We start from the raw sequence: 288,358 nt of genomic DNA on the forward strand, positions 1-288,358 counted from the left end.
TTACCATGCAAGGCAGTGGAATGGACAAGCCTGCCGGCCTCGTACAGCACGAAACTGGACATAAATTACGTCACTTGAGAAATCAGATAAGGTGTAACGTGATAGCGAAATAAAAATCATAAGTAACTCATTAACTGAATGCCACGTGTATTACATGCATGAGATTATATATAAACCAAGATATAACAGTACATCAACTCTTAAGTCATAGGACACGTGGAGTGCAGTAGAGACATGAGTAAAGCCAAACCCTTAGTTATCCTTGGGTAGGGAAATTACATAAAGGTGAAAGTTAATTTACAAAAAAAATTCCTGCGTGGAGACATTACAAGTGGTATCAGAGCTTAGGGACAAAACTGTGACCTCTGGGGACTGAAAGAAAAAAAAAAACTATCAACCCACTGTATTTACAACTTATTTCATTCCTAATGTGTGTATAAGCAAACAAATAATGTGATAACCCTTTCATTGACACTGGTTTTTGGTAAGCACAGGAACAACAGAGGACTGACAACATGAGGAGAACAGATAGCGTGTCCCACAGGTTTGGGGTGGGTCAGGGGCCTGCAGCGGGTTCTGGAAACAATCCCGAGTTATGGGTTCAGCTGGGTGAGGAAGCACGCAATACCAATATGGCGATTTTGGAAACAGTACAAGAACTGAAAAATGAGATGGCCCGGTTACGGGAAGATAATGCAAGGTTAACTATGGAGCAGGAGAGGATCATAAAAAGCTTATCCGACAGGCAGAATCAGCAGCCACCGAATCCCAGTGCTGAGCAGCAAAGAATGTCAGGAGAACAGAATCCCCACACAGAGCCCGAAGAATCAGAAGGAAGGGAGGAGGAACGCTTGGATAATGCCTCTGAACAGCAGACATCCAAAAGGAAACAGATAGAGTTGCAAGGGGAATTTCGTAAAATCAAGCCACCACACTTTGATGGAGAACAGGAGGAAGCAGTGGAGGCCTGGTTGATCAATATGAACAAATACTTCCAGCTGTATGAGTATGACCACAACCTCAAGGCACGGTTGGCCATTTTCCAATTACAGGGAAAGGCCACCTTGTGGTGGGAGGAGGTTAAGATGGTAAAGGGGGTAAGCGAACAGAATATCACCTGGGAGAATTTTCAAAGATATTTTAAGGAAAGGTACCTGACCGAGCACTTCTACGATGAGAAGGCAAGAGAATTCCATGACCTGCGGTTGGGGCAGCAAACTATGGATGAATTTATTACTCGCTTTACCTCCCTACTTCGTTATGTGCCCTATATACGGGAAGAAAAAGCTAAAGTACAGAGGTTTGTTAGCAGCTTACCATTGAGTATGAGGGAAAGGATTGAATTTGACAACCCAAAGACGATGGACGAGGCTATCCGCAAGGCCCGAATTTGCTATCAGCAAAGCAAGCAGAAAGGAGATGTCCTGGGTAAGAAGTGGGTCGATAAGAAAGGCAGCAAATTGGCTGGAAGCACTAAAGGTAATCGCGGTGGAGGTAGCAAAGGATTCGCCAAGGGGCAAATCAGCAGAAACTCACAGAAAAATTCGCTTCGATTACAGCCCCCCAGTGAGTCCAGAACCAATGATCGAACCAGGAAAATAGACAATGAAGGGACAACAAGGCCCCCAGTGCAATGTTGGGGCTGTGGTGGGCCCCATTATGTGAAAAACTACCCCCAGCGAAAAGGAGCTGAACAGGTTTCCCAGGTATATGAAGCCTCTACAGTTGGCGATGTAGGACGAACTCTGCCAAAGATTAATGCTGCTTTGGAAGATCGCCAGGCAGAGTACCAGCTGACCATGGTGGAATTTGAAGGTAAACTCTTAGACCTTGCTGTAACTGTTTTAATAGACCCTGGTGCAACGTTAAGTTACATTAGTCCTAGAATTGTGGAACATTGTAAGTTGCAGCCTGTTAAGTTTAAGACCCCCTGGCTAGTTCAGCTGGCCACAGGGGCAAAAAGGCGGGTAATGTCTAAGGTCAAAAACTGCCCAATAAAAATAGCAGGACAGTCCATGACAGCAGATTTAAATGTGCTTCCCCTTGGCTCGTACGATATACTGATTGGTATGGACTGGCTAGAAAAACACTGGTCCATAATTAATTGTAAGACCAAGACTATCAGTTATAAGGATGAGCTGGGAATAAAACAAGAGGTGCAGGGGATTAAGCGGCCAGTGCAAATTCGGCCCATAACTACCTCGCAGCTAGCAAAATGCATCAGGAAGGGGTGTCAAATTTATGCCATCCAAGTGGGGTACGCCAACTCGAAAGACAAAACAGCCACATTGGAGAATATTCCTGTGATACAGGAATTTGCTGATGTATTTCCGGAAGAGATACCTAGATTGCCACCCAAAAGGGACATAGATTTTACCATAGAACTGGTGCCAGGGGCAGCCCCAGTTTCTCGAGCACCCTACAGAATGAGTGTACCAGAATTAACAGAGCTGAAGATGCAATTACAGGAGCTGTTGGACAAAAAATACATTCGCCCCAGTGTGTCCCCTTGGGGAGCCCCGATATTGTTCGTTAAGAAAAAAGATGGGACTCTCCGCATGTGTATGGACTATCGTCAGTTAAACAAATTGACAATAAAAAACAAGTACCCTCTGCCCCGAATCGATGAACTGTTCGACCAGGTGAAGGGAGCAACAGTTTTCTCAAAGATTGATTTGCGATCAGGGTATCACCAAATCCAGATTAAAGAAGAAGACATAGCTAAGACAACTTTTAGAACTCGGTATGGCCACTACGAGTTTGTGGTGTTACCCTTCGGGTTGACTAACGCTCCCGCCACCTTTATGTGTTTGATGAATAGTGTGTTTCATCGGTATTTAGATAAGTTTGTGCTGATCTTTATTGACGATATATTGATTTACTCTTGGACTAAAGAGGAGCATCAGGAGCACCTCAGGTTAGTATTGCAAACCCTCCAAGAACACCAATTATATGCTAAGTTCAGTAAATGTGAATTCTTTAAGGAGCAGATACAGTATTTAGGCCACATCATCACTAAAGATGGGATTGTCATGGATCCTGAAAAGATAAGGACCATTATGGAATGGCCAGTACCCAAAGATGTGGCGGATATCCGATCTTTCATGGGGCTAGCAGGTTATTACCGACGGTTTGTAGAGGGATTTTCAAGAGTAGCTTATCCAATCACATCCTTGCAGAAAAAAGGGAGAACCTTCAGGTGGACTCCTGAATGTCAAAGAAGTTTCAAACAACTTAAATACCTACTCACCACGGCACCTGTTCTAAGCATAGTCGACCCCAGTAAAGAGTATGTGGTGTGTACTAACGCAAGTAAGGAAGGGGTAGGAGGTGTGTTAATGCAGGAAGGAAAGGTGATAGCGTATGAATCAAGAAAGTTAAAAGAGCATGAGCAGAAATATTCTGCTTATGATCTAGAGCTGGCTGCTGTGATTCACGCCCTGAAAATGTGGCGACATTACCTTATGGGGAAGAAATTTCTGTTATTGACAGACCACCATAGTCTGACCAATTATTTCAATCAGCCCACTCTAAATGCGAGACAAGCACGGTGGGTGGATTTTCTGAGCAGTTTTGATTTTGAGATCAAGCATTTAAAAGGGAAGGAGAATCGGGTGGCTGACGCATTGAGTCGAAAGTTGCAATGCTTATATGAGGTTTCTTGCAGTGAAGGGAAAAGCCCCTTCGGGGAGATGATCCAAAAGGCAGCCGAACAAGATGTTGTTTATCAGCAAATAAAACAGCAAGTACAGCTACCGAACAACAAAGAAAAACAGCCGGATTATGCTTTAGATGCTACTGGGAAGTTGTACTATAAGGGTAGGCTGTACGTACCCAATCAAAGCAACATCAAAAACCTGATATTGGATGAGTATCATAGGAGTCATTATGCCGGACACCCAGGATATCAAAAGATGGTCACCGCACTCTGGAAAGGATATTATTGGCCGGGAATGAAGAAAGATGTGGCTGGATACTTGGCTCGATGTCTAGAATGTCAACAAATTAAAGCAGAACACCAACATCCTGCGGGTTTGTTACAACCAATACCCATTCCAGAATGGAAGTGGGAAACCATCACTATGGATTTTATAACAGGTTTGCCTAAATCAAAGAAGAACAATGACTCCATCATGGTCGTGGTGGACAAACTAAGCAAGTTAGCACATTTTATACCTGTGCAATCTACGTACAGAGCTGTGTAGATCGCTCATGTATTCATGCAAAATATATTTAAGCTGCATGGGTTACCCAAGACAATAATTTCAGACCGTGATGTAAAATTTACATCGGTCTTTTGGAGGACATTGTTTGAAGAGTTGGGAACTCAGTTGAACTTTAGCACGGCCTATCACCCTCAAACTGATGGGCAAACTGAACGGGTGAATCAGGTGGTGGAAGATATGTTGAGGGCTTTTGTGATGCAGCAACCAAACAAGTGGGAAGACTATCTTCATTTGGTTGAGTTCGCATATAATAATGGCTACCACACATCACTGCAGATGAGCCCTTTTGAAGTATTGTATGGGCGGAAGTGCCGCACCCCCTCAAGCTGGAGTGGACTGGAAGACAGACTAAGATTAGGCCCTAAAATGCTTAAGGAAATGGAGGAACTGGTGAAAAGAGTGCGCTCTAATTTGAAGGTAGCTCAGGATAGGTAGAAAAACTTTGCTGACTGGAAAAGGAGATTTAAGGAATATCAAGTCGGCGACCATGTGTATGTGAGAATTCGTGCAAAAAAGAGCACACTACAGTGGAGTGGGTGCTCTAAGTTGGCACCTCGATACTGTGGACCATTTCAAATCTTAGCGAGAATTGGACCAGTGGCGTACCAACTCGCTCTGCCTAGTCACATACGAGTTCACAATGTCTTTCATGTCTCCATGTTAAAAAAATATGTTTATGATCCTAAACATGTAATTAATTGGCAGGAGATACAAGTGAGAATTATCTCCGAAAGATCAATCTAAATGTTTTCTCTTAAAAGAAAAACTGACTTAGGATGTTTCATGTTGTAAGTAGAACTGAAAGGAGAAATCCGGGTCGAACCACTAAGCATTCTCGACCGGAGAGAAGTCATGCTACGGAAGTGGGATATTACCCAAGTTAAAGTGCAGTGGCAGCACTTCGGGCCTGATGAGGCCACTTGGGAGGATGAAGAATTTATGAAACAGACTTACCCAGGGTTGTTTAAAACCGAAGGACATCGGGACGATGTCTAATTTCAGGAGGGGGAGATGTCATATCCCCAGACTATTGTAAATATTTTTATTTACCTCAGTTAAAAAAAGGACATAAATGAAAGGATGATGATTATTATCTGTTGCATGAATTAATTAATATTTATTTTATTTCAGAAATGGAATTGTGGAATAATTTCCCAGTAACAGGGATGAAGTTAAGACATTTAAAGAAAAAAAATAATAATAAAGAAATGGTTGCAAACCCTAACCACCTTTCCCCTCCCTAACTGTGGAATGGATTCCATGAAAAAGGGAGAAGGGGGGAAAAAGGAAAGGACTGTGCTGTAGAGGACAGGCAGTGGGGAAAAGGGGTAGCTTACCAAGTCTGGTGAGGATCAGATGGTAAGAGTGCAGAGCGCTGCAACTAGCAAAGACAGTTGTCTTTGAGCAAGCTAGGGGGGAGACTGGTCTTGAAAGACAGTCTCATGGTCGGGTGGAGGACTAGCTACAGTGAAGCAGGTTGACCATATCAAGAAAACAAGAAGCGGAAGTGCAATGCGGAGGACAACACAGGTATGAGGTTCTGCCTTAATTCAAAAAAAGAAAAGAGAATAGTTAATTCCTGTAAGTGGCAGTGTTATAGAATTGAGTGTAAAAGTACACGATAGGGTGATCAGAAGTTTTTATTTTCTTTAAAAATATATATATATATTAATGATCGAGGACAGTCAGTAAAGAAAAGACCCACATCCTGTACATAACCATATCGGTGGAAATAAAATTATTTCTTAGACCCGAGATGTATACTATCTAGTAGACTCGATTGTCCACTATATGTAGTAGGGCAAACCAAGAAAAATAGTTTTGCTGTAAAGGAATTTATTTTACAAGATAACCGAAATTTTTAGAACCTGCATACAGGATGAGAAAGAAATATCCTCAGGCTAACAGTGAAAACTAAACAAATGTTCAATGGAACCCTAAGCAGCTGTATAAGGGTAATTGAGGCAACATAGACTAGCCTGAAATAGAGCGAGTGCTGCGCCAGTATTTTCCAAGTAGAAACAAATTCTTAGGTTAAAATCATGACTTCTGTAATTGTCATAAGTATTCAAAGTGGGATAACCCTCATGCCTAGCCATGAAGATGCTTTTATTTATAAACCAGGAAACTCTACATGCTTCCGTGACAGTGTTGGTAAATACTGTAAAGATGAGCTAAGTGAGAAGTGTGGCGGCTGGAGACCGCCCTTACCTAGACCAGCAGAGGAAAGACCCTAGGAAGCTGGCAGTTGAGAGAGGAGGAGTCGTAGTTTTGGGTGGGGTTACAAACTCACCATCCTGACCTCGCCACGTCGTGCCAAACTCAGAACCACATAGTTTTGAAAAGGAATAGGAAGGATTACAGGACGTGTGGAAGAGCCTGACTCAGGCCAGCGCAAAAACGGAAAGAAAACAACAAGATTACATGCAAACCAAAATACAGAATGAATATTTAATACCATAAAGCTGTGCATTCAACCATATCATTAATAGAGAGAAAAACTTGAAGATAAGCTGTGCGGGAAAAAAAAAATGAAGATCATAGATTAGAGAGTTTGAAAGTTCCTGAATAGGGATGTCATGGAACAGAATTCCCCTGTGAGGTTAAAAACAATAGGAAAACTCTGCCAACAGAAATAATACATCTTTCTCATAAAAAGGGTGGTCCTGTAGAACTAAACAACTCATGTATTGTGCAGAAAATTGTATATACAAACATAGGGACGGACAGAGAACTGTAGTCGACCCCAAAATCTAGTGATTAATTTACATAAGATGTTACAGTACAAACTAGAGCTTGGGCAGGGCAGATTACCCTCCAAATCCCTTGCTCAATAAGTTATAAAAGTCTCAGAGCCTTCGAGGCAGAACAAAAGATCTCTGGAGTAGCATGCAGAGCCACAACCGGAGAGTTTCCATACCTGGAGCTCCGCTCTGGGTAGAGATGGGGTTACTCCCTAGCCATGGCAAGGCCACCGAGTCAAGGTAGGTGTCCATGCCTTAGCAAATGCAACCATAAAACAAAAATTAAACCTCGGAACAAGCTATGCCGCCTACAGCAGCAACTATTTAGAGAAATATAAGCTTAGTTTTCCTTGTCGAGGAACTTACCCGCTAGGGCCGACTGGTATGTGCGTAACACCATCTCAAGGTTGCAGGCTGCTTCCATAACAAGTCTACCTGTGAGTGTAAAGCCCAGTGTCATCAAGAGACACTCTTAAGCCATGAAACAAAGAACACAAAGTTTAAGTGGTGTAAGGCGACCATACCTCTGTGCGTCATTAACTGGGGCATTGAGGATCGATCCACTAGTGTCCAGGCAAGATCTGTGCTAGTTCTCGGTTCTGAGCGCACAGGTGGAGCCAAACGGAACCTCGGAGAGAAAGCAACAGCGAAACAAATGAGCCAACTCCGAAACCGCCGACAGTATAGCTTGGCGGCCTGCGAAAACATACTGCCCCTTCACCGTTGGATTGAGTGATGCGATCCCCACTATCACGCCCCCAGGCCTACGGTAGTCTTCTAACCGTGTCCAGCGAGGTGCGGCACCACCGTACACTTTCTTTTTAACAATACTCGTGCACATGGACTACGCCTTTCCACATTAACATACTTGTTGGCATTATGATTCAGGTGTTGTCCTTGATGGCAAACCCATTCAGGTGATAAATCAAGAAGGACGCAGGAAATATGTTCAGCAAGTGCCTCCCCGCAGGTATACCATACAGAACCCGCGTCCAGGGACGCAGGCCAGCCGTTCAGGAGGTGCGTCCGCCCAGTGCACACATTTCAAGGCAGAGAAAAGCACGTGGGGGTTTCTTATGTGGTATCTAGCCGACGGTTTTGTGTTTCTATGGTGTCGGCTCGTGGTTTTGTTCCATGTTTTGGGGAGAAGCTTGCCTATATAAAGCAAAGGAGTTCATTTGGATTAGGTATCATCTTGGTTGAATATCTTTTGGTGAGATCTAGTCCAGATCTATGAAGGCGAATCTTCTAATGGACTGTGATCTCTATGGCGCATGATCAGATCTGTGGATCTGAGTGTTTGGGTTGGTTCTGAAGTCCTCATATCTTTTATATCTGAAGGGACGCAGGTTCAGTGAAGGGAAAGTGCGCCGGGACGCAGTACAGTAAAGGCTCAGGTGCGTCTCTGAGGCAAAGGACGCGGCGCGACTGTGTTATTGGGTGCGTCTCTGAAGCAAAAGACGCGGCGCGATAGTGTTTCTGGGTGCGCCGGTCGCAGCAAAGCATAGAGGAACAGTGCGTCGGCACGCAGAACAGTGGAAGGTAGACTGCGTCCAGTCGCAGGTCACAGAAAGAAAATATGCGTCCCTGTCTTAAGATGATCTGTTGACTGTATATTTCTGTTCATAAGGTGTTCTGGGTTATTTCTGTAATTACTGATCTGATATCTGTAGTGGACTGTATCTGTTGTATACTTGTTGATCATTTGATTCTTCATGAAAAGAAGTAGGGGGTTGTAGCTCCCTTCCAGGAGAGACTGAAAAACGAGAGAGAGTTGTAGCTCTCTGCAGGTTGCAGCCTGCGTGCTGGTAAAGGACTGCACCAGTACAAAATCATTGTAAAAAGAATTTCTTGAAAGAAGATAGAGACATATTGCAGCAGGTGGTTTTCTCCCGCATTGGGTTTCCACCTTACATCTTGTGTTCTTTTGTGTGACTGTCTATTTTCTTTATTCATGCTCATTATTTTATGGTACTGATATGCAAGAATAATTCAAAAGATCAAATAAGGAAGATTTGGTAAATTGCTTGATAATACTGATTCACCCCCCCCTCTCAGTATTATTTCCAACAATTGGTATCAGAGCAGGTCCTTCAGAAAAGCTTGATCGCTTGAAGGTAGATCGTTCATCATGAGCAACTACGAGAGAGAAGCATCAATCAGGCCACCAGTTTTTGATGGGACAAACTTCAATTATTGGAAGGTAAGAGTTACTGCATATCTTCAATCTCTTGGTACTGAAGTTTGGGACATTGTAGAAACAGGCTATGCTTTTCCTTCAGCTACTCCTACAGATCCAGCTGAGAAAAAGAAGTATGAAACAAATGCAAAAGCAGTCAGTACTCTATTAGGAAGTATATCCCAAACAGAATTCATGAAGGTAATGCACTTCAAATCAGCAAAAGAAATATGGGACAAAATGATCACAAGCTATGAAGGAGATGAACAGGTAAAACAAGCCAAACTTCAAACTCTCAGAATTCAATATGAGACTCTCAAGATGTATAATGATGAAAGTGTGGCTAATTATTTTCTTCGGGTAGATGAGATTGTAAATTGTATGAAAAATTTGGGTGAAGAAGTAAAGGAGTCTCTAGTAGTTCAAAAGATTCTAAGATCATTATCCCCCAAGTTTGAATCCAAAGTATCTGCAATAGAAGAAAAAGAAAATCTCCGTGTTCTTACTATGTCTCAGCTACATGGAATTCTAACTGCTTATGAAATGAGAAAGGGAGGACCATCAGACAGAAGGGAGGCTGCTTTTAAAGCATCAGGCAAAGAAGATTACTATGAAGCAAGCCATGATCCAGAAGAAGAGGAAGAAGAATCAAATTTTGTCAGAAATCTTCAAAGAGGTTCTGGAAGGTTCAGAGGTAAGCTACCTTTCAAATGCTTTGCTTGTGGAAGAGTAGGTCATTATGCTGCAAAATGCTCTTATAAGGATAAAGGAAAGGAACCAGTTAGATGGAACAAGAAACAAAGCGCAAATAAGAAAAGCTACTACACCCATGAAGATAGTGATGGCTTATCAAACAGTGATGAAGATGAACAAGGTAATAAATATAGGTTGTTAATGGCATTTGAAGATGATGATTATGAGGATGCTGTAGATGTGGATAACCTTTATGATGAAATTACTAGACTCAAGAGATGCATAGAAGAAAAGAACATGATTATTGATACTCTACAATTCCAAATTGATGAAAAGGAAAAACATCTTGAAAAATTAGAAGGTGAAATTGTTGGTCTTAGAAAAGAAATTGAGAAAACAAAAACTATTAATCTCAAGTTTGTCAAAGGATCTGAAACTTTGGATGAGATTATCAGTGTGCAGCGGTCTCCACTAAATAAGACAGGTTTGGGCTATAATGGAGAAACTTCTCAAGCATCCACTTCAAAAAGTTATCTTGATGCAGCAAGAAGAAATGAGCAAGAGCACAAGGAAGATCATCAGGTAAAGCAGGGACAAATGTCAAGCAGAAACTATCAGGGGCAATCCAGCTTAAGGGTGAACAAAAGCCACAACCAGCCACAGGTAAAATCTTCTCAATTTGGTTCAAGAATAGATGAAAATAGAAATTACAATCAGTTGGCTGGTAGATCCAATAATCGCAGAAGCTTCTTCAATGGACAATGCTTTTCTTGCCATAACTTTGGTCACAAAGCAGCTCAATGTGTTGCGTATAAAACAATCATGACTAGGGAAGCTCAAAAACAAAGAAGTATGACAGGGATTACAAAAAGGACCTATAACAACTTTTCAGCTCTTGAAAATGAAGTTGAATGTTCTATTTGCAATAATTTTGGACATAAAGACTTTGAATGCAGAAGCAGGTTTCCGGAAAGAAAGGTACAAGAGCAGAAAAAGGAACAAGCCTCAGGCGCCAAAACATGGAGAATAAAGGAACCTCAAACAGAAAGATGTGGGATAGCATTTTATGCAGAAGGACAAGAAAATCTATGGTACATTGACAGTGGATGTTCGAAGCATATGACAGGTGATAAAGAAAAACTTGAGTCTTATTCTAATTTAGAAAAGGGAAAGAAAGTCTCTTTTGGAAATGATACTCCTGCAACTATAAAAGGAAAAGGTATTGCTCCTTTAAAAGAAGATGTTAAGGCTGGAAATGTTTTGTTTGTTGATGGATTGAAGCATAATCTACTAAGTGTCAGCCAGATGTGTGATCAAAGAACCGAGGTTATATTTAGATCAAATGGATGCCTTGTTCGTGATCTTGATACAGGTAAAACAGTTCTCAAAGGAAAGAGAACTCCAAATAATCTATACATATTTGATGAAGGACAACAACAATGCTATCTAAGCAAGAATGAAGAGCACTGGTTATGGCATCGAAGGTTGGGACATCTAAGCTTCTCACAATTAAGGAAAGCTTGCAAATATCAGGCAGTTCGCGATCTTCCAGATATCAAAATTCCTGACAACACCATATGCAGATCATGTCAGTTTGGAAAACAAACCAGAACTAACTTTCCAGAGAAAGAAGGATCAGCCAGCATGCCTCTTGAGCTAGTACATACAGATGTATGTGGACCATTCAGAAAAAGAACACCTAGAGGAGAGGAATACTTGATATTATTTATTGACGATTTCTCCAGGTTTGTTTGGTTAGGTCTTATGAAGCACAAAGATGAAGCATTCGAAAAATTCAAAACCTTCAAAGCCTTGGCTGAAAATGAATCAGGTCACAAAATTAAGTGCCTCAGATCTGACAGAGGTGGGGAATTTACTTCAAATGAATTTTTCGATTTCTGTGATGAACATGGGATAAGGAGAGAATTCTCTACAGCTAGAACGCCTCAGCAAAATGGAGTTGTTGAAAGAATGAACAGAACAATCCAACAAATGGCTCGTGCTATGCTTGATGAATCAGGAACCCCCGCAACCTTCTGGGGTGAGGCTGCACATACTGCGGTTATTATTCTCAACAAGACAAATGTCCGGGTGAACAGCACTCAAACCCCTCATGAGCTCTGGAGTGGTAAAACTCCTTCGGTAAAGCACTTCAAAATATTTGGGAGCAAATGCTATATCAAGAATACTGAGGAGCAGCTTGGCAAACTTGATCCTAGAGCAGATGAAGGCATTCTTCTTGGCTATTCTCCACATAGCAAAGCATACAAATGCTACAATAAAAGACTTGGCAGAATTGTTGACAGCATTGATGTAGTGGTTGATGAAAAGGGATATATTCCTAGGCAAATACATCGTGAAGACATCGAAGAAGATGAGAGCTACCCTCAAAGACAGAATGATGAAGAAGAAGAACCTCAAGAAGAATCTCAAGAAGAACCTCACGAAGAAGCAGAAGAACGGACAAGAATAGAAGAAAAGACTCCATCCAGATATGTTCAGAAGAACCATCCAGAATCTCAGATCATGGGACAAAAAGAAGCAGGTATACAAACTAGAAGAACAGTTGCAGAAGCTTCAAGCTATTTGGCATTACTTTCCTCCACCGAACCACAAAATGTGAAAGAGGCATGCAAAGATGAATGTTGGGTGAAAGCAATGGATGAAGAACTTGAGCAAATCGAAAAGAACAACACTTGGGAGCTGGTTCCTAGACCAAAAGATAAGAATGTTATTGGAACAAAATGGGTCTTCAAAAATAAATTGAATGAAAATGGAGAAGTAATTAGAAACAAAGCCAGATTCGTCTGTAAAGGGTATGCGCAGCAAGAAGGAATAGACTTTGAAGAAACTTTTGCTCCTGTTGCAAGACTTGAGGCCATCCGAATGTTCCTTGCTCTCTCAAGTTTTCAGAACTTCAAAGTATTTCAAATGGATGTGAAATCAGCCTTTTTGAATGGAGACTTGGAAGAAGAAGTGTACATTGAACAGCCAGATGGGTTCATTCTTGGAAATGATCCAAATCTTGTATGCCGATTGAAAAAGGCTCTCTATGGTCTCAAACAAGCTCCAAGGGCTTGGTACTACCGGTTGGACAAATATCTTCATCAACAAGGTTTCTTAAAAGGTTCAGCAGATAGCAATCTGTATATAAAAGTTGAAAATGACAAATTGCTAATACTTGTTGTGTATGTAGATGACATTATTTTTGGCAGCAATGAAGAAGCTATGAGTCAAAGCTTTGCCTCAGTCATGCAGAAAGAATTTGAAATGTCCTTGCTAGGAGAACTGACATATTTCCTTGGTTTGCAAATCCAACAGAAGGAAGGAGGAATATTTTTATCTCAAACCAAGTATCTCAAGCAGATTTTGAAGAAATATGGCATGGAAGATGCAAAACCAGTATGTACACCCATGGTCACAGGATGTAGTCTCAGTGCAAATGATGAATCTGCAGCAGTACATCAACCAACCTACAGATCTATGATTGGAAGTTTACTATATTTGACAGTTACCCGACCAGACATCATGCATGCAGTTGGAATAGTTGGAAGATTTCAGGCAAATCCGAAGGAGACTCATCTTCAAGCAGTGAAGAGAATTTTCAAATATCTTCAAGGGACTCAAAATTATGGCTTATGGTATCCTAGAGATACAGATCTTACTCTTCATGCCTATACAGATGCAGATTGGGCCGGAAGCGTGGATGACAGGAAAAGCACAAGTGGTGGTGCGTTCTTTATGGGTCCCAGACTGGTCTCTTGGTTCAGCAAGAAACAGAGTTCAATTGCCTTGTCTACAGCTGAAGCAGAATATGTTGCTGCTGCATCTTGTTGCACCCAACTCCTTTGGATGATGCAGAATTTGCAGGATTATCAAATCACTTGTACTCCTCCAATCCCTATCTTATGTGACAACACAAGTGCAATTAGCATCTCAAAGAATCCGGTTATGCATTCAAAAACCAAGCACATACCAATCAAGTACCATTTTCTCCGGGAACAAGTACTTGAACAGAAGGTCAAGTTGGAGTATGTTCCTTCTAAGGAACAAGTTGCTGATATTTTCACCAAACCGTTGCCCAGGGACACTTTTGAATACCTCAGGCAAAAGCTGGGGGTTGTTGATGCATCATCTTACTGTTGATCATCTTCCTATTGGTGGTATAGGCTCAGGGGGAGCACATAATGCATTGTTGGCATTATGGAGAAGGAGATCTTGGAAATAGCTGCAATATGTCTCTATCTCCTTCATGATGGATTTCTGGTTACAGATCTGGAGATGCATGAGCATAGGGGGAGCATACCCTTTGCCCTTGATGTCAAAGGGGGAGAATGAAGCTGAAGATTATGTGGTTGCCATCAAGTCCAAAGGGGGAGATTGTTGGCATTATGATTCAGGTGTTGTCCTTGATGGCAAACCCATTCAGGTGATAAATCAAGAAGGACGCAGGAAATATGTTCAGCAAGTGCGTCCCCGCAGGTATACCATACAGAACCCGCGTCCAGGGACGCAGGCCAGCCGTTCAGGAGGTGCGTCCGCCCAGTGCACACATTTCAAGGCAGAGAAAAGCACGTGGGGGTTTCTTGTGTGGTATCTAGCCGACGGTTTTGTGTTTCTATGGTGTCGGCTCGTGGTTTTGTTCCATGTTTTGGGGAGAAGCTTGCCTATATAAAGCAAAGGAGTTCATTTGGATTAGGTATCATCTTGGTTGAATATCTTTTGGTGAGATCTAGTCCAGATCTATGAAGGCGAATCTTCTAATGGACTGTGATCTCTATGGCGCATGATCAGATCTGTGGATCTGAGTGTTTGGGTTGGTTCTGAAGTCCTCATATCTTTTATATCTGAAGGGACGCAGGTTCAGTGAAGGGAAAGTGCGCCGGGACGCAGTACAGTAAAGGCTCAGGTGCGTCTCTGAGGCAAAGGACGCGGCGCGACTGTGTTATTGGGTGCGTCTCTGAAGCAAAAGACGCGGCGCGATAGTGTTTCTGGGTGCGCCGGTCGCAGCAAAGCATAGAGGAACAGTGCGTCGGCACGCAGAACAGTGGAAGGTAGACTGCGTCCAGTCGCAGGTCACAGAAAGAAAATATGCGTCCCTGTCTTAAGATGATCTGTTGACTGTATATTTCTGTTCATAAGGTGTTCTGGGTTATTTCTGTAATTACTGATCTGATATCTGTAGTGGACTGTATCTGTTGTATACTTGTTGATCATTTGATTCTTCATGAAAAGAAGTAGGGGGTTGTAGCTCCCTTCCAGGAGAGACTGAAAAACGAGAGAGAGTTGTAGCTCTCTGCAGGTTGCAGCCTGCGTGCTGGTAAAGGACTGCACCAGTACAAAATCATTGTAAAAAGAATTTCTTGAAAGAAGATAGAGACATATTGCAGCAGGTGGTTTTCTCCCGCATTGGGTTTCCACCTTACATCTTGTGTTCTTTTGTGTGACTGTCTATTTTCTTTATTCATGCTCATTATTTTATGGTACTGATATGCAAGAATAATTCAAAAGATCAAATAAGGAAGATTTGGTAAATTGCTTGATAATACTGATTCACCCCCCCCTCAGTATTATTTCCAACAATACTTAGTTTGTGTTTCGCAACCAAGTAAAATGCATTAACCTTTATACTTAATGAAGCCCATACACATTCAAATAACAATTGCACACAAGTATAAAGGGAGGGGCAACTCCCGGTAAAGTCTGCCCGATAATAATATATTATGAAAACCTTCAATAATACATCATACAAGTGTGCCTGGCCAAATCCAAGGCCAACACTTAGAATATTTTACAATCAAGGCAACCTGCCTTTTACATACACATTTGTGCACCTTTGCCCAAGAGCGGGTACCCACACGGGTCACCAAGACGCTCATACAATCCTACACAAATACCGTGTACAGAACCTCCTCAACCGTGATAAACCTTCACATAACCCAATCCAAAACATGCGAGATCCTCTTAACCTTTATGCGCATGAGGAATGCGCATCTCCTTAAGACCTTCGCACTTTTCCTTGTCCTTATGCGAAGACACTCCAAGCGAAGTTCGATGGAGAAATGAAGCTCCATCCTCCATAATATATACGCTCTCCTCATGTGTTTTAAGGGAGGGGTGCACCACTCATGGCCGACCCCACCATTTCACATATAAGCCCATGTATATATATTATTTTATTTTAATTAACCACACATATTTATATATGTGTACAAGCCTCCATAATATATGTTTCCGCGTTCATTTGGAGAGGGGTGTCCTGCCTTAAGGCCGACCCCCATATCCTTCGCTCAACGCCCATAACCACATATTAACACGTCGGCTTCGCTCATATGTAAGTTCTCAACGCGTGGGTATAACCTTCTTTCACCCTTCGCATTATTTCACACTTAGTTTATTTTTGTGTCGCGTTGTGCCAACCTTTCGTTGCACCGCAACCGCTGTTTCGTCGCATCATAACCGCTGTCCGCCCGCCATGCAGAACCATGCCCGTCCGCACTTGCTGGGGCGCCCGCCCGCCCGTCGTGCAGAACCGCGCCCGCCCGGGTCGTCCACCGCCTGTCGTGCAGAACCGCGCTCGCCCGGGTCGTCTACAGCCCGTCGTGCATAACCGCGCCCGCCAGCTCGTCGCCCCGCCGGGTGACTCACCCGTGCAGACCCGCGCCCAATAGCTCGTCGCGCCGCCGGGTGACTCGTCCGTTTGTTAGCTCGTCGGGTGACCCGCCCGTGTAGACCCGCGCCCATCGTGCACGGGGCGCCCGCCCATCATGCAAGGGCGCCCGCCCACCATCGTGTGTGCCTACCCGGGTCGCGCCCACCGTTCAACCGCCGTGTGAAGGGGTGTTTGCCCATCGCACTCCTGCCCGGATTGCGAGGTCCTTACATCCTCCTCCACCCGAAATCGTTGTCGACCTCGACAACACACCATCCTAGTAGCTCTCTACCAAGACCGTCATCAACCATGATGAAGACCTCTCTATATAAGGCAAACATCACTGCAACATATATAAGGCTCCATCTCCATCAGGTCATCAACCCCATGTGCAAAACTGCCCATGCTATGCCAACAAGTGCTACACACCTCAACCATGTGTCAACACTCATCTCCATAATCCCATGCTCAGATCCATGGAACTTCGTCCACCTCATCTGCAACATGCTGTCCATGATGTTTGGTGTCAATGTGCTACAAGTGATCAGCCACATTTATCCCAACATCATCATGTGTGTAAAGGATAGTTGAGTCTCGGCTTAACTAATGCCCAAGTGTAGCCACCAAGGCATCATCATCATCGTCGTAACCCCATCACCTCAAAGTGTCTCATCGATCCTCCACATCAAGTCACTCTTCCAAGCCATGCCCATACATGTACTTTGGAAGTATGCATCCCATACTGCATCAAAGTCTCCTGACCTCAGCTCCTCAATGCATCAGATCTCCAAGTCCACCATGTATGAAGTCCCTAAAAGTCACAACAATCTCATGTCATCATGAGCTCCATAAGTCATCCCCAACCAACACTCTAGCAAGCATACAAGTCTCGGCCAAAAGGTCCCTGCAAGATGCCTCAGCTTTCCATGTAGTAGGAACGCTCCATAGTCTGCTCACAACTCCATCCAAGTAATCAACTGTCGATGTGCCCCATTCAGGTTCATGAAGCCCTCTTCATCATCTGCAATGTGCCATCCTCAAGTCTCCAACCTGATGTCCATGACTATGTTGCCCATGTAGTCCAACCAAGTACATCACAACATCGGTCATCCTCATCCAAGCTGCAATCTTCGGTTTAGTGAACTCGGTCACCCAACCATATCATCATCATCATGAGTCCCTTCCATCATAGCTCCTCCACCAAGGTGTCCATCAAGACTATCTCTTGGTCTCGGCCATGAGAAGTCCACCCAATCATCATCATCACGAGTCCCTTCCATCATAGCTCCTCCACCAAAGTGTCCACCAAGACTATCTCTGGGTCTCGGCCATGAGAAGTCCACCCAAGGGTGTGCCCTTCAATCTGTCCATGAGTCATGCCGGGCACTTAGCCATGTGGCTAAAGCATGACCCAATCATCCACAACGATCATCAAGTTCCACCCTTGTCAAGGGCCTCTGCACCTTCAACCATAAGGTCACAAGTAGCCCCAACAAGTCCTGCAATAGTTGACAATCCTTGCTTCTCCATACAAGGTTCCATCATAGTCATCCATGGCAAGATCCTCCATAGCATAGGCAAACTGGCTTTGCCTTTCACTGCACAAGGTCCATCTACCAAATGTCCAAATGAAACACAAGTACCAATACTTACTTCATCATCATGAGGTTCCTCCATGTGAGTGACCTCATTCATCCATGTTGACAAACTGCACGATCCTGGTTCAACTTGATCAGTCTCAAGTTCATCCTCCATCGTAGTCATGTCTGCAACATCTTCATCATAGAAGGGGACAACAATAACCTTGTTGCCCTTCAAGAAATCTCGTCCAAGTATCATATCGAAGTCATTCATCTCCATCGTAATGAAGTCCAACTGACCTCTCCATTCTTCTATCTGCACAGGTACATCGTGTACCAAACCTGCCACCTTAGCTCTAGAGTCCACTGCCTTGACCTTCATAGTAGATGTCAGCCCAGCCTCTTTTGCTAACCGTGTAGTCATAAAGTTATGTGTAACTTTCGTGTCTACCAGAGCTTGAATGGTTTTACCATAAACCATCAAGTCTATGTAACCCAAACTGTTCTCCATAACCTTTGTCACGAGCAACCCTGCTCAAACCGAGTCTTGAAACTACCTTCAAATGCTTCAACACCTGAACCTTGTTCAAGTCTCAATACCTGTCATCAACTTCAAATCTTTACGAGCAACCTTGCTCTGATACCACCTGTCACGCCCCCAGGCCTACGGTAGTCTTCCAACCGTGTCCGGCGAGGTGCGGCACCACCGTACACTTTCTTTTTAACAATACTCGTGCACATGGACTACGCCTTTCCACATTAACATACTTAGTTTATGTTTCACAACCAAGTAAAATGCATTAACCTTTATACTTAATGAAGCCCATACACATTCAAATAACAATTGCACACAAGTAAAAAGGGATGGGCAACTCCCAGTAAAGTCTGCCCGATAATAATATATTATGAAAACCTTCAATAATACATCATACAAGTGTGCCTGGCCAAATCCAAGGCCAACACTTAGAATATTTTACAATCAAGGCAACCTGCCTTTTACATACACATTTGTGCACCTTTGCCCAAGAGCGGGTACCCACACGGGTCACCAAGACGCTCATACAATCCTACACAAATACCATGTACAGAACCTCCTCAACCGTGATAACCCTTCACATAAGCCAATCCAAAACATGCGAGATCCTCTTAACCTTTATGCGCATGAGGAATACGCATCTCCTTAAGACCTTCGCACTTTTCCTTGTCCTTATGCAAAGACACTCCAAGTGAAGTTCGATGGAGAAATGAAGCTCCATCCTCCATAATATATACGCTCTCCTCATGTGCTTTAAGGGGGGGGTGCACCACTCATGGCCGACCCCACCATTTCACATATAAGCCCATGTATATATATTATTTTATTATATTTTGTTTTAATTAACCACACATATTTATATATGTGTACAAGCCTCCATAATATATGTTTCTGCGTTCATTTGGAGAGGGGTGTCCAGCCTTAAGGCCGACCCCCATATCCTTCGCTCAACGCCCATAACCACATATTAACACGTCGGCTTCGCTCATATGTAAGTCCTCAACGCGTGGGTATAACCTTCTTTCACCCTTCGCATTATTTCACACTTAGTTTATTTTTGTGTCGCATTGTGCCAACCTTTCGTCGCACCGCAACCGCTGTTTCGTCGCATCATAACCGCTGTCCGCCCGCCGTGCAGAACCGCGCCCGCCCGCACTTGCCGGGGTGCTCGCCCGCCCGTCATGCAGAATCGCGCCCGCCCGGGTCGTCCACCGCCCGTCGTGCAGAAGTGCGCCCGCCCGGGTCATCCACCGCCCGTCGTGCAGAACCTCGCCCGCCAGCTCGTCGCCCCGCCGGGTGACTCACCCGTGCAGACCCGCGCCCAACAGCTCGTCGCGCCGCCGGGTGACTCGTCCGTTTGTTAGCTCGTCGGGTGACCCGCCCGTGTAGACCCACGCCCATCGTGCACGGGGCGCCCGCCCATCGTGCAAGGGCGCTCGCCCACCGTCGTGTGTGCCTACCCGGGTCGCGCCCACCGTTCAACCGCCGTGTGAAGGGGTGTTTGCCCGTTGCGCTCCTGCCCGGATTGCGAGGTCCTTACACCCACCGTCGAGGCAATGGGGTTTACCATGCAAGGCAGTGGAATGGACAAGCCTGCTGGCCTCGTACAACACAAAACCGGACAAAAATTAAGTCACTTGAGAAATCGGATAAGGTGTCACGTGATAGCGAAATAAAAATCATAAGTAACTCATTAACCAAATGCCGAGTGTATTACATGCATGAGATTATATATAAACCAAGATATAACAGTACATCAGCTCTTAAGTCATAGGACACGTGGAGTGCAGCAGAGGCATGAGTAAACCCAAACCCTTAGTTAACCTTGGGTAGGGAAATTACATAAAGGTGAAAGTTAATTTCAAAAAAAAAAAATTCCTGCGTGGAGACATTACAGTCCCTCAACAAAAAGCAAACGCCTAACATTTCACAGTGTAATTTAATATTAGTCAGAATTTAGCCTACGGCTTATGCAATCGGAATGCTAACCAAGTCGTGTGAGATAGGTAATTGTGGAGGGTTTTGTTATTTGAAAAGTATTTTAGCAGATTTAGGTCAATTCAAAATTCTATGCTTTTGCAATTGCAGGTTATAAATGAATGAAATAAATTACAACTTCCATGATATCTATATTTCAGTCAATCTCCGAAAATTTTATTAAAAAAGATTTAGGGCCAAAGGTCTGGGATATCTCTTGCGTCCTTTTCTGTGCAACAACCAACCTATTTATGGAAACATCCCTTTGTCAGCGCATGATCATAGTTGAATATCTGTATGCGGTATTCTAACTGTTCAGTTTGAGGAGGTTTTAAATAAAATTTACATGGAATTTAGTGGAAATTTATTAAATTAAGAAATTTTACATATGAATTTAACCATAAAAATTATCTAACTTAGAAATTATTTTACCAAAATCCAACCAAAAACTCTATAGTTAAATTCCCTCAATAAAACTCTCTTCCCCCACTATAATGGGGATATAGTGCAGTGTTTGCTTTATGTCGCAACTTCGCAAAGTGAGATGATGATGAAGACGGAGGAAATGGTGTAGTGTTGTCGCCATCATGGCAACTTGAAGTGCACGAGGAACAGAGAAAGTGTATCCTAATGGAGGGGAAGAAAAGTGAAAACACGTGATATGTTGCTCCATAGGTGCCCTTTCGGGAGATGACAGAGATGGAAGGGAGCAGAGTGTCATTACTTCTCCGGATATCGTGTCAAATTCCATATCCCCGCGATGTTGACGGTGCCCTGAACAGGCTGATGATAGGAAGCCATGAGAAACAAATTGTTTCGATCATTGTTAGGTATATGGCCAGGCAGGGCAGGACAGGGTGTCAAATTGCCAAAATAAATTTGTTCATTATGTATAAATTTTTTATATGTTTATTTAAAAAAGTTAGTTCATAAAAAATTATTTTTTTAACTAAATAAACGTAAGTTTAAGAAGGAAAAAAAAATAAAATTAATTATTCATATTTATTAAGAGAATTTAAAGATTTTATTTTTACAAAATATATTAAAATATTTATAATAGTTTATATAAATAAAATATTTTAAAATATTGATAATAATAGACACAGATTAAAATTTAAGATTAATTTTCAAAATAGTTATATATTTTTTGGTTAGTTTAATTGATTAATTAAAAGAAATGTTATATAAAGTGAATTATGGATTTTTTTGGGTATGTGATATTGATAAGTTATGGTATTGGCCCATGATATTGGACCAAAACATATTTATAAATTATTAATAGACTTAGTAAAGTAAAAATAAATATTCAGAGTTAATAATTTTGTTCTATATTTTTTAAATGTATATATATTTAACTTTATATTAATTCTTTTAGTAATAATATTAATTTAAACTAAATTTATAGTCTATTTAGTTTTTTTTAATATTAGCAATTTGAAATATATCATTGAAGAAGTGTTTTGATCTTTATCTATATTTACAACTATTTAATTTATGTAGTCACTCTAGTATTATTTTTATTATTATTACTGAAAAAGACAATTAAGATTGCGTGAAAGATTGATACTATGTGCTTCTATTAAAATATATGATCAGAAAATACACCTAACTTACTTTACCTTGTAATATTTTACATTTACATACTTTACGAAATAAATTACTTTATATTTAATATAAAATTAAATAAAATACAATTTATTTAATTATAAAATACTCAAATATAAAGTAAATTAAATTATAAAAAAACCTACAAATAATTCAATTAAAAACCACCTTATTATAAAATATTATAAAAACCATAATATTCAAAATTCAAATTCCCCTTATCAAACCCATAAAAAAAATATAATTCAAATACCCCTAAATCAAACTAATGAAAAGAAAAAATATATACCAAAAATATCTTTAAAAAATGTAACATTATTAATTATAAAACAACATTTTTTAATAGGGGAAACATTTATTAAATTGTGGAAAACCCATAAAGTTCCATCAATGAGGATAGGATATTTACATTTCTCCCTTTCACAGATTATTTATTTAGAATTAATCTAAACAAAATTCAATTTAAAAGAGAGTTTTAATGTCGTAATTATTATTTGCTATTGATGTGATGGTTTGGTTATTTTTGAATAAGTGTTATTATTATTTTTACTTCGGGATTTTTTGAACATAGGAATTTTAATAAAGTTTATTATTAATGTAATAAGTTTTTGTTGTTTTTAAATTTTTAGTTGGCTATTTTCTTAACCTATAAATTTGTATATATGTCTTTAAATAATTTGTATATATATTTTTAAATATTTTTGTATAGTAAATATTTTATTAATATTAAATATATTTAAATAATTATATTAAAAAAATAAAAATTATAAAGATTAATATTTTTTTATTAATTATCTTGTTAGGGTGGAAGATCATGAATCAACTTGTATTGAAAAATAGTTTTGCAAAAACACAAATCACACATTCTGAGTCAATTTAACCATTCTAAGTATCATTGATATTTCCAGGTCTTTTTTATGGTTTCAATAAATATCATTTTTCCACATCATTTGGAATTTAAATATTGTGGCATAATGTCTTGTATAATAAAATCTTCGTCAATAAATGATTTTATATGTATTGGTTAGTATATGGACATTTGGTCTAGTTTCAAATTTTGTATACCAAGGCCTCTATATTTTGGCATAGAGCTCACAAAATTTTAATTACTATAAATAATTATTAGATAGATGGTAGGGATTTAATCTCCATGGAATAGTAGTATTCACAAATCACACGTATTTGTTTTCAAAATAGTTGTGCCCTTTTTTGCTTTTTTAATTATATTAATTAATTATAAAAAAATGCGTTATTCTTAAGTCATGGTATTGACCGATGGAATTGAAAGTTATTTATAAATTAAGAATCTTTATGGTAAAATGAGGTGAATCTTCATTGCTAGTATAGATTAGATGTGTAGGTGTAATGTAAGTATGTAAACAATAATAATAAAATTCAAAAGTATGGGGATGAGTGAAAAAATCTAAATGTTGGCTCAATTAATAATAAAAATTTGAAGTAATAAAAATAATAAAATTCAATTTGTTATATTTTGATTTTGTTATTAACTTGTGAGTAGGTTTTTTTACAATGGATATTATTAACTTGTAAAAAGTTGGCTTTGTTATAATACCATGGGCCAATACTATGGCTTATCAATACCACATGCTAACTTATTTCACAATCAAAATATTTATAACAATATGAAAATATTCTTAACTATGGATATTCATCCCCACTTTACAATGGATATTCTTAACTTGTAAATATACTTTGTTACAATACCATGACTTATCAATACCACATTCCCAAAAAACATAAGTTATTTCACAATCAAAATATTTTATAGCAACATGACATGATTCTTAATCATAGATATTCACCTCCACTTTTTCAATGATATTATGAACTTGTGAATAAGATTTCTTACAATAACATTGGCTAATACCATGGATTATCAATACCACATGGCAAAAAACCATATCTTATTTCACAATCTAAATATTTTATAACAATATGAAAGGATTCTTAACCATCCATATTCACCTCCACTTTACCATGGATATTATTAACTTGTAAATAGGATTTGTTACAATACCATGGGCCAATACTATGGCTTATCAATACCACATGCCCAAAAACCATAACTTATTTCACAATAAAAATATTTTATTTTAATTTAATTTTATAGCATTTTTTTAATTGAAGCTAATAGGAAAAGGGTTATAATTATATTAACTTGTAAAGAGGCTTTGTTACAATACCATGGGCCAATACCATGGATTATCAATACCACATGCCCAAAAACCATAACTTATTTCACAATAAAAATATTTTAATTTAATTTAAGCTTTTAACATTATTTTAATTGAAGCTAATAGGAAAAGGGTTATAATTAGTTTTGGGATATAAACCCTCTATCCTCACGACTACTAAAATTAATCCCATATAAATTAAATTAAGGCTATAATAAAATAAAAAAATGAGAATAATTTTATATTTAAAGATGTGAAATTTACATAATACAAATATTAGTAAGAACCAACATAGATCTATCTTAACTAAGGATCAAAGTGATGACAACAACCAAAGTGAAGGGAAGAGAGGGGGAGGAAGAAGGAGGGAGGGAGATAGTGACAAAGAGGGTGGAGAGAGAGAGAGAGAAAGAGAGAGTGAGAGAGTGATGGGGGGGAGACAAAGAGAGGGAGGTGGGAGAGAGAGGTATGAATAGAGAGAGGGGAGGGAGAGAAGAAGAGAGGGGGGGGGAGAGATATGGAGTTGGATGGGGGGAGAGAGGGAGGAAAGAATAAATACATATGGAGATAGAGGTGGAGAGAGAGAGGGAGTGACAAGAGATAGATGGATAGAGAGAGAGAGAGAGAATAGATGAGGGAAGAGAGAAGGGAAGATAGAGAATAGGTGGGGAGAAAGATAGGGAGATAAGGGAAAGAGAGAGAGAGAGAGAGGGAGGAACAAAGATGGAGGGGAGAGAGAGAGAAAGAGAGTGAGTGATGGGGGGGGGAGATAGAGGAAGGTGAGAGAGAAAGGGAGAGAGAGGACAAGTTGGAGGGGGAGAGAAAGGGAAGGAAGAGGGAGGGAGAGAGAGATAGATATGGAGAGAGATTGTGTATGTTTGTGGGGTGAGATAGAGAGAGGGAATAAGAAAGAGAAACATAGATACAAATATGGATATTATATAGTATTATATAACCATCCTAGTTCCATATTAACCCAGAATTATCAAGCGTCGGGAGGGATCAAATCTCTTGAGGTGCAAACATTTCTTCAAGTTTTGCACTCAAAAAAGAGGTTTTCACATCGAGAGATTGGATCCCTCTCAGCGCTTATTGATCTTGGTGAATATGGATCTAGGTTCATTATTAGGAATCTTGTTACAGGTTTTTTTAAATGTATATATATTTAAGTTATCTATTAAATTCTTCTTATAACAACTAATAATAATAGTAAAATAAAAATATTAAATTCAAATTAATATTAAGGTTTAGAATCCTTGTAATTTAGATTCTAGTGATTCTAATCCTACCGAACAACAAAAATAAATTTTAATTGATTACTCATATGCACATGTTACAAAGTCAAATTTGTATATATAAATAAATTAATTACAAAACAAGTGATATTTTTTTAAAAATATATTAAATATATTGCAATCTCCTTTAAAAAAAAAATAGAAATTGCACACTTATTCAATAAAATATAAGAATTTTACATACAATATATCCCTCCAAAGAAGAAAAAAATGAAATTGTAGAGGCGCTAATTGAACGAGATGCATACCTAAGGTTCACAAAAAAAAGATTTTTTTTTTTAATAAATAAGATATGAACAACCTCTCGTGGCCAGTGGACGATCTGTTAAGTCGTCCGTGTTGCTGTGCAGGTCACGAGTTCGAGTCCTGTCTTACCCGAGGGTTGTTCTTGCGGGCTGGGTGGTTCCTCCTAGAGGTTATAGTGGTAGCTGGTGGGATTCGACCCTGTGTCACGAGAGTACGATACCACCGCCGTTGTCGATTCCTATAGTCACCAAAAAAAAAATATGAATGGCCCAATTTTTTATTACGCTAAAAGGTTCGAGGCCATTGGGATGATCCAAGTTAAGGTGTAAAACAGAAATCCCGAGTCACAAAATAAGTAAATCAGAGGCTTATGGCCAATCATTACGCTTATAAATGTAGCTATCAAAAGTATGTCTATAAACATGATGAAAGTTAGGCAATGATGTTGAATAAAAAAATAAATCAAGTAGCTATAAATATTGATTAAAAAGAGTAAAGATACTATGTAATGGTGAAACCAAACAATTATTAACTTTAACCTAAATATGTGGCATGCATCGCTAAAAGAAACTAGGTAATGGTGAAACCAAACAATTATTTAGCTCAACCTAGATGTGTGCAAAGCATAGTTTTTTAAATTTTTTTTCGAGGTTGATGTGTGCAAAGCATAGTTTTTAAAAAAAATTTCTTGCGATAAGTAACAAATGCTCAAAAGCGAAAAATCAATAGGTAGGGTTGAACTACTTCTCCAAGGATAAAAGCTAGGCCAAAATTAGATATGAGGGGAAAAAACATAAGCATGAAAAACATCGAAATTCAAGAGAATCGTACCAAGGACAACTGTCATTGCAAATTGACTGAGTTGCAAATGTGACTGCTAATTTAATGAAATGCAATCCGAAGGCATTTGTGGTGCAAAGATCAAAAAGAGAAAAGTAGATATGATTAGACTGAATCGCTAGGCATTAATATTCAAGTGTTACCATCATATCATGAGTTACTAGGCATGACCCTATAAAATTTTCAAAATCACAACCAATAACATTACAAATAAATGTTAATAAAACAATTTTCAATATATAAAAAAGATGAATTGTAAAGTTACACTTTATGAAATTGAAAATTATTTAACAAATTTGACCAAAGTAATAGGTGGTCAACCCAAAACCAAATGTGTAATAGGGATAATAATAATAAAGTTATAATTTGGTTGATTTTTATGATTTTTTAGCAAGATTTTTTTAATACTTCTCATAATTGATGTCTATTAGTGTTTACTAGCCATTTAATTTATATGACTACACTATGCTTGATGAGGTGCTCTACAAACCACCATGAGGGAGATGTTATAATGTCTTAGTGTAAATGTTTAAATGTTGGCTCAATATAGAGGAGATACTGTAGGGGTTGTAAATGAGCTTAAATATTTAAATATTAACTTAATATGGGATAAATGTTATAGTGTCCTTAAAAAATTTTAATAATAATAATATTAATAATAATAAAGTATAATTTTGACTTATATAAAAACAATAATAATAAGAAGTAAAAAGCGATAAAAATCATATATCAATTCAAGGAAATTGATTATATTGTAATTATGTATTTATTAATAACATTACAAACAATATTTTGCAATAAAAATTCATTAATGATCATAATATAAAAAATAACAACTTTAATGGAAGAAAATAAGGGATGAGCTCTGCTATGGTTTTGACCTGTAGTTTCTAAATATTTTTACAAATGTCTTCTTTTGAAACCCTATCGTGTCACCCCTCTACTATAATTCTAACATAGGGTATGAGTAAGCAAGCTTGGAGGGGAGAGATCCCCTCCTATTGTAGCATCGCAGCAGGACAATTGAGTAGTCAGGGAGGAACCACGACCTCAAATGGATTTGAAGGAGGAACTAAAGGTAACCGAGTCTTGGGAGCAAGTGGCACGCAAGAATATGGGGACAATGTTTGCCAAGAGAAGTGAAGAAACTCTTATGTGTGATTCCCAGCAACAAACTGGAGAATTATAAAAAAAAGTATTAAATACCTTGCACTGATATGCAAGAACATGATCTAGTTAAATGGATCCAACTAAAGTGGTAGCCAAAAGGGCATGTAGATCTAAAGTTGGGGGCTACGGGATTCTTTATTATGATTTTTACAAGTCTTGAGGATAAGGAGAGGGTTTTTGAAAATGGACCCTATTTATTCTACAATTTTTGATTCTTCATGTGCCATTGGGAAGAATGCTGTAGTCCAGATCTAGAGAAATTCATGGTCGCCTGGGTATGGGTCAGATTATTTTCCCTCCTTGTGGATTTATGGGATCCAAAAATATTGGAACGAATAGGAAAATCTATTGGGAGTTTCGTTAAGGTAACTGATTCAAAAAGGTGAGGCCAATATACTTCATATGCATGGATTTGCGTATATATGAATACAAATAAGCTCCTCCTGTAATTCATTGAGCTAAAGTATCAAGATGAGATATGGCAACAACCACTGGACTATGCACATATTCCATTCCGCTGCAGAAGATGTCATGAATATGGACATCTGTACCGAGACTCCCCTCTCAATCAATCTAAATCTGTGGTGCCACAAAATGATAAAGATTCAACTAAACCCTGGGAATATGCAAACAATTTCCATGAAGTCCAATGAAAGAAGCACAATGTGAGAACCCCCATGTTACAGCTCAATCACAACCAAGAAAGGCACCAAAAAACAATAATCGTTCTGAAATCTTGATGGAGGATAACAAGAACCTCGATGAGTCATGGATTTAGCCAGCAAAGAGAACCCTAGAGCTCCTCGACAGGGTGGAAACAAACCTAAGATGAAATAGGAGGAGGAACCACAGGAAAAAGAACCGCAAGAGACAAATGAGGATCAAGCCAATATGGAGATTGATAGCACAAAGGAGGATCTTAAGAAAAAAGAATAGATCATGAAAAGAATCTTGAATGAATGGTGAGATTTGGATGAAAGATTCATCCCTGAAGATCAAAAGAAATTATATCGGGAAACTTTTCAACAATATCAAGCTAAATAAGGTTTAGCATCTCTAGATCAATCAAATCACTTGGGCTCTCAAGCAAGCCAGGGTATGGATCTGAGTGTATCTGGAAAAGGATGCAAGAAGAGGGGTAGAAAGAATTTGCAAGAATCTATAAAGATGGTGGGAGATTTGCTGGTAAACTAGGGAAGGGTGGTGCCACTATCAACGATTTTCCACAAAATCAATAAGTCTTCTCAATGATTATTACCTCCTGGAATGTGAGAGGTATCAACAATAGAGGCAAATAATGGTACTTGAAATATCGACTTAAAAGAGACAAACTGAGAATACTGATTATCCAAGAAACCAAAATCTCAAAGAATAGACTAAAGGACATAGTCAGGAGTTTGAAACCCCAGTATAAGGTGGTAGCTTAGGATTCTAAAGGGAGCGCAGGAGGATGTGCTATTCTATGGAACTCTACATAGATTATATTCAAATATTGGTTCAACCTACTGTTATAGACATTTTTGGGCACTGCAACCCCAATCATAAATGTCCATAAAATAAGGGCTCTTAAGTTCCTAAAAGTGTTGTTCTGACCTCTAAAAGAATAAGGTCAATTGGTTACATCTTCTCCTAGAAGTTCTCCATGAAAAACTGCTCAGAACTGGTCAAAATTGGACCATCTCACCTGCTCCATGGTCAAAGTACGCTGCATCCCACCTGAATACTCACGGGAGGTGCGATGCATCTTGAAAAGCCCTTCTATGGGGTGTGATGGGCGAGAGTGGACAAATGGCAGGGTCAATCTGCAAGGTGGAGGAGCAAGGAATCTTCTAGAAACTTCTCCTGTGACACTTGCCTCTCTGCATTCGCCCAGGGATGAGTAAGAGATCATCAATCTCCAAGTGGAATCAAGAACTATTAGAGAGAGGACACTAATCAAATCTCAAAAGCTGACTCACCCCCCTTGCAAACATCTATATATGGATCCCTCATCCCAGAGATCCGGAGGCTGGAATTTTGTATCTTGTAAGGAAGTGTTGCTGGTTTCTTGGTGCAATATCATAGTGTTGGGTGATCTAAGCTTTTCATGAGGTGAAGAAGGGCTTTCTTGCTGAGAGGATGATGCTGGGTCAGAACAATTGGTTGTAATCCTCTTTTCTCTTTCTTGATTATCAATAAAGCTATTCAAGTTTTCCTCCACATTCTTGTATGTTTGATGTTATGTGCATTTGTGTGGTCAATATATATCTGGTCCTATATTGTTTATGATAATAGATCTATGTTCTTGGATAGTATTATGCTGCTTTGATTCTATAGGTGCTCTGTGAAGCTGGCCAGACAAGGAAGCGAGTAGCAAAGATCTATTAGAAGGGAGAGGAATCGAGCAAGGAACCAAACGCAAGACAACGGTTGGTCTCCTTATTCCCCTCTTATCTATTTCTCATAAAGGAAAACGAAAGTAGTTTTGGTTTGTTTGTTTCTAAGGTAGCTACTAGCCTTAGTGGGACTAGCAGCTCTACATAGACACTAGTTTTCCCGATAACAAAATGGCGACTCCACTAGGGAGCGAATAGATTGTTTGTTTATCTACATTTATTTACTTTATAAACTTACAGATGGAGCCTGAAGTTAAGCCAACTAGCCTTCGAACTGCATTCGCTATGCAAGTGCAAAGTAGATCAATGCTGCTTCAGTCTATCTCCAGGATTTTTTTATGAACTGAACAATTGATTTATAAGCTTTCTAATTGCCCTTGTGGTGGCTCTAGTAACCTCTTTAGATCTACCCCTGTGATTGATTTATTGATTACCACTTGCTCGGCCTAAATCCCTGAACTGAGCTGCAAACTGTGACCCGGAACCCAGTTAAAGTCTCGTCCCTGGTCCAATGCACTGTCTCTTCTGTGAATTCTAGATGCATCGCACTTCCCGAGTGTAGTATGTGCACTGCATCTCCAGTTCACTGTGTTACAGGTGCGCTGATCAGACAAGGCCTTTCCTGCTCCTATATTTGGTTTCTGTGTTCACTCTTTTCAGCTCTATTCAAGAGTTTTGCTGCCTGTAGTCAGTACGCCTTTGTTGAAACCCCCTTCCTTTCCATTATTCTGCCTCTATTGTGCAAACGACTGTAAATGTTTTTATGTATTTTGAGCCATTTTCAGTTCTCTTTCACAAAGAAGTAGCGCAATCGTACTGTCGTTTCTTGATTTGAAAGTGTTGCAAGTGTCATTTTTAGTCATAGAAGAGAATCTGATTGTTCTTGATAGTCGATTACACTGTTACTCTTGTATTTGATTTGAATTAGTAGTTTTTCAAGTGTCGAAATCAAGTTTTCATTTACAAATCGCAAAGTGTCATCATTGTCCTCATTTTGTCTTGAAAAGAAACTTGTTATTAATGTCTCTTTGAAAAATAATTCAGATTTGCGCTTAGCTTTCTGTTTTATCATTCACACATTAAGAAGGCTGAAAACAAATACATGCACGTGCATTTGCATTTAGACTGTTTGTTGGTTTGATTTAGGACAGTGCATATAGTGTGTGCTCTCTGCTGTATGTTGAAAGAACGCCATCTCTCTTTCCTTAGTACCTAGGATTTTCATTGCAAAAAGAAGATTAAACGACTGTTTAGCATCTTAGATTGCATTTTAGGAATTGTACATCTACATCACATGGTGAACCTGAAAGGCAAATTTCTTAAGCAAGATCAACTGTAAAATAAATTTAATGAATCTAAAAACACTTTGGAACCTAACGCACAACATCTAGAAGTCTAGGCTAGAGACGTATTCCGGCGTCGTTAAGCCTGGTAACTGTTGTTCTCATCGTTGGTTGGGTGATTCCTCCACCTTGAGATGATAAGTGCCAGTACGGACTTGTGCTCCCACGTACCGTCGAGTATATATTGGGAGACCACAATAGGCTTTATCCTTTATCCATAGGAAGTTGTGTCTGCCGCCCTATCGATCGCAATGCACTGAACACAACATTCGGGAAGATTGACTGTCGTACCGTAAAAAGTATTCTGTAGTTTTGCGATTGGTTTGGTAATCCCTCTGTCTAGATTTCCAGAGCAGTCCCTTTCGTTCCTTTTCAGACTCCTTAAAGGAAAAGGTCCATCTGAGCACTTGTCACTTCAGGCTCATTAAAAATTGAAGGCGACTAGAGTCATCTTTTGTTTTTTCTCGACTCTTAAAAATTGAAAAAACAAGTTGTGTCAAAGCGTCTAAAATTCATCTAATTCGGAAACATACTTCCCCTTGATTTTTAGTTGATCGAGTAATCCGCAATCGTGGAAGAAAGTTAATTGAAACCCCGTCATTCGCGGAGACTTACGAGTCAACCGTCTTTGTCCCTAGAATCGAAACTGTTACAGACAAAGCGAACTCGTTTAACCGGTTCCAAATCCCCTAGTAAAGTTAGAACAAGTGTTCCAACACCATCGGAGACTCTGGTTACTCCAAACATTTCTGGTATCCCTGCCTTTACAGAAGAAGTTCAACAGCCACCAAAGGACAGTAGAACTGATCCTAGTGTGAAGGTAAACACTTGTATTACTGAACCAGCTCCATCTACAGCTGATTCAGAAGGTGTTATTCCCAAAACATCTGTCGCTGCAGATTCTATACCTTCTTCGGCACAAGAAATATTCTAAGGACCTGACGGTCTACCTCTTCCACTTGGTCTGATTGCTATATAAGAGATTGTGGAAGATCCTCCATCTAGTACTCCATCGCAATTTGGAGTTGGGATCACCCTATCCTTCTTCATCAGAAATTAGTCTACCATTATCGGAAGCTCCTGTAGAATCGCTAGGCAATCTTTTGGATAGACTAGAAATGTCTGAACAACTGTCGACATCTAGGACTGTGTCATCTGACACAGCGACGACAGAACTTCCTGCTGTCACTCCAACAATTTTCGTCGGCATACCATCTATCACAACTAGCTCTCAATCGCTAGAAGGGGCCCACTTAGGGGCTATTTCCACAGTATGGTCCGTTCCTGTTTGTTCATCCGGAATAGTATCTGGGAACTCTTATGTTGAGTCTCAGCAAATTGACCCTCCAGGGTGTCAATTTGGGCAATCTGGTCCTCAAGGACAAACGATTCCTTTGAGTACCAGATTACCTCCGTATGGCGGGCAGTATACCCTTTCATTGTCACCTCCAGGAGGACAACCATACATGAGTTCACAACAAAATTTAGGTTATGCTGGAATTACATATAGCGGTTGGGTGCCAATACTGCCTCAACAACCAAGAGTTGTATATTCGATGCAACAATGTTTACCTATGTCAAATATACCAAATACGCCGGCTATCGTGACGGTGTCGCAAGTACAACTGTTTCCTATTGTATGCCAACCTCAGGTTTCTCAGGTTGTAATGCAACAGCCTCTTGTCCCTATGACTCAACCACAATCGCCAACTAGTGGAATGACACAGGTCCAAACGGGTACGATTACCCCTCATCTTGGTCAAATGGTTAGTATTGGACAACAACACATGGCTTCGCAACCATGGCTGGTGCAATACCAACAACCGCAATTCCAACAGGTATACCAAGGATCTGAGAAACAAATCTTTGCAAATAGTGGGCAGCCGTATATTCAAAACAGTCAAAATCAACCATTCTATAATGGTTATGCCCATCAACCTTACCAAAGTTACCAGCATCAAATGCATTATGCTGGTATGCAAAGACCAACTGCTCAGGCAATTCCGTCATATCCTGGGTATGCTTCGCCAAACCTGAATCAACAGTTACCCTTCGTGGCAACTTTAGAGTTACCAGATCTAAATCGGCTAACAAACGATCCAATTGCTTACACCCCTTGGTGGCCAGCAATTCCGCATAAACTTCCGTCAGATATTCCTAAATTTAATGGAAATCCGGGTGAAGACCCGTTGAATCATGTGATGACATTTCATCTGTGGTGTTCATCAAACACCCTAAACAATGATTCAATTAGGCTTCGCCTTTTTCAGAGGACGTTAACTGGTCCGACAGCAAAGTGGTATATCGAGTTACCAAGAACTTCGTTTGACAACTTCAGTGCCCTAGCCATAACCTTTTTAACCCATTTTCAGTTACCGATAAGGTACAAAACGGGAACAAAACTTCTTACCAATTTCAAGCAAACAATGGCCACTCACATATCTGATCATATTCATGAGTGGAGATGTCGTCGTAGAATGGTAAAAATGTATGTTCCTGATCAAATTTTAGATGAATGGTTTATTAAGTCATTATTACCTTCCATTATAGAATATGTGGCAAAAGGAGGAGTCGTCACTGAAGAGCAGGTTATTGCTCATGTGCAATATTTAGACTTGATTTATACTCAGTCTGGCACGCTCTACGATAAAATCCCTGACGCTCCCAGACCGGAATTTTCCGTCCCTCCTCCTCCTAAATCGAACAATGACTCTCATGCCGACGATGGTGTGATTGGTGCGACAGACACGAAATCGACAAAGGCTACATCTAAAAAGGCCCGTAAGATTTCCAGTCAAAATGCAAAAGAAGAACTTCTCGCCTCGGAAGTAAATGCCGTCTCGACCGACAAAGGCAAAGAAACCAAGCAACCAGGAGGCAAGAAGAAAAACAAAGGGAAGAAGAAGAAACAGGAGGAATCATCACCTGAAAATTCTTCTGCAAACCCTCCTGGAGATAGGAAACCAAAACGTCCATGCTTAATATGTGATGAGGATCATTGGACAAGAGAATGTTCACATAAAGCTGAGCTTAAAAGATTCTTCAAGAATTCAAAAACCTCGGTGGTATTGACTGATCCATTTCCAAATATAGGGACAAATCTGTTTGCTAATGAAAATTCTTCCCCGTCCCAAGTGCTGATGTTGTTGGTTTCGAAACAACAAAATGATGCTTTGATATCAACAAGGAATAAAGATTACAGGAATCCACAGCTGTCAAAAAACAAGGATAAAGATCAACCTAGTAGTTCGACAACGACTTCGACAGAAGTTGCACCGCCCATTGTTCTAGAGCTAACAATAAAACTGACAAAGGGAGTAGTACACAAGTCGACATTTAATCCTTGTGCCAGAGCAGCACAACATTATAACATAGTGGAAGATCTGGCCCAATCGCCATCTGCTATGTCGACACTTGAAGTACTACAAAATTGCCCATCCGAAAAGCAGGCTTTATTATCAGCTATAGCTGGGATAGACCCAAAGGATTCTAATCTTGTGTCCTTTAATCACAAAGGATACGATCCTCAGTTACTAGCTCAACTAGCTTTCCTCATTCAGGTGAAAGCCCTCAACAAAACTGTTCATCGAACAATTATTGATGAGGGGGCATCTACATGTATTATGTCGATGAGTTGGTAGAAACCTTTAGGATCTCCAACCTTGTCTTGATCTTCGACGACATTAAAAGCATTTGATGAACGAACATATACCCCATATGGTATTCTAAGTAACTTGTAAGCCGAACTAGGGTGGAAAACAGTAGAAATAGATGTTGAAGTAATCGACAGAAACCTCAATTACAACATTCTACTGGGAAGACCATGGATATATGCTATGGCTGCGGTTGTGTCGACCTACTTTAGAAAAATTGCATTTCCTTTTTAAGGAGGAATTACAATCGTCGACCAACAAACATTTCTCCCCAATAGTTCCCAAGTTACGGGAAGCATTCCGATGATCCATGGAAGCCCTCATTCGCTTCAAAATATCGGAGTAGGACTACTAAAAGACCCTATATTAATGGGGACTTTTGCCCTCCCGCCTCCAATCAATCTGGTGGAAGTGGCGACGTTAGGAACCTGCAATATGATATCTTCGACTCAAAAGATCTCAGAAAATGATATTAACATGGATCATCCGCAGGTATTGCCTCCAAGCCCAATAGAAATATTGTAGCAATCAATGTTTCTGGCATGGGAGGCAAACCCAAATCAATGCTCATCGAGCATTTGGATAGATAGGTCTAAGGAATATGGCACCCCTTCAGATCCTTGGTTGCAAGTGCATTACACCGACGAAGGAATTGTTCAATCAATGACAATTGAAGGGGCGCCAGGGGGAGATTACCACCATCGCTCCCATCTTCCGCATTATTAAGAAGATACTCCCGATAACCTTCATCATCCTTCAGTTTTTTATTTCCTATCAAATACTGTAAACACGGTGGATTCCGAGCGAAACTTGTTCAATATTTGAGAGACTATCGCCATAAATATCTCGACCAAAACAGATGTTGTAGAGAATATTTATGTTGGCAAATGTTGTTCTCCTTCAGAACTAGAAATATATAACGCCGTCTTTCGTGAACTCAGAGATGTCTTTGCTTGGTCATATGATGAAATGCCAGGGATTGACTCGAGTATAGTTGAACACGAAATCAAGATGTATCCAGATGTAAAACCGGTATGACAACAGCTACGGCAGGTACACCGCAAGAAAGCCGTTGCCATAAAGGCAGAAGTTGAGAAACTTCTCCATGCTGGTTTTATATACCTGGTTCCTCTAACCGATTGGGTATCAAACATTGTTCCTGTGATGAAAAAACAAGGAACGATTAGAGTGTGCATCGATTATAGGGATGTAAATCAAGATTGTCCGAAAGACAACTACCCTACACCCTTTATTGACCAGATAATTGATGAATGTGTCGGATGTGAAATCTTTTCATTTATGGATGGATTCTCCTGGTATAATCAAATAAATATCCGCCCACAAGACCAGTCAAAGACTGCATTTATTTTTCCGTGGGGCACATTTGCATATCGCAAATTACCCTTTGGTTTAAAGAACGCAGGGGCAACATTTCAGAGGGCAATGAATTATGCCTTCCATGACATCAAAAGCATCGTTCAACCATATCTTGACGACCTTCCGGCTCATTCGCAAAAGCGGACCGATCATCCGCAGCATTTGAGAGCGATATTTCTACGTTACCGACACTACAAGATACGACTCAATCCACACAAATATGTGTTCTATGTTAGTTCTGGTCGTTTGCTTGGCTTTGTAGTCTCAAAAGACGGGATTCATCTCGACCCATGTAAGGTTTAGGCAATCATAAATTTGCCTCCACCTTCAAATTTGCTTCAGATTTAGAAACTCCAAGGGAAAGCAAACTTTTTGAGGAGGTTCATTCCAAATTATGCCGAACTTGCTAAAGGTTATACACGTCTATTGAAAAAGGAAGTACCCTTCGTCTAGGATCAGGTCATGCAAGCTTCCTTTGATGCTTTAAAAGAGTCCCTAATGAAAGCATCATTAATGTACGCTCTTGATTATCAAAAATACTTTAACCTGTATCTGGCTGCAGCAGATACAACCATCGCAATGGTTTTAGTTCAAGAAGACAATCGAATTGAACATCCTATATATTATTTGAGTAAGAACTTAAATGATACAAAAATCAAGTATTCCTATGTTGAAAAGCTGGCTCTCGTAGCTGTTCAAGCAATACAGTGATTTCGACACTATGTCCTCTTTCGAAAAACTGCCTTTTTGTCAAATTGCAACCCCATGACTTATATATTGTCGCGACAGTTGCTGGGGGGAAAATATTCGAAATGGATAGAAATTCTCCAAGAGTTTGATCTGGAATTTGTAAAATCCAAATCAAAGAAATCCCTGGTTTTCGCAGAATTACTATGCGATCTCCCATCGTCGTCCAACGATGAAACATCCTAAGAAACCATCGTGGATGAATCATTGTTTCTGATATCTTCAAGCAATCCGTGGAATGGAGATATAATCATCTATCTCCAAACCCAAAAATATAGGTCTAATACCTCCTGCTTAGAACAAAAACGTATTCGATACCAATCAAAAGACTACATGATCGTCGGTGATACACTTTACCGTCGTGGTGTCGATACAGTTCTGACGAGGTGCCTCACCCACGAGGAGGCCGAAAAAGTCCTGAATGATTGCCATTCAGGCGCATGTGGGGGGCATCAATCTAGTTACGCTACAGCGCAAATTTTTTTACGAGCGGGATACTTCTGGCCAACAATGTTCAAAGATTGCATAACCGCAGTCAGAAGTTGCCATGCATGTCAAATTTTCGATAGCAGAACCAGGAAACCACCCACTCCTCTGCAACCGATAGTTGCTGTTGGGCCATTCGCGAAATGGGGCATTGATTTCAGGACATGTAACCCCACCTCGACCGGGGGCATGGGTATATCATAGTTGCCGTAGACTATTTTACCAAATGGGCCGAGGCGATGCCTACATTAGATAACACTGGCGAAACAGCTGCCCTTTTCTTTTTTAATCATGTAGTCGCCAGATTCGGTGTTCCACAGGCTATAGTCACAGATCATGGATCACATTTTTGCAATCACAGGATGGTTGAATTGGCTGCCAAATTAGCATTGTCCCACGATAGCTCTACTCCATATTACCCGCAGGCCAATGGACAAGTTGAAGCAATCAACAAAGTCCTGAAGCGGATGCTGCAAAAGACGATTAGAGTCCACAAAAGGAGTTGGCACCTAATCCTGTACTCAGCCTTGTGGGCATACCGAACGTTGGTAAGGAATGCAACCGGGTTCACACCTTTTCAACTGGTGTATGACCTAGAAGCAATCTTACCAATTCAGTGTGAAATCTCATCCCTCAAACTCGTAGTCGACCTTCTCCCCGGAACTTCAGAAGAGGAGGCTCGTTTCTTGAAACTAATCCAATTGGATGAAACCTGTCATGATGCTGCTTTGGCTAATGAAGCCCATAAGAAACGAGTCAAGGCACAGTTCTACAAGAATGTCAAACCTCGTGTCTTCTCAGAAGGTGACTTGGTCTTACTTTATGACCAGGAATCCGATAAATTGGGAGTAGGTAAGTTCAAGTCTTTATGGATGGGCCCCTATATTGTTAAGTGAGTGTTAGCAAAAGGAGCCTATGAGTTAATGGATTACGACGGGATTCCACTGGCGCAACCCCGTAACGGGTTGTACCTTAAGCGTTACTACGCATGATTCAGTGTGGTAACCTATGTGCTTTTGTTACATTTTTGTTTTCGCTAAGAGTAATTGTTTTGGTCAAGTAATCCACTTTTTACATTTGTCGCAGATGTTAGACCCATTGGAATCTTTCGTTGGATATGCCGACGGAGCGAGTCGTAGTTCGCGGAACCTATCTTCTGTGGCCTGGGCCATTTTTGATCCAAGCGGCGAGTTAGTAAGTTTCAGAGGGGTATGTATTGGTCGGTCAACAAATAACATCGCTGAATATAGCGCGTTGATAGAACTTCTCTCTGATTCCATCACACATGGCATAAGCCGACTTGTCGTCAGGCTAGACTCACAGCTCATCATACTACAACTCACTGGTATCTACTCCGTCCTAAATCCAACTATTTATCGTATGTTCCTAAGGGTCAAGATTTTGGAAAGATAATTTGATTTCATTCAATATCAGCATATTTCCAAAAACTTAAATACATTAACAGACTCATTGGCAAATTATGTGTTAGATAGACATTTGCAACATTTATAAAAAGAAGCATTCCATCAGTATTTTCATCAGGATCATGTAACTTAACCAAAATAAAACTCCGAAAATCAAAAATATATATATAACTGTTTATGGTTTACACATAATGTTCTGTAACCAAGACAAAATTGGTTAAATGACCCAAAAATCAAAATGCTAGGGGGCACCCTAGTCTAATGATGCTGGTGATAACAAGTCACTGCCTGTGCAATCATGTGTAAAAGCCTAGTCCACCGACTCGGCAAATCATTAGTATGTCGCTACAACCTCAGGGGCATCTCGTCGGTCCTCACGTTTGGAATACCAAGAGTAAGGCCCTCGACTTGATCCTGCAATGCTGAAAGAGTCTCGACCACATCAAGGTCGTGAAGGATAGCCCTTCCCGCACCCTCTCCTGCTGGAGCGGCAGCTGGCACTCTCAAGCGCACTACTAGTCAAACTGGTCCAACATCTGCATGAGCACATGAGTTTTGATTAGTCCTGATAGAAGAAAACACAAGAAAATTATAAAGAGAAATGATAAACAGAGATACGGTCAAAGAATTTACCGATGACACCCAACTGCTCGCCAGCAGGCAGTACCAAATCTGAATCACCCCGGAAGTCCATACCAGCATATGGATACTTGGAAAAAACCATCTCCTGACGGTTGAACCACTCAAAAAGGGTATCAAAGAAAGAAATTTGGGACTGACCAGCATGTCTGGCCATAAGGTCGACCGATCTCTGCATCCGTGGCTCAGTTGGTGGAGGTAAACCAAGTGAAACATACTGCGGCTGCATCAGCGGGATCTTTTCCAAGGCGAAAGCTGTCAAGATAGAACCATATCCAAAGTTCTTCAATCTTCCATTTTTCACCTTGGTCAATTGTTCTTTCATCACAGAGAGTACTGCATCACACCAATTGAACACCTTTGGTTCAAGGCATTCCAAGGTGTACTGCATATAAGACCTGTTGGCCACGTGAAGTGCCGCACTACCAGCCAGTCTAGCAAAAGTAAACAGAATGGTCCTTAGAGACCTGTCAGTGACATCTTGGATAATGATCTTGCCGTCCTTACTCTGCTGAGATCCATCTCTGTAATACCTGCGAATGTAATCTCTCACAGATTCACCCCCACGGGCCGAACCTGATAATGAGATGTGGGCACCCTGCCTTGATAAGCCGCTCAAAAAATAGATGTCCATGACAGTCAAGGGGATGGATTTGCCCCTAATCTAGAACACTTGGGTAGTAGGATCCCATGCATCAAGAAAATACTGCAACAAGTTGATTTGTTGCCTCATGCAAGAGATGCAGAAAAACTTGAACAGGCCACACTTCCGCAGTGCATTTACCGTAACTGGATCATGTAAAGCAAGCATGTCCTCTTCTTCATGCTCACGTTCTCGCCATGTAATAGGCATTTTTCTCCAATGAATCTCTGAAACAAACAAGAGAAGTGTCAAGGTCCTGATTTGGTGAAAAACAGGTAAAAATTTCCATAAAAGACTGTGCATAAATGGCCCTCTTTGCGCCCATCGCACCCCCAACAGTGTTCTAGGTGGGATGCATGCTAACTAGCCAATGGCCAAGCCAGCATGCATCGCACCTTTCGATCTAGAAGAGGTGCGATGGAGCCAGGGCGAGCTTTTCAAACCCCAGAGGCTCAGAAAAACCAGAAAACATGCTCAGAATGCAAAATGGAAAGGATGAAATTAAAGAGCTCTGGTTTAGCTCCTACCTTGTCCAGACGGCGCCAAGAATCGTCCACAGAATCTCCTAGAATCAGCGAGTGAAAATCAAGGGGGAAAGCACCTCCAAAGCTCCAACAAACCAAAGTTCAAATGAAATGGTAAAATGAGAGGTAAAAAGCACTTTTAAATTACTTTTCACGAAATTCAAGTAAAATATTAGTGTTTTAACTCATTTTTCAAACATATATTGTTCGTTTCTAACTAGTTTCATGAAGCAATTGAACAGGCAGTACAACCTTTGAAAGAACAAAGTTGTTAATGGTAAAATCAAGACAATCAATGACCATTATATCGAGCAGTTTTAACGCGGAATTCAAGCTCGTTAAAAAATAAACATAAGCAATGAGCAAATGTTCCCCCAAAGTTTAAGCTCATTAAAAAATGAACCATTCTCCGGTAAATAACCATTGTGAATGTATTACTATTAGCCTTTGAAGCCTTGGTTGTGTTCTCATCATCACCTCCACTTTGTTTTGGCCAATCATTCACCTTCATTTGATTGTTTACCCTTTTGAGGAACAGCTGCGAAGAGTGATCTTGTTAGCCATCCTTGTGACACTGCCGTGATTGGAAAATTCCAAACCTTACCTGGAATCAGCTGCTACCCGAATTTATCACTCGTTCCTCAAAAAACGAGTCTCCTTTAAGCTCTTTTCAACTGACTCGTAAAATATGAAAAGATTGTCGAGCCATTGGCCTCTCCAGCTCGTTAAAGGGACCAGAAGTGATATCCCTCCTTTAGATTTTAATCTTTTTGGACTTGAGGGATTATTACATAAAAAGATCGAGCGCTTGTTTTGTTCGGCTCATTAAAAGTACCGAAGATTCATCCCTTTTGTATTGTTTTATACTTTTTTGGACTCAAGGGATTATATGAATAAAAAGGATCATTGGAGTTTTCTTTACGTCCCTTTTTCAGACTCTCTAAAATTGAAAAGGACCGAGTTATCCTTGTCATTAAACTCGTTAAAACCGAATAGCGACAAACTTGTCCATAATAGACAAGAACGAGTTTCACTATTGCTAGGCTCGTTAAAACATAGCGATGGGTTTTCCCGAAGGGAAGATTATAGAACAAGCATATGTTATCCTCCTCAAGCTTGACAAAAATAAAGAGGTACTGGTCAGCAATGACTGGGGAAAGATTGGGAAGAAAACTTGAAAAAACTTTATTGGTAGCAAGTCGCTCTTGAACATGACACTTTCACTCCGCATCCGAGTCGGGTTGGGTTGTTCCATTCACTAGCCACATCATCGCGGTTCCGTCACACCATCCATATTTGGGGTTAATGCTACCGATCCATCATGTCAGTGTCGCTGATATGTTCAAGAGAAGTCGCTCAGAGAATTCACCTGTGTCTCACCCACTGCAATACATTCACGCTCCATTCTTTCATGACCGCCACCCTGAACCTTATATCACTAGATCGTTTTCACCTCCATTAAAATCATTTGCTCCGTTCCATGTCATTGATGTGGGATTCCCTAAGGCCCTCCTATGACGGATCGATTCTTGTCGACATCAGCTCATTATCCAAGAAGTCGATCTAGGAACAACCCTTCGAGTACTTTGAAGCTTGCATGCCTCAATGGCAAATTTCTCACTTCCGGTGACAGGTTTACATCAATGGCCTTCGACCGAAAGATTTTGCGTGGTGTTCGACGCCAAGTCCCTTATTCAGACCACGTGAATTGTACTGAAGTACCTTGAGGTTCATCATCATTATCGGTGATTCCTCTCGCGCCTGTTAACAGCTTACACCATTGGCTGGTAATCAGGTGATGTCTTTCCATGTTCGACTCCAGAACATCTCTCACATGGATCGACTTGTACTTTGAGTAAAGATCGAATCAGATTGAAGACCCCGGATCTAGTTTCATCCATCCGGGCTGCGATATATATTCAAGAAAATAAAGACATCAAATGTACATCATTACTGCACAGATAATTATCCAATCTAAGGGATGATGGCTCCACTAGAATCACCAGTCTACACTCAGACGATTGTCTGTCTTATGTACATGAAAATGGATTTATAAAGCTGAGCATGGGAATGCCCACCTCAGCTAGATCATGAAAATATTATGAAGATAATGTATTGTATTGTATCTTATTACAGGTCACCTTCCAGCTTGAAAGAACTTCATATCCTCATGATAAAGCATTTCACCCGACATCAACAAATTAACGATCTCATGCTTTAGGGGGCAACTTCTATAGACATTTTTGGGCACTGCAACCCCAATCATAAATGTCCATAAAACAAGGGCTCTTAAGTCCCTAAAAGTGTTGTTCCAACCTCTAAAAGAACAAGGTCAACTGATTACATCTTCTCCCAGAAGTTCTCCATGAAAAATTGCTCAGAACTGGTCAAAACTGGACCCTCTCACCTGCTTCATGGTCAAAGTGCGCTGCATCCCACCTAAATACTCACAGGAGGTGCGATGCATCTTGAAAAGCCCTTCTATGGGGTGCGATGGGTGAGAGTGGACAAATGGCAGGGTCAATCTGCAAGGTGGAGGAGCAAGGAATCTTCTTGTGACACTTGCCTCTCTGCATTCGCCCAGGGATGAGTAAGCGATCATCAATCTCCAAGTGGAATCAAGAACTATCAGAGAGAGGACACTAATCAAATCTCAAAAGCTGACTCACCCCCCTTGCAAACATCTATATATGGATCCCTCATCCTAGAGATCCGGAGATTGGAATTTTGTATCTTTTAAGGAAGTGCTGCTGGTTTCTTGGTGCAATATCATAGTGTTGGGTGATCTAAGCTTTTCATGAGGTGAAGAAGGGCTTTCTTACTGAGAGGATGATGCTGGGTCAGAACAATTGGTTGTAATCATCTTTGATCTTTCTTGATTATCAATAAAGATATTCAAGTTTTCCTCCACATTCTTGTATGATTGATGTTATGTGCATTTGTGTGGTCAATATATATCTGGTCCTATATTGTTTATGATAATAGATCTATGTTCTTGGATAGTATTATGCTACTTTGATTCTACAGGTGCTCTGAAGCTGGCTAGACAAGGAAGCGAGTAGCAAAGATCTATCAGAAAGGAGAGGAATCGAGCAAGTAACCAAGCGCAAGACAGAGGTTGGTATCCTTATTCCCCTCTTATCTATTTCTCATAAAGGAAAACAAAAGTAGTTTTAGTTTGTTTGTTTCTAAGGTAGCTACCAGCCTTAGTGGGACTAGCAGCTCTGCATAGACACTAGTTTTCCCGATAACACCTACCTGAGATTCTTTCAGGAAATTTCAACACATAGGTACTCATGATTAGGCTCTATTGTTAGGGGTATATGGGCCTAACATTCCTTGAGAAAAATGGGTTTTCCTCCAGAATATACGAAAACTCAAAAGACTCTACTCAGAGGCGCTTTGGATTCTTGGCAGAAAATTTCAGCTTGATCTCATTTTTGGAAGAAAATAAGGGACTTTTATGCTGCGTGGATGCAGATATGGAAGCATTCCGATACATATTTGAAGAGCTTCATTTAGTGGATAGGCCAACAAACAATGGTGTGTATACCTAGAACAATCGACGTGAAGGCCCACATTAGGTAGCATTGTGCCTTGATAGATTCCTGGTGTCTGAACAAGTAATTAGTAGGGACATTTTTCTTGAAGCCTCCATTCTCCCATACATGGGACTGAACCATTGGCTGATCAAGCTATAGATTGATCTAAAAACAACCCCCAAGAACTGTCCCTTGCGCTTTGCATATTTCTGGCTAAGGGACCCTTTGTTTATGCTGAAAGTGGAAAGTTAGTGGAAAGGGAATATTGTTCAAGGAGGGAACCATATGCACACATTTCAGCTAGAGTTAAAAGACATTAAAACTCAGATTAAGAGGTGGAACCAGGAAGACTTTGGTAACATTATGAAAGATCAAAGACAACTTCAAGACAAAATGGAAGAAATCCAACAAAATAAAATCAATGAAGGTAGATCTAAAAGCATAGTGGTGGAAGAAGGGCGACTGGTAAACCATCTAGAAGAGAGAAGAAAAAATAGGAAATTTTGTGGAAGTAGAAATCTAGGATAAACTGGCTTAGGGAAGGTGAGAGAAACAATCTATTTTTCCATAAAGCTATGATCCAACATCAGCAACACAACAAAATATTCTCCCTCAAGGATGGTTCAGGGAAAAAATTAGTTCATCACAAGGAAATGGAAAAACTGGTGGTGAATCATTTCCATTCTCTTCTATCTGAACCCCCCTAGGATAGATTGGAAATAATTCAAAGAATCACTCGACACTTTCCACAACTCATTTCCAGAGACCAGAATCTTGCCCTCATGTGAGAAACTACCTTGGAGGAGATAGAGGATGTTTTCGAAGGGATGGGTAAAAACAAAGCATCGGGGCCTAATGGATTCATGGAAGAATTATACGAGGCTTCTTGGAGCTTTATAGGTCAAGACATACTTGAGGTGGTGGAGGAATCCCGCCAAAATCAGAAGGTAAGTCTTGGTTTTAATTGTACTTTCATTACTTTAATTCCTAAAACTACTAAATCTGAAGATCCTCAAGTCTTTAGGACTATTTCCTTGTGTAATGTAATTTAAAAGATCACATATATAGTTATTGTAAACCATCTTAAGCCCCACCTTCCCGGTATCATCTCTCTTGAACAAACCGGTTTTGTGGAAGGCCGTCAAATCCTATATGTTATTATCACCTCCCAAGAAATTGTTCACTCCTTGAAACAACATAAAATTGCTAGCATGATGATCAAGCTAGAACTTTCTAAAGCTTATGATTGCCTAAGTTGGTCTTATCTTATTAGTATCATTAAATATTTTGGTTTTGATTAACATTGGTTGAACTAGATATTTTACCTTATCTCGTCCCTTGTTTCTTCAATCCTGCTAAATGGTTCTCCCTCTCAAACCTTCAACCCTTCCCATGAATTGAGACAAGGAGATCCACTCTCTCCTTTTCTCTTCATTCTAGCAGCTGAAGGTCTTGGTAGATATTTGCGATTAGTGGTTCAATCATCCTAAATAAAGGGCTTGTGTCCTTTGGGCAATGATATTCCCATTACCCACTAGAAATTTGTGGATGACATTATATTATTCTGTCAACTTTCGCTGAGGTAAGTGAGAAATGTCTAATATATATTGCAAGATTTTATGACAGCCTCAGGGACCCAGGTCAATAATGAAAAATCTTGTATTTTTTTCTTCAATATCCCTGTGAATATTGAAGCCTTCCTTGTTAGGATGCTTGGTTTTGGGATAGGCTCATTACCCATCAAAATATTTGGGTGTGACTTTGATGTTTAACTCCTTAAAGACATATTGCTAGCAAGACCTTCTCCAAAATATCCAAATGAAACTCAGCGGTTGGGCTTTTAGAGCCCTCATTTTGGCATGTAGGACTTTCCTTCTAAAAGGAGTTCTTCAGTCGATCCCTATCTACTAGCTCTCTAGGATGGCCACTCCTACAGCGTCTTGTAATGTTATGGTAGATATCTTTAAAAAGTTCTTATGAGCAAGAGCACAATAATTGAAGAAATGGGCACTAGTTTCTTGGACTAATCTCACAAAGTCCAAGATGGTTGGGGGCTTAAGTCTCAGTGACCCTTTCAATCTGAATCAAGTCATGGGTGCTAAACTATGGTGGTGATGGGTTAAGGGAGGTCAAGACCTATGGAAAAATATATGGACAAGAAAATATGGTATGTCATTACAGATAGAGGATATTCTTCGATACTAGGATCCTGCTAAGGGGTCCTCAATCTGAAACTTGGAAGTAGGAAACAAAGACCTAATCACCCAACACTTTTTCAGGGAAATCATAAATGGAAAAACAACAATCTTCTCGTAGGATTCATGGCAACAGAGAGATAAACTGTTTAGTAGGAAAGATCTACAAGAGCTATTTCTATATACAACCAGTCATAACTATTATATAGTGGATCAATTCTAGAAGCCCTCTAAATTGTCGTCAGGATGGAGGAAATGGAAGGAATATTAGGATTGGCCCAACCCTCCCATTTCAGATCAATGGAAACACCTAGACAGAGAACTACAATCTAGAAAAATTACAAGATTGGATGGACATGACACTGTTAGATGGGGTTACTCCACCTGTGGCATATTCAACATTAAGGAAAGACATAGTCTATGCATAGAAGAACATCAACACCATTACAACCATGTATGGAAGAAGATATGGTCAGGTAGATTATGGATAAAAATATCATACTTTTTATTGTTGGTTTGTAAAGGGTGAATCCTCATTTGGGATCAACTTCAAAAATGTGGAAACCATGGTCCTTCGTTATGTTTTTATGTGGGAAACAAAACGAGGATCTGGAGCACCTCTTGAATTCCTACTCTTTTGTAAACAAAAAATGGAGACAACTAGGAAACTAGTTCAGCCACCTTGAGAGAGATCGATAGAGCATCAAGGAAACCATCTTATGGCATAAGGGAATATTCTCAAGCACAATGTTTAATTGTGGTTGGGATCTGGCTTAGGGTTCCTTCTTTGGGCTATTTGGAAGGAACAAAATAGAAGGATATTTAAATATCAACACAAATCCCAGGAAGAAGTATGGCATGGCATAATTCAGAATATTCGAGAAACAATATTTTTAGAGAAATGTTATCCCTATGATTGTTAGGTTGCTCCTCATTAAGCTGGAACCCTAACCTTGCTAAATTTTTCCCCAAATATGATTGCCCCGAGTTCGTGAAAATCCCCTGTTATTTCACCTAAACATTTTTCTTCTCCTCTAGACGACTTCATTAAGTTAAACTTTGATGGCAGATCAAAAGGAAATTCGAGGATAACTAGTTTTGGAGGCCTCTTTCGGGATTCACTTAAGGGGACAAGACTAGTTTTTGTGGCAGATTATGGTATTTAAACCAACAATGAGGCATATTAATACTATCAAACAAGGCCTCCTTACAACTATTATAATTGGATACAAAAAGTTAGTGACTGAAGGAGATTCAAAACTGGTGATAGAAATCATCAAAAACTTGAACTAGGGAGCAAGATGGGAAAATATTAGCCATAGTTAGTGAATTTCTTGATTAGTGTAGGGAGTGGGTGAGATCCTCCCCAACTTAGACTACTTCCTTACTTCCCATGTGCAGAGAGAAGGAATCAAATATGTAGATTTCCTAGCGAATTGGGGTTGCTCTCACTTGAGAAGATCCATAGGGATGGCATGGCCATCCCAACAACTAGAGAATGATTTGAACCCCTAACTACAATCCTGAAGCACGATACTCAAGAAAGCCATCAATCTATCCATGAGACAGAATGACATCCCCAATCGGGGTCCGAGCTGGAATTTTTTGGTCCAGCCAATGTTTGATGAGGATCCCAAGGAAATCCCTCACAACTCTCCACATACATGAGGTACATGGAGTGATTTCCTCACACATGAAATCACTTAATGTCATTACTAAAGATGGAAATATAATAATTGGGAAGAAAATGATTGGCCTTGTCGCTGATAATTTTGGTAAGACTCTGTTTTGTGATTGTTGTTTGCATAAGCTCTGGTTTGAGGAGTTTAGAAGCTTGAGGAAGGAACCCTTTGAGGTATTGCGCTGGGCATTGGTTCATTTAAAATGGGTTCAAGATGCTTGTCTCAGATATGTTTTTAGTCCATTTATATGTATCCCTGTTATGGCTTGGTATACTTGTCTGTTGGTTTCCTGGAAGAACGAATATGAATTTAATTGGATGGTTTGGAAGGCATATTACCAGGAATCATTTACTATTGTCTCATATTTGTTTGAAGGATCTTTCATATTTTATATTATAGTGTCTGTGTTCTTCGGAATTCTATTGACATGCATGTGTATTTGTTTAGTAAGGCCTATGGGTTTCTCTCGATCTTTATGTTTTTGTTATTAGTGCACTAGCTTTGCATATCCTATGGAAATTGGTGGCCTTGGCCCTAAGTTTTCAAGGTTTTGGTATGGTTATGGTTTTGTTTATATTTACACCCTTAGTCGTTCTAGGAATAGTCGGATTCAAGTTTCTGTGCCACAAGACTATATCTATTTCAGGTTCCTAGGATGTGAAATGTGACATAGTTGGTTTTTGTATGGGTCGGGGCTCTTAGATTTGGTTACCTGGCAGGTCCCCTGTTTCGGTGCGATCCCTAGAAGCACTCTTCCTAGGTGTCGACTAGCCTTTGGTCGGCCAACGAGGTTATATACATTTTATTTTAGTATGCTATACCATCAACGAATAATGGCTCGTACTAGTTTAGGGAAGGGTAAGACCACACAAGGTTTCCGTGGTCACAAGAAGCAACCCAAGGCTACCACTAATAAACCCAACACTTTTATAGGTAAAAACCATGGATGTAATTCAACCTCCCACATTATTGATGAAGATACTACTACCTATCATGCTGGGTCTGCCCAAGTGTGCCAACTCATAGGACAATGGGAAGATGAGTTTAACTAGAGAGCTGAGTTATTAGACATCAATTTGGATGACTGGTAGACCCTCATACCTAACCTGAGGCACTCTCGGGGAAAAATTTCGTAGTATAAGTATACTTTTCACTTGTACCGGATGATGAAGAACCTCTTGCTCAAATATTTGGATCATATCCCTTCAGGCTCTACCTCGTCCTCTCAGGAATTCCCGGATTACAGTCAGGATTTCCAACAAATTAAATTTCATCTCCAGAAGCAGAATGGCCACCTTAGCTACATTGAACAACATATCCCATGCATTCCACACACTGAACTTCTAGGGTCAAGTGCAAAGGATCCAACTCCTGTTGACTAAACTGATGATGAATATTTTGGTGTATAACCTCTCATTTTGACTTTTCTTGTATGCAACAGTTTCAGTCTTTTCAGTATGTTTATAGTTATCTAGATGTTAGGAAGTATAAGGACAATCAAAATATTTTAGCATGGATGGATAGACTTATTATATATATATATATTTTTTTTATGGCCTATCATTACATTAGGTGGCCAACAGAACTGGTTTCCCTCTAGGCAGGTTGAGGACACCTAACTAGTTAGATTGTGGTTGTAACTTGCCCTTTTCGATAGAAAATGAATAGAAAGGTCTTACCAAGCTTACTAAAAAAATGATCATAATATATATAGATATATATATATATATAAGGTCTTACCAAGTTTACTAAAAAAATGATCATAATATATATATATATATATATATATATATATATATATATATATATATATATATATATATATATATATATATATATATATATAAGATTTAGACCATATAAATGTAACTTTTTGAAGTTTTCCTGTTTATTTTCCTATCTAATTTGTTTAGAATGCTACAGGGATTCATTGAAATCACAATTTTGATAGGTGAAATCTTCACAATCAAAGTTCCCCATGCATTATTGAGTGTGTAGTAGTCAAAAAACCAATTTAAACATCACAAATCAATATTTGTCCAGAAACTCCAAAAAGTCGCAATTAAAGACTACTTTTTTAAATAATGATTCATATCCATAAGCATTATTTTCATTTCGTAAATTTATATTCAAATTTAATTAATATATATATATATATATATATACACACACACACACACACACACACACACACACACACACACACACACACACACACACACACACACACACACACACACACACACACACACACACACACACACACACACATATATATATATAGATATATAAGTTATATATTTATCTATTTACATATATTATCAATGTTATATATATCACACAAAAAAATTAAATTTAAAAATTTAAAAACATATAATCATATGTATTATCAAGGTTTTAATAAAATTATAAATATGATGTGTCTATATATAGAGATGTGCAATTCATATAAATATAAATGATATTATTCAAAAGTACTATAGATTCATCTTAACTCTCGATTTACTAAGCATTGAGAGGAATCAACTCTCTCAAGGTGCAAACATTTCTTCAAGTTTTGCACTCAAAATGAGATTTCCATCTTGAGATATTTGATCCCTCTTAGCCCTTGTAGATCTAAAGTTAAAGATGGATCTATATTGGTATTAGGTAGTTAGTACGTTATCAATTTAATAAAAAGAAGCTTATTTAAAAATAAATAAATAAATATAATTTAACTTATTATTATTTTTGGTGTAATAATTTGTATTTTGGATAATAAGATTTAATAATAATTTCAATCCACTCAAAATGATATATTTATCTAAGGAGATTTGATTGCTCTTGCGAGAGTAAAAGATGGATCTATGTTGGTATTATGTAGTCCCATATCAATCTAATGAAAAAAACTTATTTTAAAATAAATAAATAGTATATATTTTAGATAATAAGATTTAATGGTAAATTTAATATTTTAATAATATTATATATATATATATATATATATATATATATATATATATATATTTCTTATTTCTTATTTCTTATTTCTTATGGGTAGTCATTTAAGTTATCTAACCCATCATAAATGGATCTCATTCAAATAGGGTAGCACCAATATTTAACATAGTTGGATTATTGGGTGTATCCATAAAAATTGAGGTCCTTCCAAAACAATCACACTAGCCAAATTCAATATAATCTATTTATTTAAATAAAAAAATAATTTATTTAGTGCTTTGAGGCTTTCTCTAGCATAATATGGCAGAGATGTTGTAGTATCGTATTATGTAAACAATTTTTTGGCTTAGTCAAATTACATAAAAATAAAAATAAAATAAAATTAATAATTATAATTATAATTCTTAAAATAAAATAAAAATAGAATTTACTATTTGTGGCTTTTGCGTTACAACTTTTGACAACCCATGCTTTTTCCAATGATATTTTTATGCAATATAACATATCTAAAGGCATATATATATATATATTAGACCAACCTAGATCCATCTTAACTCTAAATTTATCAAGAACCAAGAGGGATCACATCTCAACCTCTTTTCTTGAGTGCAAAACTTGAGGAAAAGTTTGCACTTCGAGATATTTGATCCCTCTCAGTGCTTGATATATATGGAATTAAAATGGATCTAGGTTTGGTATAAATATATGTTCAATTATAGAACTGTAATGTGTGTGTGCTATGTATTGGTTAATATTTATTATGTTGAATATTTATGTAGTAAAATTGAAGTGGGTTTATGAAAACACCAAAAGTAAGACATTTAGTCAAATGAAATTGTACTAAGTATTAATATTTTGATTAATTTTGAAAAGTTGTTTTCATAATAATTATGATTATAAAAACATTTTTTATATAAATTACAAGAAAAGTGATGTATATATCAAATTTATTTTATTTTTATTTCTTTTAATAGTGGGAAAACCTAACATAACTCAATTATCAAACTAGTAGTGAGGCTAGTCATCACTAGTTGCTATCAACGAATATAGGTTAGCTCATCACTGTTATTCAAGGAAAACTATACAAAATGACTCATCACTATTATTAAGGGAAACCCATGCTACCTGCAATAGGCCTCTACATATTTCACTCCTACCAGCATGACTCAACACACAACCAATATGGAGAACAAGATGATGCACAAGTTGAAGAAAGTTTGATGATGACAAAGACTTTATTTATGTATAGAGATTGACCATTGTTGTTTATTTTATGTCTTAGTGACTGATCAATGGGACTATGCTATCTTGTTTTCTAGTTAATTAGAAAACTAGAACTATGTTTTAGATAATAGTTTTGCAAATTATTTGATGAATTGTATGAGTACCTTGAAAGTATTCCATTGCTTGTGTCTTATCATCATTGACATGATACTATTTGGGCATATTTAGGAGTGTTTCAATACCATGCTTGATTACCTTTTACAATGAGAAAGAAATAATAGGGAAATGTTGTTCTAAGTAATTTGTTTTACTCTAAGTTATGTAGAAAGGGGCATGTTGGAGCATGGATTTTTAATGTAATTAGAAAATTTAGTTTACTTAGGCTTCTTTATGAGTTTTTATTACTTCTTGTTTGGACCTTTGAATGTCTACAAACCTCATTTTTATATTAATGGTTGATTTTGGTTGTTTCTCTTTGAATCCTTTGTTTTGGTATTCATAAGCACTTAATTTTTTGAGGTATCCATGTGGTAGTTTCTAGTGTTTCTCTTTCTCAAGCCTCTATAATGGAACCACTTCTAGTTTAGAATTCATGCAAGCTCATCAAGATTACCTAGCTCTCCACTTCAATATTTTGGCCTTACCTCTTGATTAGCTTTTAGTCTCCATAGGGATCCTTTCCTTCCCATTCAATGGATCAATATCAAATCTACACTTTTAGGTTCCATGATTTTCCAAACATTGACATGCTTTTTTCTTTAGGAGAATAGTTTCTTTTCCTATGGGTTCTTCTCCTTTTCTTCACATGTGAGAGATTATTTTGTGCCTCAATACCTAATAATTCCTAGTTGTTGAGATGCAATTTTCTTTATGTTCACCTCCTACAGTTTTGGTATTTTCCAACACATCCTTTTCCAATGAGCCAACTATTATTAATTGTAAGCTAATGCATACATTTTCATTTTCCCAATTGTTATAACCATATTTAACTAACACTAGGTCTCTTCCATTTTTAGATATTCATGACTCTTTTGTGTATTCTATAGAATTGTAATATAAGATACTCTTTCAAATGTGCAAAATCAATTTATGAAATTACTAATATTGGATTCCAAAATTGAAAAATTAAATTATGAAAATACAAACATCGAATTCAATTTTAGAATATTGAAATTTAAAATTGGAACATTTTGAACTAGATTTAGAAATTTTAATTTTGAGCTCTAAAAGCACTAATTTCATTTATCTCTAAAGGGGGTTATGATATGTGAGTTACAATATTTGATTTTGGCATAAACACTAACATTAATTGCATATCTAGATTTACATATCATATTTTAGAACATTTATTGGAAATATATTTACCTAAATATCAAATCAATTTATGTCCAATAGTAAGTTATATATATCATATTTTAGAATATTTATTCGAAATATATTTACCTAAATATCAAATCAATTTATGTCCAATAGTAAGTTATATATATCTATATATATATATATATATATATATATATATATATATATATATATATATATGAATGAAAAGAATGCAAGGATTTAAAAAAATAAGAAAGATGAAAATACCCGAGAGGAATGTATTTGTATCTAATTACCTATAAATTAGACAAAAACATGTTGAAAAATTATGTTTAGGATACATATGTTATTATAAAAGACAAAATAATTATATTATCTTCTTACTACTAAAGTAGATACTTTGTTGTAGTTATGCATCATAAATATGTTGTTGTAGCTAATAGATGTGTTAAATTTCTCCATATAGTTTCAAATATCATTACATGTGATTTTTAGTGTCGAAGTAAAACTAGCATTGCTTGGATATATTTGAGGCAATGGTTTGAAATGTGCAATATGAAGAGCTATAAGAAACTACATGTTAGAGAGAGAAAGAATTTATTGAATGGAAATTTGAAATAATAGTTCATGATTTAGTACTCATTAGTGTGTTTGTGTCCCTATGTCCCTGTGCCTTTTCTTCATGACGTTTACACTTGCAACTTTTTTAGAAATCACCAGGTGCCTTGACATTTGAGGACTAGGACAATGTGTCCTAGTGGGCCCTTTGAACTTACACATGAACCAAAATAAAATTCAATGGATTTACATCATCGCCATTGTGTCTTCCACGTGTGAAAGGATGCCATACGTTACTCGCTAAGTGGTGCCATGTGTCACCTATTTTTGGCCGACTTGGCCACCAAAAAATGCCAAATATGCATGCCACATGCCATGTTCCTATTGTTGCCATGTGTCTCGCTTATTTCATGCTGACATAATCATGCCACCATGGCTCCATCTCACTACATGCATCCAATCAAAATGTGACATGTGTCTTAGATCGATTTTTCCACATTGCCAAGTTCCATGTCATCATATTGCATAAGGGGGTGCCCAGCCTATGTCTTTTAACAAATTTTTTTATTAATTTTTTAAAGGGCCATGATGGGATTTACCATTGGGGTGATATGTCAAGTGGGGTTACCCTACTCATTACCTCCATCTTCCACGTCCTCTACAATGTCCTCTCGATGCTTTTCCATCCTAGGAATAAAACTTCGAGACCCTATGGATCCCATTAAGGAAGAACTACTGGGGAGAGATATCTATGGGGTCCCATGTTGTTGTGACATGCACCAATCAACACCGACTCCCTTGCCATATTTTCTTGGTTTATCACCCTACAATTTCCATCCCCGATACTTAAACTTATAGTCTCTCCTTGATCGTGCTATGGAGAATATATACAGGTGAGCTGTCAGGTAGGGCCTCCCCACTTCTATGAATTATGCTCAGTCACTTGGCCATGTCCTCCTGGCACCCCTGCCTGAAATAATTTCACTCATAGGCACATTGGAAAACTTTCGGGAAAATTCGTTGGGGTTACGTGTCTAGTCAGGGACAACTGCTCACTTGTGATTTCCATAGGAAATTTTGGGGTGATGTGTCGAGTGCATAATCTCACCTAAGATATTGATTGTTCCACATGCTCACCCACATGGCAGTGCTTTCCACCTCTACATGGTGACTTTTTATGGGGCCTTAGGCCCAAAAACACCAAAATTTTGAATTTTATCCCATAACTTTGACTAGCCATATCTTTCGATCCAAGATTCCTTTTTCAGGCTTCAATATACCATTGGAATTATCATTCTAAGGTCTATCCATCTCAGTGGTTTCCAAGGACTTCTGATATCATCTTCTCAACTAAAAATGTTTCCAAAGTCTCTTCTCTTTTCCAATCTACTTGCAACCACATTTTTGACACTAATGACAACATATTTTAAACAAAATTATGCGCTTAAAGATTAGTAGGTCATTCTCATTAATGACATATCCTGTATTTTCTAAATGATAATCTCTATTTTTCATCTTTTCCCAAATTCGATTGTATGTTTTTATCTTCCAAGGTTGTTTCTTTTTTGGTTTTATAAAATTTGTTTTATCATTACTTATTGATATCTCACAAACTATTTTGAAGCTTTGAATTAGTGCTTCAACCACTGTATTTTCCTTTCCATTAATATTTTTAATGTCAAAATCATATTCACTCAAGAAGACCATCCATTTGGGTTGTATGGCATTTAAGTGAGGATGACTAAATAAGTATTTTAAACTAATATGATTGGTAATTATTGTGATTATTTTTCCAATTAAATAATAATGAAACATCTTTAGTGTGTGTATAACTGCAGCTAATTCGAAATCATATACCACAAAGTTCCTTTCAAGGTCCTTCAATTTTCTAGACTCATACACTATCACATGGTTTTCTTGCATTAGCCCCCCTCCTAGGCTTTCTAAACAAGTATTAGTACAATCAATGAAATCTGTATGAGGGTCAATTATTTTGAGCGCAAGTGTAAAAGTAAGAAACTTATTCAACTATTAAAAGCTTTGTTGATATTTCTGTGTTGATTCAAATTTAATTCTAAGGAGGTTATGGGGTGAGCTGGTTTATAGAACCCTTCAATGAACCTTTGGTAATACCCTGTAATAATCATAAATGACCTAATATCTGCCACATCCTTGGGAACAAGCTACTTAAGAATGAATTTGACTTTCTCAGGATCTACAACTATGTCATCCTTGGAAATTACATGCCCTAGGTACTGTATTTGATCCTAATAAAACTCACACTTATTGAAAATAACATAAAGTTAATGTTCCCGAGTGTTTACAACACTATTTTTAAGTGTCGTTCATGTTCTTCTGGTGTGTTTGAATAAATCTAAATATCATCGATAAAAATCAACACAAATTTATTCAAATACTAACTAAAAAATTATTCATCAAACACATAAAAGTAGTTGGGGCCTTTGTAAGTCCAAATGGAAGAACAATAAACTTGAAGTGTCCATATCTAGTTTTGAAGGTTTTATTATGAATATCTTCATATTCCATACTTAATTGATGATATCAAGACCGTAAATCTATTTTAAAAAAAATTATGGCTCCTCTCTCTTGATCAAATAGGTCATCGATTCTAGGGAGTGAATATTTACTTTTAATTGTCAACTTATTCAATTTCCTATAATCAATACATAATATGAATGTGCAGTCCTTCTTTTTCATGAAAAATTGGTGCTTCCCATCGTGAAACACTTAGTCTAATATATCCTTTATTTAGTAATTCTCGAAGCTGCCTTTTTAACTCTATTAAGTCTAGCATACTCATTTTTTAGGGTGCTTTAAAAACTGGTGTGGCCCCTAATATCAACTCAATAGAAAAATCAATATGCCTCTTAGGTTGTAGTATGAGAATCTTGTTTGGAATCATATATTTGTATTCTTGTATCACTTGTAAGTCATCTAAGTTTATGGTTTTGGTTTCTTTCGAATTATCCTCTACTTGGATAATAAACAATTCACACCCTTTTCGAGCACACCTTTCTAATTATAAGGCGGGTATTTGTAGGATGCAAATGGGTCTAGGAATATCTTTAATGATTTGTACCTCTCCTCCATCCATGGTACAAGTAACAATTTTGTCTAGACAATTAACAATTTCCCTATGCAATTCCAACCAATCCATCCCCACCAATACATCATAAGATCCTAAAGGAAAGATATTCAGGTTTATGGCTATTTTATTTCCATTTAATTTAATAGGACACTTATTTACCTAGTTAGTAACTTTCCTCTTACTACCAATAAACAATTGGAGAAACCAAGAGTTTCTATGTTTTTCTATATTTTGTTTACATTTTTCGACTATTTGGGTACTAATATAACTCAAATTGGCAACTAGATATATCGAAAAAATATCAAAGTGGGTTAAAATTATTACCTTCTATCTCCCATGTAGTGGATTTATGCTCAGCTTGACATTTGTCCAATGTTGCGTTAATTCGAGGAATACTTCTGGCTATATCATTCACAGTGGAAGCAACTTAGATATTTTGTAAATTTTAAATTGATTTCACATTATAAGGAAATTATACAAGAGGTGAGGCTCCCCACAAACGCATCACTTTAGTGGTTCCCTTTCCTTACCATTGAGTTCCTTACTATTAAGATATATATGTCAAATTCCTGTTTGAGTTTGGGTCTTTTGTGACTGATTATTATTTCAGTTGGAATTTTGACTCTAGTGATTCTTTCCAAAGTTACTAAAATAAGAGATTTTAGACCCTTTTTCTCCTTGTGAAAATCTGCCATTTCCTTTATTAGTCCAAGACAATAGATTTTCACCTCTTTGTTTCGACTATTGGTAGAAAATTCTAGCCTTTTGGATGACTTCATCCATAGATTTCGGATTTTCATATTCAATTTTATCTTTAAATGAGAGTGGAAGGTAGCTGGTAAATCACCGCACTTTAGTTTTTTCTTCATGAATATAAGGTACACGTCTCAAAATGTGGGTATATTTTTTCTTCTGCACTATGTACATTTATGACTTCCTCCCATCATAAATAGGTTTTTCTCTGTAGTTGATATGTATCTAATTTAGCCTTGAAATTATTGGGATAATCATATACTTGAAAGTAGTGGTTTATGTTGAGTAACCATGCCTCATATGCTTCCTCTGACTCTCCATCATAAGTGGGAGGTCTAATTTTCTTGAATTCCACATGTAGAACTACCTTTAGTATCCTCCCTTGATTAGGAATCATTTTAAATGAATTACACTCCTCATTTTTAGATTTATCATTTCTACTTTCATCTACACTATCTAGGATTTTTTGTTTGGAGGCTTCTCTCTGTCTTATTCTTCCACTATTGGTTCCACCATTTTCATATTTTACCTATCTTTTAGATTTTTGATTAGTTTTCCATGTTCAGTTTTGGCCTCTAGTAGCTTCTCATTATCCACACAATGACTAGCTAACTCCATCCTCAATTCTTTAACCATGTTTACTAGCTCCATTGTAGTTGGTGATGTTTCTCCTCCCAAATGTACTTATATCTATTTGTGACCTATACATGTTCTTGTAAGTGATTTTGTCGTCACTTCTCCTCTCTACTTTCTATATAATACAAAACATTTATTTTGTTAAACAGAAGTTGTGACTGGGCCCATAGGCCTCTCTGTTGCAACCTAGACTTGATACCATACGTAATGTACCTCATTTCCATGCGACAATTTCATTAAAAAAATAATAATAATAATAATAATTTTTAATTTTTAATTAATTAATTAATTTATTTTTATTTATTTATATTTTATTTATTTTTATTCTTATATATATATTTATCAATTTCCAAGTTTTCTTAAACTCACAATTTTTTAGTTATGCCCATTCTTATGTTACACTCTATCATCATTAGCTTACCTTAAAAATCTTACTTTCAATAATTTTGAATTGCTAAGAAAGGAGAATCTTATGCTTGGAGTATTACATGTATAGTTTCCTTATCATCTTCATTTATCTCTTTCTAGATTATAAGCCGTTTTAGGCATTTGGTGTTCCTAAGGAATATGTATATAGTTTCCTTATCATCTTCATTTATCTCTTTCTAGATTATAAGTCGTTTTAAGCGTTTGGTGCTCCTAAGGAATATGTATAAAAAATGGTTGTTAAGGTAATGGTAGCATGCCCCATGTTATCACATGCCTAGTAATTCATATGATTACTTAACCATAACGCTTACGAATTTCAACTTATAGCCACTCAATTGACAACCACTCATGTACACCAAATGTGTTATGGTCAGAACCTATATAATAGGATTTATTATATGGTTTTTACTTTAGTCCTAGCACTAATTGTCTTCCCCTGAACGCTTTTTATTTTATGGTGATATTGCAAATATAATATGTTTTTTAGTCCTAACATGAATACAATGTATAGCTATGCATATAAGATCGGTCAGAAAAAGGATAGACAAGATTTAGAATGGAAATCTAATTATGGACATTACTTCACTTTGGTGGTTATTACCCCTTTCTCTAACATTCTATCTTATTACCTTCTATCTCCCATCTAGTGGATTTGTGCTCAGCTTGACATTCATCCAATGTTGCGTTAATTCTAGGAATACTTCTGGCTATATCATTCGCGGTGGAAGCAACTTGGATATTTTGCAAATTTTAAATTGATTTCACATTATAAGGGAAATTATACAAGAGGCGAGGCTCCCCTCAAACCCATCACTTTAGTGGTTCCCTTTCCTTCCCATTGAGTTCCTTACTATTAAGATATATATGTCAAATTCCAGTCTGAGTTTGGGTCTTTTGTGACTGATTATTATATGCATAGCTATTGTATAGCTATGCATATAGGATCAGTTAGAAAAAGGATAGACAAGATTTTGAATGGAAATCTAATAGTGGACATTACTTCACCTAGGTGGTTAGGGTACCACCCCCTCCTCTAACCTTAACATCATTTGCATCCCAAAGCTTTGCCCCCGGAGATATACATGCAGGCTAGTGATCGATGGGCTTTCTTGTTTGTCTTAGCACTTTAGACATTGGGTTCTACAACAAAAACTTATTATGTTATAGATCTTACCTATTTCTAAGTTACAATGGTGTGTTTACTAATATTGCAGATTGTCGACATAGTTACCCTCACTGTAGGCATGTTGATTATAGAGGTTTTATTTTTATTCATAGCTAAGAGTTTAAGTTACTATTTTCCATTCCACATTTGATTTCTCTTTTATAATTTTCAAACTGATAATCCTAGCAATTCGACCTTGTTTTAGGTCTAGAGTTTACACAGCATGTCCATACTTGTGCTCATAGCCTTTGAAGCTTAAAACTTTATGAGGGAGGAACCCTTATTTATCCAAATTCCTTTTCTTCACTTTTGGATCAAATCTCTAATAATTTTTGTTCATGATTGTAGAAATTATGAGATTACAGTGTTTCAATAAGGCATCCTCGTAATCTACCTCAAATCTACCTCAACTCTTATTAAACCCTAATGGAGAATAATAATAATTAATTATTTGGTTATATATATATAACCCTTACTTTGAATTCTTGCCAAGTTATTTTTTGTTCTTTTATTTCACCTTTTCCTTTTCCAAACACCAAATATTCACTAGTTTAGTTGGTAAATACATCTATTTTTGGTTCCTTGCAGTGTATTCTTTTAGATCTTTCCTTCACTTGCTTGGTTTTCAAAGTATTCCAATTATGATAGGTTGGGGTTCTATCTTAGGAGTGCAACTTTTAACCACTTCTATGTTGTTCTCAAGTAATTTCAAAAGAGTACAACCCTTTTTAATTGTTTTAACTAAAACCCCTGTTTTAATTTCTTTTCCTTTCATTATTTTTTCTTAGTTACATTCGGCCAAGTTGCTCATATGTTATTTGTAGTATTTGACTAAGAGTCAGTTCAAAGTTAAAGCATTAGGATGTTCACATTCAAAATATTCCCAGGTACCCAATAACTTGTTCCTCTTCCTGTTGGTTTTCTATTGTAGCGCCTTCCTTAATTATGTTGAATATAGGCCTATGCCGAACTGAAGCCCTCGTTTGGGCCTATTCACTCCTTTGATAAAGAGTTGTGTAAATGGTTTATAAGACACGATGACTAGTTCTAAATTTATTCTACCTTTATATATAAGTGGTTCTACATAAATTCCTATTGAGGCCTTTTGTGACCTTTAAATTGTAACTTATTATGTCTCATTTAAGTCTATGTATAGTCTGCTACTAAATTTATTACAATACTTTTTTATTCATATTCATTTGGAATTATATAGTTGTTATGTAATTTCTTGTCAGTTTATGTTTTTCCAATTTCACACAATATTTATTTTACATTGGTAATTACTTGTAAAAGTACTGTGCAATTTTATGTAAAAAATACTTTGTTCCATATTTATGCATAATCATGTTTCTAGTTTTGTCTTTTCTAAATTTTTCTACATAATACTCTTTTTTGACACACTTTGTAGTCTTTATATATATATAAGTTAGTCAAGAAGAACCCTTGTACACAGAAATTATACAACATTGGTCATAGTTTTCAGGTGTATATATATATATATATATATATAGATAAGTTAGTCAAGAACAATCCTTGTACACAGAAATTATACAACAGGGACTACATGTTGGTAATGGGATAACATGAGAGCCTTTTCTTAGTGTTAATCCATGACCATGCTAACCCTATCATATATGATTATATATTTATATATATGTGTAAACTCTTTATGGAAACATATATAAAACAGTCTCATGCATAACCCATAACCCATAGTTTTCGTAAATGATTAATTGAGAATTTGATTAAACTTTTCCTCTAATATATAGATGCATAAGTATTTTCACAAAATTAATTATAACATAAAAAATTTGTACATGACCAATTGAGAATTTGAGTAAACATTTCCTCTAATATATAGACTTCTCAAAATTAGTTATAACATAAATTAAGCCCTTCTCAACATGTGACCTTATAATTACTAATTAAGTACTTTCATTCATTGCTATTTCATACATAGAAACATAACAATTCTTGAAAATCAATTCTTCTTATACTAAAAAAATATACTAGCAACAAAATATACTAGGAGCAACCGCTCCTCCTAGCCAATGAACTGTTGTCTCAACATTTCCCCCTTGAGCTCTAGGCACATCTTCTTATGAAACAAACCAATTACTTTCACATATTTTCCTGTTCAAGCCCTAACAAACCAATTACTTTCACATATTTTCCTCTTCAAGCCCTAACAACTTCCTACTAAACTTGGGCTGAAAAGGCTGAAAATTCTCTTTTATCATGTGTAAGTACAATATTTCTCTGACACTAAAACCTCACTATTTGTGTTGCATTTATTCCTTGCAATATTTTTCTTTTCTTTTTTTCATCCCATATTCATCTAGCCATGACCTTTATCTCTTATCATGATTCTTTATTTCATCTCATATTCATCCAACCATGAAATTTATCTCTTGTCATGATAATTCTTGTGGTAGTGGTTTCTCTAAAAGATGGGGGATTTTTAGTTTTCTATGTAACTATCCTTTCTTCAACTACAACTCCTTTTTACCTATCTCATTAACATGTTACTTTACTTTTTAGCTTCACGACCATTATCCATACTCAATAAAAAAAAAATCATAAAAATCTAATAAAAATTAATTTTAAGAAAGGTACTTTTATATATATATCTTAGGAGGAACACTAAAATTAGTAACAAAGATTTTCATCTATTTATTATGTTATTAATTTAGATATCAACTTTCACTATAATTATAAATTATAATTTATTTTGTTAAATATTTTAGTCATTAAATTAATTTATTATAATAGTAAAAATTATAAAATTTTATCGAATCATTACTTATATTGATTTTGAGTTAATTTTGTTTAAAATTTAAATGGAAAAATGTAAATATGAATATATGATAAATATCATAATGTTTATTTCAACATAAATTAATTTTAAATTATTATTATTGTTAATAATTAGAAAAATAATTATTTTATAAATTAATTATTTATTTATTTATATATATATATATATATATATATATCTATATATATATATATATATATATCTATATATATATATATATATATATATATATATATATATATATATATAAATTTATAATAATATGTAATAATATTATTAACCATGGAAATTCAAGTTTACTATTGCATAGGGATGGTTACACTGCCATGCATGAATACAATGGTTTATTAAAACTACATATTTAAAAAATCATCTCAATTCATATGACGCTTTTCTTTAATTAATCAATTTAATTAAAATGAAAGATAAATCTCAACTTATTCTAGAATATGTTAAATCTCTTCCATTACCCTAATAATTATTGATAATGAAATTAAAATTTTATATTTTTTTTAATATAAATACCACATAGTTATTTATTGGAATCATAATTATTTATTATCTGGGGCACATGCAGCTATGGTCCGGCTTGGTGATATCAGGTACACACATTCCTTATATTTTTATAATACATATCTCCTCATATATTTTCAAGTATGAATAATTCACCACAATTACCAAAGATTACCAAAGGTAGACCTAGCACAGTTATTCTATAGAGCCTCTATGAGTATATAGAGTCTTTAGAGAAACATAGAGAAGAAAGAGAAGTTAAGCTACAAATAGAGTTAGCAGTCATGCTGGAAAATAAATTCACATCTCTTGAAGACAAGATCCAAAAACAAATAGAAAATAAAATAGAACTATTGGAGAATAAGATGGAGCCAATGGAGACTAGGTTGTAGGTTATAGAAAAACAAAACCAAGATATGAACCAAACATCCCAACAAGTAGATGATGATACTTTAGAGAGTCTTAATATGAAGGACATGATTAAAGAGCTAGAAGAAAAAGTTAATAGCCGCCTCACCCTAAACAGTGTGGCAGGTAAATTAGATATCAAACCAATTAAAGATGAAATGAAAAAATTGATAGAATTAGACCATGATCGTAACAAAAGGGCCTTGAACCTTATAATCTTCGGTTTGAAAGAGGAGGTAGATGAAGATACTTTAGCCATAGCCCAGACAGAATTACATAACAGATTACAAATTGAAACAACATGTCTCACAGAAGCAACAAGGTTGGGGAAACTAACTGAGAATAAAGGAAGGCTGATCCGAATAAAGGTGAGATCTACTGACCATAAGTATGACATACTTAGTAAAACCTCAAGTCTAAAAGGAATGAGAATATTTATAAATGAAGATTTCATTCTAGAAGATCAAGCAGAATTGAGAAAGGAGGTTCAAAAGGTAAAGGAAGCTAGGAAGGAAGGAAAATGAGCAATAATCAGAAATAGAAAAGCTGTTATTCAAGATAGAAACCAAAAAGATAATAATAAATAGCAATTCAACATGCTTCGGATTCTTTCTTAGAACTGTCAGGGCTTTCCATGGAACAAAGGCCCCAAGCTAAGTTGGATCTTGAATGATGTTGATATTATTTTGCTTGATGAAACTTGGGAGCACGAAGAATCTAAGGTCCCTAACATAGATGGCTTTACATTATGGTCTACCTGGAATAAGCGATCCTCCCGTAGAGGCATTGGGGGTATAGCTTATTACATTAAGAAGAACATCTCTCCCCATGCTAGGATTTATAAAAATGACCCTTACAACCAATATAGTTGGATAGAAATTACTAACATTTATGATAAAAAGACCTACATAGCAATATGTTATCCCCCCCCATCAATTCTAACTTCTATAAGAAAAAGAATCTAGATAAAAATAGTCCTTACATTGGTTTAGGGAATAATATTTCTAGCCTAAGGAATGAAGGCAATATCCTTTTAATGGGTGACTTTAATGCTTGAACTTCAAGCAACCAAGCTATTCATCTAAGAAATCATTCCAACCCTAATCCTCTTTGGTTATATGAAGACCTTCCTCTGGCTAGCCGGTACAAAAGGAGCTCTGAAGACCTCGGGGAGAATTTGTTTAGGTCGGAGCTAGTCAAGCTCTATAGTGCTTAGGATCTCATAATTTGAAACGATCTAAAGAAGTGGCCCAATTCAAGCTAGATGACCTGCATCCATGGGCTTGGTAGCAGCGTGGTAGAATATGTTATCTCTGATCTCCCTCTATACAAAGAAATAACAAATTTTGACATCTTAAATGACCATGAGCTTGACTCTAATCATAGGCCTTTACTTATAACTCTCAATTTTGTCATGCATAGAGATCCCATTGAAGATAATCCTTATAGCCAAAAGAATTTAATCTTTGATAGAAATAAAAAAGATCTCTTTCTAAATGAATTAAAAACTAATTTTCTTCCTTTATCTAGTATAGACAACATAGAATATCTCTATCATAATTTTACTACAACCCTCTCATATTCTACTAACAAGTTCTCAATTGAAATTTCAAGTAATAAAAGAAATAGCAAAACCAACCCATGGTATGACAAAGATTGTAAAAGTGCGAGGAGAGCAATTAAGGAAGTTGTTGATGAATCTCTTAAAATTAGCAAGATAAAAATATACAAAGCCCTAACTAAAAGGAAGAAAAGGCAGTATATTCATAAAAGACAAGAGAATCTCTTACACCTCTCTAAGGTAGCTCCTAAGAAATTCTGGAGGCATATTCTAACTAGGAAAAATAAAGATAATAATAAAATTGCTTTACACAACTAGAATTCCTATCTTAAAAAGCTTTATGAATCTCTAAATGTCATGGATAACTTTGAAACCCTGCTCACAACGAAAGAAGTTTTCTCCTTAGAAGACATTGATTTTTGGGTTAATTGCTTGGCTAATGGGAAAGCTAAGGACATTGAAGGTTACCAGGAGGAAATATTAAAAATTGGAGGTCTTATCCTCATCCCCCACATTCACAAGATTTTCAATCAAGTGATCAAGCAAGGGTTCCCTAAACCATGGACTCAAAGCCTCATTATCCATATTTTTAAAAGTGGGGATACAGATAACCCCTCTAATTATCGGAAAATTATGATTAGCCCTCTCCTAGCCAAGTTATATGGTATTATTTTGGAAAAGAAGTTGAGCATATGGATTGAAAGTGAAGGTAAGCGGGCTAAAGGCCAAGCGAGTTTTAGAAAGTAGCACTCAACAACAGACCACCGCATTATGGTTAGGATCATTGTGGAGGAATTCCACAATGATAAATTTGATCTCTTTTGTTGCTTTGTGGACTTTAGAAAGGATTTTGATACGGTTCCCAGAAACAACCTTTGGAACAGATTAGAAGAGCTAAAGGTTCCTTTTGAGTTGAGAGTTGCCACTATAAGGTTATACGAGAATGAAATTGCCAAGTTAAAGAGCAATGAGGGGTGGTCGAAAGATATTAAGTGTAATATCAGAGTTAAACAAGGTTTCCCCCTCTCCCCTACCCTATTTGGCATTTACATCGACAAGCTAGAAGGTTGTTTAGAGGAAGTAGGATGTGCTGACATGATGTTAACTAGGATAGTCATCGTCCTTCTTCTCTACGCTGATGATAAGATGCCCATCTGATCTTGATAGGCAACTTATACTTCTTAAGGATTTCTTCTCTACCATGTGTATGATTGTTAACATTGACAAAACAAAAGTTATGATTATCAAATCCAAGAAGGACACTTAGGCTAATTTTATGTATGACAATAGTAACTTGGAGGAAGTATCTTCCTACAAGTACCTAGGAATTGATATTCATCACAAGCTCAACTGGAACTATAGCATTGAGAAAAGGATTAATGGGGGATAGAAAGCTTATTTTGGTCTTGAAAATAATTGTAAAATGACAAACCTCATAATGTGGGATAGAAAGAAGTTCCTCTTTGAAACTTTAGTCACTTCGGTTATCTTATATGGATGTGAGGTTTAGGGTTGTAGCATCTCTAGAGAATCTTGGAGAAAGCTTGAGCAAATCCAAAAGCGTTTGATAACGTATAACCTCAAAATTAAAAGCAACACACCCTATCCTCTTCTCCTTATAGAAGTGGGTCTTTCTCCTATCGAGAGCCTAGCTATGACTAGGCTTCTATTGTATAAGCACAAACTCAATAACATAGGAGACCATAGACTTCTTAAGCTAGCTTTAAATTCCAGCCAAAACCACCTAAGGCCCAAACGAGGTTGGTATAAAGACACCAGGGCTTGGTTAAACCATTGGGAGATCAACAAGAATGTTGCATTGCAAAACATTAATAACATTAAAAATATTGTTACTTCTAAGTTCAAAGAAAAATGTGGTATGAGAAAGATTTAGTAGCTAAAAGAAAATTAAGATATTGTAAGGAGGTCATCAACCCCACCCTAGAAGATCAAAAATATCTCTCTATTTTAACTAGCTCAAAGAAGAAAATTAATATAGCCAAGATTAGAACGAACTCTCATGAGATCCATAGTGAAACAGGTCGTTGGGAAGTTCCTCAAATACCATGGATGGAAAGGTTCTACCATCTCTATGAGAATATGAACATCGAGGATGAAAATCACTTCCTATTAGAGCACCCCGTGTACAACCACATTAGATCTCAGTTTCAAAATCTTTGTTGCAATACTTACCTTCCTAGCCTTTCACGTTGTCAAAATTACAGTGAACTCTGGAGGCTTCTCTCCAAACTTTTTGAGCATAGGAATAAAATCTTAAATCAAACTAAATAATTCATTTCTTTAGGTCCGATAGACCAAAGCTTGGTCTCAGTGGACGTTAACCATCATCATCATCATCAAATATCAACCATATAATTTTCACAATCCAAAAAATTAAATAATTGAATTCTTTTACTGTGTCAAATTTTTTAATACCAGCATTGCTCAAAGAACCACGAAAAAGAAAAATAAAGGGAGGCAAAATATTTTAATAACTGTAAAATATTTTTATATATTATAATACAAAAGAGGTAAATCAATTCAGAATATTAGAAAAGATAAATACAAAAGAATCCATGTGTCTTTTTTAAAAGAATTTATTTATTTATTTTTTTCTAAATAAAAATATGAAGTTTTATAATAAAAAAATAACAATAGAAATATATATTTGGTTAGTTTTAATTATTTTATTGGATTACTTTTAATTATTTTTCTCAATTAATTGGACCATTAAAAAGCATATTCTATAACCTAAAGGAAATTGGTGATTTGTCTAACCTTTAGTTGACACATGTCTCTTTTAAAATTAAAATAGAATATTAACTAAATAAAAATAAAAAATAGACTATAATAAAAATTAATAAAAATCATATTTTAATACCAATTAATTAATTTATATTAATGTTAATTTCAATTTTATATATATATATATATATATATAATTCATTCAAATTTTAATATAAAGTTAAAATATTGAATTTAAAATATTTATAACGAATTCTCATGAGCTCCATAGTGAAACAGGTCGTTGGGCAGTTCCTAAAACGCCATGGATGGAAAGGATGTGCCATATATGTGAGAATATGGAAAGGTAGCTCCTAAGAAATTTTGGAGGCAGATTCTGACTAGGTCATTAGTCACTCCTGTTATCTTATATGGCTGTGAGGTTTGGGGTTGCAGCATCTCCAGAGAATCATGGAGAAAGATTGAGCAAATCGAGAAGCATTTTATAACTTATAACCTGAAAATTAAAAGTAATACACCCTATCCTATTCTCCTTATAGAAGCAGGTCTTTCCCCTATTGAGAGCCTAACTATGCTTAGGTTTCTGTTGTACAAGCACAAACTCAATAACATAGATGATCATAGACTTCCTAAGCTAGCTTTAAATTCCAGCCAAAACCACCTAAGGCTCAATCAAGGGTGGCATAAAGACACAAGGGCCTGGTTAAACTATTGGGAGATCAACGAAAATGATGCACTACAAAACATAAATAACATTAAAGATATTGTTACTTCTAAGTTCCAAGAAAAAAAGTGGTGTGAGAAAGATTTAGCGGCTAAAATAAAATTAAGTTATTATAAGAAGGTCATCAACCCCACGCTAGAAGATCAAAAGTATCTCTCTATTTTAACTAGCTCAAAGAAGAAAATTAATATAGCAAAGATTAGAACGAATTCTCATGAGCTCCATAGTAAAATAGGTCGTTGGGCAGTTCCTAAAATGCCATGGATGGAAAGGATTTGCCATATATGTGAGAATATGGAAAGGTAGCTCCTAAGAAATTTTGGAGGCGGATTCTAACTAGGAAGACTAAGGATAATAATAAAATTGCCTTTCACGATTGGAATTCCTATCTTAAAAAGCTTTATGAATCTCCAAATGTCATGGATAATTTGGAAACCCTTCTCACAACGAAAGAAGTTTTCTCTTTAGAAGACATTAAGTTTGGGGTTAATCGCCTCGCTAATGGGAAAGCTAAAGACATTGAAGGTTACCAGGCAAAAATCTTAAAAATTGGAGGTCCTATCCTCATCCCCCACATCCACAAGCTTTTCAATCAAGTAGTCAAGCAAGGGTTCCCTAAACCTTGGACTGAGAGCCTCATTATCCCTATTTTTAAAAGTGGGGATACAAATAACCCCTCTAATTATCGAACAATTATGATCAGCCCTCTCTTAGCCAAGTTATATGGTAGTATTTTGGAAAAGAAGTTAAGCATATGGCTTGAAAGTGAAGGTAAGCAGGCTAAAGGCCAAACAGGTTTCAGAAGGCATCACTCAACAATATACCACCTTGTTACACTTAGGATCATTGCGAAGGAATGTCATAATGATAAATCCAATTTATTTTGTTGCTTCGTGGACTTTAGAAAGGCTTTCGATACGGTTCCTAGCTACAACCTTTGGAATAGATTAGAAGAGCTAAAGGTTCCTCTCGAGTTGAGAGCTGTCGCAATAAGGTTATATGAGAATGTAATTGCCAAGCTAAAGAGCAATGAGGGGTGGTCGAAAGATATTAAGTGTAACATTGGAGTTAAACAAGGTTGCCCCCTCTCCCCTACCCTATTTGGCATTTACATCGATAAGCTCGAAGGCTATTTAGAGGAAGCAGGATGTGATGACATGATCTTAGCTGGGATAGCTGTCATCATTCTTCTTTATGCTGACAATATTGTTCTTTTGGCAAGGTGCCCATCTGATCTTGATAAGCAACTCAGGCTTCTTAAGGATTTCTGCTCTACCATGGGTATGACTGTTAACACTGACAAAAGAAAAGCTATGATTATCAAATCCAGGAAGGACACTTACGCTAATTTTATGTATGACAATAATAGCTTGGAGGAAGTGTATTCTTACAAGTACCTAGGAATTGATATTCATCACAAGCTCAACTAGAACCATAGCATTGAGAAAAGGATTAATGGGTGGTGGAAAGCTTATTTTGGTCTTGAAAATAATTGTAAAATAGCAAACCTCGTAATGTGGGATAAAAATAAGTTCCTCTTTGAAACTTTAGTCACTCCTGTTATCTTATATGGCTGTGAAGTTTGGGGTTGCACCATCTCCAGAGAATCATGGAGAAAGATTGAGCAAATCCAGAAGCATTTTATAACTTATAACCTGGAAATTAAAAGTAATACACCCTATGCTATTCTCCTTATAGAAGTAGGTCTTTCCCCTATTGAGAGCCTAACTATGCTTAGGTTTCTATTGTACAAGCACAAACTCAATAACATAGACGATCATAGACTTCCTAAGCTAGCTTTAATTCCAGCCAAAACCACCTAAGGCTCAATCGAGGGTGGCATAAAAACACAAGGGCCTGGTTAAAATATTGGGAGATCAATGAAAATGATGCATTGCAAAACATAAATAACATTAAAGATATTGTTACTTCTAAGTTCAAAGAAAAAATGTGGTGTGAGAAAGATTTAGCGGCTAAAAGAAAATTAAGTTATTATAAGAAGGTCATCAACCCCACGCTAGAAGATCAAAAGTATCTCTCTATTTTAACTAGCTCAAAGAAGAAAATTAATATAGCAAAGATTAGAACGAATTCTCATGAGCTCCATAGTGAAACAAGTCGTTGGGCAGTTCCTAAAACACCATGGATGGAAAGGATCTGCCATATATGTGAGAATAGGAACATCGAGGATGAAAACCACTTCCTCTTAGAGTGCCCCGCGTACAACCACATTAGATCTCAGTTTCACAATCTTTGTTACAATACTGACCTTCCTAGCCTTTTACAATGTCAAAATTATAGTGAGCTCGGGAGGCTTCTCTCCAAGCTTTTTGAGCATAGGAATAAAATCTTAAAACAAGATAAATAATTTGTTTCTTTAGGTCCGATAGACCATTGTTTGGTCTCAGCAGATGTTAACCACCACCATCATCATCATCATTAAAAAAAATCACTAATAAAAGTTAAATAATATTAATATGTATTTTAAAATATATCAATAACATAAAATTATTTTATTATGTAAACATATTATTGTGTAAAATGTAGTTTATAAATAAAATATTTTATTATTCATATTAAGTAAAATATTTTAATTTTAGTTATCTATATATTATATACTTAACAAATATGTACATATTAAATAAAACAAGTGAAAAGAAAATAATTATTATTGTTAAAACACATATATAGAGAGACTATATATAAAAAGATTAATCGTAAATCTATGAAGCACTCATCATGGAGAGCAATCAAATGCACTATAAAAGTGATTTGTACCTCAAAAGATTTGATTGGTCCCAAATGCTAGATCCATGGATAAGATAGATGTGTATTTGTTGATATTACAACCTAATGTGAAGGAGATACACTCGTTGATATTGCGGTATTTTCACTCTCAACCATAAATAAAATATTTCAATATCCATATAAAGTAATAATTTTATAATAAATTTAGAGAGAGAAAATAATTAAAAAGAAAAAAATCTTATATTTTCTATATATATATATATATAAATCCAAAATTTTAAATACAATATTTGAATATCAATACTAATTAATTTATACTAATAGCGATTATATATGTGTGTGTGTGTGTGTGTGTGTGTGTTGATGATAATAAAATATTTTAGTACACATATAGTAGAAGAAGAAGAAGTATTTTAAAGTTAAAAATTCAGAAAATTTAATATGTATAATTAAATAGTGTTGACAAGCATTTAAAATGTATTAATAATATAAAAAAAAAAATATTAAGTATAGGGTAATTTATAAATAAAAGTCAATTATATATGTACATAAAGTATTTCAAAAAATAATATTCATATCATTAAAACATTTCAAATAATTTTATTATTTGACATTTTAACTCATTTAAGTGTATAATTTTTTTATTAATTTTGCCTAAAATCCAACAAAAGATTCGTTAAAATTCCAAACTTAGCAGATTAAACATTTCAAGTGTCAATTTTTTTTTAAAAGCATTAAATCATTTTTCATATTCAAAGATACAATTTAAAGAATCACAATTTTCACAAATAAAAAACTAATATATATACATATCAACCACAAACACAAAAAAAACTTTAAATCTTAAAAAAAATACAAACAATTTTTAAAATTTTTCATTATAAAAAATATTTATACCTCAAAAAAATATGTAATTAAAATGGCCTTACACTAATTTTAAGAGGTCCATAACTCAACCAACCTAATATGGTCTGTTAAAGAGGATGGAGGGAATCTTGGATATAACCATTTTATTCATTTTTCTGGTTTTAGGTGGAGGGAATCTTGGATATAACCATTTTATTCATTTTTTTGGTTTTAGGTGACTTTTCACTGTCATGTTTATTTTATCCACTATTACAAAGAAAAACACATTAATTGTGAAAGAATAGAAAAGCAAATGGGTAAATGTTGAAAAACACTATATTCCCATATATTTTAGTTGTTTCAACTAAGGGTAACTTTATTCTAAAGTTCATATGAATATTTTACCAAATACTCTATTTTGACCCTTTGAAATTAAAAAATTTGCTGTACGTATTTTTTTTTTTTTTTTCCGAAGGTGGCAAAACCTATCAAACTCAGGGGTCAAACCAACAGTGACGACAGCCATCTCTGGCTGCTATCCGCGAATGTCGGTTTGACTCATCACTGTTATCAAAGAAAACCACGCCACCTGTAATAACCCGCTGGTGGTCCGTAAGGGAGCAGGCTTTCCCGCTGGTGGTCCGTAAGGGAGCAGGCTTTCACTCCTGCCAGATGCCTCTGGGTCTTGGGCCGTTAACCTGTTTCCTTACGTCCGAGGAAGACGAGCTCTTAGCCAAGCAGAAGCAGTATTATTATTAGAATTTATAAATTGCTTTTGTAATTTTTCAATTTTGACACTTTTTTATTAGCTATGATTAAAATCCCGTCAAATACAGGGCATAATCCGGGATTTGAAAATGGGTAATGAGAAGTTTAGGCAGGCTATTTATTCTGAATCTCTATATCAACGTTTCTTCCTACCCAATTGAAATTAAGGAAATTTCGCAATCCGTCGCCATTTTTACCTCGGTCCCAAAACAAACAAAAGGTTCTTTTCATCGAATCCATTTATAGATCCTCAATTTCGCATATCTGTTTGTGTGTTCCACCTCAGCTCCACTAACGTTTCAGACGCATAGACAGCCAATTTTCCTGCAAATTTTTCACTTGGGTCCCTCAACAAAAAGCAAACGCCTAACATTTCACAGTGTAATTTAATGTTAGTCAGAACTCAGTCAGAATTTAGCCTACGGTTTTTGTGCAATGTCTGAATGCTAACTAAGTCGTTTGAGATATGTAATTGTGGACGGTTTTGTTATTTGAAATGTATTTTCGCAGATTTAGGCCAATTCAAAATTCTATAAACCTTTGCAATTGCAGTTTATAAAAGTGAGATGTATTGTATATGTCACTTTTCTTTTTTATGTGTGTTTTAGATCTGGTCTGACATATATTTTTTTGCTAAGGATATATCCTGCTTGTATGGACAATCTGTATGCACTTTTTGAAGAGATCTGGGCATATCTATGCCTCTAATTATACATGAGAATTTTGTATAGATGAGTGAAATTTTTTATACATTCAAAACAATTTTTCAACTATAAAAATAATTTTACCAATATTCTAATCAAAACCCAAATAAAACTCTCCTCACTACAGTGCAGTGTTTGTTTTGTGTCGCAACTTTGCCGGATCATCTGACTTAAAGAATGGTTGCAGACATGTTGACGATGAGAGATGATGATGAACATGGAGAAAAAGGTGTAGTGTTGTCGCCATTGAGATGATGATGAACAGAGAAAGTGTGTTAATGGAGAGGAAGAAAAGCGAAAACACGTGATATGTTGCTCCATTGGTGCCCTTTCGGGAGATGACAGAAATGGAAGGGAGTAGAGTGTCATTACTTTTGCAGATTTCGTGTCAAACTCCATGTCCCCACGATGTTGACACTGCCCTGAATAGGCTGTTGATAGGCAGCCAGGAGAAACAAATAGTTTCAATCATTGTTAGGTATATGGCTCACAGGACAGGACAGTGTCCAACGGCCAAAATAAATTAGTTCATTATGTATAATTATTTATTTTAAAAAAATATTTTATAAATAATTTTAATTTATTTTATGAAATAGTAAATATATTTTAATTAAGTAGAAGTAAAAAAATACTTTTAAAATTTTAATTTTATTATTTATATTTGTTAAGTAAAAATTAAATTAAATATTTCAATAAAATATTTTAAAATATTTATAATAGTATATATAAATTAAAATTCTAGAATATTCATAATATATACATAAGATTTATTTCCAAAATAATTATGTTGGTTATTTATTTATTTAATTGATTAGTTAAAAGAAATATTATTTTAAGTGAATTATGAATTTTTTTGGGCATGTCATGTTGATAAGCCATGATATTGGCCTATGATATTGGACCAAGCATATTTACAAATTAATAATCTGCATAGTAAAGTGCAAGTAAATATCTAAAGTTAATAATTTTGTTCTATGTTTTTAAAATGTATATATATTAAATTTATATATTAATTCTTTTAATTATAATAAGGATATCTGAATTCAAGCTTTGTGATTCATATCATGAATGAATAATGAGAAAAATTTTGGTGAAATTCACATCATAATAGTATTATCCATGTTTCGAACCATTAGTGTGATTCATTGTAATAATAATTTAAAATAAATTTATAGTTTATTTAGTTTTTCTGTTTTTTTTTAATCTTAACAATTTTATATGTATTATAAAAGAAGTGTTTTGATGCCTATCCATGTTTACAACAATTTAATTTATATGATTTAGTATTATTTTTATTATTATTAGTGAAATTGCCAATTAAAATAATATGAAAGATTGATTTTATGTGCTTTTATATGTATTATAAAAGAAGTGTTTTGATGCCTATCCATGTTTACAACCATTTAATTTATATGATTAAATTAGTATTATTTTTATTATTATTAATAAAATTGACAATTAAAATAATATGAAAGATTAATTTTATGTGCTTTTATTAGAATATATGATCAATAAATTTACTAAACTTATTTTACTTTGTAATATTCTACAATAACACATTTATATATTTTATTAAATAAATTACTTTATATTTTATCATTAAATTAAATTAAAAAAATATTTATTTAATTATAAAATAATAAAATATAAAATAAATTAAACTAAAAAAAAACCTCACTCGATTGACAACTATTTTATTATAAAATATTTTAAAATCCATAATATTCAAAATTCAAATACCCTGTAAATCAAACTCCTAAATATATACCAAAATTATCTTTAAAAAATATGACATTATTAATATAACAAGTTTTTGTTGTTTTAAAATTTTTTAATTAGCTATTTTTTTAACATACAAATTTGTAAATATATTTGTATAGTATATATTTTTAATTAAATATTTTATTAATATTTAAAAATATTTAAATAATTGTGTTAAAAGATTAAAATTAAAAAAATTAATATTTTTTTATTAATTAATTTATTGGGTGGAAGAACATGAACTATAAGTAGCTATGTAGAAAAACAAATTACATATTTTGGTTCAATCTAAGCATTCCAGGTATATTGATATTTCTATGTTTTTTGATGGCTTCAACAAACTTATCATTTTTCCACATCACTTGGAACCATTAATAAACTAATTATTTTTCCATATCACTTGGAATTTATCAGTATTGTGGCATAATGTCTTGTATAATGAAATCTTGGTCAATAAATATTTTTATATGTATTGGTTAGCATATGGACATTTGGTATGGTTTCAAATTTTGTAGACCAAGAATTTGCATGTCATAGGGTTGTGTACTTTGGCATAGAGCTCACAAAATTTTAATTTAACTATTAGTAATTATTAGATAGATGGTAGGGATTTAATCTCCATGGAATAGTAGTATTCAAAAATCACAAGTTGAAATTTGTTTTCAAAATAGTTATGCCCTTTTTGTTTTTTTATTATATTTATTAATTAAAAAAAAGAGTTATTCATAAATCATGGTATTGACCAATGGAATTGAAACTTATTTATAAATTAAAAATCTCCATAGTAAAATAAGGTGAATCTTCATTGTTAATAATCGTCTTACAAGTTTATATATATATATATGTTCTTTTTCTTCTAAATTTGACTATATTTAAGTTATATATCAAATTATACTAATAAAAATATTAAATTCAAGTTAGTTTTAAAGTTTAGAATCATAGTAATTTCGATTTTAGTGATTCTAATTTTACCAATATCACTAATAATTTTTGATTAATTACTTATACAAACATGTTGGAAAATCAGATTTATATATATATAAATAAATTGATTTAAAAAAAAATTATATTACAATCTCCAAAACAAAACAAAATTAAATTAAATAAAATTACACTTATTCCCTAACAATTAAATTTTTTACCTACAATATATCCCCCAAACAGGAAAAAAATGAAATTGTATAAGCATTAACTACACGAGATGCGTACATGAGGATCACCTAAAAACGGGGTTTTTTAATAAATAAGATATCAACGGCCCAAATTTTTGTTACCTAAAAGGTTCGAGGCCATTGGGTTGATCCAAGTTAAGGTGTAAACGAGAAATCCCACGTAACAAATTATGGAAATGAGAGAACTATGGCCATCATTATGCTGCTTATAGATATAGCTATGAAAAGCATGCTTATAATCATGATGAATGTTGGGCAATGAGTTAACTCAAATAATTATAAATTCAAATAGTTATAAATATGGATTAAGAAAGGTAAATATATAATTATAAATTCAAAAGTTATAAATATGGATTAGAAAGGTAAATATATTATGTAATGGTGATACTAAATGATTATTAATTTCAATTTAAATACATGCTATAACTAAAAGACACTACTTAATGCCATAATGGTGAAACCAAACCATTATTAAGTTCAACCTAAATACATGCGATGCATAAGTTTTTAATATTCATATTTATATTTTTTCAAATAAAAAACATAGGCTTCTCCAAGAACAAAAGCTAAGCCAAAACGAGACAGGAGGGAAACAAACATATGTAAGAAAAATATCGAAATTCGAGTGAATTGCAAATGTAACTGTCAATTTAATGGAATGCAATCCGCAGGCGTTTGTGGTGAAAAGTAGATATGATTAAACAGAATTGCGAGGCATTAATATTCAAGTGTTATCATCATATCACTAGTTACGACGCATGATTTTATAAGACTTTATAAGATGTTCAAAATCACAGCTAATAATATTATAAATAAATGTTAATAAAACAATTTGCAATCGTAAAGTTTTATTTTATGAAATTGAAAATTATTTAATAGATTTGACCAAAATAATAGGTGGTCAGCTCAAAAACAAATATGTAATAGGTATAATAATAATAAACTTATAATTTAGTTGACTTTTTATAAATTTTTTAGCAAGGTTTTTTCTAATACTTCTCATAATTGATGTTTATTAGTCTTTACTAGCCATTTAATTTATATAATTACACTATGCGTGATGAGGTGCTCTATAACCTACTATGAGGAAGATGTTATAATGTCTTATTGTAAATGTTTAAATGTTGACTCAATCTAGAGGATATATTGTAGTGGTTGTAAATGAGCTTAAATATTTAAAAATCAGCTTAATATGGGATAAATGTTATAGTGTCCTTTTAAAATAATAATAATTTAATAATAATAAAGTATAATGTTGATTTATATAAAAGCAATAATAATAAGAAGTAAATAGCAATAAAAATCATATATCTATTCAAGGCAATTGATTATATTGTAATTTCGTATTTTTTCACATTACAAACAATATTTTGCAATAAAAAATTATAATATACATATGAAAATAAAACAAATTTATATAATAATGATCATAATATAAAAAATAACAACTTTAACGGAAGAAAGTAAGGAATGAACTCTGCTAGGGTTTTGACCTGTAGTTTATGAATATGTTTACAAGTGTCTTCTTCTCTAACCCTATGGTGTCGCCCCTTTGCTGTAATTCTGACAGAGGGTATGAGTATGCAAGCTAGGAGGGGAGAGATCCCCTCCTATCGTAGCATCGTGACAGGATAATCGAGCAGTCATTGTGGAGCCACAACCTCAAACATATTTGAAGGGGGAACTAAAGGTAACCCAGTCTTGGGAGCACAAAGGCAGGCAAGAATATGGGGAAAATGTTTGCCAAGAGCAATGAGAAACTTTATTTGTGATTCCCAACAACAAACTGGAGAATTATAAGAAATTTATGAAATACCATGCGCTAATCTACAAGTTTATAAGAATTTGGCCCTCTAAACGCAATTTAGTTAAATGGATCCAACTAAAATTGTAGCCAAAAGGGCATATCGATGTGAAGTTGGGGGCTCGGGGATTATTTACAGTGATTTTTACCAGCCTTGAGGATAAGGAGAGGGTTTTTGAAAATGGACCCTATTTCTTCTACAACGTTGGACTCTTCATGCACCATTGGGAAGAATTCTACAATATAGATTAATAGAAATTCATGGTCGCCCCGATATGGATCAGATTATTTTCCCACCTTGTGGATTTCTGGGATCCATAAATATTGGAAGGAATAGAAAACTCTATTGCGAGTTTTGTTAAGGTAGTTGATTCAACAAGGCGAGGCCGATATACTTCATATGCCCGGATCTGTGTATATATGAATATAACTGAGCCCATCACAAAATTCATTGAGCTAGAGTATCAAGACAAGATATGGGCAACAACCATTGGACTATTAGCATATTCCATTATGATGCAGAAGATTCCATGAATATGGACATTTGTACCAAGAATTACCTCTCAATCAATCTAAATCTGTGGCACCAAAGACTAATAAAGATTTAGCCAAACCCCGGGAAGATTCAAACAGTTTCTAGGAAGTCCAACAAAAGAAGTGCAATGTGAGAACCCCCCTATTACAGCTGAAATGCAACCAAGAAAGGCAAAAAACAACACTAATCGCTATGAAATCTTAATGAAGGATAGTGAGAACCCCAGTGAGTCATAGGATCTAGCCAAAAAAGAGAACCTTAGAGCTCCTCCAAAGGGTGGAAACAAACCTACGAGGAAAGCCGAGGAGGAACCACAGGAAAAAGAAGCGCAAGCACAAAATAAGGATCAAGCCAATATGGAGATTGATAGAACGAAGGAGGATCTTAGCACATAAGAACAAATCATGAAAAGGCTACTGAATGAATGACGACATCTCATGAAAGATTCATCCCTAAAGATCGAAAGAAGTTATATTGGGAAACTTTTCAACAATATCAAGCTAAACAAGGTTCATCATCTCTGGATCAACTAGATCACTTGGCCTCTTAACCAAGCCAAGGCCTGGATCTGATTATATCTAGAAAAGGAGGCAAGAAGAGGGGTCAAAATAATTTGCAAGAATCTATATGGATGGTGCGATATCTATTGGTAAAATCGGGAAGGATGGTACCACTATTAACAATTTTCCACCAAATCAATGAGCCTTCTCAATGATTATTACTTCCTGGAATATGAGAGGCCTCAACAATAGAGGCAAGCAAAGGTACCTGAATGATCATCTTAAAAGAGACAAATCGAGCATACTTATTATCAAAGAAACCAAAATCTCAAATAATAGACTAAAAGAAATGGTCAGGAGTTTCAAACCCTAGTATGAGGTGGTAGCCTAGAATTCCAAAGGGAGTGCAGGAGGACTTGCTATCCTATGGAACCCTGTGGATATTATATTCAAATATTGGATCAGCTTACCTTAGATTCTTTCAGGAAAATTCCGACACATCGGTAGTCGTGATTGGGCTTTACTGTCAGGGGTATATGGGCCTAAAATTCAAGGAGAAAATGGGGTTTTCCTCCAGAATATAGGAAAACTCAAAAAACTCTACTCAAAGGAGCTTTGGATTCTTAGCAATGATTTCAACCTCATCTCGTCGGTGGAAGAAAAGGAGGATAATCTACATCGCGTGGATGCAGAGGTGGAAGTGTTCCGAGACACAATTGAGGAATTATATTTAGTGGATATTCCAACAAACAATGGCGTGTATACCTAGAACAATTGGCACGGAGGCCCACATCAGGTAGCATGCTGCCTTGATAGATTTCTGGTGTCTGACAAGTAATTAGTAGGGAAATTTGTCTTGAAGCCTCTATACTCCCATGCATGGGATCATACCATTGGCTAATTAGGCTAGAGATTGATCTGAAAACAACCCCAAGAACCATCCCTTTCGCTTTGAATCTTTTTGGCTAAGGGATCCTTCATTTATGAAAAAAGTGGAAAGCTACTAGAAAGGGAACACAGTTCAAGGTAGGAACCATATGCACACTTTTTAGATAAAGTTAAAATACATTAAAACTTGGATTAAGAGGTGGTCCAGGCCTCACTCGATGAGGCTTTGAAGTTTTCCAAAAGTGCCCTAATCTGCTGGTTCAATGGCTTTTGGCCGCGATTGACAGCTCTCCACAATTGGATCTCGGAGGTATGGAAGCTTGTCATTTCTAATGAAATTAATATCTACCCCAATGCTAGGGGTGTCTTTATAGTAGATTTTGAAAATCCTGAAAGTAGACAATGTATTCTAGATTCCGACCCTTGGTTTTGGGAAAACTCAGGCCTATTCATGAAGCCATGGAACCCATCATTCGATCCCTCAACAGCAGTCATAACCTCAACACCAGTTTGGGTGAGATTGCCAAGCCTACCCTTGCATCTCTGGAATCTCTCCTCGCTAAAACCCATTGGAAATGCAATTGGGAAATTTTACTGCAGGTGCCCAGACACAGAGGAATATGCTAGAACCACCTATGCACGCATCTGTGTGGAAATGGACTTCAGCGCTAGATTCCCAACTGAAATAAACCTAACAAGTAAAGACTATGTGTGGAACCAGAAACTCGATTATGAAAGTGTCCTCTTCAGATGTCGATCCTGCTTTGAGATGGGCCATCTAGCCAAAAATTGCCCAAAAGCCTCCCAAAAAAATTCTGCTAGAAAAAGCCACCACAAATCTACATGGTGGGAAGGAGCACAAAAAGAACACTACACTATCATCAAAGAAGAACACTCTAGAGCAAACTCTGAATCACAAGAAAGAAACAACTCTCAAGACAAGCAGGGAGAAAACCCGCCCAACAACAAAAATGTGAACTCGACAACCCCTCAAGCATCAACAGTTATGAGGATTCGGATACCGCACAAAATAAATCTTCATTTAACAGCAAAGCAGATCTCCTAGACCAAAGTTCTTCTCCATCTATCTTCAAGAGGACGAACACAATAGATCGCAAAGCTAAGACACCAATGTCCCAAGAACCAGAAGAGATGAAGGAGATGCAAGATACAAGAAGTTGGAAGACTGTAGAGAAAACAAAGAAAGCTACAGCATCAATCTCGCTAAGAAAGACGAGGAGCGAGACAATTAAAAACTAAGAAAATTATAGGTTCGATAGACCAATTTGGTCTCAGTGGACGTTAACCACTATCATCATCATCATCAACAACATTATGAAAGATAAGAAACAACTTCAAGACAGAATGTAAGAAATCCAAAAAAAGATAATCAATGAAGGTAGATCTAAAAGCATAGTGGTGGAAGAAGGCCAATTGGTAAATGAGTTAGAAGAGAGAAGAAAACAAGAGGAAATTTTGTGGAACCAAAAATCCAGGATACAATGGCTTAGGGAAGGTGAGAGAAACACTTGGTTTTTCCACAAAGCTATGATCCAACATAAGTAACACAACATAATATTCTCCCTCAAGGATGGTTCGGGGAACAAATTAGTTCATCATGAAGAAATGGAAAACCTGGTGGTGAATCATTACCATTCTCTTCTATCTGAACCCCTCTAGGATAGATCAGAAGTGATTCAAAGAATCACTTGACAAATTCCAAAACTCATTTCCAGAGACCAAAATCTGCCCCTCATGCGAGCAACTACCTTGGAGGAGATAGAGGATGTTGTCAAAGGGATGGCTAAAAACAAAGCTTCGAGGCCTGATGGATTCACTACAAAATTCTACTAGGCTGCTTGGAGCTTTATAGGTCAAGATATACTTGAGGTGGTGGAGGAATCCCGCCAAAATTAGAAGGTAAGTCCTGGTCTTAATTCCAAATTCATTTATTTAATTCCTAGATCCTCAAGGCTTTAGACATATTTCCTTGTCTAATGTCATTTACGAGATTATATCTATGGTTATTATCAAGCATCTTAGGCCCCTCCTTCTTGGTCTTATCTTTCCTGAACAAGCCGGTTTTGTGGAAGGTCGTCAAATCTTGGATGGTATTATCACCTCCCAAGTAATTGGCCATTCCTTGAAACAACATAAAATTCATGGCATGATGATCAAGCTGGAACTTTATAAATCTTATGATCACCTAAGTTGGTCTTATCTTATTAGTATTCTTAAATATTTTGGTTTTGATCAACGCTAGTTGAACTGGATATTTTCCCTTATCTCATCCCATGTTTCTTCAATCCTGCTAAATGGTTCTCCCTCTCAAACCTTCAACCCTTCTCGTGGCTTGAGATAAGGAGCTTTCTCCTTTTCTCTTCATTCTAGCAATCGAAGGCCTTGATAGATTTCTATGATCGGTGGTTCGGTCAGCCCAAATAAAGGGCGTGTTGGGTGTGTATTATATTTTTTCAATGACTAGCCCCACACAAAAAGTAGGGGGGTTAGCCCCCCCTTCATTGCGTGGGGTGCAACAGCGGGGTCACAGAGGAGGGGGGGCAGCCCCCATGTCTGAGGGTTTACAGGGGGTGGTAGCCCCCTTGCATGGGGTCCAAGGCAGCAACCCAAGAAATGTTTTTTGGACCCTATATTAGGTGGGCCGAACTACCTATGTTTTTGTGCATGGGTTTCGCACATGGTTTAGGGCATGATGGTTTTATGTCCATGGTATCTTGTAGATATGGTCAAGGGAACTACGGTTATGTTCTAATCCATGGTTAATGGATTGGAGTTTATGAATTCTTCGACATGTATAAATATGCATTGTAACATTGAAAGGAATATAATGAAAAATAAATCTGGTAGTCATGGTTTTGGGATCCAGTGGAAAATCTCTATGTATTTGTTTTATATCCTCGCCACTGCTTATTTTTCTATGTTTTAGAATTCGTATGCAGGTAATTTCTGTACAGGGTTAAAACCTACATTTGGTATCCGATCTATTTCGGTTTCAATGGGACGTCTTTGCCACTGAGGGGTTTTTCTCGAGCCTATGGTAGACCCTATTCTATGGGAGATTTACGAGATCTGTCCTTGTAGTGAAAGAAGATGGCGAGTTGTGGAAATATAGAGATCAAGAAATTTAATGGTCAGAGTTTTGAGTTGTGGAAAATCAAGATGGAGGATCTACTTGTGAATAAAGGTCAGTGGATCATAGTAGATATGGGTACTAAACCAACGATAATGTTAGCTGAAGATTATGCAAAGTTGGATCAGAAAGCAAAGAGCACAATACAGTTGTGTGTCTTAGATTCATTATTGTTGAATGTATCAGGTGAAGCTATGCCAAAGGATTTGTGGGAAAAGTTAGGGACTTTGTATGAATCTAAGTCTTTGGTGAACAAATTGTTCCTACACAAAAAGTTGTATAACCTGAGGATGGAGGATGGAGACCCGGTGACAAGGAATTTGAACACATTTAATACTGTGGTAAGATAGTTATTATCTGTTGATATTAAAATTTTAGATGAAGATAAGTGCATCAGTTTGTCATGTTCTTTACCAAATTCATGGGATAGTTTGGTTGTTGTAATAGGTAGCAATACAATTACCTTGAAGTTTGATGAAATAGCCTCATCCTTGTTATCAGAGGAGATGAGATGAAAAAATATGGAGATGCATAATGGAGATGCCTTTTCTGTACGAGGATGGTCCTAGAACTGAAATAAAAATAAGTCCTTGATTGGGATATCTAAATCTAGAGGGAGATCTAAATCTCTAGGAAAACCTATAAAGGTGTGTTGGAAATGCAAAAAGGAAGGGTACTATAAAAAAGACTATAGATATAAAGCTCCTGAGAAAGGAATGGGATCTGATGATGCTCCTTCTGCAAAGGCAAAACCCTCCTTAGATGAAGCTGGGGATGTGTACTTGGGTTCTTCTTTAAGTACACATGTAAATCATGAGGCATGGTTGATTGACTCAGGTGCATCCTTTCACTTGACTCTTCATAGGGAGTGGTTATGTGAGTATGAGAAATATGATGGTGGTGACATCTTCTTAGGGGATGACAGGAAGACTAGAATCATTAGACGCAGAAAATTCAAGCTGAAGTTGGAGGGTGGAAGGATTAGAATACTTCTAGGTGTTCTGCACATTCTTGCATTGGCTAGAAATCTAATTTTTGTAAGAAAGGTAGATGATGCAGGTGTAAAAACAGTGTTCGATAAAGATACCTGCAAGATGGTTCGAGGAGCATTGGTATCGATGTGGGGAGTTCAGAATGGAACTTTGTACAAGCTTCTAGTTAATACTGTTATTGATGGGTGTAATAGTGTTTTAGTTCCTGAAAGTGACGGGGGCTTCACTCAATGAACCTTTGAAATATCGTGTGCATTCATGGCATACTAAACAATACCCCTAATTTGACTACATATTGGAAAATACCTCTAAAATTCATGTTATTTAACCCCTTACCAATACAAATCCAATACACCTTCCCCATTTTGAAATCCCCTACTTTCACTAGATATTGTAGGTATGCATTTTTTAATTAACATTTTTTTATACCCCTTTATATTTTTCCATTAAATTTGAGTTCCATTTTTTATACCTGCCAATGTAAAAACCCTTTACCCCCTATATATCCCCCAATATATTATTTCATTTTCACCTCAATATATATCCCCCAATATGAACCCACATGGTATGGTATTTCTCCCCCAGTGAAGCCCCTGTGCTGAAAGTGGAGCAGAAAATCTAGTGCTCTCTAGAGAAAATACCATTTTATGGCTGTTGAGAAATGACAATAAGAAATTCTAGTTTAATTTGTTCTTGAATTAAACTGAGAATTAAAATCAAATTCTATTCTCATAGAAACTTGTAAATACTTAATTAAGTTTAATTAACTTAATTAGCTTAGGAATTTCGAGTTAGAAGTCTTTCTGTAGTCATGTATATGTTCTCCCTAAGTTTTAGGGGTCCAATATGAGTTTAAATTGAATTGGAAATTAGATCACTCATTTTACTGAGTTATTTTAAGTTAAATTAGTTCCAAACTGTTTGTGGAACTAATAGAGAGTTAATAGTGAGTTGGTGCACTAGTTCATCCACAAGTGTCACTCTAGTTAACTGAAGATTCGCTCATCAGAAACTTATGCATGTTGATTATGAGAAAGACCCAGTTGAGACTAGAGTGCAGGGGAAATGTACTATCAGTTGTATTATTTACTGGAGTGTAAATATCATGCATGCATTAGAGATTGATCCTATGTTTGGATTGCATAGTTTTGGAAGTATGAATTCCCTTTAAATACAAGCTATTGATCCTAGGAATTACGCAAGATATTAGGGGATTGGAGAGCTTCAGAATTGGCTAAGCGTTGGCGAGGAGCTAGCTTGTGGGCTGAGAGAGTTGACGATACTTGTGTGGAATTGTTCTAGTGAGAACACATTTTTTATCTTCACTCATATTTCTGATATATGTAATACAGATAGCGGGGTTGTGAGAAGTGGATTTCCCCAGATATATCTTGCGTTATATGCCATTAATTTATCTTCTTCTTATTCATATAATTTTCATTGATCTATTGGCTTCTACTGGTTGAAAGTAGAAGTATATTCTTGTCCTCTGCTTTAGTACATTGCATGAGCTTGTGAATCTACAGGATTTTCTACATGGTATCGGAGATAAGAACAATATACTCGAGGAAATTTCGAATTATTTGAGTTTTAGTTACATGTGAAATTAAAATTTACAATACATACTTCAGGATTGATAGATGGCATTCTACAATTTGTGGCTCAAGTATGCCTTGGAAGGAAGCTCAAATTTTTTAGCCTGGAGGGATAGAATGGAGGTTGTGCTAGAGGATAATGGCTTCAAGGAATTTGTTAATCAATAAATTCCTAAGCTAGCAACATCAGATGCACAGAATTTGGCTGAATGGAAGAAGTGTGTGGTGAAGGCAAGGCAGATAGTCCTTGAGGAGTTCGAGACCACATTGTCTCAAGTCTCCATGGCAAGGAAACACCGTATGCTATGTGGAAAACATTAATGAACTTTTATCGAAACAATAGTGACCAAAAGGAAATTGGCATTGAAGGACAAACTTCAAAAAATCAAAATGGAGAAAGGCGAGATGATTCCAAAATACTTGACCAAGTTCACTCAGTTTCGTGATGAACATGGAAGTGTTGGAATCACAATTTCCAATTATGATATGGTGGGTCTCACTCTTCTAGGACTCCCAAAGAGTAGGCATAGTTATCAAGACTCTGTCAATGCTGGGGAGAAGCTGCCGGATTGGGAACGACTCTGGTCGGATTTGATGCAGGAGGAGATATGGAGGAACACCAGGGATGGCTGTTCATCAAAGATTGATGATGAAGAGAACTGTGCCTTAGCGATTAAGGTAAAGAAGGGGGAAGGGAAAGCTTCTTATTCCAAATTGGATTCTTATGATGGAGGTAAGAGGAAAGACATGTTGAAAGTTAAGTGTGCTCATTGTCATGAGGTGGGCCATTTTTCTACAAATTGTCCACTAAAGAAGTCTAAGAATAAGTCCTTAGAAGGAGCGGTGGGTGAGGCTTTGACCTCTCAATTTGAATTGACTTTTCCCTGATTGCATGCATGATATCATAAATGATGGGAAGTGTATGATACTTAGACAATAGAACTTCATTCCACATGACTGACGAAAATGAGTTATTCAATGACCTTGGGGAGAAATATCTCCAGATGCATATCGAGATGAGTGACGACGGGAAGTATAGTGTTACTGGATTGGGCACAATTAATTTTCATAGGGAGCATGGGGCTCCACTCACCTTGAAGAATGTTATGTATGTGCTCGGGCTAAAGAAGAACTTGGTATCCATTGCCATGCTTGAGGATAGAGGCTATGATGTGATCTTCTCAAAAGGAAGGGCATTCCTTTGACACATAGCCATAGGTCAAGTAAAGAAGATAGGGATTCGGGTGAAGAATATATATAAGCAAGCAGTAGAGGAGAGTGTTGCTTTGCGCACAAAAGCAGAAAGGGTGCAGAGTTGAGACGTTGGCAAGTTGTGGCATAGGAAATTGGGCCACCTGTATCATGGGGCTTTGAAGATATTGCGACAGATCTCTACCAGTCTTCCGAAAGGTATGCTTGACAAAATTGATACATGCAAGGGGTGTACTTTGGGAAAATACACCAAGTCTTACTTTCATGACAGAGACAGTTGAACAGAGGCTATTCTAGAGCGAGTCCACTTAGATGTGTGTGGACCATTCTCGACAACATCCATGAACAAACATAGGTATTATGTTATATTTGTTGATGAATATTCTCGTAAATGTTGGATATTTTTCATGCAGAAAAATGATCAAACTTTCAAACTTTTGTGAGTTTAAAGAATTGGTGGAGAAAGAGTTTGAAAAGAAGGTTAAAGCTCTACAGAGTGATAATGATGGTGAATATGTATCAAATGAGTTTAATAACCTTTTTGTAGCAGAATGGATTAAATGGGAGTTGACAGAACCCCATAATTCTCAATAGAATGGGGTTGGTCGAGAGGAAGAATAGAAGCATAGTAGGGGAAGCAAGGGCGATGTTGCATGATCAAGGTCTACCACTACACTTGTGGGCAAAGGCATGTAACACAATGGTTTATGTTTAGAACTGTAGCCCACATCAGATACTTGAGATGAAGACACCAGACGAGGCTTATTCTGGTAAGAGGGAAGATGTTGGTCACTTTAAGATTTTTGGGTCGTTGGTATATTGCCATGTGACCAAAGATGCACGAAAGAAGCTTGAGCCTACAACAGAGTTGGTCACCAGTAGGATGATATTGGTTCAACGGTACACCCAATAGTTGTTGGTCATGAATTACTTTCATGTCATGGAGGTATGGCAGGGAGATGAGGAGTTGCTTGTGTCTCAGGGCAAGTATGCCAACGAGATACTCAAGAGATTCCACATGGAGAGAAACATACCCATGGAGACTCCTCTAGAAGGTAACTGGAGGAAGGACAATGCTACGTTAGGGGAAGTATTGGAAGATACTGTTTACAGGAAGCTTGTGGGTTCACTCATGTACTTGGTGAACACATGTATGGATATGTGCTATGCAGTTAACCAAATTAGTCAAGTAATGGTTAGGCCAACCAAGTTGTATTGGAAGGCGACAAAGCATGTCTTGAGATACCTCAGGGGCACTTCTCAGTATGGATCATGGTACATAGAGAGAGAGAGTGTGAAGCTTCAAGGCTTAACCGATGTAGATTGGGAAGGGAGTCCAACCGACCGGAAGAGCACATGAGGAGGGATCTTCAGTATTGGGTCAGCAAAAATTTCTTGGTACAGTAGGAAATAGAGATTGGTGGCACTTATTTTAGTAGAGGCAGAGTACATGGCTGCGAGTTAGGAAGCATGTGAGGCCATATGTATGAGGAAGATCCTGGTTGGTTTGTCTAGTCAGCAGATGGATCCAACTGTGATTTACTGCGATAATCAGAGTTGTATCAAACTCTTTGAAAATCCAGTTTTTCAGATTGGTCCAAGCATATTGATATCTGATATCATCATCTCACAGATTGTGTATTGAGGAAGATTATGTTGTTAGAGTACATTCCCATAGAGGAGCAAGATACTGACATTTTGACAAAGGCATTGTCAATATGTAAAATTGAGTTTCACAGAGACAAGATTGGGGTAGTTGATAATCACTTTCTTGTTGAGAGGGAGTGTTGAGAAATGGGAACAAGAAATTCCATTTTAATTTGTCCTTGAATTAAACTAAGAATTAAAATTGAATTCTATTCTCATAGAAACTTGTAAATAGTTAATTAAGTTTAATTAACTTAATTAGCTTAGGAATTTCGAGTTGGAAGTATTAATTTAGTCATGTATATGTTATCCCTAATTTTTAGGGGTCTAGTATGAGTTTAAATTGATTTCGAAATTAGGTCACTCATTTTACCAAGTTATGTTTAGTTAAATTAGTTCCAAGCTATTTGTGGAACTAATAGAGAGTTAACAGTTAGTTGGTGCACTAGTGCATCCACAAGTGTCACTCTAGTTAATTGAAGATTTCCTCATCAAAAATTCATGCATGTTGATTCTGAGAAAGACCCAGTTGAGACTAGAGTGTAGGGACAATGTACTATGAGTTGTATTATTTAGTGGAGTGTAAATATCATGCATGCATCAGAGATTGATCCTATGTTTGGATTGCGTAGTTTTGGAAGCATGAATTCCCTTTAAATTTTGGATATTCATCCTAGGAATTATGCAAGGGATTAGGGGCTTGGAGAGCTACAAAATTGGCTAAGTGTTGGCCAAGAGTTATATTGTGAGCTGAGAGAGATGAGCATACTTGTGTGGAATTGTTCTAGAGAGAACAAGCCTTGTATCTTCCCTCATACTTCTGATATATGAAATAGAGATAGTGGGGTTTTGAGCAGTGGATTTCCCCAGATACATCTTGTGTTATGTGCCATTGATTTATCTTCTTCTTGTTCATATTGTTTTCATTGATGTATTGGCTTCTGGTGGTTGAAAGTAGAAGTAGATTCTTTTCCTGTGCTTTAGTACATTTCATGAGCTTGTGAATCTACAATTTTTCTACATTGGCATCAAAAGCTTGGACATATTGGACAGAAGGAACTTTGAATAGTTCATGGTAATGGTATGGTAGCAGGTGTGTCTAATTTCTCTCTAATTTTTTTTTTGTAAACATTGTGCATATGGGAAGCATAATTAGGTGAGTTTTCCCTTTGGTGATAAGAGGGTGAAAGGGATATTAGAGCTTGTGCACAATGATGTATTTGGACCTATGTTGATTCCATCACTAGGTAAGTATGTGTACTATGTATCATTTATAGACAACTCCTCAAGGAATACATGGATATATTTCCTCGAGAAGAAATTTGAAGTCTTTAATAGGTTTAAATAATTTAAGGCTCTGGTGGAAAATTTAATAGCCCTCGTGAAAATTCCATGTAATAAAAGTTAAAAACAATAACCATAGTCGATGGGACACTTATTCCAAGTTGAATGCAGGGAAAGACATCCTAGGGGGTGTTCATTTGGTTGTTTATGGCTAAGGAAATTGGAAAAGGAAATGACTAAGGCCTTGGAAAGGTAAAATGACATTTTTGGCTCTATTATTTATTAAAATAATGGAAATTAGGACAAAAATGAGGTGACAGGTCACAGGTTGCATGTGAGGGGGAAAATGAAGGAAAATAATGGAAAATGAAAAAAATGGAGGCCTCATTCATAAAAATTCTTCTGAGGATCAATTGGTAACCTTTTGTTTGTTCATTCTTGGAGCTCTCTCATTATTCTCTCTCTCTCTCATACTCTTGGACACTTATAGTCTTCTTGGAGTACTTTGGCATTGGAGCAAGAAAGGCAAAGAAGCGAAGAGGAAGTAAAGATCAAGTAGGGAAAGGAAATATCAAGTAACTACAACATGATTCATTGCAGGTATCGAATTTCATGTGTAATTTCCTTGCTAGATTTGGCATGCATGGGATTGCATGTGTTTCTTTTATACCATGGCATGAATTTGCCAGGTGTGACAGTATTTTTAGCCTATCCTTGCCATTTCCTGATAGGTTTGATGAGATGGGTTCTCTCATTCGGTTTATGTGGGATGGACAGATTGGATTCGAAGCTGAGTGGGGTGGATCATTGAATTGACAAACACATGGTCTAGTGGACCTTGAACTAGAATATGGATCAAAAATCCACTGGCCTAGTAACAGCTGAACCAGACTATGGGTTGGGGTAAAGCTAGATTATGTGCCTTAGTTGGCCTAGGAATCATTGTTGATGAATGGTGGGATATACGATAAAGCCAAGAGGTGGATTTTCTCTCTGTTGGGCCTAGTGTTCTCGAGATGGGCTGCACAGTAAATCCTAGAGAGTATGTCTTGGTGTAGGGCCTAGGGATCCCTGGATCAGACTGTGGATTACGGTAAAGCCTGAAAGACTAGGAGGCACTCAAATTCCTCATGGTGTAGGTGGAGAACTCTGGTGGAATCCATGTTGATTGGTGTTTTTGATGTGTTCTATGAGTCCCACATTCATGCTAGGAATATGGGACGAGGGTGATTGGCTAAAGAGAGACTTGGCTTAGCCAATCTATGGTCGGGTGGAATGTGGTACTAGTCCTGTCTCCTATTGGTTTATTGCATTCATTAATGAGAAATTCATTCCATTGATTTTCACGTGTAAATTTACTGATGTATATATGGATTTTATGGTTGATATGTTTACAATATTTTTTTCCCTATTATGCTAGTTATATCTCCGTTTTATGACATCAACTATGTATGGATGTCAACATGTTTTTACTTGTATTTGAATGGGTAATGTGTTTATGCCCTAAGAGATGATAATGCAGCAATTGACATGATGGAGGCATGGTTCATAGTGATTCTCAGCTAAGTATGTTGCTCCTACACTTAATTCTATTGTTTACACCTGTAGGTTACATGTTGATGATATGTTTGATGAAATGTCTGTCATGGCTAGTAGGGGTCTGGTTAAGGTTTTATTCAACTTATTTCTTTTTCATCATTGTTTTCCTATAATTTTACTAAATTTAAGCTATCACTCCATTTTGGGTAGTGACCTGTGCTCTAGGCTTCAAAAAGTGGCTTAAATCTTAGGGTCCCTGGCAGAGAACTGGAAATTTTGGTCTTTGGTCACTAGCAGGAAATTTTGTGAGAGCGATTTTAGGTTTTTGGTCACTCCCTTACCTATAGCATGAGAGTGACTGAGGCCTAAGATGTCTAGAACATCAGTGGGACCTTGGGACAGACTGTTTGAGTGCCTTACATGTCTCATGAGGAACTTGATGCCGATGTTGGATGACTATGTGTCATGTTTCCGTTCGTTCCACTTCCTTAAGGTCACATAGTAGGTTGAATCCAATCATAGTGGCATCTCCTTTCATGTTTACCCCGATTGGCTAGTTACTTAGGTAGATGCGGGAGGGGGTTTTATAGAGTGGTATCAGAGCATGGTTCAACTCTCGGACTGTATGGGTACCATGTGTTGGTCATGCAAGCATGCTAGTTGCATGTGTGTCTCTTAAAATTTCATTTCATGTGCTTGTTCCATTTGCCGGATAGACACCAAGTGAAAGTCCTTGTCTCCCTCAGAAAATTGTGCAGTTTTCCCAGTCAGTCATCCCGACAGTCGACCGACTGCTCATCTAAGAAATTGCACAGTTTTCATAAGAAAGATTTCTATTTCCTAGTAGTTCTCTCAGCTCAAAAATTGCATAGAGATGATCAGAAAGTCAGCCTCTCGGCCTTAATGTAGCTTCCCTTGCCAGCAACTCCTAGCAGAAGACTTCCAATTCCCTCTAGGAATTGCGCAGTTTCTACTACCAGTGACCCCAACAGTCAACTGCCAGTTCCCTTTAGGAATTATGCAGATTCGATTACCAGTGACTGCAACAACCAACTGTCAGTTCCCTCTGGGAATTGCATATTTTTGGTTGCTAGGCTCTCGGGCAGTTCCTCCCAAAAACTATGCAATTTATGCCTACTGACCCTGCTTGCAGCCTGACTTGTTCCTCCAAAAAATTGTGCACATTTTTCCTTCCAACACCTACTACCCGCTCATTCCAGAAACTGCAGAGATCTTTCCTACCTTGCCTTCCTGTACCCTGGATTGTTCCTCCCAAAATTTGTGCAATTTTTCCTTCCAACCGAGCTAGACCTTGTAGATAGTAACTATCGACTTGGTTTTCCCATCTTCATAACTCAGTGACTCTTATGCAGTTTTCGTCAGCAGTTCTCAGAGCCGTCATCCCACTTCACAACCTTTCTTCCCCTCCCAGTCACCTGCATCCGAAATGATCATGTGTCATGGTAGTCTAGGAGGTTTTAGATTTGATGTCATCTCATCATGAGTGACTATAGGTACAGGTACAACAACAAATATGGCAAGATGACCAATGGGATGAACGAAGGGAGCACACGCAGAAGGACAGGTTCACCAATGAATGAATGAATGATGCATGTAAAGAGATGTGCTCGCAAATGGATGATCATGCAAAGATATGTTTGCAGACAGATCAACGAGAAAATACGTAAGATGTGCTCACGAACGGACGAGTAGACAAACATGCAATTTTCGCAAATAGATGAGCATGTCAAGCCTTCCAACATGCAAGCAAGGAGTAACGTGCCTAAGCATCATCAAGTGAACCAAAGATCATCGAAGACTCCCCACACTTTGATATAAGGAGGTTAAGTTGTGATACACCATGAAGACATTTATCACCCAACAACACTATAGCTCGACATGCACTCTAGCAGCAACGCGAATGTACCAACATTGTCATGTCCAGTCATGTCATGAGTCATGTTGCCCACATCTCTACTATGGGCTATGTTAGACTTTAAGCTTTTTTGGTTGTTATTTGTTGTAGTATTTTTCGGATTATCCACAGAATCATATTCATCATGTCGACGTTTCGAACCCCAAAGGGGATCCATCATCAGGGCCACAAAAAATGGTTTCGAGAGTAGAATCCTTCAACGAGTGTATATATAAACCTAATTAATCCTAAATAGTGAAAGTCGACTTTAGCCTACATATATTAGTTTAAACTTTATTCTTATTTTCATTTATTTATTTCAGTTTTAATTTATTTGTTTTAATTATTTATTTTAATTATTATAATTAAATTATTTATTAATTAGTTTAGTTAATTAATTAATTAATTAAATTGATTAATTAATTAATTAATTAATTTAATCAACTTATAATTAAGTTTATTTTAATTATTATAATTAGTTTATTTTAATTATTATGGGCTATGTTGTCAATCAACGTAATGTAACATGGAATTCCAGGAGACCCACTTGTTGTATGAAGAGTCATGTAAAGTCAAAAAGTCATGGAAGTCAAACAGTCATAAGGGTAGTCCAATAGCCACAAGGGTCAATTTCACCCTTTGGCTATAAATACCCCCCTCATTTGTACATGAAAGGAATTTTCACCTCAACTCCTCCCACATAGCCACGAGAGTTTGTAACCTTTTCTTTGAGGAGTAAGTAGTGGCTCCAACACCCCGCACTTGGGGTTATTGATGTATGGTGTAACGATGTGTCTTGGAACTTTCACTTAATTCAAAAGCCTGCTAATAGGCCAACACATTTTCAAACATGTATTGTAATTGTTGTAAGACTAATCTTTAACACTTGTGATGCATGTTGCTTTAACCTTTGTTCTACATCTGAACTATTTCACTTGTTGTAATACATAATCTATTAATGGAAATGTGTTGTACATGTTGTTAATGTTGTCTCACCCATGTAGACTACTCTTGCAGACACAAGATAGACCTTTCACATAAAAATTGTTGCAACAACCATTTCACTCATTTGGACTCATCCATTGAGTGTTGTACGTGTTATCTTACCTTGTTTGTTGTGACTGTTGCATCCGTGTGGACTGCTCCTCCAGAAGCTGTGCATGTCCTATTGTGTTGTGTGTTCCTAGCTGAGTTGGGACTTCATCCCAACCAACATGGGACTCACTCCTACCCTCTTCCTCTACAGTGAAATAACCATTGATACAACTGACAATTACACTCACCAGGCACGCGAACCTCACTTCTCGAAGACAAAGGATACCACTCTCCTATGCTAACAAGTAAGAGTTGAGGAATATTCTTAAGACAATGGCAACCAGGCCATCATACCATATGGGGATCCCACACCAAATGGTGTGAGGTCTAATTTTGACTTCATACTGGGGATATCCACTGACATGTTGGCGGGTCCAGCACCATCAACATTTCTGGCACTAGAAGGAGGGAATCCAGTTGTACACGGTTGAAATTACCCTCACACTCATTCATCAACCATCTAGTCAAGGTAATAATTTGTGCTCCCTCTCACCTACATGTGACTCTACAGTTGTTTACTCCTCATCTCGCAGAATTAAACACGAGATTTCATATCAACACCTTTTCTCCATTCATCCCATCACTCGTTAGTTCACAAAAGTAGTCAGACTGATCCCAGGCATACAACATCTTCCACATGCATCTAGGAAGCCAAAATCCACTCCTACAGGAGTTTTTGTATCATCGGTGGAAGAAGTAGTCCTTCCCATGCTTGAAGGTCTAGAAGAAGCTATTGAAGATGGAGAGGAACCTCTAATCCTCTGGAAAGAAGAAAAAGTCACTCTTGTGATCTTGGGATCGAACTTCGGTATAGGAGGCAGAGGGGAAGGCAACAGAGGAGGTGGAGGGAGAGACAAACCAACAGACTCAGAGTCGGAACCATCAGACTCTGAAGGAGAGGAAGAGGACAACGAAGAAGAAGAGATGGCTAACCAAAATATTGAATGGATGACTCTGGGATCATTGGCTCTCTCGACCGTTCTCCACAAGATGCTGAAGTGAGTGGAGAGAATGAACATCAAGTTCAACCCTGACAGCATGATGAAGGAAGAAGACCACTTAGACAACTTCTACCTATAGCGGCAGACCCTTGAGGTATGTTATGATTATGTAGCATGTAGATTGTTCCCATGTACCTTGGACAGTCGTGTAGCTTCTTGGTATCATAAGCTTCCACCCAACTCAATACAAAAACGGGGTGCTTTCAAACATATGTTCCTTGAGAAGATTGCTGATGATAAGACCCTAGCCATTCTACTCAAATAATTGGGAAGTCTCAAGATGGAGGGAAAAGAGAAAGTGAAAGACTTCAATTAGAGGTTTACATGTATTTTGAACAAGTTTGCAGTGGACACTAAACCTCATGAATCCATCACTGTTGACTATTACACGTCTGCACTACCAACCAGCATTGTGCAGTTCATCAATTGAGCTATGAAACCAACACTAGTGGAAAGTTGCGAAGAGGCTATTGCTATTGAAAAGGACTTGTGCGCAATCGAAGTAATCAAGGATGATGAATAAACGAAGGACTCCAAGGATGTGAGCATGAAGCCCCAAGAAATGATGAGCAAGGGTAGAGACAAGGAAGTAACTGATATTCAGACCCTCACTTGCCTTGTCAAGAACTTGACCACGGAAGTGTCCGAGCTCCAGCAACGGAAAACGGACACATTTGCAAGCATTCATCTACCCAGACAGAGACATGCAAACAGTTCATCAGCGGGCTCATCAAGCAACAACCGATTCACTTCAAAAACTGCGCAGAAGCATGTGTTCGAATTTGAACAGTGTGCATATCCCAAGTTCTATTACTTCCATGAAGGGTGTCACCCCAAGAACTCTTGTTTAGATTGGAAGCGAGTCATTATCTCTATCTGCAGTCATACACTTGATGCAGAAAGCAATATGGAGGAGAAACCAGAAGACACTGACGATGATGAGGAGGCTGCACCTGATGAAACATCAAGTGTTGGGCATGTCATGAATTCATATCACTACTCACAAGGAATGTCAAAGACAAACATCGAGAAGTAGCCCTAAAAAAAAAATGATCGTTATAATATTAGGAGTAAAGGGGCTCCCCCTACACTTGGGTAAATGCAAGAGAAGGTGAGACTGTTGATAAAGAAGGCTAATCTGTCATCCACCCCAAGGCAGAAAACACAAAGCAATTTCGGGAAGACAACGACGGATAATACTACATCCATGAGAAGCAAGTTGCAAAACACCCCGCGAGACAATGCGGACATTTGTTCCACTCAGAACACCTTGGTAAGTCTACTACCTTTGGAGTACAAAATTGTTGAAGACATGAAGAAAAATTGAGCGAACATTAGTTTTTTCAAGTTAGCTAAGGTCCAGAGTTAGTGAAATATCCTACTACGTGCAATGGGACAAACAACAATGGACAGCACATCCTCCACCACCAAGGGAGAAAACACACCTCCCGGATCGCTATCCTCTATGCTCAACACACTCCGAATGGAAGAAGTGAACTCGGGTTGCCCTCCATTCCTACTCTCACTTGAAGTTTTTAACTACTATGTCCATAATTTCTTGGTTGATTCTGGCACGGCAGCCAATGTCATGCTGCTCTCCATTGCTAAGAAGATCAACACACAATGGAGAAAAACATCTGTAAGAATCATCCAAATCGGTCGAATATCGGTATCAACAATTGGTGAGTTACGAGACATGATAATCCAACTATCTCATGATAGTCAAGTCCACCAGTGCATCAACATAGTTGTCATGGACATACCAGAAGCATATTGTCTGCTACTCAGCAGAGACTGGTCCAGCAAGCTAGATGGATATTTTTCTATTGACTGGTCTCCCATGTGGCTTCCGTACAAGGGAAAATGCAACCAAATCCAAGTATTATTCGAGAGGTATATGAAACACAATGTCACTCCCCTTAACAGTGAGAATGAATCGTTGGCCTTCGTAGAACTCATGTTTAGCAACTGCCTCCTGGAAACAACATTGGAGTGTTATCCTGCATGGCTAGCTCCAACCTCATCAGATACACAGTTGGGACTCCTTCCTTGCCCAACTGATGGTAATGAAACTTGTATAGTTTATTTTACCGATAGTAGCAGCAGTATTAGTAGTACTAGCATGCTAAATTGTCCATGTACAGACAAGTTGTGGGCCATGAGTCTTGACAAATCAGAAACATATGTCAGCTCAAGGACCCGGTACATCTTAGTCATCCAAAACGATAGACAATGGATGATTTCAAGATGCTTGAAATTCGAGTGCACTGCTATTGCTGAGTATGAAGTGCTCCTACTGAACATACAAAGGACCAACACTACGAACGGACGGAGAAACCTGGAAACCTATCATGATCCGAAGATAGCCAGTCTTAGCACAAGCTACACACCGTAGCAGCAACAAATCTTTGATCGCTTGACCAAACAGTACCGAGATGGGTCTACATGGGTAGTTGATGACCTGAGTACACACTACATGTAAGCAATCAAACAAATGATCCTAGGTAAAGGAGGAGATAATTGTTGCAGCAAAGACCATATAACACATTTATGTTGTTTGCACTCCTTATATAGGAAAAATTGACTAACATTTTGGATGATTGGATTACTTGCAATGTTTGTCATCATACTTTGTTCTCTAATTTAAATTCTGCATGTAAGAAATCTAGGAAAATGCACTTATGAATTGACTTTAGAAACTTGAATACTTCCCGAAATAAAAGCAACTACCCCGTGCCATCGTCTAAGCCCATGTTGCACACAATACCTATAACATTGGTGTTTTCTTCACTTGAAGGTCTTTTGGAATGCCACCAGGTTCCGGTAGTAGAGCCTGGTGGACTTGCATTGGTCTACGAGAATCTTGGCCCACACACATATCATTTGCAATCACTTGACAGGAGGATTGACAACCTTCCTTCCAATGAGCAAGATCCCAAGCATTATTTTCAGTAGGTTGGGCCACACCCGTGCCATGTACATAGTCTTCTTGCTGCTTGTTGTTTTCATCTTGTTTGCTTTTCTTATTATCTTTGTTTTGCTTTGTTTGACTCTGCTTACTATTCTTTTCATGTAAATTTGGTTTGTTTGATATATTACTATTTTTGTTTCTGGAAATAAGTGCTTCCAACTACTACGTTCTGGTTTCTGAATAGAGTATGTGGCTGAAATTTGAAGAAACTTGTGACACTATAGCACTTGGCCAGTCTTGTGTTCGTCTTCTCTGTGCTTGGTTGTAACCTTCAACCGATGAAGTCTTGATGGAAAATACGAACCGTCTGCAAGGGAATTTTTGGTCCAACCATGAACCTATGTCCACACTGGGAAGCCCCATGCCTGTACTCAGCCTTCTACTCTGTGTGTTCAAGCTCATCCAACTAGTAGAAACGGAGAAGGGGAAAATCTAAATGAGAAAACCTATGTTAGAGGTATTACATGCTTCTCTGAAGGAAAAACCTCTTCTACTCTCAATAAGTCAGGATCTATCTTCTGCCCCAAAAATAAATAAGTGTTTATGCATAGTCCTCTTGAAAAAATAAAAAGGAGAAATAAGAGAAAGACTTGCAACTCCACCGGGGTACTGACCAGGCTCGCTAGAAGAGGAGAAATATCTGTGTTCCCACGTGACTCCATCGGGGTACTATCCAGGCCTATTGGCAACAGAGCAACACCAGAGATGAAAATTTATACTCTAAAAATATCTTCAACTCGTGAGATAAACTACCCTTCTCGAGTTCGAAACACTAAGATCAAGCTGAACTTTTGATTGTGTTTGACTGAGTTAGCAAAGGGTGAACCATGCATGTCCATTAGGTAAGTGGGGAAGTCGAAGTAACCTGCATAGTGATTCAATACTCCCTCAAAGACCAAGGCCCTGTACTAGACATGAACTAAAACAAAGAAGTTGGAGTCCTACCAGTGTGTCACCAATTGTTGTAGCCGCTACAACCACCCTCCAAAAGTTTGGTTTGCACCCAATTTTAGAGCCTCCCTTGAGAGTTTCACTTGATGACTACACACACTCGGGTTCACTCCATGAGCTCATGTGAGTCCTTACTTTCGCCTTGCTTGTGCATTTCATTCAAGTTTCTGCATGTTGGTGTCTAAGTCTTGCATGCGACCATGTTCTGGTTATGCTCAAAGTCTTCACTTCATGTGTACTTATTATGTCCTCTATGAAAGCATCTGTCACACTCACACATAGAGTCACATTCATTTTCAGGCATGCATCATCTTGATCAATGAATGGTCAATCACAAGTGTCATGCTTGTCACTTGCACTATCGGTCAGTCATGTTGAACATGCATATCTGGATGGTTTGAGTTGTTTCATGGTCGAGTCATGTGAGTGTGTGTCTGTATGATCACCTATGCATCTTTTGATTATTCACACACTTAGTCATTTTTACTGAAGTTCTGACGACTAGACTCCCCTATAATAGCTAGACCATCACCCCGCCATCGACTTGATCGACTGTCAACTAGAAGAGTGTAGAAGCAACAAGCTAGCCTTTTCAAGTTGCACTACCCACAAGCAATTAAATCAACTCTCATGCTAGCCACCCAGATAGTTAGACCTGAAAGTCACCCCGGGGTTGACTCCCCTAAAAAATTGTGCAGAGGCCACTAACCTTACTCACTCAGCTGACTAAGGAAATTGCACAGATAGGTTGGACAGACACCAAGTTCCTGTCCCTATCTCCCTCAGAAAGTTGCGCAGTTTTCCCAATCAGTTATCCTGACAGTCGACTGACTAATCGTCTGAGAAATTGTGTTGTTTTCATGAGTAGACCTTCTGCCGCCCAGTAGTTCCCTCAGCTCAGAAATTGCGCAGAGATGATTAGCATGCTGACCTCCCACCCTTAGTGCAGTTTCCCCTGCCAGCAACTCCTAACAGAAGACTGCCAGTTCCCTTTAGGAATTGCGCAGTTTCTGCTGCCAGTGACCCCAGTAGCCAACTGCCAGTTCTGTCTAGGAATTACGTAGTTTTGGCTACCAGGCTCCTGGGCAGTTCCTCCCAAAAATTGCACAATCTCTGCCTACTGACATGGCTTGCAGCTCAACGTATTCCTCTAGAAAATTGTGCAAATTTGGCCTTCCAACCCCTGCTGCTCGCTCGTTTATGAAACTACGCAGATCTTGCCTACCTTGGCTTCCTACAACCCAAACTGTCCCTCCCAAAATTTGCACAATTTTTCCTTCCAGCCGAGCCAAGCCTCACAGACAGTCATTGTTGACTTGGTTTTCCCATCTTCATCACTCAGTGATTCTTGCGTAGTTTTCATTAGCAGTTCCTGGAGCCATCATCTCACTTCACAACCTTGCTACCCCTCCCAGTCACCTGCATTTGAAATGATCATGTGTCATGGTAGACTAGGAGGTTTTAGATTTGATGTTGTCTCATCATGATTGACTGCAGGTACAAGTACACCAACAAACATGGCAAGACAACACATGGGATGAATGAAGGGAAAACATGCAGAAGGACATGTTCACCATTGGATGAATGAATGATGCATGCGAAGAGATGTGCTCATGAATGAATGATAATGAAAAGATATGTTCACAGACGAATGAACGTGAAAACATGCAAGATGTGCTCATGAACGAATGAACGGACGAACATGCAATTTTTGCGAACAAATGAGCTTGCCAAACCTTCCAACATGCAAGAAAGGAGCAATTTCCCTAAGCATCATCAAGCGAACCAGAGACCATCGAAGACTCCATGTATTTTGCCATGTGGAGGTGAAGCTGTGATACACCATGAGGACATCCATCACCCAACAACACTATAGCTCGACATGCACTCTAGCAACATCACACATGTACCAACACTGTCATCTCGAGTCATGTCATGAGTCATGTTACCCACATCCCTACTATGGGCTATGTTGTCAATCAATGTAATGTAATGTGGAAGTCCAAGAGGCCCACTTGTTGTATGAAGATTCATGTAAAGTCGAAAAGTCATGGAAGTCAAATAATCATGAGGGTAGTTGAGAAACCACAAGGGTCAGTTTGGCAGTTACATTGAGAATCTTGAAGGAAGAGATAAGGATTTGTAAGGAAGACAATGACTAGATGATAGTGGCTCAAGAGAATCAATCAGAGGTTAATAATATACTTCTTCAGAGTTTTTCATACTTGCAGTGACAAGGGCCACTTTAGATTAGCCACAAACATGGGTATGGAACTAATGGGGCATATGGCAATAGGTCTCCTACTAGACATAGGTTAGATAGATCTAACACAGTGAAAGATGGAACATTGTTGGACACTGTAGATAGGAGGGATGATGAGTAAAGGTATAGGTAAAAGTATAGGTACAAGCATAAGTACAACTGCACGTGCACAGGACAGGGACTGTTCTCTTACAACAAATGGATTGGTCAGGTTTTGAGACATGATATGTGTACCAGATAACAGTGAGATCAAGAAGGTGATCTTGAGGGAGTTTCATGTGAAACCATATTTGGGTGACCCAGGTTATTAGAAGACAATGATATTGGTGAAGAGATTCTACTATTGGCTAAATTTGAAGAGGGATGTAACAGAGTTTGTGGTGAGGTGTTTCATCTATCAATGAGTGAAAGTAGAGTGTAAACATCCAAGTGGACTGCTACAACTGATCGTGATTCCAGAGTGGAAATGGGAGGTCATTTCCATGGATTTCATCACAGGGTTGCCAAAGACAGTGAAATAGGATGATTCCATCATGGCCATTGTGGATAGGTTAACAAAGGTTTCACACTTCATTCTAGTGAAGTCTACATTCTCAGCTAGTGATGTGGCATAGGTATTCATCAAAGATGTGATCAGGTTGCATGGTGTTCTAAAGAAGATTGTGTCAGACAAGGATGCGAAGTTCACTTCCAAGTTCTAGAGGGAGATATTTATAGGTTTGGGCACAAAGTTGGCCTTCATCACAAATTATCATCCGCAAACATATGGAAAAATAGAGAGGGTCAATAGGATATTGGAGGACATATTGAGGATGTATGTGATGCATCAATAGTGGAAGTGGGAAGAGTATCTCCCTTTGGTAGAGTTCACATATAACAATGGTTATCAGGATTCTTTGAGGATGAGTCCTTTTTAGGCATTGTATGGTCGCAGTTGCAACACTCCTATCAGTTGGAGTGATCCGGTTAGAAGGGTATTGATTGGACCAAATATGTTGGCATACATGAAACATGAAATACAGGTGATCAAGAAGAATCTAAAGGCAGAATAGGATGGGTAGAAGAGTTATGCAGATAGGAACAGGTTGTTCAAGGAGTTCTAGGTTGGGGAACATGTACTTGTGCATCAAACCAAAGAAGAGATCCTTGCGGGCTGGATCATGTGCCAAGCTAGCACCACGGTTGTTTTGGAGAATTTGGTATCTATAGATAGATACTAATTCCCTAGATAAGTAGCCATATCTAGAACTACAGTTTAAAGCACTTTAGCCTTTTCCTATAAGCAATAGATAAGACAAAGAAGATGAGAAGACCTACTTGTAGTTCCGTTTTCCTCTTGTCTACTCTATCAATCCTGTCACTCCTTCCCGTACTTAACACGCTTGAGAAGTACTTGTTAACATCAATAGAAGACAAAGAACTGATCAAAGAAAAAGATCTATTGAATACAAGTAAATGGAATCAGATACATTCACACGTATAAGCATTATATAACAAGTTAAGAATATAGGAAAAAGGTTCAAATACTTTATTGAATAGAAGAAGGAATTACAACCATCAAGTCAGATTCGAAGTCACTCCTCCAGCTTTGGTTCCATCCACATCACATCATAAGCATGACAATCCGACAGCATAATGACACTTACAATAGTCTCAATTCTCAAACTAACATTATCTCCTTACAATCATCAAATTCCAGCCCCTGATCACTTAGATGATTGTTCAATTTATAGGAGGATGAAGGAGGTTATGTCATAAATGGGGGTATTGAATGGCCTTCCATACTTAGAATTAGTTCCATGGAGGAAGGGATGAGAGGATAGGATGCATCTTAACTCATTCCTCATCCATTTTCGAGCTCATAAGAGTTGATAAGTGAGGGAAAATTATAGATGACTCCAAGAGATAAGAATATTCCCCAAACCCTATGTGAATTTCTCTCAATCTTGCCCAGCATAGGTGAAACAGGGCCTAAGTGCTCTGCAGAGCACCCTGGCATGGACCCAGCTGCTCTGTAGTGCACCCTTACATGAGCCTACCTGCGCTGGTCCCTTTAGAGGTCATTTCACGATGTCTTCAAGTCATGAAACTGTTTGGGAAGGAGGCATTCAAAAAGGTGACTTGTTTAGGGCATGTAGCAACTGAAATTAGGGTTTGATGAGCCCTAAACCAGTGATCTAGATAATGGGAGTGATGTACCCAAACGGATCTGTAACAACTTCCCCCTAAAGCATGAAGTCGAAAATAATAATGTCGAGTGGTATGCTTTATGATGTGATGAGGAGTTTTTGAAGTGGTTGGTGACCTGCTTTGATTACAATACATAATATCATGATATTTTGATTTTTTCTCATGAATTACTGAGGGAAGGCATACCCATGCTCAGCATATAAACTTTCATTACAAGTACATAGATAGTCATCTACAAATATAGACCCATGATCAGAATGACCATCAATGTAAAGCCATTATATAGATTATTTGGTACATTTCTTGAAATCACAACCTAGATGGATGAAACTAGATACGGGGTCTTCTATCTCATTCAATCGTTTGCTCAAGTACGAGTCTAACCATGTGAATATATGATTTGAAGTCAAACATGGGAAGACACCATCTGATTACCAACCAATGATGTAAGTTGTTAACAAACGCGAGAGAAATCACCGATAATGATAATGATCCTCAAGGTATTGCAGTACATTCTGCATGGTGTGAATGGATTATTTGATATTGAACACCATACAAAGTCTTTCAGTCGAAGTCCAGTGATGTCAACCTATTGCCGGAAGAGAGAAACTTTCCATTGATGTATGAAAGCCTCAAGGTACTGGAAGGGTGTTTCTAAGTCAACTTCTTCGATAATGTGATGATGTCGATAGGAAGTGACTCGTCGCAGGAGGGTCTTGATGTATCCGACATCAACGACACAAAACAAGTGTCATGATTGTGGAGACGGAATTTGACTGATGACACAAGTTGTAGTAATGGAAGTCATGAAAATGAAGGTTTATGAGTATTGCAAAGGATGAATTTTAATTTAATGACTTCTCTTTAACATATCGATGACACTAAATGAATTGGCAACATTGACCCAAAACCAAAGTAATAGATGGTGTGATAGACAATAGGTATGATAACCATCAAGCATATAACCCAACCCAAATAGTCTAAATCAATTAGCAGCATTGACCCAAAACCAAAAGTGATGGATGGTGTGATAGGCCATAGGTATGATAACCATCAAGCAGATAACCCAACCCAAATAGTCACAAAGATGAAGTGAAAGTGTCATGTTCAAGAGTGACTTGCTACCATAAAGTGGTTTACCCCTTTTTCTCATTTTCCCCAATCACTTCTGACTAGTACCTCTTTATTTTTTATCAAGCTTGAGGTTGATAACATATGCTTATTGTATAATTCCACCCTTCGAGTGAATCCATTGCTATGTGATGTTTTAATGAGTCTAGTGAAGGTGAAACTCAGTCTTGTCTAGATGGACAAGTTTGTTTCTATTTGAAGTTTTAACAAATTTAACGACAAAGATAACTCGACCCTTTTCATGTTTAGAGAGTTTGAAAAGGGACAAAAATAAAACTCCACAAGTTATTTGTCGTAAATTTGTCTCTCAAGTCCAAAAAAGCATAAAACAATACAAGAGAGAATCTATTGACCATGTTCAGTCAATGTATTCCTTTTTCGTAGTTAATCTATCTCGGCCTGAAAAAGGGTTAAACATATACTGAGTAGATATCATTTCCAATCCATTAACAAGCTGAAAAAGATAAGCGCACGACAATCTTTTCATATTTAGAGAGTCTGAAAAGAGCTTAAAGAGGACTCCACTTTGAGGAACGAGTGGTGTCTAGGATAACAACTGGTTTCGGTGATGTTGGAACTTCTCAAAACATGTTAATTTACGTGAAGAGGCTGGCTAAAAATACCACTCATTGCAAATGTTCCTCAAAATGGGTAAAACAACCAAGTGAAAGCGTATGATCGGCCAAGCAGATAGTGATGATGGAAGGAGAAAAATCAAGGCTCATATGATAGAAAAGGCTGATAGAATGGCAATCACGAGGGTTAAAATGGAGATGGGTTCATTTTTAGACAAGATTAAACCATAGGGAACTATGCTTGGATTCAGTTTCATGTTTACACAAGCTTGAAATGAAGAACTATGCTTGAATTCAGTTTCATTTTTACAGAAGCTTGAAACGAAAAACTATGCTTAAATTTAGTTTCATTTTTACACAAGCTTTAAACGAAGAACTATGCTTGAGATTGGTTTACATGTGCCTCATATGATGAAAGGGAGAGTTTCCTGTAACCAGATGGAAGTCATTGCGGTGAAGCAGGGCAGTTATTCAACACCTTTTTGGCTTCATCCCAATAGGGACAAAGGTGAACGGGGTGATTCCCTTCACATAACCTATAGGGAAACTTAACTTTACCACTAGATGCATGCTTCCCAAGCTTCATTACATTCACCTAAGTAGACAACTTGTGGCTATTAGGTGGAAGGAATGGAGGTTCATTTATGAGATCAAGTGAAAGACTTGACTGGGATTTTATGAGATATAATCAAAGAATCGACTCGGAACTTTGCTCCAGGGGATCTTGTTTCATTTTTTAGTGAGCTTGACACAAGACAAGGAACTCTGCTCAGATTCCTTGTTTCATTTTTCAATGAGCTTGACACAAGACAAGGAACTATGCTCATGGAACCTATTTCATTTTTTAAGGAGGTTGACACAGTAAAAGAACTATCCTCATATTCCTTGTTTTATTTTTTTAATGAGCTTGACATAAGACAAGGAACTATGCTCGTATTCCTTGTTTCATTTTTTAACAAGCTTGACACAAGACAAGGAACTATGCTCATACTCCTTGTTTCATTTTTTAACGAGGTTGACACAAGACTAGGAACTATCCTCATATTCCTTGTTTCATTTTTTAACAAGGTTGACACAAGACAAAGAACTATCCTCATGGGAGTTGTTTCATTTTTTAATGAGGTTGACACAAGACCAGGAACTATCCTCATATCCTTGGTTTCATTTTTTAACAAGGTTGACACAAGACCAGGAACTATCCTCATGTCCTTGGTTTCATTTTTTAATGAGGTTGACACAAGACAAGGAACTATCCTCATGGGAGCTATTTCATTTTTTAATGAGGTTGACACAGTAAAAGAACTATCCTCGTACTCCTTTTTCCCGACCCATAAGAGGTCATGACTTCCAAGAGGTTCTCATTAGATGGGAGAACAATGCTCTGGAAGGAGAGATCTGGTTCCATTGCCCCTAGTACATAATGTACTACATCATGGAATTGATCGTCCTTTGATGTAGACATGGAATGGGTTGCCACATAATTAACCTGTGGCGGGGATGATACCATTGGTATGAAAGGAGCACTTAGGGAATATGGTTGATTGGAAGCCATATTTGGACCGGGAAATGAAATCTGGTCAACGGTGACAATTTTTCTTTCATGCAGGAAACACATCACTCGAAAGAGTGTTGAAACAATAGATCCCATGTCATAAACATAGTCACGCCCAAGAAGTAAATTGTAATCTAAAGGGCCTGGGACTACCATCACATTCAGATAAATGATTTTCCTCCCAAAGTAATAGGCAACTGAGGAAGGATCCCTAATGGTTGACTAGTTTCTCTGTTAAAAGTCAACAGATTTTGGGTAACAGGCACAAGTGGCAGCGAACCAAATGCTTGCCAAGGAGTGGAGGAAAGGATACTCACAGATGCACCTTCATCTATAATAGTGACAGATACAATCATATTACAAACCTGTACTATGATCTGGAAAGGCACATAAGAAGGAAGACAGAATCCTGCCAGTCGATTCCAATCAAAGGAAGTGACCAGACTACTTGGAGGGGGTATCATAAGAATGGGAGAATTATCCCCTTGAGTTATGAGAGTGGGAGGATTTTCCTCCTGCCTTGATGGAACAAGAGGATTTCCCCCAAGCTCATTGGAATCTGAAGAAACAAAAAGAACCTGAGTGGTATCATATTCACTCTCTTCGGGAAAGGTATGATTAACTAAAGGTGAAATTGGGTCAACTGTTTCCTCGACCTGTTGATTTGGGTCGGGTATAGACTCATAGGATTCACTTTTAGAGAGAGTGGGTTTGACCAACGATAGATTTGAGTCACTCAACTCATCAACTAGTGAAGGATTAAGGGAGAATCTCCTGTAATAAGATGGAAGTTGCTGTGGTGAAGTAGGACGGTTATCCAACACTTTTTTGGCTTCATCCAGATAGGGACAAAGGTGAATGGGGTGAGTCCCTTGACATAACCTACAGGGAAACTTAACTTTACCCTTCTTTCCATGAACTTTACTACCACTAGTTAATGGTGTGTCACCAGCATGCTCTCCAGAAGTTGATGACATAGGATGATGTGAACGAGAAGAAAATTCTTCTAAGATATGAGGAATATCAAGATAATTTCGAAGAAGATGGTCTCCCGCACAAAGTTTGCATGGATATTAAACTTTGTGAGGCTTGATGGATGGTTTCTCATCAGATGTTGCATTCAAAGCAATGGTTGCTTGGTTGCCCCTCTGTTGAATTTTCTTCTTCTTCTTCTTCTTCCCTTTCTTCTTCTTCTTAGCCACCTGGTTACTAGTACCAATACTTTCACTAGGCAAAGAGGAAGAAGGGAGGAAGAAATAACCGAGGAAGAAGGCAAAGGGTCAACTTTAGGATCAAATGGAGGTTGATTTTGTCCAGTTGGAGGTGTACTCGATTGCGGAGAAATCATGATATTTTGAAGTAAGAAGGTTGAAAACAACCATACTGGTAAGCCAATGGTAAATCTCAATAGGGATCATGTAGCCATATAAGGAGCACCAACATTTTCAAAAGGAGGAAAAGGACTAGGATTCCCATCAAAAGGAATTCCTTGATCGGTGGACTTCGGATTTGTCGCCATATGTTTCAACCTAAGATCAACTAAGGAGTGAGTGTGGAGGATGTTATTTGTAGTAAATTAATTTTATTTCAATAAAAGTAACATAACAAAACAAAAGAAGAATAATCTAGGTAAAAGGTTTACCAAGCAACTGTGAATTGCAGAATACCTCCCAACGAACCGAGAAGTATGGGAAGGCAATCTACCCGAATGTTGTGTTCAGTGTATCACAGTGTACAAGGCGGCCAACTTGGCTACCTAAGGATGGATAGAAACCTAGTGTTGTCCTCCCATATATACTTGAATGTACATGGAGGCCCAATCTGTATAAGTGTTGTCTAATGCAAAACCACACAGTGAGAGCATTTCCATATACTTTACGTATTGTAACACCGCCCTATATACCCGAAGGTATGTGGAAAAGCTATGATATACTCACATACATGGAATGAGTTATCACCTTTGGGATGTATTGTAGAAAATTTAGTGACAACTGCTTTTTTTTATGATGCTGGAACATGTCTCTAGCCTAGAACCACTAAATGTTTTTCGTTAGGTGACAATGCTCCATTAGGTAAATTCAGATAAATTTTAAGTTGATATTCCTTAGAATTTTCCTTTCAAGGTTTACCACGTGATGTATGTTTGCAATTCCTAAAGTGCAACTAATATGATAAGCATTATTTTCATTCAATTGAACAATGAAAACCTTAGCTAGTAGGGACAGAGCAATCAGATCTTTGACAAAGAGCAAAGAGCACATCTAATGCAATTTCCCTAGATTTTCCTTTCAAGCATTCACAAACTACGATATGAACGATGCAAGTTTTTCTTTTTGATTCCCTTAATGTTATGATGAAAAAAAAAGGAAACTAATGTACATAAAATCAATCAACCTTTAACAAGAATCAAGACTTTACGACAGTTCTGTTTCGAAGGAAAAGAAGACTTTTACGACAATTTCTTTCGAACAAGATTAATCAACTATAATCTAACATTGACTATGGATTGATAATGACAAAGAAAACATTTAAGAAACATTAATCAATCAAGTCAAAGGAAGGCTAGAAAGATGAATACAAGTCGATTTCAGAGACATACTACAATCATTGATCTTTTAGCAAGCATAAACAGAAGGAAATTTGGAGGAAAAACCCAATCCAAAGGTGAAATTTTTCCCTAAGGTGGATCAGCATAGGTCAAAGAGGGCCTAAATGTGCTGTAGAGCACTATCTCTCACTCAAGGGTGCTCTACAAAGCACTGTACCCTAACCAAGCCTGTGTTGATTCCTGAGAGGCCACTCAAGAGTCATCTAACCTCAATTTTTTGGCCAGAAAACACTTCAAGAAGCTGAAATAATATCAATGAAGGTAAGAAAAGTCTACTAGAATGTCCTAGGATGTGGATAAGCTACTTGGAACAATTATCATTCCCTAGTGGAGTCACCAATTTGTTTTGGAGAATATGGTATCTATGCATAAATACTAATTCCCTAGATAAGTAGCCATATCTAGAACAACAATTTAAAGCACTTTAGCCTTTTCCTATAAACAATAGATAAGACAAAGAGGATGAGAAGACCTAATTGTAGTTCTGATTTCCTCTTGTCTCTTTTGTATCGATCCTGTCACTCCTTCCCGTACTTAACACGCTTGAGAAGTACCTGTAAACATCAGCAGAAGACAAAGAACCGATCAAAGAAAAAGATCTATTGAATACAAGTAAATTGAATCAGATGCATTCACACATATAAGCATAATATAACAAGATAAGCATATGAGAAAAAGGTTCAAATACTTTATTGAATAGAAGAAGGAATTACAACCATCAATTCTGATTCGAAGTCACTCCTCCAGCTTTGGTTCCATCCACATCACATCATAAGCATGATAATTTGGCAACATAACGAAACTTACAATAGTCTAAATTCTCAAACTAACATTATCTCCTTACAATCATCAAACACTTAGATGGGTGTTCAATTTATAGGAGGATGAAGGAGGTTATGTCATAAATGGCGGTATTGAATGGCCTTCCATACTTAGAATTATTTCCATGGAGGAAGGGATGAGAGGATAGGATGCATCTTAACTCATTCCTCATCCACTTTCGATCTCATAGGAGTTGATAAGTGAGGGAAATTTCTAGATGACTCCAAGAGATAAGAATATTCCCCAAACCCTATGTGAATTTCTGTTATGAAACTAGCTCACAAAAGGATAGAAAAGATAGATCAACGCCTTAGAATTCAGCCTCTTCGAGGGGGCAACCTCCTTTATATTACATAAATGAACAATTCTTACATGATTCAAATGACAAGACCTCCTTTCTATATATAGAAGTGTAAGGGGTCATAATATAATCAGAGCCGACATAACAATAATAATGTAAGGGAAAAATAATAACAATAGTGGGCTTCTATGGGGCACAATAGTAACAATATGGGGACTACATGGGTACAACAATATAATAAGGGGGTTGTACTAATAACAATAACGGGTTACACTACTAGTATAGGGGCCTAACATGCTCCTCCCCTTCAAAAAGCATTGTCCTCAATGCTTGAGTAGTTCTTGATGCTTCTATATAAAATTCTTGTCCTCCCATGTGGAATCTTCAGCAAGTAAGTTCTTCCACTTAATGAGGTACTCTGAAATTGATCGATTTTGCAGCTGTCGAGTTCTTGTTTCTGTGACTGCTCTAGGTTCCAATATGAATTTTCCTTCCTCTTCAATTTCTGGCAATATTTTTTGAATTGGGATCTTTTGCAAGTTTTGAATAAGTGGCCATACTTCTTTGTCCTTCTCCCGTTCATCCCTTGCCTCATTTATCCAATCTGGTTGGATAATAGAAATAGCACAAAACAATGCTACCACATCCTCATCCTTTCTTGAGAGTGCATCTGCAACAAAATTTTGTTTCCCTTTTCTATAGATGATGTCAAAGTCATAACCAAACATATTTGTGACCCATTTGTTTTGTTCTTCTAAAGATAATAGTTTTTCTAAAAAGTATTTAAGACTATCATGATCCATTTTTACCTTGAAGTGTCTTCCCATTCGGTAAAGTTGCTATTTCTTAAGTGCATATAGTATTTCCAACATTTCCTTCTCATAAATAGCTTGCTTGAGATGTAGCAATAAAAATACCCAATCACTTACATCAAAACATTTTTCACTATGATGTTGATCTACCTGTTGTTTCATTTGATTTTGCACCAAAGTGGCGTTATCCTTTAAAAGTTGGAGAACTTGTTGTTGGTGCTCGATGTGATCTTTCACTACTTGAACCTTTTCCTTTTTGATATGTCCTTCTATCTTTAGAGTTTGAGGAGTGGTAATTTCTTCCAATCCTTTACAAGATATGGTCGGATTCATTTCGTGATGCTCGATATGATCTTTCACTTCTTGAACATTTTTCTTCTTGATATGTCCTTCTATCTTGATAGTTTGAGGAGTGGTAATTCTGACCAATGAATTACAAGATATGGTTAGATTCATTTCTTCTTTCTTGATGTGATCTTTCACTTCTTGCACCTTTTTCTTCTTGATATTTCCTTCTATCTTGAGAGTTTGAGGAGTGGTAATTCTTGCCAATGCTTTACAAGATATGGTCTGATTCATTTCTTCTTTCTTTGGGGTTGGGTCCTGGCGTAGATCCTCTTCTTTTGATGTTTCTTGATCATTTTCTTCCTCCTCTTCATACTCTATGTAAAAGAATTTATTCTCAGCACACTTATGACCTTTAGTGCATTTGCTATCATAATTGTAACAAAGCCCTTTTTCTCTTTTTTCTTCCAATTGTTGTGGTGTAACCCTTGTAGGTTGTGGAAGGCTAGGAGAAACAACACTTCCATATTTATAATTGCGAGGGGTAGACTTCCTTGTTGCCATAATTTTACTTTCCACTATGTAACAAATCCCTTTTACTCTTTCCAATTGTTCTGGTGTTTCTCTAAAGAAGGTGTTGCTCTTTGTATCCTCATAATGTGCTATCATTTCCTCCATGAAAATTGACCACGTAACAAGTTTTTTACGAGAACAAAGCCCTTTATACCATAAAAATTGATTCGGTTCTAAATATGAAGATGTAATACATACCTTTTGTAACAGTGGTACACCATGTAGATCAAAATATTGCTCCATCTGAATTTACCGGATCCTTGTCATCAAACTTCCTCATATCGTCTTTTCTTGATTTTAGGAGCTCGATCTTGAAACGACTATAACTCTGTAATTTCAGTTCTTCTAGTTCTAAAATTGCGACTAGTAGTAGCCCTCTGCGTCCTCTTTCCAATGCCGCCAGCCTGATCAAATTTAGATTCTCCAAGAAAGAGTTATGAACAATCTCCTAAGTTGACCTGATTATATACCTTTTCAGAAGATTGAACTTGTATGAAGTGCCACGTGTCACTGCATTAACCTTAGGATCTAAAAAATATATACAGGAAACTACAATCTATTCTCTTTTTATAAATTTGTACGAAATTTCAATCTGATGCTCAAAACAAAAGTTATGATGATTTTCCCCAGGCCACCTATTTGCAATGTAATTCAGGAGTTTGCAAAAATACCAACTTCCTCAGATCATATCTCTACAAATATAGCCCAAAAAGCTTTGAAATTCAGATCTGAGCTTCAGTGCGATCTCGTCTCAAATGGGTTTTTTATTTTAGCTTCTGAAACATCGCAAAAAAAAAGTTATAGCGAAAATGCCACGATGACCTATTTGGAGCAGAAAAACCCTGGAATCCAAAGCTCTGATACCAAATGTTATGAAACCAGCTCACAAAAAGATAGAAAAGATAGATCAACGCCTTAGAATTTAGCCTCTTCGAGGGGGAAACCTCCTTTACATTACATAAATGAACAATTCTTACATGATTCAAATGATAAGACCTCCTTTTCTATATATAGGAGTCTAAGGGGTCATAATATAATCAGATTCAACATAAAAATAATAATGTAAGGGAAAAATAATAACAATAGTGGGCTTCTATGGGGCACAATAGTAACAATATGGGGACTACATGGGTACAACAATATAATAAGGGGGCTATACTAATAACAATAATGGGTTACACTAGTAGTATAGGGGCCTAACAATTTCTCTCAATCTCACCCAACGTAGGTGAAAGAGGGCCTAAGTGCTCTGTAGAGCACCCTGGCATGGAATCAACTGCTCTGCAGTGCACCCTTAGATGGGCCTACCTATGCTGGTCCCTTTAGAGGTCATTTTAGGATGTCTTCAAGTCATGAAACAGTCTGGGAAGGAGGAATTCAAAAAGGTGACTTGTTTAGGGCATGTAGCAACTGAAATTAGGGTTTGATAAGCCCTAAAACATTGATATGGATGATGGGAGTGATGTGCCCAATTGGATTTGTAACAACAGTTTTGTGGACCCTTCAGTATCATTGAGAGGATTGGGCTAGTAGCCTCTTGACTTGCACTGCCTCCTAAAGTGAAAGTCCATGATGTTTTCCATGTATATTTTTTTAAGAAGTATGTTAAGGATGTTGATCATGTGATTGAATGGTCTGTATTTTAGCTGGAACTAGATGGAGAATTCAAGGTGGAGCCTCAATGTATATTACAGAAAAAGGTGCTCATGCTCCAGAACCAAGAAATCAAGAAAGTTAAAGTGAAATGGAAGCACTTTGGGCCCTAGGAAGCTACACGGGAGATGGCGGATCAGATGCGAGCTATTGTTCCTTCCTTGTTTGCGAGTTGAGGCAAAGAAACTACGATATGGTGGTTTGGTATATGCTTTGATATGGTGTTTTGGTATATGCTTTGATATGATGTTTTGATATATGCTTAGATATTGTGTTTAGTATATGTTTTGATATATGCTTGGTATATATTTTGATGATGTTGCTATATGTAAATATGTATATGGATATAAATATAGCCATGAGCTATGTTGTAAAGCTCCACCATGCGATATGGGTGTCATGTCATTATTGTTATGTTGTCATGTTACTATGCTATCATATGGTTATGTTATCATGATGTTATGATGTTATGAGGATTGACACTCAACAAAATGATCATTGTAAATATCATAATGAGTTGTGTTATAAAACTCCACTATGCGGTATGTTTTCATATTGTCATGATGTTTTTCTTTTGAGCGGTTCTTTCTTTGTAAATACTGCATTGAGCTGTGTTATAAAGCTTGATGAGTAGTATGTCTTCTTTCATCACATTACTGAGGTATATGTGTGATTGAACACTGAGGATGTCCGTCGGTGTCCCCGAAGGGGGAGGGTTCTATAACAACCCTGGTGAAAATTCCATGTAATAAAAGTTAAAAACAATAGCCATGGTCGATGGGACACTTGTTCCAAGCTAAACGTTGGGCAAGACATCGTAGGGGGTGTTCATTTTGCTTTTTATGGCTAAGGAAATTTGAAAAGGCAATGGCTAAGGCCTTAGAAAGGAAAAATGGCATTTTTGGCACAATTATTTATGAAAATAATGGAAACTAGGAGAAAAAGGAGGCGAAAGGTCATAGGTTGCATGAGAGGAGGAAAATGAAGGAAAATAATGGAAAATGAAAAAAATAAATGCTTCATTCATAAAAAGGCTTCTAAGGATCAGTTGGTAACCTTTTGTCAATTAAGTGTTGGAGTTGTCTCATTCTTCTCTCTCTCTCTCTCATACTCTTGGACACTTAGAGTTTTCTTGGAGTACTTTTAGATTGGAGCAAGAAAGGCAAAGAAGGGAAGAGAAAGCAAAGATAAAGTAGGGAAAGTTAGGATAAAGAAGCTACAATAGGCTTCATTGAAGGTATCAACTTGCATGTGTATTTCCATTTCTATATTTGGCATGCATGGGATTGCATGTGTTTCTTTTATACCATGGCATGGGTTTTTCTAGGTGTGACAATATTTTCAGCCTAGCCCTGTCATTTCCTGATAGCTTTGATGAGATGGGTTCTCTCATTTGGTTCATGTGGGATGGTCGTATTAGATTCGAAGCTGAGTGGGGTGTATCACTGAATTGACAAACACATGGTCTAGTGGTCCCTGAATCAGACATGGATCACAAAGTCACTGGCCTAACCCCTGAAATAGACTGTGGGTTGTGATAAAGCCAGATTATGTGCCACGGTGGGCCTAGGAATCCTTGGTAGTGAATGATGGGATATATAGTAAATCTAAGTGGTGTATTTTCTTTCCGTTGGGCCTAGTGGTTCCAGGATGGGATGCATGGTAAGTCCTGGAGAGTATGTCTTAGTGTAGGGCCTAGATCCTTTGATTGGACTGTGAATTGCGGTAAAGCCTAAGAGACTAGGAGGCACTCAAATTTCTCATGGTGTAGGTAGAGAACTACGGTGGCATCCATGTTGATTGTTGTTTTTGATGTGTTCTATGAGTCCCACATTCATGCTTGGAATTTGGCACATGGGTGATTGGGTGAAGAGATAATTGGATCAACCAATATATGGTCAGGTGGAACGTGGTAGTCCCATCTCTGGTTGGTTTATTACATTCATTAATGAGAAATTCAATCCGTTGAATTTCATGTGTAAATGTATTGATGTATATATAGATTTTATGGCTGATATGTTTATGATATTTGTGTCTCTATTATGTTGGTTATATGCATGTTTTATGACAATAGCTATGTATGGATCTCAACATGTTTTTACTTGTATATGAATGGATAATGTGTTTATGACCTAATAAATGATAATGCAGAAAATTACATGAGGGAACCATGGTTCATAGCGATTCTTAGATAAGTATGAGATCCCTACATTTAATTATGTTTTTTACACCTATAGGTTACATGTTGATGATATGTTTGACGAAATGCATGTCATGGCTAGTAGGGGTCTAGTTAAGGTATTCTTCAGCTTATTTATTTTCCATCAGTGTTTCCTTGTACTTTTACTAATTTTAAGCTATCAATGCATTCCATGTAGTTACTTGGGCTCTCGGCTTGAAAAAGTGGCTTAAATCCTGGGGTCACTGACATAGAAATGGAAATTTTGGTCTCTGACCACTAGCAAGCAAGCATGTGAGAGAGAATTCGGGTTTCTATTCGCTCTCTTTCCTATAGAATGAGACTAACTATGGCATAAGATGTCCAGAACATCAGTGGGACCTTGGGACAAGATGTCTGAGTGGCTGACATGTCTCCTAAGGATTTTGAAGCTAATGTTGGATGACTGTGTGTGATGTTTCTGTTGGTTCCACTACCTTAAGGTCACATATGAGGTCAAATCCAATCATAGTGGCCTCTTGTTTCATGTTTAACCTAGTTGGCTAGTTACTTGGGTAGATGTGGGAGGATGGTGTTACAGAAAACTAGATAGAGAAGATGATAAAGGTGCTTAGGACAGATAATGGTGGAGAGTTGTGCAAGAAGGAATTTAAAGAGTTCTGTAAGAAGTGTGATATAGCACGACAGAAGACTACTCCATACACGCCTCAACAAAATGAAGATTGAGAAATAATGAACAAGACATCGATGGAAAAGGAGAGAAGCATGCTCAGTGGTGTCGTGTTAGGACATGAATTCTTGGCAGAGGCGATGGAGATTGTTTATTACCTGGTCAACATATCACCTTCATCAACATTGGAGGATAAGACTCCACATGAGGTATGGACTCATAAGAAAACCTCTTTTTCACATTTAAGGGTATTTGGCTGTGATGCATATGTACATGTTCCAAAAGAGAAAAGAACCAAGTTGGATAGTACGTATGAAAGGTGCATATTTATTGGGTATAAGGATGGCTTAAAACATTATAAGCTTTGGAACCCAGAAAGGAGGAAGGTTGTGTGAAATTGATATTTAGTGTTTATATAGATGAAATATGCTATTAAACATGAAGTCCTACCAAAGTAAACTAATAAGATAGAGTTTGAGCTAAAGGAGGGAGAATCAGACTCTATAGCAGAAGAGGAATCAGAAGATGAAGTGCTACAAACTCCATATGTGAGGAGATCACTTCAAGAAAGAAGGTAGCCGGAATGGTATATTCCATCAACTTTCTGTTCAAATATTTCTTTATCTATTACTGATGATGATCCTAGAACTATCAGGGAGGTAGTAGATTCAGAGGATGGAAAACTCTGGAAAGAGGCCATGGTTGATGAAATGTCATATTTGGACAAAAAAGAGGCTCGAGATCTAGTGGAGTTGTCAGTTGGAAGGAAACCCATTGGAAGAAAATGGGTGTTTAAGAAGAAGATGAATGAAGAAGGAAAGGTGGAGAATCACCAAGCTTGGTTAGTAGCAAAAGGTTATTTCTAGGTGTCGAGAATTGATTTCGGTGATATTTTTTCTCCTGTTGCAAAGGTAGCTTCTATTAGATTACTTTTATGTATTGCTACTCCTTTTGATTTTGAGGTAGAATAAATGGATGTGAAAACATTTCTTCATGGGGATCTCAAAGAAGAGATCTACATGAAGCAACCTGAAGGTTTTTCGGTGAAGGGAAAGAAAGAAATGGTATGCAAGTTAAAAAATGTCTATGCATGGTTTAAAACATTCACCAAGGATGTGGTATCGGAAATTTGATACATTTATAGGGGGACTTGACTTCACCAAAAGAAAAGTGGATCACTGTCTGTATTTTAAATTAATTGGTGGCCATGTTATTTATCTAGTATTTTATGCGGATGATATGTTGCTGATTGGAAATGAAAAATAAATTATCCAAGATTTGAAGATCAAATTGTCCTCCAAATTTGACATGAAGTATCTCAGTGATGAAATCTATATTTTCAGCAAGGAAATTAAAGAACATCAGGCCAAGAGGAAGCTCTAGTTAAATTAGAGGAAGTATGTCGAGACAATACTACCGAGGTTTAATATGAAGGATAGTAAACTAGTGAAGGTTCCTATTCCTATAGGTGTAAAGTTATATGCTGAACAATGTTCCAAGACACAAGAAGAGGAAGAGGACATGTCCCGTGTTTCATACACAAGTGCAGTTGGTATCCTGATATATGTAATGGTCTATACTAGACTAGACATTGCACATGCATTGGGATTATTGAGAAGGTTTATGTCAAAACTAGGGAAGGAGAATTTGACAATAATGAAGCGAGCTTTCAGGTATTTGCGTGGCACTGGTTGTTGTGGGGAAAAGTATCCAACACGGAATGACCCTATCCCACTCTAAGGGTGATAGTTCCTTAGCAACAGCTGAAGCAAAGCTATCTAAAGTTACTTCTTTATGACATGCAAGAGACGAAAGGAAGAGATCCACTTACCGATGTCTTGTGCAAGTGGTCGATCCAATCTCCTCTATTTGCCGCTTGCTCCCAGCTCCAAGTCTTCTCACGGGCCCAGCTACATGAGATCCTACGAACAAGACAAGAAAAGGAAACTACAAGAAGCATGCATTCATAATTGATTCAAGGATTAGCATAAATCAAATACGCAAGTAAGACAATACACCATTGAAACACATGCGAATAGAAGAACCTCAAATGCTTTATTAATATAAGGAAGTAAGGTTCAGGCGGTGATACAACCGTAAGAGGTCCAATCCAGCATCACCTTCCCGACGGAAAGAAATCTCCTCTTCACCTCCCTCAAGCAATCACCCAATACTCACAACGGTAAACCAACAATAATTCTTTGCACTAAATTCCGGCCTCTTGAGACCTCATGAGAGAGCTCTATATATAGGAGATTTGGAGAAAGGATGAGTCAGCTTGAGACTGACATGAAGCTGACTAGTGTCCTCTCCCACTTTAGTTAATATTCAGTTCTTGAGTCCACTTGGAGATTCTTGCTTCCACTTGGAGATCAAGACCCTCTTACTCATCACAAGGCGAATTCCTTGACCCAAGTGTCAGTTTGGAAGCTTCCTGGGCAATTCACACCTTGCAGAATGACTGTGCCACTTGGCCAATCTCGCCCAGCGCAGGTAGCCTTCATTAGATTTGACATTCAGCGCAGGTACAGAGTGGAGTAGTTGACATTCAGCGCAGATGCTCAGTGGAGCAGCTGACATGATCCAAAAATAGCTTGTTTTTGAGTGTTTTCAGGTGGAGAACTGATTTTCAGTGCTGTGGTTTGTTGACCTTGTTCCTCTAAGGGTAAGAACAACATGTTTAGGGACTTTGGATCCCTCAGATTATTGACATTTCATGCTCCATGCTGTTAGGCACAAAAATGTCTATAACAGTTGCCCCCTAAAGTATGAGGTCGTTTATCGGGTGAAATGCTTTATCAGGAGGATCCGAAGTTCATTCAATCGCTGAGAGGTGCTCTGTAATAAAATACAATACAATACATTATTTTTCATTCTGCTTTCATGATCTAGCTGAGGCGGGCATTCCCATGTTCAGCTTTATAAATTCATTTTGGTACATAGAACAGACGATCGTCTGACGGTAGACTGATAATTCTCTGCTGAAATTATCATCCTTTGAGTAGGATGATCATCTGTTGCAATGATGTACATAACAAATGTCTTTATATTTCCTGAATATATATCGCAGCCCGGATGGATGAAACTAGATCCGGGGTCTTCAATCTCGTTCGATCTTTACTCTAAGTACAAGTCGATCCATGTGAGAATTACGTTGAAGTCGAACATGGAAAGACATCGCTTGATTACCGGTCAATAATGTAAACCGTTAACAAGCGCGAGAGGAATCACCAATAATGACAATGACCCTCAAGGTACTGCAGTACAATTCATGTGGTGTGAATAAAGGACTTGGCGTCGAACACCACGCAAAATCTTCTGGTCGAAGGTCATTGATGTATACTTGTCGCCGGAAGTGAGAAACTTGCCATTGAGGCATGCAAGCTTCAAAGTACTGGGGGGGTTGTTCCTAGATCAACTTCCTGGATAATGAGCTGAAGTCGACAAGAAGCGATCCGTCAAAGGAGGGCCTTAATGAATCCCACATCAGTGACATGGAACGGAGTTAATGATTTTAGTGGAGGTGAAAACAATCTGTGAAATATGATTCAGGGTGGCGATCATGGGTGGATGAAGGATAATGTATGGTAGTGGATGGGACATGGTTGACTCTTTCTGAACAACATCTCTTGAACATATAACGACACTGATGCGATGGATCGGTAGCATTACCCCAAATGTGGATGGTTTGGCGAAGACCATGGTGATGAGACCGGTGAATGAAACAACCCAACCCGATGTGATACGGAGGAAAAGTGTCATGTTCAAGAGCGACTTGCTACCATTAAAGCTTTGAGGTTCTCCCAATTTTTCCCCAGTCATTTCTGACCAGTACCTCTTTATTTTTGTCAAGCTTGAGGAGGATAACATATGCTTGTTCTATAACCTGCCCTTCGGGCAAGCCCATCGCTATGTTTTAACGAGCCTAGCGATAGGGAAACTCGTTCTCGCCTAAAGACAAGTTTGTCGCTATTTAATCATTTTAACGAGTCTAACGACAAGGAAAACTCGGTCCTTTTCATTTTTAGAGAGTCTGAAAAGGTACATAAAGTCAACTCCAAAATTCCTTTTTCGTCATCTAATCCCTTAAGTCCGAAAAAGTATAAAACAATACAGAAGGGATGAGTTTTCGATAGTTTTAACGAGCCGAACAAAACAAGCGCTCGATCTTTTTGTGCAATAATCCCTCAGGTCCAAAAAGATTAAAATCTAGAGGAGGGATAGCTCTTCCGGTCGTTTAACGAGCTGGAAGGCCAAAACTCGGCAGTCTTTTCATATTTTACGAGTCAGTTGAAAAGAGCTTAAAGAAGACTCGTCTTTTGAGGAACGAGTGATGAACAGGGATAGCAGCTGATTCCAGGTACAGGTTGGAATTTTCCAATCATGGTAGTGTCACAAGGATGGCTAGGTGAAATCACTCTTCGCAGCTGTTCCTCAAAATGGGTAAACAATCATATGGAGGTGAACGATCGGCCAAATGAAAGTGGAGGTGGCAGGTGCAAAACACGACCAAGGCTTTTATGGTTGATCAGGTTACATACTTAATGGTTATTTACCGAGATGGGTTTATTTTTTAACGAGCTTGAATGCGCCAAAACACTGCTCAATCTTATGTTTATTTTTTAACGAGCATGAACTATGTGCTAAAACTGCTCGGTGATAAGTTCGCATGCCCCCAGCATAATAACGCAAATCGAGGTGCATGCCCCCCAAGCTTCATTGCATTCAACTCGGTGGTTGGAATGAAGGTTTACCTTTGAGAAAGGGGATTTGTTTCATTTTTTAAATGAGGTTGACACAGTAAAGAACTATCCTCTTGACTCTTTATTTCATTTTTTAACGAGGTTGAAATGAGATAGGAACTATCCTCGAAGCCCACTGTATTTACAGTATTTCCATTAGGGCGATGATCCATGCTGACAAAATATTTAGGAATCTTCCGAATCCGTTGGATATAGAAGATTTCATATTGTAGGTTTCCACTGTGGCTACTTCCACCAGATTACCTGCCGGCGGTAGGGCAAAAGTACCCATTAAGGCAGGGCCTTTTAGGAGACCTACTCCAATATTTTGGAGCGATTGATTACTTTCATGGATCATTGTGCTGCTTCCCGTAACTTGAGAACTGTTGGGGAGAAATGTTTGTTGGTTGACGATTGTAATTTTTCCTTGAAAAGGAAATACAATCCTTCTGAAGTAGGTCGACACAACTGCAGCCATGGCATATATCCAAGGCCTTCCCAGTAGGATGTTGTAATCGAGGTTTCCGTCGATTACTTCCACATCAACTTCTACTGTTTTGCCCCCCAGTTCAACTTGCAAGTTACTTAAAATCCCGTATGGAGTGTATGATCGTCCATCAAATGCTTTTAATGTCGTTGACGATTTTGACAAGGGTGGTGAGCCTAAATTTTTCCAGCAACTCATCGACATAAGACATGTAGATGCCCCCTCATCAATAATTGTTCGATGAACAGTTTTGTTGAGGGCTTTCACTTGAATAAGGAAAGCTAGTTGAGCTGGTATCTGAGGCTCATATCCTTTATGATCAAAGGCCACAAGATTGGAATCCATTGGGCCAATCCCACCTATGGCTGATAATAAAGCTTGCTCTTGGGAGGTGCAATTTTGCACTACCTTAAGTGTCGACATAGCGGACGACGATTGGGCCAGGTCCTCTATTATATTATAATCCTGTGTTATTTTTTCACGAGGATTAAATGTCGATTTGTGTACTACTCCCTTTGGCGACTTTATCATTGGTTTAGGAACGTTGGGTGGCACAACTTTGGTCAAAGTTGTTGTTGAACTACTAGGTTGTTTATTTGCCTTGTTGTTCAACTGCTTTGGATTCCTGTGATCTTTATTCCTTGTCAAAGCATTATTCTGCTGCTTTGAGGTAGACAACATAAGCACTTGGGATCGGGAAGCATTTTGATGAGCAACCAGATTTTGTTTTGGATTAGGAAACGGATCAGTCAATATTGCTGGGGTTTTTGAACTCTCGAAGAGTTTCTTAACTTCAGCTATATGTGGACAATCTTTCGTCCAATGATCCTCATCGTATATATGACACCCTGTCGGGGGTTTCCCTTTCCTTTTATTTTTCTTCTTGCCCCCTGGTTGCTTCAGTTGTTTGCCCTTGCCGGTCGACATGGCATTTACTTCTGAGGCAAGAAGTTCCTCATTTGCATTTTGACTAGAAATTTTGCGTTTGCCAGTCACGCCATTACTGGCGTGAGAGTTAGTATTCGATTTAGGAGGGGGAGGAATTGAAAATTCAGGTCTAGGGGCGTCAGGTATTTTGTCGTAGAGCGTGCCGACTGAGTATATACTAAGTCTAAGTATTGAGCACGAGCAATGACTTGCTCCTCTGTTACGACTCCTCCCTTGGCCACATCTTCCGTTATAGCCGGAAGTAACGACTTTATAAACCATTCAGCTAACAGCTGATCGGGAACGTAAGTTTTCACCATCCTACGACGACGTCGCCACTCATGTATATGATCAGATATGTGAGTGGTCGTTGTCTGTTTGAAGTTGGTAAGGAGTTCTGTTCCCGTTTCATACCTTATCGGTAATTGAAAATGGGTTAAGAAAGTCGTGGCTAAGGAGCTGAAATTGTCGAAAGAGGCTCTTGGCAATTCAATGTACCATTTAGCCGCTGGACCTGTCAATGTCCTCTGGAAGAGGCGAAGTCTTATCGAATCATCGTTTAGGGTGTTTGATGAACACCATAGATGGAATGTCATCACATGATTCGACGGATCTTCACCTGGATTTCCATTGAATTTAGGAATGTCCGATGGAAGTTTATGCAGAATCGCTGGCGACCAAGGGGCATAAGCAATTGGATCATTCGTCAGCCGGTTTAGATCTGGTAATTCTAGAGTTGCTACAAAAGGCAACTGTTGGTTCAGATTAGGTGAAGCATACCCAGGATACGATGGTATCGCCTGAGCAATGGGTCTTTGCAGACCAGCATAATGCTGGCAACTTTGACAAGGTTGATGGGCATAGCCACTATAGTATGGTTGCCCATTAGTTACAAAGACTTGTTGCTCAGGTCCTTGATATGATCGCTGGAATGGCAGTTGTTGAGATTGAAACAGCTCTGGTTGTTGGACCATTTGCTGTTGACCAATACTGGATGATTGACCAAGATTAGGAGTCACAGTACTTGTTTGAGCCTGAGTCGCTCCAGATAAGGAGGCACTACCCTGAGATTGTGATTGAGCCGTTGAGCCAAGAGGTTGTTGTATTGCAACCTGAGAAACTTGGGGTTGACATACAACAGGTAGCGCTTGTACTTGCGACGCATTCACCATAGCAGGTGTGGTGGGAATATTCGACATAGGGTGTACTGGTTGCATTGAATATACAACCCCTGGTTGTTGAGGCAGTATTGGTACCCAACCGCTGGATGTAATTCCAGTTTGACCTGAACCTTGTTGTAAACTCCCATATGGTTGTTCTCCGGGAGGGAACAATGAAAGAGCATACTTCCCTCCACATGGTGGAAGTCCAATACTTAAAGGGTAAATTGACCTTTGAAGACACATTGGATCAATTTTTTGAGTTTCAACATAAGAAGTACCAGATGATAATCCGGATGAAGAAATAGGAACTAACCATATTGTCGCCCCCGATTGGACTCCGGCTTGTTGTTGACAATTTGCCGGGACAGATGGTATACCAGCGAACATCGTTGGAGTAGCAGCAAGAGGTTCTGCTGCTGCTGTGTCAGACGACACAGTCCTAGATGTCGACGGTGGTTCAGACATATCTAGTCTATCCAAAAGATTTCTTAGCGATTCTACAAGAACTTACGATGCCAAAAGACTAACTTCGAAGATCAACGCAGGAATAGGAGGTGATTATGTTCCGTTTAAAATGAATTTTATATGACGACGCTTTAGACACAACTTGCTTTTTCACTTTTTAAGAGTCGAGAAAAAGCTAAGGATGACTCTAGTCTCCTTCGATGTATTAACAAGCCCGAAGTGACAAATGCTCGGATGGACTTTTTCAGTTATAGAGTTTGAAAAAGGCCAAAAGAAACTACTCTGGAGTTCTAGGCAGAGGGTGTGCCAAACCTTTCGCGAAACCACAGAATACGTTTTACGGTACGAGTGGTCGATCTTCGTGAATGCTGTGTTCACTGCATCGCGATCAGTAGGGCGGCCGACACGGCTTCCTATGGATAAAGGCTTTGTTCCTATAGGGGTCTCCCAATATACGCGACGGTACGCGGGAGCACAAGTCCGTATTAGTGCTATCGTCCCTCAGGAGGAATCACCCACCTTCGTAGAGATCGACAGTCACTATGTTTAACGACGCCGGAACACGTCTCTACCTAGACCTCTACTGTGTTTCGTTATGTTTCAAAGCGTTGTTATGTAAATTCAGTTCGTTTTAGGTTGATCTTGCTTAGCAGTTTGCCTTTATGGATCACCACGTGATGTATGATACAACTCCTAAATGCAGTCTAAGAATGATAAGCAAGCTTTTTCAATTCTTTCAACTTATGAAAATCTTAACTACTGAAGGAAAAGAAAGACATCATCTTTTCAAACAGATCATAGAGCACACACTGATGCACTTTCCTAAATCGACATGCAAACTGTCAAAATGCACATGCACAATGCATGTATTTCTTTTCTTCTTCCTTAATGTTGATGTATTACAAAAAGAAAGCTGTTGTATAATTTCGAATTCAATTTCAAGCGAAAGCAAACAAGTTTTTGTCCAATAATCAAAAGAACACCTTAAGATTCACTCGTTTCAACACAAGAAATACTGAAATCCGAACCATATAACGAAAGAAAATGCTCAAGCAGCTATGAAAAGCAATAAACTAGCTCTTAGAATCACAACGACACTTTCTTACAGGTTTAGATCCAAGAGGGCACAGCAAGACTAGTTCACTTTCGCTATGGGAAACTGTGAATGAAAGCAAGAAATACAATAAGAACAATCACGGTTTCTTCATACAACTGAGGCGGAATGAAGGCAAAGAAAGGTAGTTTCAGCTGGGTATACAGGTTGACAACAAGCTGCAAAAACAATATTGAAAACTGGGCAACAGACAGGAGGGAACCCCAGCTACACAAGGAAAAACTGGATCAGCGCAGGTGCTGCACTGTCAATCTGAGATGCAGTGCAGGTAGCCCCTTCGGGACCTGCGTTGCAGTGCAGGTAGCCTTTGTTGCAGCTGCACTGATGAGACAACTCTTGTCTCTCTCAGATTCTGGGTCACAGTTTGCTCAAAAATCAATGGTTTTTGGCCAAATCAGAGGCTATCAGTCAAGTATACACTAGAGGATGATTAAGGAAGATGAATACTATCACAAAGAGCTAAAAAGAGTCCTTGTGGATCAGCTCTTCAAATCATAAACATGCCCAGCACTGGGCTAGAGTAGTTGCCCTCTACTTTGCATTCGAAGGATTCGGATGCAGTTCGATTCGGTACTCCCTTTGTTTAAGAAATGAATAGCAAGAAACACAAGCTACCAACAAGACAGCTTCCCCAGCGGAGTCGCTAGTCTGTTGTGGGGAAAAGTATCCAACACGGAATGACCCTATCCCACTCTAAGGGTGATAGTTCCTTAGCAACAGCTGAAGCAAAGCTATCTAAAGTTACTTCTTTATGACATGCAAGAGACGAAAGGAAGAGATCCACTTACCGATGTCTTGCGCAAGTGGTCGATCCAATCTCCTCTATTTGCCGCTTGCTCCCAGCTCCAAGTCTTCTCACGGGCCCAGCTACACGAGATCCTGCGAACAAGACAAGAAAAGGAAACTACAAGAAGCATGCATTCATAATTGATTCAAGGATTAGCATAAATCAAATACGCAAGTAAGACAATACACCATTGAAACACATGCGAATAGAAGAACCTAAAATGCTTTATTAATATAAGGAAGTAAGGTTCAGGCGGTGATACAACCGTAAGAGGTCCAATCCAGCATCACCTTCCCGACGGAAAGAAATCTCATTAGATATCATTTTTGGGATTCAACTGCGTTAAGTAAGTCATTCAAACATATGACCATTTCCATGAGAGGTAGTCGTAACTGACTAATTTCTCATGATTTTTGAATAGTTCACTTAGCACTCATTGCATCGGGTGATGCTCACAGGGGTGAAGAAGTGGGATTGAAACTAGTGAAATGTGGAGAACGAATCACATAGCATCAATCATCACTTCCGGGGCTTGCACCTGGTAACCAGGACTTCCCAGGAGGTCACCCATCCCAGAAAGAAATCTCCTCTTCACCTCCCTCAAGAAATCACCCAATACTCACAACGGTAAACCAACAACAATTCTTTGCACTAAATTCCGGCCTCTTGAGACCTCATGAGAGAGCTCTATATATAGGAGATTTGGAGAAAGGATGAGTCAGCTTGAGACTGACATGAAGCTGACTAGTGTCCTCTCCCACTTTAGTTAATCTTCAGTTCTTGAGTCCACTTGGAGATTCTTGCTTCCACTTGGAGATCAAGACCCTCTTACTCATCACAAGGTGAATTCCTTGACCCAAGTGTCAGTTTGGAAGCTTCCTGGGCAATTGACACCTTGCAGAATGACTGTGCCACTTGGCCAATCTCGCCCAGCGTAGGTATCCTTCATTAGATTTGACATTCAGCGCAGGTACAGAGTGGAGCAGTTGACATTCAGCGCAGATGCTCAGTGGAGCAGCTGACATGATCCAGAAATAGCTTGTTTTTGAGTGTTTTCAGGTGGAGAACTGATTTTCAGTGCTGTGGTTTGCTGACCTTGTTCCTCTAAGGGTAAGAACAACATGTTTAGGGACTTTGGATCCCTCAGATTATTGACATTTCATGCTCCATGCTATTAGGCACAAAAATGTCTATAACACTGGTGATTATGGTATGTGCTACCAGGGAAGACTAGGATTGGATAGAGTTTTGGACATCCATGGCTTTGTTGATGCCGACTGGGTTGGAGATCTGGATAAGAAAAGATATACAAGTGGGTATATGTTTAAACTATTTGGAGGTGCAGTCAGTTGGATGAGCAAGAGATAATCTGTAGTGGAATTTTCAACTACATAGGAAGAATATGTGGTAGCAACTCAGGCAAGCAAGGAAGTAGTTTGGTTGTAGAGATTGTGTTCAAGTATGGGGTTAGTACAACGAGCTATAAGAATAGACTGTGGCATCCAAAGTTCAATTTTATTAGCAAGTAACCCTTCTCATCATTCAAAGACAAGGCACATTGATGTTTAGTATCACTTTGTGAGGGATATGGTTGAGGAAAAAAAGGTGTTGTTGGTAAAGGTGGACACTTTGAAGAATGTTGCAGATGCATTGATGAAGTTTGTGAGCACTGAGAAGTTTTCTTGGTGTAGAGAAAGAATGGCATTTGCATGGACCAATGACTAACCTCTCTTGTTACCCCCTGAGTGGAAAATAAAACAACAAGTGGGAGAATGTTGGGTGTGTGTTATATTCTTTCCATGACTAGTCCCACATGCAAAGCAGGGGGGGTTAGAGAGGGGGAAGAAGCTCACTTTGTCAAGGGGTTGACATGGGGGATATCGGCCCCCTACATGGGGTTCAGGTAGTGCCATGGAAAATTTTCTTTTGGACCCTATATTAACTGGACGAACCTACCTATGGCTTTCTGCATGGGTATTGCACATGGTTTTGGGTGTGATGGTTTTCTGCCCATGGTATCTTGTAGATCTAGTCAAGGGAACTATAGTTATGTTGTAATCCAAGGTTAATGGATTGGGGTTGATGAATGCTTCGACATCTATACATATTTGTAGTATCATTGAAAGGAATATAATGAAAAATCAATCTGGTAGTCCCAGTTTTGGGATCCAAGGGAAAATATCTGTGTATTTGTTTTATATTCTTGCCATTATTTATTTTTCTATTTTTTAGAATTTGTATGGAGGTAATTTTTGTACAAGGTTAAAACCTACAAGGCCCGCATCCTTGGGGAAATGATTTTCCCATTACCCACCAATAGTTTGTGGATGACATTATGTTATTTTGTCAAGTTTCGTTGAGGGAAGTGGGAAAGATCAAAGATATATTAAAAGATTTTATAACAGCCTCAGGCACTCAGGTCAATGATGAAAAGTATTTTTTCTTCAATACCCCTGTGAATATTCAAACCTTCCTTTCTAGGATTCTTGGTTTTGTGATAGTCTCATTACCCATCAAATATTTGGGTATGCCTTTGGTGTTTAACTCCTTAAATACCTCTTGCTAGTAAGACCTTCTTTAAAAGATTTAGATGAAACTCAACAGCTAGGCTTTTAGAGCCCTCAATCTAGCAGGTAGGACTACCCTTCTAAAAGTAGTTCTTTAGTTGATCCCTATCTACCAGCTCTCCAGAATGGCCACTCCTAAAACCTGTTGTACTACTATGGTACATATATTTAAAAATTTCTTGTGGGGAGGAGCACAACAATTGAAGAAATGGGCACTAGTTTCTTGCACTAATCTCACAAAGTCCAAGATGCTTGGGTCTTAAGTCTCAGGAACTCTTTCACTTTGAATCAAGTCGTGGGTACTAATTTATGATGAAAATGGGTTAAGGGAGGTCAATACCTATTGAATAATATAGGGACCAAAAAATATGGTATGTCGTTACAGACACAAGATACTCTTCGATACTAAGATCCTATTAAGGGGTCCTCAATCTGGAACCTAGAGGCAGGAAACGAAGACCTAATCACCCAAAACTTTTTCTAAGAAATAAAAGATGGAAAAAAGACTCTCTTCTAGCAGGATTCATGGGAGCAGAGAGAGAAATTGTTTAGTAGGAAAGGTCTTGGAGAGCTTTTTCTATATACAACCAGTCAAAACTATTATACAGTGCATCAATTCTAGAATCCATCTCAATTATTGTCAGGATGGAGGAAATGGAAGAAATATCAGGATTGGCCCAATCCTCCTATTTCAAATCAATGGAAACATCTAGACAGAGAACTTGACTATACACAGAAGAACATCAACACTAGCACAACCATGTATGGAAGAAGATATGGTTGGGCATATTATGGGATAAAATAGTCTACTTCTTATAGTTGGTTTGTAAAGGGCGAATCCTCACTTGGGATCAACTTCAAAAACATGGAAACCATGGTTTTTCGTTTTGCTTTTTGTGTGGAAAACAAAATGAGGATCTAGAGAACCTCTTGAATTCCTTCACTTTTACAAACCAAAAATGGAGACAACTAGGCAACCTATTCAACCACCTTGATAGAGATCCACAGAGCATCAATGAAACCATAGACTTATGGAAAAGGGGATATTCTCAAGATTGGTGCTAAATCGTGCTTAGTCTCTAGCTTTGGGATTCCATCTTTGAGCTATTTGAAAGGAACAAAATAGCATGATCTTTAAAGATTGACACAAATCCCAGGAAGAAGTATGGCAAGGCATAATTCAAAATATTTGAGAAATAACCTTTTTAGAGAAATGACATCCAAATGATTGACAGGTTGCTCCTCATGAAGCTAGAATCCTAAAATTGTTGAATTTGTCCTCAAATATGATTGCCCTAAGTTTATGAAAACTTCTAGTTTCCCCTGTTATGTCACCCAAACACTTTTCGAATTCTCCGGATGACTTCATTAAGTTAAACTTTGATCATGCATCAAAAGGAAATCTAGGGATAGTTGGTTTTGAAGGTCTCTTCCGGGATTCGCTTAAGAGGACGGTATTGGTTTTTGCGAAAGATTGTGGTTTTGCAACCAACAATGAGGCATAATTTAATGTTTTCAAACAAGGCCTCCTTCTAACCATTAGAATTAGATACAAAAATCTAGTGATTAAAGGAGATTCAAAATTGGTGATAGAAATCATAAAAAAGCTAAACCAAGGAGCAAGATGGGAAAGTATTAGCCATAGCTGGTGAATTTCCCAATTAGTGCGGGAAGTGGTTGAGCTCCTCCCCAACTCTGACTACATCCTTACTTCCATGTGCGGAGAGAAGGAAACAAAGCTGCATATTTCCTATCGAATTTGGGTTGCTCTCACTAGTGAAGATCCATAGAGATAACCTGGCGATCCCAACCCCTGGAGAACAATTTGAACACCCTAAATGTAATTTCAAAGAAAGATATTCAATAAAGTCATCAATCTATGCATGAGACATAACCACATCCCCGATTGGGGTGTGAGTTGGAATGTTTTGGTCCCACCAACATTTGATGAGGATATTAAGGAAATACCTCACCATCCTCCACATGTACGGGGCACATGGAGGAGTGGCCTCAAACATGGACTCACTCAATTCCATTACCCATTACTGAAGATGGAAATAACACAATTGGGAAGAAAATGCTTAACTTTCTCGTTGATAATTTTAGTAAGACTATGTTTTTCCATTTTTGTTTGCATAAGGCTAGGTTTGAGTAGTTCCAAAGCCTGAGGAAGGAACCCTTTGAGGTATTTCATTGGGAATTGGTTCATTTATAGTGGGTTTAGGACACCTATCTCAGGTATGTTTTTAGTCCCATAATATGTATCCCTGTTATGGCTCGATATGGTTGTCTGTTGGTTTCCTGGAAGAAGGGATATGGATTGAATTTGATGGTTTAGAAGGCATATTACCAGGAATTGCTTACTATTTTCTCATATTTGTTGGAAGGCTCTTTCATATTTTATATTTGAATTTCTGTGTTCTTTGGAATTCTTTTGGCACACATAGGTATTTGTTGGGTAAGGCCTATGGGTCACTCCCAGCCTTTATGTTTTGGTTACTGGCACACTATCTTTCTATCTCCTCTAGAAATCGGTGGTCCTGTCCCTGAGTTTTCAAGGTTTTGGTATGGTTGTGGTTTTGTTTATATTTGCACCGTCATTCGTTTTGGGCATAGTCAGATTGAATTTTTTGAGCCACGGGACTATTCCTATTTTGGGTTCCTGGGATGTGAAAGGTGGCATAGTTGGTTTCTGTATGGGTTGAGGCTCTCACATTTGGTTACCTTGGCAGGTCCCCTAGTTCGGTGAGACCCCTGGAATCACTCTGCTCCTGGGTATTGGCTCGCCTTGGGTCAGCGAATGGGGTTTAAGGAAGCTGATTTTATTTTTCTATACCATCCACGAACAATTACTTGTGCTGCTTCGGTGAAGAGTAAGACCAACCGAGTTTCTCGTGGTCACAGGAAGCAACCCAAATCTACAACAGATAAACCAAACACTTATACAGGTAAAAGCTGAAGACATAAGTTAACCTCCTGCATTATTGATGAAGTTTCTACTGCCTATCATGCTGTCTCTACCTAGGTCTTCCAGCTCATAGCATAATGCGAAGAGGAATTCAACAAGAGAGTTGAGTTATTGGACATTGATTTGGATGGTTGGAAGACCCTCATGCCTAACCCAGGGCACTCTCGGGGAAGAATTTCGCAAGATAATCAGACTATTCACTTTTACTAGATGATGAATAACCTCCTGGTCAAAGCTTTGGAGCATATCCTTTCAGGCTCTACCTCATCCTCTCAAGCATTCCTAGATTAGAGTCAGGATTTCCAACAAATTAAATTTCAACTCTAGAAGTAGAATGGTCACCTCAACCACATTGAACAACATATGCCATGCTTTTCACACACCGAACTTCCAGGGTCAAGTGCAAAGGATCTGACTCCCACTAACTCTGCTAATGATGAATAGTTTGGTGTATCACCCCTCATTTTGAATTTTCTTGTATGCAACAGTTCCACTCTTGTCAATGTTTTTAGTATGGTTACAGTTATCTAGATGCTAGCAAGTACAAGGACAATCAAAATGTTTTAGCATGGATTGATAGACTTATTATATTATATTGTTTTTTGATGGATTATCATGTCATTAGGTGTCCAACAAACCTGTTTTCCCTCTTGGCAAGTTGAGGGCACCTAACCAGTTAGACAATGGTTGTAACTTGCCCTTTTCTGACAGAAAATGAATAGAAAGGTCCTACCAAGCTTACAATTTCTTTTATCATAATATTAATATATATATATATATATATATATATATATATATATATATATATATATATATATATATATATATATATATATATATATATATGTATAAGATTTAGACCACATAAGTGTATTCCGATCTAATTTTTCTAGAATCCTACAGGGATTCATTGAAATCACAAGTTTGATAGGTGAAATATTCACAATCAAAGTGCCCCATGGGGTTTTGAGGGTGTTTCAATCGAAAAACCAATTTAAACATCACAAATCAAGATTTGGCCACAAGTTGTTTCACTAGATTCCATATCTGCTAGTAACTCCAAAAAGTTGCAATTAAGGACTACTCTTTTAAAAAATGATTCATATCCATAAGCATTAGTTTCATTTCATAAATTCATATTTAAATTTAAATAATAAGCATTTAAAAGTTCAATATTTATAATAAGATTTTTTCTATTGTATATATTTATCTATTTACATATATCATCAATGTTATATATATCACACTAAAAAATTAAATTAAAAAATTAAAAAATATGTAATCATATGTATTATCAAGGTTTAATTCTTTTTATAAATAAGATGTTTCTATATATAGAGATGTGCAATTTATCATGCACCAAGAGGGTGCACATCTCAACCTCTTTTTTAAGTGAAAAACTTGTGGAAATGTTTGTACTTCGAGATACTTGATCCCTCTTAGTGCTTGATATATTTGTAATTAAAATGGATCTAGGTTGGGTATAAATATATAGTGCAAACCTTGTGTTGCACTCAAAAATGAGGTTGAGATGTGAGCCCTCTTGGTGCTTGATAAATTTAGGGTTAGGATGGATCTAGGTTGGTTTAATATATATATCTATATATATATATTTTCCGAAGGAAAAATCATAACTTTCATTATTAAATTGAAAATTACATGTTGTAGATGCATGCCACATTACTAATATGATTATCTATTACATAACTGCAACTGATAAATACAATATAAAAATATATGTGGAAAATACAAGAAACTAATGTCTGCAAAAGGTTATGTCTATCAATAATCATAAAAAATCAAGGCTGATTTAGCCCCAGTAACTGCTGATCTTCTAAAGGATAATGGAAATATTGATAGAAGTCATGTCCGGACTATTCTTGAACCAACCAGAGACCTTGTGGCTAGTGCACAACCTCCTTGGATAGTTGATCAGAAAGCTGGTTTATTTTTTCTGTAAATATGTTGACAAGTAATAGTGTCAAATTAAGATTTTAATAATAAAACTTCATCCAGGAGGTTCCTGAGTGTGTGTATGTGACATACAGATAGTTGATTGAACCAATTAGTGACAAGTTTTGAATCACCAAAAATATGAAGATGTCTACATCCTTTCTCTAATGCAAAATGAAGAAGATGTCTGAGTGTAATAAGTTCTGAAAATTTATTTATTCCATCTCCTAATCCCATTTGTAGCTTGAAATTATATATATATATATATATATATATATATATATATATATATATATATATATATATATATATATATATATAGATATAGATATATATATATATATTAAACCAACCTAGATCCATCTTAACCCTAAATTTATCAAACACCAAGAGGGCTCACATCTCAACCTCTTCTTCGAGTGAAAAACATGAGGAAAGGTTTGCACTTTGAGATATTTGATCCCAATCAGTTCTTGATATATCTGGAATTAAAATGGATCTAGGTTGGGTATAAATATATGTTCAATTGTAGAAATGTAATGTGTTCGTGTTATGCATTGGTTAAACTTTGTTATGTTGAATATTTATGTATTAAAATTGAAGTGGGTTTATGAAAACACCAAAAGTAAGATATTTAGTCAAATGAAATTGTACTAAGTATTAAATATTTTGATTAATTTTGAAAAGTTGATTTTATAATAATTATGATTATATATATATATATATATATATATATATATATATATATAGATATATATATATATATATATATATAGATATATATATATATAGAAACTAAAAGAAAAATGATGTATATATATAATTTAATTTATTTTTATTTCTTTTAATAGTGGGAAAACCTAACATAACTCAATCATCAAAGTAGTAGTGGGGATAACCATCACTGGCTACTATCCACAAATACAAGTTGACCCTTTACTGTTATTCAAGGAAAACTATACAAAATGACTCATCACTATTATTCAGGGAAAACTGTGCTACCTGTCAAAGGCCTCTACATATTTCACTGCTTCCAGCATGACTCATCACACAACCAATATGGAGAACAAGATGATGCATAAGATGAATAAAGTTCGAAGATGACAAAGACTTTATTTATGTATAGATGTTTCCCATTGTTGTTTCTTTTATGTCTTATTGACTGATTAATGGGACTATGCTATCTTATTTTGTAGTTAATTAGAAAACTAGAACTATGTTTTAGATAATAGTTTTTCAAATTATTTGATAAATTGGATGACTACCTTGAAAATATTCCATTTCTTGTGTTTTATCAACATTGATGTGATACTATTTAGACATATTTAGGAGTGTTTCTATACCATGCTTGATTACCTTTTATAATGAGAAGAAATTAACAGGGAGATGTTCTTCTAAGTAATTTTTTTCCCTCTAAGTTGAGTAGAAAGGGGCATGTTGGAAAATTGATTTTTAATGGAATTAGAAAATCTAGTTTACCTAGGCTTCTTTATGAGTTTTTATTACTTCTTTTTTGGACCTTTGAATATCTACAAACCTCAATTTTATATTAATGATTGATTTTGGTTGTTTCTATTTGAATCTTTTGTTTTTGTATTTATAAGCACTTAATGTTTTGAGGTATGCATGTGGTGGTTGCTACTCAAGCCTCTATAATGGAACCACTTCTAGTTTAGAAGTCATACAAGCTCATCAAGCTTACCTAGCTCTACACTCCAATATTTTGGTCTTACCTCTTGATTAAATTTTAGTCTCCATAGGGCTCTTTTTCTTCCCATTCAATGGATCAATATCAGATCTACACTTTTGGGTTCCATGATTTTCCAAAAACTAACATGCTTTTTTCTTTTGGAGAATAGTTTCTTTTCCTATGGGTTCTTCTCCATTTCTTCACATGTAAGAGATTATTTTGCACCTCAATACATAATAATTCCTATTTGTTGAGATGCAATTTTTCTTACGTTCACTCCCTACAATTTTGGTATTTTCCAACACATCCTTTTCCAATGAGACAACTATTATTAATTGTAAGCTAATGTATATATTTTTATTTTCCCAATTGTCATAGCTATATTTAACTAACACTAGGTCTCTTCCATTTTATATATGGAAGACACTTTTTTGTATTCTATAGAATGGTAATATAAGTTACTCTTTCAAATGTGCAAAATAAATTTATGAAATTACTACTATTCGATTCCAAAATTGCAAAATTAAATTATGAAAATAAAAATATCTAATTCAATTTTGGAATACTGGAATTTAAAATTGGAACATTTTGAACTAGATTTAGAAATTTTAATATTGAGCTTTAAAAGCACTAATTTCATCTATCTCTAAAGGGGCATAAACAAGAATTAGTCCAAATTTACTGGAATGGGGCTCTTTTGAATGATTTCAACTTTTTTTTATCATACTTTTCTTTCTTAAAGTAGTTTAATGGTAGAATTCATGTTTGTGATATACGAGGAACAATATTTGATTTTGGCATAAACACTAACATTAATTGTATATCTAGATTTACATATCGTATTTTAGAACATTTATTGCAAATATATTTACCTAAATATCAAATAAATTTATGTTCAATAATATAATAAGGAGTTATATATATATATATATATATATATATAGATATGAAAAGAAGTGTTGACTTAGCAGGTCCTGACTGAGGTTCAGAGTTAAGTTTTCCAAACAAATCCCTACACTATTGGCCTTTTCGGCATCAACCGGCAAAGTGTGGACTAAAGACTCACCCGAAGCAGTATGGGGGGATGCTGGAGCCAAGTTTCTGTACCTAGAGATGAGAGTGATGATGTTTTATGCCCTAAACCTTCCCTCAGGCAGATGGATAAACCCTTAAACTTGATCGATATAACTTCCTTTGATCAACCTCTAGACCTTCGCGAAGGTCTACGACTGTCTTTCATGGACCTTAAACAAGTGAATCAACTACTTATGCGCCTCTGTAATTACCCTTAGTTATGTATTTACCCAGATCGGCTTAAGTGTATGATAACTTTAACATGAATTAAGATATTCTCCATTTAAATAAATATTAGTATTTGCATTCATATAATGATGTAAGACAGGCAGAAGCGCACCTCAATACAACATTAAACCATAGCCCCATTATTCATCATTAAAAAACACATTCATTCATAACAGGAGTAAATGGACAAAACATAGATATTTCCATAATAATCTCTTTATTGATGTTTTAGTTCTGCTTATAGACTCGAGACTACCCTACACACTCAGCTGCAAGGGTCCACGCACTCAGCTACAGACTCTACTCTAGGCCTCTGCTCACACAGCTACAGGGCCTCTCTTCTACTGTAAGATTCTTCACTCTTTCCGCTAATGACCCATTACATTCATTGATCTCTCTACTACTATCTGCCTTAGACTCTCTAAGACTCTCTTTTTGATACAATCCCATGGTTCACAAACCATGGGTAGGTCTACTTGAGCTGACACAACTTACATAAAAGAAGGGAAAATCCCTTTATGACACTTTAATATCTACGTGCTCCGTGACCACAACTTGCGGAGACTTTACACTTTACATAACAAAAACTTGGGCTTTTGCCCCAAAATTGACCACAAGGGACCTTGTCCTAATAGGCCCCCAACATAAATATCATGACTTGGCCCCGAGTCACTTTGCTGGTGGGAGGATCTTAATACATCGATGTCCCAACTTGACTTACACCACTACTACCTCAGCCGTGCTCTGCATGGCTACCTATTTGATTTGCTCCAATAGCTGCCCTGTCACTAGTACTGCGCTATCTTCCTTTACCTTCTGCTATGTCCTTTGTAGGCCTGCCAACTTTTCTTCAATGACGGTAGAGATAACATAGGCCTCGTCCAGCCAAGGCCCCAATCTGACCTTATGGACTGCCTCTTTCCATTGCGCTGCCTCCTCCTATTCAAGCAATTGCTTTGCCTCATGTAGGTTAGCCAATCACTGTGATATAGCGACGGTGTGCGCCGTCACTTTTGCTTCAACATATTTATGCTGCAATTCCCAGGCCTCTGTGTTTAACCTCTGTAGGTTAGGATCTTCCTACAGAGTCGTGATGACCTCCATAGACTGCTCAAAGAGCACGGTGCAATCTGCCACCATGGAATCTACTGTTGTGACTGCATCCTTTATAGTTGCCTTGCACTATTCTTTGACCTCTGGTGGAGTTGAAGGCTGTGATTTCAACTCAAGCTCTGTGATTTTAAGGTTTAGTTCAAACTAAACCTTGGCCACTTCCATTTTTTCATCACGCACTCCTGCAGCCAACTTCCTAATCTTGGCCTCCACTAACGCTTCTTCTAGTATATGCAGTTCTGGAATGGTTCTGCATGCTTCGGCTACCACTACCGAAGTGCACTCATTCTTCTCCTAAAACTTCTTCCATGCTTCTAGCGTTGCTGTCTTCTCAATGAATATCTATTCATTGTTGACTTTCTACTCACTGATCAAGCTTAGCGCGTGCTACTCCTGGACCCTAATTTCAACAATCACAGTTGCTTGCAGTGTGTGAGGGATTTCACTGGGGAGCGCGGCCAAGTTGAGGCCAACATTCCTTAAAGCGCCGATAGTACTCTTGTCAGCATCTACCTCCACACTTAGAGCTCCATTAAGCAGCGCGACTACCCGGAGATCCAATGACCGAACCAAATCTATTGCTTGAGTTGTCCTAGGTGCCAAACTAGTTGATGCCACACTGCTCTACCCTACACCTGCCTGGAGTCGAGTTGTTTGGATCTGCAGCTCGTGCAGACCCATCTTTATGGAACTTAGTTCCTACTTCTACTACTGCTCAAACTGCTACAACAGTTCTACTGTCGTATCCCTTACTTTATCTCCAATATCATCTAAGTCACCCTCCATCAAGGTGATTCGATCTAGTGATGACTTGGAGGCTTTGGTCTTCTTTTGTTGTCCCTCCTTTTCCTATTCCCTATGTTGCTTTATGCCGAAAGGAGTTCTCTCCTAATCTTCCCCACCTTGTTCTGACTTTTCTTCATCCTCTGTTTGGGGCAAAGGAGATTTCTAACTTCTGTCAGAGCTGTGCTCTTCCTGCTCTGCTTTCTCCTTTGCAACACGTTCAGCTTTTTTGTGGGCCTTCTCCTCAATCTCCTTCTTTCTCTTTTCCACCAACTGCTGAACCTTCAGTCACACTGCTTCCTTTTTCTGCTTCTCTGCAGACTCACTAGTCCTGGCGACCAAATCCAATGGTGTGTGTCAATCTTCTGGCCAATGCTTAAGGACATTAGCAATAGCATCATCCATAGCCAAGTAGGGAAGATCATACCACTTCTGGTCTGGATCTTTCAGTGCTTAGATGTAAACTTAGCAAAAGTCTGCTTTGAAATCCATGTACCTAGATAACTGCTCAAAGACAGTTGGTGACAACTGTGTCTTTTGGTTAATGGCTTCACGGAAGCTTGCCTCCATTAGCACCCAAAATATTTTGCTTTCGCGAACCCGTGCAACATCCTTTGTGGCCTAGAGAGAAGCAAACTTGGCTGCTTCTAGTAAATCTGTCTTGACTAGGGAAACTGGCTATCCTCCGACAACTCCCACGTGACCAACACAATTGATAATAACAAGCATGAATAATGGAAAATATTTCTTTGCTCCTATGCCTCTCATCAATTCGTGAGGAATTTGTTGCATAGGTAGCACGCCTAGTTGAACTATACGCCCTTCGTGCACTAAGCCACTAAAGAAACCACTTGTGTCAGCACCTCATCTACATGACACTTTCTCATCACTTTTGCAGCCAAAATTTGAGTGGAAATGTTCACCATGGGGTTAGTAATATTAGAAATGAAATAACCTCACACATTCTTAACAAGTCTGAACTTGGGTTTCATCTTCTTGGTGAGGTCGTGCTCGTCCATATTTTGACCAAATGCCTTTGCCGGATTGAGACCAGAGTGAGGTAACAATGTATGGATTAGCATATCAGTGATTGGTATTGGCTCACTCAACAACAAGCACCCGTCATGCACAAGGCATAGCAACTTCTTAATGACTGTCAAATTTATAGGGACATGGTGGTAGTGAGGCACCCATAGTAGGTTCAACAACCCTACCTTGTTGATCCCATGAATCCATTCCACCAGCTCCAGCATGGTGACACCAAATGCCTTGTAGAACACTTGCTTCATGAAGGTATTGCTAGCCAGGTGGGGGAACCGCTTGATGTCCCCCAAATCCAGATCTTCAAGCTTCAAATGTGGGATGCGTGCCAAGCGTAGACCTCCAAATGTTATGTTTTCTGGAAACAAGGGTATGTTAAGGAGGAACTGTCCCTCATCTAGGTCCTTTTGGATGTTCACCTTGCCCTGGCGTGGAGGGATATACTTCGGTGGCTTCGATACAGGGTCTACCCCCTCAATATCTATGTCTTCAGCGCCCTCCTCAGCCTCCAGATCTACCACTTTTCCTTTCTCCTTCACGTTTGGATTTTATTTTCTCTGAGCCTGTGTAGCTAGATGTTTCCTAGGTGACTCATGCACTAGAAGTGTCTTCTTTTGTTTATCATTTTTAGGCTTGGGAGCCTCTCTCGTTCGCGTAGGCTTTGACCTAGGCAAGCTTGGTGCCTTAGGCACTGCTGCGAGAACCTCCATACTCATGACCTTAGGGGCAGCTCCCTCATTGGCGACAATGTCCCCCATTACTAGAGGTCTTAGCTGGTGCAGACATGAAGCTGTTAATGAGGTTCTGATCAGACTCAAATGCAGGAATTCGAAGCAAATTCTCAAAGAGCTCATGCTACAGACAACATAACTCAGAAATTCTTAGAATGAAAAGTGTTTCTCGCTGGATGACCACTTGTAACTTATAAGCAAATTCAAATTCAAATTCGACCATTCCCCCTAAAATCCGTTCATAAATGCGAGATTGGCAGCAGATTTCCAAATATTTCACACTTGATTTTAGCCTAAAATGCCTTAAATGTCAGCCACCCGCTCCTCTTAACCATCTTCTGGTAGTCAAATCATGAACAGTGATGGCAACAGTCACTTTCTAGCTGTGTTGCGTGGTCTCCACCCCTATAGTGCAACTTCCTTCATGCTTTTCCTGGTACTATGACATCCTCCTATTCCGCGCAAACCCTTCTTCGTGCAGCTCTACAACCCGGGCAATGTAGTTTATAGTCTTTCACCTCCTTGTAGCTGCCTGGAGTGCTAAGACTGTGCTACCATAATATAGTCATTTGGATGGATCCCTAGTGTATGGCTTCAATCAGTTTCCATTTACCTTTCTGGGAAATGGATCTCTATTCAATTTCACAAGTTGAACTGCTCCACCATCGGTAATCTCCTTGATCACATATGGCCCCACCCAATGCATCTGAAATTTTTGTGGAAATTGATTAAACTTGCTGTCATATAATAAAACTAAATTGTTTACCTTGAAGGTGCACAGTTTTATGTGTCGACCGCGCCATGCCTTTTCGTGCTCCTTTTGAACTTGTTGATGGAATCCAACCAAGAATTTTTCTTCCTCTAGCTCTGTCAGTTGTGTGAGCCACTCTTCTAAGGCTCTGCGGTCTGCCATTCTTGTGAATGCCGCTATGCGTAGACTAGTAACAATATATTCCATCAGCATCATAGCTTATACGCCATAGACCAGCCTGAAAGGTGTCTGTCCAGTTAGCTTCTTATAGGTAGTTCTATAAGCCCATAACACCGCTGTTATGTGCACGTCCCAATCATTCCTCTGCACATTGCAAATATTTGTGAGCGCATTCTCTAGTATTTTGTTAAACGCTTCCACCGTCCCATTAGCTTGATGGTGGTATGGCGTACTCTTCTGATGATAAACATGGAACTCCTCTATCAACGCACTAATAATTTCATTAAGGAAATGCGTACTGTGATCACTAATCAAAATCTTCGGGCAACCAAACCTAGTCAGCACATACTCAAATAGAAATTTCACTGTTGTTGCCCCTGTGTAGTCCTTTATAGGCTGCACCTCTGCCCATATGGTCAAATACTCGGTCGCGGTGATGATGTACCATGCACCCGTCTTCTTTCCTGGAGGCTGAATCAATCCTACAAAATCAATTGCCCATTTTTTGAATGGCTGCAATGATACCTATGGATTCAAAGGCAGTTTATCCCTACACGATGGCCTGTTGGTTCTCTAACATGCATCGCATGCCCTACAATATGTTTTCAAATCCTTATGTAATGTTGGCTACCACAACCTAGCACATAAAATCTTCTGCGATGTTGCTTTTCTTGCATAATGGCCTCCCGCCGCCCCTCCATGAACTTTAGCTAGGATACTGCTTCATTCAAAATCATGCACATAGCATTGCAATATTTCATCTGATCCCATCTTATACAAGTGACTTGCAATAACAGAGAAGTTTGCCACATGCACCACTAATTCCTTATTCTATTGACTATTGTATCCCTCTAAAGCCATTCCCATAGTTAGGAAGTGGATGATGTCTACAAAATGATTGTTTGCCACGTGCACCACAAAGAGCTACACGTCAGGTAGTTCTTCCTCCAAATTAGTAGGCTTCTTCTTGTTTCAGTGCGTGACAGATGATCTAATCCTGCATTCAATCTCCCCGACTTCACAATTACTTCGAAATCATACTCTTGAAACAATAGCAACCATCTACATATTCCCCCCCCCCCCCCCCCCCCCCCCACAACACAGGCTTGTTGACCAGGTACTTTAACTAAGAGTGGTTTGTATACATATTAAAGTGTCCACCTAGCAAGTAATGCCTAAACTTCTGGAGTGCGTACACCATAGCCAACCCGTCGTACTCTGTTGTTGAATAATTATTTTAAGCCTTTGACAACTTCCTGCTTGCAAAGGCTATTGGGTGATTCAATTCCCCTTCATTAGCTTGTGTTCGTACTGCTCCCAGCATAATGAATGAACTATCCACATGCACATGAAACTCCTTTTTCCAGTTTGGGAAGACTAGGATCAGCATGGTGACCATTTTTTCTTTCAATACATCCAGGCTCCACTAACATTCCTCATTCCAACAGAATGTAGCATCCTTCTTCAATAGTTTTTCCATCAGCGTGGTAATCTAAGCACAACTCTGGATGAAGTTTCGATAATAACTAGTATGACCCAGTGTTGCGTGCAACTATTTAACACTCCTTGGCGCCTCCAAATTTATTATAACTACAATCTTATCAGGGTCCACCATTAATCCCTGTCTGCACACTACATGGCCTATCAAGATTCCAAAAGGGATGCAAAATTAACACTTCTTCAAGTTTAGCATGATATGATACCTTCGACATGTATCCAAAATCAAGCGCAAACTAGCTACATGGCGCTTTACCAACCCAAACACTATCTAGTCATCAAAGTATACCTCCAAAAACTTATGAATGAACTCTTTGAACATCACAATGACTACGCACGAAAATATTGTTGGCGCATTCTTAAGTCCAAAAGGCATTAGAGTATACTAAAAACATCCCCACTCAGTCACGAAGGTCGTCTTACTCCTATCTTCCAGCACGATCTTGATTTGATGGTACCCCAAGAACCCATCAGTGAATGAATATGCTTCCTATCCTTCTACATTATCCAGTGCTTCATTGGTGAATAGAGTTGGAAAAGGATCATGTATGCAAGCATCATTCAGCTTCCTGAGATCTACAAATATCCTTATTTAATCCTTCTTCTTCTTTTCCTAAACCACCATTAGGCTCACCCAATCAGATTGCTCTACTGTTCAATAATACCTGCTGCAAGCATTTTATCTAGCTCTAAGAGGACCTTTTCTTTATACTTTCGATTAAGGCAATATGGCCTCTACTTCACAAGCTTCGCATCTGGTTTCAATGCTATTTCCATCACTCCTAAATCACCTATTATCCCTTTCAAGTCTGAAAACTTTCTAGGGAAAAAATCCCAGTACTTGCGAAGCAACTCAATGACATTATCCACCATAGAATCACCCTAGTAGCTCCCTATCTTCGAAAACTTTGGCTCCACCTCTGTTCCAATGTTCACTTGTCTAGTTTTTAGTGGCGCGGTGATATCTGGATTCTCTATCTATGACCTCTCAACTTTGCGGTGACCTTCTGGCTCTAGGATATTAATGTTCCTTGGATCCTCCTCTTCCTCTTCAATAGTCACATTGTAGCACTACAACACATGGTGCAATTGTGTGCCAATCTGGTTTAATAAAATCTAGAGGATCCTATGGGATTCTGAAGATCGTTGCCTTAACCTCTTGTAGCACTTCATCGATGCACTCGAATCCATTGTCAAAGCTAAATGTCATCAAGAATCCCTGTCTCAAAATATCCCATTTGTCCGTGCCATGGCTAGGCTTGGTTTCCAGGTACCAATTCATCGATATTACATCCAAAATGTGACAGAACAAATTCACCCACTCCAGTTGCAGTTATGCTCCATAAGCATCAATCCATTTTGCTAAGTGTCCACGTGGATCACTCCCATCGTATTTGTTTGTCAATCACACCATTAGGTGACCCTCATCATCCTTCTGTATTCACGCCATCCATCAAAATTGTCTTTATGCATACCCCACCATATTGCGAGTGTAGCGCGCAATCCCAAATCTAGGGCTTGGAAGCAATGCTTCTCTGGCACTTCCATTTCAAATGCATTAAAAAATGTATCAGCATCAGTTAAACCATCATAATAAGGCAAACTTCTTACCCCTGATGAAACATAATGCAATGATTTAGTCATCATATTACAACACAACGTAGACACTTTGTGCAATCGATTCTTCCAGTGTTCCAATTCCTCATCTAAATCTGTTAAGATTAGGCATGTTCTATGCTAGAGCAATTTATTTAAATTTTCACAGTTAGCAATCACATCACCATTACAATAAACTGCAGATAGAACATAAATATAAAATCGCAGAAGACAAGCCAAGGCAAGAGGACACAAGATATGGCGCGAGCCAGGGACAAGCCCCACAATGTGTGGGGAAACCCTTTGATCAAATCTTCTTTTATCTTCAAAGTTCAATAGAGAAAGAGAGAGATAATACAAATACATAAAACTAAGATTTTATGACAGCAGTAGAAGGCACTTCATTATGACAGTCTTCAATCATGCTGAAGCATATCCTGATGCAGCATTCCTCAAATTGCTAGCTACTCCAACAATTCTGGTTGCAGCCCCAAACTCCCTTGACTGTGATGAATGGCTGATCTGAACAATCTTCAAACAGTCCTAAGACAACATCCCCAAGGTAACCATTGCTATGGTGCTATGGCCTGTGGCCTAGCACATTGCAACACGGAAGAGAATGTCTTCAAAACATCACCAATGCAGCAACCAACGCAACAACACTTGCAATCATCCTAACTGCGTATAAATACTGATTTATGGAGCAGACTGTGATACTGCTCCCTCTCATTGCATCAAGATTGTGATGATCAATTGAGATTAGGAATGTGGCTTTACTTTCACAAATATTGTAACCAGGAAGGAGCACAGATACACACATATATATATATATATATATATACTGAGACTATTAGCAGAGCTGTTGTGATATCACTGATATACATATCAAGATTGCAAGGAGGCAGATCCATATACTGTGAGACTAACTGTGCCAAGACGGTAAGACTCCATTCACAGAAATGCTGAGATTTACATCAGAAGAATTGTGACTATGCCGAGAATGATTCTAGCCCAGAATGCATATTAATACAGCGTCCTCATCCGAAGTCTTTTATGCTCCATCCATCCAAGATCTATCTTGACTACACCTTTAATTTACAGGTATGCTGAGAATGATACTAGCACAGAATTCCTTGCGTCCTCTTGTCATGCGTTCCTTAGATCTGAGATCATACGTATTGCCATGAGACTAGCTCGGGTTCTTCTGCTCCTTATACCCATCCGAGGTAGCAGTTAAATCCTAAATAGATGCCTCTCTGTGGTGCGGATATGGGTCTCCTTTTTGCTGTGATGGAGGGTCTCTTGTGACAGTAAGTTAAGGTCCTTTCATGACCTGCGGCTAGGGTATTTAGAATAGTGTAAGAGAGCTTCTCCTTCAGCTGTGAATATGCCTCCTTTACTGCGGCTAGGTCTCCCTCTAGGACAAAGAATTAGGGCCTCCTTTGATCTGCGTTGAAGCTCCCTTAGACAGCGTATAGAAAGCCTTTTAATGCTTGACTATTGTTATGTCTACGGCTTTGTCTTCTTGAAATACGTGTAAGGTTTGTGCCTTGCATATAAAAGTCTTCAAGATAGTGAGTGACTGCATATAGACTACGGCTTCCTTCATATCACTACAGCTACCCTTTATGACTGCGTTATAGGAGCCTTCTTGACTGCGTAGATTAAGAACTGCGTATAAGACTTTTGGATAGCACATTAGGTCTCAGTTTGCTACGTATATCATCCTCATATGCCTGTGTATATGTCTCTATTTAAAACAGATAGGGTTAGGGCATCATCTGTAGCTAGGCCAGCTTATTCATTAGTGTCCCTCCTTCTCCAAAATCCCAGGACGTGGAGAGGAAGAGATCACTCAAGAATATCTCTCCAAATTACTTCAAGTCCTCCTCTATTTATACTAAAAACGTAGAGGTTGAATAGACACGTCGGCTGGGCTTCTAGGGCCTACATAAGAGTTGGTCGACTTGACTATAATTACATAAGCAAAATAAATTCTTATCTCCATAAATACTTATCAGAATCGGATGATCTTTGGATCAATCCTACACCTCTTGATGAGAGGGATCCAATAAAAATATCAGATGCCATAAATAAGCCGACCCACATGGAGTTTGGTCCTAGTTGCCAATTTAACACTCCCTCTCAACTAGGGAGAACTCCATCCACTGATCCATATGTACGACTATACTATCTCTGCCATCAGTGCCCTGCACTGTTCTGCCCAACTCTGCTCAGCCCTGCTGGATCTGCTCTACTCTGATTAGCTCTGCTGGCTCTGCTCTTCTCTGCTCAGCTCTGCTAGCTCTGCTCTGCTCAGCTCAGCTATGCTGACTCTGCTCAGCTCTGCTGGCTTTGCTCAGCTCTGCTCATCTCCGTTGAACTATGAAGAAGAAGAATTGATCGAGAATGAGTCATATCATTCTCCACTGACCTGGAGTCAGTCTCAGAGTGCATACCACTAGTCCCAGACCAGTCTCAACTGACCCGAAGTCAGCTTCATAGTAAGTACCACTCCTACCACTGGTCCCAGACCAGTATCGCAGTCTCAGAGAGTGTACCACTGGTCTCAGACCAGTCTCAACCGACCCGAAGTCAGCGTCATAGTATGTACCACTCTCACTGGTCCCAGACCAGTACTGCATTGACAAAATTCAGTCTCGGAGTATGTACCACTGGTCCCAGACCAGTCTCAGCTGACCCAAAGTCAGCGCCATAGCATGTACAACTCCTACCACTGGTCCCAGACCAGTATCATTGATCCCCGATCAATGGAGGACATCCTAGCGTAGGGGGTATGGTAGATACAATGATGCGTCCATCGGTATTACTATGGTCCCTAACTTCATTTCCATGCTCATTGATTAGATGAGAGGTACTTCCCATGAGTCCCAGACTGCATGGGTAGGAAGCCACGACAAGAGAACTTAATCAATCCTGTCCTCACTGGAGAACACATCAATCCTGCTACAATCGCCATGGAGAACACATGAATCCAGGCTGCCATGGAGAACACATCAATCCAGGCCTCACAGCAGAACACATCAATCCTGCTACAATCGCCATGGAGAACACATCAATCCAGGCCTCACAGGAGAACACATCAATCCTGCTACAATCACCATGGAGAAAACATCAATCCAGGCCTCACAGGAGAACACATCAATCCTGCTACAATCGCCATGGAGAACACATCAATCCAGGCCTCACAGGAGAACACATCCATCCTGCTACAATCGCCATGGAGAACACATCAATCCAGGCCTCACAGGAGAACTAATCATCCTACTACACAAGAGAGCGAATCATCTTGTCCCACAAGAGAGTGAATCATCTTGTCTCAGTGCGCACCACCAGGGGAGGGTGAGTCACCCTGTGGTCGTATGTTGCTCCAATAGAATCGCAAGCCCCCCAAAGCTCCTAGAGCTCAATGTATGCAGCATGCAGGACCCTTTTAAAAAGGTCTCTCGACGACTCCAAGTCGTTTGGGAAAATCACAAATTTGATCTTTCCTCGGGGCTCTGTCCTGTACATCATCTCAGTGTGATGGAGCTTCCTTGATCATCGACTTACCATATCCCAGATAAGGTAGTAATTGATGTCTATCTGCTAGAGCAATTGTCAAATACGGGATTCCTCAATAATCGAATCCCATCTTTGGTTGTCACAGAGATTCACAGTGGTATTCAACATGTGTACAAACAGCTCACTGAAGAGCTTCAGCAACCAGATTGCCTCATAGAAGGCCATACTATCAGCAATGTATTCTGCCTTGGTGGTGCTCAGAGTCACCGACTTCTGCTTCCTGCTCATCCAGGATATCAAGGCAGATTCCAAACAGCACTGAGAAGTGCTCTAGTGATCCTCCATACTTCCTGCCCACTCATCATTCGAACAATCCTGAGGTTTCATATTTCCGGCAGTGTATCTCAATTCATGAGAGATTGTGCCCTGAAGGTATCTTAGAAGATTCTTGGCACCAATCTAGTGAGGCTCAATGAAATATGAGCTCATCATGCTAACTGCAACACATATGTCCGGACGGAGGTTCTCCAAGAACATCAACGCGAATGAGTTTATGAAACTCAGAGGCATTTCCCAAATCTGGTCCGACATTATAACCATATAACTTCTGAAAGTTAAGATTCTCGAGGCAGTCACAAGCTTGCATCTTATCTTCCCACATTCAGAATCCAACTCCCTCTGTCTCCTATAAATGAGAGGGTCTGCACCTGTCAGACATAGGTGCCGGTACGAGAGGTTTATCATCCACAACCTTCGAGTAATGGTTTGGATCGGTTTCACTCCTAGTGAATCTCAACTACATTAGATAGCTATCAATCACTCATATTATGCCTGAGGTGTTTTTCTTCAAGCCATAGAGGGCTTTCTTCCATCTGTATACATGAGATTCCTTGATCATGATTCTCAAACTCCTCGGGTTGTTCCAAACCTGTGAACCTACTGTATGAGGGGAATGGTACCCTTATAATATTTTCCTTTGGTACATTTCAGACATGTACCTTCATGCTTCCTTTTGAATTCAGGCATCCTAGTCACCATTTGACTCACAGACCTCTAGAGCTGAGTCAATGGACATGGTCCCCAGTGGACTTCCTGCAACTTGATACAACCCTGAACTCAAAAACATCTTTAAAAGATCTATTTTCAAACACGTACCTTTCCATCGATAAGTGCCACCCTGCAACCTTTGACTTCCATTTCCAAGATGGGCATCAGGTTCGATCAGGTACATAAAAGAGATTTTGGGGTTCCTTGCTTTCGTGGAAGAGTCGACCATTTCCTTGATGACTTGCATTAACAGTCATTCTTTTGATCATTGAAGATGTCCCAGGAATGATTGTTATCTTCATCAAGAGATGTGTCTCTGCCATTTGGACACTCCTTCGCATAACGGCCGAACTTATTTCAACAAGGCATCTACCTTTCCTTCCACCCTTAGATCCGAACTTCCCAATGAAGTGATCTTAAGATGGACCATCAGAATCTTCCGCTGCACCATTCTGATAACATTCTCTGCTTTGACTTCACCCTAGGTGAATTATGAGGAACCCATTGATCCTTCTGTCTTGTCCTAACTGTCTTCGGTGATTGCTCTTTCACTCTTGCTTGGGCATTGTCTTCACCTCAGCTTTGATACCATGTTAAGATTAGGCATGTTCTATGCTAGAGCAATTTATTTAAATTTTCACAGTTAGCAATCACATCACCATTACAATAAACTGCAGATAGAACATAAATATAAAATCGCAGAAGACAAGTCGAGGCAAGAGGACACAAGATATGGCGCGAGCCAGGAACAAACCCCACAATGTGTGGGGAAACCCTTTGATCAAACCTTCTTTTATCTTCAAAATTCAGCAGAGAAAGAGAGAGATAATACAAATACATAAAACTGAGATTTTATGACAGCAGTAGAAGGCACTTCATTATGACAGTCTTCAATCATGTTGAAGCATATCCTGATGCAGCATTCCTCAAATTGCTAGCTGCTCCAACAATTCTGGTTGTAGCCCCAAACTCCCTTGACTGTGATGAATGGATGATCTGAACAATCTTCAAACAGTCCTAAGACAGCATCCCCAAGGTAACCATTGCTATGGTGCTATGTCCTGTGGCCTAGCACATTGCAACACGGAAGAGAATGTCTTCAAAACATCACCAATGCAGCAACCAACGCAACAACACTTGCAATCATCCTAACTGTGTATAAATACTGATTTATGGAGCAGACTGTGATACTGCTCCCTCTCATTGCATCAAGATTGTGATGATCAATTGAGATTAGGACTGTGGCTTTACTTTCACAAATATTGTAACCAGGAAGGAGCACAGATACACACACACACACACACACACACACACACACACACACACACACACACACACACACACACACACACATATATATATATATACTGAGACTATTAGCAGAGCTGTTGTGATATCACTGATATACATATCAAGATTGCAAGGAGGCAGATCCATATACTGTGAGACTAACTGTGCCAAGACGGTAAGACTCCATTCACAGAAATGCTGAGATTGACATCACAAGAATTGTGACTATGCCGAGAATGAATCTAGCCCAGAATGTATATTAATACAACGTCCTCATCCGAAGTCTTTTATGCTCCATCCATCCAAGATCTATCTTGACTGCACCTTTAATTTACAGGTATGCTGAGAATGATACTAGCACAGAATTCCTTGCGTCCTCTTGTCATGCGTTCCTTAGATCTGAGATCATATGTATTGCCATGAGACTAGCTCGGGTTCTTCTGCTCCTTATACCCATTCGAGGTAGCAGTTAAATCCTAAATAGATGCCTCTCTGTGGTGCGGATCTGGGTCTCCTTTTTGCTGTGATGGAGGGTCTCTTGTGACAGTAAGTTAAGGTCCTTTCATGACCTGCGGCTAGGGTATTTAGAACAGCGTAAGAGAGCTTCTCCTTCAGCTATGAATATGCCTCCTTTACTGCGGCTAGGTCTCCCTCTAGGACAGAGAATTAGGGCCTCCTTTGATCTGCGTTGAAGCTCCCTTAGACAGCGTATAGAAAGCCTTTTAATGCTTGACTGTTGTTATGTCTGCGGCTCTGTCTTCTTGAACTACGTGTAAGGTTTGTGCCTTGCGTATAAAAGTCTTCAAGATAGTGAGTGACTGCATATAGACTACGGCTTCCTTCATATCACTATAGCTACCCTTTATGACTACGTTATAGGAGCCTTCTTGACTGCGTAGATTAGGAACTGCGTATAAGAATTTTGGATAGCACATTAGGTCTCAGTTTGCTACGTATATCATCCTCATATGCCTGCGTATATGGCTCTATTTACAGTGAATAGGGTTAGGGCATCATCTGTAGCTAGGCCAGCGTATTCATTAGTGTCCCTCCTTCTCCAAAAACCCAGGACGTGGAGAGGAAGAGATCACTCAAGAATATCTCTCCAAATGACTTCAAGTCCTCCTCTATTTATACTAAAAACGTAGAGGTTGAATAGACATGTTAGCTGGCCTTCTAGAGCCTACATAAGAGCTGGTCAGCCTGACTATAATTACATAAACAAAATAAATTCATATCTCCATAAATACTTATCGGAATCGGATGATCTTTGGATCAATCCTACACCTCTGGACGAGAGGGATCCAATAAAAATATCATATGCCATAAATAAGCCGACCCACATGGAGTTTGGCCCTAGTTGCCAATTTAACAAAATCTGATGTGCAGGAGCTATCGTGGTCCCATGCAATGCATCCATATGCTATCAGATTCACCCAATCTTGATCTCACACAGTTATCTTATAAATATGGTCCAAATAATTGTCACTTTCATAGTCGCGGACCGGTGCAGTATAGCACGGTCCTTCTGCAGAGTCCAAAGGCACTACTATGCAGAGCGATTTCCTCTCAAATGACATTGTCCACTTGTTCAAATTGATCGCCCCATTCATGTCAATAGCCCAGTCGATCCCAAGGAGCACAAGGTAGGGATTGGTGTCATCAACAATCTCTATAATTTCAAAATCAGCCAACTTGCTTGTGCCTTCAATATCTACTGTCACTCCTTGAAATATTCCAATGGGGATAATATTTTTCTGATTCACCATCCTCAATTGAATAGGAGACCACTACAACGCAGGTCTCCCCATTCTCTCCTATGTTTGTTTTGGCAAAAGATTCGCATCTAACCTAAGATCCAGAATAACTTGGTCCGTTTCATACTCTCCTATTTGCATGGTGAGCCTCATCTCATGCCCTGTTCTTGCCTTATGTTTACCAATTTTCTTGACCATGTGTAGTCCCTCAAGAGAATTTTCTTTACCAACGCATTTATTGATCAACTCCTGTAATCCTTTCACAGCCTTGCTATCACGTAGCAACTTCATACAGGTCTCCATAAAGGTAGTAAGCATGGATGGGTCCATTTCTTTAGGCTGCTTATCCCGACTTCCTAAGGTAGAAGCCTTAGCGAAGCTTTTCTTCATTGCCATGAAGGTTTCTTTCGCTCTCTCTAGATCAAAGCCCACCTCCTTATCTGGAGCTTTGCAGACCCATTCAGTTTCTTCAGGCTACTTTCCCTTATCTTCACCAGTCATCATTCAACTTCACAACACGATATTCACATTAGGATCCTCTTCGCAGGGTTCAGCCCTCATCATCTATAGGTTCTGGGTAAGTTGCTGAGGCTGCATCCCCTTTTTGCGTAGCTTAGCTATTAATACAAGGCAATCTTCTGTTGCATGGTCAAACTGAGTGCAGTATCAGCACAACAGGTGTGTCAGGTTCATACACTCTCGTGCATAGTGTCCTGACCCTCCACAACCATCACAAATAACTTGTTCCCGACATCTCCCAGGTCCTCCTTCATCTCGGCCTCGTCTGTGCCCCTCATATCCTCCTCGCTGTCCCCCAACACCTTGGTTCAGAGGTCAGGTTTTTGTCTACATCTGGTATGCGGGTGTTCTCTCCATCATTAACTCATAACTACAATAGTTGCACTCATCATGATCTACTGATTTGCAGAAGTTGTACAAGAGTTGTTGTAGTGTATATACAAATTTCTGCATCAAGTGACAATTGTCTATCACATTGTTTCTAGCTACCTGACAGATAGCACACTACAACACGGGCCCTGTACTTGGCCCTGATTGAGCTTCCAGCCTCAGAGGCAGTGACCCTCCTCCTACAACATAATTCAAAAACACAAGGCAATGATCTTTATCATGCCCCCAACTCTTACATTTCAAACACCATAATTCTTCACACACCTCTGGACGAGCTGCCTTGCCCTCCTTCATACTTTGGAATTCTAGAAAAATATTTTGCAACTCCGCATGAATTTGCTAAACTCCCAAAGTAGCATCTTGAATAGGGGTCTCATGAAATCTCATCACAATCTCTAGGGCTTTCGCGTGGGTCCTAATCTTTTGCTATGATAAAGCAACCCTTAGATGAGGCACGAGCAAAGCCACATACCATTCACATTGCTGCCCATCCATAAGATTCATGTTAGCTTCACGGATCTTACATTTCAGTCCCTGATCTAGGTCCCAGGGTGTCTTGCCTGACTTCATCATGATTTCCTTGAATTCCACGATTGATTGCACTTCAGACTTGAGCCTACTAAATTCCTTATTTAGTGCAGTCTGATGTTTGCCAACACAGATGTCAGGTTATCAGTGCAGTACTTAATGTACCACATTAGCGCGCGATCCTGTAAAGCAGTAACCAACATTGCTTTCTTCATCTGATCATTTGTAATGTTCTGGGCTTGCCACACAACCTTCACAACAAACCAAAATTGGTCTGATTCCTCATTTCCCAAGCCCTTGAAAATAGGCAACTTCACCATATTTGACATATTGAATGGTGGTGGAGGTGGTGGCGGTGTGGGCGAAGGTGTATGTGGCAGAGGTGAAGATGGAGGTGGTGTGGGTGGATGGGGTATTCACAGGAACATTTTCCTTATTAACTGGACAACGCTCTGCGGTGAAGCCTGCACTGCTCTTTTGTCATCACTTAGAGGAGGCTCAATCAACAGGCCTTATCCAGGACCTATTCTTCTTCTATCCCTGAATAAATTTCCGCTTCGCGTAGCTCCAAACATCAAGGCAATTGCATAACTTGCTTTTCACAGAAGATAATTTTAATCCAAGTATTCAAAGATCTCAAATACTTACCTCGCAGTCCCTTGAAGAAATGTCACTCTGCTTCGCTGTAGCTAATCGAGGTATCGACCGCGAACTCTGTCACAAACCCTCTGATGACACAATCAAGCCAGTGATTGACGGCGCGCATGATCTTCTCTTCAGAGGATTTCGATCTCAGCACTAACTCTAGGGTCCACACTATTGGACCCTCAAACTTCCACCTTCCCTGTCCGTCTGCTAATTTAGTGATCCACTCATATAGCTTGATCATGAAGGAACAAAAGGAAATTTTGTGTATCTCTGTGTAAAGATACCTGTCCAACCACTTTTCTTTCATCAATTGTGGATATATGTTTTCTTGCGCCATGAATTTGTGGATCTTTCTATCCAACCAGTCTTCAATTTATTTCTTTGTTACAATCCAGTGATGTGACATCACACATCTCTTTATACACATGTCGGTCCTAGAAACAGAACCATTTGTTGGCTTAGTGGGTCCTGGCCCAGGTTCAGAGTTAATTTTTCCAAACAAATCCCTACACTACTGTCCCTTTTGGCATCAACCCACGGAGTGCAGACTGAAGTCTCACCCGAAGCAGTATGGGTGGATGCTGGAACCAAGTTTCTGCACTCAGAGATGAGCGTGATATCGTTTTATTCCCTAAACCTTCTCTCGCATAGATCAATAATCCCTTAAGGCTTATTGATATAAATTCATTTTATTGACCTCTAGACATCACAAAGGTCTACGATTGTCTTTCACAGACCTTAAACAGGTGAATCAACTACTTACGCGCCTCTGTAATTACCCTTAGTTTTGTATTTATTGAGATCGGCTTAAGTGTCTGATAACTTTAACATTCATTAAGATATTCTTCGTGTAAACATATATTAGTACTTGCATTCATATAATGATGTAAAACATGCAGAATCACGCCTCAATACAGTATTAAATCATAGCCCCATTATTCAACATAGCATAGACGCATTCATTCATAACATAAGTAAATGGAAAAAACATACATATTTCCAGAATAATCTCTTTATTGATGTTTTAGTTCTGCTTAGAGACTCGAGACTACCCTATGCACTCAGCTATAGGGGTCCGTGCACTCAGCTGCAGACTCTACTCTAGGCCTCTGTGCACACAGTTACAGAGCCTCTCTTCTACTCTAAGACTCTTCGCTATTTCTGCTAATGACCTATTACATTCATTGATCTCTCTACTACTATATGCCTTAGCCTATCTAAGACTCTCCTTTTTATACAATCCCATGGTCCGCGGACCATGGGTAGGTCTACTAGAGCCAACACAACTTACATAAAAGAAGGGAAAACCCCTTTATGGCACTTTACTATCTACACGGTCCACAACCACAACTTGCAGAGACTTTGCACTTTACATAACAAAAACTTGGGCTTTCTGGCCCAAAAATTGGGCTTTTGCCACAAAATTTACCACAAGGGACCTTGTCCGAACAAGAAGGCAGGGAGTTAGAAAAATAAAAGATGAAAAGACCTGAGAGGAATGTATTTGTATGTAATTACTTATAGATTAGACAAAAACATGTTGAAAAATTATATTTAGGATACATATGTTACTATAAAAGACAAAATAATGATATTGTCTTTTTACTACTAAAATAGATACTTTGTTGTAGTTACGCATCATAAATATGTTGTTGTAGTCAATAGATGTGCTAAATTTCTCCATATAGTTTCAAATAGCATTACTTGTGCTTTTTAGTGTTGAAGTAAAACTAGCTTTGCTTGGATATATTTGAGGCAATGGTTTGAAATGTGCAGTATGAAGAGCTATAAGAAACTACATGTTAGAGAGTTAAAGCATTTATTGAATGTAAATTTGAAATATTAGTTCATGATTTAGTACTCATTAGTGTGTTTATGTGTAAGATCATTGCATTGCAAAATTGCTTCCTATTTTCCCATAACCATATCACATTGAAAAATTATTAATATAGCCTTGGCAAGTAGTAGGGGTTTTTATATTTTTTAATGACATCATCAATAAGAAAAAAATTCAATGGAGAAAAACCACAATTTCATTCATTTGAAGAAATGATAAAAGTACATTATGTATATGCACATCTTATGTTCATTCATTGAGAGTTTTGCAATAAAGAAAAGTGGTCTATAAATGAATGAACTTATTTTATAATAGTTCCATATTTCATCCAAAATTTACAAAAAAAACATATATTCAAATATTTCAATAGAAATGCAGAGAAATTTGGATATCTCTCCTAATGGTTGATGATGTATGGAAGATTGTGTAGCATGTAAAAAATTGTTCAACAAAAAAAAACTTGTTGCAAAAAACTTATGTCCTTGATTCCCTTATAGAAAGGTCCCTGTATGGCCTTTGATAGAAGGAAAAAGAAGCGATACCATCTCGTCATCCCATTATCTCCCAAGGATATTCTTCCATTGTCAACCCCTTTTTTGAGAGGCAATTTTCTTCCCTATTTTGTTCCCTGTAGTTTCCAGGACATGAAAAGCAATTAAAAGTCTTTAAGTCGATTTTTTTCTTCCAAAATAGGCAAGATTAAGATATTTCTACATGTGTGAGTATTTTTGAGCATGTTCATTATTAGAATGGAATCCATGAATACTTTGATGTAACTACAACCTTTTACTATAGCATAGGGCAACAATTTTTTCCAAGCAAAGAATTCAACCTAATTATTAGCCCTTGTGCCAAAGCCCATTTTGACTTGAATGAAATGATATTCTAAGAGGAAGAGAAAAACTACTCCTCTATTTCTCTACCATGTATTACTTAATACTCTATCAAAAAAATCCCATGGTTTGGAATGATGTAGAACTTCTGTTATAATCACTCTAGGAGGGGCTACTCCCTTATCCTGTAGAAAGTGTTCTAAAATAGCTAAAGTTTCATTGGTAATGTACTTAGGGGAAGAAGTTTTATCCTGGAAGATGCCTTTGTTTCAGTCCAACCACACCTCCCAACATATTTTCATGGGGATTTATTTATAGACATGATAAGATGGATTAGAGAGGCAATCCTTCCATGCCCCCTCCAAGTCCCCCCTTTCTTATACACCTGAATGAATGACAACATTTTTACACACATTCCATGCCTGTTAATAGAATGGGAATGTCATGAATATATGTTTAGCTAATTCATAATTATTTTTTCACAAAGAACACAATCTTGGCCCTATCACAAATATTCTTTGAAGGACATCCCATGTGGAAGCATTATTTTCCACCAGACACCACATGAATAGTTTCAATTTTGCAGGGCATTTGGATTTCCACATTGCCTTCCACCAACATTTGGTTTTAGTAGAAACTCTAAATCCGTTAAATAAATGTATCCTAGCTTAAGGTTTTAGGTACCAAAGGGATAAATGCTCCAAAATAATTTGTCTTCTCTATCAAATAGTCATACATGACCAACTAATAGAGAATTCAAATAATTTCTCCATCCTTCTGGGAACTCCTCCTCTAAGCCTAACTCATTAGTGGAGAACCATCCTTGGCTCCATATAGATGAGTTTGTTAGGTTTGGAACATGAACATGTTTGTAGATACCCATATCTCTTAAGTTTAGGGGAGAATATTTCCTTGACTGCTGCCTGGACATGGGTCAAGGCTAGTTCTCACCTTGTCCCCACTGCCAATATCTATACTAGCCCATTTTTCATGAATTCTAAGGATTTTAGGACTTCCCTCTGTATCATATAGATTTTCTCTCAAGGATTATCCAGCCCTCTAATCCAATCTTCCAACAAAATCAAGGCTATGTATATTTTAGAAACTACCTATGTCCAAAGACTTTCTATTGAGATTAATCTTCATCCAATCTAAGTAGCCAAATATTATATGAATAACAAGATATTATTCAATCCCCATCCTCCTAGGAGCTTTGGAAAACCTATTTTATCCCATTAATATAGGGGAGCACTCCATCACGCTGCTTGTGTACTTGACCATTCCCTACGCCATTCACAGATGAAGTCTTAGAGAATGTTGGTGGTCAAGAAGCCTACGCTTCTACAGATGGATTCTGAGGAGATCATCAAGTCAAGATCGCATGAGAAGATCAAAGTAAGACTACCTTTGCCACAGAATGGGTCTCCTTTTAGTATATAGTTATGCCATTTGGACTTAAGAATTCCCCTGCCATATTTTCTTGGGTGGTAGAAGTAACCTTTAAGGAATTTATTCACAAGTTTTTGGAGGTCTACTTTGATGATTGGACGGTGTTTAGGTTAGTTAAAAACCATGTTTCAAGTCTTCACCTAATACTAGACACTTGTAGGGAGTATCATATCTCCCTAAATTTGAAGAAGTGTATATTTTTCATACCATATGGAATAATTTTGGGCCACATTGTTTGTAAGAAAGGGTTGATGGTGGACCCTACTAAAATTGCAGTGATTATCAATTTGGAGTCTCCAAGGAATGTAAAATAGTTGCGCAAAACATTGGGTAATACAGGAATACTATAGAAAGTTCATTAAGGCATACACACAGATCATTGCGCCTATGGAGAAATTATTGAAGAGATACGTGACATTTTGTTGGGATGACGATTGTGAGAAAATATTAGATTTTTTGAAGGAAACGATGGTTACAACACCTATTATAGTTTTCCCTGATTGGAAGAAAGAATTCCATGTACCTATGGATGCATCCTGCATAGCATTAGGAGCATTGTTAACCCAATCAGGCATAGGATATATCAACCATCTGATTGCATTTTTGAGTAGAAAGATGTCTAAGGTAGAGAATAATTATTCCACCACAGAGCACAAAGGATTGGCGATGGTATATTCACTCCATAAATTCAGGCACTATCTGTTGGGTGCGCACTTCAGAATGTATACAAACCATTCAACTTTGAAGTACCTAGTCAACAAGCCTGTGTTGGGGGGGGAGGTGGGAATTTGTAGGTGGATACTGCTATTTTAGGAGTACGACTTCAAAGTAATTGTGAAGCCAGGAAGACTAAATGCTGGACCCACTCACCTTTCATGGATTGAGAATGGCGAAGAAGCTACAAGTCTTAATGGAGGATTGCCTGATGTGTATCCCTTTGTTATGCACATTGCAGATGTATATTTTGTGGATATCATCCAATTCCTATCTGTAGGTGTAGCCTCTAAAGGATATATGACGTAACAGAAGAATAAATTGGTGGTCAGGGCCATGAATTTCTCTGTAATTGCAAGGAAGTTGTATAAAATGGGCTAAGATGAAGTTTTGAACAGGTATGTTCCGGATTATTAAAGACAAAGTATCCTCACTAAAGAACATGGAGGATCTATTGGAGGACATTATGCTGGAAGAGTGACTGCATAGAAGAACCTACGCACTAGGTTGTTGTGGCTAGTTGTGCACAAAGATTCCAAGGAGTACTGTACGACATGTGATGTTTGTCAGAGGACCAGGAAGGCATCGTGAAGGGATGAATTACCTCTGAACCCTCAAGTCTCGTTACATGCATTCGGAAATGGGAAATAGATTTTGTGGGACCTATTCATCCATAAGGAAGGAAGACAGGACCGCGCTACATCATCACAACAACAAAATACTTGACCAGGTGGGTTGAGGTGTAGCTCGTGAAGGATTGTAGCGCAACTACAATTGTGAAGTTTATATTTGAGTACATTATGTCTATGTCTCACTAACCTAATATTTTGATGAGCGAAAGGGGTTCACATTTCCTAAATGAAATGGCTGAAGATGTATCATAAGAAAACCATGATGTACAATCCTCAAGAAAATGGAACAGTTGAAGATTTCAATAAGATCCTAGAGAATGCTTTGATGAAGATCTGTAATGTGAATATGAACTATTGGGATGTGCGCATACCAACTTTTATCTGGGCCTACATAACTACTTGTAAGAAGTTGACTCAACAGATACCATTTTGACTGGTTTATGGATAAGAAGAAGTGATGTGAATGGAGTACAAAGTGCCCAGCTTGAGGATTGTTGTAGTCATAAAGATGGCAGATTAGGATTTAATGGAATAACACCTCGTGCAGATACTTGAGTTAGAAGAAGATCTCTTCTTGGCAGGCTTTCATCAGTAGGTGCAGAAGGCTTGACAAAAGGCTTGGCATGATCACCACATTAGGAAGTGCACCTTTAAAAATGGAGATTTAGTGTTGATGTATGATAGTAAGTTTACTAAGTTTCCAGGAAAGTTTCAGATGCATTCACTGGGATCATACATAGTCAAGGAAATTACATATGGTGGTGTAGTTTAGCTCGCGAAGCTGAATGGGGAGCTATTTCCAGGAAGAATCAATGGGAGTCAGTTGAAGTTGTATTAGGGTGATGTTGTCCCTTTCTAATGACCATATGGATGCAAGACAATATTCTTACTTCAAGGAGTTGCAAGGAAGTGTGGGACTATAAACTACACTGTTAGGAGAAAATTTTGGCAAAGAGATTGGGTTGGGCGAGGGTTAGGAGAAAGGCACAAATGGGAACTATGACAAAGGAGTTGCGATAGCAAGGTGGGTACCATGTAGCCTGGCTAGAAAGTGACTGTTGAAAGCACTGTAGATGATTGGATGGATATTTATCCATTAAAGGGAGAGTGCGGAAAGCATTTAAGGAGCACATCTTTGGAAATTTGCCGCCAAAAGAGAATTAATAAAGGAGATCCAGAGGGAATCAAAGGATTTGAATTCAAAAAGGGTTATAAATATAGAATCCACTCCACATTTGAACACTTTGCTTCCAGAGAGCTTTCCTTGACATTTTGTGCCTAATTTTGAGCTGAGATGATTCTTACATGTTTGGACGAGATTGGTAAGACGTAGAGAAGGATTTTTCATAGAAGGGACTAGGGTTTGCGGAAGATTTGTCTGAGTGGTAGAAGAAAATCTTTTGGGAGAGCATTGAAAAAATGACTTCAACACCACTAGTCCCTATCATAGTACCTAGGTCATTGAGGCCAAAACCTACTACCTCCACGACAAGAGATAGAAAGTAGAAGAAGTCATATCAAGATCTGGTTCGACAATCGCCATGCAAAAACCAAAATAAGATTCAATAGAAGGGGTGTATGGATAAAAATAAACAACCGATAGAACCCCTGGACCTAGATGAAGAAGAATTGACTATGGGGGTTGAAGATATCAATGTAGAGGAAGCAGTGCCAATTATTTGGATACTGCCATATATACCCCCTATGAAATCAACTGCCAAAGTGACTAAGGACCCTGACTCGTTGAAGTACAAAGTATTCACGTCACTATTTCCCAAGGAAGTACCTATTGAGGGAAACTTGTTGGCCCGGGTATCATTTCTAAAGATGGAGGACTAGGATTTGGGTGATCATGTGAAGTTTTCATAGTTAGAAGCCAGCAAATTCTTGAAATCAGTCTACTACGAGTAAGTGAGAGTCATGAGGCTTGGGCTAATGAAGTGGTTGGTCAGAATTGAGCACGCAGGATGTTGTATGTCTGACACTTTAGTCCAAGCATAATTAATACCATTTGTGTGCATCATTTGTTGGTGCTGGTTCATGATGGGTGTCTCTCACTGGGAGGGCATATTCCAATTGATGATACGCTGGTCCACAGAATCACCGCGCTACCTTATCAGGGGGCGAAGCCTGTAAATGATTTTGTGGGGAAGTCATAAGAAAAGAAGCTCATGGATCAGATGAAGAGCGACTTCGGGTTGGTGAAGAAGTCGCGAGGCTATGCCATTAGCTCCATATCAGATGGAGCTATGTAGTTTGCTGCATAGATTTTGATAGGAAAAATAACGTGAAATTGTCGTGCTGATGAAGTGATGACACCAGTGGTATCTTTAGCTACGCAGTGTAGCCAAGGGGTCCAATTCAATTGGGAAAATTACCTTTGCCATGAATTCCTATTGGATTTCCCTGAAGTTGAGGAGGATGGAAAGGCATTCCACTAAGCATGGTTACTGCTATTGATCACGTTGGTAGTCTCGAGGATGCCTGAGGATAGCCAGTTCCCAACACCAGATCTTGACTTGTGTGAGGCTACAAAATTCGCCTCGTTGTGGGCTACGAAGGATCCTGAGCGTATCATTGAAACCGAGATGTTCAAGGTATTTTTCAATTCAGAGTTGTGGATAGTGATCAACGAACGACCACGGTTGTCACCTAGCCTATATGTGTAGCACAAAAATATAGTAGACTTTAAAGCATATTTTCACAATCTGTCCATACATGTGGAGAAGGATGCCACAGGAACATGGCACAAGTTGCCTTATTTGGTCGTAGATGACGATATTATGGGGGTCATCAGTAAATGATCGAGCGATTGGCTCACCCCATCTGGCGAGGCTATAGGAACAAGTAAGGCCACATAAGGAGAAATGGGGAAAATAATATATGCAACAATGACCAAGAAAGATAAAGAGAAAGAAGCATAGAAGGCTTCTACAAAAGAGAAGGAAGTGCATAAGGAAAAGGCTTCTATGAAAGAGAAGGAAGCAGAGAAGGACAAAGTTGCGTAATCAACAACATCAAAGGTGACCAATGACCTCGAGGAACCTAAGACAGAGCACATTGATGTAGAGGTCGAAACCGTAGATGAAGAAGAAGAGGGCGCACACTCCTATCTTAGATCGGAGGACTTAGGGTCCCCCTTTAAGATTAGGAAGAGGCAAAAGAAAAGTTCAATGGGACCTTGCAAGAAGCATAAGTCCAGTAAGTCTGCGAGTATGACACCATTGGTCCTCACGGAGGGTGACTTTGATGAGATAAGTGATGTTGTCCATTCTGCCACTTAAAATATATGGGGACACATTAAGGGCCAGTACCACTAGGTATTGGACAAAGTAAAATAGGGCATGAAGGAATTACAAGTCTAGATAGGAGTGATCTAGGCAAGTGTGGTTCAAGTGAGTGTGGATCAAGTGAGTGTGCCAAAATTTAGTACCACTATAGAAATCACATCTGAGCTCCGAGCAGTGCAGCTACAAGGGGGCTCTCTCGATTTTGAGATATCCGAAGACTAGAATCATGCACAGCACTAGAAAAATCTGAATATCAACCTTGTAGCATTGCCTATCGAGACTTTGCATGAGTTCCACCAAGGCATTTCAGATGAGCTCTGTGTTTGGGAGAAAAGAGCTTTGTCGATTATCAATGAGGTAAAAACTAACAATCAGTAGATTTTTGGAGAGAAAGTGTAAGCCTTACAGGCCTGTGACAAGGTGATGTAGCACAATCAACAACTAGAGGCATCCCTTACCCAAGTATGTAGTGAGATCCCTGAGCTCCAAATTCCAATAGAGGTGGCCTCCATAGAGAAAATTCAAAAGTTAATGCTGCAGTGAAGGAATCTAAGCAAGAAATTGGAAAGCTATGGTTTAAGCTACAGTTGCAAATTTTAAAGCTTCAACTGAAGTTGCTGCCAACCACTCCTCCAGAGGCCAAAGAGTAGTGAAGTTGCCATTAAAGAAGATAGGACAACTCTAGCCACTGCAGTCAAGGACTGCAACCAATTATTTGAGCAAGCTATGGAAATGTGGACCTCACTATAAGAGGACCCACACTTGTAAATGATCAAAGCTGATATCCAAGAAAAAAAACTAGAGTTGGATGAGATAAGCACGATAGCGTAGACCTTAGCACCTTTGTAGAGGTTCACCAGACTGTAATAAGGGAATTTCATATAGACTGAGATTGATGAGCAACGTCAGAAGGCCTCTATTATTTCCCCACAGATGCAGCCATGGGCTGATGAGCAAGCCAACTATCATAGACAATACAAAGAAAGTTAAAATCTCTTCAACAGATATAGAGAACCATGGGGTTTACAGGCGAAGGTCCAACCATGGTGAAATTGGTTGAAGAAGTTTTCTAGGCCGCTGCACAAGGAATAATAGATCTTAAATCATTGACGATAGAATTCAGCGGCCTGCAAGAAAAGGTCGAGGCAACACCAGCAAAGTGACTTGGGATGAGTCACGACTTTGCATTGGGGGCTTATTGGGACGGGGTCCCCTAGGTCAAATTTTGTTAAATATTGTAAATTCTCCACATTATGTAGAAAAACCTATAGATTCACAAGCTCATGTAATCTACTAAAAAAAGAGACAATAATCTACTTCTACTCTTTACAGCGGAAGCCCATACACATCGAGAAAACAATAATCAATAGAGGACGAGAATAAATGGCACATAACACAATAAATATCTGGGGGAAGCCACAACTCAAAACCCTACTATCTATTTTGTATTAATCTGGAAAATCAAGATGAAATTACAATGCTTGGTCTCTCTAGAACAATCCCAGCACTCAACAAATTCAATTTCCAACTCATAAGAAAGGTCAAGGCCAAATCTTAGCCAATTCAAAAGCTCTCAAAGTCTCTATTCAAATGTGTAATTCCTATGAAGGATAACTTGTATTTAAAGGGAAATAAAGCCTCTAAAAATAATGCAATCCGTCAAGGATCAATTATTGATTGCATGCACTATCAGCGCAACTCGGGAAAATCCAAAACAAATAGTACACTATCCCTGCACTCTAGTATCAATTGGGTTTTTCTCAGAATCAACATGCATGAGTTTCTAATGGTGGAATCTTTAGTTAACTAGAGTAGCACTAATTAGGTCACTAGTGTCCCCACTGACTATTTTCTCACTATTAGTTCCTGGAACCGATTGGAACTAATTTAACTCGACTTAACTCAATAAACTGAGTTAACTAATTACAACTCATTCATAACTCATCCTTAACTCCTATAAGTTGGGGAGAACATATACATGTCTTATAAAAGACTTCCAATTGAAATTTCCTAAAGTAATTAAGTTAATTAAACTTGATTAATTATTTTCAAATTGCTATGAGAAAATAATTCTATTTTAATTCATAGTTTAATTCAACGACAAATTAAACTGGAATTTCTTGTTGCCATTTCTCAACACTCCCTCTCAACAAGAAAGGGATTATCCAGTACCCCGATCCTGTCTCTATGAAACTCAAATTTACATCTTGGCAATGCATTTTTCAAGATGTCAACATCTTTCTCCTTTGTGTGAATGTAATCTAACAACATGATCTACCTCAATATACAATCTCTAAGATGATGATATCGAATATCTATATTCTTTGACCGATCATGAAAAACTGGATTTCCAGAGAGTTTGACACAACTATGATTATCATAATAAATCACTGTCGGATCCATTTGCTGACCAAACAAACCAACGAGGACCTTCCTCATCCAGATAGCCACACATGCTGCTTGACTTGCAACCATCTTCTTTGCCTCTGCGAAACTGAGTGCAATTGATCTCTGTTTCCTGTTGTACCAAGAAAATGTAGCTGACCCAATATTAAAGATCCCTCCTGATGTGATCTTCCTATCAGATCGACTCCTTAGCTAATCTGCATTAGTGAAGCCTTGAAGCTTCGCTCCCTCTATTAGTTTGTACCACAAGCCTGCCTCTGAGGTATCTGAAAACATTCTTTGACACCTTCCAATACATCTTGGTAGTCCTAACCATCACTTGACTAAGTTGGTTAACTACATAACACATATCTAGTCATGTGTTAACCAAATACATGAGTGAACCCACAAGCTGCCTATAAATAGTAGCTTCCACTCTACTTCTCCTAAAGTAGCATCCTCTTTCTTCCAGTTACCAGCTAAAGGAGTCTCCATGAGTTTATTTCTCTCCATGTGGAATCTCATGAGTATCTCATTGGCATACTTTCCTTGGGAAACAATGAACTCCCCATCTCCTTGCCATACATCCATGTCAAGAAAGTAATGCATGAACCCCATGTCCTTCATCTCAAACTCTCTTGCAAGGTCCTCCTTACAAGATTTGATGAGCTTCTCATCACCTGTCAGTATGAGATCATCTACATAAAGTACAATGATCAAAATCTAACCTTCCACCACTATGTGATACAGGTTTACATCTTCTTCACTTTTTGAGAAGCCCAACCCAGTGAAGTAGCTATCTATCCTAGTGTACCAAGCACATGGTGCTTGCTTCAACCCATACAATGCTCTCTTGAGTCGACACACATGCAACTCACGGTCCAAGGTTTCAAAACCTTCGGGCTTCTCTATGTACACCTCTTCCTTAATCATGCCATTAAGGAAGGGAGTCCTCACATCCATCTAATGGATACTCGAACCCATCTATGCAAATAGTGCCAAAATAGATCTGTTAGATGAGTACCTTGCTATAGGAGCAAAGGTCTCATCATAGTTAATCCCCTCTACTTGTGAAAATCCACGAGCCATAAATCTAGACTTTTACTTCTCCACACTAGCATCTACACCTCTCTTTACCTTGTAAAGCCAATGAGAGCTCACAACTGACTTGTCCTCTAGTATTGGGACCACATACCAAACACTGTATCGAACTATGGCATCATACTCCTCCACCATTGCATCAAACCAAACTAGCTACTACACTACTTCCTAAAACGAAGATGGCTTTATCACAACACATGCACCCATAAGTTCCATGTATCCAATGTACCTCTCTGGTTATGTCCTTTGTCTACACTGAGAAGAGGGTGCTCCCACATTCTCCCGTGCATCATCTAACAATCTTTCATCCTCTCTAGTGTGCTTTCTCCCCTCTTTGGAAGACTCTACTTGAGTGGATGTCTTCACTCCCGGAACCTCTACATGTGGCTGCTCCACATCAATCTGTGGCTCCTCAACCTTAGGAACTAAAAGGTCCTCCTCCGCATGTAGCTCAAGCTCCCTCTTAAGGGATACTCGCATGGCCTTCTCCTCATTGAACTTGACATCCCTGTGAATCACTGTCATCCAATTGGTTTTCATGTACACCCGATAGTTGTGGGGTGTATCAATGTACCCCATAAAGCTCCACAACTCTACTGTTGGCTCAATCTTCTTCCATGCATCTTTCATCACATGAAAATAAGCTGATGACCCAAAAATCATGAAGTGACCAACATATGGCCTCTTACAGGAATAAGCTTCCTTTGGTGTTTTACTCTCAATTATCTAATGTGGGCTACGGTTCTGAACATAAATCTTTGTGTTGCATGCCTCAACCCACAAGTGTAGTGGTGGGCCCTGATCATGCAACATCGCCCTTGCTGCCCCTACTATGATCCTGTTCTTCCTCTCGACAACCCCATTTTGTTGAGGGTTATGAGGTGTCATCAACTCTTGTTTAATCCCTTCCACTGCACAAAAGTTCTTAAACTCATTGGAGACATATTCTCCATCGTTATCACTATGTAGAGCTTTAACCTTCTTGCCTGACTCTTTCTCTACCAATGCTTTTAACTCACAAAACTTTATGAAAGTTTGATCCTTTTTCTGCATAAAAATTACCCAACATTTACGAGAATAGTCATCAACAAATATAACTTAATACCTATGTTTGGCTCTGGATGCTGTCAAGAATGGTCCACACACATCTAAATGGGCTCTCTCCATAATAGACTCTTCTCTACTGTCTCTATTTCCAGAGGAAGACTTGGTGTATTTTCCCAAAGTACAACCCTTGCATGTATCAACTTGCTCAAGCATACCTTTGGGAAGGCCAGAAGATATTTGTTGCAATATCTTCAAACTCCCATGATGCAAGTGGACCCAATCACCTGTGCCACAACTCACCGACGTCTGGACTAAACATATTTTCCACTTTTGAACTCAAAGCAGCTTATAGAGATTCTAAACTCGAATCCTTATCTTCTTTACTTGACCCGTGGCTATGTGTCGAAGGATTGCCTTTCCTTTAGAAAAGATCACATCATAGCCTCTATCTTCAAGCATGGCAACAAATACCAAGTTCTTCATCAGTTTGGGTACATGCATAACATTCTTCAAGGTGAGTGGAGCCACATGCTTCCTTTGAAAAGTAATAGTGCCAATACCAGTAACACTATACTTACCGTCATTAGCCATCTCGATATGCATGTTGAGATATTTCTCCTCAAGTTCACTGAATAACTCTTTGTCGCCAGTCATGTGGAAAGAAACTCCACTGTCTAAGTACTACAAACTTCCCATTATTGAAGACACCATGAATACAATGAGGGAAAAGTACAATTCGAATTGGGAGGTCCAAGCCTCACCCGCCACTCCTCCTAAGGAATTCTCCTTGGACTTCTTCAATGGACAATTTGTATCAAAGTGAACCATCTTATGACAATGAAATCATTTAACTTTCGTCATGTCCTTCTTCTTAACTCCATGATAAGAATCTAATTTCAAACGAGAAATTTTACCTTTCCCCTTCCTTGAATTAATTTCTAAGCCACGATTCTCTTCATCATCAGTCTTTGATGAAGAGCCATCCCTGCCGTTCCTCCTGATCTCATCCTGCTTCAAATCTGACCATAGTCGTTCCCAATCTAGCAGCTTCTCTCGACCATTGACAAAGTTGTGATAACTATGTCAACTCTTTGGGAGTCCAATAATAGCAATATTCATCACATCCTCTTTGAAAACTATGATTCCAACACTTCTAAGTTCATCCTGACATTGAGTGAACTTGGTCAAGTACTTTAGAATTGTCTCGCCTTTCTCCATCTTGATTTTATGAAGTTTATCCTTCAGTGCCAACTTCCTTTGATCATTTCTATTCTGATACAAGTCTGTCAATGTTTTTCACATAGCATTCTAAGTTTCCTTGCCATGGAGACTCAAGAAAATATGGTCTCAATCTCCCTCAAGGATTATTCACCTTGCCTTCACCGCACACTTATTCCATTTGGCCAAGTTCTGTGCATCTCTAACTACTGGCTTGGGGACTTCTTGATCAATGAATTCCTTCAAGCCATTATCTTCTAGCACAACCTCCATCTTATCCCTCTAGGTTATAAAATTCGAGCTGCCTTCCAAGGCATACTCAAGCCTCAACCCATGGATCGCCATCTTCGTATCCTATAGTATGTATGCAAATTCGACTTTCACCTGTAACCCAGAAACTCAAAACTTCAAAATCTTCTCTAGAAAGCTGATTTCAATCAACGATATCTCCCCCATCCGAACTTCGATTTAACTAATTTTTTTTTTGGATTTGGGTATCTTTTCCCAAGGAATCCAAATCTACAATTTGTTTCTGGAAAATTTTGCATAGAAATTCTCAAAAATTCTCTGCAAACTCTCAGCCCAAAAAACAATCTTTCTCCAATACCATGTTGGAAAACCTTAAGATTAACAAGCTCATGTAATATACTAAAACAAGAGACAAAAATCTACTTCTACTCTTTACAACGGAAGCCCATAAACATTGAGCAAATAGTAATAAGTAAAGGAAGAGAATCAAAGGAAAATAACTCAATAAATATCTGGGGAAAGCCATAGCTCAAAATGCCACCATCTGTTTTGTATTAATTTGGAAGATCAAGACGAAGTTACAATGCTTGTTCTATCTAGAACAATCCTAGCACTCAGCAAATTCAATCTCTAAATCATAAGTGAGCTCAAGGCCAAAGCTTAGTCAATTCGCAAGCTCTCCAAGCCTTTATTATAATGTGTAATTCTTACGAAGGATAGATTGTATTTAAAGGGAAATAAAGCCTCTAAAAATAGGGCAATCCCTCAAGGATGAGTTCTTGATTGTATGCAATGTCAGTGCAACTCAGAAGAATATAATACAAATAGTACACTATCCCTACACTCTAGTCTCAACTGGGTCTTTCTCAGAATCAACATGCATGAGTTTCTAATGGTGGAATCTTCAGTTAACTAGAGTAGCACTAATTAGGTCATTAGTGTCGCAATTGATTGTTTACTCACTATTAGTTCCTAAAACTGATTGGAACTAATTTAATTGGACTTAACTCAATAATTTGAGTTAATTAATTACAACTCATTCATAACTCATCCTTAAATCTTATAAGTTAGGGAGAACATATTCATGTCTTCTAAAAGATTTCCAGTTCGAATTTCTTAAATTAATTAAGTTAATTAAACTTAATTAATTATTTTCAAATTGCTATGAGAAAAGAATTCTATTTTAATTCACAGTTTAATTCAAGGATGAATTAAACTGGAATTCCTTATTGTCATTTCTCAACAATTATGAGGAGCAGAGCATGAGTAGCATAGGTCGATAGGTATCAAAGGGGATTTAAGAAGGTTAAAGCCCCTTATTTTGTTAGAGTCAAGTTGTTTTGAGACACGCCTATGGTTCACAGACCATGGTATTTTAATGAAGAAGAATATAAAAGGAAGTCATAGAAGAGTCATAAGAGATCTAAGTAAGAATAGTACATGTGTTGAGTATGATTTTATTTATTTGTTGTAGTGGCTACAACCACCCTCCCAAAATTTTCCTTAGCTTTGTTTTGGAGCCTCCCTACCAACCTTTCACAACACCTTGTGTTAATTCATCAAGTACACAGGCTTGAGTGTTTTTCTTGCACAAAGACAACCTGTTGATCAAAGCTGGATGCATTCCCCTCATAGGCTGATCACCCAGACCTGGTCCAGCTACAGGCTGAGCAACTCCCCTAAGAAATTGCATAATTCTGGAGGGAAACAAACCTTCCCTCTAGAAATTGCGCAATTTTGTCTGGCAGCCTGTTAGGCTCCAAAATTGCATAATCCTGCTAGTCAAGCTTGACCCAGAAAATTGTGCAATCCTTCCTAGCAAGGCTGCTCAACCTAGGAATTGCGCAATCCTGGGCAGCAGTCAGCTGCTCTACCTAGAAATTACACAAATCTCCTGGGCAGCCACCCAAACTCCCATCCATAAATGCACATTTTCTCCCAGTAGTTGAGCAGCCTCATGCATGAGCAGTTGAGTTGACCAGTTCCACCCGGGACTAAGGAAACTTGACTTGCATGCATGGCTTGCTTTTTCCTAGAATAGCAAAAGGCAACATACAAAAATCATCCCTTGATTTAAGGAGCTATTTTTAGTAGCTGGAGGTTACATGCAAAGTTCATTTTAGAAACTTTCTTCCAAGTGTCGCTTTTTCCTAGATTTGTGGCATGCACATCATGAGCTCAAACTTATTTATTTGACGCATCAGAGCTCATTTTTCACATCCATCTTGGAGCTTTGACATCCCACAACACATCCAAGACTCTTCAACACATCCGGCTCAGCTATTCAATGGTAAGTGGTCTCATTTGAGCATTTCTGTCGCTTTTTGTGTTTTCTCTTGTGTGAGTGATGTTTTCTTGATTTCTATGAATGCTTGCTGTCATTTACATGCATAATAGCTTGTACTAGCATCGTTTCAATTTCTGTTGCTATCTCATTGTTGTCGCATGGATGAAACTGTTTTTCACGAACAATCACCGATTTGACGACTCGCTTCACCCACATGCATGCTAATATTTTTATTGAACCTTTCATTCAATGTTTGCATGCATGATCAACCACTTCCACTTTCAGTTAATGTTGCCATGCATTCACTTTCATATTTTCTTTCAGTTGCCCATCAGCGGGTCTGGGAAGCCTTGGCCCAAACTCTGCCTCACCAGACAACATTGTGCAATCTGGGGAAGAAAGGATTTGTCTTCCTCTCTAAAAATGTGCATTTTCATCCAGGCACTATCCTCCAGGATTTCTTTGCGCATTTCTGAGGGACAGTGACTGTTGGCCAAGTAAATTGCGCAATGCAGTCCCTGAGCCTACAGTCATTGCCTGCTAGAATTACACATTGCGTAATCCCAGTAGTCAGTAGTCAGCTTGGATTGTGCATTACACAAATTCGGCAGCCAGTCCTTCCTCCTAGACAGCCCATACTGCCTTTTGCACAGTTCTGGTAGCAGTCACCTAGCCTCCCAGAAGAAATTACATAATCTTTGACTATCATTCCCCAAGTATGTGTTATTTCATTCCCCGAATTTTCTTTGGTTTTTGCGGATAGATTTCTTTCCATGCATCACTAGTACAAAATGGCTAATTAGTTACAAAAAAAAAAACTAAAATTTTCATATAAACAACTATTTTTCAGTAGATGACCAATAGTAGCTAATTTACAGTATCTTATAATGTGACCAACTTTTAGTCAGTTTTAGCTTAGTCATTAATTTTTTGTCTCAATTTCATCATCTAGTAATATGTTTAGTCATAAATTTGGTCATTAATTTAGTCATTGATTTAGTCATTAATTGCCACAATTAATGACCAAAGAAATATGACTACATTTTGGTCGTGTTATAAGATATTGTAAATTAGCTACTAATATTCATATATATGCAAAATTTAGTCGTCATTTGTAATCATAAATTTATCATTTGCATTAGCCATTTATCTTTTTTGGTAGTTTTATATTCATTATATAAACAACTAATTTAGTAGTTTTAGATTGATTTTATGTGTTCATTATTAATAAACATAAATTAATTAGTATGATTTTGCGACTAAATAAAGAAAATCATACAATGTACATGTTTATGTAATATAAAAACAGAAAGTTACATATGTTAATTACTATACTAAACAATATCAAGTGCAACTATAAATAATTTCAACCACATATTATATTATATGAAATGTAGAATATTACAATATGAGTTTCCAACTTAATATTGGTTGGACTAAAATTTGCACATGAAATGTTGTTTCATTACCTCAAAACATTATCATTGTGTTTCCAAAGCATTGTAGGTGAATTCACCAACTTTGAAGACATGGCCATCAGTCTCTATGCATATCTTATGCGGGATATTGGCTTTAAGGGTATCACTAGATTGATTCTCTTCTCTCTTTCTTCTTGCGTTTGTTGCTCCAGTGTTATTGTTCTCCTCTTTCTTCAATTCTTGCTTCTTACCATCAATATTGAGTTCCTTTTCTGAAAAAAAAAGAAAATACAATGTAGAGTATAAGCCATGAAAGAAGATGAACACTAGAATATACACTAAAGTAGAGTATAAAATATTTTTACGACATATACCTTAACATCAACAATGTCAAAGCTAATTTTCCCCATAAAAGCAAGAAACTCAAAAAAATTTCTTCAGTTGGGAGATAGTGGCCACTATATGGCGAGATGACCTGTATAAACAGAGAAAATAAAATGCCACCATAGAAAAGAATACCTTAGTAACTTACTATTCAACCTTCAAGAAAAACTTAGGCACAATTATGCCAACTAAGTTACATGCTAAAAATCTCAAGTTGTAGATAACTTGTGAAAAAAAATATATCTGAGATGTGATGTCTAATCGTTGTCGTTTTATTTGAAGCAACATTTCATTATGTAATGCATGAACTCGGTCAAGTATATAAACAACATGAAAGTAAAATTTTCTAATAGTCATGAAAATATTTTAACACAAAACAACTAAAAAGATTTAAATCAATATCACGTAATACTAATTTCATCTTCAAGATTTGGTTGTTGTTTAAATGGACATGATACCAAGAATTTTCAATTTCATAGTTAAAAGACAAAAAACAAAAAAAAATGTTCAAAATACAATCAAACAATAAAGAGAAGATATCATGGAATGGGCATTGCAATTATAAAAAAATTGTTTCCCTGTCCACCAATGTCTTGTCGGGCATTCCTAAAACATTTTCTTGCCCATAATAACTAATGAGGTGAAAGAATCAAAACATTAAAAACCATAGGAATAATTACTAGAAACATTTCCAAAGTCGATGGCCCAGGTACCTGAAGGATATCCAACAACAAATGAATCATATCCAAGTCATGCTCTGCATTGTCTCCCCATCCTTTTTTTGATCACATTCCGTGTAACTTGCCCACACCAGAGTCAAATAACAATCAAATGAAGGCATTGACATTTGTTTTTATCTTTTATATCTATAAAATTTGAATCTAAAAATCTTTTAACACAAAACAACAATAATACTAATATTATCTTCAAGTTTTGGATGTTGTTTAAATGGATATGATACCAAGTATGTTAAATTTTATAGTTAAACAACAAAACAAAATCAAAGTAAAATTTCAAAATATAATCAAACAATAAAGAGAAGATATCATGGAATGGGCATTGCAATTATAAAAAGTTTTTTTACTTATCCATGAGTGTCTGACATTCCTAAAATTGCTTGCCCAAAATAACCACGAGGTGAAATAATCACAAAATTAAAAAAACATAGGAATCCTTCCTAGAAACATTTACAAAGTCAATGGATTAGGGGCTTGAAGGATCTCCAACAACAAATGAATCATATCCAAGACATTCTTTGCATTTTCTCCCCATCCTTTTTCCAATCCCATTTCTTGTAATCTGCCCACACCCGATTCCGGTAACATTCAAATGAAAGATTTTATATTTTTGTAGAAAAAAATGGAGATTTGTCAAGCATGCTAGCTGCATGGTACAGATACTCATAAATATTTGCAGAAAATAATATTAAAATATTTTATATTTTTTTAAAAAAAATTGGAGATTTGTCAAGTAGGCTAATTGCATGGTACAAAAATTGTTTCCGCAAATGTATCCATAAATACGGTGGATCTTACTCATAAATATTTGCAAAAGATTTTTCAAGCAAGAAACATGTATGGCTTTGGAGTCCTAGTTGTGTGAACATTTGACATATTTGATGTAGATTTAGTTTTGTTCTTCTTTATTTGAGCTTTGAAGGCCCTTCATCTGGTGAGCCTATAATAAGAGTACCTCTACCACCATAACCCTTACACGAAGTTGGTGCTTGACTTCTTCCAATCCTGCAAGTTGCTACGGATGCAAAATAATAGAGGTCATACCCACTGAGTATAAATTTACAAATTAACTGTTAACCCAACCATTGTGAGTGTGAAAGGTACTTTTACTGCTTGGATCATTTGGAGGGCCTAGAAGGTTTCATAGAAGATCACCTCTCTACTCTCTAGAGTTGGCCTTCTAGGTTTTTAGATTTGATTGTGATTTTACTTTTGGTCTCTTTCTTTTATATAGGAGTCTCTTTGGAAGTCCCACTTTGTATGGAAATCATTGTACCTAAAATAGTATCATTGACCTACTTCAGTAGTCATTTATTGGACATTAATACATCTATCTTGTATTTTCTTATTTTATCTTATCTACCAGTCTAACATATCCATAAATTATTTTACAACCAAACAAAGATGCTCAATAAAGACACTAATACAATCATCAATCATCCAAGTGAAGCTTAAGATATCAATTTAGGCATAGGAAACAAAAGAAAACAACTTTCCATTGAATAATACTTTTGAAATCTGATAACATAAACAGCCGAGAAGAAGGTCAACGCACCTCTCTTTCAGCCCCTCAACAACTAGCATTAGCCCACTATAACAATACAATATGATGCCCAACCAAGAAGGAATAAATTTGAAACAAAATGATGATGACCTTGGGTGAAAATCAACCCTAAGTATTTTTCTAGAATCAAGCTTCAAACCTGCAATTTTATCTTCAACTCCAAATACAAGTGTCTATGAAATTTCTCCACAATGAATTGTTGACAATGGGTAGAAGGCCTCATTTTATAGGGTTGCTTTACACTTTATATGTAATAAAATATAAACGAATAATCTATAATTTCCTAGATGTGGGATGCTCTAGTAAGAAAGCCTTCATTATGACCTTGAGATAATCAAACCATCCAAGTGTCACCCTTCTATACCGAATGCTCCACTAAAATATTGTTTTTCCTTAACATTTGTGTCTTTCTAGAGGATTATCCATGCAAAACTCCCTTAAAATAGGGTTGATTAATCATAGACAACATTATAATAATGCCAAACATATGCATACAATTTTGTAAGAAACAAAAAAATATCAAACTACAAATGTATGTGAAAAACGGTTCCATTAGTACAACAAAGATTAATTAAATTTAAGATGCACTTTAAGTTTCAAAAAGAAAATAAAAAATAGATATTAAAGGCTCAGATGGATTTAAATAGGTATTAGAAAATGTTATAAAGTTTTACATGTTCTAGCCCTTACTATCCACCTTGTTCAATAGCATCCTCTGCAGAAGCATCCAACATGGCAACCATTGAAGAGTGCACGAAGACTATCTCCAGAAATATACCTTCTGTATATTTGGCCTAAGATCTAGAAAAAGGAGGTGCACTATTTAGATTACTGTCTGATGATACTCTAGCTTCCTCACTAATATCTGCAAAATAGTCAACAACTGCACTAATCAAAGAAAAAATATAATAAAGAATTATTACATGTCAGTGCTGTTTAGGCTGCGGAATTGTAAGTTTGTTGAGAACATCATAACCAATGAATGAGTTTTGCATGATAAATATTACCAAGTATTAAATCTATATAAAGATGGAAGCTAAAACACACTCATGCGAAGATAGAAAAAGAATGAAACAACTATGAGAAGTGGCCCTAAATATAAGAGAACCAAAAAGTACTAAAATAGGAATATAGACGTAAAAATCAAGATCTTTCAAAGCTATGCATCAGCTATAATTCCATATTTCCCATGAAGAAACAAAACCCAAATAATAATATCCATCCAATTTATGATGGTCACAAGAAATTTGAACTGATACATGGATCTAAACCATGGAACAAAGAGGGTTAGCTTGATGGTTACTAGAAACATAACAACAACAAGGTTAATCTCAGTACATCATGCACCATATATGTTGCAAAAACTCAACAACAGTATGTACCATCATAGAGATAATTTGGGCCTGGAAATGAAGTTAGTAGAATAAGAACAAACTCACATTTCCTACATTACAAAAGAAAGCAATGGCCCATATAGACAATATCCAAGTTTTGCAACAAAAACATGGTTGAAGACCCAAAACATGTACCACTGGAATGACCAATTTGCAAAAATATTCACAACAAATACAAGTTAATCAAGAGCCACCATTCACTACAGGATGTAGTCTAGTGGTAAGTAGAACGATTACTACTGTGATGACCCAGGTTCAAAACCTAGCAGACGTGCCCCACACCAATTAATGAGCTATATTGAAGTAGTAAATGGATGGCATTTGCACAATTATAGTACATGGAACAAAATTTCTTAGCCCCTCCCCCTCTAAGCAAAGGGCAGAGTTCACTAAGTGGTAAAAAAAATAATGTAATGTACAATATTTGATCTGAAATAAAAATATTACTCTCTATTCCTTAGGAAAAAAACCAACACTTGTGTATTTGGGATTAGGGAAAATTTTATCAGGTAGCATTCCTACTTTTGCATATCCATGAGGAGGCTTGAGCATTACATCATGAAGGACTAGGAATTTCTTCATCTATGAGCTATTTTCCTTTAATTATCAAACTCACCAAGAAATCCATCTCATTTTGACTTGAAGACAATAGAGAACATCCAAGGTCATAATGTTTTTTCCAAAATCCCTATAATGAAATGACATTGTGCAGGATCTAACACTACTCTGAATTTTTCAATGACATAATGTGAAAGGGGAGTTACTGCTACCTATAAATTTTTCAAAACTTCACAATTAGACATAATTAAAAATTTGTTTAACATGGAGTTTACACTCTACCTTGAAAGTGAGAGAAAATCACCTTTACAAAAGAACATTAAAATGTAAATTACAACAACTTGATAAAAACTTTTACATTTTGGATCAAATGCCATTTTGTTAAAATGTTATGCTATTTATTTTATTTATTTCTGCTTTAGCAAGAAGAAGCCCTAGACACTCCTTATCATTTTCTCTTCTTCTCTCGACATAATTGTCCTGATGATGAGTCCAGTTGGAGACTCGAAACATAGATTTTTAAAAATGATACCTGTGGATTCTATTCTGAAATCTCACTCTTCAAATCTCAACCACAGAAGTCTCCAAACAACAACTCCTTCTTGTTATTTTACTTTGCAATATTTTTTAATGCCTTTGACTTGTTTTGGTCATCAAAGGTGATCCATAAACAAGTGACTATATAGCCAACTAGGTTCATCAACATGAATACTTTATGAAATTCACTTTCTATTATGTTCTTAGTCATAGAAAAAGATATCAGTCTTCAGAATGGCTATAAGTCTTCTGTTATTTTTGCAATTTTGATTTCAAATACTTCACAACACTACTCAAGACTAGTAAAACCATTCACCCATCCCCTTATAGAATGAACTCAACATCTCAAAAACATACGATCAAGCCACACAATGGAAACAAAGGAAGGAAATGAAATTGTGATTCAAAATGAAAATACATTCAACTTTATCCTCTATTATGTTTGTAGAATGAACTCAACATACCAAAAACATATAAGGTCAAGCCACACAATGGACAAAAATGGGAAAAAAATAAAACTATGCTTCAACATTGTACCAACTCTATAATTCTCTATCATGTTAGTGCACCTCGGAGTTTCTCTTTTCAATAGTTGTCTTTTTTATCCATCAAAATCCTTAGTGATTGGACTCCATAGTGGGTGAAGGTCATTGCGGGGTTACGAAGGTTTCACTTTATTAATATTTGCACAATGCCAAATATTCATGTTAAAATTGGCAACTAGGGGCAAATTCCACTTTGGACAGCTCCTTTGGGAAAGATTATTATGGCATTAAATTCCTCTTTTTGAGAGGACCAAAATCGACCTAAAGATCATCAAAAATGGATAAGGAAAAATATGTTTTTGAATTTATGAAACACCCATGGGTAACTCATAAAGGTCGGCTTGGGGTTAACTAACCAAGTTAAACTCCTCTCCAACTCCTATAAAAGGAATGTCTCTTCAACCTCATAAGATACATCTCGCTTGCATCTCTGAGGCAACCAAGTGGAGGTATTGGCAAGACGCAAAGCTTGGGCCTAGTTTGGGTGCGTTTATTTTCTTATTGTAAGGCCGAGAAGCTATGGGTAGGATGTTGCTAGTTTTAGGACGATTCAGAAGATATGTTGGTGTTACTTTTCATGTTCTCTCTCCTCCAAATAGGCCAAGCTCCTAAGACAGGAGGCTAAGGCTTCCAAAAGGAGAACTGAGTTGATTTGATGCATATTATGGCCAATATTTACCCTCTCCCGTAGGTCGAGATATAGCTGCAGGCTTGAGTGTAGCTTTAGGGCTACTTTGTGTGGGGTTCCTCTTGTGACGGATGGCTACAACTCTAAGAGGTTATTTCAATCAGGCTGCAAGCCTAAACAAGATTGAACTTAGGTCATAAGTCTAAGTTTCTACCATTAGGTGAGTTGTGGAGAAAACTTGAGGGTTGAAACTAGCCCTAACCAACCTTAGAATGTGGATAGAGACATTAAAAGGAAAGGTGTAGCCTTGGTCAGTTGTTTGGAGGAGAGTAAAGGGTTTGTAGTCATGAGACAATATTCAGTCTATAGATAAAGAAATTTAAGCGAAAAAGGAAATGTTTCAACCATCATTTACCACTGAACAAGATGGAAGGTGATTGATGTCCTTTAAAGGTAGTTTATGTGAATGTGATTAAAGGAAGAATTCTAGATCATTTCTTTGGAATTTGGACAGTGATACCAGTCATCTCATTAGAAAGTCTATATTAACTTTGACTGTACTCTCTCTTTCTCTATTGTACATTTGATTAGAATAATAAGAAGAATTGTTCAAGGGTTTTCCCCATCTTGGGGTTTTTCCCTAGCTTGAGCCATATTCTCGTGGTCTTTTGTCTTGGCTTGTCTTCAACACTTATCATTTATGTTATTTCGTTAGCTACTGCCATATAATGTTTAATGTGATTTCTCATGGATTAATGAGCCTATGGTTGAATGAAGTAACTAAATGAAGCCAAGAACATGTTAACTAAAAATGAACATGGTATCAGAGCTCATGTGAGGACAAGCCTAAGCTTAAGATATTGTAATCACTAAGAAGAATAGGAATTTCAATGAACAATAACCTTCATCCCTATGTGGTAGGATAAGTCCGAGTTCAAGAATGAAAAATCTGTGATATTGTGTTAAGGCATTCTTCAAGACCTAATCATTGAACATGGGCACCAATCCAAGAGAAACTCAATCATTACAATCAAGGTTGAAGTCATCAAGGTATGTTTCAGTATTCATGAGGTGTGTTTTAGATATTTTTAAAGGATTATTTTCAAATTGTATCATAAGCATATAGAAGGAGATGTTTCCCATGCCTTGACTTTGGAATCCTTCAGTAACCCTATAGGTGTCATAGAGACATAAAAAGACTTATATGGTAGAATAAGAACTCCAAATCCTTTGGCCTGGTGAAGTTAAGGCAACTCAGAATTTATTATGATATGAGTTCATTAGTTTTGTGGTAGACTGGTCTAATCAATCAAGAGGCTTAGTGCTGACCTGATTACTATACTCTAGAAAATAGTGAATTGTTGCAGTATCACTGTGAGAATGAAATGCTAATCCTGGTCACAGCCCTACAACAGTCATTCGAACATAATTATGAGAAAAATAGTGTCCTTAATTATGATGTGTCTAAGCTTCGAAGAGCTCTTCCAGATATGATACACATTTCATCATTAAAGAAGGGTACCTAAAGTCCAAAAAATAGTTTCTATGATCTTTCTCTAAGATTGGATCAATTTTGAAGAATACCTTCGTCTCATTTATGCTCTGCTTAAATTTTAGCACCATTACTCAGGATAACAATGGTTGAGTCTATTACACAATTTGAAGAAATCGAAGTCTGTCCATTGTATAATACTCAGTTTAAAGGGGCTTCCACTATGAAGAGGCCATTATAGAATTGGTTGCCATAGTAGTAGGATAATCAAGCTCCTTATCTACTCCAGTAGTAGTGAATGAATTTATGACTAGTCTCTATGGTATGAGCAACATTCAGAGAAGCAACATCTTACAATCAATTCACAGTAACGTGGCAATTTTGAGCATCCTGATACACATTGCAGTACCATATTCACTATTGAAGCCAAAAATCACAACCCATGTTGACGCATCCAACATGTAAGAAACCAAGTAGACATCATATTTATAGGAAGACCATTATTAACATTATCTTACCTTCATACATGTAGTCAACATTAAGATAAGTTCAAAGCATTCATGGAATTTTGACAAGTTTTCAACGATAGTGTCATTATGATGATAAGATTTGTTCACAATATAAGTTGTGAAAAATTCATGGCCATGGATATTACATTGACATTTGTACCTCTCTATTGATTTTCCAAGATTCTCTTCAAAATCTTCTCCATACAAAAAAAGGCTAGAAAAAGAGACATAGGACGATGAATCAGCAATAAAGGATCATCATTATTTTGGATAATATCATAAAAGGATTATTGCATCTCTACAAAGTTAGGTATATATGCCTTAGTATGAGATCCTTGATTTTTACAATCTCCATCAGCTCATATATTTCTTTGAATATTTGAGGCCACCTATTGAGATTTTTTTATCTATAGAAGCTACACTAAAATCCCACTATAGATAGATTTTTGGTTACATTGGAAAGAAATATAGTTTCTCGCACCAAGAAGTGGAATTTTTCCATTTTTTAATCCTCTTTTAGTTTGAAAGAAACAATATCCTTGATCATTCAGAGCAGAGGTTTTAATGAAGAAATTTCAAAAGGGAACAATCCTAGAAGTTTGAAAGATATGAAATAAAAGTTTGCACAATAGAGATGCTTGGTTATATCAGCTCTTCTATATGTATGGCATCTCAACACATTTATCTCAACCACATCTATGGTCTCTTTTCAATCTTGCATTATGCATGATATCATGACAGACTAAGAAGAAGCTACAAGAATCCGACAAGTGAACAAAATTGTAGATCACTTGAAGCTTTCAATCTTAAAGAACAACTAGTAGAAGAAGTGCATGACACTTTGGTGCAATTCTTTGTAACAACCCTTTTTAGCAGAGGTGCCTTGATGAAAGTGCACTATAGATCCTTTACATATTGGTTTCATTAAGCAAGGATCTTATGATGAATTGTATTAATGTAAAAGGACCCTTCCTCTTCATTGATCCAGTGATTTGATACATTGCTAGATTTCATCTAGCAATAAAAAATAAAAGAACTATCTTGAGTTAATATCATAGGAGGATTTCTTCTCCCTAAATGAAGGACTTCATAATTCTACTTTTTTACCTGAAACTTCTTAAAAGTTTGATGTCATAATTACCTCATGGAAAGTCTCATCTTTAATCTGGGTAGCTCATGATGATTACCCAAAGCAAGGCCTCAGAGGGAGATATGATGTTTGGGTTTAGCTATTGATGATGTTTTTCCAACAAATAAGAGGGAGTTGATGAAATTCCTAGATTTATTCTTAATCTTAAAAGTTTGATAAAATAGAGAAGTTGTTGAACTGGTCATAGTCAACAATGGTGTATGCTAATAATTTTAAGGATATGCCTCATATATATATTGGGTATCTACTCATTAAAGATCAAGTATGATCTCAAGTACATTGTTGGTTTGATAAATGGAAAGCTCGTCTAAGTATTATATCTCTTGGGGACCACCTTCATTTCATGAAAAAATCAAAGATTGAAGCTTGTTACTCTGGAAGCACCGTTGGAGCAGAATGTATAAAACATCAAGCCTAGTTCTTGTAGAGTTGTTTCAAGCCTAGTTCAAGGCTGAGAGATTAGTTTTATTCTCTATTGAAGTAGGGTTATTTGTAAGAGATCTGTAGCCTATTTCTCTTCAATGAAATTCTCAAGCAAGAAAGGGTTTTCCATGTTGGGTTCCCTAAAAAATTGTTGTGTTTTGTTGTGTGAACTTTGTGAAAATATTTATGTTATATTCTGCTGCTATTTGGTAGAGAAATTCTATGTTTGTGTGAAAATAAAAATTATTTTTCATATTATTCATACTAGCAGATTAGAATTTCATGGAAATTCAATAGGCCTAGGGCATGAAGAAGGCAATACCTGCATTGCATGAGCTAGTATTGGAGAAGCATGCCAAGTATTTGGAAAAATGCCTTGGAGGGATTTGGTTTAGAATGGTTTGAGTCATAACCAATGTTATGATGCAAATATAATGATAGGTGAGCTGTGGTTAAGTATTTAAAACTTAATTCAAAGAACATTCAATACCTACACCGAAGTTCAAAACCCCTTGAAAGCATGTTGTCATGTGAATGCATTAGGCTATCTTTTCTAGCATACCCACATTAGAAAACAAATGCTTGCTACAGTTGCAAAAAATAAGTTTCCTATCTAGCCCATTCCCACGAACCTGGAATTCTGCTTGTATATTTCTTATTTCTGTATCAATAATCAATATATCCCCTTTTGAATTCCCATCATAAATTAAATCACCCATCTTATTAAAACTTGCAACAATAGATTTAAGAGCTACACTTCCATCAAAGAATTAACTTCAAGAATGAACTGCTTGTTTTGTATCAGCATATTGTGTTGAAACAAGAAGTACATATTGGTTGATTGAATTGAATTCCACAAGGATTGTTGCACTGGCCATCAGACAAGCCAAACTCAAATATGCATTGTGTGATCCAAGATGAAGATGAGAATATAATTCAGTCTAATGGAGTGAAATACATGCAACCTTTTTTCCTTCAGCAGCATCCTAGAGTGTCAAAGATTTATCTGTAGCAAATTTCAGTGATTGACGACCATGCCTAGACCAACACAAACTTGTAATAGCTAAAACATAGTCCTTGTCATGAAGTTCCTTAGCAAGTCCTCTAGTTTCAAGGTTCGATATAACACAAGTTCCACCTATACAACCAATAGTTTCATCCATATAAACAACAATTCAAATATCTTTCCAACATATAGAGATGAAAGTGAGCATTTAAATATGAAAAATAAGCATACAACATAATGACAATTGTCCAAAGAAAAGTAGAAATTCTAAAATTTGGTAGCCCATGGGAAAATAAGATAACAACAATTGTTATTAATGGTCAATATATTAGTAAAAAATATGAGTTTCTAAAATTTTTGCATTCATATCAAAAAAGGAAAATAGAACATGAAATAATTTTATGATGGCTTTAACAAAATTTATTTCCAGATTTCTAGGTTTGTTGCATCACAAATGGAAGAACCTTATTTAATTGTTACTAGTAAAATTTGGAATACTTTCCAGCTACTGTTAGCCCACTCTACATAAAATTTAAAAGTAGCTTTAGAAATTTGAAGCTTCTAAATTCGCCAAGTTTCAGTTTCAACGGCAGAGGAACACAAAACATGTCAACATTTTCATCAACTCACAATCTAGAGAACATTTTGCTTGAACATCAAAAAGCTACTTTTTGTTTCTTCTTTCAATCAAGCATTTTCATATCTAACAAGAATTGATAAATGATAAAACTTTGGTGAGTGTTCCTTGGAAACCACATATATCACATATGTTCTATTTTAGTTCATGGTTACGCATAATAACAAAAATCTCCACTAAAATTTTAAAAACCTCTATGTAGCCTTGACACTTCAGAACAAGGAGATAACTTAATACAGTAATACACAAAATATTACACATTTTCATCATCTCACAATCTACATAACATTATATTTCAACATCAAAAATATATTTCAGATTTCTTTTGTTTCTTATTTCATTCAAGTATTGTTATATTTGACAAGAATAGGTAAATGATAAGATTTTGTTGACTGTTCTTGAAAACCATATATATGACTGTAATTTTGGCTTGACTGGAGCAAAAACTAAACTAGTTCTTAGTGAAAAGATAATAATTCATACAAATAATGTTAAGAAGTTAAATAAGGGATCCACAAGTCATGACCAGAAATTTGGTCTTAGCAGAGCCATTTGTTTATACGTTGTTGAAATTGTTTGTAGTATGTCAGTGAAATCCAAGGACCTGTTCATTTAGTAGTGTTTTGCAGCATTGCTAAACATAAGCATAAGACTTCATGCACAAGTCCTCTTAATAATAATCAACAGTGTACATCAACCTATACCATGCAGTCAACACTGCTAGATTTGAATGCAATGGTAGCACTAGCATCAATTTCTGTATAAAATCCCTTCATCTATTCACTGCAAGTACAATTTTTTGTAGAGATTATTGTGTATAGATCTCCTAATCAAGGCTTGCTACCATAATAGGTGATCATACTAATAGATTTTGATGATATAGAAGCATCTCAAAATGGTACATTTTTTATCAACTAGAATTTATACTTGCTTCTTGTACAAAATTTCGACAAGAATTTGTAAAGGCGATTGGAAATTATAATACTAGGTGTACTGATTGTGTGAGTAGTTTTTCAAATAGGGCTGACTGAAAGAGTTTATATGCATTATGCATATGATGGATGGAACTGTACATTATTATGCAAAAATTTTTATGTTGCAAAAGTGTTTTAAGAGGTGAGCTTTGATAGGAAGGCAAATTAGTCCACATTGACATCCCTAAAATAGGATTTATGCTCACATCCCTAAATGAGAATTATGCCCAACACATTCTCACACAATCCAATATCAACATGTATGCCTAGTGTGGGAGTCTATTAGATACTTGTGGAGTTTTTTATTGAAATCCTAGACGAGATGCGATTTCATGGAGTGTCATGATAAGTCATGGCAATAAAATGTCTGTATTGACATTGTTTCATCATATGTAGCAAGAAGGAATACCACCCAATTGATTCACCTTTTCTTGTTCTCTATCTGCATGTGCCAAATTGAAATATTTGGAAGGTGGTGTGAAGATAATTGAAAGTATATTTTAGCTAGATGCCATTATGGAAAATGTCCTCATAGACGTGCATGTGAAATGTGGAACCATAGAGAAGGCATGGTACTTGTTTTACAAGACATGGCCTAATGAAACACCATCATTTCTTGATATGCACATAACTGAAATGCTCTTGAGGCCCTGAAGCTCTAAAAATATACATAAAGGTATTGGGCTAGATTCCAAAAGATTTTATAAGGTTCTTCATGTGTGCCACTTTCGAAACTCTAGAATAGAGCATGGAGATTCATGAAAAAATCAAGGGAGTGGTCTTGGGATGAATATGTTTGTATGGAATGCCTCTGTAAGCATGTATGTGAAATGGGGAAGCATATAGACTGCAAGTGATATGTTTGACAAAATCCCTTAGCAAAGCATTGTCTCATCGGTTGTGATTATTGCTAGATATGTGAGGAATGGGTAGGGAATATATGCACTAAATCCTCTCAAATAAATACTAGTGGTAGGAGTAAACCCACATAAAAACAACTTTTCCAATATATTTATTGTATGTTCTTACTAGGGAACTGGAGAACATGGTATGGAGATTCATGATTAAATAATCATGTGGATTTTAGTTAATTTTTTTTGTAATGGGAACCCTTATAAACATGCATGAAAAATGTGAAAACATAGATAAGGCACAACATTTATTTGATTAAAAGTAGCCACCACATGTCACTTCTTGGAAAACCATGATTGCAACATATGCCATGTATGGACAAGGTAATGATTCTCTCAAATTTTTTGAACAAATGTGGCAATTAGGTATGAACTAAAAACATGTTCAACTTATGTTTTTCCACCTATGGCTATGTAGGCCTAGGGCATGAAGAACACAGTACCCAAATTGGATGAGCTAGTATTGGAGAATCATGCCAAAATGACTTGAAGGGATTTGGTTTAGATTGGTATGAGTCATAACCAATTTTATGACTCAGAGATAATGATAGGCGAGTTGTGGTTAAGTGGTTAAAACTTAGTTCAAATAAATTTCAATACTTAAACTAAAGTTAAAAACCCCCTGAGATAATTTTGTCATGTGAAGGCAACCAATGGAATCAATTGATGCATCGACACTGATAGATAATTATTACATCCTAGACCAGGCTGAAAGCCCTGTCAATACTGAGTGAATTTGGTGTAATGTTATCAGAACCAGCCATTTTTTTGTCAAAACCGATTTGAAATAGGCCTCTAAATCGATATATTTCACTGAATTGAATGGTTCAAAACTAGTTCTATGTAGTTTGAACCTATTCAGGGCAACATAAAAAAAAATTGTCTTTTTTTCTTTATTTATTTTTATTTTTTTATTTTTATTTTTTTCAGTTGGTTGGACCACTTCTAATTCTCCCCTAGGCTAGCTTAATATTCAAGCTTATGGTCCTCAGCCTAATAATCAAGCCTATGGCCCCAGTATTTCTATGCAATTCACGGTAAAGATAAATTCTTAAAGTAAAAGGATGAAAGTGAAAGATAAAGGAGAATGTCACAAGGATAATGTCACTTTTACTTAAATTTCTAGCATTACCATGAAATGACTCAGTATGTTTGAGAGTGGTTCCAACCTCATTAGATTTCATATGAAGAAAGTACAATTTTAGATTTCACTCAAAATCCAACAAACTTAACAATTTTTCAAGATTTCAAGATCGGGGGGATTGCAACATTTCCAATGGATTTTTTCGTGTACAAGGGTATGGAACTAGTATTTAATAAAGAGAACCAAGCCCTCTATGTAATTTTATGTTAGTGGCATTGGTTTTAGAACTCCTCTATCATGACTCTACTAAAAATGTACCCATCACTCAAACAAAATCTTGGCATGACATGCTGCATTTTTTCTAACTTATTTCAATGCCTAAATGGTTATATTGATGATGAAGACCCCAATATAGGCTATGATTTTGATGAAATGTACGCATTTTTTGTAGCATGATTTTTTTCTAGATGTTAGAGGCCATCTAGAGCCTATTTCTTGATGTATTTTCTATTCAGAGATGGATTGCATTCGATGCTATTTTGGTTATGTGCACCCTTACATGCAATGTAAATGAGAACTTTTGCATATTTGTGTATAAATGGTTTGGATTCATATGGATGCACATGAATATATGTGTTTTTCTTTAAAACATGAATATTTTATGTTGTTTTGGTAAACCGATTTTTTTTTTTTTTTTTTTTTTTTTCGGTTTTTTAGCACTTCTAGTCCAATTCCAGCTGGTTCTTGGTCCACTAGTTTTTCTGTTCGATCACTAGTTTGGTTTTGATAACATTGATTTGGTGCAATAAATGACCTCTACCAAATCATTATTTCAACTACTATGATTCTATATTTTACTTCTATTAATTCATATTAGTTTGATCACTTCGGAATGTCGTTTGACTATGATAAAACATGGATCTTAGTTTTTTGGCACTAAAGTCTCTAACGAACACTAGAAATATAGTAGGAAGAGTTCCCTATTTCAGAATTCATTGTAGACTTTCCTTAAAGTGAACATTGATGCCACGAATATCGAAAATGAAAATTTATACGTTCATAAATTCATTAAACAACATTTTGACACAAAACATTCATTTAAAATGTAGATAGCCATAAGCATCCTCAAATACATAAATTTGTCTATTTGGTATAAACAAAACTCGCCCAAAAGGGAAGAAATAAATTCAAATTTTATTTTATTTAACTCAAATTATCTGCAAGCCCCCAACCATCACAACATATCAAGGACGATAGTCATCACAGAGATAAATACAAGGCATTCACTTGTTACAAATTAAGTTTTCACTTCTTCACTTAGAAAGGAGTCACTAGGTAAAACACTACAAGCTTAAGATTAGTCATGGTATCGTTTGTATGTTACTTGCAAAACCCTGCCAAGATCATAAAACCCTAGGTGGAAAAACCCTCGGCTCTTGCAACGTGTTGTCATATTTCCTAATTACATGCTAACAACCACTCTTAGCAATGAATAGGGATTCACAAATTATTAAGTTGATTTTAGCTGAAATGGAAGGTTTTAAAGCAGTACCTAATAATGTTATGTAGAAAAGTAATCAAAAGGTAAAAGTTTAGCTCTCAATTTTATCCCAAAAGAAAAAAAGTAGCACCTTTGAAGAAAACAAATCTTCAAAGATTTTCATTATTTGTATCCAAAGAAAACAAATATTGCAAAACTCGTTGTTGAACTCCAAGAAAAAAACAAAACACTATCATGGAATGCAAAACAAAAATATAGAAAACAAGAATGTTCAACCCAAAAATTTCTCAATGCAGATGCATAAATAACTCAAAAGGTCACAATTTACGTACTTGTTGATGTACTCTCTTCCTTTTTCAACAGATATTTGATGGATCTCTGAATATGCTCCCTATGTCTATCACTTGATTGTGAATTCACCCACCTCTTCAATAGCATCAAATGTTTTTCTACTTCTCTTATATCCATGGCAAAGACCTCCAAATAGCCCTTTCAAAACTAAAATAACCCACCCCCTTCCCACAGAATGTAGAAATTAATCGACCACCTAAGGCATGGGTGGAAAAGGCACAAAAGTTGAAAAGGCTAAAAACCTAGCTTTTGATTTTAAGTTGGTTTTTTGTGTGCAAGGAAAGTTATAAAGCTAACTAAATTTGTAAACCTAAAAGTTGTAAGAATGAATAACTACATCGAATCCCTTAGTGGAAGCCTTTGTTAACTTTGAAAACAATTGGAAATAGAAACAGTAGGAGGATAAAATTAGAAACAACAGTGTTAATTCATCCTTCGAACATTGAAAAGAGACTGGATGCCATGTTTAATGAATTATGCTTTAATCCCTTAATCATATGCCACTCTATTGGTACTCATAGCTCTTACTACTCTCCTAGTGTCCCTCTCAATGAAAAGGCAACATGACGAAGGGGGGAAGGGATGCAGATAATAGGTTGTCAAGGAACGTTAGAAAGGGATGTTGTGTGAGAGAATAGGGACTAGGGGTCAAGGTTGGGAGGGATGGCACAGTTCCTATGAAAAAGAGTACACCAAAATTATTTCGAGGAGTGGTAGAGGACATCACAAAATTCTCATTTCCTCTAGGATAGAAACGTTCCTTTGTAGAGGGCTCCATTCCTTAACTAATAGCTTCCTTATTTTGGGGTTTATTCATTCCTTGATAGAGGGATTTTTTTTCTATGTTCCTTTGCAACTTCCAGAGGGTAAACCCTTGAAGAAGAAGCTTAGAAATGAGATGGAAAGAAGCAACATTGCAAGGATTTAATCCATACTCTAGGCATACTCACCCAACAAGCAAACGTTGTCATTCCTGACTCAAATACATGGATAAAGACCACACATTGAAAGGGATTATGTACAGGAAAGCTTATGGTATTCCTATGGCCTTGCTAGAGTATAATTCTTGCTCTAAGAAGATCTAGAAATTCTGAACAACTCGAGAAGCTTTGAGACATAGTATGTGTGTTAAAAATTCACAGATAATTTCCTCGAAATGGGCCAATAGAGTTCAAAGAAAAATCCTAGAAAAATTAGGTTTCCATAGAGGAACATTCCCAACAATATATTTCGAGAATCAGATTCCAATTCTTAGTTGGCACCCACAAAGTCATAAATTAGTAGCTCGGTATAAAAAAAAAATAAAAAAAATCAAGAAAAATAAGTATGGCACAACAAGATTTCTTTTTTTCAAAAGTAGATAATTTATATTGAATCAGTGATAATGGTCATTCATCTTTAGCAAAACACTATTATCAATGCACCATTCAAATTTTAGAGTAATCTTTAAATACTAAAATTAAACTGCCAAAAAAAATTATATGGGATGTAACAGAAAAAACGTGTGGTATCTACTATTCATTATACCCTGGATAAAGTCCTCTTGGGCTTTAGCCTGTAGGGGGAAATGGGGAATATAAACCAATTCAGCCCAATTTGAGAAAACAAATCAGTTCAACATTTAGCAGAGAAGTGGGCAGAGAATGTGTAGTACCTACTTTGGAATCTCCCCAAGGATGCATTTACGGGGATTATGCATTTACGTCTAAGGCACAGATGATGAATAACGTACTAGGTCTTTAATGAATGTGATTGTGGATGTGGATATACTCTGCGACATTTGGGAAAGTGATTCCCACTCTATGATTTCTTGTGCATATTTGGCTTTGTGCTTTAGCAGATATAATTTGTTTAGCAGGTGACGCTGCCTAAGATACTATTTATCACCAGTAGTTGTGTGGTATCGGTAGAAATGGGAGAAGGAGGAGGGGGAGGGGCATTGTGATTCCACTTTCGTCTCTTATATACAAATCCATAATCATTTACAACCTTCCATTCATCTTCTACTACCAAATCAAGGCCCATGTCTAGGACCAGTCTTCTCTGTTGCGATTCATTCAGGACTCTGAAGGATTGAGCCTTAAAAAACCAAGAGAGAAGGGAACACAATTGAAAAATGGGTATGGGAAAAAGGGGAAATGAAAAATGGTGTGGTTGTGAACGACTTGGAGTGGTTGTGAATCACTTGGCCCAACGAGTGGAGGGAAAATCAAATTTTCATCTCTCCTCATAAAAATGTATCATTGCATTTAGTTGCAATGGTTAATTAGAGTATGGAATATTGTGTATATTTTCTATTTTATAGTGCATCTAAAAAAATTCAATTCAAAAAGAATATTTACTTCTATTATTATTATGTTTGTATAAATTTAAGTATTTGGTACAATATTATAGAACAAAGTTTTAAATATTAAAAAAAAAAATATTAGTATATTAATTTATTAACTTAAAATTGTTTAAAAAAATCAATTGAATGAATTTTAAAAGCAATAATATAGTTGAATTTTTTCCTAAAACATAATTAATATTTGAATTTTTTATTTACATTTAAAACATAGAGTAAATTTTAAAAGCACATAAAATAACACAAGTATATTTTCATCGTAAGAGATTAAAGGTTCAAAACCTGAGGGATAGAGTATGTATGCCTTCATAGACTTAGTAATCAATGATTATTATCCAATTTTAAGGTCACGTAGACTTAGCAGTTAATGATTATTATCCAATTTTAAGGTCACAGCCAAGCCAAACACCATAATTGGTGTATGAGACCCATGGGGGCTTCACTCAATTAACCTCTGACATATCACGTGCGTTCATGGCATATTAAATAATACCCTTAATTTGACTACATATTGGAAAATACCTCTAAAATCCACATTATTTAATTCCCTACCAATAATAACCGAATACACCTTCCCAATTTAAAAACCCCTACTTTCACTAGATATTGTAGGTATCCATTTTTTCACTAACATTTTTTATACCCCTTTATATTTTTTGATTAACTTTGAGGTCCATTTTTTGTACTTACCAATATAAAAACCCTTTACCCCCTATATATCCCCCAATATAATATGTCATTTTTTCCTCAATATATATCCCCCAATATGAACCCACGTGGTATGGTATTGCTCTACTAGTGAAGTCCCTGTGATGAGATCCCCTTGCTTGTGGGACAAGGGACCCACCTCCATGCAACGATTTGACTGCTAATTCTATGAAGGCATACATACTCTACCCCCCTCAGGTTTTCAACCTATGACCTCTTAGGAGGAAACACATGCTCTTAACCATTAGACCCGCTCAAGCTGTGTATAAAGAAGACAAATTTAAATTTACACACTTTACATTTTCATTACATTGTAAATTTATGAAATTGTTAGTTTATGTTTTGGTTGAATTTTCTAATTGCACCAAGAGGCACTTGTAAGTAATGTAAAGTAATGTACTATAAACATTTTGGCTCAAAGTAAATAAAAATAAGAATAATAAAATAAAAGAAGTGTTTAAAGAAGTATAATATTTTCGCTAATTTATAACAACTTTGAATCTCTTATATCACTTCTAGGTTTAGATTGTTGAAGTGACACAATTAAAATGACAAAAATAAACAACTAATTTGTATTATTATAGTACTTGTTAGGTAGTCATATTTTTGTTCCTAGACTAAATTAGTCATTCAGGTTAGTCATTTTCAGTTGTATTAGTCATAATCTAGTCATATATTTTAACTCATGACTAAATTAATCATTTATGTTAGTCATTTTTAGTTGGGTCACTTAAGATTGCTCATTTCTAGTAGTATTTCACTTGGAAAAGTTGCGGTGACTAACGTTTTTAGTCACCTAGTCATTGGTTTCATCATTTTCTACTAGTGCATGTTGCTTTGTCTCCAGATCTTTCAGGTGTTCATTCGCCTCTTAGAAGTATAGGATCAATGGCTTTCAAGAGAGAAGGATCAAAGGACACTGACGGAAGTGAAATTGGAGCAACAGTTGAGAAGGTGTCCACATGCCTACCGATCTATGAAGATCGAAGCTATTTCTAGACAAGGAAATCAAGCTGAAATGGCAAGAGGTCAATGAAGCATTTGCAGGCACTTTTGGGGAAGACCTCGAAGACCATCAGGTGTATGTGAACATTCACAAGTCTGGCTTGTACATAATTTCATGCAGATACCCCACGTTCCCATGTGCGGACATGATACATTGGATCGTCTTGCACACTGATCCTGAGACGATGACTCTGAGCACTATCAGTGGGACGAAGCGTACCACCTTCTGGGCACTAGATTATGATGAGATGTATTAGATGGTGAAGCCCGTGACTTTCATGGAGACTCCTTTAAGCTTACCGAGCAGCAATGCTAACTCCAAATAAATTCTGAAGAACTGGGTAAAGGAGTCAGCTAGATTCAGGATGACACCGAACTAGATCTACAAGATGAAGATACCGTGGAAGGCATATCAATACTTGGTCATATTTTCATGTCGACTATGTGGCCAAGAAAGCACGAAAACCTTCCCACAGAGTTGGGTAATCACAATGGACCAATTGGCTAGAGAGGGTAAACCATGTAACTAGTTTGACATGTTGGCTCATCAGCTAAAGGAACAAGTCACCCGGAGGTATGCAAGCAGAGATCTACATGTCCTCTTACATCTTAGATGCAATCTGCGCCTGACAGGAGTTGCCGGGCTTGGAGTGGGCATGGTCACCGGTAGAGATTGTTGTGAACACATATTGTAAGTTGTTTTCCAAATTCAGCTTCAGAGGAGTAATCACACGACTAACCGATCATTTTGTCACCCCAGTTTACAAGATGATATTCAAACATGATCCACCTTGCATGTCGAAGGAAGCAATGGAGGCACTGATAGACATTGCTGATTGGTATGCCTCACCATCTGACACATTCATATGAATGTTCAGCACGGAGAGGCCTCTGCATGTTCTATTGAATTTTTCCTTGGCCATACTCGTCATGTAGGAAGTATCATATCACATCTTTGCAGGATTGATAGCTAGACTGAAATAGCACAAGAAGACTCCTTGGCTCGCTCTTCCATTATGGATTGGGTTATATGAGATCCAGAGTTTCAAGCAAGTGGATGTCGAAGAAGAACAGATGAATAAGTATCCATTCGACCTTCGGATTTACAATCCATATGACCCACATTGTATTTTGAAAGATCACTGCATGAGAGTAGAGTTCAATTGGATCCATGGGGCATTTCATTGGGCTGAGAAGGACCCATGGAGATATTGCTATAGTTTCTCCAGATCCAATGAACAGGTCGGCTTCATTGTGGAGTGGTTAGCGAAGCAACATGAAGCATCATCATAGAGAGAAAAATCACCAGCAGTAACAGTAGAGGAAAGCATACCAGTGCCCAACAAGGGCAAGAGGAAGATTGTCGATCACATGGAGGAAGAGAAAAGCTACAAGTTTCGAGCAGATCCATTGCTAGAGAAAGCAGCTATGGCTATAGAGGCAAAGAGCCAACAACACAACAAGAGAATCACACAAAGGTAGAGGGATAAGAGAAGAGTGGAGGAAGAAGAGAAGGAGTTGCATGAGTTGAAAGAGCAACTTCGGAAGGAACAAGAGTTGCGCAAGTAGGAGAGGGAAGCGCAACAGCAACAAGTACAGAAGGGGGCACAACATGTGCAAATAGATGAAACAACACCTGTACAGGTAGTGGATTCATTAGAACAATTGGCCTTATGCCTCACCACCAAGAGGTCGACTTACCTACTTCACCACATCCAAATGATGAGCAAGTCTCAAGCGACCAAGGAGGCACTCAGATCCTCAGAGATCAGCCGAAAGGAGAGATGGACAACATCTCATTCAACAAATCTCAACATAGAGTTGTGTAGTCTCGTAGAGTGTCAACTCTAGATGATCATACATCTCCTACACAAGTTGAGGTACAAGTGATCGTGTCTGACGTGCAGAAACATTTAGCAGCCTTGGTTGATGCATCTAGATTGTATGTCGAAGCAACTAGCTCAAGTGTTCACTTTCTGATAGCTGAAAATGAGCGAATGGCTAAAGAAATTTAGATGACCAAGCGAGGAGGAGAGTTGGTGACAGTGTCTGCTCGAGCTGAACTGAAGAAGGCAATACTAGATGAAGTATTGTCCCTTGAAATAGTTATGTGAGCATTGTACTCCAAGTTTGGCACTGTGCATAAGGCAATTGTTCATCTCAACAGATGGCAGCAACGATGTGCTAGAAGAGCACATATCTTGACGAAATTGCATGCTATTGTTGATTACATGCAAAGATGGGTGATACAAGGGAGCCCTGCTTCACTTGCCTAAGATGATGAAGGTGAGTGCGATCGAGCTGAAGGCATGTATCTGGAGTCAGAGTCTGGAACTATGAAGAGCTCCCATAGCTCATCACTAATATACAGGCTTCCCATGCACATGTGTTCAAGAGTATGGATGTTATGGTGTGCGCACATGTGATCCCATCTATTGGGACTCTCACACAGGTGAAGACAAAGGCACAGGTCCGATTAGAGCTTGAATCGTACTTCGACGAGTTGATGCACATTGCCACTAGCCTAGACTTTCTCATTAGTGCAGACATCATGCACAAGTATGTTGCTGGTCCGGCCGCAGTGAGGACAATGATGTGTATGCTTAGAGACGAGTTGGATAGAGGAGCTCAAGCAGTGTACCCAGATGCTATGGAGGGAAGAGTCAGGTTCCAAAAAGATGTCACCTTGGAGCATATCGATACCATTGTAGACTACCGATCTTGGCATCAATATGTTACTGTTGATCAATATGAGGATGTTGAGGAGGTGGAATTCCATGGTTGTCTAAGTCATAGTGATGTCTAGCATGGCTTGCTCTAGCCATTTCTCTCACATGGGTACATGTGCATTATAATGTAATATCATGTCAGGTGTAATTCAAGTGTCTATGTTTGTATGTAAGACTCATAGAGTAGATGAAGAGTCACAAGGGTAGATGAACTGTCACAAACGGGAATGTCAAGGGTCACCCCACCCTTTTCTATAAATAGTCCCTCATAACTCATTGTATAGGCTTTTGGTCAGCGAAGCTTCCAATAAGACTATCTTGGAGAGAGCTTGGACAGTATTGTAATGAGCCTTGGCTTCTCCAATGCGCAGAGCTAGTATATCTCTTTGGAGGAGCAGGCGGTTGTGGCTGTAACATTCCACTGTCTGAACTAGTGGTTAGTCATGGATATATTATATGATTGGAACTTACACTTATTAATATGACAGAGCTAGCACTTCTCATGCATATGTTGTATTTTATTCTACGCTATCTCATTTACTCTAAATGATATATGTATCTGTTTGCTTACACATACATATATCGACTATGTTGTATATGTAATATGTATGAATCTTTCTGAAATGTGCTGTTGGTTTAATCATCACTTTGAATTTCTCTCTAAATTTCTTTCCATCTTGTGATGCATCTTCGCTCGTGTGTTCCATTCTTAACTGCATGCTATCACAGGTTTCCAAGGGGCGCACTCATCTCAGCCCTCGTGTGTTAGAACCTCTCATGCAACTTCCTTGGCTCACTGCAGCTATCACATCCTTGCTACCAATAGAGTCATCTTACTCACCTTTGTGTGAAATCGCAGTCAAGGCATTACCATACGACCCACTACTGGTACTCCTACACCAAACGGTCTAAGGTCTAATTGGGACTTCTTACTGGGGAGAACCCATGACATGATGGTGGGTCCAACACCATCAACACTATTTTGTACATGGGCGAAGGGGAAGGCTCCTGCAGCTGTGTGCACAGAGACCTTGGTAAGTCCACAGTTGAGTGCACAGGCCCCTGCAGCTATCTGCACAGGTTTGGAAAGAGATGTAATTGAAGCTCTAAAGCATAATAAAGACATATTTTGAAGAACTATCTGTACATTTATTTATTATTGTTTTATCTTTGAATTTACTATATTTATGATCTTTTGAATGAAATTAATCAGGAAAAGTACTTAATAGATTCACGAAGACATACATATGTTTATTTATATGATGTTATGCATGTTTAACACAATCGACGAAGGACATAAGTCTATTTACTATCATTTTCTATAAGTTCTAGGTTTCAAGAGTTAGGGTTCGTGAAGGTCAAGATAAAACCCTAATTTTTGTAGAAACACATCTCATAGCGCTATGGATGCAGAAACCTAGTTCTAGCACCCCCCCAATACTACCTCAGATGAGAGTGAAGACTGCGCTACGCGGGTTGTTTCTGAAAGGGTTGGTAGTGTAGGGTTTTTTTGGTTAGCACACCTAAATCCAAACCTATGTCCAAGCGCCCTCAAGGCAACATAGACATCCTTTTAATATGAGTTGCCCAAGTGAAGTTAATTTATATTTAAATAGTATGTGAACGTTTATGATATTATATGGTTTGATTATTCTCCAGACATCGTAATGGTGGGAAAGGGCATAGGGCTAAATAGTATGTCCACAATTAAAACTATGAACCTCTTTACCCCCATCCTCAAGATTTCCCCGAGGAGGTTCCTTGGGAAGAAAAGATTTCCTACTCTTGATGACCTCAAGGTGCATTCAATGATATTGCAAAATGAGCTATAAAATATCAATCTCTATAGCTCTAATAGAGCTTGTCTCCAAATACTTTTCACAGTTTGGAGAATATCATAGCGGCATATCATGGGGTTGGACTAATGATCAAGTTTTTCTATGACATTATACATAGGAGGAGAACATAAATTGTTGGTAGACACTCCTTTAAAAAAAATGTGAAATAAAAGGTCACTAAATAAATGGCATTCTCATTATTTGACTTGCAACCTGAAGATAAACAATGTTTGAAGGTTGCTAGTTTTAATGACCATAATATTGCACCATTTCATGATGATAAGTTCCTATATGCATATAGGAATATCCCCAATAATTATGAATTTCCCCAATATTTTGTAAGGATGTCATATGTCGAATTTCAAGAGCACATGCACCCCATTTATATAGATCCGAGATCCATATTCTATGGAGCTAGGAAATGTCATACATTTGAAATACCTGATGCTATGCAATATTTTTTATTTAGGGCTACAAAACCTCGTTTAGCACCTCAATCACCTAGATTTTTTTCATTTCAATATGAGTTAGACGTTGCATTTGGCATAGGAGATCAGGGAAAGGAGAAGATTAGGGAGGTTGTTCAAGATGTTTTGCGAGCATTGTCAATTGGCTTAGGCAAGAGGAATCATTCAGAAAGTGACGAGAAAATTATAATATTTTTTAATGTTCTAGATGATCCGTTAAGAGAGATGGATCAACAAGATCTCGAGAGATAAGTAGCACCTTGTAGAGATCATGTGGAGCGATCCTTAGACTGTGATAGTCAAAGCCTTGCTAAGGCATGTTCTAGGTGTTGGGCATGAAATTTGCTTATCTTTTCTTTAAATTTCCACCCATCCTTTCATCCTTTTGCACCAATTGATATGAATTTATTGTGATAAACCTATGAGGTAACCCTTCTTTCTAATGTCTCTTGGAATATTTAATTGATGAAGTAAAGTCATGGGGGTTTTGCCTATGTGAACTACTAAAACTTGTTATTTCCATAGATTCTAGTGAACAGGTATCGTCTTCATAGCTTGTAGCAGCAGTCCCATGTTCACAGCAGCTGTTCAGCAATGTTGTAACAACATAACCAACTCGCAGCTGCTTTCAAGCCTATTTTGGATCTTTTCTGTTCTCTCTCTCTCTCAGCAATTAGTTGTTGTTCTGAACTGTTGTATATTTTGGGCATTAGTTGCCAGGTTTTGGGGAATACGTCATTCCCATGTATTTGTATAAAAGGGGTTTTATTCCTGTGCAAAGGGTTAGCCACACAGAGACATATATTGTAACAACTCTTTTACATATTAATCAAATACAAGCAGTTTTGTTGTTCTCTTCTTAGCTGTAAATTAACGCAACCCTGATCAGAGAGTTGGGCCTGCTCTTCTGATCAGGTGTTGCGTATTTATTTTATGTGTGTTGTTTCATTTATTGTGTGTTCATTTTTCATTGTTGTTATAGATCTCTATTGATTGTTGTGAATCCTTTTTAAGTTCTGCAATTTATTTCTAATTCCTGTTACAGTGATGCTTTGATTTCTTAGTCACGAATCCTTGGCTGATGTAAGATTGTAACCTTGTTCCTGCATATACCTTGTGCATTACCTTGAATTTGTACGCACCCGGATTGATGAATTAATGTGGAAAAGGGTTGAATAGTTTGTTCACACTCGGACACCAACATTTTGGCGTTGTTGCCAGGGAAGGCTAACAAGGTGCAAGACGCGATCTATATTGACCAAAGGATCAATATCTTGTCTTAGGGAGGGAAGTGCTACCCCAGTCTAAGTCCTGAGCTTAGTATTTATTTGATTTTTGTTGCTTTTCATTATTTTTGGGCCGAGTTGCTTGCTTTGGTTAACTGCTCTGAATTTTTATTGAGTTGTTAAAACCCAATCTCTCGTCCTGGGGAGGGAATGGTCCTTTGACACCCTACTCCAGGTCCTAAGCTTTAGATTTTCTTTTATGTGTATTATTTTCTCGTCTGGTTCCTCGTCCCAGGGAGGGAATCATATTTTGACACCCTGCTCCATGTCCTTAACCCTAGATTTCTCCTTAGTTGTTTTCTTTTCTTGTTTGTTAGAGAAAAGATCTCTCGTCCTATGGAGGGAATGGTCTTTTAATACCCTGGTCCAAGTCCTGAGCATAGTGATTTAATTTATATGTTTCCCACTCACCAAATTGCATGAACAGAGATTTGAATAAATGGGGAGAGGAAAAAGCCCTGAAGAAAGGAGCACATGATTTGGGAAGGAACACTTATATCCAACAAATCATCACAAAAGCTGAATCATAGGAATCTTCCCATCCTTTTGTGAGACCGGGGGCTTGAACAAAATTGGAGGAGCAATCTGTTGAACAACTAGTTCTATCCACAGTACCTCCTGTTGATTCAACACAACAAACCCTTCCATCAGTAGAAGAAGTATGCAGCAGTATACCTGATGAAGGAGTACCGCTGCTGGTAACAGAGGAAAAAGAAGTTGCAAGAAGAAGATCCAAGGGACTAGCCCATTCCAGTAGCGGTATTCATATCACCATGGGATAAAGAGAGTGCTGTTAAAGCAACTCAAACTTCTGTGATAAGACCCCCTCCATCATTCCCTACAGAACCTGCTGAAATCCCCAGTGATTATTGGAGGATATTCATGGCACCCAAAACCTCTACTATTGACTTCCCAATTGGGAATCTTGGGACTGATGCACCAATGAAGCCCATTCCCTTGACAACTTTACCTAGCCTTCATGGGCTAACTTCTGAAGATCCAGACACGTTCCTGTTTGAATTTGATATTGTATGTTAGGGTTATGACTATATAACTGATTCTCATAAACTAAAAATCTTCCCTACTACACTAAAAGGGATAGCCCTGCGATGGTTTATGGGTCTAGGAGGAAAGACTATCTCCACATGGGATGAGATGAAGACCTCTTTCCTAGAGAAGTATCAGGATTACTGCAAATCTCGGGATATTAAGGAAGAACTTTTTAAGTTCATGTAGAAAGAAGATGAGAACATGGAGGATTGTATGGAATGTTTTAAGTACACATTATAGATATCAGGTCATTCTAACCTAGATAAGGACATTTTAAAAATTATCCTTCTCCAGGCCTTTCGAGAAGACTCTCTGGAGCTGTTAAATATAGTAGGAAAGGGATATATATCAAAAGATGACTTCGATACTATCTGTGAGTCATGCATCCAGTGCTCGAGGGGAGTTGCAAGGAATAAAGAAGGAATTCAGTCAACAAAAGTACCTGGTGGAGGTGTCACAAAAGAAGAAATTGGAAACCTAATGGATAATTTAAGGACTGATATCTTGAGTACCCTATCTACACAGATGGACACATTGCAAGTAAAACTTCAATAGATGGAATTGGAAAAGACTATGGCTATATTTTTCCTGAAGTGCATAAAGAAGCATCCACAGAGAGAATTTCCATTGAACTCCATAGAAGAATGTGCAATCTACGAGCTGATTCATGGAACAAGTTCATGCCCCTCCTTGCCAGGATTGAAAGCAGTTTTTCAAGGGACATGTGAAGAAATGGACCAGTTGTATTTTATGGGATCCAAGAATCCATGGCAACCTCAGCCACCAACTGTAAATCAAGGTATGTTTCTAGATCCATCTCAGTGTTTCAATAATTTTAATATGGGTCCTTAGTCCATGCCTTATCCACCTATGTGGCTCCAATATTAGCTTCCACCCTGGTAGCGGTTGGCTCATCAAACCAGTTTGAAAGCTTCATGGGTTTCGAACTGGCATGGATCCTCTCCTCCTGGACGGTTTCCTTAGTCAATAACACAATAGCAACTCTATTTGCCCTCTAATATACCTCCGAGTAATCAGCCCATTCACCCTCAACATCCTATCCATTCCAATCTCAATCCTAATAATGAAGGGGCTCACCAAGGTTACACCCTTAACCTGCCTTCATACAAAAACTCTACCGCTGAACTTTATAAGATGAATTTGTGATTTGGACGGGTAGTAGATGCTCAACCCTCGCCTATTATTATTGAACAAGTTGGTAGTGAGGTTAAAGAACCAGAAACAATTGAAGAGAAATCGAACCAAGTTAGTAAAAATCAGACATCTCCTCAGCTGCTAACTACTCAAGAACACTGAGTTGACCCACCTTATCCTGAAAGATTGGCCTTGAGTAAACAGATCCCTCAAGTTGAGTTTGATTTGTTAGGGGAGTTACAAAATCTGTTTGTTAAGATCCCCCTATTACAAGCTATGAGGGACATACCTATATACGCAAAAACTCTCAGGGAATATTGTGCTAAAAAGCCTAGAAAGAAATCAAGGGACCCACTCACTATTCATGTGATGGGAAAGCTATCAGATTTTATGATGGGAAAGAGTATGCCTGTGAAATATGGGGATCCCAGGAACCCAATTCTAACTGTGCAAATTAATGGAGTGGAAATCCAAAATGTGTTGGTAGATTTGGGTGCTGCTATAAATGTCATCACTACTGAAACTTTGCATACATTGGGTCTTCAAAACCTAAAACATACACCTAATATGTTAGAGTTGGAAGATCGATCTACATTCAAACCGGTGGGGAAGTTGGAAGACATTACAATCTCAGTTGATTCATGGCATTACCCTCTGGATTTCCTAGTGTTGCAAACACAATCTACAGCTAGTGGCCATCCCATGATTCTTGGAAGACCATGATTGGCAACAACAGATGGTTACATTGCGTGTCGTTATGGGAATATGGTTATCTCAAATGGGAAGGTTACTAAAAACGTTGTGTTATACCTGTTAGAAAATTATATTTTACGGAGCAATGGAACACATAAAGTATTGCAGAAATATAAACACAGAAAACACATAAAACAAGAGAGACACAGATATACGTGGTTCACCCAGTTTGGGCTACGTCCACCCCAAACAGCCAGTCCTTCCTTTCTATTATCCAGCAAAATGAAGAGACACAACCTACAACAGATCCACTGTAATATCCTCTGTTTTCTCTCACAGTCTCGCCTCTCTATTTCCCGCTCACCCAATACACATCTATTACATAGCCTCAAATACAAATGCCCTCATACAAAGAGAGGGGTTGCCTTCTAGGGAAAAAACCCTAAACTAAACATAAGTTCTACCATCAGATCATTCGCCTAATGAACGGCCCAGATTGACTAGACATTGCTATACTTTTACAAGGCAATTTTACAGCTGTTTTTAGCTTCGGGGGCGCTGCCCCCGAAACCCCCCGGTAGGGGGGGCTCCCAAAGGTCGCAGCCCCCCCCCCCCCCTAGACCCCCCTTGCAGTGAATATTTTACGGGCGGTGTTGCTGCCCCCATTTCAAACTGGGGTCCAATGTGGCGATACCTTTGAATATAGAAGATAATCAGGCTCCACACCCAACAATCTCCCACTTGGAGACTGATTGTAGCAACTCCACCGCTGCTCCATTTGCTGGACAATGACTCCTCTTTGGACCTGGGTGTTTCTCATCTTCATCGTCATCCTTGAAGACCAATTGAAACTGAGCATATTCTCAGTTTCTCCCTAGTTACAACTTTTGTTAGCATATCTGCAGGATTCTGGCTAGTGTGTATCTTTTCCAGCTTCAACTCTCCATCTTCCAACACTGATCGTATGAAATGGTACTTGAGCTATATGTGTTTAGTCCTAGAATGAAATGCTGAGTTCTTTGCAAGATGAATGGCACTTTGGTTATCACTATATAACGTGCCCTTATCATGCTCCTTACCCAATTCACCCATAAACCTTTGTAACCAAATCATTTCTTTACTAGCCTCTGTAGCAGCAACATACTCTGCTTCTGTTGTTAAAAGTGCAACAACACTTTGGATTTTTGAAACCCAACTAACAGCTGTTCCTCCAATAGTAAATACATATCTTGTAGTGCTCCTCCTGTTATCTCTGTCACCTGCCATATCTGCATCAACATATCCTTGTAGGGAAATGTTTGAACCACCAAAGCATAATGCTTGATTTGTGGTACCTTTCAAATATCTGAGAATCCATTTCACTGCCATCCAATGTTCCTTTCCTGGATTTTTCATGTACCTGCTTACAACTCCCACTGCATGTGCAATATCAGGCCTTGTGCAGACCATTGCATACATTAAGCTTCCAACTGCTGATGCATATGGAACTTTAGACATATAATCTATGTCTTCTTGGGTCTTTGGGCACATTTCCTTGCTAAGTTTGAAATGGCTAGCAAAAGGTGTGCTAATTCGTTTTGCATTGTGCATGTTAAATCTTTTCAACACCTTTTGTATGTACTCATTCTGAGACAATGTTAATTTATGATTTTTCCTGTCTCTAGTTATTCTCATACCAGGGATTTGTTTTGCAGCTCCCAAATCCTTCATTGCAAATGAATTTGCCAATTTTCTTTTGAGCACATTTATTTCTTGCATGTTAGATCCTACAACAAGCATGTCATCTACATACCATAACAATATAATATAGCTACCATCATTTTGCTTTTTCAAATAAACACAATGATCAGAGTGACATCTAGTATAACCTTGTTCAGACATAAACTTGTCAAATTTTATATACCACTACCTTGGAGCCTGTTTTAAGCCATACAAGCTCTTCTTCAACCTACACACTAGTTTCTCCTTCCCTTTCACCTCATATCCTTGTGGCTGCTGCATATATATCTCTTCCTCCAAATCCCCATGGAGAAAGGTTGTCTTTACATCTAACTGCTCAAGATGCAAATCTTCAGCTGCTACAAGACTTAAAATAGTTCTGATTGAAGTCATTTTAACAACAGGAGAAAATATTTCATCAAAATCAATACCTTTCTTCTGTGAAAACCCCTTCACCACAAGTCTAGCTTTGTACCTTTGTTTTCCTCCATCTTCTTCCTTCAGCCTATAAACCCATTTATTCTTCAATGTAGTTTTTCCTGCAGGCAACCTGACTAAATCCCAAGTCTAGTTATGCATTAAGGAGTCCATCTCTTCTTCCATGGTTACCTCCCACTTCTTCCTCCTTTCAACCTGCATTGTTTCTTCATAACATTCGGGTTCACTGGAATCAGTCAACAATAAATAATATAATGAAGGAGAGTATCATTCAGGGGGTCTACTTATCCTGGTAGATCTTCTAACACCACTTTCAGGTGTTTGGGGTGCCTGTTGTTGTTGTGATGGTTGCTGTTGTTGTGGTTGTTGATTATTATTATTTTTAGGCACCTTTACTTTTTCAGTGATTCCATCAAGAATTGCGTATTCCTTGTTTTCCTTTTCCTGTTTCTTTTCCTGCAACTGATTCTTATACAAGACCTTTTCATTGAATATTACATCTCTGCTCCTAATGATTTTGTGATTTTCGTAATCATATAACCGATAACCAAAATCATTAACACCATATCCAATAAAGGTACATTTCTTTGACTTTGCCTCAAGCTTTGTTCTATTTTCTTTATCAATATGGACAAAGGCCTCACAACCAAAAGGCTTTAAAATAGAGTAGTTTACCTTTTTACCTATCCACGCTTCCTCTGGAACACCACCATCCAAGGAACTTGAAGGCCCTCTGTTTATTAGATGAACAACAGTATCTACAGCATGTGCCCAAAACTGTAAAGGCAATCCTGCATGTAATCTCATGCACCTTGCACGCTCCATGGTAGTTCTGTTCATCCTTTCTGACACACCATTTTCTTGTGGTGTTCTTGGAACTGTCTTCTCTCTGCGAATTCCATGTTTTGAAAAGTACCTATCAAATTCTTTGCTGCAATATTCACCTCCATTGTCTGATCTAAGACACATCAATTTCTTTCCTGTCTCAATCTCAACCAAAGCTTTCCATTTCTTGAAGGTATCAAATACATCAGATTTATTCTTAATACAATAAATCCATGTTTTTCTAGTTGCATCATCAATAAAAGTAACATAATAACGAGAGCCACCGAGAGATGATACCTGAGCAGGTCCCCATACATCTGTATGCACAAGCTCTAATTTTTTGCTCTTCCTTTCTTTCCCAACTCTGAGAAATCTGACTCTCTTTTGTTTTCCATAAATGCAGTTCTCACAGAAGTCTAAATCAACGTTCTTCAAACCTGGCAACAAATTCCTTGAGTGAAGAATCTTCATCCCCTTTTCACTCATGTGTCCGAGCCTATGATGCCATAACGCTGCATCTACTCCTTTGGAAGTTAAAGCATTAACAAAGTTAGAAATTCCATTGCATAAATACAATGTACCAACCTTTCCGCCTTTTGCTATTACCAGGGCTCCTTTGGTGACCTTCCAAGCTTTATCTGTGAAAGTTGTCACACAGCCTTCACCGCCTAACTGCCCTGTTGAAATCAGATTTTTCTTTAGATCTGGAACATGCCTTACCTCCTTTAGTAGCCATTGGTTTCCATTCTGTTGTTTTACAAGAACCTTACCCATTCCAACAATTTTACAGGGTTTATCATCACCCAAACGAACTTGTCCAAAATCTCCTTGAACATAGTCATGAAAGTATTTCTTATCAGGTGTGGCATGGAATGAGGCCCCTGAATCTACCACCCAAGAATCAGTAATATTTTCAAAAGAAAGAATCAACGCATCTTGTAACACCTCACCTGTCACATTTGCTTCGTGATTGTTTTCTTGCTGTGCATCTCATTCTTTTCCCTTCCAAGATCTACAGTCTTTCTTTAGGTGTCCTTTCTTTCCACATTTCCAACACACTATCCCCGATCTAGACTTGGATCTGCCTTTCCTTGATTTACTACGATATCCTGAGCTCTTTCCTCTTTCCATTTTTCTTCCCCTAGACTCTGCACTCAAAGCATTTCCCGATGTCTCACCAGAGCTTTTCCGTCGCATTTCCTTGCTAAGGATAGCACCGACAACATCATCAAACTTTAAAGTACTAGATCCAGACATAGAGTTACTAATGGCCATTACTAAACCATTCCAACTTTCTAGCAATGAGCACAAGAATAATGGAGCTCTAACTTCATCTTCAAAATTTACCCCTACAGAACTTAACTGACTTGTAACTGTATTAAAATCATTTAAATGGTCTGCAACAGATCCACCTTCCGCCATCTTCATATTAAATAATTGTTTCATAAGAAATACCTTGTTTGAGGCCGAGGGTTTTTCATATAGTTTCAATAATGCCTGAATCAAACCCTCTGTCATTGTTTCCTTAGAAATGTTGAAGGCGACTGACAAAGCAAGGCACAACCGTGTTGTTCTGAGTGCCTTTCTATCGAGAAGGTTCCATTCTTCGTCTGTCATACCCATCGGCATCTTTGATTTTCTGCCCAATGGTAGGTATATATCTTTCTGATACAGATAATCTTCCATCTGCATCTTCCATAGCGAGAAGTTTTGGCCATTAAATTTCTCGACCCTAAACTTACCATCTTCCGCCATTGCTCCCACTCGAACCAGGAACCCTTCTTTCCTGCGAGTTTATCAGCCAAATAGACCTTCGGCTCTGACACCAGTTGTTAGGAAATTATATATTACGGAGCAATGGAACACATAAAATATTGCAGAAATATAAACACAGAAAATGCATAAAACAAGAGAGACACAGATATACGTGGTTCACCCAGTTTGGGCTACATCCACCCCGAACAGCCAGTCCTTCCTTTCTATTATCCAGCAAAATGAAGAGACACAACCTACAGCAGATCCGCTGTAATATCCTTTGTTTTCTCTCACAGTCTCACCTCTCTATTTCCCACTCACCCAATACACATCTATTACACAGCCTCAAATACAAATGCCCTCATACAAAGAGAGGGGTTGCCTTCTAGGGAAAAAACCCTAAACTAAACATAAGTTCTACCATCAGATCATCCACCTAATGAACAACCCAGATTGACTAGACATTGCTATACTTTTACAAGGAAATTTTACAGCTGTTTTTAGCTTCGGGGGCGCTGCCCCCGAAGCCCCCCGCCAGGGGGGGCTCCCAAAGGTCGCAACCGCCCCCCCCCCTGGAGCCCCCTTGCAACGAATATTTTATGGGCAGCGTTGCCGCCCCCATTTCGAACTGGGGTCCAATGTGGCGATACCTTTGAATATAGAAGATAATCAGGCTCCACACCCAACAATACCCTCCTGCAGAACCTATCTCCTTAGTGAAGCCATCTAGTCATAAGAAACCTTTACCAAAGGAAGAGTCTGAATCTGAGTATGAGGAATTAAGACCAGTTCTTACTATTGGATAGGTCCTTCAGCTGAAAATGGAAACAAAAGATGACACAATTACCACTTTCATTAGTGAATTTTGTTCTGTTTTAGATTCGAATCAGTGAATTCTAGAATATCTCTTGAGCTGTGAAACACAGGAAAAGATTGAAACAACAAGTGGATTTGAAGAGCTACCTACAACTGTGTCCCATGACAGCATTTCTATAGAGATAGAGCCAGGGAAGACCCAAAATATTAATCCAAATATGTTAGAATCCCAGACGAAACAAATTCTGGTTGTTCTCAGAAAACACAAAGAAACCTTTAGCTGGGACTATATTGACATGAATGGGATTCCTGCCAATCTATGTACCCATCATATATACATCAAAGAGGATTGTCATCCTGTGAGGCAGCCCCAAAGGAGAATGAACCATGCTTTGAAAAACATTGTCAAGGAAGAATTTCAAAAGTTGTGAGATGTAGGATTTATTTACACCATTTTGAACAACCAATGGGTTTCCCCATTGGTAATTGTTCCCAAGAAAAATGGTAAATGGTGGATATGTGTAGATTACAAAAAATTAAATAAGGCAACATAGAAAGACCATTTCCCTTTACTGTTCATTGATCAAGTCTTGGACACTTAGGTTGGGAAGAAGTTCTTCTCCTTCCTGGAAGGATTTAGTCGGTAAAACTAGATCTAGATAGCTCCCAAGGATCAATATAAAACCATTTTCACGTGCCCTTGGGGAACTTTCACATACTGAGTCCTTCTGTTTGGTCTCTCTAATGCACCTGCAACATTCCAAAGGGCAATTTTAGGGATTTTCTCTAATCTGGTAGATGATAGTGTTCAGATTTATATGGACGATTTTACTCCATATAAATCTGGCAAATCTAGAAAAAGTTCTTGAAAGATGTAAATAGGCACATGTCTCTTTGAGTACAGTAAAATGCCACATGATGATGGAGGAAGGAACAGTCTTGGCACATTTACTCTTTGCTATTGGAATTTGGATGGATACAGCTAAGATAAAGGTAATATTGCACTTCCCAATACCAAAAACACCCACACAGGTACATAGCTTTATCGTTTGTGCTGGTTATTACAGGCGCTTTATAGAAACTTTTGCTAAGATAGCACATCCACTTTTTCAATTGCTAACAAAAGATGCAGATTTTGTGTGGACAGATGACTATGATGCATCCTTTATAAAGATTAAAGAACTTGTCTGTAGGGCTCCAATCCTTCGAGGGCTAGACTGGACATTACCATTTCATATCCATGTTGATGCTTCTCAGACAACAATTGGGGGCAGTTTTGGGACAACAAGTGGACAAAGTGCCATATGCAGTTTACTACATTAGTAAGAACTTGGCTCCTACTAAGTTAAACTACACAGTGACTGAAAGAAATTTTCTTGATGTCATATACACCATCAACAAGTTTTGGCATTATATTACCAGGTATCCCACCTTTGTACACACTGATCACGTATCAATCAGGTATCTGATGAATAAACCCATTATTCCTAGTCGTATCACAAGATGACTTCTGTTACTTCAAGAATTTGACATCAGCATAGTAGATAAACCAGGAAAGGATAATGTGGTTGCTGATTTTCTATCTAGACTAGATAATAATGCTGAAGGTAAACCTATAGAAGATAGCTTTCTAGATGAGCATCTTTTTGCAATTTCTGCTAACACTTTGTGGTATGCAAATATTGATAACTATCTTGCTACAGGGAAAGTACCTCGTGACTTGTCATATAGGTAATAGTCAAAAATTATCCATCATAGTACCTAATATTCATGGATGGTAGGATACATTTTTTACACAGGGGTTGATCAACAGATTCAGCGCTATGTATCTGAGGATGAAATTTATGAGATATTGAAAGCTACCCATGACGACCCTTGTGGAGGACATTTTGCAGATAAAAGAACAACCTACAAGGTGTTGAAAATGGGATATTATTGGCCTTCTATCTTTCGGGATGCTCGAGATTATGTCTGAAGATGTGATAGTTGTCAACGCATGGGGCAGCCTGGAAAATTTGATGAAATGCGATTGTAGACCCAGATAGTCCTCCAACCTTTTGTGAAGTGGGCAATTGATTTTGTTGGAACTTTCAACCCACCTTCTCATCAAAAGGTTCACATTCTGGTTTGAACTGATTATGTGACTAGGTGGGTGGAAGCCAGAGTTGTTGCGAAAGCAACGAAACAGGTGGTTGCAAATTTTCTTTTTCAAGAGATTTTTGCTCGATGTGGTACCCAAGGGAGATTGTTTCAGATGAAGGGGCACAGTTCACATCCCACATGATAGCAAGGCTTATGTAGAAATATGGGGTCAAACACAGGGTGATAACTCCTTACCACCCCCAGGTGAATGGACAAGTAGAAAGTACAAACAAGGTATTGGAAAATATCTTGACAAAAATTATAGCAAGCCATCATCGAGATTAGTCTCAGAAACTTCCAGAATCTCTCTAGGAATATAGAACAAAATGGAGGAACACAACTGAGTTTTCACCATTTGAGTTAGTCTATGGGAAATCCCCCTTGTTTCCGATAGAATTTGATATCAGTATGCTCAGAATAGATTTGGAAGTAGGATTAGAATTATCAGAGGCCTAGAAACACTAGCTGGAACAACTCAATGAGTTAGATGAAATCCGTTCAGTGTCTGTTCAGAAAACTACTGCTATTCAACAATAGAGAATGAAATGGCACAATACATTTATCAAGAATAAGGTGTTTCATATAGGGGATTGGGCACTGCTCTATGACTCCTATTTTAAATATTTTAAAGGAAAGCTTCACACTCGCTAGATGGGACCCTATGAATTGGACATTGTGTTTGACAATGGAATAGTCAGATTGGTTACAATAGATGACACTTGTACTTCTTTCTTAGTAAATGGAGACCGTCTGAAATTATACCACCATCCAACTTCTAAGGATGCCTTCATCAAACATCTCTCTGATAAATCTAGTTTGATGGTTTTTGATGCAGAGAATGCCTCCTCTGCATTCTCTTAAAAGAAAAGAAAAGAATATATATATATGCTCTTACTACTTACTTGTTTGCCTTTTGCAGGAATAATGATCAAAATCTGATGATGAGGAGCAGAAATTTTGTCCAAGTAATAGTTGATGTTGTTACTCCATCGTTGTTGTTACTCCATCGGTACTGTTACTCCATCGCTGTTGATTACTACATTGGTGTTGTTACTCCGCCACTGCTGTAACTCCTGAAATTTTTTCTAAGTATTGGATGGTGTTACTCCACTACCATTGTTACTCCATCGGTGATGTTACTTTGCTGGTGCTATTACTCCACTGTTGTTATTACTCCATCGGTGTTGTTACTCCACTGGTTACTTTGTCGTTACTCCACTACTAGGTGGTCACCAGGTATGTCTCCACTAACTCTTATGGATTCAATTAAAATATTCCATTGATGAGACACATACGTGTTGTGGACGGCTACATTTAAGTTGGGGGGGTCCCGTCATGAATAAATGATGGCACATTTAAAACCATAATAATGACATATCATTATTAAATCTGGTGTGAATGGTAACCCAAAAATTTCATGATTTCATAATAATGACTTTGATGCATTGGAATTTGAATTACGTATATCCAATAACCAATCAGTCTTTTCCAATACATTCGAATTAATCACTGTAATCATTTCATCGTATTACCATGATTTTCCATTATTCTTCACGTTTTTCAAAAACTTACCAACCGCTTTCACCACTTTTTACCCCATGCTCCACCATGCTGTCACCATTGCTATTAATGTGGTTGCTACTACTCTCTCCCCAACAACCGACTGCGTCCAAGTGCTGTCACTGTTTCCACAACAATGGGTGGGTTGGCTGTGCGTCATGAGTTAGAGGACACCACCTTGGTCTGCAACAATAGAGAAGTGTGGAAGATTTTCGTCAATGCAGGTTGGGATGTTTATTTTAACAGGTTGCAGGGATTCGACAAAGGAATTGTAGTGGAATTCACACTCAATTTGAGTGAAGACAGCTCTCGGGTCCGAGGGATAGAAATCCCTGTCACAGAGGAAGCTATCGCAGAAGTTAGTGGATTGCCTCAGTAAGGATAGAGCTAGTTTTCACGAAGGACTTCCCTCCCAGAGTTCCCTGAAGCATTTTTGTAGGCCAGCGGAGAGCATTGTCCAAAAAGGTCGAGGGTATGAATGAAACTCATTACCGCATCCATGGGGCGATGTAGCAAGTTTTGTAATGAAATACATAACTTGTGAGGGATGGTACACCACTGTATTCAAATATCATTTCAGGGTGTTAGCTCGTCTACGATTTCCACAGTCAGAGGTCTTCTCGTTGAATATGCCTTTCTTTTTGATAAAGAACCTCTAATTTATGGCACAATCTACTCAGCATTCATGAGAGGCTGCAACAGTCATCACCAACCATGGGCTGGTTCGATTACTGGTTATGCATGCATTGGCCTAGTTTCAAATTTCGTGGGCAACATTCTAGGAATCGACAGAAGAAGAGATAGCAGTTGCTATAGCTGCTAGAGAAGAGGAACTAGAGAGAATGGAGGAGGAACCAGCAGAGGAGGAATACGTGGACCAGGAAGAGCCTGAAGAAATGGAAATGGAAGAAGTGGAACTGGAGCAAGAAAGGGAGCTTGAAGTGGAAGAAACAATCGAGGTTGTTACACAAGAACCAGCCTCAACTGTGGAGCCAATGGAAGAAGAAGGACCGGAGGAGGAAAGGCTCGAAACAAAAGATACTGTCAGTGCCACAACCGATCTTGTTACACAAGAAATAGCCTCGACTGTGGAGTCAATGGAAGAGGAAAGACCGGGGTAGGAAAAGCTCGAAACAGAAGAGACTGTCAGTACCATAGCCGAGGCTGTTACACAAGAACCAGCCTCGACTGTGGAGCCGATGGAGGAAGGAATTATGGACACGATGGATGGGATTGACATGGTGATACAAGAATCCACCTTTATTAATGATGTGCCAGAGGAAACAATGCCAGCACCATCTGCTCAGGAAGCATCGGATACGGGTGGTGGTGCCACACAAGAACCACCACCTACCCATCCGGTCCCGGAAAATGTGGAAGGAATAAATCTTGAGCTTGACACTGCCCCACAAGAACCTGTGTCAACCGTAGGATAGGAGTTAACATAGGAGGGAGCCTCGAGCCAGAGTAGAATTGTTGCAGGAGAAGGGAAGGAACTCGAGGTCACAGACAGAGTTGGTACAGACCTAGGAGAAAACATCTTTCAGTCTCCTTTTTGTGCCTCCATTCCAAGAGGAGCAAGAGTGTCTCGTTCTCCCCAACACTTAGAAAAGGAGGTTGTTGTCCCTCCCATTTTAAAGTTTGATGGGTTGGTTAAAGGTCCAGCCGCTATTAGTCTGCTGGCTGCTGATTCTTAGCAAGGCCGTTCTGAAGAACAGAGGGAGGAGGAACACCCCGCAGAAGAATAGGAACAACAAATGGATGAAGAAGGCATTGTTCAGGCAACAGATGCCCTGGAGCCCAGAAGAGAGGAGGAAGCGAATGCTTCTGAAATAGAGGAACCAGGCAGGGGAATCCCAGTCGAAGTGCCAGTGGATACTCCTTTGATCGATCCACCACCTGCTAAACCGACTCCAGAGCCGGTTGAGTTAATTATCAAAAAGGAAGCAATTGTTCCCGAAGAAGGGGGACCAAGTAAGGAGGGCCTGACAAATGAGCCAGTGGATACTCTTCTGAGTAATCCACCACCTGTTGAACAAGTTGTAGGGTCGGTTGAATTGGTTGTCAAACAAGAAGTGATTTCTCCCAAGAGAGAGGAACTAAGGGAGGAGAACTTGACAGATGGACCAATAGATACTCCCCCGAGTAATCCACCACCTGTTGAACCAGCTGCAGGGCCAGATGAAGTGGTTGTTAAGTAGGAGTGGATAGAACTGTGTGAGAAAAGGAGGTCGCCCCTTAAAAAGAAATATCAGCTACAGTTCAAAGATATGATGTGGTTGAAAACAGAGGTTCAAAGGCTAAGAAGACAGGTGCATCAACTTAAGAAGTAGGTAAGGAAGTATAAACGGTGGGCTAAGAAGCCTAAAGCTCTAGTGGTCGAGGTAGAAACATAGGTAGATGATGTGCCAACGACCTCTGTTACTACTCAAATAGATCCTATCGAGCACTTGTTTGACAACCATGAATTCTCTTTAACAGTCGAGATTCAAACTTGGAAATCCACCGCAGCCTGCTATCAGAATGAGGTGAAAAGAGTCCGAGAGAAGTCATCCAAGGCTATCTTCGAGTATGTAGAGTGAGTGGACATATTACAGTTGAGGTATGTGAAGCAACAGCTCAAAGTAGAATGGTTGGAAGGGCAAGTGCTGGAATTGAAGGCTGACAAAGAACATATGTTTAGCCTGGTACAATAGCTAATGGCATTGATGAGCCTCATAAATGGGTAATTATATGGGCTCATTTTACCTCCTAACCTAGTCAAATAAACCATTCTCTTAGCTTATTGTATGATTTTTTTATTATATTTATGCTTATAGAGTGAGTTGAGTTAGTTATGATGCCATGTGGTCTAACATGTATTTAATGCAGATTATTGATGAATTTCGAGGTCAAAGTCAAGGATCCAGTCATCAAATGGCAGCAATAATTCGAAGTAGATATAGGAGAGGACTTATAGGAGGGAACCCCCCTCATTTATTACTCCTCGCTTCGAATTCCCCTTCATTCGGCTCGGAGTACAAGTAGTCGAATCATGCACTAGAAGGCAGTTGAGCAAGTGGAGGATGACTGATATTTATCTCGAGTTTTGGGAGCCAAGCCTCCCTAATTTTAAGGAAGCTGTTGGTAGCTTCAGATGTATAAGTAGAGAGGCCTAGGGCCTCACTAGGGTCGGATTTTTTCTTATGTAAACTCTACTCAAATTTCAAGCTTACTATTTTGTGACAGTGTTATGTAATCTTGCTATTTTTTGATAATGAAGATGGAATCCTTTTTGAGCTAGCACTGAGTTACCTAAGAGGGTTGAGGCTCTTGGGTTAGGGCCCAATCCAAGCAACCAAGCTTCTATTTACTTGTATCTGTATGCTTTACTTCAATTTGTAGATTAATTTGCTGTTAGATGTATTTCTTTTATGGTTAGAAATAGGTTGCTTTTGATGATTTAGTAGTTTGCTTCCGTTTGTGCTTTCTGTAGTAGGTTAAGCGGTGATCAAAAAAGATTCAAAAGGCTAGAAATAGTTCCTTGGCCTCTCTTCCTCCATTTGGGACCATCATTTGAGGCAAAGACTCTCTTGCTGCCCCAAAAACATAGATTTTACTCATTCATAGGACTTCTTGTGTTTGCAGCTCTTTAGTAGGTTAATAGTCTAGTTTTGCTTTTCTTCATATCTCCTTTATCATGTACATTTACTGATTTTCAATAGTCCTCTTTCATTCTTTCCTTTCCTACAACATTTCTCAACATTTCCTTTCATAGATCATAGTTTAGACCATTTTAATGCAAAACTCTGTTTTTCCTAAATGCACTCATTTCATTTGTTGCTTGATTTTCTTGGTTGACTATCAGTTCCTTTGTAGCATATCTCTTCCAGTAGTATGCCAGCTTATTAGCAATCACATCCTCCATCTGATCCATGCTTTACAGGTCTCCTAAACCTCACCTCAATTCTGCCCCAGTTCCTTCTTTTTTTTCAAAGAACTTCTTCCTCTCTCCTTGAGAAAACCCAGTCATATTTCTCTCCCCTGGTGATTCATGGTAGACCTTAGGCACCCTAACACCTCATTCCAACCTTCATCCACCTTTTCCACCCACTCTCATGCCCTCAAAATAGCGGAAATTGCTCTCGAACTCCTCCTGTAGGCCTCCTGTAGTTTCCCTGTTTTCCTCCTATAGTTTCCCTGTGTCCTCCTATAGTTTTTCCTGTAGGCTCCCTTTTGAAGGATGAGTGTGGCAAAAGCCTCTAGAAGGCCAACTAAGACCTCCTAGGACCCACCCACACCATCTTCCATCCTTCGAAGCTCCAAAACCACCCTCCAACACCACCTATTCGCTGCCACATTCACACACAATAAATTAGATGCACGTCAAATTCACATAAAAACACATAAAAATCCAAAAATATGTTTTTTGCTTATTTACTTCCAGAAATAGCATGGTTAGATGTTGTTTTATTTCTTGAGTAGGTAATGGCATTTCTTTTATGGTTTTTATAATGTTTTTGGCAAAAGTAGAATTAGCTTGTTAATTAGGGTTTACTAGGTCTTGCTTTACATTACAGTCTTTTTCCTTTTTGAAATTAGGATAGCTTCTATAGAATAATCTTTCTTTCCTTCATCACACATAGAGCTTCTTCTGAGATCTACATAAGTTGGCTTGAACTCCTAGTGATCTTACGCCGGCTGACCAAGTGACAACCTGCAGTGAGAACTAGTACTTGTGCATATAGCATCGTCGCTTCCAAGTTTGTTACGAACTACTGGGTTGATAAAAGTAAAGTTGGCAGCCCAAGAGTTGCAGCATTCTTGCTGCAATACTGGCACTCACCACTTTTTGGCATCGTTGCTAGGGAAGCGTCAGAGTATTCTGTGATTACTGCTTTCTTCTATTTCTTCTTGCAACATTCTACTAATAGTTTATTTCAACAAAAGTAGACTAGTCATTTCTTTTCTTTCAGTTCTGCATTTCCTTGCTTTCCCTTCCAATTCTGCAAATTCCATTTTGATAAAAGTAGGCTAGCCATTTCCTTTCTTTCAATTCTGCATTTCCTTGCTTTCCTTTTCAATTCTGCAAATTTCCATTCCACAAGTTCATTTCAGCTAGTTGCAAATTGTTTTGTTCAATCACAATCTCAGTTTCTACAGGTACTATTAGTGTGGGGAAAAAGACACAAAAAACCAACCAAAAAGATTTCCTTTCATGCCTCCTAGGAATGGAGATAACTCAGGAAAATTTCTGCCCAACACCCCCACTACTTCACACAGCAAACCTTCTCTCTTCTTGGGTGTTTGTGATCAAGAAGAACCCTTAGGTGAACAAGCAGAGATATTTGAAGAACCTATAAGGGAAGAAGAAGAAGAAAACATTCCTCTGGAGCCAATAGCTGAAAACAGAAATGCTAGGGGAAATGGAGAAATAATAGGGGGTACCTTTCCCATTCGGGAAACCAATTTGGACACCAAAATGAAAAATGTAAGTCCTTCAATGCTACCTCACTTCCATGGCCTGACTACAGAAGATCTTGACACCTTCTTGTTTGAGTTTGTTGTCATCTATCAAACTTACGACTATGTAGAAGACGAGAAAAAGTTGAAACTATTCCCTTCTATTCTCAAGGACGCAGCATTGCAATGGTTCATGGGATTACCTGGCAATAGCATCACAACTTGGGCTCAGATGCAACAATCCTTTAACAAAAAGTATCGAGACTATTGTAGGTCAAAAGATACTAAAGAAGAAATCTTCTGAATGACTATGGGAAGTGATGATTCCATGAAGGAATACGAAGAGAGGTTCCGACTCAATTACAAAAGGGCGAGTGTACACATAACCCTGCGTCTCTGAAGTTGGTCTTGCTCAAGGGAATCCAGGAAGACCTTTTAGACACCCTCCATCTGCTGGCCAGGGGTGACGTTTACCAACTATCCTATGAGGACATAAAGACTGTTTTTAGAAACCATTCTAGAGTAGCCAGAAAGAAAGGTATGGGGAGTCAACCCATAGCTAGTATCTCTTCTTCGAATTCATCCATTAAAGGGGAAATTGGAAGTATGCTGGAAGACTTTAAGAGTGAGATGCTGCAGACTCTTGCCATGAAAATGGATACCTTACATATCAAAAGAAAACAAGAGGAAGCAGAGAGTGCTTTGGCCATTTTTTTACCCTAGATGCACCAGGAGGCATCCTAGGAATGAATGCCCATTGAACGCTATAGAGGTTTGTTCAGTCTGTGAAGAAAATCATTCTACAGACAAGTGCCCTTCCCTGCCTGGACTTAAAGCTGTATACAAATTGGCCAAAGGAGTCACTAAACAGATCTATTACATAAACCAAAGGAGGCCACATGGACTTAGACCATACTAGCAGGGGATGAAAGGGACATCTCAGACATACTACAACCCCAACCAAGTCACCTCCATACCTTCTTGGGGCCCCGCTGCTCATCCTTCCTGGTCCACGCCTCCTCCTTGATCCTTCACATCTCAATATCATGCCCAACCAGCCACCAATTCATTTCAATCCTATGCTCAACAACAACCTTAGTGGAATGCACCTCATCAGGGGTGGAGGCCCCAATAAAACTCTCTTCCAGCTCTTCTGCCTTCACCACCTACCCAACCACAATCGTTACCTTTTGCTCCACCAAGGCAACCCCAAATGCCTACCCAACCAAATTCGAACCTGAACAACAGAGATGCTCAGCAAGTGTATAGTGGGGAACCATCATGCCCAACTTATGCTGTGGAAATTCAAGAAATTAACTTGCGATCTGGGAAATTTCTCCCAGAGAGCCAGTCTCCACCCAGGGAGGTTGAGGAAGATAAAGATGAAAGCAAACCTAAATAAAATCCACCGTTTCTAGAGAGACTATCCAGGACAATCTAGCCTACCCCAGAAGAGACTGAACTCCTGGGACAATTGAAATATTTATGTGTGAAGATACCACTTCTCCAAGCCATAAAATATGTGCCTATCTACAATAGGTTGATGAAAGAGAAGTTCTTTAGGCATCCAGGAAAGCGCAAGAGTGATGCCCCAACCATCAATGTCATAGGACAACTGTCCAACTTGATTTTGGGGCAGAGAATCTGTCCAAAATATCTGGATGTTGGAAGCCTAGTAGTGGATGTCCACATCAATCGCACAATGGTCCCACATACCTTAATTGATCTAGGAGTTGCCATTAATGTGATGACAAAGGACACAATGCTCAAACTTAACCTCCAGGGCTCCTTGAGGAAGACCATGACAGTGCTGCAGTTAGTAGACCGCTCCACCGTGACATTCTGAGGGGATTGTGGAAGATGTGATGGTCTCCATTGATTCTTGGGAGTACCCTCTGGATTTCTTAGTTCTCCAGCCAAAGGCAAAGCTCACTAGGTATCCTCTCATTATGGGAAGACCCTGATTGGCTACAGCCGATGCCTACATCAACTACCGAGCTGAGAACATGATCATAAAGAATGGGAACATGTCCATGCAGTTAACCCTATATCCTCCTGCCCAACCCCTGCTAGAACATGATCTACCTCTTTGGTTGGAGGAAGAGGATGAGGATGAAGTTTAATCTGCGCTTCTTTATGCATTAGAAATTGCAATGGGCAGAAAACCGCAAGATGAGGATCATATGATTGAAAATTTGATTCAGAATCCACCTCCCGGTGTATCACCATTAGAATACATAGTAAGAGAAACCCAAAACAACCCCTCAACTGATCTCTGTGTGGTCGACCCTACTTCTCCCTGTGTCAAAAATATAGAGTTCAGCCTAGAAAGAACATTGAAAATCAATCCATCCTTATCTACTTCCCAGGAGAAGGAGCTATGCAGCCCATTGATAAAACATCTAGATGCCTTCGCCTGGAGTTATAAGGAGATGAATGGAGTGCACCCTTCAATATGTACTCATCATATATACATCAAGGAAGATTGCAAGCCAGTCAGGCAGCCTCAAAGGAGGATGAACCCAGCACTTAAAGATATTGTTAAGGAAGAACTACAGAAATTGCTTGATGTAGGATTCATCTATCCCATTTCTGATAGTGAATGGGTTTCTCCTTTGGTGCTAGTGCCAAAGAAAAATGGTAAGTGGATAATCTGTGTCAACTATCGAGAATTGAACAAAGCCACTAAAAAGGATCACTTTCCTTTACCTTTCATAGATCAAGTGTTAGATGGTCTGGCAAGGAAAACGTTTTTCTCCTTCCTAGATGGGTTTAGTGGGTACAATCAGATTCAAATCAGCCCAGAAGACTAAGATAAGACAACTTTCACTTGTCCTTGGGGTACCTTTGCATATCGGGTCCTTCCTTTTGGTTTGTGCAACGCTCCAGCCACTTTCCAAAGAGTGGTATTGAGTATATTTTCTGAACTGGTTCATGATGTAGTAGAAATATACATGGATGATTTTACTCCTTATGGCTTTGACTTTCAGGAAGCTTTATATAACCTAGGAAAAGTTATAGATAAGTGTATTGAGATGAACCTGTCCCTCGGTCCAGAAAAATGTGAATTCTTGATGACTGAAGGGACCGTGCTAGGTCATGCAATATCTCAACAAGGACTGCAAGTGGACCCCAACAAAATTGCCATCATCCAAAGGGTCCAACCTCCTCAAAAGGTGAGAGCTGTCAGAAGTTTCCTAGGCTTAGCTGGATATTACAAGATATTCATTAAATACTTCAGCAAGATAGCCTCTCCTTTGTTTGAGCTCCTAGGCAAAGATGTTGAGTTCATATGGTCAGAAAACTGTCAAGAAGCCCTAGATACCTTGAAGGGCAAGCTAGTGATTGCCCCAATTCTCAGAGACCCAAACTATGCCATCCCTTTTCACATTCACATATATGACTCGAAAAAAGAAATGGGAGCAGCCTTATGACAAATTGATGAAAATTTACCTTATGCCATATACTTTATAAGCAAAAACTTGTCAAAGGCAAAGTTAAACTACATAGTGACCGAGAAGGAACTTCTAGCTGTCATGCATTCCTTAAACAAATTCAGACATTAAATCACATGCTATCAAACCTTTGTGCACACTGATCATGATGCAATTAGATATTTAATGAACAAACCAAATGTAAATTCTTGCATTATTAGATGGTTTCTTTTACTACAATAGTTTGATTTGACCATTACTGATAAGCCTGGTAAAGAGAATGTTGTTGCTGACTTTTTGTCTAGAGTAACTTTGCTTGTAGGTGAAGAAGGAATGGTGGATGACCAAATGCTAGATGAACACCTATTTGCTATATCAGTACTCTCTCCATGGTTTTATGATATAGAAAACTACTTGGTTTTAGCACAGTTCCCACCACACCTGTCCTCAAAAGAAAAGAGTAGGATAGTAAGGAAAAGTGCCCCTTTCACCTGGATTGGAGGCAATCTCTTCAAACTAGGCCCAGATTAGATCTTGAGAAGATGTGTCAGGGAGGAAGAAGTCTTTGACATCCTCTTGACCTATTATGATGGGCCTTGTGGAGGTCATTTTGCAGCAAAAAGAACTGCCTTCGAGATATTGCAAGCAGGCTACTATTGGCCCACTCTTCATCAGGATGTGAGGAGATACACGAGATAGTGTGATCAGTGTCAGAGGATGGGGAAACCCACTCCAGAGGATGAAATGCCCATGCAACCTCAAGTGACCTTTGAGCCATTTGAGAAGTGAGGCATGAACTTTGTGGGGCCTATCAACCCCCCTTAAAAGCAGAAGCAGTACATCCTTGTGTGCACTGACTACCTGATAATGTGGGCAGAGACAAAAGCAATCAAAGTAGCGATAGAGGAAAAGGTAGCTAAGTTTTCGAGAGAAAACATATTCTACAAGTTCGGTTATCCGAGAGAGTTGGTCACAGACCAAGGCAGTCAGTTCACTTCCAGCCTGATTGAAGACTTGCTCACACATCATAAGATCAAGCATAGGACTTCCACCCCTTACCATCCACAAGCCAATGGGCAAGTGGAGGTCACTAACAGAGCATTGGAAGGGATCCTAACTAAGGTAGTGAGTAGCAGCAAAAAATACTGGGCAGACAAATTAGTTGAGGCCACTTGGGCCTACAACACAACATGGAAGACCACCACCAGGTTCACATCCTATGAACTGGTCTATGGGAAGAAGGCTTTGCTATCAATAGAGTCCGAATTCAATACCTTAAGGATGGCAACTCAGTTGGACTGAGACCTTAGCCATACATAGAAGGAGAGATTACTTCAGCTCAATGGATTGGATGAATGCAGATTGCAAGCCTTTCTCCATATAGAGGTAGTTCATCTTCAGAGAAAGATATGGCATGACAAAAATATCAAGGAGAAGTAATTCCGAGAGGGATATTGGGCACTACTCTATGATTTAGGATACAAATATTTCAAAGGCAAGCTGAGGACAAGATGGTTGGGACCCTACACTGTGGAGAAATGCAATGAAAATGGTTCAGTTCTGATCAGAACCATTGATTATGAAGCCATCCCCATGCTTGTTAATGGACATCGATTGAAATTTTACAAGAAACCCCTCTCCAAGAAAGAGTTTATTGAAGATTTGAATAAAACAGTGATGGTAGTGGAGCATGTCTTAGCTTCCACCTCACCCACTCACTGAAGAAAAGGAAAATAAAAAAATAAGGACTCAAGTGAAAACCTCCATGAGGTGCTTGAGTCCCACCATTGGGTTGAAAACCTCTTCTAAGGCGGCCCAGTGATGTAAAAAAAAAGGCGAAAAAGAATAAGATCCCTGAGTGAAAACCTCCCTTGGAGGTGCCCAGGGTAGGTAATTAAGGTGAAAACCTCTCTGAGGTGCCCTAGTTGTTTTCAAAAAAAAAAAAAAAAATTATTGCATTGCAAGTTTACAGGAGGATTAGAGGGAGCAGATGAAGGTTCCAAGGGGACCCTGACATTCACACCAACATCAATCTCATCTTCTCCACACCTTCCTCCCTAATTTTTGGCATCTCTTTCACCCCACCGTACCTTTTTCTTCCAAAACTGTGTTTTCTATAGGAGGCTCTGTGTTTTCTACAGAAGGCTCCTATAGGAATTACAGAGAGCCAAAAGTGTCGACAGAAGGTAGTTCGAGGGAAAAATTAGCTTCATGAGGAACCTATGATCCCTCCTACCATCTTCAAACCTCCTTTCCATCATGTCCAAGCCTGCATCACACCCTAAACATCATTATTTTTTTCTTCTTGTCCAAGAAAAAACACAGAAAAATAGTTTTTAGGTTTTGAAAAAAATAAAAATAAAAAGAGGAAAAGGCACTAATAACTTTACCTGAAGCTTACCTACCATCCCTCCATCATCCATGACACCTCTGGCATTATTCTCAAGCTCCAAGCACAGGGAAAAGCTAAAGTTTCCAGGGGAGTCGCTATAGGATCTCCTGTAGGAATTCCTGTAGCAGCTGATCCCATAGAAGTCCATCACCAAAAGCAAAAGAGTGCACATCTGCAGGTTGAAAAGGCACATGCAGCTCAGCTCCAGCAAAAGAAGAACCTACAAACGTACACAACCACACATTAGCTAGCAGAGACAACATGCATGAAGGAAAGTGTAGGCATGCAGCAAAGAAAGCCACAACACCTCACAAAAAATACACTCGGATCACAGGTAAGTAACTAAATCACTCCTCTATTTGCATTTGTGTAATTAGGAGTCATACGAAAGGCAACGAGATGGTTGAGATTGAACGAGGGAAAGGTGGCTAGTTAACTTGGCCACCTTCATTTAGTTGACTCCACTTATCCGAGATGTCACCCACACGTGCGCACAATCAACTCAAGCACAAGATGCCAAGGACAGGTAGTGGGAGGAAGTGTGAACTCCGATGCAATAATGAGGGATGATTACAAGGAGGGGCCATGATGACCAAGCAGGTGGGGACCAACGGTCTGAATATGGCCAACGTACACCTTGCCAGCTCAGCACTCATAACCAAAAATAGCCATAAAAAGCAATGAGCACTCCTCCCCATGCATTCTCACCACCTTTTCTTCATTTTCTCCTCATAACTCAGCCACAACAGTCTTCTTGTGCCCCCACAACCTCGTAACCACCATTCTCCATCGATTTCCTCCCTATCTTTGCTCTCGGCGTTTTCTACAGGAGCACCTATAGGAAATCTATAGGAGGGATAGCGGGCTTCTACAGGAGGGGCAGTGAGTCATTTTGAAGGGAGAAACCACGATTTTTGGCACGAATTTCAGTCTGGAGAGGTAGGGTTCATGCATGCCCCCTGTTGAATATAAATACATGAAAGAAGTGATCTCAATTTGAGGATGAAATAAGTCTTTAGGAGGGCAGAAAATACATAAAAAAAATTATGTTTATTAAAAAAAAAACACAGTCTCCTCTGTTTCTCTATTTTTCTCAAAATTCTTTGTCTCCACCTCCATATTTGGTTTTCCAAAAGAGTACAGATAGTATGAAAAGAGGGTTTATGAGAAAGGAGCCTACTAACTCCACTAGGCTCCATGCACATCCTCAAGTGGTGGACATGTTCACAAGGGAAAACTGGATGAATTTCTTTGAGAAATTTAGAGGGTTTGATGATGAAATTTCCCAAGAATTTTCTCTCTCTCTCTAGTCCCTCACACAAGAACACATGCCACTGTAACCATTAGAGGCCTCTCCATGGAAATAACCCCTGAATTCATCATTAGGGTCACTACCCTTCCTCTTGGCCTGCCTTGGAGTAAATATGAGAAACCAAATGGCCAGGCTGCCAAGAAGAAATTTTCCAAAATAATGAAACCCTTGTCGAAGATAAAAATGGAATTACAAGGGCTACTATACCATACCCTTGAAATGAGGTTAGCTACCAAGTCATCAAGTACATTTTCTGTGAAGGGAGGCACAACATTATCTATGGATATCATTCCAAAATCCTCCATGACTTGAGATATGGCATGGATACCCCAACACCTCAAAAGCTCAGTACCCCTTATTTTCTCCTTCAGTCCCTCAATGACTCCAACACCAAGGTACAAGCAGGAAATTCAGGGTAGTTAGATCACCATGGCTTAATCAAAATCCTGGTAGAGGAAGCCCTCCATACCTTTACACTCCCTATAGCATGGGAAGTTTTCTGAAATATGACAACTGAGGATGACATAAAGGCATTAACCTATGATGTCAGTCCTACTAGTAGTGAGGAGGAAGAACAACAAGGAGGAGAAGATGAAGCCAGTGGTGACACAACAGAGCAAGAAAGGAAGGAGGAAGGAAAAGAAATAGAGGAGGGAAAATTCGAAGAGATAGAAAAAGAGACAAAAGAGGGAGAAAAGGAGGCAGAGAAGGTAGAGAAAGGAGAAGAGTCCCCTGAGACTTTGGAAAGAGAAGCAGCAGTTGCCCTCACTACCCTCAGTACACTAGTCAAGCCAAAGTAGAAGAGGAAAAGAAAGACCTCCATGTATTTCAGGGCAAGGAAAAGCACAAGAATTAAAACAAGCAAACTTCAGCCCTCTTCAAAAGTTCCCATTACCATTGAAGATTCACCATCTGCCAAGGTGAAATAATATCCTTCCAAGACACCCATAACCTATGAAAGGGGGACTCCAAGATCTTCTACATGGAAGGGAAAGGCAGTACTACAAGACCCAAAACCAGACCTACAGGAGGCTCAGACAGTCCTACAAGAGACACTATCCAAACTACAGGAGACCCAAAAGCTTGAGAAAAAGATAGGGGAATAGCCAGAGGTGAAGGGAGAAGCACAAGAGCTACAAGAACCTGACCCATAGCCTACTCTTGCCTCCTATTACAATATACTTGAGGGAGGTAGGATAATCCCATAGAAATTTGCAATTCCACTGTTTTTCGAATTGGAGAAAGAAAGAGTGAGAACACATAGGTGGATGCAGATAGCCAAATCCAAAGGAGTTGAGGATGTTGGCCATATGGAAAAAAAACTCAGGGAAATGGGCAGAGAATTGAGTGCTCTCAGAGACAAAGAGGCCATTATAGGAAGCCACCTTGAAAATGAGAATGAACTACTAAGGAGGCAACTGCAAGAGAAAGAGACTCAGCTAGCATACATGGCCAGCTTATCCATGGAAGCATTACAATGCAAAACACCAGCCAAATCTTATGGCCTCTATCTAAAGGACCAATGGCTTCAATTCAAAATAAAGAATTTGGCACAAAGAGGCATAATGTCTTTCCAGGACTACAGGCAGTTCATGGATTTGTGTGACCAAAGCACCTCAAACGATAAAACAAAGATGGCAGAGTTCTACCTACACAACATGACCCTCATAAACATGAATGTGTGGAACCCCAATGCTAAGCTAGGGGACCTACAATTAATGGCCATGGCCTCATGGATGAACCATGAAGAATTGATGGAAACAGAAATGAAAATATTGATGATAAAAGAGCAGAATGAGCCATTAATGATAAGAGCTGAGCCATCAGATCCTATGTCATTCATCAGCACACACAACCTGCTTGCCAATGACCCTGAGATTGCCCCTAGATATCTAGCCAATCGGGCACAAGCAATTGCACACTTTGAAGATATGCCTAGGCTACTTGGGGATGACTGTGTGCATGCATGCATGAGAAGATGGAACACCCTACCCCACAGCTTGCAGATCAGAGAATACCATTCTACCATGATGCTGAGGGAGGCATTGAAAAGAGTGCCAATGTACAAGCGCTCCATGCAAAGGCTGAAGGTCAACTGGATTGGCCTCAAACTGAGTCCTCCACTTCTATTAGGCATGCTGGAAGGCAGAAGAGAAGAAGAAGAGGAGGAGCAGTGGAAGGACATAGACAGAAAGGCAAGCAAACCACATTAGAAGCCTGGGATGCTAGGGAGGCTGCCAGCGCCATAAAAGATGAGGAGATTGAAGTTGCTCAGAGGATGAGCAACACCTTCAATACAGGGGTGATTATATGGGCTCATTTTACCTCCTAACCTAGTCAAATCAACCATTCTTTTAGCTTATTGTATAATTTTCGGATTATATTTATGCTTATAGAGTGAGTTGAGTTAGTTATGACGCCATGTGGTCTAACATGTATTTAATGCAGATTATTGATGGATTTCGAGGTTAAAGTCAAGGATCCAGTGGTTAAATGGCAGCAATAACTCGAAGTAGATAGAGGAGAGGACTTATAGGAGGGAATCCCCCTCATTTATTACTCCTCACTTTGAATTTCCCTTCATTCAGCTCGGAGTACAAGCAGTCGAATCATGCACTAGAAGGCAACCGAGCAAGTGGAGGATGATTGATAGTTATCTAGAGTTTTGGGAGCCAAGCCTCCCTAATTTTAAGGAAGTTGTTGGTAGCTTCAGATGTATAAGTAGAGAGGCCTAGGGACTCACTGGGGTCAGATTGTTTCTTATGTAAACTTTGCTCAAATTTCGAGCATACTATTTTTTGACAATTTATGTAATCTTGCTATTTTTTGATAATGAAGATGGAATCCCTTTTGAGCTAGCACTGAGTTACCTCAGAGGGTTTAAGCTCTTGGGTTAGGGCCCAATCCAAGTAGCCTAGATTCTCTTTACTTGTATTTGTATGCTTTACTTCATTTTGTATATTAATTTGTTGTTAGATTTATTTCTTTTATGGTTAGGAATAGGTTTCTTTTGATGATTTAGTCATTTGCTTCCATTTGTTCTTTCTGTAGAAGGTTAAGCAGTGATCAGAAAATATTCAAAAGGCTAGAAATAGTGCCTTGGTCTCTCTTCCTCCCTCTGGGACCATGATTTGAGGCAAAGACTCTCTTGCTGCCCCAAAAACACAAATTTTCCTCAGTCATAGGACTTCTAGTGTTTGCAGCTCTTTAGTACATTAATAGTCCAGTTTTTCTTTGCTTCAGATCTCCTTTATCATGTTCATTTCTTTATTTGAAATAGTCCTCTTTCATGCTTTCCTTTCCTACAACATTTCTCAGCATTTCCTTTCATAGATCATAGTTTAGACCATTTTAATGCAAAACTCTATTTTTCCTAAATGCACTCATTTCATTTGTTGCTTGATTTTCTTGGTTGACTGTCAGTTCCTTTGCAGTAGATCTCTTCCAGCAGTAGGCTAGCTTATCAAAAATCACATCCTCCATCTGATCCATGCCCTATAGGTCTCCTAAACCTCACCTCAATTCTGCCCCAATTTCTTTCATTTTTTCATAGAACTTCTTCCTTTCTCCTTGAGCAAACCCAATCATCTTTATCTCTCCTGGTGATTCATCATGGTAGACCTTAGGTACCCTAACACCTCATTCCAACCTTCATCCACCTTTTCCACCCACTCTCACACCCTCAAAATAGCGGAAATTTCTCTTGGCCTCCTCCTATAGGCCTCCTATAGTTTCCCTGTTTTCCTTCCTGTAGTTTCCCTGTGTCCTCCTATAGTTTTTCCTGTAGGCTCCCTTTTGAAGGTTGAGTGTGGGAAACAGCTCCATAAGGCCACCTAAGACCTCTTAGGACCAATCCACACCATCTTCCATCCTCCCAAGCTCCAAAATCACCCTCCAACGCCACCTGTTCGCTACCACACTCACACACAATAAATTAGATGCATGTCAAATTCTCATAAAAACACATAAAAATCCAAAAATATGTTGTTTGCTTATTTTTCTTCTAGAAATAGCATGGTTAGATGTTGTTTACTTTCTTGAGTAGGTAATGGCATTTCGTTCATGGTTTTTATAGTGTTTTTGGCAAAAGTAGAATTAGCTTGTTAATTAAGGTTTACTAGGTCTTGCTTTACATTACAGTCTTTTTCCTTTCTGCAATTAGGATAACTTCTGTAGAGTAATCTTTCTTTCTTTCATTACACAAAGAGCTTAATAGAAGTTGGTTTGAGCTCCTAGTGATCTTGTGCCCGCTGACCAAGTGACAACCTGCAGTGAGAACTAGTACTTGTGCATATAGCACCGACGCTTCTAAGTTTGTTACGAACTACCAGGTTGATAAAAGTAAAGTTGGTAGCCAAGGAGTTGTAGCATTCTTGCTGCAATACTAGCGCTCGCCAGGCATGTCTCTCTCCTGCTTCTAGTTTTGCCTTGTTCTTGCATGAGAAATTTATTTTCTTTTGTTTGGAAAGCATCAAGAAGGAGGCCAGTCATGAGATCGAGGATTTTGTATAGTTCCTCTGCATATTGAGAATCCATGACTTAGTAACCCAACATTTGATGTGTGAGCTCTATCTGCATGGATACTTCCTGCACGATGATAAAGAGTTTAATCCGGTTCCATATGTGGGGGACATTCATTTAAGGGCTCTCACCTCCTATACTATCAATCAGATAAACTGGTAGAAGGCTTCTAATACGTTTGAGTCAAATCAAAACATGAAGCCTCTTATGATGAGAGGAGAGCACGAATGGTCCGTAACTATGTACAATAAGCACACCACCTTTTTAGAGATTGAGGGAAATAGAGAACGGATGTTGAGGACACAGAAGTGGTGTATTGATCTTTGTGTCAAACAAATAGTCACGTTTCAAGATGAGGCCCTTGATAGTTGTCAGAAAAGGTGGATGATGTCACCTACATCTGTCTGGAACACGGAACCTTTTGGAGCACCAAATTTTGCATGAGCACTAAGTCAGGTGCCAAGATATGTTGCATGCGTCCAAACATGCGTAGTCTAGTGGATGGGACTCCAGTTCAGGATTCCCGTCATTTGGTTGCTAGCAGAGCATTATACCCCAACATATAATGTACCAGATGATTGGTGGAAGGACGTTCTTCTCTCAGAAGGGTACAAGGTCCCAGGAACAGACATGGTAGATGAGTATGATCTCGCCCAACTCCATGAGGACCACAGCCATTCTAACCCAGACCTGCAGAAGCGATGAGCTGCATGAGGGCATGCAGAAGGCTAGTTGGGGGGAGATGTTGGGCACCAAATCTGCTTATCTTTTCTTTACATTTCCACCCATCCTTTCATCCTTTTGCACCAATTGATATGCATTTATTGTGATAAACCTATGAGGTAACCCTTCTTTCTAATGTCTCTTGGAATATTTAATTGATGAAATAAAGTCACGGGATATTTTTCCTATGCGAACTACTAAAACTTTTTATTTTCACAAATTCTGGTGAACAAGTATCGTATCTTGTAGCAGAAGTCCCACATTCATAGCAACTATTCGGCAACGCTGTAACAACATAACCAACTCACAACTAATTTCAAGCCTATTTTGGATATTTTTTGTTCTTGCTCTCTTGGCAATTAGTTGTTGTTCTGAACTGTTGTATATTTTGGGCATTAGTTGCTAGGTTTTGGGGAATACATCATTCCCATGTATTTGTATAAAAGGGGTTTTATTCCTATGCGAAGGGTTAGCCGCACAAAGACATATATTGTAACAACTCTTTTACATATTAATCAAATACAAGCAGTTTTTTTGTTCTCTTCTTAGTTGTAAATTAATGCAGCCCTAATCAGAGAGCTGGGCTCACTCTTTTGATCAGGTGCTATGCATTTCTTTTATGTGTGTTGTTTTATATACTGTGTGTTCTTTTTCATTGCTATTACAGACATCTATTGATTGCTGTGAAACCTTTTTAAGTTCTGCAATTTATTTCTAATTCCTGCTATAGCGATGCTTTGATTTCTTAGTCACAAATCCTTGGTTGATGTAAGATTGTAACCTTGTTCTTGCATATACCTTGCGCGTTAACTTGAGTTTGTACGCACCCGGATTGATGAATTAATGTGGAAAAGGGTTGAATAGTTTGTTCACACTCGGACACCAACACTAGGAAGGTATGATTAGTGAACTATAAAGTCACACTTACAATATTAGATATAATTCATGTTACATATAAATTTATTATGTTGAGTTGTATATACATTTTGTCTCCAAAAATCACTTATATATATTTTCTAACTTATGCAATTTTCATCATTTTTGAATGACGAAATACTTAAACCAATGGAACAATTGTCGCTTAATGAACTCATTGATGTACATACGCCCCAAGTATTACCATGTATATATAATTTTTTCTTCAAATTGTGAATGAATTAAAGTCACATAAATTTTATAGTATCACTCATACATCTTATGTTCACCTTTTAGGTTAGCGTAATCAATCTAGAAACTAAGCTCAAAGGACATGGTACAAAATCTCCACAAGATGGTATTTTCAAAGCCTAGTAGCCTATTATCCATCCATTTGTTTGGACAAACTTTGGTTAATATTAATTGTAAGATCTAACTAATGGTATGTTCTTACAGAAATCCCATATATGACATGTTTGGTATTTATTAATTTCTTCTAATTAATTGAATTTTGTTCTTGTGGTTTAATAGGAGTTCTCTTAAGGGATTTGTGCAATGAGTTCATGTTGTAAGTGTTTTTCATTTTTATTTGAAGCATAAAAAGTATAGTTTCCCATGTTGCATTAGGTGATCCATTGATCTATCTATATCTAATAGATGCATGGTTGCAATCGAATTTCTCTGTGACATTGGTTTTATATTGTATTGCTGGAATTTAAAATTCATTTTTATGTTTAATACTCTTTTAGGGAGTTATATACCATAGTAGCATTTAAAAATTTGTGGATTATGATTGTTTTTGGTATTGAATGTAAATTTTCACCACATCCTCCATTTATGAGGAATCATTTGACAAATTTGTGCAAACACATATCTCCATTGGAAGCAAAAGTGACACTCTCTAAGAGATAAATTAGTAATCCTTGCCAAATGCATGAATTGGTATCTATACTAGATGGAAGGGATGCATGGTGTAAGTTAATATCATATCCATATTCATCCCACCTAACTCTTCTCTCTCTCTCTCTCTCTCTCTCTCTCGCTCTCTATCTATATATATATATATATATATATATATATATATATATATATATATATATATATATATATATATATATATATATATATATATAGATATAAGGTGGATTGAATTCTTTTGTCTTCTTTTGTTTGGGAGGATGTTTTAGATCTTCATAAACATATAATATATTGTGAAGAAAATCCAAGGTGTAAAGGATAGATCCCAAAATAAGATAAAAATTTCTAGTTCCCCATATTCCAGATCATACTATGTGTGGCAATACTTTGTGCTCACTTTCATCCACCATTTTGGTAGTCTATTATAGATTGTCAATTTATGGGGTTACTCCAAAAGTGTTTTAACCTAACTAGTGATGTTTGATGGACATATGGATGGATCAATTTGAGTGGATGCTTGACATTTGATGAGTGCTAACATAACACTTATCTAGGAGGTTGTTATTCTATGTGTGATTAAACCATTGGTGCACACAATGGGGTAGTTGGTTTTGATTAGGAGAGGTCCCTAACTAGGAGGATTATGTGACCTAAGCATATGATGATTACGCATTCAAAAATATTTCAGAAATCAAATGGGCATGAGCAAAGTCAAATGATCTGATTTACCCATGCATGTTTGATTTCTAAAATATTCCAGAATATGAAATCGACATAGGGTGTTTAGAGATGTATTTGAGTGATAGCTTCATAGCCATAGTTGTTGAGTAGAGGAGTCTTGAGTTTGGTGTGATAACTTTCTTAGAAGAAGACTCGTGTATAATACTATTGATGTTCCATGGATTTCTTCATGCTTGTGCTGAAGACCTAGGGTTTGAGGATGTAAACCCTAGGATGTATATAAAAGTTAGTGCTAAAGTTGTCTTGTAAGCCTTCAAGTTGTGTCTATGTGGGATTAGTGTCTTCAAAAGTGTTAGGTGGACAAAAAACATTTTTTAGGAAAAATAAGATCTACCTAGACTTGGAGACCAAGGTTAGAAACAAACAAAGAATCAAGTGCAAACATTCCCTAATTTATGAGTGAGTCACAAATATAACAAGATGCAAAGACACATATTGTTTCACGAAATGTTTGTTAATGACGCTCGTTGTTATCCTCTATTGATTCCAACATTTCTCCCTTGATTGTCGAAGAAGAGACCTATAAAGACAAAACCAAACAAGATATCAAAGAAAAACATATACCAAACATTCATTCATAAACCACATAAGAGATTAAAGAGCCTTACAATAAGAATTGTAAGAGATGCATATGGGAAAGAAACAAAAATCTTGTATTAACGATAAAGAGAAAGAGATTTACAACCAAGTTCCTTGATGTTGGAGTCTCGTTGCAATGATCCTCAACCCGAGCCTTTGAAATGAATTAAACGCCAATGGAAATTTGAGAAACATTTACATAAGTTTATATGTCTAAAATAGAAACCTAGCTCCCATTGCAAACATTCTACTTATAGGAAATAGTGTACATTGAGATATATGTGAAAGGAGGAGAGAGATCCAAAATGAGTGGGATGGATCCACTATAAGAGGAAGGAGGCCCATGATATGGGGAGCTCGAGCTCAATCTCAACCAATTTGGATTAGATACCAACCACGCGTCTTCTAGAAAAAGAAGCCTTGTTTATGTTTTTTTTTTACCTCAGTAACAATATCGTAATGAACTTAACATAGGTGAAAGTTTGATGATGTTGCTCTTTATATATCGTACAAGCATGCATCATCGAGACCTATAAATTGAATGCTAATGGTATCCTCTAAAATTAGGGTCTTTTTATATATTTAATCTAGGATTCTTATACACCATTGAAAGGAATTTCTTCCATATTTCATGGGGGCTTATGATCATAGTTCCCCAACTCGTGTAAGACCTAAATTTCATATCATTTGCATAAGAGCAAAAAATTTATGTGTAAGATATTTTCCCCTAAAGTGAAAATTCAGAACTGGTATGATGGATGAAGCACTTTTACATACAAAGGCATGGGTCAAGAAATCATTGTTCAGATACATGCAAAATTAAAAATCAAACAGATTATACTACAATATCGTTATCATCATTGAGGTAGGAATTCCCATTCTTAGTGGAAACGTATCTGTTATAGACATTTTTGTGCCTTACAACTCCAAGCATGAAATGTCCATAAACCAAGGGCTCCTAAGTCCCTAAAAGTGTTGTTCTAACCCCTAAAGGAACAAGGTCAACAGATTATAGCTTCTCCCAGAAGTTCTCCACCAAAAACTGCTCAGAATAAGTCAAAACAGGATCGTTTCAACTGCTCCACTGGCTAGGTGCATTGCATTGCACCTAAGTACACTATGAGGGTGCATTGCATTTCAAAAGTCCCTTCTGTGGGGTGCGATGGGCGAGAAATGACAAATGGCAGTGTCATTCCGCGAGGTGGAGAGACAATGGAAGCTTCCAGAATCTTCTCCTGTGACACTTGCCTCACTGAATTCGACCAAGGATGAGTAAGAGGCCTTCAGTCTCCAAGTGGAAGCAAGAACTAACAGAGAGAAGACACTAATCAAATCACAAGCTGACTCATCCTCCCTACACATATCTATATATGGATCCCTCATCTCAGAGATCCAGAGGCTGGAATTTTGCATATTGTAAGGAATTGCTGTTGGTTTTTTGAGACAAAACATCAGAGTATTGGGTGATCTATGCTTTGTTTGAGGTGAAGAGGGGCTTCTTTGCTGGGAGGTTGAAGCTGGGTCAGGAACCACCAGTTGTAACTCCTCCTGGATCTTTTCTTGTTTATCAATAAAAACTATTTGAATTTTTCCTCCATGTTTTTGTATCATTGATGCTTGTTACATTTGTATGGCTAACTTAAATCTGATCCTAAGTTGTTTATGAATATAGATCCATGTCTTTGTATAGTGTTCTTCTTCTGTGATCTTACAGGTACTATGAGAAGCTGGGCAAGTAAGGGAGCAGGTAGCTGAAGACTATCAAAGAGGAGAGGGATTGGATCAAAGGATTAGCGCAAGACATAGGTTGGTTCTTTCTATTCCTCTCTATCTATAGTTCATAAAGGAAATACAAAAGTAGTTTTTCTCTGTTTGTTTCTAAGGAAGCTGTCACACCTTAGTGGGATAGAGCAGTTCTAAATAGACACTTTTCCCTGTAACAAAATGGCGACTCCGCTGGGGAACTCATTAGTTTGTTTGTGTATCATTATTTGTTGTTTGTTTCATAAACTTATAAGTGGCATTCGAACTGCATTTTCCATAACAAATGCAAAGTAGATAACTGCTGCTTCGATCCATTCACTGGATCTGTTTATGATTTAAACAGCTGATTCACAAACTATTTGATTTCCTTTGTGATAGCTCTTAGGTCCTCCTTAGATCTACCCCTGATTGTTGAATTACTGATTGCTTTTACTCGGCCAAAAACCAAAGACTGAACTGCAAACTGTGACCCGGAACCCGGACAGATTCTCGTTTCTGGCCCAGCTCAGGTACTGTTAAGAGATCCTAAATTTCAGCGCACTTCTCGAAAGGGCAACCTGCACTACATTTCAGATTCTCTGTGTTACAGGTGTGCTGATCAGACTAGCCCTCTGCAGCTGTGGTTCTTGTGCTTCATTCTTTCCAGTTCTATCTCTGAATTTTGCTGCCTGTGATCAGTATATGTCTGTTTGAAACCCCCTTTCCTTGCTGTTATTCCACCTCCTTTGTACAAAAGAACTGTAGATGTTTTTGTGTGTTTGTTGAGTCATTTACAGTTTTCCATTGCAAAAGTAGAATAGTCGTACTGTCGTCATTTGATTTGAATCTGTCGCAAGTGTCGATTTCGATCATAGGAGAAAGTTTGATTGCTGTAGATGGTCGATTATATTATTACTATTGCCTTTGGTCTGAATTTGTGATTTTCTAGTGTCAAGAACAAGTGTTCATTTCAAAATCGTAAGGTGTCGTAATCATATCTATTTTTGCTTTCGAAAAAGAGCTTGTTTATATTTGTCGCTTGAAAAGAAATTCAGATTTGTACACCAACTTTCTTTTTAGCATCAATACTAAGAAAGTCAAAAACAAATACATGCATGTGCATTTGCATATAGACAGTCTGTTTGGCTTGATTTAGGAAAGTGCATTTACAGTGTGCTCTTTGCTCTTTGTGAAAAGATTGTGTCTTTCTTTTCCTCTAGTAGCTAGGATTTTCATTGCACAAAAGAGATAAAAGTTTGTTTATCATCTTTAGTTTGCATTTTAGGAATTACATCTACATCTCGTGGTGAACCCAAAAGGAAAAATTCATAAGCAAGATCAACTTAAAATAAATTCAATGAATCTAACAACGCTTTGGAACTTAACGCACAACATTTAGAGGTCTAGGCTAGAAACGTATTCCAGCGTCGTAAAGCCTGGTAACTGTTGTCCTCACTGATGGTTGGGTGATTCCTCCACTTTGAGAGGATAAGTGCCAGTACGGACTTGTGCTCCCACGTACCGTCGAGTATATTTTGGGAGACCCCTATAGGCTTAAATCCTTTATCCTTAGGAAGCTGTGTCTGCCGCCCTATCGATCGCAATGCACTGAACACAGCATTCGGGAAGATTGACTGCCGTACCGTAAAAAGTATTCTGTAGTTTTGCAATTGGTTTGGTACTCCCTCTACCTAGATCTCTAGAGTAGTCCCTTTCGTTCCTTTTCAGACTCCTTAACGGAAAAGGTCCATCTGAGCACTTGTCACTTCAGGCTCATTAAAAATCGAAGGAGACTAGAGTCATCTTTTGTTTTTTCTCGACTCTTAAAAACTGAAAAAACAAGTTGTGTCAAAGCGTCTAAAATTCATTTAATTCGGAAACATACTTCCCCTTTATTTTAGTTGATCGAGTAATCCGCAATCGTGGAAGAAAGTCAATTGAAACCCCGTTGTTCGCGGAGGCTTACGAGTCAACTGTCTTTGTCTCCAGAATCGAAACCAGTACAGACAAAGCGAACTCGTTTAACCGGTTCCAAATCTCCTATCAAAGTTAGAACAAGTGTTCCAACGACATCAGAGACTCCGGTTACTCCAAACATTTCTGGAATCCCTGCCTCTACAGAAGAAGTTCAACAGCCACAAAAGGATAGCGATACTGATCCTAGTTTGAGAATAAACACTTGTGTTACCGAACCAGTTCCATCTACAACCGGTTCGGGGAGTCTTACTCTTCAAACATCTGTCGCTGCCGATTCCACACCTTCTTCAGCACCAGAAATATTTTACGGACCTGACGGTCTTCCCCTTCCACCTGGTCTGATTGCAATAGAAGAAATTGTAGAAGATCCTCAAACAAGTACTCCAATGCACTTTGGAGTCAGGATCACTCTATATCCTTCTTCATCAGAAGTTAGTCTACCACCAGCGGAAGTTCTTGTAGAATCGCTAGGTAATCTTTTGGATAGACTACAAATGTCTGAACAACCGTCAACATCTAGGACTGTGTCATCTGACACAGCAACGGCAGAACTCCCTGCTATCACTCCGACAATGTTCATCGGTATACCATCTGTCCCGACTAGCTCTCAACCGCTAGAAGGAGCCCACTCAGGGGCTATTTCGACAGTATGGTCCGTTCCTGTTTGTTCATCTGGAATAATATCCGGAAACTCTTATGTTGAGTCTCAACAAATTGATCCATTTGGAGGTCAATTTGGGCAGTCCGGTCCTCAAGGGCAAACAATTCCCTTCAGTTCTGGATTACCACCGTATGGGGGGCAGTATAACCTTTCATTATCCCCTCCGGGAGGATATCCATATGGGAGTTCACAACAACATTCAGGTTATACTGGAATTACCTCAAGTGGTTGGGTACCTATACTACCTCAACAACCAAGAGTTGTGTACTCAATGCAACAATGCGTACCTATGTTGAATATTCCGACTACACTAGCTATTGTGACGGTGTCGCAAGTTCAAGCGCTGCCTGTTATATGCCAACCTCAGGTTTCTCAGGTTGTAATGCAACAACCCCTTGACCCTGCGACTCGACCATAATCGCTGACTGGTGGAGCGACACAGGTTCAGACGGGTACAATTACCCCTCATCTTGGTGAAACTGTTAGTATCGGGCAACAGCACATGGCTTCACAACCATGGCTGGTGCAATACCAACAACCGCAATTTCAACAAGTATACCAAGGTTCTGAGCAGCAAATCTTTGCTAGCAGTGGACAGCGGTACATTCAAAACGGTCAAAATCAACCATTTTACAATGGTCATGTCCACCAACCTTACCAAACATACCAATAGCATATGCATTATGCCGGTATGCAAAGACCAACTGCTCAGGCAATCCTATCTTACCCTCGGTATGCTTCACCTAACCTGAACCAACAGTTACCCTTTGTGGCAACTTTAGAGTTACCTGATTTAAATCGATTAAAAAATGATCCAATTGCTTACGCCCCTTGGTGGCTAGTGATTCTGCATAAACTTCCATCAGATATTCCTAAATTTAATGGAAATCCGGGTGAAGATCCATCGAATCACGTGATGACCTTTCATCTATGGTGTTCATCAAACACCCTAAATGATGATTCGATAAGACTAAGCCTCTTTCAGAGGACATTAACGGGTCTGGCGGCAAAATGGTACATTGAATTGCCTAGAGCTTCATTCGACAACTTCAGTACCTTAGCCACAACCTTTTTAACCCATTTTCAGTTACCAATAAGGTACGAAACGGGAACAGAACTTCTTACCAACTTCAAACAGACAACGACCACTCACATATATGATCATATACATGAGTGGCGACGTTGTCGTAGGATGGTAAAAACGTACGTCCCCGATTAGCTCTTAGCTGAATGGTTTATCAAGTCATTACTGCCTTCCATCACGGAAGATGTGGCAAAGGGGGGAGTCGTAACAGAAGAGCAAGTTATCGCTCGTGCGCAATATCTGGACTTGATTTACACTCAGTTCGGCACGCTCTACGACAAAATACCTGACACCCCTAGACCGGAATTCTCAATTCCTCCTCCTCCTAAATCAAACAATGACTCTCATGCCAGCGACGACGTGATTGGCACGACAGACACGAAATCGACAAAGGCTACATCCAAAAAGGCCCGTAAGATTTCAGGTCAAAATGCAAAATGGAAACCATGAAATGAAAGAGCTCAGGTTTAGCTCCTACCTGGTCCAAACGGCGCCGAGAATCGTCCACAGAATATCCTGAAATCAGCTGATGAAAATCGAAGGGAAAAAGCACCTCCAAAGCTCCAACAAACCAAGTTCAAATGAAATGGTAAAATGAGAGGTAAAAAACACTTTTTCATTACTTTTACGTAGTTCAAAGTAAAATATTAGTGTTCTAACTCATTTTCAAGCAAATATTGTTCATTTCTGACTAGTTTGATGAAGTAGTTGAAAATACAGTACGATCTTTGAAAGGACAAAGCTATTTATGGTAAAATCAAAACAAGACCATCTAATCGAGCAGTTTTAGCACATAGTTCAAGCTCGTTAAAAAATAAACATAAGACATGAGCAAATGTTTCCACCCGCGTTTAAGCTCATTAAAAAATGAACTATTCCCCGGTAAATAACCACCGTGAATGTAGTACTTCAGCCATTAAAGCCTTGGTCGTGTTTGCACCGTCACCTCCACTTTTTCATTGGCCGATCATTCACCTCCATTTGATTGTTTACCCATTTTGAGGAACAGCTGCGAAGAGTGATTTCACTAGCCATCCTTGTGACACTGTCGTGATTGGGAAATTCCAAACCTTACCTGGAATCAGCTGCTACCCGTTTTATCACTCGTTCCTCAAAAGACGAGTCTCCTTTAAGCTCTTTTCAACTGACTCGTAAAATATGAAAAGATTGTCGAGTCCTTGGCCTTCTAGCTCATTAAAGGGACAGGAAGTGCTATCCCTCATCTAGATTTTAATCTTTTTGGACCTGAGGGATTATTGCACAAAAAGATCGAGTGCTTGTTTTATTCAGCTCGTTAAAACTATTGAAAATTCATCCCTTCTGTATTGTTTTATACTTTTTCAGACTTAAGGGATTAGATGACGAAAAAGGAATTTTGGAGTTACCTTTACGTTCCTTTTTAGACTCTCTAAAATTGAAAAGGACCGAGTTATCTTTGTCGTTAAACTCGTTAAAAAGATTAATAGCGACAAACTTGTCTTTAGACGAGAACGAGTTTCACTATCGCTAGGCTCGTTAAAACATAGCGATGGGTCTGCCCAAAGGGAAAATTATAGAACAAGCATATGTTATCCTCATCAAGCTTGACAAAAATAAAGAGGTACTGGTCAGCAATGACTGGGGAAAATTGGGAAGAAAACTCAAAGAATCTTTATTGGTAGCAAGTCGCTCTTGAACATGACACTTCCACTCCGTGTCCGAGTCGGGTTGGGTTGTTTCATTCACTGGTCACATTTCCATGGTCACGCCATACCATCCACATTTGGGGTTAATGCTACCAATCCATCACATCAGTGTCGCCGATATGTTCAAGAGAAGTCATCCAGAGAAGTCACCTGTGTCTCACCCACTACCATACATTATACTCCATTCTTTCATGACCGCCACCCTGAACATTATATCATTAGATCGTTTTCACCTCCATCAAAATCATTTGCTCCGTTCCGTGTCATTGATGTGGGATTCATTAAGGCCCTCCTGTGACGGATCACTTCTTGTTGACATCAGCTCATTATCCAAGAAGTTGATCTAGGAACCACCCATTCAGTACTTTGAAGCTTGCATGCCTCAATGGCAAGTTTCTCACTTTCGGCGACAGGTTTACATCAATGACCTTTGACCGAAAGAATTTGTGTGGTGTTCGACACCAAGTCCTTTATTCACACCACGTGGATTGTACTGTACTACCTTGAGGATCATTATCATTATCGGTGATTCCTCTCGCGCTTGTTAACAGTTTACATCATTGACTGGTAATCAAGCGATGTCTTTCCATGTTCGACTTCAAAACATTTCTCACATGGATCGACTTGTACTTCGAGTAAAGATCGGACGAGATTGAAGACCTCGGATCTAGTTTCATCCATCCGGGCTGTGATATATATTCAGGGGAATAAAGACATCAAATGTACAGCATTGCGGCACAGATAATCATCCTACCAAAAGGATGATGGCTCTATCAGAATCATCAGTCTACACTCAGACGATTGTCTATCCTATGTACATGAAAATGAATTTATAAAGCTGAGCATGGGAACGCCAGCCTCAGCTAGATCATGAAAATAGTATGAAGATAATGTATTGTATTGTATCTTATTACAGGTCTCCTCCCAGCATTGAAAGAACTTCGGATCCTCATAATAAAGCATTTCACCCGACACCAAAAGGTTAACGGCCTCATACTTTAGGGGGCCACTGTTATAGACATTTTTGTGCCTTACAACTCCAAGCATGAAATGTCCATAAACCAAGGGCTCCTATGTCCCTAAAAGTGTTGTTCTAACCCCTAAAGGAACAAGGTCAACAGATTACAGCTTCTCCTAGAAGTTCTCCACCAAAAACTGCTCAGAATAAGTCAAAACAAGATCATTTCAGCTACTCCACTGGCTAGGTGCGTTGCATTGCACCTAAATACACTGTGAGGGTGCGTTGCATTTCAAAAGTCCCTTCTGTGGGGTGCGATGGGCGAGAAATGACAAATGGCAGTGTCATTCCGCGAGGTGGAGAGACAATGGAAGCTTCCAGAATCTTCTCCTATGACACTTGCCTCACTGAATTCGACCAAGGATGAGTAAGAGGCCTTCAGTCTCCAAGTGGAAGCAAGAACTGACAGAGAGAAGACACTAATCAAATCACAAGCTGACTCATCCTCCTTACACATATCTATATATGGATCCCTCATCTCAGAGATCCAGAGGCTGGAATTTTGCATATTGTAAGGAATTGTTGTTGGTTTTTTGAGACAAAACATCAGAGTATTGGGTGATCTATGCTTTGTTTGAGGTGAAGAGGGGCTTCTTTGTTGGGAGGTTGATGCTGGGTCAGGAACCACCGGTTGTAATCCTCCTGGATCTTTTCTTGTTTATCAATAAAAACTATTTGAGATTTTCCTCCATGTTTTTGTATCATTGATGCTTGTTACATTTGTATGGCTAACTTAAATCTGATCCTAAGTTGTTTATGAATATAGATCCATGTCTTTGTATAGTGTTCTTCTTCTGTGATCTTACAGGTACTATGTGAAGCTGGGCAATTAAGGGAGCAGGTAGCTGAAGACTATCAAAGAGGAGAGGGATTGGATCAAAGGATTAGCGCAAGACACAGGTTGGTTCTTTCTATTCCTCTCTATCTATAGTTCATAAAGGAAATACAAAAGTAGTTTTTCTCTGTTTGTTTCTAAGGCAGCTGTCACACCTTAGTGGGATAGAGTAGTTCTAAATAGACACTTTTCCCTGTAACAGTATCTCAAAGAATAAGTACGAAAATGTACAGAGATCCATGTCAATAACAGACTTAGTATGGGTGCAACCATCATATATGGATCCATTTTACAACAATGAATATTTAAAACTCCACGCAACTTGGAAATATATAAAATATATAGGGTGTGCATTTCGTAAAAACCCATTTGACCTAAAAATATGATCATGTGAATAAATGTCTTGAAGTCAAACATGGTAGATACCATCTAATTATTGGTTGATGATGAAGATTTTTAACCGATGTGGGAGAAACCACCTATAATGACAATAGTTCTCAAGGTACTCAAGTACAATATACGAGGTGTAGATAAATATCTTGAGGTAAAAAACCCATATAATAATTAAATCAAAGGCCAATGATTAGAACATGTCATTAGAAGCAAGATGTTGGCTTGTATGGGCCTGACCTAGGTTCAGAGGTGATTTAACCAAGCAAATCTTGGTACTATTGGCCCTTTTGGCAATAGTCCATGGAGCGCTGACTGAGGTCTCACCCAAAGCAGTATGGGAGGGTGCTAGAACCAAGTTTGTGCACCCTGGGGATGTCTGATGGGCTTCTGGAGGTTTGCGGTCCAACCTGTCGCTACGTGCACTTGTTAGTCCTTCGCAACCTGTGTTGTTGTTTCCGTGCAACCCTACTCGGGGTCCGACCCGTATAATACCCAAGTTCCTTGCTAATTAACTGATTACTTAACTTATGTGTGTAAGATTTATGGTTATTACATCATACTGAATAATCATATCAGTGCACCTGATACATAGACTAATACAAACATAAAGAAAATAATGCATAGCAAATACATAGAAATAAGAATCAACTTCTCTTTATTAATCTTCAATCTTACTTACAGACTTGACATCGCCCTGTGCACTCAGCTGCAGACTCTACTAGGCCTTTGCGCACTTAGCTGCAGAGCCTCTTCCTACTACTATGACCTAATACACTCAGAATCTTACTATAAGCTCGAACCATTCCTTCACTACTCACTCTATCATCTACTATCTTTTCAACTTAGAGCCTCACTCTATTTATACAATCCCATGGTCCACAAACCATGGGTAGGCCGACATGACTTTACATTACATTACATTAGTTTAGGGTGGACAACCCTATGAATTAACCTCTACTTCGTGCTTCATGCCCGCAATTCATGGAGTTCTATAAAAATTTTGACCAAAACTTTGGCTTTGAGCCCCAAAACTTGCTGTGGGGCGATTCCATGCCCAACAGGCCCCCAAGAAAATCATCATGACTCATCCCAAGTCACTCGGCTAGTGCAACGATCTTGGCATGGAGCCCATCCAACTGTTCCCATACTTCCCGAAGGTCTGTGGCGCATTGTTCTACGATTTGCTAGACCTGCTGCATGCACTCTTCTATTGCTTCTTTGTGAGGCTCCACTATCTATCTTACTACATATATTCCCTACATCTGTCTGAGCTTGCCCTTAATCTTGACTGCAATGGTGAAGGCCCCATTAATGCAAGGCTGGATGCGCGCTTTGAGAAGGGCCACTTTTTGTCTTGCAGCATCCACTTGCTCCTTCAGTGCCCCTGCCTACTACATCTTAGCCAACCGTTGGGTGAGGACAACTATCTACGTCATTCCCATGACACTGTCATACTACTGTTGTAGTTCGCGTGCCTCTGTTTCCAGGCATTGTATGTTGGGGTCCTCCTACAAGGATGTGAGGACGTTGAATGCTTGGTCCAACATACCGGTGTAGTCCTGTACTGCCCTTCCAATTTCTCCCAATCCTGTCTGAATCACGCTAACGTGTTGTTCTTTAACTTCCGAAGGAGTGGAAGGCTACACCTTCATCCGCAGCTCAACAATCTAGAGGTTCAGCTCCAACTGCACTCGTGTTGTTTCCTTGCATGTGCTTCAGACTCCACTTTCTAGACAGTGGATCTGCATCTAGGTTGGTAGGTCGATGGTGATGGATAATTCTAGAATGCGTCGGCCTGCTTCATCCACTGTTTGTGCAATCTAATAATTCTATGACACTAGCTTGTCATGCTACAGGCTAATCTGTTCGATGTTGATCTTCTGCTCACTCAATACCTAGATCGCGTGACCTTCCTTGTTATAGACATTTTTGTGCCTTACAGCATTGAGCATGAAATGTCCATAATCTTAGGGATCTAAAGTCCCTAAACATGTTGTTCCCACCCCTAGAGGAAGAAGGCTAACAAACCACAGCAATTCACAGAAGTTCTCCACCTGAAACTGCTCAAAAACAAGTCAATTCAGGATCATGTCAACTGCTCCACTGACCATCTGCGCTGAATGTCAATGGCTACACTGGCTACCTGCGCTGAATGTCAAATCCAACACTGGCTACCTGCGATGAGCGAGACTGGACATGTGGCAGGCTCATTCCTCAAGGTGTCAAAACCCAGGAAGCTTCCAAAATGACACATGCCTCAGGGAATTCGACTGGTGATGAGTAAGAGGTTCCAAATCTCAAAGTGGAAGCAAGAACCTCCAAGTGGACTCAAGAACTAACAGAGGGAGAGGACATTAGTCAAATCTCAAGCTGACTCATCCTCTCTCCAAACATCTATATATGGATCTCTCCTCCATGAGATCCAGGGGCTGGAATTTTGTTATTGCAAAGAATTGCTGTTGGTTTGAGACTGGAATCATTGGGTGCTTAATGCTTTGAAGGGAGGTGAAGATAGGAATTCCATTCTACTGGGAAGGAGATGCTGGATTGGAGCCCTCTGAGTTGTATCTCTTCCTAAACCTTGTTATTTATCAATAAAGCTATCTTGGTTTTCTCCTATATACTGATGTATCTTTGATGTATTATTGCATTAGTGTATTTGATTTACTTCTAATCCTGAATCATTTATGAATATGAATATTTTCCTTTGTGTTGTGTTCTTCTCTTGTCACAAGTAGTTGTTCTCTTGTCACAAGTAGTTGTTCTCTTGTGATCTCGCAGGAATCAAGTAGCTGTTCTCTTGGGCGAGCGAGGAGGCAAGTAGCTGTGAACACCCAAAGAGAAGAGGATCTGGATCAAGGGACAAACGGAAGACACCGGTAAGTCCATTGATCTCTCCTCTTTCACATTTCATAAAGGAAGAAACCAGAATAGCTGTCTCTGTTTGTTGCTAAGGCACTGTCACACCTTAGGTGGATAGGATCGTCCTGCATAGGCATTTTTCCCCACAACAAATTGGCGACTCCACTGGGGAAATTTGTTTTAGTCATTTTATTTATGTTTCTATCATTTTTTACCACATAGACTCAACAGCAACAATCGAACTGCTTCTGCTATTCTCAGTTGCAAAGTAGACAGTTGCTGCCTTGATCCTTCACTGGATTTTGTCTATGATCTGAACAATGGACTCACAAATGATTTGATGATCCTTTGTGATAGATCTTAGTAACCTCTCAAAGCATCCCTTTGATTATACCTTGCTTGTGTTTCTGATTTGGCCTGAAACCGTTGATTATTGAGCAATCTGTGACCCAGAACCCAGTGAGAAACGAGAGTTTCTCCTTCAGCGCAACTGTTGTGAAGGCATTCTGCATTTCAACGCAGTTCCCGTGAAGGCTACCTACGTTGAATGTCAAAACCACAGTGTTGAGGTTGCGCTAAACTAGTCTTGCCTTGTGTAGCTGGGGTTCTCTGCTCTCTGTTGCCCTGTTTTGATCTCTGTTTTTTGCAGCCTGTAACCAGCATAGGTACCAGTCTGATAACTCCTTTTCTCTGCTTAAATTCCGCCTCCTTTTGTACAAAAAGAATGTGAGTGTTTTTATGTGTTTGTGGCATCATTTACAGTTTTCCTTTGCATGAGTGAAATAATCATCCTGTAGCCCTTGATTCAGATCTGTTGATTGTGATTTTAGGAGAGAGTTCATTGGCTGTTTACAGTTGATTATACATTTGCTTTTTCTTATTGGTTTGAGTTTGTCTCTTTTAAGTGTCGAAACAAGCTGTTCATTTCGAAAATCACAAAGTGTTGTAATCTCTTCTACCCTTGTTAATTTCGAAAAAAGTAAACTTGTTTGTATCTGTCATTTAAAAGCAAATTCAAAGTTGTACAAAAAGCTTTCCTTGTAGGCATCAATACTAAGAAAGCGGAAAACAAACACCTGCATTGTGCATTTGCATTCTGATAAGTTTGCATGCTTGATTTAGGAACAGTGCATTAGAGTGTGCTGATTGCTCTTTGAGAAAAGATGGTGTCTTTCTTTTCCCTTAGCAGCTAGGATTTTCAAAGTTGAAAAGATATAAAGCTTGCTTATCATCTTTAGACTGCATTCAGGAATTTGTATCATACATCTCGTGGTGAACCTTGAAAGGCAAACTTCTAAAAAGATCAACTTAAAATAAACTGAATGAACCTAACAACGCTTTGCAACATAACGCACAACATAGAGGTCTAGGCTAGAGACGTGTTCCGGCGTCGTTAAGCCTAGTGACTGTCAATCTTGTGGAAGGTGGGTGATTCCTCCTGAGGGACGATAGCGCTAGTACGGATTGTGCTCCCACGTACCATCGCGTATATATTGGGAGACCCCTATAGGCATATATCCTTTATCCTTAGGAAGCCGTGTCGGCCGCCCTACTGATCGCAATGCAGTGAACACAGCATTCACGAAGATCGACCGCCCGTACCCTAAAAAGTATTCTGCTGTTTTGCGAAAAGTTTGGCACACCCTCTGCTTAGAACTCCAGAGCAGTTTCTGTTGGCCTTTTTCAGACTCTATAACAGAAAAATTCCATCCTAGCATTTGTCACTTCGGGCTTGTTAAAACATCGAAGGAGACTAGAGTCATCTTTAGCTTTTTCTCGACTCTTTAAAAGTGAAAAAGCAAGTTGTGTCTAAAGCGTCGTTAACAATTTATTTTAAACGGAACAATCACCCTTTATTCCCGCGTTGATCTTGAGGTTGAAAAGATGGAGCCCACCAACCAAAGAATTCCTTTAAGTGGAAATCATAGTCCTTTCTCCTCTTGGGGAGAAGTTGGTGTGCCCCACATGGCCACATTGTCGCTTCCAGGGCTGACAATTGGCCTACCAGTCTGGCTCTTTTCAACCAATGTCGTTCAGAACACCACCATTCCTGAACAGTCGAGTCAACAGTTAGACCAGACCAGAGTTTCCCACCAGCCTTCTACTTCATCTTCCTCTCGTCCTTCCTCTTCGCTTGACGGAACTGGTAAAGCAAAAAACCGAGTTCCTAAGGAGAAGAAGGAGAAGAAGAAGAAAGAAAAGAAGAAGAAGGAGCCAAAGGCGACTGGGGGCAAACAAGTGTCGTCTGACAAAAATCCACACACAGCACTGGCAAGGCCTAAATCACCATGCGTCATATGCAAGGGAGACCACTTCCACAGATATTGTCCCTGTATCCCTCGGATACTAAGGGACTGGTCTCCCCATTTGCACAATTCGGTAGCGTCGACCTCTGATAGCCATGTTGACTGCTCACCGTCAACTAGTGGAAGTGAAGCCACAGGACAAAGAGGGAATGCTAGATTTCCCTGCAAACTATGTGAAGGCGATCACGCCATCCACCGTTGTCCCTTCTTAGACGAGGCAAAAAGAGTTTTGGAAGATCGCCCGATTTTACGAGCGCAACTTCCTCCTGGATATCAAAAACTCCTGCCAAGTCCTTCGCTAGTTGAGAACCCGGCTGGCCCGCTCAAGTGGTCAGCCGAAGCGCCAGTCATTGAAGATGAACCGTCTGAATCCATACCTGACGAAAGTCTAAAGGTTGAAACGGCAGTTGACTCGGTTTTTCCTTCAGAGGCTCTATCTTCGAATGACACCATCATAGAGGAGAATAAAGACGACACCGTCCAAATTCTCTTCATCAGCACTGACTCTGATGATCAAGGGGGCAATGCCACCATTCCTTTATCGCAGGAAGGAAGTTCATCAGAGCGATATCTGGCCGTCTATTCGGTCCCACCACCAAGCAACCTGGTTGTGTCCTTTGACTGGAACCAACTAGGCAGACCCCGCTTGCCAGCTAGCATACCATTCAGAATTATTGTTCAAATATACAGAATGGTAATGGCTGGCACAATTATTGATGAGGGGGCATCTGTGAGTATCCTTTCCTCTATTGCTTGGAAAGCGCTTGGTTCGCCAGCGCTTTTGCCTGAAATGAGAAATCTATCAGGCTTTGATAAAGGAACCAGTCAACCTTTAGGGATCCTCCCCAATGTGCCCATAACATTGAAAGGGATGACCATTCAAATGAATGTGATGGTCGTTCAAGGACCCTTGGATTATAACCTACTCCTTGGACGGGACTATATATATTGCATGGGAGCCGTCGTCTCCTCACTCTTTAGAGTAATGTGTTTTTCGCATGAAGGAAGAGTGGTCAAGCTCGTGGACCAACTTTCATTTCCCGGATCACGCATCGCAAATAGTCATGTACCATCCCTAAATGGTCTATTCACGCAAGAAGTGTCTCAACCCACGGTCCGTCCTCCTGATGAGCGCGAGTAATCCGGGAGGATATGACTAGAACCCAGGGGGCATGCGTCCTGGTCTGCTTCGGCAGAGAACTTTAGGTATAGGGTAGGTTTCCGCGGGAGAATATGACTAGTCCGTACCCCGTCCGTAGAGGAAGAGGGGTTGTTCTAGAATAAGATTCTTTTGTCAAAGTTATGTGAGTCAGCGGTCGTCGTCGCTCACCGTTAGTAGACATCGCCGAAGAAGTGTTTTGTTCGTAGCCGCGAACGAGACAGTCTTTGGGTAACCTGAAAGAGGCAAGCCTCTCTCATTAGAACAAATGTTTTGGCGGAAAAGAAGTAGAGGTAACCTTGAAACTCTGTCTTATGCCTGGGGGCATGCAAACCTTTTAGAGTGTAAGCAAGGGGCGAATATTTATTTTTTAAATTCTTAGGACCTCTAACCCTCTAAACTCGTAGGATTAGTCGTTTCCGAACTTGCATAATGAAAGGATCCGGGACAAAGCTTCGTGAGATGAAGCTCCATAAAAAATAGAATCTCAATGAGACACTCTTATCATATGACTGTGTTAATCGAGCAGTTTTAATGTGGACTTCATGCTCGTTAAAAAATAAACATAAGCATCGAGCAGTTTTAGCACAAAGTTCATGCTCGTTAAAAAATAAACGCAAGATCCGAGCAGTTTTAACGCGGACTTCATGCTCGTTAAAAAATAAACATAAGCGCCATCCGGTAAATAACCACTGTGAATGTAATATCATCAGCCATCAAAGCCTTGGTCGTGTTTGCACCATCACCTCCACTTTTCATTTTGCCGATCGTTCACCTCCATATGATTGTTTACCCATTTTGAGGAACAGCTGCGAAGAGTGATTTCACCTAGCCATCCTTGTGAAACTGCCGTGATTGGAAAATTCCAACCTATACCTGGAATCAGCTGCTAACCCTGTTTATCACTCGTTCCTCAAAAGATGAGTTTTCTTTAAGCTCTTTTCAACTGACTCGTAAAATATGAAAAGATTGCCGAGTTCTGGCCTTCCAACTCGTTAAAGCGACCGGAAGAGCTATCCCTCCTCTAGATTTTGATCTTTTTGGACCTGAGGGATTATTGCACAAAAAGATTGAGCGCTTGTTTCTTCGGCTTGTTAAAACGATCGAAAACTCATCCATTCTGTATTGTTTTATACTTTTTCGGACCTAAGGGATTAGATGACGAAAAAGGAATTGTCGAGTTAACTTTATGTACCTTTTCAGACTCTCTAAAAATGAAAAGGAACCGAGTTGTCTTTGTCGTTAGACTCGTTAAAATCATTAAATAGTGACAAACTTGTCTTTAGACGAGAACGAGTTTCACTATCGCTAGGCTCGTTAAAACATAGCGATGGGCTTGCCCGAAGGGCAGGTTATAGAACAAGCATATGTTATCCTCCTCAAGCTTGACAAAAATAAAGAGGTACTGGTCAGCAATGACTAGGGAAAAATTGGGAGAAACTAAAGAAAACTTTGATGGTAGCAGGTCGCTCTTGAACATGACACTTTTCCTCCATACCACAATTGGGTTGGGTTGTTTCATTCACCAGTCACATCACCATGGTCTCGCCATACCATCCATAATTGGGGTAATGCTACCGATCCATCGCATCAGTGTCGCCATATGTTCAAGAGAAGTCGTTCAGAAAGAGTCAACCGGGTCCTATCCACTGCCATACATTATCCTTCATCCATTCATGACCGCCACCCTAAATCATATGTCACAGATCGTTTTCACCTCCATCAAAATCATTAGCTCCGTTCCGTGTCACTGATGTGGGATTCATTAAGGCCCTCCTTTGAGGGATCGCTTCTTGTCGACATCAGCTCATTATCCAAGAAGTTGATCTAGGAACAACCCCTTCAGTGCTTTGAAGCTTGCATGCCTCAATGGCAAGTTTCTCACTTTCGGCGACAGGTATACATCAATGACCTTCGACCGAAAGATTTTGCGTGGTGTTCGACGCCAAGTCCTTTATTCACACCACGTGAATTGTGCTGCAGTACCTTGAGGGTCATTATCATTATCGGTGATTCCTCTCGCGCTTGTTAACGGTTTACATCATTGACCGGTAATCAAGCGATGTCTTTCCATGTTCGACTTCAGAACAATTCTCACGTGGATCGACTTGTACTTAGAGTGAAGATCGAACGAGTTTGAAGACCCCAGATCTAGTTTCATCCATCCGGGCTGCGATATATATTCAGGAAAGATAAAGACATTTGACATGTACATCATTGCAGCAAACGATCATCCTACTCAAAGGATGATAATTTCATCAAAATTATCAGTCTACCATCAGACGATTGTCTGTTCTATGTACAGAAAATGAATTTATAAAGCTAAGCATGGGAATGCCCGCCTCAGCTAGATCATGAAAGCAGTATGAAAAATAATGTATTGTATTGTATCTTATTACAGGTCTCCTCCCAACAATTGGATGAACTTCGGACCCTCCTGGATAAAGCATTTCACCCGATAAACGGCCTCATACTTTAGGGGGCAACTGTTATAGACATTTTTGTGCCTTACATAATTGAGCATGAAATGTCCATAATCTTAGGGATCCAAAGTCCCTAAACATGTTGTTCCCACCCCTAGAGGAACAAGGCTAACAAACCACAGCAATTCACAGAAGTTCTCCACCTGAAACTGCTAAAAAACAAGTCAATTCAGGATCATGTCAACTGCTCCATTGACCATCTGCACTAAATGTCAATGGCTACATTGGCTACCTGCGCTTAATGTCAACTCCAACACCGGCTACCTGCGCTGAGCAAGATTGGACATGTGGCAGGCTCATTCCTTAAGGTGTCAAAACCCAGGAAGCTTCCAAAATGACACATGCCTCAGGGAATTCGACTGGTGATGAGTAAGAGGTTCCAAATCTCCAAGTGGAAGCAAGAACCTCCAAGTGGACTCAAGAACTAACAGAGGGAGAGGACACTAGTCAGATCTCAAGCTGACTCGTCCTCTCTCCAAACATCTATATATGGATCTCTCCTCCATGAGATCCAGGGGCTGGAATTTTGTTATTGCAAAGAATTGCTGTTGGTTTGAGACTGGAATCATTGGGTGCTTAATGCTTTGAAGGGAGGTGAAGATAGGAATTCCATTCTGCTGGGAAGGAGATGCTGGATTGGAGCCCTCTGAGTTGTATCTCTTCCTGAACCTTGTTATTTATCAATAAAGCTATCTTGGTTTTCTCCTATATACTGATGTATCTTTGATGTATGATTGCATTAGTGTATTTGATTTACTTCTAATCCTGAATCATTTATGAATATGAATATTTGCCTTTGTGTTGTGTTCTTCTCTTGTCACAAGTAGCTGTTCTCTTGTCGCAAGTAGCTGTTCTCTTGTGATCTCGTAGGAATCAAGTAGCTGTTCTCTTGGGCGAGCGAGGAGGCAAGTAGCTGTGAACACCCAAAGAGAAGAGGATCTGAATCGAGGGACAAACGGAAGACACTGGTAAGTCCATTGATCTCTCCTCTTTCACATTTCATAAAGGAAGAAACCAGAATAGTTGTCTCTGTTTGTTGCTAAGGCACTGTCACACCTTAGGTGGATAGGATCGTCCTGCATAGGAATTTTTCCCCACAACATTCCTGGGCGCGTAGCTCTATTGTTATGCCATCTTGCAACTAGTACAATGTGTCCCGCAGAAGGGCAGCCAAATTTAGGCCAAGTCCCTTGATCCGACCCACCACAGCTATGTCCTCCTCGCTCTTCGCTGTTAGCACTCCTTTTGGAAGCACTATGGTGTTGGCCATTTTTATGCGTAGTAGTTGCTCCACTGCTGATGTACCTGTGGCACCGTAGGTGGCTGTTGTTCCTTCCTCTGAGGGCCACACCTGAAGTTCCTGCAGTTGTGCCCTTAGGGCCCCCAACACATTCTGTTGCTCTATCATAGCTTCTTGGAGCGCTTCCCTGGTGACCTCGCGAACTGTGTTGCCGATGTCATAGAGGTAACCCTCTATCAATGTAATTGGTTCAATGTCCAGTTTGGAAGCCTTGGCATTCTTTCGTGGGCCTGATATTTCCATAATGTGCGACCGTTTCAGCTGTGTAGATGTTGTGCTCGGGTCCGCACCTTCTGCTATGTCCTCTGCTCCTTGTCCTATGGATAAGTTTCAGCCCCCTTCCTCCTGTGTCATGGTGGCCCCTATGACCTGTGCTGCAGTTGTTTTTTCGACGATCTTTGCCTGCTCTGCTGCTGCCTTCGCTGCCTCGTGGTAAGCCCTTACCTCCACGGCCAACTGTTCATTGTGCTTCTGTTGGGCTAGTAGCTTGGTGGCATCCTTCTACTTTTGTGTCGTTGTTCTATCCTGCTCTGCCAAATTCAGGGCGCGCCACTTGGGAGGCCAAGATTCGAGCGTGGAGAAGATGGCATCATCAGTTGCGATGAAAGGAAGCTTCATCTAGTTCTACGCTAGATCCTTACACTCCTTGATATACACATTGTGCATATCTACCTTGAAGTCTACAAAGCTCCGCAGACTGTTGTACACTGTGGGGGATAGGCACGGCCTCCTATTAATCCACATCTAAACACTCGCCTCCATGACCACCTAGAAGATCTTAGTTTCACGGATCCAAATGAAATCCTTCATAGCCTAGAGCGACACATATTTTGCAGCCTCTGGAAAGTCCTATTCAATATGAGGGAATTGATTGTCCTTAGGCAGTTCCCCCGTCACCAATAAAATAGACAAGAGCAACCACGCGTAGTGGAAGGCCTTGCCCTGCTCTTGAGCTTCCTTGCAGTTAGTTAGGAATTATTTGAAGAGGAACTTGACCTAGTTGAATTGGACCCCCTCCGTGCATTGTTCTGCCATCACAATTACCGGCGTTGGTACCTTGTCTCCGTAGCATTTTCTCTTCACCTTCCTGGCTAGGAGTTGGGTGGCTACACGCACCCCTTTATCCTTAATGTTATTGATTGCATAGCCTCTCTTCTTCTTTTCCAATTTGTACTTCTTCTTCATGGCCTCTGCGAGCACCAAATCTCTGTGGGGTCCTTTCCCTTACAAAGAAGCCAGGAAATCCTATGGATAAGATCCGCCATGATGGGAATAGGCTCCTGCAGCCATAAGTACCCATCGTGCACTAGGAAAAGTAGCTGCCTGATGAAGAAAATTGTGATAGGTGCAAGGTGAAAGTGCAAAATCCATAGTAGGTGGAGTAGTCTAGCCTTCTCCACACTACATAGCCATTTCTACAGCTCTAGCATTCTATTTGACCCCTCCTTGCTCTGTTTCATGAGGTTCGCAGTCTCTAAATGTGGGAACATATCGCTGTCTATGAGGTCAAAATTTCATTATGGGTATGCGGCAATGGCCGAGCGCTCAAACAGAATTTCATCTGGGAGGAGTGCGGTTTGGAGTGCACTCTTAGCGACATCCAAATCCTTGGGTAGCTTAGCTTTCCCTTTCCGCAGAGGAACGTACTCGGGTAATTTTTCTGTAGTGCACACCGGCTGGATGTCTTCTTCCATTTCTTCATTTGCCTCTATCTCATCTATGAGAGCCTAGATGTCCTCGTCCTCATCATTTGTCTCAATGGTGACAGCCTTGCCCTTTTCTTCCATGGAAAGTTTACCAAACCATGCATTTTGCATGGACATGCGGACTGGTCCCGCTGCCCATTTATCCTTCTTGGGCCTCGGCGTCTGAGGTGATTTTAGAATTTCTAGTGCATCCCCAACCTAAACCATAGGGTTTTGCACGGCTTCCTTGGCAATACTCTCTACAAAACCCACACCTCTCCTGGTAGTTGTCATCTTATTCGAACTATCTATGGTTGTCCGTGAACTTGGGGGCTCAAATATCGCTTGGCGCTCAACACTCTGTGCTCTTCGTAGTAGCTCAAATCTCAAACGAAAAAGTGTTTTCTCGTGGCTAGCCCTTGGATTTTTATAGCATCTTCTGAATTTGAATTCGACCATTCCCCCCACTTCTGTGTCATTAATGCATTCTTGACAATAGATTGTCCCAAATCTAGCTCTTAATTCACGTCTTAATTGCCCGCCACCCGCTCCATTTTTCCTTAAATTGGACATCTCGTCATGAATAGTGATGCCAAAAGTCACTTCCCAATCTATCAGTGTAGCAGCGTAGCCCCCCGTGCACTGGTGTGAACCTTGTGTCATGCTATTTCTACACGCACCTCCCTCATCGCAGCTCCCACACAGACTCTTTTAGAGTCACGCGCTCTCTTTCAACTGTTTGGAGCACTGAGACTGTGCTCCCTATGGCTAGTCAAGTGGTCACACCACCTGTGCAAGACTTCAACTCTCCTTCCAGCATAGCCCATGAAAAATCCTCAGTTGTCTACATGACCACCGGTGCTATCCATTCTACCATATGCAGTGCTCTCTCTTGGTTACTACGTTTAATGAGGTGCGTTTGTAGCCATGGCAATAGAGTCATAAATTCATGGCATCATTCTTTTAACGTGGTGGTACGATCACCTGTATCTTGCCTTTTCATCCTTGGTTTATCAACGAGACATGCCTGCGTCTTCTCGTTTTCCAACCTCTTGATCTCAGTGTCCATCAAAATGCTTTACTTCCTCAATTGTACCTGGTCCTTTTCAACTGTGCAAAGTCTAAGTTTCCCTCATCGGATGGCTTCATGAATCCTTATATGTTCTACGTCGCGTAGATGTGTGACTTCTTCCTTCTGGTCATCATGCACTATCACTACTACAAGGTCTAGTACGTGCAGATTCCTTTTTGTATTTTCTTCAATAAGTATTGTCTCCATTCTATTTCACTCCTTTGGAATCGTCTCCACGTTTAAGGTTTTACACATGGTTTGGTAGGCCCATTGAACCGCTGGCACGCGTAAGTCCCAATCATTTCATCTCGCCTGGTGAACCTTGTTCAATACTCTGCACACCCTATCGAAGGCTTCGTCATGGAGAACTGGTAGCGTGCGTCACCTTTCCTACTGCTGCGCTTTGTTTCGATTCATTATTTTGGGGCTGTTGTGCACCTGTGCGGGTTTTATAGCATATGTCTATACCCATTGAGAAAGGTGGGCGCAAGTTGTTCCACCCCTGTTGGCTAACTTGCTTTTGAAGCTGGGATTTTCCAAACATTAGGTGCATCATCCTTCTGCATCCGTGCCAGTCCTCAAAATTTCCTTGATGGGTACCCCACCATCGTGTGGGTGTTGTGCACAGTGCCCACTTCAGCGCATTGAACTACTACTGTTCTGGTACTACACTTTTGTATTTGCTCAAAAATTCATCCACCGCTGATAATCCATCATATGTCGGCAGCTCCCTTGCCTCTGTTGTTATGCAACATAATGAATTTATCATCATGTTGCAGTTCAGTGTTGTTACTATGTGCAGTCGATTCTGCCATCACTCTATCTCTTCGTCTAAATCCGAAGTGGAGGAGCTTTCGTACTCCCACGAAATCCTTCCATCTGCAGTTGGATTCACCCAATCCTCTCCTTGTGCGGTTATCTTGTAGATACAATTAAGATCATCATTACTATCATCGTCATGCACCGGTTGTGTGTATCGTACTCCTTCGGCTAAATCCACTAGTACTACTACGCGTAGTGACTTTCTCAAAGGTCATTTTGTGCTTCTTCAGATTTATGACTGTGTTCATATTGGTAGCCCAGTCTATTCCTAGTAGCGCGGGATAGGGATTGTTGTCATCGACAATCTCTATCACCTCAAAATCCGCATGCGCACTTGTGCCTTCAATATTGACTGTCACCCCTTGCAATCTTCCCATGGGAAAAGTCTTCTGTTGGTTTGCCATTCGTAACTAAATTGCGGACCATTATAATGCGGGTCTGCCCATGCGTTCCCATGTTTTCTTTGGTAGTACATTCGTGTCTGAACCCAGATCCAAGATTACCTGATCCATTTTGTAGTCGCCTGTTTGCGCAGTGAACCTCATCTCCCTTCCTGTGCACAATGCATGCTTTCCAAGTTTTTGTACAACACGCGGTTCTCTTGACCCCGTGCACCTAGTGATAAGTTCCTATAGCCCTTTCACTGCCTTGCTGTAGTGCAACAGTTTCATGCATGTCTCTAGAAGGGTAGTGAGCATTGAAGCATCCATCCCTAGTTCTAGTTGATCCTTACTACCTGAAGTGGAGGCCTCTGTGAAGCTCTTCTTAGCTTCCATGAATGTCTCCTTTGCGCGTTCTAAGTCAAGCTCAGGTTCCTTTTTAGGAGCCTTGCGAAGCCATGCACTTTCTTCTGGATACTTCCCTTTATCATCTCCCATGGTCATACCACTCCTGAGCATCATGTTTACATTTGGGTCTTCTTCGCGTAGATCAGACCTCATCCTTTGTAAATTCTGGGTCAGAGGGGGCTGGAGTACCCCATTTTCGTGCATCTTCGCTATCAGCAAAGGGAAATATTCTTCCTCATGATCAAACTGATTACAGTACCAACATGATATCCTTGTTGGGTTTGTACAATCATAGGAATAATTCCCTAGCCCTCTACAATTGTAACAAATTATCTGGTCGTGACCCCTTCCTGGTCTCTTTCCACCTCAACCCTGACCGCGCCCCTGAAACCCATCGTGTGCCATCCTTTCATTTGGGTCGAGGGCTCACATTTTGGCCTACACCATGTAGGCAGTTTGATCCATCATTAGTTCATAGCTTCAGCAGGTGCATTCGTCATGGCCTACTGACCTACAAAAATTACAAAACAATTGTTGGGACGTCTGCGTATACTTATGCAACAGATGACAATTATCCATGGTGTGTTTTCCTCCTATCTCGTAGATCATGCACCATAATGCAGACACTGCATTTGGCCCTACTTGTGCCTCCGGTATTAATGACATTTTCCCTCCTCTTGCCAAGTAGTTCGCAAATACTGGGTAGTGGTCCTTGTCATGCCCTTGGCCTTTGCATTTTATGCACCATACTTCCTCGCGCACCTCTAGCCGAGGTGTCCTGTCTTGCTTCAAACTTTTCATTTCCAGACATAGATTCTGTAGTTGCACATGGATTTTTTGGACTCCCAACCTAGGGTCTTGTATAGGGGTTTCATGCAATCTCATTGCCATCTCCAATGCTATGGCCTGGGTGGAAAGTTTTTGTTAAGACAACGTTGTCCTTAAGTGTGGCATAAGTGAGGCCACAAACCATATGCGATGTTGTGCATCTGTTAACATCATATTGGCTTTGCGGATCATACTCTTCAGCCTTTGGTCCAAATCCCAAGGGGTCTCGCCCAGGAGAATCTCGATCTCCTTAAACCCAATGATTGATTGTGTCTCTAATTTTGGCCTGCTGAAATCCCTATTCAGCGCGGTTTGGATCTCTGCAATTCCTACGCTCGGGTGGTCATTAGAATGCTTGATATACCACGTTAATGACCGATCCTGTAGTATGCTCACTAGCATAGCCTTTTTAATATTATCATCCACGATGCCATGTGCTTTCCATAATGCTCTTACCATGAACCAGAATTGGTCCAGATCTTCATTTCCTACTCCTCTAAACACTGTAATTTTGATCACACTCGCCATCCTGAATTGCACTAGTGGTGGAGTTGGAGTGGGTGGAGATGGAGGTGAGGAGGAGGTGAAGCGGGTGGTGGTGTGGGTGGGGGTGGTAAATGTGGAATTCTATATCTTATCAAATTGACTGCGCTTCTCAGAGAAACTTTCATGAGCTCCTCCTCACTTTCCCATGAGGGTGAAATTAAGGGACTGTTTTCCAACTCCCCACTACCTTCGCTTCTGTAGATCTTCCTGCTTCGCGTAGTCCCAAACATTAATTTATTTGCATAACCTACTTTTCACACAATAGCATCTTAATCCAAGTGTTCAAAGATTTAATATAATTACCTCGCGGTCCCTTGAGAAAATGTCACTTTGCCTCACTGTAGCTGATGGTCATGTCTACTATGAACTCAGTGATAAATCCTCCTAATATTTGGTTGAGCCAATCGTCCACAGCTCCCGCTATCTTATCTTCTAACACTTCTAGTCTGTGCACTAATTCCGAAGTCCATACTATTGGTTTGTTGAGCCTACATCTTCCCTGACCATCTGCTAACTTCGTGATCCACTCATACTGCTCAAAAGGAAAGGATGCAAAGAAAATTTCATGGATTTCCGTGTACAAGTAGCGCTCCAACCACTGTTCCTTAGATACTCGTAGATTTCTGTTTTCCTGCATTGTGAACTCGTGAATCTTCTTGTCCAACAACTCTTCAATTTCTTTCTTTGTTGGATTCCAGTGGCACGACATTAGACATCCTTTATGTAGATTTCGGTCCCAGCAACAGAACCATTTTGTTGGCTTGTATGGGCCTGAACCAAGTTCAAAGGTGATTTAGCCAAGCAAATCCCAGTACTACTGGCCCTTTCGGCAACAATCCATGGAGCGCGGGCTGAGGTCTCACCCGAAGTAGTATGGGAGGGTGCTAGAACCAGGTTTCCACACCCTGGGGATGTCTGATGGGCTTCTGGAGGTTCGTAGTTTGACCCGTTGCTACACGCACTTGTTAGTCCTTCACAACCTGTGCTACTGTTTCCGAATAGCCCTACTCAGGACACGACTTGTTTAATACCCAAGTTCCTTGCTAATTAACCAATTACTTAACTTGTGTGTGTAAGATTTATGGTTATTATAGCATATTCAACAATCATATCAGTGCATGCGATACATAAACTAATACAAACATAAAGAAAATAATGCACAACAAATACACAGAAATAAGAATCAACTTCTCTTTATTAATCTTCAATCCCACTTACAGACTCGACACCGCCTTGCGCACTCAGCTACAGGGGTCCGCGCACTCAGCTGTAGACTCTACTAGGCCTCTACGCACTTAGCTGCAGAGCCTCTTCCTACTACTATGACCCAATACACTCAGAATCCTACTCTAGCTCGAACCATTCCTTTGCTACTCACTCTATCATCTACTATCTTTTCAACTTAGAGCCTTGCTCTATTTATACAATCCCATGGTCCGCAAACCATGGGTATGTCGACATGACTTTCCATTACACTACATTAGTTTAGGGAAGACAACCTTATGACTTAACCTCTACTTCATGCTTTGCACTCGCAATTCACTGAGTTTTACAAAACTTTTGACCAAAACTTGGGCTTTGAGCCCCAAAACTTATTGTGGGGGGATTCCATGCCCAACACAAGAAACCTACCATTGAGGCATGCAAGATCCAAAGTACCAAGGGAGCTTTCTAGATCAACTTCCTAGATAATGAGTTGAATTCAATAGGAAGCGACCTATTGCAGGATGGCCTACAATACAAAACATGTGTCAAGTTTTGAAGAACAAAATTGGAGTAATTAAGGACTGACTCTGGGACGACCAACGCAATTGAATGTAAAGATTACAATGTAATTTCGACTAAGGTTGGAATTATCTTCAACATATCAGCGACATGAGATTTGATTTGGCAACACTTGACTCAAAATAGAAACAAATACCAATATGAAGACTTTCAATGAGGTATGGTTAACTGAGAGGAAAATGGATTTCAAAACATTGACATGAAAAGTGGCGAAGTGTCATGTTCAAGAGCGACAAACTTGCTATACAAAATACAATAGATAAATGTTTGTTTCCCATTTTCCCCACCCTTACTGGAAATTACCTTTTTATTTTTATGCAAGCTTTTGGAGGATAACATATGCATGTATTATAATCTTATCCTTCAGAGTTTTTTAATGAACCCTAGGCATGAGTGGTTCGGTCTCATCATGATTGATAGGTCTTATATTGTTTATGTTTTTACGAGTCTAATATAGGGGTAACTTGATGTCATTTTCATATTTAGAGAGTTTAAAAAGACAAAAAAAGGAAACTCGATCAAGTTCTTTTACATAAATTTAGTCCCCTAAGCTCAAAAAATTTTAAAATAATACAAGGGATAACTCTTTTGACCATGATTAGTCAAATTATACATTTTTTGTACATAGTCTACGTAGTCCCTAAACAGGGTAAATTTATACTAGTTAGATGTTTCTTCATATACTTTTATGAGCATGAAAGAAACAAGTATACTTTGCAATCTTTCTACATTTTGAGAGCCTAAAGACAACTTAAAAAAGACTAGAAGGGTTAACTTTTTCATTTAGTTTTAACTAGCCCAAAAAAGTGATAAAAGTATACTTACACCATTACATTATATTTCAACATTTTGACATGTTCACTACACATTGAAACCAAAGAATCATGAAATATACTCAAAAGAATGATAAAATGGTTTAATTTTGAATATTTAGACAAAAATAAGTAAAAAATTAAATAAAAACAATTTGACTTTCTACAAAAGGCCAAAAAGTCATTTTATTTTAACCATTTCATTTTAAACAATTCCAATTCTAATAATATAATTTCTAACTTCAAATTTCTAGAAAAAATCGTTCCCAATCCAATCCAGTCAATGATTTTGAGCGTCATTTCCTCTAGGTAATAACTCTCTCCTTTCTCTTCATGTTTACAATTAATTTTTTCAATTTTGAGGGTGAAAAGACCAGTTTTCAGTTTGTAAGTCAACCTAGGTTATGTTGAGGAATCATTATATGTTTCCTCTTCAGACCCACGATAATCATCAATTTGAAGACGAAAAACGTGATGAAATCTCTTGTAGCCTCTCTTTGATGATCTCCCTTGAGGATCACCTTGCCATGTTAAAATGATAACACCTTTAGAAGAAGTCAACCCATGAAATGCCAAAATTGGTCTAGAAACCACCTATTAAACCTTTTCTTGCTAGTGAAAGATGCTAACTACGATGAAGAAACAAACAAGGGTTTTCAGACAATGAGGTTGAGAATTACACAGTTGGGAATCGAAAGGGCTGAGGAATGACCTCACTATCCACTAAAATTGGACAAGGCATAGCAGGAGGCAACAAAAGGCAAGGGATTGCTCAATGAGGAGTTTCACTAATCAAGAGTGGTAAGACTAGACAATATAACTATGTAATGCACAATGATTGAGGGGCAAACTCCGTGATTACATATTTGAGGGTTCCAATGAACTAGAGGTGACCTACTTCTCACTAGAACTACACAATTCATAGTCTAATACACTCCAAATGAAGGGACTGCGGAGTTGGGAAAGTTAGTGAGATAAGTAGGCAAGGTTACACACTATAACTGTTGGAAAATTCGCAATAGTATCTTATTATATGAATTTCCCTTAACCTTAATATTTTATTTTGAACTTATTTATTATTCTTAGGTTTTTTAGTTAGATATATTCATCAAAAAGATATCGAGAAAGAAATAGTAATAATAGAGGACAAAAGAATTAGCCTCTCAACTGTGGTGAAATCCATCCATGGGGAAAGCCCTGAAAAATCTTCTCTTCTTATAGGATATGCTTCAAATAAGGCACAAAGGCTGAAGTCCTAGCTCAAGTCCTCTTTGAAGTACCAAGTCAACCCTTTTATAAAGTCCTTTGATCTTGCTCCAACCAGCTTCAAAACTACAAATTTGACCTGCAAGCTTCAATGTTGCAACTCTACGACAACTTTGATACTGCAGAAGCTGCAGAAAAAACCTAAGACAAAATAGAACAAGTATTCCCAAAGTCAACGAGCTCCAAACATAATACTCTCTCTTCTTGTAACCTGATGTTGCACCTACAACTTGAATTTGCAATTTTAGCCATTCTAGGAAGCTGCGAAAATCCTAGATTTTGAACGTGTGAGAGAGATGGAGCCCAAAATATCTTTTTTTCTTCCTCCTTGGATTCTTCTTATCTTCTATACCTTCACTCTTCCTTTTTCTAGATTCCTAGCTACATATCAAATTCTTCCATGAGAGGTTGAACTTCATGGTGAGTGAGTGACAAATGGAGCTGCTAGGGCCACCTTGTACCTTTTGGAGTTTCCAGGACTTTATAGACTCAAAATAAATTCTTTTTCCAATTGCATTTTCGCTATAAGGGTCTTATAAACATTATTTTGACTCATTTGACTCACGAAAATAAATCATAAGAGCTAACAAACCCTAGAAACATGAAGAACATGCTTATACCTAGAAGACGATAAAAAATGAGCATGAAACCCATGCTTCATTAATGATAAAATTTTTCTTTTCCACTTTTGTTTGTTACGTTGGATATATATTGAATTGAGTACAAAAATAATTATGAATAGTGAAACTAGTTACATTTTCAACACTCCCTATTAACTAGGGAGGTACTCATAGTTGTACCACAAATACAATGTAATTTTCAAACTAAAGAGTTCACATAAGAAGAGTTGGACTTTCTTGTATACAAGCTTCTATGATCCATAATGAATTAAGCAACGTCTTTTGGTAGAAATCACATACAAGTTGGGTTGATAACCAAAATTATAACCATCAATAATAGAACCAACACTATCACTAAGGCCTAACTTTACAAGCTCAAATTCGTTTGAGAGCACTATGCTCAGAGGCTTTTACCTGTGATACCACGCTACCTTTAAAAGGCACATGCCCCATCTAGATGTATACAAGATATTTCCTTTTATGACTATACTTTTCTTCGATCTTCGATCTTGAGACCTAAAAGAAATTAGTTTTCTTCAACCACTCTTCTCTTGGATACCTGTCATATCCTCTCAGAGTCTCGGTACATTTCCTTTCTTGGATTCTATATGCTCAAGGAAATCATAAATTCTTATCAAATCCTCCAACTTTATCTCTTCATTACATGAATAATATAATGCACATTTTATGTCCAACATCACTCTCCCTCTCAACTAGAGAGGATATTCCCTTTTGACCAGGGAACAGATTGTTACTCCCTTTTCAAGGAGAGTCCTTTGCTCCCTCTCAAAATTAGAGGAGATCCAAGACTTCCTTTTAGTTTGGGAAGTAATATCCACATGCTTTATAGCTTTTATTCATAAGAGTATCAAATACTTGTTCTTCATAGCTATATGGATCCTTCCTTTCTCTGCATCTCATCATACTGAGCCTGCTTCCTTTCGACATATCATGGAGCCATCTTCACTCTTCAATTTGTTGATAGGAACTCAGTCATTATTACACATCACTTTCATCATAGATGAAGGTATTTCATTGCATTTTTCCAAAATTTAAGATGATCATATCTTCCTCATGAATGTGATATCCTTTTACCTTTAGGTTATCTTCTTGCACTGCTACCTTTCAATCCCACGGTGGACACATCTTTACTTCATAGTTTCCAAGTACCATATTTTGAGATTCCTTCAACATTCTTCATACGCTTTCATCTACAACATCCTTTAATATCTCAAAATAATAAGTTAACCAGATAACGAACAATGATTATGTAGTATCCTTGGTGAAAATCCATGTAAAAATATATAACACAATGGTCATGGGACACGTATTCCAAGCTGAATGGTGCGAAACAAATCCTAGTGGTTGTTCATTTCAGTTATTATGGCTAAAGGAAAATGGAAAAGGAAAATGCAAGGGCTTTGGAAAGGAAAGAGGCATTAATTAGAATTTTATTTATGAAAATAATTGAAATTAGGAGAAAAGGAAGGTGAAAGGTCGCAAGTTTCATGTGAGGAGGAAATTGAAGAAAAATAATGGAAATTGAAGAAATTAGAGGCCTCATTTATAAAAGGGCTTCTTAGGATCAGTTGGTAGCTTTTTTCTCAAGCTTTTGGTCAGTTCAATTTTGGAGTTCTATCTCTAGTCTCTCTCTTGCACTCTTGGACACTTAGAGTTTTCTTGGAGCACTTAAGCATTGGATCAAGAAAGGAAAAAAAGACAAAGAAAATGAAAGATCAAGCAAGGGGGAGAAGGATCTAACAGCTACAACAAGTTTAATTGCAGGTATCTATTTGAGTGTGTGATTTCCTTGCTAGATTTGGCATGCATGGTTATGCATGTGTGTTCTTTCTTCTCTTTTTGTCATGGGCATGTGTTTTTCCAAGTGTGATAGTGTTCTTCAGCCTTACCTTGCCATTTCCAGATAGCCATGGTGTCATGGAGTTCTCATGTTTGGTTGAGTTGGATTGACGGATGAATTCGGAGCATAATGAGGTGGATCTCTGAATGAAAGAACAAATGGCCTAGTGATCCCTAAACCGAACCATGGATTGTGGTAAACCCACTGGCCTAGTGACCCATACAATGGACTATAGGTTGCAGTAAATCTAGTTATTGTGTTCCTAGGAATCCTCGACTGGTGAATAGCGGGATATACAGTAAATACTAGGGGTGGTTGCCTTTGATCAGGCCTAGGAATCCTTGCTAGTGAGCTAGTGAATGGAGGGATATACGGTGAAGTCTAGAGGGTGGTGTCTTGATTATGGCCTAATGATCCCTAGATCAGATTGTGGATTGTGATCAAGCCTAAAGACTAGGAGGAATGAAAATTTCTCATGGTGTAGGTGGAGAAATCTGGTGGCATCCATGATTTTTTATGGCTTAGTGATCTTGTGAGGATTGTGGTAAATCTTGGTTTTATTGATGAGGGTGAAGTGGTTTAGCCTCAGGAAGCCCTAGTTGGTTCTTTTGGTTTGTGTCGCACATTCATGCTTGGAATATGGAACAGGGGTGATTAGATGAAGAGATATTTGGCTCAGCCAATCTATGGTTGGGTGGAACGTGGTCATCCCATACCATGTTGGTTTTCTGAATTCATTAATAAGAATTTCTTTTCCTTGGTATTTTCTGTGTAAAAATATTGGATTATATGTGGAATTTATGGCTGTTGTATCTTCATTATTTCTGTTGTTTATATGTTGGTTATGAATATGTTTTATGACAATGAGAATCTATGGTTCTCATCATATTTTTATTTGTAAATGATTGATCAGTGAATCTATGACCTAATAGATGATAATGTATCTAATGTGATAAGGCATCAATGCTTCTTAGCAATTCTCAGATAATTATAAGACCCCTATGCTCATATATGATATTATGACTTGTAGAATATATTTTTGTTACATGTTTGATGAAATTCTTGTCATGGATAGTAGGGGTTTATCCAAGTCTTTGTTCAAGTATTTGCATTTGTATCATTGTTTCAATGATACTTTTCATTCTTGAAGGTTTCATGGAGTTCTAAGCAGTGGCCTGAGTCCTGGCCCTTAAATAGTGGCACAAAATCAGGGGTTTAAGGCTAAGAACTAGCTAAAAAGGATATGAGTCACTTTCATGCTCATGTTGCGAGAGTGACTAGAGGGCCCTAGTCACATGCATGCCTATGTCATGGGAGCGCCTAAGGCTTTAGGGAAGTGAAGTGTCAAGCTTTTGTAGGAGTTGATCACCTAGAAGGGTTGGTTGGCTCCTGTATGTTCTGTGGTATGTGAAGAAGGTCATATTGGTTGTGTTGTGTTAGTTCCACTTCCTTAACTATACATGGGCCATTGAATCAGATTATAGTAGCCTCTTATCACATGTTCACCCCAAAAAACTCGTTAACTTGGGTAAATGTGGGAAGAGAGTGTTATAGAGTGGTATCAAAGCATGGCTCAACACTTGGACTGGATGGGCACAATCTATTTGTCATGCACACATGAAGGCTGTAAATGTTCTTGTTATGTATCCATGGTAGTGGTCATTGTTACAGTTGTGTTGTCATGCAGAGGTTGATGATGTGGATATTGGGATGTGCTTGTCATGAATGCATGTCAGTTGTATATGCATTTATTATGCATGTCAATGTCTATATGTTGTTACGCATGAATTATCATGGTTATGGTTATGCATGTATAGTAGGTCAAACATGCATCGTGAGGTCATAATATACAATTAGGTCATCATGATGCTATTAGTATGTTATTATGTTGATGTGTTGGTTGAGATAGAGCAAGAGATGTAGATCATCAAATTGAAGTTGCGACACTAGACTTCAAGGTGAGAGCATATCATCATATAGGTTTGTATGTTTGGTATGCAGGTATGTGGTTAATGGTTCTTATGGGAACTAGGGTTACCTATATACTTTTCATTCTATCTTTTTTGTGGTTACATTCATGGTAGATGCTAGTTAATCAGTATATTCATATGAACATGTGTTGGATAGTCATGCATGGTAGTAACTTGGTGTTGTTTTATGTTAGTTAATCGGATGATTATGTTATATGTTGTTCATGAGCATGTTATATGTTAAGCCTTGTTGTTATATGTTAGTTAACTTGATGTTTAGGGTTATTGCATTTAATATCTTGATGTTATATGTATTGTGTTAAACTAGATTGACCTATGAAGATGGTTATGGTTATGATATTCAGGTATGAGCTGACATATTTGTGATATGGTGTTGTACTACTCTAGTCTGAATGTGCATATGTGATTTTTATGCATGAATGACAATTGTTTATGAGTTTATGATATGAACATGTTATCTAGTTATTGTTATGGACATCATTACCTTATTGGAGTTTGATTTGATATGTTGTGAAGTTATATCATGCTAATCTAGATTGATTGTGTAAACAAGATAGCCTCCCATGAGATACATTAAGGTATGAGTTTTCATATGTTGTCTACTTGGTGCTTGAATGTTTGATTAGGTCATTTATTTGTTGTTTGAATGTATGATTAATTTCATGACATGAACATGTGCCTATAATATTTCATGAAGAAATGATCTTTTTTTAAGATGGTTGTACTAATACATATATGTTGGGACAATTGATATGTACTTGAGTGTAAGTAGGTGATAGTTGTAGCATTAGGTGTTATGAATGATTAATGTGAATTGATTTTCATTATGACATGTTTGTTAAACTTGGTTAAGGTTCATTTCCAATTAATAGATATGTTATCTTGATCTTTGGAACATGTGATCGACATGTGTGAGTAGTTGTAGGAAACATGCTTCGTATTAGCATGGCAAAGTAACAATTAATATGTTTACCTAACTAGAAGTTGGGTGATGTGATAGTACATGGTAAGACTCTATTGCAACAAGGTAAAAATGTAAAATAAAGGAATCATGTGAGAATTCATTTGGCTATGTTTGGAACCCCAATTCCAAATTAATGAGTGCTTTGCATACATGAATTCTTCTTAACCATAATTTTCTTGAAATTATGTGGGTATGTGCTATATTCATGGACATGTATTCGACATGTATATTAGCTAGTTTCTAGTTATGGTTAGGTCTTCCAAGGGAATTAGAGTGCCTTGAGAGATGATATGGATGTGTTCAGTTACAATTCAACATGCTTGGCATAGAAAGGTAAGATAATTCGTATATTGTTATATTTGTTTATGCATTGATAGTTATGTGTTTATGGCAGTATGATATGGGGAATTGCATGGAAAAGAGACTGCCATGAAGTCTTGAAGAAGGCTCAGGTTGAGATTTCCCTTAGAAGTTTGTTTCTAATATTGTGATTTTGGTGTTTTTTTATTTTCTTGTGCTTGATTTGCAATCTTGATTGTGTCTAGTGCATGATCATGACACTTTGTTTGTTGTGTCATATCGCTATTGGTTTCATGATTTTCTTCTAGTTGGTTTCTTTTTCTTGCCTTTTATGATTTGAGGGTCTTGGGAAATGGTTGGGAAAAGAGGAAGCTAATGGAGCTTGGGGAGAGCTTTGTGGTACCAACCAGATAAGACTCGGATGAAGCTTAGTGCATGTATAAAGGGCAGTTGACAACAAGAATATGATAGTCAATTGGATTGGTTGGGGTCCATTGTGGTAAATGGAAGGTGGCAATAGAAACATGAGAAAAGTAATCAAGAAAGGTAAAGTAAATTGATTTGAGCCATCATATTCCTTGGCTATGTTGGGAATCATTGTTGTTAATGTTGTGTATGATGTGAAAAGATAAAGGGAGTTATCTTAACCTTGACCTTATGGTATCTGGTAATTATGTTTTGATCATGATTATGTTGATGTATATATATGCATACATGTCTATATGTATGTATGTCATGTATGATGGGGTCATCATGGACCATGATTGTTTTTGTGCTAATGTTTATATGTCTATATGTATGTATGTATATCATTGTCTGTTAGGATCATGATTGTTTTATGCTAATATTTATATATGTGTGTGTGTGTGTGTGTGTCTATGTCACTGTTTGATAGTGTTTTTAGGGATCATTCTTATGGAGGATTGGTTTCTTATGCAGGTGAATGGCATGAAGAGGTTCCTTTTCTTATGGGGAATCAAGTGGGAATAGTTGTCTCGACAAATTTATGAGGTCAGTATCATGTGGATATGAGTTGATATTATGTGTTCATACTATGCCTATGTTTATGTTATGGACAAGTAATTGTGAGAGCTACATCAGTGTAATGAAAACATAATGATCTGTGGCATGCTAGGATAACCGTAGATGACAGAAAGACACTGGAAGTAAGGTTGTTTGGTAGAGAGAGTGTGGTTTTGGATATGCAGTATTGTGTACATATTTGTATTGTTTGCAAGTGGTGTTGTGTACATGTCGTGCATGTGGCACTATGTACATGTTGTGTTGTATACATGTTGTGCATGTGGTATTGTGTACATGTTGTATAGGTGGTGCGCTCTACATGTGGCATTGTGTACACATTGTGTTCATGGTGTCATGTACATGTGATGTTGTGCACACATTGTGCATGTGGTATTGCGTATAAGTGGTACTGTGTACATGTTGTACATATCGGGCTGGTGTACATGTGGTTTTGTGTGCATGTCGTACATGCTATGTTATAGGCTATCTGTGGGTATTGTGTAGTTGTGGTATCATGACATGTGTATTCGTTGTGTCATACTCTGTGTAGTACATTTCTTATGTTGTGTTGTACACCAGGTATAGGTACATGTATTGCGTGGTGTTGTACACTGGGTATAGATGTATGTGTTGTGTTGTACATCTGGTGTAGGTGTATGTGTCGTGTTGTACACCAAGTATAGGTGTATGCATTGGGATGTACATTGTATATGTGTATGTGATTGAGGAAAATAAAAGGTACCGAGTGTTGTTGGGTGAGCCAACCAATCTGATGTGCATACAGAAAGGGAAAAGGATAAAGGTAGAAGATAAGGATTGATTAAAGGATAAGTATCAATATTTTATTCCAGTTTTATTATGCATGTGATCTATTATTCTGATTTATGATGGTTACATGTGATCTATGATTCTTGTTTATCTTGATTTCATGTGATTCACAATTTTGATCTACGATAGTTTTATTAAGAGCTAATCATATATGATATGTTTATACATAATGATTTGATCAAAGATTCTATTTTGACTTGTTGCGACATGAAGTAAATAGGACTACAAGTGTACTTTATTGACAAGCTACTAATGAGGTATGATGTGAATTTATTTCAATTTATTTTAAATCTAATGGAAGTTATGTGCTTGGTATAGGAAGCACGAAAATGCTCAATTGGGTGGTTGAAACAAACTACAAGGATTAGTTGTAGCAACAAAATGAATTCGAATAGGTAGGAATATGTTGTTAAAGCACTTAAGGAGTAGGTGCATTGTCGGACAATAGTTCCCAATAGTGTCTGTTAATTGCCATGAGCATGTTATGACCAGTGTGATGGTTTTGAGGAAGGTATATGCCTTGGTTGTTTGAACTTTCGTTTCAAGGAAAAATTTCCAAGGGATGGAATGCCCAAGATAGGGGATGTAGGGGAACTTGGAAGGTGAGTGAATATACAAAACAGGGTGACCAAATTTCCCAAGGGACTGTCTAACAGAGAAGGGAAGGTTGGGGATCATTTTTTTTTTTCATTAGCACTTCTAGATGGAATTAGATGCACATTGGAAATGTGTCATGGATGAATGAGTTGATAATTGTTCACTGAGAGGACAAGTGGCACATGACTGTAGTGCTAGACATTGGATGTAGCTTTGACTTTGGCAGTAGATTCCGGAGTTCCTAGGAAGGAGGTGAATCCTGGTACTACTTTGAGGGTGGAGGTGTGAGACTATGGATTCCCTTGTTGTTGATATGGATATCATATCCTTTTATTTCTTGGTTGAGCATGTGTGTATATATGTATATTATTATAAATACTATATCAAGCTAGATTTATAAAGCTCCATAGGTAGTTTGGTTATTTGCTAGTTGAAGAAGATGTGTATAAGTATATGTGTTTCTATTGTAAATACCCTAACGAGTTGTGTTATAAAGCTCCAGTAAAGAGTATGTTTGTCATTTTTACATTAGTGATTCATTGTAAAGACTGCAACAAGATGTGTTATAAATGTCCATGGGGAGTATGTTTATTTGTCAGCAGTCTTACTGGTTCTAGGTGTCATTGAACACCGAGGATAGTATTCCCTCAAGGGGGAGGGTTCTATAACAACGCTCGTAAATATCCATGTAAAAATATATCAGAGCACGATCGTGGGAAACATATTCCAAGATGAATGGTGGGAAAAACATCCTAGTGGGTGTTCATTTAGGTTATTATGGCTAAAGGAAAATGGAAAAGGTAAATTCTTTTGAAAGGCAAAAGGCATTAATTAGCATTTTATTTATGAAAATATTCAAAATTAGGAGAAAAGGAACGTGAAAGGTCACAGGGTGCATGTGAGGGGGAAATTGAAAGAAGATAATGGAAAATTGAAGAAATTAGAGGCCTCATTGATAAAAAGGCTTATGAGGATCATTTGGTAGCCCTTTTTCTCAGACTATTGGTCAGTTCAGTTTTGGAGTTCTCTCTCTAGTCTCTCTCTCACACTCTTGGACACTTAGAGTTTTCTTGGAGCAACTCAACATTGGATCAAGAAAGGCAAAGAAAGAAAAGGAAAGAAAGGATCAAGAAAGGAAGACGAAGATCTAACAACTACAATATGTTTACTTTTAGGTATCTATTTGCATGTGTGATTTATTTTCTAGATTTGGCATGCATGGTTATGAATGTGTGTTCTTAGTTCTCTTTATCTCATGGGCATGGGTTTTTCCAGGTGTGAAAGTGTTCTTCAACCTTGCCTTTCCATTACCGGATAGTCATGGTGTGATGGGGTTCTCATGTTTTGGTTGAGATGGGTTGATGGATGAATTTGAAGCTTATTGAGGTGGATCTATGAATGAAAGAACACATGGCCTAGTGATCCCTAAACCAAACTATGGATTGCGGTAAATCCACTAGCCTAGTGACCCCTGAACAAGACTATGGGTTGCAGTAAAGCTAGGTATTGTGTGCCTTGGTGGGCCTAGTGTTATAGACATTTTTGGGCACTGCAACCCCAAGCATGAAATGTCCATAAACCAAGGGCTCCTAAGTCCCTAAAAGTGTTGTTCTAACCCCTAAAGGAACAAGGTCAACTGATTACAGCTTCTCCCAGAAGTTCTCCACAAAAAACTGCTCAGAATTGGTCAAAACAGGATCATTCCAGCTGCTCCATAGGCAAAGTGCATTGCATCTCACCTAAACACACTGTGTGGGTGCGTTGCATTTCAAAAATCCCTTCTATGGGGTGCGATGGGCGAGAAGTGACAAACGACAGTGTCATTCCGCGAGGTGGAGAGGCACGGAAACTTCTAGAAACTTCTCCTGTGACACTTGCCTCTCTGAATTCGACCAAGGATGAGTAAGAGATCATCAATCTCCAAGTGGAAGCAAGAACTATCAGAGGGAAGACACTAATCAAATCACAAGCTGACTCATCTCCCTTACAGATATCTATATATGGATCCCTCATCCCAAAGATCCAGAGGCTGGAATTTTTCATATTGTAAGGAATTGCTGTTGGTTTCTTGAGACAAACATCAGATTGTTGGGTGATCTAAGCTTTGTATGAGGTGAAGAGGGGCTTCCTTGCTGAGAGGATGATGCTGGGTTAGAACAACTGGTTGTAACTCCCTTGGCTCTTTCTTGTTTATCAATAAACGCTATTCAAGTTTTCCTCCATACTCTTGTGTCATTTATGTTTTATGCATTTGTATGGTCAATTTACATTTGATCCTAGATTGTTTATGATTATAGATCGATGTTCTTGTATAGTGCTATGCTACTGTGATCTTACAGGTACTCTGTGAAGCTGGGACGTGCAAGGGAACAAGTAGCGAAAGACTATCAAGAGAGAGAGGAATCGAACTAGGAGATTAGTGCAAGATAGAGGTTGGTCTTCTTTGTTCTTCTCTCACCTATATTTCATAAAGGAAAAACGAAAGTATCTTTACTTTGTTTGTTTCTAAGGCAGCTATCGCACCTTAGTGGGATAAGCAGTTATGTGTAGACACTTTTCCTTGTAACAAAATGGCGACTCCACTGGGGACGAATTAGTTTGTTTCAGGGAAAAGTGTCTACACAGAACTGCTTATCCCACTAAGGTGTGATAGCTGCCTTAGAAACAAACAAAGTAAAGCTACTTTCGTTTTTCCTTTATGAAGTATAGATGAGAGAAGAAAATAGAAGACCAACCTCTGTCTTGCGCTAATCTCCTAGTTTGATTCCTCTCTCTCTTGATAGTCTTTTGCTACTTGCTCCCTTGCACGCCCAGCTTCACAGAGTACCTGTAAGATCACAGTAGCATAGCACTATACAAGAACATGGATCTATAATCATAAACATTCTAGGATCAGATGTAGATTGACCATACAAATGTAGAAAACATAAATGACACAAGAGTATGGAGGAAAACTTGAATAGATTTTATTGATAAACAAGAAAGAGCCAAGGGAGTTACAACCCGTTGTTCTGACCCATCATCATCCTCTCAGCAAGGAAGCCCCTCTTCACCTCATACAAAGCTTAGATCACCCAACAATCTGATGTTGTCTCAAGAAACCAACAACAATTCCTTACAAAATGAAAAATTCCAGCCTCTGGATCTCTGGGATGAGGGATCCATATATAGATATCTGTAAGGGAGATGAGTCAGCTTGTGATTTGATTAGTGTCTTCGCTCTAATATTTCTTGCTTCCACTTGGATATTGATGATCTCTTACTCATCCTTGGTCGAATTCAGAGAGGCAAGTGTCACAGGAGAAGTTTCTGGAAGTTTCCATGCCTCTCCACCTCACGGAATGACACTGCCATTTGTCACTTCTCGCCCATCGCACCCCATAGAAGGGCGTTTTGAAATGCAACACACCCACACAGTGTGTTTAGGTGAGATGCAATGCACTTTGCCTATGGAGCAGCTGAAATGATCCTGTTTTGACCAGTTCTGAGCAGTTTTTCATGGAGAACTTCTGGGAGAAGTTGTAATCAGTTGACCTTGTTCCTTTAGGGGTTAGAACAACACTTTTAGGGACTTAGGAGCCCTTGGTTTATGGACATTTCATGCTTGGGGTTGCAGTGCCCAGAAATGTCTATAACAGTTGCCCCCTAAAGCACGAGGTCATTTAATCTTTTGATGTCGGGTGAAATGCTTTATTATGAGGATCCGAAGTTCTTTCAAGCTGGGAGGAGACCTGTAATAAGATACAATACAATAAGTTATCTTCATAATATTTTCATGATCTAGCTGAGGCGGGCATTCCCATGCTTAGCTTTATAAATTCATTTTCATGTACATCGGACAGACAATCGTCTGAGTGTAGACTGATGATTCTGGTAGAGCCATCATATCTTTGATTAGATGATTATCTGTGTACATTTGATGTCTTTATTTCCCTGAATATATATCGCAGCCCGGATGGATGAAACTAGATTCGGGGTCTTCAATCTCGTTCGATCTTCACTTGAAGTACAAGTCTATCCATGTGAGAGATGTTCTGGAGTCGAACATGGAAAGACATCGCCTGATTACTAGCCAATGATGTAAGCTGTTAACAGGCGCGAGAGGAATCATCGATAATGATAATGACCCTCAAGGTACTGTAGTACAATTCATGTGGTGTGAATAAAGGACTTGGCGTCGAACACCACGCAAAATCTTTCGGTCGAAGGTCATTGATGTAAACCTATCGTCGGAAGTGAGAAACTTGCCATTGAGGCATGCAAGCTTCAAAGTACTGAACGGGGTGTTCCTAGATCAACTTCTTGGATAGTGAGCTGATGTTGACAAGAAGTGATCCGTCACAGGAGGGCCTTAATGAATCCCACATCAATGACATAGAATGGAGCAAATGATTTTAATGGAGGTGAAAACAATCTGATGACATAAGGTTCAGGGTGGCGGTCATGAAAGAATGGAGTGTAAATGTATTGTAGTGGGTGAGACATAGGTGAATTCTCTGAATGACTTCTCTTGAACATATCGGCGACACTGACGTGATGGATTGGTAGCATTAACCCCAAATGTGGATGGTGTGATGTGACCATGGTGATGTGACCGATGAATGAAACAACCCAACCCGACTTGGATGCAGAGTGAAAGTGTCATGTTCAAGAGCGACTTGCTACCAACAAAGTTTCTTCAAGTTTTCTTCCCAATTTTTCCCCAGTCATTGCTGACCAGTACCTATTTATTTTTGTCAAGCTTGAGGAGGATAACATATGCTTGTTCTATAATTTTCCCTTCGGGCAAACCCATCGCTATGTTTTAACGAGCCTAGCGATAGTGAAACTCGTTCTTGTCTTGTATGGACAAGTTTGTCGCTATTAAGTTTTAACGAGTTTAACGACAAAGATAACTCGGTCCTTTTCAATTTTAGAGAGTCTGAAAAGGAACGTAAAGGAGACTCCAAAATTCCTTTTTCGTCATCTAATCCCTTAAGTCCGAAAAAGTATAAAACAATACAGAAGGGATGAATTTTCGATACTTTTAAAGAGCCGAACAAAACAAGTGCTCGATCTTTTTGTGTAATAATCCCTCAGGTCCAAAAAGATTAAAATCTAAAGGAGGGATAGCACTTCCGGTCCCTTTAACGAGCTGGAGAGGCCAATGGCTCAGCAATGTTTTCATATTTTACGAGTCAGTTGAAAAGAGCTCAAAGGAGACTCGTCTTTTGAGGAACGAGTGATAAAATTGGGCAGCAGCTGATTCCAGGTAAGGTTTGGAATTTTCCAATCACGACAGTGTTACAAGGATGGCTAGTGAGATCACTCTTCGCAGCTGTTCCTCAAAAGGGGTAAACAATCAAATGGAGGTGAATGATCAGCCAATATAGAGTGGAGGTGATGATGAGAACACGACAAGGGCTTTAAAGGCTGAAGTATTACATTCATGATGGTTATTTACCGGAAATTGGTTCATTTTTTTTTTTTTTTTGATTGAGCTTAAACACTGTGGGAAACATTTTCTCATGACTTATGTTTATTTTTTAACAAGCTTGAACTATGTGCTAAAACTGCTCGATACCAGTTACTATACCAAATCATTCATAGTAATGCTTGAGGTACAACCCGTTACGAGGTTGTGCCAGTGGAATCCCGTCATAATCCATTAACTCGTATGCTCCTTTTGCTAACACTCGCTTAACAATATAGGGGCCCATCCATAAAGACTTGAATTTTCCTGCCCCCAATTTATCGGATTCTTGGTCGTAAAGCAAGACCAAGTCACCTTCTAAGAAGACACGGGGTTTGACATTCTTGTCGAACTGTGCCTTGACTCATTTCTTATGGGCTTTGTTAGCCAAAGCGGCATCACGATGGGTTTCATCCAATTGGATTAGTTCCAAGAAACCAGCCTCCTCTTCTGATGTTCTGGGGAGAAGGTCAATTGCGAGTTTGAGGGACGAGATTTCACACTGGATTGGTAAGAATGCTTCCAGGCCATATACCAATTGGAAAGGTGTAAACCTAGTTGCATTCCTTACCGATGTTCGGTAAGCCCACAAGGCTGAGTACAGGATTAGGTGCCAACTTCTTTTGTGAACTCCAATCATCCTTTGCAGCATGCGTTTCAGGACCTTGTTGATTGCTTCAACTTGTCCGTTGGCTTGCGGGTAATATGGAGTAGAGCTGTCGTGAGACAACCCTAGTTTGGCAGCTAATTCGACCATCATGTGATTGCAAAAATGCGATCCATGATCTGTGACTATAGCTTGTGGGAAGTCGAATCTGGCGACTACATGATTGAAAAAGAAGAGGGTAGTTGTTTCACCAGTATTATCTAATGTAGGCATCGCCTCGGCCCATTTGTTAAAATAGTCAACTGCGACTATGATATACCCATGCCCCCCGATCGAGGTGGGGTTACATGTCATGAAATCGATGCCCCATTTGGCGAATGGCCCGACAGCAACTATTGGCTGCAGAGGTGCAGGTGGTCTTCTGGTTTTGCTATCGAAAATTTGTCAAGCATGGCAACTTCTGATTGCGGTTATGCAATCTTTGAACATTGTTGGCCAGAAGTATCTTGCTCGTAAAAATTTTTGCGCTGTAACATAACCGGATTGATGCCCTCCACACGCACCTGAATGGCAATCATTCAGGACTTTTTCGGCCTCCTCATGGGTGAGGCACCTTCTCAGAACTGTATCGATACCAGGACGGTAAAGTGTATCACCGACGATCATGTAGTCTTTTTCTTGGTATCGAATACGTTTTTGTTTGGAGCGAGAGGTATTTGGCCTATATTTTTGGGTTTGGAGATAAATGATCAGATTGCTTGAAGATATCAGAAACAAATTTTCGTCCACGATCATTTCTTCGGATGTTTCATCTTTGGACGACGATGGGAGATCGCATAATAATTCTGCGAATACCAGAGCTTTCTTTGACTTGGACTTTACAAATTCCAGATCAAACTCTTGTAGAATTGCTATCCATTTTGAATATTTGCCCCCCCAGCAACTGTCGCGACAATATATAAGTCATGGGGTTGCAATCTGACAAAATGGTAGTTTTTCGAAAGAGAACGTAGAGTTGAAATCTCTGTATCGCTTGAACAGTTGTGAGCGCTAGCTTTTCAACATAATAATACTTGCTTTCTGTATCATTTAAGTTCTTACTTAAATAATATATAGGGTGTTCAATTCCGTCGTCTTCTTGAAGTAAAACCATTGCGATGGTTGTATTCGCTGCAGCCAGATACAGGTTAAAGTCTTTTTGATAATCAGGAGCGTACATTAATGATGCTTTCATTAGGGATTCTTTTAAAGCATCAAAGGAAGCCTGTGCAACCTGGTCCCAGACAAAGGGTACTTCCTTTTTCAAAAGACGTGTATAACCTTTAGCAAGTTCGGCGTAATTTGGAATGAACCTCCTCAGAAAGTTTGCTTTCCCTTGGAGTTTCTGAATCTGAAGCAAATTTGAAGGTGGAGGCAAATTTATGATTGCCTGAACCTTACATGGGTCGAGACGAATCCCGTCTTTTGAGACTACAAAGCCAAGTAAACGACCAGAATTAACAAAAAATACACATTTGTGTGGATTGAGTCATATTTTGTAGTGTTGGCAACGTAGAAATATCGCTCTTAAATGCTGGAGATGATCAGTCCACTTTCGCGAATGAGCCGGAAGGTCGTCGAGGTATGGTTGAACGATGTTTTTGATGTCATGGAAGGCATAATTCATTGCCCTGTGAAATGTTTCCCCTGCATTCTTTAAACCAAAGGGTAATTGTCGATATGCGAATGTGCCCCACGGACAAATAAATGCAGTCTTTGACTGGTCCTGTGGGCGGATATTTATTTGATTATACCGAGAGAATCCATCCATAAATGAAAAGATTTCACATCCGGCCCATTCATCAATTATCTGGTCGATGAAGGGTGTAGGGTAGTTGTCTTTTGGACAAGCTTGATTTACATCCCTATAATTGACGCACACTCTAATTGTTCCTTGTTTTTTCATAACAGGGACAATATTCGATACCCAATCGGTTATGTGAACCGGGTAAATGAAACCAGCATGGAGAAGTTTTTCAACTTCTGCCTTAATGGCAGCGGCTTTCTTGGGGTGCACCTGCCATAGCCGTTGTCGTATTGGTCTGCGAAACCAGAGATTCTGGGTTCGATCCCCAGTGGAGTCGCCATTTTGTTACAGGGAAAAGTGTCTACACAGAACTACTTATCCTACTAAGGTGTGATAGCTACCTTAGAAACAAACAAAGTAAAGCTACTTTCGTTTTTCCTTTATGAAGTATAGATGAGAGAAGAACAAAGAACACCAACCTCTATCTTGTGCTAATCTCCTAGTTCGATTCCTCTCTCTCTTGATAGTATTTCACTACTCGTTCCCTTGCACGCCCATCTTCACAGAGTACCTGTAAGATCACAGTAGCACAACATTATACAAGAACATGGATCTATAATCATAAACAATCTAGGATCAGATATAAATTGACCATACAAATGCATGAAACATAAATTACACAAGAGTATGGAGGAAAACTTGAATAGCTTTTATTGATAAACAAGAAAGAGACAAGGGAGTTACAACCAGTTGTTCTGACCCAGCATCATCCTCTCAGCAAGGAAGCCCCTCTTCACCTCATACAAAACTTAGATCACCCAATGAACAGAACTGCAAAAAGTGACCTGGAACCCAAGCAAAGTCTCGTCTCTGGCCCAGTGCAGGTACTATTCTGTGAATCTGAAATTCAGCGCACTTCCCGAGTGTAGTAGGTGCGCTGCATTTCAAATTCCCTGTGTTACAGGTGCGCTGATCAGACTAGGCATTGTTCAGTTTTGGTTTCTATGATTAATTCTTTCCAGTTCTATTCATGAATTTTGCTGCCCGTGATCAGTATATCTCTGTTTGAAACCCCTTTTCCTTGCTGTTATTCCGCCTCCTTTGTACAAAAGAACTATAAATGTTTTTGTGTATTTGTTGAGTCATTTTCAGTTCTCCTTTGCAAAAAGTAACGTAATCGTACTGTCGTCCTTTGATTTGAAAGTGTCGCAAGTGTCGTTTTCAATCATAGGAAAGAGTTTGATTGCTGTTGATAGTCGATTATCCTGTTACTATTGTATTTGGTCTGAATTTGTGATTTTTCTAGTGTCAAAAGCAAGTATTCATTTCCAAATCGTAAAGTGTTGTGATTGTCTCCATTTTTGATTTCGAAAAGAAACTTGTTGATAATTGTCACTTGAAAAGTAATTCAGATTTGTGCATTAGCTTTCTTTTTCCATTCACATATTAAGAAAGCCGAAAACAAATACATGCATGTGCATTTGCATTTAGACTGTTTGATTGGTTTGATTTAGGACAGTGCATTTAGAGTGTGCTCTTTGCTCTTTGTGAAAGAATACTGTCTCTCTTTCCTTAGTAGCTAGGATTTTGATTGCACAAAGAAGATAAAAGACTGTTTATCATCTTAGATTTCATTTTAGGAATTATACATCTACATCTCGCGGTGAACCTGAAAGGAAAACTTCATAAACAAGATCAATTATAAAATAAATTCAATGAATCTAACAACGCTTTGGAACCTAACGCACAACATTTAGAAGTCTAGGCTAGAGACGTATTCCGGCGTCGTAAAGCCTGGTAACTGTTGTTCTCACTGATGGTTGGGTGATTCCTCCACTTTGAGACGATAAGTGCTAGTATGGACTTGTGCTCCCACGTACCGTCAAGTATATTTTGGGAGACCACAATAGGCTTAATCCTTTATCCATAGGAAGCCGTGTCTGCCGCCCTATTGATCGCAATGCACTGAACACAGCATTCGGGAAGATTGACTGCCGTACCGTAAAAAGTATTCTACAGTTTTGCGATTGGTTTGGTAATCCCTCTACCTAGATTTCCAGAGCAGTCCCTTTCGTTCCTTTTCAGACTCCTTACCGGAAAAGGTCCATCTGAGCACTTGTCACTTCAGGCTCATTAAAAATCGAAGGCGACTAGAGTCATCTTTTGTTTTTTCTCGACTCTTAAAAATTGAAAAAACAAGTTGTGTCAAAGCGTCCAAAATTCATCTAATTAGGAAACATACTTCCCCTTTATTTTTAGTTGATCGAGTAATCCGCAATCATGGAAGAAAGTCAATTGAAACCTCGTCATTTGTGGAGGCTTACGAGTCAACCGTCTTTGTCTTCGGAATCAAAGCTAGTACGGACAAAGCGAACTCGTTTAATCGGTTCCAAATCTCCTGTTAAAGTTAGAACAAGTGTTCCAACAACATCAGAGATTCCGGTTACTCCAAACATTTCTGGTATCCCTGCCTTTACAGAAGAAGTTCAGCAGCCACAGAAGGATAGTAGTACTGATCCTAGTATGAGAGCAAACACTTGTATCACTGAACCAGTTCCATCTACAACCGGTTCGGAGAGTGTTGCTCCCCAAACATCTGTCGTTGTAGATTCCATACCTTCTTCGACACCAGAAATATTCTACGGACCTGACGGTCTACCCCTTCCACCTGGTCTGATTGCTATAGAAGAGATTGTGGAAGATCCTCCATCTAGTACTCCATCAAAATTTGGAGTCGGGATCAATCTGTATCCTTCTTCACTAGAAGTTAGTCTACTGCCAGCGGAAGCCCCTGTAGAATCGCTAGGTAATCTTTTGGATAGACTAGAAATGTCTGAACAACCGTCAACATCTAGGACTGTGTCGTCTGACACAGCGACGACAGAACTCCCTGCTATCACTCCAAGAATGTTCGCCGGTATACCATATGTCCCAACTAGCTCTCAATCGCTAGAAGGAGCCCATTAAGGGGCCATTTCCACGGTATGGTCTGTTCCTGTTTGTTCATCTGGAATAATATCCGGAAACTCTTATGTTGAGTCTCAACAAATTGATCCATTTGGAGGTCAATTTGGGCAGTCCGGCTCTCAAGGGCAAACCATTCCCTTAAGTATCGGATTACCACCATATGGGGGGCAGTATGCCCTTTCATTATCCCCTCCCATACAGGATTTCACAACAAAATTCGGGTTATGCTGGAATTACTTCAAGCGGTTGGGTACCGATACTACCTCAACAACCAAGAGTTGTATATTCGATGCAACAATGCTTACCTATGTCAAGTATACCAACTACGCCAGCTATTGTGACGGTGTCGCAAGTTCAAGCGCTGCCTGTTGTATGCCAACCTCAGGTTTCTCAGGTTGTAATGCAACAGCCCCTTGACCTTGCAACTCAACCACAATCGCCGACTGGTGGAATGACATAGGTTCAAACGGGTACAATTACCCCTGATCTCGTCAAACAGTTAGTATCGGGCAATAGCACATGGCTTCACAACCATGGCTAGTGCAATACCAACAACCGCAGTTCCAACAAGTATACCAAGGTTCTGAGCAACAAATCTTTGCAAATAGTGGGCAGCCGTATATTCAGAACGGCCAAAATCAAGCATTCTACAATGGTCATGCTCACCAACCTTACCAAAGTTACCAGCATCAAATGCATTATGCTGGTATGCAAAGACCAACTGCTCAGGCAATCCCATCTTATCTTGGGTATGCTTCACCTAATCTGAATCAACAGTTACCCTTCGTGGCAACTTTAGAGTTACCTGATTTAAATCGGTTAACAAACAATCCAATCGCTTACGCCCCTTGGTGGCCAGCGATTCCGCATAAACTTCCATCAGATATTCCTAAATTTAATGGCAATCCGGGTGAAGATCCGTTGAATCATGTGATGACCTTTCATCTGTGGTGTTCATCAAACACCCTAAACGATGATTCGATTAGGCTTCACCTTTTTTAGAGGACATTAACTGGTCTGGCAGCAAAATGGTATATCGAATTGCCCAGAGCTTCATTTGACAACTTCAGTACCCTAGCCACAACCTTTTTAACCCATTTTCAGTTACCAATAAGGTACGAAACGGGAACAGAACTTCTTACCAATTTCAAACAAATGACGGCCACTCACATATCTAATCTTATACATGAGTGGCGACATCGTCGTAGAATGGTGAAAACGTATGTTCCCGATCATCTTTCAGCTGAATGGTTTATTAAGTCATTACTGCCTTCCATCACGGAAGATGTGGCAAAAGGGGGAGTCGTCACAGAAGAGCAAGTTATCGCGTGTGTGCAATATTTGGACTTGATTTACACTCAGTCTGGCACGCTCTACGATAAAATACCTGACGCCCCTAGACCGGAATTCTCAGTTCCTCCTCCTCCTAAATCAAACAATGACTCTCATGCCGGTGATGGTGTGATTGGTGCAACAGACACGAATCGACAAAGGCTACATCCAAAAAGGCCCGTAAGATTTCAGGTCAAAATGCAAAATATGACTTCTTGCCTCGGAAGTAAATGTCGTATCGACAGATAAAGGCAAAGAAACCAAGCAACCAGGGGCAAGAAGAAAGGCAAAGGGAAGAAGAAGAAACAGGAAGAATCATCACCAGAAAAATATTCTGCGAACCCTTCTGGAAATAAGAAACCAAATCATCCATGCTTTATATGCGATGAGGATCATTGGACATCAGACTGTCCGTATAAAGCTGAGCTTAAAAAATTCTTCAAGAATACAAAGACCTCAATAGTATTAACTGATCCATTTCCGAATCCAGGAACAAATCTGGTTGACAGTGGAAATGCTTCCCCGTCTCAAGTGCTAATGTTGTCGGTTTCAAAATAGCAAAATGATGCTTTGATATCGACAAGGAACAAAGATTATGGGAATCCACAGCTGTCGAACAACAAGGATAAAGATCAACCTAGTAGTTCGACAACAACTTCGACAGAAGTTGCGCCACCCATCATTCCTGAGTTGACAATAAATCCGCCAAAGGGAGTAGTACACAAGTCGACGTTTAATCCCCACGCTAGAGCGGCACAGCATTATAATATAGTGGAAGATTTGGCCCAATCACCATCCGTTATGTCGACTCTTGAGGTACTACAAAATTGCCCATCCCAAAAGCAAGCTTTATTATCAGCCATTGGTGGGATAGACCCAAAGGATTCCAATCTTGCATCCTTCGATCATAAAGGATACGATCCTCAGTTACCAGCTCAACTAGTTTTCCTCGTTCAAGTGAAATCCCTCAACAAAACTGTTCATCGAACAATTATTGATGAGGGGGCATCTACATGTATTATGTCGATGAGTTGCTGGAAAAATTTAGGATCTCCAACCTTGTCACGATCTTCGACGACAATAAAAGCATTTGACGGACGAACATATACCCCATATGGTATTCTAAGTAACTTGAAGGTTGAACTAGGAGGGAAAACAGTAGAAATAGATGTTGAGGTAATCAACGGAAATCTCAATTACAACATCCTAAAAGGAAGACCATGGATATATGCTATGGCTGCTGTTGTGTCGACCTATTTTAGGAAGATTGCATTTCCTTTTCAAGGAGGGAATACAATTGTCGATCAACAAGACTTCCTCCCCAATGGTTCTCAAGTTACGGGAAGCATTCCAATGATCCATGGAAGCCCCCATTCGCTTCAAAATATCGGAGTAGGCCTACTAAAAGATCCTATATTAATGGGAACTTTCGCCCTTCCACCTCCAATCAATTTGGTGGAAGTAGCGTCGGTAGGAACCTGCAACATGATATCTTCTAAAAAAATCTCAGAAAACGATATCGACATGGATCATGCGCAGGTTTTTCCTCCAAGCCCAATAGAAGTATTGTAGCAATCAATGTTCCTTGCATGGGAGGCGAACCCAAATCAACGCTCATCAAGTGTTTGGATGGATAGGTCTAAGGAATATGGTACCCCTTCAGATCCTTGGTCGCGAGTGCATGTCACCGACGAAGGAATTGTTCAATCAATGGTAATTGAAGAGGCACCATGGGATGATTACCACCATCGTTCCCTTCTTCCGGATTGTGAAGAAAATACTCCTGATAACCTTTATCATCCTTCAATTTTTGATTTCCTATCAAATACTGTAAACACAGTGGATTCCGAGTGAAACATGTCCAACATTGAAGAGACTATTGCCATAAATATCTCAACCAAAACAGATGTTGTAGAGAATATTTATGTTGGCAAATGTTGTTCTCCTTCAGAACTAGAAATATATAACGCTCTTTTTCGTGAATTCAGAGATGTCTTTGCTTGGTCATATAGTGAAATGCTAGGCATTGACTCGAGTATCGTTGAACATGAAATCAAGATGTATCTAGATGTCAAACCAGTACAACAACTGCTACGGCAGGTGCACCCCAAGAAATCCGCTGCCATTAAGGCAGAAGTTGAAAAACTTGTCCATGCTGGTTTCATTTACCGAGTTCCTTTGACCGATTGGGTATTGAATATTGTCACTATTATGAAAAAACAAGGAACAATTAGAGTGTGCATCGATTATAGGGATGTAAATCAAGCTTGTCCAAAAGACAACTACCCTACACCCTTCATCGACCAAATAATTGATGAATGCGTTGGATGCGAAATCTTTTCATTCATGGATGGATTCTCCGGGTATAATCAAATAAATATCCGCCCACAGGACCAGTCGAAGACTGCATTTATTTGTCTGTGGGGAACATTCACGTATCGAAAATTACCCTTTGGTTTAAAGAACGCAGGGGCAACTTTTCAGAGGGTAATGAATTATGCCTTCCATGACATCAAAAACATCATTCAACCATACCTCAACGACCTTCCGGCTCATTCGCGAAAGCGGACTGATCATCCGCAACATTTAAGAGCGATATTTCTACGTTGCCGACACTACAAAATACGACTCAATCCACACAAATGTGTATTTTGTGTCAGTTCTAGTCGTTTACTTGGCTTTGTAGTCTCGAAAGATGGGATTCGTCTCGACCCATGTAAGGTTCAGGAAATCATAAATTTTCCTCCACCTTTAAATTTGCTTCAGATTCAGAAACTCCAAGGGAAAGCAAACTTTCTGAGGAGGTTCATTCCAAATTACGCCGAACTTGCTAAAGGTTATACGCGTCTTTTGAAAAAGGAAGTACCCTTTGTCTAGGACCAAGTTGCGCAAGCTTCCTTTGATGCTTTAAAAGAATCCCTAATGAAAGCATCATTAATGTATGCTTCTGATTATCAAAAAGACTTTAACCTGTATCTGGCTGCAGCAGATACAACTATCGCAATGGTTTTAGTTCAAGAAGAAAATGGAATTGAACATCCTATATATTATTTAAGTAAGAACTTAAATGATACAGAAAGCAAATATTGTTATGTTTAAAAGCTAGCACTCGCAGCTGTTCAAGCGATACAGAGATTTCGACACTACGTTCTCTTTCAAAAAACTACCATTCTGTCAGATTGCAACCCCATGACTTATATATTGTCACGACAGTTGCTGGGGGGAAAATATTCAAAATGGATAGCAATTCTACAAGAGTTTGATCTGGAATTTGTAAAGTCCAAGTCAAAGAAAGCTCTGGTATTCACAGAATTATTATGCGATCTCCCATCGTCGTCCAATGATGAAACATCCGAAGAAACGATCGTGGACGAAAATTTGTTTCTGATATCTTCAAGTAATCTGTGGTATGGGGATATAATCATTTATCTCCAAACCCAAAAATATAGGCCAAATACCTCTAGCTTCGAACAAAAATGTATTCGACACCAAGCAAAAGACTACATGATCGTCGGTGATACACTTTACCATCGTGGTATCGATACAGTTCTGAGAAGGTGCCTCACCCATGAGGAGGCCGAAAAAGTCCTGAATGATTGCCATTCAGGTGCGTGTGGGCGGCATCAATCCGGTTATGCTACAACGCAAAAATTTTTACGAGCAGGATACTTCTGGCAAACAATGTTCAAAGATTGCATAACCGCAGTCAGAAGTTGCCATGCTTGTCAAATTTTCGATAGCAAAACTAGAAGACCACCCGCACCTCTGCAGCCAATAGTTGCTGTCGAGCCATTCGCCAAATGGGGCATTGATTTCATGACATGTAACCCCACCTCGACCGGGGGGCATGGGTATATCATAGTCGCAGTTGACTATTTTACCAAATGGGCCGAGGCAATGCCTACATTAGATAATACTGGTGAAGCAACTGCCCTCTTCTTTTTCAATCATGTATTCACCAGATTCGGTGTCCCACAAGCTATAGTCACAGATAATGGATTACATTTTCGCAATCACATGATGGTCGAATTAGCTGCCAAACTAGGGTTGTCTCACGACAGCTCTACTCCATATTACCCGCAAGCCAATGGACAAGTTGAAGCAATCAACAAGGTCCTGAAGCACATGCTGCAAAGGATGATTGGAGTTCACAAAAGAAGTTGGCACCTAATCCTATACTCAGCCTTGTGGGCTTACCGAACATTGGTAAGGAATGCAACCAGGTTTACACCTTTCCAACTGGTATATGGCCTAGAAGTAGTCTTACCAATCCAGTGTGAAATCTTGTCCCTCAAACTCGCAATTGACCTTCTCCCCGGAACTTCAGAAGAGGAGGCTCATTTATTAGAACTAATCCAATTGGATGAAACCCGTCGTGATGCTTCTTTGGCTAACGAAGCCCATAAGAAACGAGTCAAGGCGCAGTTCGACAAGAATGTCAAACCCCGTGTCTTCTCAGAAGGTGACTTGGTCTTGCTTTATGACCAAGAATCCGATAAATTGGGGGCAGGTAAATTCAAGTCTTTATGGATGGGCCCCTATATTGTTAAGCGAGTGTTAGCAAAAGGAGCCTACGAGTTAATGGATTATGACGGGATTCCACTGGCACAATCTCGTAACGGGTTGTACCTCAAGCGTTACTATGCGTAATTCAGTATAGTAACCTGTATGCTTTTGTTATGTTTTTGTTTTCACTAAAGTGTTTGTTTTGGTCGAGTAATCCACTTTTTACATTTATTGCAGATGTCAAACCTATTGGCGTCATGTGTTGGAGATGCCGACGGATTGAGTCGTAGTTCGTGGAATCTATCTTCCGCGGCCTGGGCCATTTTTGATCCAAGCAG

The 288,358-nt window shown here is 38.6% G+C and overlaps 1 protein-coding gene across 1 annotated transcript; it reads right to left on the bottom strand.

Moving 5' to 3' along the window:
* Nucleotides 1–6,997: 6,997 nt before the first annotated feature.
* LOC149178907 (uncharacterized) lies at nucleotides 6,998–7,678 on the bottom strand. Its single transcript, XM_089422277.1, has 3 exons — nucleotides 7,495–7,678; nucleotides 7,337–7,405; nucleotides 6,998–7,224 (listed from the first exon to the last, which is right to left on the bottom strand). The coding sequence occupies exons 1-3, from the start codon at nucleotides 7,676–7,678 to the stop codon at nucleotides 7,076–7,078; spliced, it is 402 nt and encodes a 133-aa protein (XP_089278403.1). The 3' UTR covers nucleotides 6,998–7,075.
* Between the last annotated feature and the right edge of the window lie 280,680 nt (nucleotides 7,679–288,358).

This window comes from Pinus tabuliformis, chromosome 4_1, assembly GCF_031772625.1.
Source record: "Pinus tabuliformis cultivar Carrire ecotype Pingquan chromosome 4_1, CPIR1, whole genome shotgun sequence".
NCBI lineage: Eukaryota > Viridiplantae > Streptophyta > Pinopsida > Pinales > Pinaceae > Pinus > Pinus tabuliformis.

What these genes read in the sequence shown, in the direction of transcription:
- LOC149178907 (XM_089422277.1), bottom strand. Translation starts at nt 7,678, where the DNA reads ATGTTTTCGCAGGCCGCCAAGCTATACTGTCGGCGGTTTCGGAGTTGG. An exon ending in CCAGTTAATGACGCACAGAG is followed by an intron (nt 7,406 to 7,494) that starts GTATGGTCGCCT and finishes TTACACTCACAG; the next exon opens with GTAGACTTGTTATGGAAGCA. An exon ending in ATACCAGTCGGCCCTAGCGG is followed by an intron (nt 7,225 to 7,336) that starts GTAAGTTCCTCG and finishes GCATTTGCTAAG; the next exon opens with GCATGGACACCTACCTTGAC.